Source organism: Eulemur rufifrons, chromosome 8 (genome assembly GCF_041146395.1).
Source record: "Eulemur rufifrons isolate Redbay chromosome 8, OSU_ERuf_1, whole genome shotgun sequence".
In the NCBI taxonomy this organism is placed as follows: Eukaryota; Metazoa; Chordata; class Mammalia; order Primates; family Lemuridae; genus Eulemur; species Eulemur rufifrons.
Genome location: NC_090990.1, coordinates 41997917 through 42286274, shown reverse-complemented (window position 1 = coordinate 42286274; position 288358 = coordinate 41997917). Strand labels below are relative to the sequence as shown.

General features: G+C 40.3%; 4 protein-coding genes, 1 non-coding gene and 1 pseudogene across 9 annotated transcripts in view; 2 read left to right on the top strand and 4 right to left on the bottom strand.

Moving 5' to 3' along the window:
- Positions 1 to 14413, top strand: part of C8B (complement C8 beta chain) — a 38569-nt gene extending 24156 nt beyond the window's left edge. For both annotated transcript variants that reach the window (XM_069480060.1, XM_069480061.1), the window contains 4 exons: positions 1506 to 1669; positions 8691 to 8844; positions 10626 to 10694; positions 12897 to 14413. In XM_069480060.1, the coding sequence (XP_069336161.1) occupies positions 1506 to 1669; positions 8691 to 8844; positions 10626 to 10694; positions 12897 to 13048 (539 nt within the window). In that variant the 3' untranslated portion in view covers positions 13049 to 14413. The remainder of the gene's footprint in view (positions 1 to 1505; positions 1670 to 8690; positions 8845 to 10625; positions 10695 to 12896) is intronic.
- A 10701-nt stretch (positions 14414 to 25114) lies between these two features.
- On the bottom strand, positions 25115 to 86311 carry C8A (complement C8 alpha chain). 2 transcript variants are annotated; one of them, XM_069480059.1, is made up of 11 exons: positions 86144 to 86311; positions 72143 to 72236; positions 66085 to 66229; positions 64950 to 65097; positions 60647 to 60836; positions 58504 to 58704; positions 56589 to 56829; positions 37474 to 37605; positions 36135 to 36292; positions 31843 to 32065; positions 25115 to 27515 (listed from the first exon to the last, which is right to left on the bottom strand). In XM_069480059.1, the coding sequence occupies exons 1-11, from the start codon at positions 86218 to 86220 to the stop codon at positions 27364 to 27366; spliced, it is 1761 nt and encodes a 586-aa protein (XP_069336160.1). In that variant the 5' UTR covers positions 86221 to 86311; the 3' UTR covers positions 25115 to 27363. The 2 variants fall into 2 exon arrangements, with proteins under 2 accessions (XP_069336160.1, XP_069336159.1); XM_069480058.1 differs by having other exon boundaries at positions 25116 to 27515; positions 36135 to 36288; positions 37470 to 37605.
- Positions 86312 to 117127: 30816 nt separating this feature from the next.
- FYB2 (FYN binding protein 2) lies at positions 117128 to 225718 on the top strand. Of its 3 annotated transcripts, none has more exons than XM_069480054.1 (20): positions 117128 to 117403; positions 142067 to 142814; positions 146106 to 146267; positions 148370 to 148403; positions 164513 to 164613; positions 173561 to 173595; positions 176236 to 176267; positions 180008 to 180110; positions 182748 to 182907; positions 188380 to 188494; positions 188579 to 188619; positions 192131 to 192194; positions 193271 to 193369; positions 195425 to 195453; positions 196909 to 196969; positions 204437 to 204526; positions 206763 to 206856; positions 213106 to 213262; positions 213378 to 213411; positions 225552 to 225718. In XM_069480054.1, the coding sequence occupies exons 1-20, from the start codon at positions 117395 to 117397 to the stop codon at positions 225655 to 225657; spliced, it is 2274 nt and encodes a 757-aa protein (XP_069336155.1). In that variant the 5' UTR covers positions 117128 to 117394; the 3' UTR covers positions 225658 to 225718. The 3 variants fall into 3 exon arrangements, with proteins under 3 accessions (XP_069336155.1, XP_069336156.1, XP_069336157.1); XM_069480055.1 differs by lacking the exon at positions 225552 to 225718 and adding an exon at positions 213750 to 214339; XM_069480056.1 differs by lacking the exons at positions 213106 to 213262; positions 213378 to 213411; positions 225552 to 225718 and adding an exon at positions 210976 to 212389.
- Positions 178516 to 178598, bottom strand: LOC138390987 (U4 spliceosomal RNA; annotated as a pseudogene).
- PRKAA2 (protein kinase AMP-activated catalytic subunit alpha 2) lies at positions 225674 to 282190 on the bottom strand. The gene is made up of 9 exons (XM_069480057.1): positions 282085 to 282190; positions 257992 to 258133; positions 240159 to 240252; positions 239450 to 239594; positions 238132 to 238219; positions 236146 to 236370; positions 228854 to 229358; positions 227281 to 227407; positions 225674 to 225995 (listed from the first exon to the last, which is right to left on the bottom strand). Exons 1-9 carry the CDS (start codon positions 282176 to 282178, stop codon positions 225757 to 225759), a joined length of 1659 nt encoding a protein of 552 aa, XP_069336158.1. The 5' UTR covers positions 282179 to 282190; the 3' UTR covers positions 225674 to 225756.
- Positions 259005 to 259107, bottom strand: LOC138391007 (U6 spliceosomal RNA). The gene has a single exon (XR_011234652.1). It is a non-coding gene; the product is annotated as a U6 spliceosomal RNA (small nuclear RNA).
- Positions 282191 to 288358: the final 6168 nt, after the last annotated feature.

Genomic DNA, 288358 nt, shown 5'->3' with positions numbered 1-288358 from the left:
GCTGTTGATGAGCATTTGGGTTATTTCTTCTTTCAAGCAATTATGATCAGTGCTGCTATGAATGTCTTACATAGTCATCTGGTGTGCATGTACAAGTGTTTTTCCTGGGAATACACAATTGCTGGGTTGTAGAGGGTAGACTTTTTCTAGTTGACCAGTTAGTGCCATGCTATCTTCTAAAATGGTTGTACCAATTTATACTCCTACCAGCACTATACGAGACTCCCTATTTTTTATGATGCTCAAGTGTTGCAGGCTCAGAAACAAGGAGCCATTCTACACCAGTTCTTTTGGGGACATAGACACATTAGAATGGGAGTGACTCACTGGTCTGATTGAGGGCTTTCTGAGCAACTTTATGAGAAGCTGAAATAATAGTCACTTCATAGTAGCCACTGTTCAGTGAGCGTCTATCACACGCTGAGCACAGTCCTTCCAGATTGTCCCATGTTTGCCATCTCACACAAAGAAGCGACACAGTTTAGGGCCTGGGCAGGGCTGTCTGTGTAAGTACCTTCACCTCTCCTAGATTTCTTAGCCACAGAGTGATGATTATATAGTTTCTATTTGATAGTGAATATTAAATAGTTCATACATGTACAACACTTAGATTAGTGACTGATGCATAAAGGATCAATAATGATTAGGCTGTTATAGTGCCATTTATTCTTTATGTGGATGTAAAGGATCTAATTTATAGAAGAAGAAAAGATAAATCTCACCCTGTGTAAATGATTTGCTCAGGACAGCAAGGCCAGACGAGCCAGAGCTGGATTCATACCTGGTCAGGGTGTGCAGGGCAAGGGGTAAGAGGGTAAACTCAGCTTCTGTCATGTGAGCCTCCCCGTGCTCCACCACGGAACCAGTTTGGTGAGAGCAAAGTTATTTGACCAAGGAGCAGAGGCTATGAAGATGGGAAGATCTTGTTTAAAATTTAGCACCATCAGCCACTAGCTGTGTGGGCCTGGAAAAATGACTTAACAATTCCAGATATGAGTTTCATCATTTGTGAAATAGAGCTAATGATGCCTGGCTCATAATATAGTTGTCAGGTAAAAGAAAATATTAAAACCTTTCTACCTATTTACCAATCTATTATCTATCTACCTATTTACCTATCCATCATCTATCTACCTACCTATTTACTTTCCTACCTGTTTACCTATTTACCTATCTGTTACCTGTTTATCTATCTCTCTATCTAATTAATCTATCATCTCTCTATCTTTATAAACTCGTCCAGTGACTGGCACTTTATAGATGCTCAAGGTAAATGTCCTTTACTTGTCCTGCCCCCAATTTGTGTTTTATATGATTGGATGGGCTCCCCTTTTGCCCCAGGTGCCATGACTGTCCCATGGGCAAGGGTGTGTCTTTTCCACCCATGTCTCCCAGGCAAGCTCAGTGAAAATCATGGTAACCAAATTGTTGGTTGGGTTGTGGCAAATTCCAGGGTGTAAAAGTGAATCCTCCGATGACATGCCAGCTCTCCATGTCCATCCCAGACAGAAACAAGAGGAGCACCATGGTGGAGGACCTGGTCGTCCTCGTACGAGGAGGGGCGAGTGAGCACATCACGGCCCTGGCATACAAGGACCTGCCGACGGCAGAACTGATGCAGGAGTGGGGAGACGCAGTGCAGTACAACCCGGCCATTGTCAAGGTTAAGGTATAGGAAGCTTCTCTACCCATCCCTTCCTCTGCTCAGAAAACAGCTTCTGAGGGCCTACAGGGGACAGAATTCAGCAATCAGTACGATGCAGGCCCTCGCCTTGAGGCATATACACTTACAGGAGAAAATATATCTGGAATAACCAGTTTATAACACACTGCTCAGCACCACCTAGAGATCCCTGATTCCCTCTCACTTGGGCCCCCAAGTTGCTAACGGAAATTAATGATCAGCTTCTGATTTTAACCTTCTTAAATTAATATTCTTTCAATTTCATCAGAGAATCACTCATTCAGTTATTTGTTCATTTAAACATTCATGCATTCAACCAACAAATAGTTACCAAGTTTCTGCTATGTTACAGGAACTAAGGTAGGAAGAAATGAGAGGAAGATGCAAGGATGAGAAAATACAGTCCAGGATGAATAGTAAGATACACACATGCCTAATTATTTCACAGGACAGGATAAGACACCATGACAATTGATAATATGTCTTAAGCACCTACTATATTCATGACCTTCTGCCATGGGCTTTAGAAATGTCATTTCATCTAATCTTCACAACAGTCTGCAAATTAAGTATTCTTATCTCCATATTGTGACTGATAAAAATCAAGGGTCAGAGAGGTTGGATCCATCTGTGGCTATTCAAGATTCTCTGTTAGGTCCAGACAGAAGACTTTGACTTCTTCCCTCCCCTCTAGACTTCCCTGTGGGTTTGGTGAATAGAAAATAATGATCCTAACCACCTGTCACCCAAACAAGAGGTGTTTTACAATGTTAAACTAAAAAAACATTTGTTAGAACAGGACTGTCATACGCATCAGCAATGGTAGGTCCTTGCCTGTGGGGACTTCTGTGCAGTTCCCATAGCATGTCTTACACCATCCTCTTCCTGCTAGTGTCTGTGCAGTCATTGATGGGCCAGTGTCCAAACCCCAGAGACTCAACTTTGCAGTCAGGGTGGGAGGTGGAGGTGCTGGAGCTCTGATGAGAGACTCTGCAATCCCCAGCCCTGGCAATTTCCCAGTGTCTTTGTGTGTCAAATGCATAGTTTCTGCAAAACAAGACAGCTGCCATTCAAACCCTCTCCTCTGCACTTATTCAGCAGTGACACTTAGAGTACGGTTGCTGGCAAGCATGAGAGGGATAAAATCAGCCAAGTTGCAGGCAGTTCCAGAGAAATCTGGGATTGGCTGATGCCATAGTGACACTAGTCAGCATCACAGATGGTCATGGGAAAGGACAGAGAGTTCAGGGGAAAATATATCCCTGGTCTTTACTTTCTCCTGAGATATCTTACCTGAATTTTTTTTAAAAACTGAGAACCAACAGAATTCCTTGGTACTCAGAGAGGTTGACCTGCCTGCCTGGGCACAGGAAATGTCAAGTGCCAGACAGGTGATGTGATGTGAGATGTGCTAGAGAATCAGAGATGTTCTCAGGAAGGTTGTGGCAGAGGCAAGAGTGGTAAAGGTGGTTACATACGTTTGTATCTCGCTACCCTGAGTTGGAAACATACACTCTGTGCATCCCACTCTCACATGTACTCTTTTCTGGCAAGATAAAACTGCAGATGGCTTCGCATTATGTCAGAATCATTCTTCTCTGCAAAGCCAACTTACCAGGTAGCTGGAGTGGTGACTGACTTCTGGACAGCAGAGCTCACTAGATGAGTAATTCCTAGATGCACGAGTTTCAGCCAAGGCTTGATTACATAAACCAGTCTTCGAAATCAAGATCTGAAAAATGATTGCTATAGAAGCCAGGTAGCGTAGCAGGGTAGGAGACCACAGAGGAACCCATTTGCAGTGTCTAGCGGTAAATTTCAGACTTGGAGAGGTGGTTCTTTGTTCCAAGAAGACTTAGGAGACAGCAATGTGCATATAAAAAGATTTTAAACACAAAAGGTTGGAATTACATTCAAGATGTAGAAAGTGAGTATATGTCTGAAAAATAGAAAAGTAGAAGTAAATTTTAGAATGCATTTACTTTGTGATTATCATGAACTTAAAGAAAAGGAGGATTTTATGAAACAAAAAAAATAGAAGCTGAGGTGTTTACACACGAATCAGATGAAAAAGGAAGTGGCTGAATATAGAAAACCAAAAGCACAATGGCAGAATCAAAACCTACATTGGAAACTATAAAGAACAGAATTGACACTGCAGAAAATTGAGTCAGTGATGTGGAAGGTGCTATAAAAATGTTCTTATAATGCAGAAGCAAAAGACAAAGAGATTAAAACAAAGACTGGAAAGAAGTATGATGGACAGAAAGTACAGAAGTAGAAATCCACAGCGCAGAGACTTCCTCCCATGAAAGGAAAGATTAAACGTGAAGACACATTAATCAAGCACATAATAAGTGCAACGTTCCTGAGCTGATAATACAAAATGAACAGCTCATTGAAAACTAGGCAAAAGTGCTGAAAACAAAACAATACTGAAATATATCCTGAGTAAATCTTTTATTTTTAGGAAGAAATATATCCTACAGGAGTAAAAGTCAAGCCAGTCTTAGAATTCTTTGCAACATGAAATGCTTGAAGATAATGGAGCACTTACTATGAGGTCTTAAAGGAAAAACTTGTAGCCCAGTGAAATGGTCATTAATGGGTAAAGAATTTCAAAGACGTTTGAAATATTAAAGGAGTCACAAAAAAGGGTTGTCAGATTTAGCAGATGAAATACGTGTCCAGTTAAATTTGAATTTCACATACATAGGGAATTTTTTTTAGTGTAAGCATCTCCTGAATATTGCATGGGACATGTTTATACTAAAAATTATTTGTTGTTTATCTGATATTAAAATATAATAGAACTGAGTGTCCTGTATTTAACCGGTAATCCTAGTCACAAAGTCTATCATCTGTGTATGTTTCTATATTGGTCAGGGCAGCTAGATTGTGATCTGGGACCCATGCTGATGGGGAAGCTCTTGTATTAATATGAATAAAAAGAATTGCCCAGAGTAGAAGGGAAAAAATAAGGTAGTGAATGGTGCTCACACAGAGGTCATGCTTCAGAGAAACAACCCCCAAATTTCAGTGGCTTAGTACAAGAAAACTTTATTTCTCAGATCACACAACAGATCCGAAGTGTGTTGGTCAGGAAGCTTTTCGTTCAATGTGGTGACCCAGGGATCCAGGTGATAGGGGCCTTATCTTGTCATATGCGCCCAAGATCACCACAGCAGTGATAACAGAGTCATCTCACTTTGCTCTGAAATCTTCAACCTGGAAGTGACACTCTCTTGTGCTTACCTTTTCACTATTTTCAACAAGTCACCTTGCAAACCTGCCTTCAAGGAGGGCAGGAATTGTAGCCCTACCATGTGCTACAGAAGGAAACGAAGCTGAAATATTTGGTAAGCAGTGATAATGACCATCACACCTTTCCAAAAGCAAATTACTCGAAGATTTTCTAAAGGCAAATTACTCCACCTAACAGAAGGTTTAAAGTACAAATACTGTCGTAACATGCACCTGGAAAGACAATGTTGGATTTGGACTGATACATCCCATCGTCAAAAAGAAATTATGAGTTTCAAATAAGGAATCCGTGAATATAACTAAATGGCAGATAACACACCAAAAAAATAATTTTGCTGCAAATAAGATCCCTTACATGTGAGGAATGATACCATTCCTAAGAAAGAAACATTTCAAAGGAAATGGACACCTCTCAGTTGGCTCATAAATATGCAAAATTTTTAACTTCTCTAGTAATAAAAAATGTAAACTAAAGTAACACTGCATATTATTTTCTACCTATCAAATTGACAATGATTAAAAATCTATAATACTCAATGCCATTGAGAGTGATGAGATGGGCACTTTTGTAAAATAAAATGGGAATATAATTTGATAAGACTCTTTGGGAAAAGAATCTAAGTAGAGATATCCAAAACATTAAAAATGGTTGTTGCTTTTGATCCAATAACCCCAAGTGCAAGAATCTACTAATGGAATCATTTTAAAAGTTGGTAAAGATGTATGCGTAAAAACATGTCTCATTTTGTTATTTATGGTAGCAAAGGGAAAAGAAAAAAGGAAACAGGCCGGGCGCGGTGGCTCACTCCTGTAATCCTGGCACTCTGGGAGGCCGAGGCAGGTGGATCGTTTGAGCTCAGGAGTTCGAGACCAGCCTGAGCAAGAGCGAGACCCCATCTCTACTAAAAATAGAAAGAAATTATATGGACAACTAAAAATATATACAGAAAAAATTAGCCGGGCATGGTGGCGCATGCCTGTAGTCCCAGCTACTCGGGAGGCTGAGGCAGGAGGATTGCTTGAGCCCAGGAGTTTGAGGTTGCTGTGAGCTAGGCTGACACCACGGCACTCTAGCCCGGGCAACAGAGCGAGATTCTGTCTCAAAAAAAAAAAAAAAAAAAAGAAAACATTCTGAAGGCTCAATAACAGGAGAAGAGTTGAATGTGTTATGGTTGATCCACACAGCGAGAGACTCTGAAGCTGTGAAAAATCATTTTATCAAAGTCTATTGAATCATATGGAAAAATGCTCATGTTATGATGTTAAGTGACAAAAGTGAGACATAAAACTGCACTTATGCCACCAATTTGGTGTAAATATCTACCTATCCATCCATCTACCTATCCAAAAATATACACTGAAAGGATTCAGACCACAGTGTTAACAGTTCAAAGCCTTTCCCACCACTTGCTGGTTATGTGACTTTTGTCAGTCCACTTCACTGTCTGTGCCACAGCTTTTTCGTGTGTGTGATGAGGACACAGAATACAACCTAACTCATAAGATTGTTGTGAAGATTGTTAGATAATGTGTGTAAAGTGTTTAGTTCGACACCTAATAAATGCTAGCTATGGGAATAATTATTTGTGGTTACTAAGAACACCAAGGTCCTCTATAGAGACTTGCATGGTGTTTAATAGATGGTGCCCATCATCTGTATGATAAAGAAAATTTTCACAAGGGCAGGTGTGCTAAGGATGCAATGATCTATGTGAGTGGTCAGGATTGTGTATTTGGGGGAGAGGAGGGAAAGAAAGAGGAAAGGAGGAAAAAAGGGAAGAAGGGAGGAAGATGGGGGGAAATGAAGAAAGACAGGAAAAAGGGAGCAGCAAACCCAAGAACAGACAAATGTGCTATATTAAGTTGAAAAGGGAACTGTGGAGTCCTGAGAAGTTACTGGAAATTCCAAGGCAAACCTCAGCCTGTGACATTTGGAGAACCCTGGGATAGACATTGTAAATGAGAATAATCAAGCCATTTCTATCAATTAGTCATCATGAACTAGAAAGAAAAACACAGGCTTCGGATTAGAATCCTGGTAATGCTATTTTATGACATTGTGTGACCTTGATCAAGTTATTTCACCTCACCTGTAAATGGGGTTAATAATTTGGTACTTTGTGAGGATCGAGTGGGATCATACTTGTGGACCTCCGCACAGCTCCTGGAACACAGCATATGTGGAAGGTTTATTCCAGTTTGGCTACCGATTTGCTCTGTCTCCTGAAGCAAAAGTCAGTGCTGGTAGGAAAATGCTTTGGTGGTTAACGGCAGCCTTGCAAAGTGCCCAGGAGCAAAAGCAGATAGGTGGAGGGGCTCTCCACTGGTGTAAAGCAAGCTGCCCCTTTCCCCACCTCCCAACTCCCCTCCCCACGTGTGGCCAGCAGGTTGGACGGTTCTGCAAACAGCCCCTGGATCAATTCATTGACCACAAAACGGTGAGACAATGGGACCACCAGGAGCCTTGCTTTGCCCACTGGAGCGAAGGTCAGCGTCAGATGCATTAAGAAATGGAAGCAATTTTCTTCCCACTGGAGGCTTCTATTAGTCATGATTGCCTGCATTTAGACAGACCCTAAACTCTCCAGGGCTGGATTAGGGCTGGATCACCCACAAAATCCGGAGAGGAAACTGGCCCTGGAGTTGATACTTGGGCCAAGTTGAACATTTTTAACTACCTCTTTGGCCTGTGCCTCTTGTTTTTCTAACCTGCAAACATCACCACATCCATCTGTGACTTCTTCCTCTCAAACACTGCCCTGCCCACCGAGTGACCAGCATCGACCGTTTCTTCTTCTGTGTTTCTCGTAGCCATCCCCTCTCCTTCGTGTCTGCTACCATTGCCCTGTTGAGGACTCCCACCCTCCTACATCCATCCAGCTACCATACTCACTCAGCCTGGGCTGCACCTTGAACACACAGGGCTGAGACATTGCCCTGATGTCCAGGCGCTTACAATCTAATCAAAGAAGGGAACAAGGGACCTCTGCACATAAAAAAAAAAAAAAAAAAGAAAAGAAAAGAAAAAAGAAAGAAAGAAAAGAAAAGAAAAGAAAAAGGAAGAAAAAGTTAATGACCATAAAAGAGCAGTCAAAAACATAGAATTTGTATCCAATGAGCAGTGCAGGCAGTATCTGGAGTGTTTAACCGGGGGAAAGTGTTCTCTGAGCTTCAGAGCTCCAGCTAGGCTTCCTGATGGTGGCTCTTGCATGGTATGAGTGATTTTGATGAGTTTGGAGAAGGTAGTGATGTTAGAACAGTACTCCTATAATATTTTCAAAGAGCTGCTGGAAAATCATCTCTGCCTCACCAAAGACAAATGAATCATCCACTCTTCTCTACCTCCCTCCTGCTTCTTTCCACAAGGTTCTGCTGTTGCCTGTAACCACCATGTTGTAATCCCCTGTTGGTGTGTTTGTCTCTCTCCCTAGATTCTGAGTTCCTGAAGAGGAGGAATTTTATCTTCCTCATTAGTTATGCTTAATGCCTAGCACTTAGTAGGTATTCAGGACGTGTTTGTTGACCTGAACTTGAATGAGCTAATTTGTGCATATTGGGTGAGGGAGGCAGAGAGGATGGAGCTCCCATCTACGTGCTGTAGCGTCCATCCATCCAGCTCCAAATGCACCCGCGTGTGGTCTCCCTGCATTGGCGCCCCGCCCATTCCTGTGTCGTTTTGCTTTATGCTTTTGTTTGGTGCCTATTTTCTCTCTAAATAAATGCCTTTTTTTTCCCTTTCCAGGTGGAGCCTCTGTATGAACTAGTGACAGCCACAGATTTTGCCTTTTCTAGCACAGTGAGGCAGAACATGAAACAGGCCCTGGAGGAGTTCCAGAAGGAAGTCAGCTCCTGCCACTGTGCTCCGTGCCAAGGGAATGGAGTCCCTGTGCTGAAAGGTACCACTTTCAAGCAGCTGGTGTCCCCTGTGGAAGCTATAATCTGGAGGAGGCTCCAAGCCCAGCTGTTTGCCTGCTTCTATTTCCCAAGAAGTCAGAATGTAGGCAGCTAGGAGGTACTACTCTGGCTGCTAGGATTCCTGCTTCTAGCCCCAAGGGTCACAGTGGGTGACAGCAGCATTAGGCTAAAGGCAGTTACAGGCCGAGACCATGTGGTCTACAATAAGGAGTGGGAACAGACTCAGCAAATCTCTGCTGGTCAAAGAAGGGGGCCTGGGCTGAGTAGGAAAACCCTTTGTGCATGTCCTGATTGATATGTGGTGAGAAGATTTGAAGGTGGCAGCAAGGATGGGCCACTAGAACTTGATTGTTAACTTCGAGGGTCATATCTGGAGTCACTGCAGTGGTCAGAGCAAGCTGGGAGGGGTGGGGTCCAGGGATCCTATGCTCTTATTGTGATAGGCTAGCAAGACTCTGAAGAAGAGTCTAGTCTGCACTCAAAACAGGGCAGCAGGAGCAGCTGGTTACAGCAAGTCCAGCCAGGGAGCCAGCTGGAATCAGGGCAGAGTCCACGTGGATGGAGCAAGCTCAACAGAGGGGACACAAGAGAAAGTATATTCTTGGGCAGAAGGGTTCCCGTTGCCAGGCTGGGATTGAAGGATCTGCCTCTGGCTTCTTGGAGAGGATGCATGGGCTCAAAGCAGACATAAGTGACAGTATAAGGCCTGGGAGTTCTGCCATCAGCACAAGGACCCCTGTGTGAGGGTCAGCTCCACAGCAAGTGGGATGAGCTCATCAGCTCAAGGTTTTGATCTAGGGTTGCTGAAAGCCCCCTTGTCTTGTGTTAAATTTGGATCTAGAAGCTGGGCCCCACCTGAGGCTGTAAGGTGGAGGTGAGGGAGAATATGGAGCCACAAGCTGGGATGCTTGCAGGGCCTGACCTGTGAAGGACAGTCCTGTAAAGAAATTCTGTGTGATCTAGATGAGAAGGGCCATGACAGATTACAAATTAATACAAGGAATGACTTCCAAATGGTTAGAACTGGCCACAGGTAGGATGAGATATCTAAGAGTAATGAGTTCCCCATCCTAGAGCAGCGTTCCCAATCTTTTTGGCTTCAGGGACTAGTTTCATGGAAGACAATTTTTCCATGGACTGGAGGGCAGGGAGGGCAGGGATTATATTCTCATAAAGAGCGTGCAACCTAGATCCCTCGCATGCACAGTTTGCAGTAGGGTTCCTGCTCCTATGAGAACCTAATGCCACCACTGATCTGACATGAGGCAGAGCTCAGGTGGTGATGTGAGTGATGGGGAGCGGCTGTAAATACAAATGAAGCTTTGCTTGCTTGATGGCCACTCACCTCCTGCTGTGTGGCCCAGTTTGTAACAGGCTGTGGACCGAGATTTGGGGACTGCGGTCCTGGAGGTACCAAGCAGAGGCTAGACAATTACTTGTGATGAAGCTGAGCATCAGTGATGATTGGCCTCTGTGACTGCCAGTGTAGCTTCTGACCATGAAAGCTTTAAGTATAGGTCAAATATCATATAAGGAGTGATTGTCCTCAGCAAGTCCATGTAATTCACTTGGATGGGAACAAATACCCCTTCACGGCAAAGGACCCTCAAGAAAGGAGGAGGTATTCTTGGCACTGAACCTGCTTATTGCAAACTGTTCAACTAAGCATATACTCTGCTGGAAATGCAGTGATGCAGAGGGCTGAGCTCCAGGAGTTCTCTGCTCTACCTGGAGTAGTTCACACTCTCTCTTGTCTTCTCAGAATCACGCTGTGACTGCATCTGTCCTTTTGGATTCCAAGGCCCAGCCTGTGAGATCACCGATCAGAAAAGTAAGGAGTCTTTGAGAGTTGGTTGGAAAAGCAAACTCTGGGCAAGTCCAGAGAATAGTTCACAAGAACAAGAGCAAGGCAGGGGTGTGGAGTAGAGGGCTGGACACTATGAAACTTGAGATCCATTCTGGCTCCTGATCATGTATTTTATTATTTTCATAACTGAGAATGCTTCATGTTACAGGACTACCAATGCATGGCATTTGCAAGCCATCTCTTTGAATTGTTCTGAGACACTGACCCTCTTTTTCTACTCCTATCATGCTCCCATTTAGCCCTCAAACTGCAGGCTGGATGCCCTTCCTCTGTAAAAATTCTTCTAATTCCCCAAGTAGAATTAGTTTCTTCCATGGGACGCCCCCAGGACTTTGAACATATATCTATATGGCTCTTTGCACATTGTGTTTTGGTTCGTGTGCATATCTGTCTCCCCTGTGTCTGTGAGCAGGGATCATGTTCCATTTACCTGTGTCTCCATGGCCAGGCACAATTGTTGCTCAGTGACATATGTTGAATTAGCAAATGAAAGACTAGGCTGTCATTAAGATCTCTTCCAGCTCTCAACTCCTTTGGCCAGTTTATTATTTAAGAGTTCCCAACCTTTCACACCTCTCTCACTTTTATTTTTTTCTGTGACCTCTTGGTGATACTCTTAAAAATGGAAATGGCACAGGCAATCAAAACAAGCAACATTTATTGGGCACTTTACTATGTATTAGGTACCGTACTGAGTGCTCAGACTTAGGTTAGATTCAATTTCCATCTCCATGATCTAATAACTATGACCTTGAGTGAGATACTTGACTTCTTTATGCCTCAGTTTCCACATTTGTAAAATGGAGATGATCTTATTGACTACCTCGCAGAGTGTCTTGGGTTTGTAATGAGTACTATAAAGAACTTAGAAGGATGCCTGACACATTGTAAAAACAAGATCAACATTGATTACTTACATTTAGAACATATCATTACTTTGTATTTTACATATATCAAATCTTTTCATCCTTACAATGGCCCCAAGAAGTAGATACTATTGGTATTCCCATTTTGTAAATGAAGAATCTAGGGTTCAATAGGTACCAAGTGAACTTGCCCGGTGGTCACATGGTAAGTTAGGAACCCAGGTGCATGCCCAGTGGGACTGACCACACAGCCTTTGATCGTAATACCTGGCTGCACTCTTACCTCCCCAGCAAAATGCTCAAGTTTGTCCTCTTTCTTCCCCTGCACCTCAACCAGGCCCCAAGCAGTGACCTGCCCAGTGAGTGTGCAATCGCACAAGCACAGGGTTTCTGCAGGTTGGAGGAAACCTTGAGAACCACCCACTCTAGCTCTCTCATTTTACAAATGGGGAGGCCCAGAGATATTAAGTAATTTACCCATAATTACACTGTGAGTCAGTGGCAAAGCCAGACACGTAATAGATCATGATGGGAGTAATCTATCACTTGCCAATCTCATCAACAACCAAAAACTCCTCAGGTGAAAGCCAGGTATCAGTGAGTAGAGAGCACCAGTGTTTGTTGTCACTTCATCTAAAACACACAGTGCTCAACATAGCTCCTGTTTTATAGGTTGAGAAGAAGTAAATTATCCATTATCACATAGCTGGGAAGTGTCTAAGCTGGAAACCATTTATTTCTTAGTTTATTCATCCATTTAACAAATGTTTGCCAAGGGCCTCCTATGTGCCAGCTTTGGTGCTGGGTGAGCAAATCAGATATCACCCCTGTCATTGTGGAGATTGCACTTTAGAAGGGAAGTTCAATATTATTTGGATGGTCCTGGAAATGCATTTAAAGTTTCAATTGTAACAACTGCTACAAAATGCTCTGAGAGCTTATAGTACAGGGGATTGATGGAGATTTAGGGGTTAGAGGAAGTTTCCCCAAGGAAATAACACTTCTACTGAGATTTGAAGGGTGAATGGAATTGACCAGGTGAGTACAAGGGGGAAGAGTGTTCTGGGCAAGGGGGAACAGCATGTGCAAAGGCCCTGTGGTAGACAGGAGCCTGGCAAGTACAGTGGCCAGAAAGGATACTTCTTTAAAATAAATATTAGTTTATAAAATGCATATCAATTGGCAGAGGGAAATTAGTGATTCAGACTCCCAAAATCTTTTGGCTTATATACCCCACCCTACCCGACTAGGGCACCAGGATATAGGAAGGGCTAATTAATGTTGACCTTCTTTCTTATAGATGTTCCTGTTGATGGGAAGTGGAGTTGCTGGTCAAACTGGTCTTCGTGCTCTGGAGGACAGAAAACAAGACAAAGGCAGTGTAACAACCCACCTCCTCAGAATGGGGGCAGCGCCTGCTCAGGCCCTGCTTCAGAAACGCTCAACTGCTAGGAAGGGAGAGCTCCTAGCAGATGATACTGCTGTGGGATGCAACAGCGAGAGCTCTGAGCCCTCCAGAACTCAGGCCAGCTCGCCCCACACCACCTCCCACCTGGGGCTCACCCAAGGGCCAGGGCAGTGCCATTCAGGCTGTTTAAAATATAGATATGAGTTTGTAAAATGCACATTGATTTGGATCGTGAGTTAAATAAAAATTATAGGTTCCTTAAGGGCTTAAGCATCTTTGTAATCCTCGCTTTGCTCACTCTACAATTTTATTTCACTCATATTTACTACCAACCAGGAATTGTATTGGAAGTTGTTCACATTGTAGCTCCACAATCTATCAGTGACTAGCACAGAGTAGCTATCTAATAATGAATCAATGAATGGATAATAAGTCGTTCTTTCCTTGACGAGTACAAGGTCTTGATCAATAATTACTGGAAGTTAATGTTTATTGGATGATTACTATGTGCCAGCCCCTGATTCAGTGTTTTAATTCATCCCATCCTCATGACAAGGGGATGCTGTTATTAGCCCTAAACAGTTGGGGGAACTGAGGCTTAGAATAGTTAAGCAACTTGTCCAAAGTTACACAGTTGGAAAGTGGCAGAGTTGGGCTACAAATTCAGACTATAGAGTTTTCAATTCTTAAACTATGATGCTCTCTTACCTCTCAGTAAATAAGTATATGATTAACAAAGAATTTTTCACGAAATAAGACACAGCAGAAAGTACTATGGGGGGGGGGGGTGTATGTTGTTGACAAATCTTTACCTGCTGCCTTCCGAGGAGACTGGATCCTGGTCCCTCAGCTCACTTTGATGCTGAGCATGGGAAAGGCATGCTTGTGCATGTCAGAAGCAGGAGTTGTGGGGCAGAGCGGAATTGTTGTGCTTAATGAAGGAGTGACATGAGTGGGTGCCCAGGAAAGATTCTGCCTGAACAAGAGAAAGTTAAAGATGAAGGGGAGAAGGCCATGGTGGCTGGAAGAGGAACCATGTTAAGCAGAAATTCCAGTTGATGATTGTGGGGCAATCTGCAATGTAAACCCTGCCCTACATCCCCTGTGAAATTGTCAGTACATTCTGCTTTGCTCACTCATGCTTTTGTGCAAATACCATTTTGGGGGGGAGCTTGATGAGGAGAATAAGAAGACAATTGATCTTTAGGATACCAAAAACCAAAATATTTTTGTTTTCCAGATTGTCAAGTAAATAACATTTAAGCTTTATTTCTCTTAGTCATTCCATCATATTAAAACATCCTTTAAGGTTTTATTTGCCCTTGAACATGTCCTGTCTGATTGAAGTATGTCAGGTGAATGTGCCGAAATAAAATTGGTGGGGAAAATAAAGCACTTGGTTAAAGCTGCATTGGTTCATCCTGTTCATTTTCAACCCACTTGTTTTCTGCCACCTCATCTGCTTCAAATTCACTGCTGGGTTCAGTGCTGCGGCCTGAGACCTTAACGCATGACCCCAAAGCTTTGGTTACTGCCACCCAGGAATCTGTCCTAACCAGCTATGTGGACTTGAAATAGAACAACCCTTGGAAGGAGCTGCTTTTCCACTGCTTGGGGTTCCGGCAGCAAGTGTGGTAATTCTGCCTGCTTTCCTGCATCCTGTGTCCCCTACAACTGAGCTGACAGGTCTGGGCCCTTGTTTGGCTTAATATTATTGCTTTGCAGTCTGCTGTTATTTCAACAGGCTAATCCAATAATGTTTTATCTCTTTCATTATACTGAGGCCGTATAATTTTCTTGAGTTATAATCTATCTTCTTTTAAGATTCCCCAGAGACGGGGCAGAGCGGTTCTGTCTTTGGTTGATGGGAGGCTCCCATGAAGCCGACGCTAGCACAACGAAGCGAGCGCCGCCAAATTAAATCCTGAATCTCAATCACAGCCACCGCTTCTAATGGGAAATTTGAGTTGATTATGGAGATGACAGCCCAGGTTCACGTTTATTGCATTTAGCAGAAATTGTTTATCCTATTAAATATGGTCTTGAAGGAGAAACAATTGAATTTTGGAGCACCGGTGAATACCCGGGTGACGCCCAGGCGCTGCTAAACTGTGTAATAATTATATTCTTATTTGTGGGCTGAACTTCCCCTTGTGGCTCTTTCTGCAAACAAATGCATTTAGGAGGAGGCTGAAACATAATGTAAGAATTAAATGAAATAAATGCAAAATGTGCTTTTGGAAAATCTTGGCAACGGTGGCTTGGAGTGGTATACCCAGGAAGGAGCTGTGATAGCTGAGGGTCCAGGCAGTACAGTTTGGCAGCCGTCCTGGAAGCTGGAACATAGCACAAGATACCTGAAGGGGGCAGATTTTTGCATCCATGAGCATGAATCTTTGAAAAGCTGTTATCTCCTCTGCGTGCTTAATGTCAGGGTGGGAGGCTTCCCATGTGACCTGGGACTAATAACTTCTGTGGGAATAATAATTATTATAATTAGTTTAACAATAGTAATAATAATAATAGCTGCCAATTATAGAGTGCTTTCCCAGTTTATGAAGTCTTTTAATCTACATTATCTCATTTAATCTTTATCTGAAGTTGATGGGGTAGATATTAATACAGTCATCAGATGACAGGTAGAGAACGCTTCAAATAGAAACTCAATCCTTCTAACTAATGGGCCAACTATAGAAACCAAGGTGTGATGCGGAGGCCAGGAGAAAGAGCACCTGCTGGCAGAGAAGCCACACAGAGGGAAAATTCATCTCTTTCTTAAAGAAAAAGACTCAGTCCTACTTCCGGGCACTTATTAAAACGTCCTCAGGAGAGGGTGGGCCTGGTGCAGAAAGCCCTTGGGAGCAACAACCTGGGGTCCCTTAGGATGTTCGTGTTTTGTACCCAGTGGAGAAACACTCTGACCATAGCATCTTGCATGGAGCAGCCCCACCCCTTGCCCCCCTGTTGAAGCCAATCCCGCACCATCCTCCAGGTCTCAGCCTGTTTCTTTTCTTAGGCAGCCTTCTCTGATCGCATTAGGTTAGGACAGAATCTGTTCTCTCTGTTCCCGTTTCAATCTGTGCTTCCCCCGTTATAGCACTCGCTGCACTGTGCAGGGTTCACGAAGTCTGAAAACATAGACAATATTTTGTTTTACAGATTGAAGATGTCCTTCATGACATCATGTCTATTCACCAAGGTTTCCAGACTTTTCAGACATTGTATTATAATTTACTTGTTTATTATCTCTTGTTCCTTCTCAAATACAGTGCCCGTGAAGACAGGAACAGTGTCTGTCTCCTGCACGAATATATCCCAAATACCAAGGACAGTGCCTGGCACAAGTGTGCCATCAATAAATAACTGTTTCATGAATTAATGAACTAATGAGAAGGGATAAGTGGGGGTGAGGGAAGAGCCTTCCCATGCTGGTGAGAAACTTTAGTGAGTTGGTGGCACATGATAGTGGCATCATGAGAGGAGGCACAGTAACCCCAAAGAGAGGGGACCCCACACGTCAATGAAGGGGAGGCATCTTCAGCTGGCTTTGTAGACAGAATTGCAGAAGAAAAATGAAATGAAAGAGGAGGAAAAACGGCTGATGTTGGGAGGGGCAGATAGACTTGTTTGCGGGTGGTACTGGTGACACCCCCTGGTAAGAAACAGGAATCTCCAGGGAAACTTTACAAAGGAAGGGAGCAGTAAAACTCTGCAATTTCTGAAGGGAATAAACCTGAGAAATACATTTACAAGTAGATGAGAAAACCAAGGCTCAAGAGGTTTTAAGAGGCCAGTATGTGGCAGAGGTAGGAAAGAGCAACTTAAAGAAAAAAATTATCTTCCAACATTCTGCATCAACCTCAGTTTTTTTCATCTCTAGATTAGTTTGAAACCAGCAGCCACACATTGCAATAGTACGTGTTAGGTCTTTGAGATTCCCTGTTCATTGGATGTTGTCATGAAATCAGATTTTTCTATATTGTGTTTTCCTCTTTACCTTTCCTAAATGTTAGGCCAGAGTCCAATACTGAGGTGTTCAGAAACTCAGGGATCTGTTTATGCAGATACTGGGGGAAATGTCATGACCTCTTAGGCAAATCTGGGAAGACAGCAGAGAGAGGCCTAACAGCCTAGTGCTTAGAAGCCAGACTGCTGGCATTTGGAGACTGGCTCTGTGACTTGCTACTCTGTGGCCTTATGCAAGCTATGTACTGGTCTGTGTCTCCATTTCTTCATCTGGAAGATGGGGGATAATGCCAGTATCGGCCTCCTGGGGCTTTGTGAGCATTATGTGAATTACTGCACTTAGGAGAGCACCCTGCACCCAGTAAGCACTGCATAATTAGCTGTGCCACCACCATCACTATTTCCAGGGATTCCCAAAACATCAACCACCACCTCAGGTTGCTTTTTTAAAGTCATTTAAAACTCCTTTAAAGACATTTCAGTACAAAACCCACTATAACATACAAGAACAAAAAGACATAAAATAGCTTAGTTCCTAGGAGATGTCTTAATAAAGGACATGGAGGGCTTTTATATCCCAAGCTCTGAGTTATTAAGGGAAAATGTATCAGCATAATAACTAATATTTGCAGAGGGCATTACCAGTTACAAAGAACTTTCACATACCTAATCCAGCTTAATCCTCTCAGTGCCTGCAAGAGGAAGGATTTATTATCTGCCTTTGACAGGTGATGAGACAGAGCCTCGGAGAGCCTGAGTGATTTGCCCAAGACCACACAGCTCAATATGGCAGAGCTCAGTCCAAGGGCTGTTGGCACCCACTGCAGCAGGAGCAGATCTTGGTGCATCCAGAGAGCAAATGCCCACCTGCCTGCTTACATAGAAGAGGCAGAGAGAGGTACTTGGCCTGATATCCCTGCAACAGAGAAGCTGAGTGGGTTTGGAGGGCTTTGCAGCAGACAGACAGAGGTATAAGACCCAATGCCATCACTGCCTAGCTGTGTGACTTTCCTCAAGTCACTTACCCTTTCTGTGCCTCAGCACCCTCATCAGAAAATGAAGCCATTAATCCCTAGGGCACAAGTGTGAGGATTAAATGACAAGACATATATAAAGGGACTACCATCACCCCAAAGGGCCTGGCACATAGTAATTGCACAACTTCCTTCCTATTCTTTTGTGCTGAAAAATACAACCCTGCCTAATTTTTGCCCCTTTGCACCCTGCCTAGCCTCTGTCTCTTTGAGCATTTTACAAAAAGATGCATTTTACAAAAAGAAAAAAGAGAAGAAATAGCGATCACGTTTGCAGTGAGAATTCTCAGAGGATTATCAAAGGGAGTCAAGTAGCTGGTCTGACATTCACCTCTGTGCAGGGGGCCGCACCAGAGCCCGGGCACCCCTGTTATCACTAGTGGCTGCATCCACCAGTTATCTTGAGTCTACACCTTGCAAGCCCAGGTGTTCCTTCATCCATCATTGGCCATTGTCTGGTACCCACGCCGCCTTCCCTCACCACCTCCTGCCAGATGACTCCTTGTTAATAAGCCAGTTTGTTCACATCCTGAAAACTATCTGATTCTGGCCCCTTTTATCCCCCACACCATCCATCCATCAACTGCTTGCTCCACTGGCTTGGTTAGGAAAATGGGAATGGGGGAGGGAGACAAGTACCAGATAAAACTTCTTAGCTGCTATCTGTAAAGAAATAGAATGGATAAATAGATCCGTCAGACATGTATCATGCCACTGGACAGCAAAGTCCATTTGTTAAAAACAGGTTAGGATGGGAGGATTTATCTCACATTTTAAGCTGTTAATATAGAAGGGAAACATATTTTCCTTTATCTCTCCCAGGGGAAGGGAGGAAATCCTAAGGCCACGAATGAGGAATTTTTAACTCGATTTGATGGACTTTCCTTCACTAAGGTGGAAAAGGTGGGCTCTCTCTTGAATTTGTGCAGCCCCCAGAAATGGCATGGCTTCGGCTGTCCTTTGATGCACGAGGAAGGTTGCAGGATTCGGGAGTCCTGTGAAAGTGTCTTTCATTGTGTTTTTCTCTCACAAGTTCCTGCGCATTAGATACAAAGGCCATTCTAGAGCTGAGAACAGCATCCAACAAACTTCCACTGGAAAGCTCCTGTGTGCCAAGCACTATGCTAGCTGCTGGGGCTTTGGTGGTAATGGGAGTCCCTACCTGCCCAGCAAGAAGCCACTGGGTGGGGGAGACAGACAAGTAGGTTACAGTAATAGAGCGTGCAACGTGCAGGGACATGGGGCCATATGACGGTATGGGATGGGTCAGGGTTGGCTTTTCTAACCTGTGCCCTGAAGATTAGCAGTGAGGGGCTAGCAGAAGAGGGGAGCAGGGGAGTGAGGTGGGGTGCAGCTTCCAGGAGTGGTATGTGCAAAGGCCTGGGGCAGCCAGAAGGCCTGACCTATTTGGGGACCTAAATTGGAAATGGTTCTTCAAGTCAACAAATATTTATTGAACTCCTACTAAGGCCAAATACTATTAACGGGGCTCTAACCATGAAAAGGCTTGCGTATTACCAGGGGAGGCATACTGTCTCCGTCAGTTTGGACGCTAGAGCAGAATACCACAGACTGAGTGGCTCAAACAGCAAACATGTATTTCTCCCAGTTCTGGAGGCTGGCAAGTCCAAGATCAAGGTGCTGGCCAATCTGGTGTCTGGTGAAGTCACCCTTCCTGGTTTGCAGACAGCCGTCTTCTCATTGTGTCCCCACGTGGCAGGCTGCAGAGAGAAAATGCAAGCTCTCTCACGTCTCTTCTTATAAGGGCACTAATCCTATGATGTAGGCTCCATGCTCATGACCTAATTAACTCCCAGAGGCCCCACCTCCTAACACCATCTCAGTAGGGGTTAAGATTTTAACATATGAATTTTAGGGTGACACAAACATACAGTTCATAAAGAATACCAAGAAAAAAAAAAGCCCAGTAAACAAATTTATAATCTCAAGTAGTGATAAGTGCTATAGGAGAAAAATAACTGTAGGTAATGGGAAGCCTCCTTACATAGGGTGGGCACAGGAAGACTTTGGAGAGGTAATAGTTGAGCAGAGACTTGAATGAAATGAGGACGTGCTCCTGGGATGAGCTCATTGAGGGGTGAGCATTTCAAGCAGAGGAGACAGTATGTGCAAATGTCCTGAGGCAGGGGAGGGCCTGGCATGTGTGAGGAACAGCAAAACGACCTGCATGGCTGGAGCAGCATGACTGAGGGGAGAGCTGACCGGCAGGAAATGATGTCGGGGAGGGAGCTGAGGGCTGGTCATGCTGGGCTTTGTCCCTCATGTCAGGCACAATAGATTTCTAGTGCCGTTGGCTCATGGAGTCTGAAAAGAGAGGTAAGGATGGAATGACACATCAGACTCAGCGAAGTGCCTTGTGAATCCAGAAATTCTTGGCCTTTATAAAAATAGCTGTGGGAATGTTATACAAGAGCACCAAGGTTAGAGGGGAAGGGGCTGGGGAGGGGCTGTCTGGGAATTTCCTTCGGATCAAGCACTGGCTGCCCTCATGCCCAGTGACCAAACCAGAGGTCCAGACTCAGCCTGACAAGGACCAGCACCACTGCCAAATCCCTGAGCAGAAACTGTGCCCAAACTATCTCGTGGTTTTCCAGCTCTGTGACTTTGCACAAACCATTTCCCCTGCAAGATCGCTCCGCTCCTTCCGCTTGCTTTGATTTTCTGACTCTCACTGCTTTCGCTGCTGGCCGTCCCCCCAGGCTGTCTTCCCTGCTCCTCCAGCTGGACTGTCTCCCTGCCTACCCCGCCCCCTGTCGGCCCCATGTCCCCTGCCCAGCCCCAGGCTTCTGGCTGGTCTGGGACCCACTGCCATTGTTCACAGACCTCCTCTAGCCGACTATGTGTTCTTCCAGGCCAGTCCCACATCTGATTCATTTCTGAACCTCCAGCACCCAGCACAGGGCCTCGAACAAGAGATCGCCAAAGAGTATTTGCCCCTTTCTGAAGTAAAGAGGTAGCAGCCTAGCTCCTCTAAATGGAAGAGAAGTGCCTTTCCGCTAACCTGCATCACACCCCTTCCTCTCGAGGTGCTCAGGGGCTTGGCTTTGCTATCTCTCATTTCTGCAACGCAGCTTCTGACACCAACCCTTTCTCTCTGTCCATTTTCTTCCCCCTAAAGGCATACAGTTCAGAAGAGATTCATTGAGTGCTGAACTCTTTAGATCTTCCTTCCTCTCAAAGAAGAAAAAAAAAAAAGAAAAGAAAAAAGCCTCTCCTTATTGCTTTTCATTCTGTCATTAATTTACTTTTCAAAAGACACCTTGTCAAGCTGAAGATTATATCTTTAAACCATGTATTTACACCCACTACCTATAAAACCTGAGCTTATAGATCTTCTTAAAGGATCTAAGGGAGAATACACTGGATGGGTTTTACGCTTTGTGCTTTGTGGGAGCCAGTCATTCGTGCAGAGGGAAAGCTGCCGATGTGTAAGGGCTTGCTACTTTGGAAACTGCTGCTGTATTTTAATTTCTAAAACTTCTGGGGTTGTAGCCTCCTCAGAGGAGCAGGACAGATGCGGGGCTGGGTTCTCTGGCTCAGAGGACAGGGAGGTAGCTTTGCCCGGCTGGTGGTTTTGGCTCACAGATTATCCAGGCAATTGCTTAAACCCCAAATTGTCATTTTGTGCCCAGAATGCTGCACTTACCTCCTCCTGAGCCTCCTTGCCTCTGGTTTCTTCCCCTCCCCTGTGCCCCACAATCTGTCCTACAAATCCCTCCACCGGCAGACAAGAGTAAAAGGTGGGTGTGGCGGGGTGGAAGCGTGTACTTGATGTGATGCATTCAAACCCTGGCCTGCTCTGTGATCCGTGAGGTTCTTGAGACTCGGTTTCCCTAGCTGTGAAATAGGATTGCTAAAACAAACCTTAAGAAGTCTTGGATAAGACTAGATAAAATAACACAGATAAAGTTTACTGTTCCTGCTTTTTTTTTACCATACCCCCCATTCTCCACTCTCGAGGGTTCTCAACCACAGCTACACTTGGAATCACCTGGGGAGCTTTTAAACCTATAGCTGTCCGGCTCCCACTGCCCCACCCCCCGTGATTCAGATTTCAGTGGTTTGGGTGCCCCCTCTGGACAGCAGGGCTTTTAGAACCCCCCCCCCGGGGATTCTAATGTGCAGCCACGGTCGAGTGTTACTGTTTCTAGGTCAAGTGTCCTCTGCAAAGTGCCCACTGGGCCTGGCCAGTCTGGCCTCTGGTCACTTTCTAGCACACAACTACCACTCCCCAGTAAATAATGAATATAAATTAATATAAGTTAACTTAAAAAGAAAAAAGTAAATTAATGACAGGATGAAAAGTAGCAAGTCTTTTTTATTCTTTCAAGTAGATCTGAAGAGTTCAGAAATAAACCTCTAAACCATATGCTTTATTAATTAATAGTAGTAGTAATAATAATAAAGGTGATGGGGTCACGCTAATAATTAACTGTAGCAGGCATTATGCAAAGTGTTTCATAAACCTTATTTTATTTACATTCACTATCTTCCCTGCTCCCTATTTCCAACACACACCCTCCTATACACACCCCCAATATTCTTTCTTGCCTTCAAACTTTGTCTCATGACGGATTCCTGTCTTAAAGGTCTCATTCCTGTTCATCTAGTTGAAAAACCCTTCGAGGCCCGGGTCAAGCTCCATGCCAGCCGTATGTACACACCTGTGGAAAGGTAAATCTCTCCCCATCTAGCCTCCTTCAGCACTTATTTTGCATGCCACATATTTTGGCATTAATTCAGCAATAAATTTCTTGTGGCCCTAAAACCTCCTCTAATTGTTTTATATATGTGTAAGTCTTATTATTACCCTAACAAGATTGAGGACGCAGGAAGGATTTGCAGCACCTATATATACATGTCAGTCACCAGACATTTCTTGAGTACCTACTATACGTTGGGAGTGCAGACTTGGCCTTCACTTGGAGCTCACAACCTAATAGGAGAAACTGATAAACAGAAAATTCAGTTACAGAACATGTTCTCTATTTGGGACGTGACCTGTGTGCTGTGGGATACTGACGCTGGCGGGCGTGCTTGGCTCTCCTGGGGATGGGTCAGGGAAGGTGGATTGATCATCGCTGTTTGGCTTCTTCAAATCCACTCTCTGCTCTGGGAGACTGACCAACGTGAACTTCGTCTATGAACTGACTCTTGAATTCGTTCACTTACTAGGTCCCTGCTATATTCAAGGCACAACCTTGGAGCCTCTGAGGATACAGTGCTGAACAAAACAAACCTGACTCCTACTCTCACGATTAACATCTCTTGGGAAAAGACAGCTCTTGAATAGTCAGACGGGATATGGGACTGAATGTATATGCCATGGTCTGAAGACTGTGTCCCTCCAAAATTCATATGTTGAAATCCTAACCCCGAGGTGTTGGCATTAGAAGGTACAGAATTTGGGAGATGATTAGGTCATAGGGTGGCACCCTCATGAATGGGATTAGTGCCCTTATATAAGAAACTCCAGAGACTCCCTGGCCCCTTCTGCCATGTGAGGACACAGCAGAAAGACAGTCCTGTATAAACTGGGAAGCAAGCCCTCACCGGATACTGGATCTGCTGTAGCCACCTTGATCTTGGACTTGTCAGCCTCCAGGACTGTATGAAATAAATTTCTGTTGTTAATGGGCCACCTGGTTTGCAGTATTTTTGTTATGGCAGCCCAAATGGAGCAAGACAGAAACCTGATACCGAGAAGTGTGGGTGCTGCTGTCACAGATACCTAAAATGGGGAAGCAGCTTTGAGACTCAGTGGAGGCTGGAAGAGTTTTGAGGTTCATACTAGAAAAAGCAGACAAAGCTGTGGAGCATTCAGGACAATTCTAGTGAGGGCTCAGAGGAGAGGAGGGAGCTGTAGAGAAAGCCTCAGTTATCTCAGAATCCTTAAGTAATCCTGAACTGAATGTTGGTGGAAATATGGACAGTGAAGGCCATTCTGATGAGGCCATGGGCAGAAGTGAGGAACATGTTATTGGACAATGGAGGAAAAACCATACTTGTAATAAACTGGCAAAGAACTGGACTGAATTGTGTTCGTGTCCTGGTGTTTTGTGGAAGGTAGAATCTACAAACAATGAAATTGGACATTTGGCTGAGGCAATAGCTAGGCAAAGTCTTGAAGGAGTGGCCTGGCTTATCTTGACTGTTCATAGTAAAAGGTGAGAAGAGGGAAATGAGTTAAAGACAGAATTGTAAATCAGAAGGGAAGCAGAACTTAGAGGTTTGGAAAATTCTCAGTTTATCCCTATCACAAAAAATAAGAAAGTGTGTCTGGGAGAGAGCATGATGTGGCCAAGCAACCATCTGATGAGGAGACTAGTCAGCCATCTCTACAGAAGCCAGGACCCCTGTGCAAGACAATGGAAAAATTCAGAAATCATCAGAGCTGCCGTCCCTATCTCAGGCCCACAGGCTGGCCAGAGGTGCAAGGGTCTAGGGAACAGAGCAGTTTCAAATGCAAAGGAGGGACTGCCAGTGCCTGCAGGCCTTGCTCAGCTGGGCCCTGTTCCCCACGCTCTGTGGCAGAGCAAACCAGCTGCCCCAGGTGCAGCTTGTTGCACCCTGCAAAGCTGTGGGGGCGTGGCTACCTCTGCCTAGATTTCAAAGGCTGCCTGGAGAGCCACAGAGCCTAGGCAGAGAATCCCCATAGATGTGTGGTCATACAGAGTCTCCACTAGGGTGATGCCCAGAAGAGCTGTGGGGGTGTGGTAAGCCCCCCATTGTTCCCGCTACGATGCTAGACCAGTAGGCCACCATTGTGAAATTCCAGCCTGGGAGAACTGCATCGTGGGCTGCATCCAGCAAAGTCAAGAGAAAGGTGCTGCCCAGAACTTTGAGGGCCTAACCCTTGCCCAGCAAAGCTGAGGGGACAGGATCGCCTCCCCGCTGTTTCCAGAAGGTGGGACCTCGACCCACCTGGAGCATCAAATCGAAGAAGAGTATTCTCGAGCCTTTGGGATTTGGACTTGCTCATAACCTGACACCTTTCCTATTTCTCCGTTTTGGAACGGGAATCCCTGCCTCATCATTTTGGAAGCATATAACACGTTTGATTTGTCAATGGAAAAGAACTCAAACTCCGTAAAATAATTTAAAGGGGTTTATTCTGAGCTGAGTATGTGTGACCATAGACTGGAGAGCCACACCCAAGAAGACTTGAGCAAGTGGCCTTGCTGTGGTTGGGCTACAGTTTGGTTTTATACATTTCAGGGAAACAGGAATTACATGTAAAGTCAAAAATCAATACATGGAAGGTGTATATTGGTCTGGCCTGAGAAGTCAGGACACCTCTACAAAGGGCATTACAGGTTACAGGTAAGTTTAAAGAGTCTTTGATTTATAATTGGTTAAAGAAACGAAGCTTTCTCTAAAGGCTTGGCATGTTTTAAGTTAAGGAAGTCTGTTAATCAGAGATAAACCATCAGACTAGATTGAAATGATCTGTTAAGTAAATTGAAGGCCTGCAGGTGTGGTTTAAGCTGCTTGTTCTATAGCCTTAGGCCTGTTCATGAGTTACAAAGGGAATCTCCAAGAAGGGAAGGGGGCATGAGGAGGCATGTCTGGGCTCCCTTCTTAGCCAGCAACTCAGCTTTAAGGTATTTCTGGGGTCCCCTGGCCAAGAGGGAGTCCATCTAGTAAGCTGGGGGGCTTATGATTTTATTTTAGTTCACAGATTTCAAAGTTTTACAGCTGGAGAGTAATTTGCCTCTGGGGGGGCTTATGATTTTATTTTAGTTCACAGATTTCAAAGTTTTACAGCTGGAGAGTAATTTGCCTCAGGATGAGTCATACTTTGAGTCTCACCCTTATCTGTTTAGTTGATATTTAGATGAGACTTTGGACTTCAGGCTTTTGAGTTGATGCTGGAATGAGTTAAAACTTTTGGGGCTACTGAGATGGAATGAATGTATAGTTGACCCTTGAACAACACAGGTGTGAACCGCACAGGTCCACTGATACACCACCCTCCTCTGCCTCCTCCTCCTCGGTCTACTCAGTGTGAAGACAACAAGGATGAAGACCCTTATGAGGATGCACTTCACTTACTGAACAGTAAGTATATTTTCTCTTTCTTGTGATTTTCTTAATAACATTTTCTTTTGTCTAGGTTAGTGTAAGAATACGGTATGTGATACATAAAACATGCAAAATATGTGTTAATTGGCTGTTTATGTTATCAGTAAGGCTTCTGGTAAACAATAGGCTCTAACTAGTCAAGTTCCTTTCGGGAGAGTCAAAAGTTATGTGTAGATTTTTGACTGTGCAGGGGGTCAGTGCTGCAAACCCCTAAGTTGTTCAAAGGTCAACTGTATTTTGAATATGAGAAGGATATGAATTTGGGGTGGGGAAGCCAAGGCCAGGGGCATAATGCTATTGTCTGAATGTTTGTGTCCACTCAAAATTTAAATGCTGAAATCCTAACCCCAAAATGATAGTATTAGGAAGTGGGGCCTTTGGGAGGTGATTAGATCATGAGGGCGGAGCCTCCCAGAGATTCCCTTGCCCTTTCTGCCACGTGAGGACACAAGAAAAAAGACAGTCCTATATAAACCAAGAAGTGGGCCCTCATCAGACACTGAATCTTCCTGGATATCGGACTTCCTAGCCTCCAGAACTGTAAGAAATAAATTTCAGTTGTTTGTAAGCCACCTAGTTTATGGCATTTTATTATAACAACCTGAACAGACTAAGACAATATAATTACTAGCTGTGAAAATTGGCAATGAAGGAAAAGAATAGTATGCCATGAGAAAATAATTGGAAGAAATGTGATATTTGTTTTAAGAACTTAAGCAAACTACAGGGATTAATTGAATCTGAAAAAGAGTCCAAATGAAGGAAACTTGAAGAAAAGTCAATTTTTAATATTTTTCTCCTTATTTCAGAGTGTCTGCTTATCTTACCAATTAATAATGGTTCTTTAGATGAACAAATACTGTTATCAAAGAACTAGAGAATTATAATCATATTTTGTTTTATTGAGCACTGATTGTGTCAAAGGCGTCTGCCTGTCTTGTCCCTCTACCATCCTGAGTTCTCCTAAGTTATGGATTCAGTTTCCTTGGGTTTTGGTTTGTTTGTTTTGGCTGTGAGCAGGACTGGGCCTCTTGTTAGCACTCAATACCCAGTTCTTGAATAAACTGAGTTTTGCAGACAGTGGAACAGTTGGCTGCCGGTGGGACAGCCTAGTCTTAGGCCTGCAAACTGGCAGGACAAAGAAAAAAGTCTATGCTGTTTTGCAACTTCTCCCAGCTGAAAGAAGTCCTTATCCAATAGCCAGCGCAGGTGGCCACGGGGCAGCACCTGTCCCAGCCTGTGCCCAGAGGCCCTCAGCAAGCCTGGGTCTGTGCTCTCCGCCCTGGGCACAAGGCCCCTCCATTCTGGGGTGCAGGGTTGTCGCACTCTCGCCTCCTTTCCTGGGTGCCTGCTCTGCACGCAGACCAGGGGCTCCAGCAGCTCCAGCTCCCATCCGCTTTGGCTCCTGCAGAGAAAATTTCCCCGGGGGAGAAGGAGGTTAGCCTACGGTGAGGAGGGAGGGTCACCCCATCGCCCGAGAACGGTTTGCAATCCCTCCTTGGGGAAATGCCTTGGGGTAGCCAACCAAGACCTCTGTGCTCACTGCCTCACACTTAATTTGAAACTCTGGATGGAGTGAGAAGGGGCCACTGGGAGCCCATCTCGTGAAATTGGAACCCGCGGTTCCATGGAAGATAGATAGCGGGGTCAGGGGCGTGCTCCTCGGAAGAATGACACGGAGTCGCTGGAAGGGGTGAGGAGCAGGGAGCACGGCCCAGCTGGGGATTTAGAGCACCGGCTCTGCCAGACAGCTCCCTGGGGACGGTTGCTGGGCTTTTGTGTGAGGATTTGCAAATCAGATGTCTGAGAGACTCTGACAAGGGAGTCGGAGTCGCAGAGCCACGGTGGTGACAGATTCTCTGCACAGGGCATCTGAACACATGCACTGACCTCGGAATGTCTGGAAATCCAGCCCAGAGAATCCCCCCAGCCTGGGGCTGCCGCCGCCTGCCCACTCTGCGCATTTGGGCATCCCCTCTCTCAGCCTGAGCTTTCCTCTCTGCGAGATGAGAAGAATGGACTAATCCGACGGGTTTTTTAATCATTACTTTTTTATTACTATCTTTTTTTTCCTAAATGAAATCTTACATGGACCCCAGCATCTAAGTCAGATGAAAGCAGCGCTGTTCTGTTTGAAGCCTGGGTGTCTGTCGGGCTCGCCCTCCTTGCTGGGGCGGCCCCTTCCACCCCAAGGCTCTGCAGGTCACACTGTGAATATCATTGGATTAGGTTATCTCCAAGTCCCTTCCAGCTCTGTAATTATACTCCCTGATGGGGCAGCCGCAGCAGGGCTCTCTGTCTCTTTCTCCCACTTTGTGACTCAGTCCCCACAGGCAAAAGTTTGCTGGGAAAATTCCTAGGGACTCTCATGGGTCTCCATGGAGACTGGCTAAGTCCCCAGCCTCAGATTTGTCTGCCAGCCCAACCTCTGTTGGCGTGAAAGTTCAGTGTGATGGCTGCAAGGCCACCTGATGTCCACACCCTGCTGGGAACCAGGTTAATGGAGTTCCATTAACTGTCTGTCCGTAAGGGCCTGAATGCAGGAGGAATGGGACTTGTCGAGCTACCCTCTGTCTCCTCCCCTCCCCAGGTCATTCTCATCACGTCCCCTCCTTCTCCAATGACTCCACATGGCTTCTGCTGAGCCTGGCGCTGGACCACTGAAGAGGCACATCTAGGTAGCATGCACTGTATGCTGTGTGGACAGGGATGCAAGCGAGTCCCTGGTTCGCAGGGCCCTTGGAGTGCGCTGTAATTAAATTACCCAGGCAAGGCTTGCATCTTTAAGCTGGGCCAAGCTGATAACCGTGAACTGGCACGTACTCCCCTCCCCACTCCTCAAAACGATGGTTACTGAAATTGTCTCAGAGCCTCTACTCTCATTCCCCAAATTTCCCGACTCTCAGGACATCAATCAGTTGAGTGTAATGGTTAAGAGCTTGGGTCCTGGCATCAGACTGCCAAGTCCAAATCCTGGCTCCTTCATTCCGCAGCTAGATGACCTTGTGCAAATTGTCTAACCTTCCTTATTCTCCAGTTTCCTCATTTATAAATTAGAGCTAATAATGGCATTTATGTCATAAGTTTTTGGGGAAATAAATGAGTTCATACATGAAATGAGTTCATACATCAAATGCTATAATGGCTGGCACGGAATACAGGTTAGTTATTATTTCTGTTCCTTGACCTTTGGTCCCTTCGGGAAACCTGCCTGGCCAACAGGAGAATGGGGGCTGCAACCCAGTCCACACTCTGCATGGGAAGGCAGGAAAGCCCTGGGCCCTGGGGTGGCTCTATCAGCACAGAGAAATTTTGTTTTACCTCTCAATTCACCCATCTACTGGGAAGTGCCTTTTTCCAATTCACCTGATGAAACTGTGTGCCAGGCTTGGCCCTGGTAGTTGGTCTTCTTGGTTTTTATTATCAGCATCCTCCTTCATAAAGATTTCAGCTTTCACTCACCCTCTTGGCTCACCCCTTCCAGAATTCCTCCTACAGGATACCAGGCAGTTCACTGGGACTCAAATTCTACTCCCTTGCCAGTAGAGGAGGGATTTGGACAAGGAACAACCCAGGACAGATCCTCTACCATGGAGCTATCTCTTCTTTTGCTTGTTATAATAGAGCCTGTCACATGTGTTAACTAGTTTAATCCTCAGCGCGACCTGTGAGAGAGTTTCCAATGTGATCTCACTTTACAGGGTAAGCCCAGGTGAAAGTTGCCAGCTCTAAGGTTCAGAGGCCTGTTGGCGCCGGAGCTGTGCTATCCTGCCTCCCATTTAGAACTGCTCTCCAACGGGGAAATAGAACTCACCACTGTCTCATTTTCAAACCAGATCTTCTGGGTGGAGATCTGTCTTGAATCCTAGGGAAATTGTTATCTGTGGTTTCTTTCAAGCCAAGCTGAATTTCAAGATTTAAAGCTTCAAACTACCAACTGTTTGTCTTGTTGCCATCCCTCGTTTAGGTCAGAGACTCAGAGAGGGTGGGGTGGAAGGGACCTGGAGGCCACCATACCCAACCACCCACTACACGAATGAATCTCTTCTACAGCTTCCTGACAAGTGGTCATCCATCCCCTCCTCACTCCTGCCACAGTGCAGCCTATGAAACTCCTTCCTCGTTAAGCCCAAATCTCCTTGCTATGGCTTCTCCCCATTAGTTCTACAACCTAATCTCAGTGGCCACAGAATACAAATCTCACACCTTCCCGCATGGTAGTTCAAAGTCTTCTCCATGCCAGAAGCTCCCAATCTTTCCAGCTCTTCCTATTAGGACACAGGTTCAAGTCTCCCCACTTCCCTTGGCTGCCCACTTTGTTTTGCCAATGTCTGATGAAGTGGCTCCCAGGATGCCAGAGAAGAATCTTGTTCTGGGCTGTTGACTTCTGTTAACCTCGCCCTTCACTCTGGGGGCACCTGCATATCACTGTCGACTCCCACTGAGTCAACTGGGACTAAGTGCTTGGCCTGTTCTTCACACACGGCCGTCGAGCCACACGGCTCACACCCCATCTACCCTGTGCTTCAACAGTTTGCTTTATGGACCCAAGTGTTGTAGCACTTAGATTTACCCACCCACACTTCTATTTTCTTTGCATTTTCTTCATCGTGATAGCCAATTGAGATTGATTTCTACCTTGATTTGGCAGCCCATGTGTTTTCCCATCATTCCCTGTACCATAGAAACAGTTTTGGATGCCTGGAAAATTGGAAACTTAGGGATTGGGACATGCATAGAGATTCTTGGAGCTCAGAGGAAATTTAGATGAAAATGCTAAAGCCCAGAGAGATGTGATTAACCAGTGTCACACAGTGAGTTACTGAAATAGCTGCAGTTCACATCCATGTCCCCAGACTCCTTGATCTTTAAGGGGCAGATTTTCAGTCTTTGTTTGATAACTTTCTTCTTCCCAGTGCCAGCCAGTTTATGCTGCAGCTTTGTAAATTTAAACCTTCCTTGCCCCAATCTTGATTTTAGTCACAACTCCTTACACTATAATGACAACTACTAATCCCTTATAGTGGGTTGAATTGTGTTTCCCCAAAATATATATTCAAATCCAAAGCCCCATTACCTGTGAATGTGACCTTATTTGGAAATAGGGTCTTTGCAGATGAAACCATGTTAAATGAGGTCATGCTGGATTGGGGTGGGCCCTAATCCCATGACAGGCATTCTCATAAGGAGAGAAAACAAAATCATAGAGGGAAGAATGCCATATGGAGACGGAGGAAGAGATTAGAATGATGCATTTATAAGCCAAGAACACCAGAGATTGTTGACGACCACCAGAAGCTGGGAGGGAGGAATATGGAGTACCTTCTCCCTTGGAGTCTCTAGAAGAAACCACGTAGCCAATGCACCTGAATTTTGGACTTCTAGCTACCAGAAGGCTGAAACAATACATTTCTGTTGTTTTAAGCCATCCAGTTTGTGATAATTTGTTATGGCAGCCCCAGGAAACTAGTTTATCTCTCCGGAAATGAATCTATTGTCCACCTACATCTTGGTGAAAAACAGTTCTCATCTGAAAAAGGGTCTTGATGGCAGGGAGGAAGCAAACGAACCATCAAATGTGATGGGTGAGCAATAGGATTCTCGCGTGTGAGATCCTAGGGTGGTGGATAAGCAGATTCAGACAGGAAGGGCTGGGAACCCCAGAGGTCCTTCTGGCATCAGCCCCTTTGAGCTGGGTGAAGCTGGAACTAAGCGGGTTGCACGGGCCTTACCCTCTATCTCCGTCCGTTCACAGGCAGGGCCCAGGTGACCCTGGCGGCACTGGCACCTGCAGCTGGTGCCCTCGAGGATGGGCTTCCCGTTGTTGAAGCAGGGCCCGCAGCGGCAGGCGTTGAATTCCATCAGGTACTGGTCCAGGGCCCGGCGCAGGTTCTGGCGCTTGGCCTCCAGGGGCCCCAGGTTCGTGTGCCGCAGCACTTCGTGGATGGGCTGCATCTGCAGACACAGAAAGAACACAGGGCCCCTCCCTGGGCTCTGTCCACCTTCCCAGAGCCCAAGGATGGGCCACTAACCTTCTGGAAGTCCTGCTACATGCCAGGCACAGAGGCGGACACCCACCTTATCCCAGCACCTTGGCTCCTGGCAGCCACTCTGTGACGTAGGTGCTAAACTCCCCAGCTCACAGGTGAAGAAATGGAGGCTCCAAGTGTTCCAGTGACTGGCTCGGGGTCACACAGTCATTAAGTGCAAGAGCCACTCTGAACATGGACCTACTTAACCCTGAGATCTGTGATCTACCAATCCCAGAAAAAGGAGAGAGCTTAGAAGTTATTTGTGCCAGCTCATCTGTCCCCCTCCAGCACTTTTAGGAAGCAGGAAAAGTCTGTGTGTTTGTGTGTATTTTTTTTTTTTGGTTGTCAATCTTCAGTGCAGGAATTAATAAAATCTTTGATGGGTAGTTGCAGTGTCATTGCTGAGCAATTCCTGTAATGGCATAAGTGTGTGTGGGTGGGTAGGGGGTCATTTATGTTGGAGGCAATCCATGCCAGGAACGACTGTAGTGAGGGGTTTCTCCACCTTGGCACTAATGCGTTTCTAGGTGGATAATCCTTTGTTGGCAGGAGGGGGCTGCCCTGTGCATTGTGGATGTTTCGCAGCCTCTCTGGCCCCTGCCCACTAGATGCAAGGAGCACCCTTCCGGGCATGAAAACTAAAACTTCTCCTGACATTACCAAATGACCCCCGGGGGACAAAATTGCCTCTGGCTGAGAAGTAGTAGATGCAGTAGAAAGATCATTGAATCTGGAGCCAGAAAACCTGGCTTCAAACCCCAGCTCTGCTGCATCCAGCTGTGTGATCGGTGGCACCTGACACACTGAGCCCTCTTCCTTATCTGTAAAGTGAGAACAGTCATCCCACCCTCCAGGTTTATCATAAGGATTAAAGGAGGTGATACGTGGGCAAGGCCCCTCACATGCTAAACACTAAATCAGTGCAGCTCACCTCCTGGCTGTGTGGCCCAGGACTCACAACTGCCCCTCTGTAAACCTGACCCACATTATCTAGAAAATGGGAGTAATGTCTACTTCCTAGAAGTCTTATGAGATACTACTGTAAAAGGGAAGAACAATATCAAATAAAGCACCATTTTTATTAGATGTTATGATAGTAAAAAAAAAAAAAAAAAAGCCCGTATTTTCCAAATTGCATGTTATCTTCAGCATGCTTACAGTGTAATATATTTTAACACAATCATAAAATGAAAGTTTTTCTCCAAATCTCTCATTTTACAGGAGAGGAACCTGAGGCCCCAAGAGGGGAAGTGATTTGCCAAAGTTAGAGAGCAAGTCAGTGGTAGGACTGAGCCACACTGGGACAGTGTCACTTCTCTGGAAACAAAGGTCAGCAGATGGCACGTGCAGTAGCCTTGACTGGGTTCCTGGAAGTGTGTACAGGTAACCCCGCAGCAAACAGACCTTGGCCTGCAGGAGGGGCTGCAGCTCAGGTCACTATGCAGGGAATGTCAGGACTGGTTAGGCCCCCAGCCAAGGCAAAACCACTTACTGGAAGTTCAGAAAATTTGGCCCCATTGTTAGGAAGCCAGTGCAGAATTAGCTGCCCAGTTGCCCTGGTTAAAGATGACTCATTTCCAGGGAAGGCCAGGACCACTGGGCCACTTCTCTTCAACTTTCCAGTAGGGCTAAGTGCCCAGTCTCCCATCTCAGACTTCTCCCTCCCAGGAACCTCAGAAAGAGGAAAGGACACACACTGGGGGAGGGTCCGTGGGACATAAGGGAGAGGAGAAAGGTGCAGAAAAAGATCTTGGGTGGTAGCATTTTGAAAGATATTGGCAATGATCTCATCCCCATTTTACAGATGAGAGAACAAATTCAGAGAAGGCAAGTGATAGGATACAGCAACACCGTAAGATAACACATAACACATAATACATCACTTAATACAACATAGCAACATAACGTAACATATAACATGACTCAATCTAAGTACCTGGTCTGTATAAGCACTGCTGAGCTCTGGGGATATGTTAGTGAATAAGATACTGTTCCACCCTGAACTTCAGGCTCCAGATAACACCTACCTGGTCTCCTTGTCTGTAGTCAGTCGGTCTCTCTTTCTTTCTCCTTCTCTTCTTCTCCCTCCTCCCTCCCTCCTTCCCTCCTTTGATTCATCTGTCACTTCCCTATGAGCTTTCTCTCTTTAAAGCACAGTGCTTGCTACATCACTTCACCAGTGGCTTAATGCATTGAGTCCTAACTTCTCAGGGGGGCAACATGGGTGGCAAAGAGATCGTGGATGTTAGTGTCAGTGTGACATTACTTAGGTTGGGCTCTGTCATTTGCTGGTGATGAGATCTTGTGCTAAACCTGTTTCTTCAACTGACATTTACTAAGTTCCCACCCCTCTCTCCCTACCCTTGTGGAGTAGCGTATTATCCCTGTGTTATAGAGCAGGAAACGGGCTCAGAGAGTGAAGTAACTTGTCCAAGGTCACACGCTAATGAGGCCGCTGAGCCATGGCAATATCTTTCTCCTTCCCCTGCCCCTCCAGAGCCCAGGTTCTTTTTCCTAGTAGACAGTATTTGGTCTTCTCCAAATCATGAACCTCAGTCTTTCCCTTAGAAGTTTTGCTCAAGGAAAACACAAAGTTCACCTCTTGCCCGTGAAAGTTTATATATTACTCCTGATATCAATTTTACAGTTTTTGCCCAAATCACTAATAGCTTGATGATAGCAATTTTCAGACCCTATGTGAATTACAGGTGCGTGAAAATGGTCCCTTACTTATTGAAGAAGAAATGAAATCAAGGTTAATCCATGTGACCTCTCTCTTCATAGAAAGCAGGGTGTTATAATAGACTTTTAGGTTTAACTGTAGGTAATATGTTTTATGAGAAGAAATGTATTCATATGTGGGATTTTAAACATATGTAGAAAAGAGGCAAGCGTATAGAGAAAATGGGTGAGAAAACAATAATATTTTGCTTCAAAGTCTGAATTAACAACCTTTTTTTAATGAACTATGCTACATATTGACAGAAGTAGTTTGAAAATGGCTAGAAAAATCCACTCCCTTTGCAGTTTGAATATAGTTTTATGCCCTTCATGAGGTTAGGAATTTAAGGCAGAAATTCTCAACTTTGGCATTATTGACATTTGGGACCAGATATTTCTTTTTGTTGGGCCCATTCTGTGCCTTGCAAGATGTTTAGCCTCTGCCTCCTAGGTGCCAGTAATACTTCCCTGCCCCACTGTGCGTTGTGACAATCTAAAAATGTCTCTCGACATTGCTACATTTCCTGTGAGCAGCAAAATCACACCCCATGGTTGAGAACCACTGCCTTAAGGAAGGTACTAGGATAGAAGGAAATGAGACCTGGATATGAAGTCCAAAGTTCTGAAATCCAGGCACTGCCACCTATAAGCTCTGTGGCCTTAAACAACTCACTTGATTTCTCAGAGCCTCAGTTTCCTACTCTTTTTGATGGGAAGTATCGTATCGATGCCAGAGGTTCATTGTGATGATGAGATGTGAGAATTTAGAGCAACCACGTCCAGATCCAAGCCTCATCTTATTTTTGTATGGCCATAGAATGATCTTTATATTGTTAGAGTTGTGAAGAAGAGGAAAAGAAAAACAACAGCCACTACTACTTGTGTGTCAGACTGCCTGTGGCCTACGAAGCCTAAAATATTTACTATCTGGTCTTTTACTGAAAAAGTTTGCCAACTCCTAATTTAGCAGATGTTATTTTTAAAGTCTTTCAAGTACAAACGCGAATGATCATTTGCTTAATATAGCCTAACCCTGAAAAACTTCTGGGACTACCAGTGTAAAACTAAGCATTGACCAGGTAATAAGTTTCTGACCCCGGCTCTCTGGGGCCTGGGTCTAAAGTCAGGCGTGGGCAAGGCCACTGGCTCAGTGTGCCGTTACATTTAATCTTGTTCTTTGATGGGCTCATAATAAGAAATATGAAATGATCTGGTCTGCTTCACTTTCATTCCTCATGGACGTAGAATTCTTCAGCTGCGAAAAGACTTACCTCAAAATCGATAACAACAGGATTATACTTTAATGACCTCCCCCAGGAACGGTACGTAATGATGCTCCCGTTCTGTGTCAGGCCACCGGCCCAGCCAGAACTGCCACCTCGCACCTGAGACACGATGTCTTCCACAGCCATGGCCTTCCTGCTGCTTTCTGCCAGCAAATGGATAAGCACATTAGCTCATTTCCCAAAAAGCCAAAAGAGAAGCCAAAGGACTGGTTGGCAAGCTCAACTAGTGAGATTTGGGACAAAGTTCATGTGCTCTCTATAACAGCTCTAAGCTGTTTCTCATTCTTCTACTATTCTTGCTTAACTAGCAGGACAGGGCAGAGGAGAAGGGCCGAGACTTAGAAATAGACTCACACCCTCTGGAGTGAAGCAGAAACTGGGAGGGCAGTCCAGCCCACACGGAGAATGGAGACGATGGGAAAACGTATGGTCATTCATTCATATATCAAATATTTGCTCAGTGCCTGCTCTATGCTAGATAGGTTCAATCAAGTGTCATAGCTGCACGAAAGATGTTACTCTAGGACTCAGTGGAGGTACAGAGAAAAAAGTGGTCAGATATACAGTAAGGGGTGAGGGAGTCAGGAAGAAAGGTGAGCTGTCTAGGAAGGTGAGTGAGTGCTTCCCAGGTAAATGAAGAGAGGGTGGAAGGACAGCAGAGAGAGCAAACAATGTTGTTAAGGCCCTGAGGCAAGAGTGACCTAATGCAATGGGAGTACCTTGAACCTGTTTAATATCTACTTCACCCACTGTGCTATAAACTGTTTCATTGTTTCTGTCTTCTCTGTGTCTCTCACCTGAAAAATACTTGATAGGTGTCTGATGAATGAATTAGTGAATGAATACATGAACACTCAAATTGACTTATTTAGAAAATGCCACAAAATATCCGTGTACAATCCCTCTCTGACAATTATTCTTTGAGTTTGGACTTGGTAACCATGGTCTCCTCTCTCAGCCGCCTTGTGTCCTCCCTCTGGACTGTAATCTGGTGGGCGTTCCTTCCAACAGCCCACATTCCAGATTCTGTCTCCACCTTCGTTTCATCTCAGTTCTCACTTGGATCTTTGTCTAATACTTGAAATCTAGGAGGGTGCCCCGTACAAAGGCAAGTATGTCAAAGATGATTTCAGCCCATGTTAGATTCAAAACAGAACCACTGCAGGTCATTAGTTTGGGATATTTAGTATCTATGCAGTGTGACCATTAACCGAAATGAACTCAATCAGGGGAAAAAAAAAAAATAGCTTCCATGTCCTATTTGTGTGTCCAAAGGAAAGTCTGGCTTCTTTTGGGGTAGGGGGACCTATTGCTAAACACTTGCCAGTTTTGCCTGTTCCAAATCTTTTACAGCGATCTCCTGATAAATTTCCTTCGATGGTTATGCTATCCGTATACTCATACTCAATGCCCACGAAGGCTCCAAAGCATGTCCTGATATCTTGGCTGGTAATACCTGCAATGGGGAGACAGAGAAACACAAAATGCTGAGTTAATAAAAGACACCTGACATGATACAACCATCTGAATAGTAGAGGATAGCTTCAGTTTTAGAGTCTAAGAGATCTGGGTCGAAAGCCCTATTCTTCAACCTCATTTCACTTTTCTCTGGAGTATGATTCCAACCCAAATACTTCTTGAAATGATAAAGGATATGTATTGCATATATTAGTTGTTCAAAAATGTTATTAGCTTGCCCTTGGCCATTGTTCACTGAGCCTCCTTGAGGCAATGATTCTGTCTCATCCATCTCCATGTACTCCTGTGCCTAGCACAGTGCCCAGCCCACGATAGGCACCATTTGCACTCTGCACTTTGCACATGTTGCCTCTCAGTATAAATGCCCTTCCTCCCTCCCTTTTCATCATCTTTCCAAAGTCTACTTAGGCTTCCGTTCAAATGTCATTTACACCATGCAGCATTTTTAGATCAGAATAATTCCCTCTTTCTTCAGATCTACCAATGTTCTTTGTGCTTGAACGATTATATTCATCACAAGTCCTTTTGTCCAGGTAATCTTTGCACCCAGAAAGGCCAGAGTCCTGTTAGAAGATGGATAGGTCACCATGGGAAGTCTGCCTGCCCTTTGGACCCCACAAGGACTGTCAGGCCCTCATTGTCCATCTCTGTGTTTGACTAAATCTGAGAACCCACTAAGGAACCTGCACTTTGGCAGATGAGGAAAATAATTCTCAAAGCAGTGACACCATTTTGCTTCAATCACACAGCCTGTAAACGAACAGAGCTGGGTTTCCAACCTGAGTCTGCCTGGCAAGATGAGGCTACAAAAGAAGATTGGAGCAAGATATTGACCATGCTACAAAGTTCAACTTTTCTGGGGCGAAGGAGGTCTTCTGAATATAGCAAACTGGAGTTTGCATTTTGAAATATCATTCCTTTTAAACTTCACCTATAACATAATTATTGCCAGTTACAGAGTTATTCTGGACACCACAAAGGAAATATAACTTAGGCCTGTCATTCAGTTGAGCTAAGTATTAGGTTCAGTATTTCCAAGGGCATACAGAGCATCAAAGTTTCCTTGCCTCTATCCCCATTACACTGCAAACTCATGAGGTCAAGGACTTGTATTTTATTCACCATTGTCTTGCCAGCATAGCAACACAGTGTCTGTCATGAAGTAGGAATTCAGTAAATATTTTCAGAATAAATAACTGATCAATATAAAAAAATGAGTGAATAAATGAATGCCCTGAGTCCTTTGATAAGGGACACTTAGACGTCAGGGATCCTAAATACAAATCCCAGTCACTAACATCCTCTGTGATTTTGGATAAAGCCCATGATCCCACTGGGCCTCTGTTTCCCATTTATGGAAAGAAGGGGTTGTCACCTCCAAGGCCCCCCTTCAGCTTCTGAAGCTCTCTGTGACTGCGTGGCTACCAGTTTCTGAGTAACTCCAGAGCTGAAAGTGTCAGGGGGAATGACGCCCTGAGCGCTGGCAGTCAGCACCAGGCGAAAGGCTTCTTCTGCCATTTCCATTCATGCACTTTTAATTTTTAATGCATTACTAATTGAGGAAGATTTAGCATATTTAATTGTTTTGATTAAAAAATGCTTCAACAGTGATAAACAAAAGTGGATGAAAAGAATTCATGGGCAGAAGCCAGAGTGATTACCTAGGTGCGTGGTGGAGTGCTGCCGAATTAAAGCGACAGGACCGGCTGATTAAGGGGCTGGAGGATGCCTGTGGAGTGATTATGCTCATGAAGAGTCTGTCGACAGCCTGTCACGTGCTGCTGGGAGAAGGGAATCTCAGCTTGATTTGAGTAGCGCGACTTGACTGCGAAGAATTGCCTTTCAATGACCCCAAAGTAGGGTACCAGCCAGCAAGGGGAGTGTGTGACTTATAAACGAATCACAGAACCTGAGAGCCAAAGTGTCCTTGGACACCTAGCCCATGCTTTTCATTTATAGTTGAGATGGCTGAGATTCATAAAGGTTGGTTATCTTGCCTAAGGCCATACAGTGAAACAATGGTACAGCTGAGATTCACACTCAAGTCTGTGTTGCACAGAACCCTGTGGTATTTTCACTAATCCTAGTTATTGCCCCAGACTAAAGAATTCTGCTGTCAGAGAAAAATTCAGTAAGCACCTGCGATGTTCCATCCCCAGCACATTGTGTGTTGGGCAATGTAGACGTTTTGAGGATAAACTAACATGAATGTTATATGAATCTGAATAAGCAAGGTCCTGCAATGGAGAAGCTAGCAGGTTTGGAGCAATGTGTTAACAGAATCCTAATTTGTATCCTGAAGCTGGGGTGGGGGCAGAGGAAGTCAAACCTGGTACCAAAATCCAGGGGTTTAAGTAGAACCAGGGAGATAAAAGCATGAGTAGGGGCTGATGGGCTGGAAGGAGCAGAGGAAAGTCTGGAGACATTGTGTAGACCTTGTCCAGATGGGGACATGGTGTGGGTAGGCTGTGTTCATAGAACCAGGCAATCCTGTGCCGTTTCTCCACCCACAGCCCCTCAGGCTGGACTCCTTAGACAGTAAATTTGGACCAGATCAAACTGGAGTTTGTTTTGGGCTTTTGAACTCAGAGAACTCTGGAGTTGATCATTCCAGAATCTGACTTTACATTAAGATCAGCTGGAGTGCTTATAAAAAATACAGATTACCAGGCCCCACCTCTATTCTGATTCTATATGTCTAAGACATAAGAAATCTGTATTTTAAATAAGTATCTCAGATAATTACTATGCAGTGGATCTTGGACCAGATGTTGAGTATCATGGTCCTACAGAGAATCTCTGGTGGCTTGCCACAGGGCTCTGCCACCCTCCCTATCTCAGTTTGTGCCTTAGGTATGGATTAGCAGCCAGGCTCATCATATCTACCAAAAATAAGGACTAGGAAAAGCCAAGGATAATTCAGGTAAAGAATCAGGATTCAAAAGTTTCCTCACTCAACTGGGTGGATATACAGACGAAGCATAACAAAATGAGAATCATTTGAGAAAGCTGTAACATCCTACCCTGGGGACAAAATACCAAGTGCATGTGTACAGTGAGGAATGGACACAGCTTAGTTAGAGCAAGAGGAAAGGTGTTAGAGTTTTAGATTACTCCCAGCATGTAGGGCAATGAAACCAGGTGAAAATTATAATCAGTAAACTAAAGATGGAATAATCTCACTCTCCTCTCTGTAGGTTAGAGAGACCCAGAGCTTGGTATAAAGTTCCGGGAGCCACACTTTAAAAAGGAAATAAGAAAATACGGCTTTTGTCGATGAACATTATTCAGCCTTTAAAAAGAAGGAAATCCTACAATATGTGACAACACGGAGGAACCTGAGGACATTACGCTAAGTGAGATAAGCCAGTTACATAAGGACAAAGACTGTCCGATCCCACTTACATGAGGTATCTAACATAGTCAAATTCATAGAACCAAAGAGCAGCATGGTGGTTGCCAGGGGCCAGGAGGAGGGGGAAAGGGAGAGCTGCTAATCAATGGACATAAAGTCTTAATTCTGCAAGATGAGTAAGTTCTAGAGAACACTGTCCCTGTAGTTAACAATACTGTACTGTTCACTTAAAATGTGTTATAGAATGAGGAAGGCTGAGGAGTATGTGAGGATATGTTCTCACTGTGATAAAATAAAATAGAGAACAATCAGAAAAGAATAATCACGAGGGTGAAGACATTCAAAGCCACATCCTTTTGAGAATGTTGGAAGAGACTGGGGATGATTACCTGAAAAAGGAAGAAAGAGCTCTCTTTGAAAGAGACCAGTAGAACTGGATTAAACTCCCCAGAGGGCTGTCTTGAGGAAGGAGATTTAGGCTTGTGTGTGTGGTTGCAAGGGCAAGACGTAGGACCCAAAGGACAGAAGCTCCAGGAAGGCGGGTTTAGGCTCAGCGTAAGGCAGGTCATCATCACGGCCGAGCAGAGGTGAGGTGTCTCGGCAGGCAGGGGGACAAGCTGAGGCTGGCTGTTTGCCTATGAGGGGTGCAGAGGGGCTTGAGGGGTCAAAAAGAACAGTAGTCTTCTAAGATGTCCTCCATCCAAGATCTGAGACTTTAAGAACACACCAGAACACTTGAGACCACTCTGTAAGTACCTAATGACTTCTTACTGTGTGCAAAGCATCTGGCAAGTAAAGAGGATTAAGGAGAGTGCTTGACTCCAGTGAGCTGAGAGTCAAGTGTGGCAAAAGGACAAGGAAACGGACAATTACAGTGGTGTGTGAGAAGGACTCTGACCCAGGGCAGCAGGGTCTGGGAAGGCGTTCCTAGGGATCTGAGGAAGGATCCAGAGACAAGTAGGACAAGCAGGGATTAGCCAGGCAAAGCTGTAAGGATATCGAGGGAGAACATGTGGAAGACTTGTGTCTCCAGCAGCAGGATTCCGCTCAGAAAAGCCAACGTGGGCTAAATTCCAGAGTGGAGAAGAGGGAGATGCCATTCAGTCAAGATGGCCAAGGAAGTAAAGAGGGCAGGGGAGGGAGAGGGGGCTGGGTTCCTTCCCACTCTAGCCTGGTCCCAAGATGAGTTGCTTTTGTGCCTGCTTGGCAGGCTGGGAGCCCGGAGGCCATGTCTCTGGCTACCACGTCTACTGCGTGTTTCCCCACTTGGTCTTGGCTGTGGCCCAGGTGTGAGGGCTGCCGCCCTCATGACTCCGTGGAGCTGCGGCATCAGTGTGGCTCTCAGGCAGAACTAGGCAGCTTGGTTTCCAAGGTGCCAGAACACAGCAAGTCTGTCATTCCTCAGATTAAAAGCATTAGGTGGAAAACAGCAGGTGTAATGCATTATTTATCTCTTTGCAACAAACAAGTACCATTCAGGTTGCTATGATCTATCTGCTATGTTGCTTTGCTACACTGGTTGCCCCTAAAGACAGCCTCAGAAGGGAAAAGAGAATCAAATAGTCTATTTTTCTGCTATCACATTGGAAAAGATGATTGTTGGTCTGTGCCTGGGCTAGCTGGGAGGCGTTGGCTAACTTACCTGCCCACTTTATACTTCTGTGTATCCATTAAAACTCGTGCTTCTTCCCAGCCACCTGAGAATAAACTGAGTACCTCTGTGCCTGTGCAAGTGCTAGAAAGTCCCTTTACCTCTTTCGCTGAGTTTCTCTCAGCTCCAAGCAGCCTTTCCTCACTCCCCAGGGGCCCTGTATCTGCATCCTCACTGTATCCCTGTGCTTCTCTCCAACATGGCATGTAGCACGCTCTAGTACTTGTCAATTTCTTGCTCTGTTCTTCCTGTCAGACTCCAAGCTTCTAAGTCATCTTGTAGGTTTATAAGCCTCTGCACAGAACCTGGCATGTGCCACCTCCCCCAGGAGAGCTGGAGGACTCCAGCCTATCTAGACACTACCTCTAAAATGTTTTGAGAATCACAAGTCTTTCTTTCATTGACAATACAAATTACAGCTTTGTGATATCTCACCCTTGATTAAGAGTTGATCTATTATAAAGCACTTTCATCTGCATTGTCTCATCGAAGGACTCCCAACAGTGTTCGGGGGCAAGGAGGATTTGCCCATCTTTCAGGCTCACTGGGGTTGGCAAAAGCAGTCATTGTGGTGGTTAAGAGTGTGAACAGTGGAGTCAGAGTTCTATTCGTGTGTAGTGTGACTTTGAGTAAGTCGCTTATCCTCTTTATGACTCATATTTACAATCTTTAAAGTGAGAATGATAATAGTTTCCATAAATGAATCCCTAAAAAGTGTCTGGCACAATTATGTGTTCAACAAATCTTAGCTGTTGTTTTCATGTAGCTTGCCCAAAGTCCCATGACTAACAAACCCGAGAATCAGGTCTTGCAGCAAGGAATGCCATACCCAAACTGGGTGGCAGCTCCATTTCATCAGACTAGTGTTACTTTGCAGAGAAACTTCCATTAAATGCGATGGTGGTCCTGAAAGGAGGCTGACCAAGCCCCTCATTCCCTGACTACCTCATTCTACGCAGGAGCTCAGAGGAAGGAAGCTATGCTCCCAATGAGCAATGTTGATACTGCAGGCTCATGTCTTCCTCTTGCCCGTTAAGGGCTCTTCAAAGGCTCTGGCCTTCTACGTGATTTTGGCCACAAGAAGAGGCAGCATTTAGGCTCTGGAATGGAGGCAAAGTGTTGAACCTCTCTGTGCCTCAGTTTTCCCATCTGTAAGATGGGAATTTTAATAGTATCTCCCTCACAGGGTTGTTGTGAGTGTTAAATGAGTTAATCCATGCTGCATAACATGCTCAGGACAGTGCCTGGCTCAGAGCCAGCAATAAGAGTCACGTGTTACTGTCACTACAGATGCCAGGAATGCTGCAGGTTATATCGAGGTTCTTGGTTCCTGATCCTCAATCTGAAAAATTATAGAATGAGAAAGGCTAAGGAGTATGTGAGGATAAGTTTTCTTAATCCATATTTCTGCAGTATAAACTGTCAGGCCATGAGTGAGTGAAGGGGTTCACACAGATTTGATAAGTATTATTAAGTGCTAGGTAGAGATTTTCCATGTGTTATCTCACTTAATATTCACCCAACTTAACAGGCACAATAATCATTCCCATTTTAGAGAGGAGTAAACTGAGATAGTTTAAACTTAGGTAGTTTAAGTCACTTGCCCAAAGTTACACAATAAGTAAATAACAGAATGAGACTTGCACCAAGGCCTGTGTCCAAAGCACATGTTCTCTATGCCACATTGTATTGCCCATAGGACAGAGAGTTATGGGTGGCTCTGGGAAGATTTTTGATACCATATCAGCTTTTTCTCCTTTAAGTTTGAAACTGTTTTCGATGATATTAGAAGTGAAAATTCAAAATCAGGACAAAATCAGAAGGCTGGTGCTGAGAGTCTCCCAGTTCCACGTGTATGCAGATGACTTAAGGGCAGTGGGGACAGAGCCAAGAAACCAGGAGCCTGTCAGTCAATCAATACCATCCATCACCGTGAAGCCTGGTTGTCATGGTAACTGGGGATAAAGCCTGGAGCTTGTTAGAATCCAGTGAGTGTCTATTCGGGTGACTGGTTGGTTAGCGGGCACAGCAAAAGACCTGCTGGGCCATCTCCGACTGCTTAGCATGAATAGAGGACCTTTCGCAATCAGGTTCCTGCCCACCTTACCCTCCTCATTGCCCGGTTCAGCTCAGACCCTCTAGGGTACCACCCCTGCCCTGCAGAGTATAAGGAAAGCTCCAGAGGTTTCCTGGTATATGTGGGCTTGGATTCTGAACCACCTCAGCTGGAAAGACACCACGTCTCTGCTGTGGCTTAGCCTTAGCCTATGTGCAAGACTCTTGGACACAACATTAACAGAAGCACACTGGGAACAGGCAGTTGCAAAGGTGTGATACACAGAGATATGTCCCAAGTGCACAGAAGCACCTGAGACAGAATCCCAACCCAGAGCTGGGGAGACAGAAAGACTGAATGGAAGAGTCCTATATAAGCTAAGCAGAGACCTGAGGATGAGTAAGCATTAGCCAGGTGGAGAAGGGAGGGGAGGAGGACAGGCGCACAATACCAGGTGGAAGAGACAGCACCTGCAAATCTCAGTGAGGAAGAGAACATGGTAAGTTCAGGGACCAGCATGTATCTCAGTACAGCCAGGGGTCAGAGCAGGCTTGCTTGAATGCTGGCCTTCTTTTCCAGTGGCAGGGACCCTCCTGTTTTCAAAGTGCATCTTTGCACAGCTCCTGCAATGTGCTATCCTCTCCGTGGCTTCTGAGATGCCAACACTGACCCCATTTCCTGGTCACTGCTGTCATCACTCTTCCTGACATTACCCAGCCATGGGATTATTTCCTTGTGTGTCCTGGCCTCAGGGGCAAGCCCTTCACAACAGAGTCCAGCTGGACTCTCATCTATAACTCACCCTCACCCACTTGCTGCTCCAGCCACTCCCTCTGCTTGGAAAGCCCCAGGTCCTTGTCTGCCAGCCAAGCTCCCACTCCTACTAATTTTGGAAGATCGGGTTTGGATGTGTTTCAAGCCTAGATAATGGGAGGGGCAGAAAAGGCAGGTTGCTCATTCCTTTGTGTTTCTCCTGTATTTGTTTTTATTTAAGCACGTATCACCTTGTATCATTCTTAGCCCCCAACTGACTGCACATTTCTCCAGGGCAAGGGTCTGTGTGTTCCATCCCTGTGTTTCCAGAAATCATGGGTGCGCCGAGAGTATTTCCTGGATGAGTGGATGGATGGATTGATACATGGACGGAGATTAGATTATGAGTAGGGTTTTCCCATTGAGATTTTGAGTGTTTCTTGTTTCCTACTTTGTGTCAAAAGGAAAAATGCTCTACTCAGAATCTTCCTGAAAGGGAATTTGTGAGCAAATAACAGCAATAATATGTAACAAAATGTGGTGGAAATTATGAGAAATCTAAGGGATTTTGATTAGATGTGCATCCTACCCCAGTTACTCTCCATCCATGGCTTAATCGTCCTGGCCTCGTTTGTCTCATTCTAATAAAGATACAGTGAATGCACAGCCCCAGAGCCAGCATTCCCTCAGTCCCCTGCCTCTGACAGACACCGCTAATTGATCACAGCACTTTCTGGCTGAGCCTATATGTGGTGTCACAATCTTCAACTCAGCAGTCCAGGTAGCATTTGCTATTGAAACCACTCGCCACCCCTGGCATATACACTTCCTCTGACCTGCAAGTCTCTGAGGTTCACGTCTTTGAGTGTCATCGTCATCGGCCAGTACATGATGCTTGTTCCTGGCTCTGTGGCGGTACTTAATTTTCAGGACAATCACAAGGTCATCAGTTTAATCTTTAACTATTCTCCCAGTTACAATTTGGAATGAATGGGTCAAACTGACCCAATATTGCATTTGAGAATGGATATAGAAAATAATACTCTCTTAATTATTTCTCAAACCTGATTTAACCACTTTCAAAGCTATCATAAGCACTTTAATGCTCTTAAAAAAGAAAAATAGATAGAATATCTGGTTGTATCATAAGAAGCATTGCACTGGGAATTAGAAAACCTGGTTTCCAATCTTGCCGTGCTTCTGATCAGCTGTGTCACCTTGGACATGTCATTTTGCCTTTCAGTGCCTGGTTTTCCTCATTTGTGAAATGGGGACAGCCATAAAACAGAGCTCAAAAAGTTACCAAGAGGCTAAAATGAGATGATGTACATGTAAGGGCTCAGCACGCTGCCTGCCACAGAATTAAAACTCAGTGATGCTGTTGTGCATTTCCATTGAGATACGCTGTTGGAACCATTTGATTACACGAGACCTCCCACATTTGGCTTGGCAGTTATCATATGACATCTGCCTCTAGCTTTCCCACTAGTCTACCTTCCTGTGATGGCAAATTTCATGTGTCAACTTGACTAGGCCATGGAGTGCCTAGATACTTGGTCGAGCATTATTGTAGGTATTTCTGTGAGAGTGTTTTTGGATGAAATTTGACATTTATATTGCTAGACTGAATCAGATTGCCCTCCACAATGCATGTGGGCTTCATCCAATCAATTGAAGGCCCCTTCCTAATGCAATGTGAGCCTCATCCAATCAGTTGAAGACCTGACTAGAAAAAAAGGCTGAGCCTGCACTGGGTAATAAAGGATTCTTCCTTTCTTCACCCTGGGACCTTGGCTTTTTTCCTGTCCTTGGACTTGAACTGAAATATCAGTTCTTCCAGGGTGTCAAGCCCACTGGCCTTTAGACTGGAAATACATCGTCATCTCTCTTAGGTCTCAGGCCTTCAGACTCAGACAGAAACTACACTATCAGCTCTCCTGGGCCTTCATCTTGCTGCCTGCAGATCTTGGGACTTGCGAAACTCAATAATTGTGTGTGCCAATTCCTTATTCAAAATCTCTTTATATTATATATATTTTATATAAACATAGATAAATGGATAGATAGATACAGACATATATATCCTATTGTTTCCATTTCTCTGTAGAACCCTAATAGATTTCCCAATGCCTCTCTTATGGCTATTGGTGACTTTTTTCTTTATTTGAAGTGGTCAAACATATGTCTGCAGTCAGTGGAGTTAAGAAAGTATTGTTAGGCTTTTCTGACCACTCTCAAAAGTAAAAAATACATGTTACATTACGATCCAGCCCATATTCATCCTGCTAAAAGAAGTTTTAATACTTAACTCTATTTTTTGTGATTCACTGTGTTATTTTCCATCCTATTATATTTCATTTTATTAAGTTCTGGTCATGACATACTAAATATACTTTACAATCAACTAATAGGCTGTGGTTTTTGAAAAACTCTGGGTCAAGACATCCTGGAGACATTATGGCATGTTGGTTAAGATCCCAGGTTCTGGAGTTTGACCCCTGACTGCACTGATCAATAGCTCTGTGACCTTGGGCAAGTGACTTAACATCGCTGAGCCTCAGTTCTTCATTTGTAAACTGGAAATGATAGTATCCAATTCTCTTCACAGGTCTCTCTTGAGAACTAAATGAGATAGTGCATTTAAAGCGCTTAACCCAGTGTCTTTTCCACAATGAATGTTCAGTAAATCTTGGCCGTCTTATTATCATCACTACTAGAGTCTAAGCCCCTGGTATATAATATCAAAATGAATGACAGGAGGTGTGAGGAAAGGGATGAATACTTGGGAGATACACAAAATCTAAATTAGAGGACCTTGATTCAATACTAAATGAGTCACGTTGAGCCATTAAATTAAGCTCTTTGGATCTCAGCTTTCTCTCTGTAAGATTGGGGAAAATAATAACACAATTCCTCATAAGGCTATTATTAACATCAATTTGAATACCAGATGTGAATTATGTTATACTTTACAAATATTAGGAGTTACATGTAAATACATTTTATTAAAACCAGCTATTTCAGTTGATTCTAGAAATACTGAACAAGAAAATAGATTGTTAGTTCACTTTGGGTGGTAACCAATTTAGCTGTCCACAGAGTAAATCATCTCTGACCATTATCAGGGGATTATGACAAAGAAAAGCCCATTACTTTCTATGAATCCCTTGATGAGCTGGACCATGTATTAATCATCTTGGTGTCTAGACGATACGGCCCATGTTGTGTGTGCTTAATAAATGTTTGTTGAATGAACGGCTAAAGGAATGAATGAATAATGGAAGGCAGGGAGGAAGGAGGAAGAGGATGTAGAGCAATAATTGACATCAACTTTAGTGGGGTTTTAAATTCTGTCCCTGTGGCTTTTTCTACACTGCGTGGAGGTAGGTGGTAGGGTGGCTGGTCCAAGAGCCCTGACTGGAAGGGATGGTCAATGATGGGTTGGGTGTACTGCTTCCTTGCTGGAAGGGTCTTTCCCAGGGTCACTGTTATCTGGCATCCGTCAGGGCCAGGGATGATGGAAAGCAGGCACTGATTTAGGCAGAGTTGTTAACGCTTTGAAAGATAGCGGTGAGAATTCAAAGTGACCTTGATAAATGGGAAAAGTGGTCACTCCAAAACTGGATGAAGCTCTGAAGACAGAAATGAATGACCTTGGTCAAAGAAATGGGCAGGTGGAGGAGGAGGCGTGATTGCTGAGGCTCCAAGTCCACAGCAAAAGCACCAACCCCTGCAGGCTGGATGTCGTGACCATGATTTCCCTCCCATTTGAACAACGTTTCATGGCTCAAGGATGGCACGACCCTGGGAGATGGGTCTTCTTATTGCCCCCACTTCGCAGATTAGAGAACAGTTAACATTACAGAGTTAATAACTGTAAAGCTGGGGATAACAAACATGAGCCCGTAATAACACCAACATAGTGTAGCAGTAATTGGTGACATTTTTGAACCCTTACTGTAGGTCAGGCACTGGACCACATGCTCCCATAGATGTTTCATATTCACAACAACCCTATGAAGTGTGTACTGTCATCTCATTTAGAAGAGGAAACTGAGGCACAGAGAGGTTAACTAATTTGCTTGTGGGTCACATGGCAGGTAAATGTAGGAGATGGGACTTGAACCAGGTAATCTGATTCAGAACCTGTGTCAGCAACTGAAATGTATCCAGTGCTTATTAGAGTCTGGGCAATGCACTAAATATTTTTTTGTGGATAAATTCACTTATCCCTCACAACCAATCTACGAGGTAAATGATAATATCTCTGGCTTGCAGGTAATGAATCTGAGACTTTAAATGATGAAATAACCTGCCCATAATCACACAGCTCGTAAGTGGCAGAGCCCACGTTTTCAACCACTATACTATCTTAATACCATTCGTTAAAGGGAAAGATGTATTATACATTTGTCATGGAACAAGTGCTTGGAATTATTCTCAAACTCTGCTGTCATTCCTATTTGGGTCTTGAAGAAGCTGAGAGAGAAATTAAATACTGTACCTTGATCCAGGTCATGCAACTACAAAATGGTAGAACCAAGATCCCTACACCCAGATGTGTCTGACTTCAGAGTCTGAACTCCTTGCTCCCATGTCACCAGCATATTTCTTAATGCCACAGATCAAATGGCTTTAATATGAACTGACCCCACCTAAAATTGCAATCTGTAATAGTAACTACTATTTGGACAGTGTTTCACTTGTTACAGTACTTTTTTATCACTATCGCGATTAATTCTCACAATAGCCTTTTGAAGTATTTATAATTATCCCTACATTTTTTATTGGAAAACTGAGACTCAGAGATGTGACGTACCAGCTCCTAAATGGCAGAGCCTAGATGAAGAGAAAAATATCTCAGGAAAAAGAATTCCTTTCACTGCCATACTGCCTGCTGGCTTGAATGAAGCCAGAGAATGCTACTGGTTTTCTTCATGAGCAAAGCATCAACAGAAGTCATTTCCTGGGAGGTCTTTGCCAAGACCTTTCAAGGAGGCTAAAAAAATCATAGAATCGTGAACCGTTCAAGTCTTGAGGTCTGTGAGTCGAGCTCTCTAATCCGTGCAGGGTTTGCATGACAGCATTCCTGATGGAGGTAGCCTTTCAGACTTCCTGAGGTTCCTTAACTGATGGAAAAGCATTCTACTTCACATTGCATTTTGAGGGACCAAGGGCACAGAAGCTAAAACAAATGTGTCAAGTCTTATCTACATTAGCCACAAAAAGGGGTCTGGAGTAGACCACTACCAACTTGGCTCCTAAGGCATTTATGGAATATCCATCTAACCTCTGATATGTTATTCATTTTGCATGCCTGCTTGGCTGGAGGGAAACTGCAGGAAAATAAAATGGCCCAGCACAGTCATCCATAGTAGTGGGGATGGAAAGGAAAGGACAGACTGTGCATACTGAGGAGGTGACTAAGGAGATGTGTGAGGAGAGAGAGGGAAGAGGCCAAAATTATCCCCAGGTTGTAAGTCCTAATAGAGGCAGCTGAGATAAAAGGAAAGAATCCTGGATTTGAACTCAGAATATCTTGTATATTTTTTACTTACTAGTGATATGACTTTTCAGCTTTTGTTCCTTCATCCTCTCTCCTCTCTCATAAGATCATTGTGAAGATTAAGTGAGAAGACTGATGAAGTGCAGGCACTTAGTAAGGGGCTTAGCACATAATAAATAGTCAATTATTTTTTCACCTCTCTATGTCTGGGAAACTGGGAGGCAGGTGGCATCTCTGATTGAGAAATATTTTAGGAAGAGGAATATGGATGAAGGGTTTGCGGTGAGAAGGACCTGCTGTGACTTCCTGGAGGTGCCAGCTTCCTGGTGGAGATGCCCACAGGTATTTGGAAATATGGGCAGGGATTCTGGGGAAAATACAGTGGAATCACTCACATGAAGGTAAGAGCTGGATGAGGGGAGGAAGCAAGGATGATGAAGCTCTGTCAGTGTTCATGGTGCACCCACTGGGGGCCCAGCCCTGTGCTAAGTACAAACAATACCCCAGGGACAACATGCCTAGAACCTGTATGTAAAAGTTCATGGTATAGTAGAAGAAACTAATATGTAATTACAACTAGCATAATATGCAATAAAAACAAATATATATGTATATTCTTGAGTCCTTTCTTTGCCCAAGAATCCCTCCCATATTTCCAAGTGCCTGCGGGGGTGCCTTCACCAGGAAGCTGGCACCCCTGGGCAAATGCATCATGTCCTTCTTACCCCAGTATTTGTGTGTGCACACACACACACACACGTACATGTATGGTAGAAATATAATATAGAGGAGGAAGTAATTTGTACCCTATAATCCACACCCAGTCCATCTGTAAATTCTCTAAATACTACTTTAAAAATATGTCCTAAATCTATCATATTCTTCCATGTCCATTCCTTATCCTTCCCCTGGACACCAGCAAAAGCCCCTAACTGTTCTCCCCGAGTCCACTCTCGCCCTGCTAATCTGCTCTGTGTGGCATCACGAGAATCTGCTGACACCCAGATTAGACAGTAGCGCTGCCCTGTTGATGGCCCTGCACCGGCTTCCCGGTCGCTGCAGGTACAGTCCATGGTTCTTACCATGTCCAGCAAGACCCTCTGAGGCTCTCTTGGCCTTTTCCAACCTTTACCTCAGTTCCTGCTGTTCTTCCCTTAGCCCACAGCTTCAGCCACCCATGCCTTCTTTCTGTTCACAAACATGTCACACTCCTTCCTCTTGGGGGGCTTTTGTACAAGCTGTCTAGTAGCCCAGGACACCTTCTCCCTTGTCTTTGACATCTCCTTATCCTTTGGGTCTCATCTCAGTTTGAATTTCACCTCCTCAAACAGACTTCCCAGATCATCCTAAACAACTGTCTTCCCCAACCCCCTGCAGCTATTCCCTATTTCTACAACCTGTTCATTTTCTACATGCTGTTATCACAGTTTGTAACTATGTATTGGACACAAGTTATTAAGCCCTGACTATGTGCCAGGCACTGTTCTAGGAAATAAATATGCAGCAAGGAACAAAACAGGTGAGGTCCTTGCTCTCACGGAAGGGGCATTCTAGAAAGAAGATATTGACAATAAACAAATAAGTACATGGGCATGGTAGCTACTGAACAAACAGTGATTTGCTGAGAATCAAAGAAGGATGATATAACACAGAGGTATGTCAAGAATGGCCTCTGAGAAGGTGGCATTTAAGTTGAGATATGAATGATAAGAACACCGCTATGCAAACATCAGAGGAAAAGGAAGCCAGAGAGAGAGATAGCTGATACAAAAGCTCTAGGCTAAAATAGCCTGTTATCGTTGTTAAAGGAACAACGATAATGACAATAACCAAAAAGGAAAAAAGAAAAGAAAAGGCCATGATACTCCTGCAATATCCAGGTGAGAGAGAATGGTGGTTTACCCCAGTGAGACGGTAATCGAGGGGAGGATAGATGAGGCATGTGCTTTAGAGGTCAAGTTGACAGATCTTGCTGATGGGGGCAGGAGGTAAAGGAGGACCAAGGATGACATCTGGATTTTTAGCTGTTTATTTTATTTCTTCCACTAGATAGTCAGCTTCACCAGAACAAGGAGCATATTGATTTTGTCCTCCTCACACGATACAAACTCCATGAACACGGTTGAATGAATGAATGTATGACCAAAGAAACCATGGGAGAAGGGGCAGAGTGATGTCAGGGCAGAGGTAGAGATGCCTGTGCAAGGCTGAGAAGGGTGAGCTGAAGTTTGTCAGGTTGGCAAGACCAGGAGAAGAACTGGGGAGTAAGAGAATAGCATGTGCAAAGGAGGCAGGAGACATGCAACTTGACAGAACAGTGTCACTGAAGAACTTGACCTGCCCAGGGTAAATTGGCAGCTCTGTAACTAGGCCAGACTCCAGAGACATCAGAATGGGGCATGCACTATTCGCTTTGTTTTATCTTGATACAAAGGCAAATAATGAAAGCTCCAAAGAAGGGATGAAGGAGAGAAAAAAAAAAATCTAAATCCAGAAATTCAAGCCCCAAATCATACTGATTCCTGCAGAACTCAGAAAGCTGTCAGTCACAGCCCTTGAGGAAATGTTAGGATCTCATTGATGTCTAACATCACCCCCCCAACATCTAAGACTTCCCTTGATTTTTGATGCATGGTATCATGCTGTCTTTCGGGGAAAAGCATTTGATCTAAAGGACATATTAGAAGAAAACAGCCTTGTGCATCCTCTGGGACGAACCCAGAGGGGATCTGAGGCAAACCCAAGGACAAAAGATTCCCCCAGAGCAAACCAACCCGTGTGTTCACTTAAATCATTCCATACCAAGCCCAGCCTGTTGAGGACGGGAACGTGCACCACACAGGATGTCTCTTAGAAACAAGCGCTTAATAGAATATAAATTAAAGTCATAAGGATCAAAGATACAGAGAGAGAAAAAGACAGTGACAAAGAGGAAATGGAAAAGGGGGGGAAAGAGAAAGAGAGAACGAGAACACAGGGAAGAGAAAACCAGCCAAAGATCAGCCGTGGAAAGAAGTGTGAGTGATTCTATTTGTCAAAGGGAAAGAAGGTAGATGTTTTTGTTCTTTGTAGGTTAATATGTAAATGACATTCTGATTTATTAGCGGTCTCCAGCAGATGAGGTGATGATTAGCACATTTCCATATTTATAGAAAAGCAACACTAACTTTCTGGATTTATAGAAAATCAGCTCTTCACAAATAGCAAATTGTGCTATTATCGACATATGGTTTTCTATAAACAGAACTGAGGTAATTATCCCTGGGACAATTTGTTGGTGGGCTCCTTTTGAATATTAACCACATTGGAAGCCCATTTCTGCCTCACAGATTTTAAAGAGGAGGGGCCACCAGATACCCCAGGCAATTAATTAGTAATCTAATACCAAAGACGGGAGCCCAGAAGAAAGATGGGAGGCCATACCACATGGTGGTTGGAAACCACAGGTCCAAGGCTCTGACCCCAGATTCCTGTAGCCCCCGGCAAAGTAATCAACCTCCCTGACGAGCTGCAGTGTTTATGTGGCTAGAACTGGGATAACACAGTCTCCAAGTATTGTCAAAAAAGTTAAACGAGAATGTGTGCAATAGCACCTGGAACCTAGGAGGTGCTCCACAAATGTTAACTGTTTTTTTCCTTGCTCATGTTTTTAAATTATCCTAAAAAGGACCCACTTGAATAAAGTTTTTAAATCTCTTTTTTTTACATTGATCTGTATGCTATTTGTTCTATATTATGATCAAGTACATGTATACATGTCTTTATTTAACTGGAAAAAAAGTTTCTTGAAGCAATAACTCACCTTTGGCACTTAGAATCCTCTATGATATTTTCTATTCTATCCTTTGTTGTTGTTGTTCAAAATTTTGCTGGTGATCTATACATTGATTTTCAGACCTACCACTGGGTTGCAACATGCAGTTTGAAAAATACTGTGATCAAGAAGGCAGGAGCCATATTTTGGTTTGCTCACTATTGTATCCCCAGCACAAACATACAATGGATGCTCAATAAAGCATCTTTAATTATTGAAAGAATAAACAAATGGATGAATTAATGAATGACCCTCACCAGAAACTGAATTAATGCTCCCTTTCAAACTCCCCATCTTGTTTTGCACACTTATTATGGATTAAGCCCTGTGTTGAGTGCTAAAGAGATAAAAAAAAGTGTCAGGCATGATACTTGCTTTTAAAGATCTTGCTATCTAGATGAGGAGAAAAAATATCAACATTTGGAAAATTGGTTTTTAAAGACCAAACAGTGTGTAACTTATATGTATCTGTTGAAGAAAAGGAGAGGCCAGCCTGGGCTGGCACAATCAGGGAAACAACTTGAAACCAGGAATTTGAACTTGGCTTTGCAATATGGATAGATCTCTCGTCCTTCCACTCACCCATTGCCCAGGTCAGTGGTTCTCAAACTGCAGTGAGTGTTCAAACACACCATGCTTGGCCCACTCCAGAGTTTTTGACTTAGTTAGGTTTGGGAGAGGGGCCTGAGAATGTACATTTCTCACAAGTTCCCAGGTGATGCTATGCTTCCAGTTGGGGCCCACTCTTTGAGAACCGTTATTGTTGTAGGTCAGAGTGAGATCATGAACACAGTTGATCCCATGCTAAGGAATTTAGAGTTTATTTTTAGCCATTCATGATACTAGGCAAGGAAGCGATATCATCAGATCTGTGAAGCAGAAAAATCTGATGACAATGGCTGAGAATGGATTGAAAGGGGTGAGCCTGCCAGAGACCATGTAGGAGCCGGTGCAGTAATAAGTGGAAGAAGAGAGCCCAGCCCACCACCAGGAATGGAAATGGGGATGAGGGGAGGGATGAGAGAGAACAGAAGGGCTGTGGAAATCCACACAGGATGGAGAAGGAGGAGGAATCTGAAATGACCGGGTTTTTAGCTTCATTAATTAACCACATGGTTGTTCCATCGACCAAGAATCTACATTTATTTTTTTATTTTTTTTTTTTTTTGAGACAGAGTCTCACTCTGTTGCCCAGGCTAGAGTGAGTGCCGTGGCGTCAGCCTAGCTCACAGCAACCTCAAACTCCTGAACTCAAGCGATCCTCCTGTCTCAGCCTCCCGAGTAGCTGGGACTACAGGCATGCGCCACCATGCCCGGCTAATTTTTTCTATATATATTTTTAGCTGTCCATATAATTTCTTTCTATTTTTAGTAGAGATGGGGTCTCGCTCTTGCTCAGGCTGGTCTCGAACTCCTGAGCTCAAACGATCCGCCCACCTCGGCCTCCCAGAGTGCTAGGATTACAGGCGTGAGCCACCGCGCCCGGCCGAAGAATCTACATTTAAAATAATTTTTCACATTTTAAATAACAAAATCCCCCAGATTCTTTATTTTTAAAGAGGTAACTATGATGTAATAGGAAACCCAGAGTTTTGGGGTCTAGACAAGTCTGGGCTCAAATCCTGTTTGTGATGCTTATTAGCAAGTCATTTCACCCTTCTGGATCTCAAATCTCTGGAAATAATACTACTTATGCAACCCTGTAGAGTTGTCATGAAAACTAAATGAGATCACCCATAACTCATAGTCAGTACTTAGAGAACTGCAAACCGTGTCTTGGTGTCTGTGTGGACCACTGTGTGCATAAAGCTTCTGCTCTACTTACCAAGGGATTTCATTTTTTGATTGTCAAGGACCAGGATATATTCGTAAGTGCCACCCATGGATCCAGACGTGATGTAATGGGTGCCATAGTCATCGATGAACTTGGCATACATGCCGTAATCGTACTGCTCCGGAAGCTCCATTAACGACTGCAGCATTCCCTCATCCAGCATGATATTGTCCCTCCTCATCTTAAAATGGGCAGTCTGCACCTTTGTGGAAATTCTCATGAAGCTGTATTGCTGCCAACAACCGCCGTTGAATGAGGCAAAAGAACAAAGAGAGCATACATTTTATCACATGAGATAGTGCAAAAGGTCAGCGTTTAGTAGCTGTTGGAAATACACACACACACAAACATAAATACATATAATGGAGTATTATCATATTTTATAAGCATATGTTAGACACCGACATGTACCAGACTTCTGTCACACCTTCATCTCTGTTCCCACGGCCACTGCCCAGGTCAAATTCTCATCAACTATCACCTAGGTTAGTTACTAGGTTAGTCACTACGGTGGCCTCTTTACTGTGCTGCATGCCTCTGTTCTGTCCCCAGTGCACTCTCACCTCCACACATCCCCTTGCACTAATCAAAGCACGGCATTATGCAAACTCCTACGCAAATATTATGCATATATTAAAAATTATGCTTAGGATGTCTTTGATGACATGATGACATGTCACTTAGTTTAATTCATTGAACAAATATCTATTGTGCCTATAGTTGCATGCAGAGGATATAGTCTTAAATGAGATAGGCCCCTGCCCTCATGGAGCTTACGTTCTAGTGGTAATCTCATATGACTAAGTAATAAAGAAAAGCAGGATCCTTGGACAATAGTATAAATAAGACATAGCACCAGGGGACTGTTGGATTGGTTTTACAGGAAGATGGTCATCTATGAACATTACTTCCAGGTAATAAGAGCCTTGATTCAAAGTGATGATGAAAATATGAAGAGGCCACCTACTTTTAGCAAAGTCCACATTAACATGCTATAGACAGACCCCCAAACAATGCAGTACTTTATCTTCAGATGAATAGCTATTCAGTGGCAAAGCTCTAGAAATCAATTTATGTTTGTTGAATAAGTTAATTTTTATAAATGCATTTTCATCGTTCAAGATAATTTTTAAATCCCAGCTAGATCCACAGTCCTGGTGTCAATGTTATTGAGGTTTTTTGATAAATTTCTAATCAATTCAACAAATATTTCTCTAGGCCCTGATTCTCTCTCCATCCTTGTCACTCCCTACTTTGGTTCCCCACCTGCACTTCAGCCAGCTGAAACACTTTGCATCCCAGTGCGTGGGCGGCATTCTCGTCTCCAGGCCTTCGCACAGACTGATCCAGCCTAGGGCACCCTCCTGCAATTACACCTCCCTTTGGACAACCTATGCTAGTCTTTAGATCTCAGCTCACAGGGATGCCCCTTCCTCAAGGAAGCATGTCTTGAGCCCTCAGGGTAATAGGCACTTAGTGGTTAATGTTTGATGGATTAATGAAAGATTTTTTTTTTTTTTTTAAGCATGCCAGACCTCCTGTCTATTTAGAAAAGCAAGGCTTGGTTTAGAATTCTTCCAACTCAAATTTAGAAGGCCTGGCAATTTCTCTTTAACACATTACCATTCTACACATTTCCCTATATGCTCCAGGTAACCATGAAAAAGGATAGGAGGGTGAAGTGATAAGAGTTCTAGTCTTATCATTCAATTTTATTCCCTTTGTGATGATTCTGTGTGTGAAAGCATAATAAGAAAAACAAACCTGATTACCACTGATCAGACATTTCCAATTACACAAGCAAATTAAGGTTCAATTACTACTGTACTTTTTAATGCAATTAAGGTAATATGTGTTCAGTGTAGATTATGGGATACTATGAGACAGAGACATTATGTTTTAATACCTTCTCATTATAGTTGCTTAACTTATTCAAGAATGAAGAGTCTTCTGACATGGATACACCTACACCCACCATTACAGAGCTGCCGGATGGGCCTACACCAATGGTCACTCCACTCGACTTAAACTTGTCCTCTTTTACTTTAGAAAGAAGGTCATTTGCATCATCGTACAACTCTGAGGAGATTCCAGTATCAGCCCGAGGCTGAAAACAAACAAATAGATGTTAGCTTTGTGAATATAGAGCCATTTTCCAATTCATATTTTGTACTTAAATCTTTGTTTTGCAAAATACCTAAAGTTTCATATTATTGTAAGTAATTCTTTTATAAGGCTAATCTGGGTATCAGATTGATACTAAAATACAGAAAATGCAGCAGTGTTAGTGTTTAGTGGTACTGCTAAAATGTTTATATACCATGTGCATGTACACACACACACACACACACACACACCATTCTGATCAAATGTTACATTGTTCAAGTGTGGATTTCTTTCCAGCTGGCTCATCCTTCCTGGAGAGAAGGCAGGCCAGTGGCTTGTCCTTGCAATGGGGAGATACAGAAAGCCACGCCTGGGCACAGACTCGGGGGTAAAGGAGCAAAGGAAGCTGTGCAGATCACGATTGTCCAAGGCAGCGGTGTCTTTAGTTCTGCCCACAAATGTTGGGTCATTTCATTCCAGGCACATTACAGGGTTGCATTTCTCTGCTGACTTGAACTGAGACACAGTCTTGTGCTTTGCTTGAGCCAATGAAGCAAGCCTTAAGGGCCTGCGAGGAGCTTCTCAGCAATCATAAGAGCATGTGTTGAGATGGAGCCCCCGTTATTTTGAGTCCCTGAGTGTCCATGACGATTAGCTTCCTTTCTCCCTGAGGACAGACAAGTAGCACACGCAAGGCATCGTTGCTTCCAGCTGCTGAGATCTGAGAATTCTTTGTTCCCAAGGCATAGCCTAGTCTGTCTTGCCTGATACATAGACCCTAGACCTTCCTTGAGATTGGGAACATAGCATTGGCTATGTCTTCCAGCTTGGCTTACCATAAGCCTGATATGGGGCAGGGGTGGGTGTAGGGTTTAGGGAGCAAACTTCTTAAAACAGACCCCATAAGCCTGGACTTATCTTCTGTCAATACTTTTCTCTTGAGAGAAACTTGGGGGAGGGGAGGATGTGACTAGATAACTATTCAGAATCCTGGGGTCCTGCCGTCTCTCTCTGTAGTTACACTGTATTCAGTCTGTCCTCTCCTCTAAATCATGTATAGCCTGGGCTTAGTTCAGACAGAGCTGGGTTTGAATCTTACCTCTGCAGTATACTTTGGGCCTGATACTTTATCCTTTTATCACGCTCTCTTTTTATATCTAAAATGGGATGATGATAACATCTATCTCATTGTGTTGTGGGGATTAAATGGGAGAATTTATGTGGAAGTAGAGATCCAATACATGGTCAGCATTCAGTGAGGTTTGCTGTATGGACGTCTCACCCACAGGATGATGGGTACAGAAATGGATGGCTCTGAGCAGGCTCTGGACTGATCATGAGCTATGTGATGCTCTAAGTGACCAGGAGACCACAGGAGTTTAGAGGTAGAGGGAATCTTAGGGATCATGAGTAATTTCATAGCTCTTTTGAACAGAAGAATCTTTCATCAAACAAAATCACATACAACAAGCCAAGATATGAAAATGATCAGTGTGAGCTGCCCTTGGGCATAGTTGGGGCATAGGTCTCAGAACCCTGCCCATGTATGCCCTGTCTGGCCGCCACTTCACAGATTAGGACCTGGGCCAGGGACGGGCAGTGAGTTGCTTGAGGTCTTACGCAGTTCTAGTCTAACACAGCCACAACTTGGAAATAGATATCCTGACTGGCAACCCAGAGAACAGGGCCCCAGATCTATTTAATCAATCTTGGCAGGCAGCCCAGATTTAACAGACGGGTGGCCCCCTTTCTGCTACGCCTCTCGGTGCCTCTCAGCAGCCTTCAACACGGAGCACGTGTGGGGCAGGCACAGAAGGGCCTTCAGCCCCCAGCAAGCTCCAAGGGAAATCAAAGCTTCCAGAGCAAGACATCTCCATCAGCAGTCCTCTCCCTCCCTGCCACCCAGCCTACGGGGGCCTGAGAACCTGCCTGTTCAGACTTACTTCAAAGTGGTACTTCAGGAAGTTGTAGGGTTTCCGGAAGTACTTCTCATCGTCTCCGTAGTAGAGCTGCTCACAGGTGGGGTCGTACCGAAGTTCTCGCCACTCCCCATTGTATACTGTCTCGCACTGGCCCCCGTAATACCTGGCGTCATACACGCTCTGAGTTTCTTTCTGGGTCAGGATATTGTACCTAAATCGAAAAAGCAGCTTCTGCGAGAGAGCATTGGAAAGGCAAAGGTAGCATAAACTGTCATTCTTTGGAAGAGGTCGCTGGTTCAAGTGGTAGTTTCTCAATCTGTGTTCTATGGCGTCCTAGGGTTCCTCCAAGTAGCTTAAGGGCCACTTTAGGTAACACTGGGAGACTGAGGGGGCTGGCTTGAGCCCCCAGGTTCTCTTTAACCAGAACATCTAGACAGCTCCATTCAGCATCCAGAATAATGCTTCCACATAACAGGCACCCCTATATAGTTGTTGAGTAAGATAGAAATATGCACAATTATCATAAGTCCAAGCACAGGAATCAGACAGTCTGGGGCCATTTCCCCGCTCTGCTACATCAAGCTGTGTGACCTCAGGCAAATCATTTAACCTTTCTGTGCCTCAGTTTAGTCATTTGTAAAAAGCAGTTAATAATACTACCACCTTCGTAGAGTTAAATATAGTTGAAACATGTAAAGGAGTCTTAACTGTCCTCAGCGTAATTAAGTACTGAGTAAATGTTGCTGCTGTGGTTATTGTTAGTATTATTTCACAAAAGAGCTGTGCTGCTACAAAGTAAGTTTGAAAGATCGGGTGTAACTGACAGGGCTAAGGTTGAGAATCTAAGCCTCAGAAAGGCTATTGTCTTCGAGTCAGCTTGGGATGTCAGAGGGTGCACAGTTTGAAAGTCAGGGAGACTCCTGTTTAATTTCCACTCTTCCACTTACTAGCTGTGGGACTTCGAATGCCTTCTAGCAGATCTCTGAAGTTCATTTGCCTCATTTAAAGAACAGATATAATAATACCTACCTCTCATGGTTTTTGTGAAGTCTAAATGAGAGCATTAAATTAAAGCAGAAGTAAAGTTGATAGTACATATTAGGCATTCAACAAATGGTACTTATTTTTCCCTAGCCAAATATTCTTCCAGAAATATTTTCCCATACTTTCCTCTCCGGAGTATTTAAAATCTATTGTCCAGGTTCCGTGTTTTAGGACATGGATGGTTTTACCATATTTAGGTAAAATACAATGTCAAGCAAATGAAATACAGGTTTAATTTTCTACGAAGGGAAAGTTAACACAACAAAAACATTAGAGTTGGCTAAGAGCTCTAACACCCGACAATCAAAGCCTCTTATGTTACAGATAATAAAATTATTACTTTTGTTTATCTCTCAAACTCCTATTTAGGCTTTAAGACCCAACTCACACATTGCCTCCTGTCCAGTCTTCTTTGAATGCTTTGGACAGATAAGTGTTCACTCCTCTATCTTCCCATGACATGCAGTGACTACCTGTGGCATAGCATTGATCACAATTATTTACGCCCTCTGTGAAAAAGGCACAAAGGCAGAAAAGGAGTGGAGGATAAACTGTGAATAAAACCCACCTCAAAGGAATAGACGGATAATTATAGAGCACCTGGCAGGTCATAGAAATTCAACGTGTGTTAACTTCCTTCTTCTCTTCCTTCCTCCATCTCTTTCTTCATATTAGTGGAAGTGATGTAATAATAGCTATGATGAATTGAATACACACTCTACTAGACATTTAGCTTGATTAGCTTTCAACCTCATGACAATTTCGCAAATGCAGAAATTGAAGCTCAGAAAAATTAAGTAACTTGCCTGTAGTCACAGCTGGATTTTTTCCTAGATTTTGTTGACAGTAAAATCTGGATTCCCTTCACTCCCCCTGCAGTTTCTATCTTCCCACCCACCGAACATGCTTCTGCCTGTAGTTTATAAATAGAGCCCCTCCAACAGACCAAACAAAAACTCAAAGGAACAGTAAGCCCTAAGATTGTATTATAACCTCTAAGCGTAAATAAAGCCTACATGTATTTGGAAAAGCTGTTGCAAAAGCCCCAGTGAAAATGAAAAGACATGGTCAAAAAAGTGCTGCTTTTGGAAAACTACTATGCAGAAATATTCACACATGCGTACAAAAATATGTGTATAAGAATGTTCATTGCAGCATTGCTTATAAAAGGAAAAAATGGGAAAGAATCTAATTATCTTTCAATAGGAAGCAGTCAAATAAATTACCCTATAGTTATGCTATAGAAGAGGAGTCAGCAAACTTTTTTTTTTTTTTTTTTTTTATAAAGGGCTAGATAGTAAGTATTTTAAGCTTCTCAGGCCATAGGGCTGTGTTGCAAACACTCAGCTCTGCCCTTGCAGGGCAAAAGCTATGTTCTGATAAAACCTTATTTACAAGAACAGCAGGCTGAATTTGGCCTTCAGGCCATAGTTTGCTGATCTCTGTTATAGAACACTATGCAGCTTATTAAAAAGAGATTGAAAATGTAAAAGGAAATCTTAAATATGTACTATTAAGTGAAAAAATACAAGTTATAGACAATATGTATCATATGGTCACATTGATGTAAAATAGACCTGTGTCTATAATGTACAGTACACATAGGGATATTTTCCATGCAATGTATATTGTCAATGCATTTTTTTTACGTGATCTGGAAGTATCTACATCAAACTATCGACTGGGTCAGCTCTAGGCAGGGGAGAGAGGGCAACTGGGTGGGGTTCTGTTGGGGGAGGTGAAGGAAGACTCTCAATTCTTACCTCAAACCTGTATCACTTCTCTAACAAAAGATGAAAATTGAAAACTGGGAGATGCTTAAATTAGGAAAAAGTAAGATATCAAGAAAAGTCTTTGTGATCTGAGAGGAACAGAAGGACTATCAAAATGTCAGCTGTTGGAGTGGAGGAAGGGCCGTTTTGCTGGTTTTAGTATTTGGTGTGGGTAAAGCACCAGAAAATGTATTTGAAATGCTCCTCGTTGAATCATAGGAGCACAGGGTCATGGTTTGTGACCTCTTTGCCAATGAAAAGGGGATTGTTTTTCAGCTCAGCACCTCAGTATTTCAGCCTTCTACTCTGTTTATTCCGTGGTCACTTCTGAAATCAACAAGAATCCTCTTCAATTGACGTTATGGGCTAAGTTACGTCTTCCCAACATTTATATGTTGAAGCCCCAACCCTCAAAACCTCATATCATGAATGCATTTGGAAATAGAGTCCTTAAAGAGGTCATAAAGTTAAAATGAGGTCATTAGGCTGGTCATCCAAAGTGAGTGGTGTCCTTCTAAGAAGGGAAGTTAGGACACAGACACGTACAGAGGGAAGAATGTGTGAAGACACAGGGGGGAGCAGGCAGTCATTTGCAAGGCAAGGACAGAGGCCTCAGAAGAAACCACCCTGTGGACACCTTGACCTCCGACTTCTGGCCTCCAGAATTGTGAGAAAGTGAATTTCTGTTTTTTAAGCCACACAGGTTAAACATAACTACCACAACCCAGGTTATGGTACTTTGTTATGGTAATCCCAGAAAACAAATACAACTGGCCAGGAAGAAAACAGACTGTGCTCATCTTTTATAAGCAAGTGTCTACATGCACTTACAGGGTTCCATCTCAGCTAGTAGGTGGGCTGTGATCTCAGAACCGTTCAGTCCATAACACTAGGTAAGGAGTTATCCAGGTTAAAAATATGGGGAAGAAGATTCCAGAAAGCAGGAGCCAAGTTTATTAAGGCTCAAAAGGAAAGAGTATGATGCACGCAAGCAACTGAACCTAAATGATGAATAGAAGTTAGAATCAAGGCTGGTTTAATCAGATGAAGACAAAGAAACTGTGGAGGTTTAAGTAAGCAAAGTAGGTGTTAAAGGCTCTCTCTGTCTCACTGCTAGCCCTGGTTATACTAGCGACTACAGTGCAAAGCCAATTGTGAGCGGGGCTATTGGAAAGGACACTTGGTTCAGAGAAGAGCTTTTGGGGACATCAGGGAAGGCCTCATGGAAGAAGTGGCTCCTTAAAAGGGCATTAGAAATGGCACAGGGGTGAGAGGTGCTGAGCAATGGAGCAGGGACGGCTGAAAGGAGATGAGGACCCTCAGGCAGAGACGCAGAGGGGAGAGCATAGGCAGGGCCAGGTAGGTGGGACTGGGCAAGCCACCTTAGGGGCTGCCTCACAGGACACACTCCAGAGGAGCCCTCCAAAACAGTCCCTTTCTGTCCCCAAAATTAATACTCGTGATTGAAATCATCCCTGCTCCTAAACAGCCAGCAGGCAGGGACTCACCCCAAAGCTGCCTTCTCGGATCCTGGAATTGGTTCGTACTGGGTGCAGTCATCGTCAATGGCCCTGACATCTTCACAGTCGTCCTCATCAGAGCCATCAAGGCAGTCCCTGTCTCCATTACACACGAGGTGGCGTTTCAGGCAGCGACCTGAGAGAGGAGAGGCTGTGGCTGCTCTCTGGACTCCCCTCTCCCTCACCACCCACAGCCACGATCACCAAGTCCTTTCCACCCTGACAGCCCTCACATTGTCCCAGCCTCTCTCCGTCCTCACTGCCTCTGCCCTCCTCCCCAGCCTCGTGAGCTCCCGCCTGCAGCCCCCAAGCTCAGGCCTTGCCCAAGTCTCTCTCCCAGCCTCTGCATTGCAGCCCCTGGTAATCTTTCTAAAATACCAACCTAGCCATGTCACCCCCTCACTCTGTATCCTACAGTAGCTCCCCACTCCTCCTCTTCCAAATGCAACAGTCTGACCCCTGGTTACCTACCCAACCTCTGGTTCCCTCAGTGACCCATCACCTGCCTCTCTTCCCAAAGCTCTGATGCTGCAAATATTCTGCACTGATTAGGAGTCCCCGATCCCCATGATTTTGTGTGTTCTTTCTCCTAGAAAGTTTTATTTTATTTTCCAACTCTCAGCTTAAGTATCATTTTGAAGCCTGCCCTGACTCCCCAGAGTAGTTTCGGGCACCTCCTACTGGACAGTCCCCCTGGGCCATGTGCATACAACCACTGCAATGGCTGTACAGTGTATTGTAATAGACTCCTCGAAGGTGTCTCTCCCAAACAGACTAGGAGTCCCTCAAGGTCAGGTGCAATATTTTTTAATCTCTATATTAACAACGGGTAGCACACTGCCTGGCACATAATATGTTCCTAACAATATTTGTTCAATGAGTAGATAGAAGAATGAATGACCTGTGCATTTTCTAACAGCTATTCCTATAAACTTGAACCAAAATTACTTGGGCTACTGACTTGGTTTAAAAATGCAGATTCCTGGGCCCCATCCCAAACCTACAGAATGGCAGCCTCTAAGGGAAGGGCTCAGGAGTCTGCATTCTAACAAGCTCCCTGGGAAAGTGTTTTGCATGCTACGTTTGACAAGCACAGCTGTCTTCCCACTGGAAGGCTACTCACCTGTCTCCTTACACTGGAAATCCTGTCCACATTGTGCTTGGCTTTGACAAGCTGTGGGACTGGAACAGCTGGCTTGATCCCAGACATCCCCACTGCAGATGGTTCCCCCAAACTTGTTTGGCTGCAAGAGGCTCCGGTATCGGTACTAAATCAGATTTTTGAACCAGACACATCTTTGTCAATCAATCAACCGAGATTTGTGCAGGCAGGTGTCAGCTCAACATGAGAAATAACTAATGATTGAGAACTGCCTACAAAACTGTCTTTTGAGGGGATGGATGTGCATAAACAGTGGTGTTCAACCAGAGGTGGCACCATCCCCAGCTGGAATATTGAATAGGGCCTCCAAACATCAAAGGAAAGCCTGGGACAAGATATTTCTAGAGTCTGTCTACTTGCTAGGATGGATCTCCGCTTCTCCTTCTTCAGCCAGTTAAATTCCTATTCACTTCTCAAGATTCATGGTTTTACTTTGCTGGAGAGCCTAACATATGCTGCAAGTTTGAGAGTGTCCCTCTCTCCTGACACATGTCACCTGAGGCTGTGATTGAGCACCCACTTATTTGTCTGTATCTCCCACCAGTCTGTGTGTGATTTGCCTACGGGTGTAGGAGCCATGAAGGGAGGAACATGTCTGATTTGGCTTCATACACTTGTCACTTGACTTACAGTCAGGTACACAGGAGTTACTTTTGGAAGTCATTTGTTGCTTTTCCTTTGTGGCATTTCTTCTGGACACAGCCTTCCTCCCTTACCTTAGAACATATCTTGTACAGTTCAGGTGGGGATGACCTCACCGCCTCGGTCACAGGGATGTGTGGGTATAAACCAGGCCCTGCCAACCAGAGTGCCACATCCGCCTAGGTATAATGACTGTTTAGGAATTGGCACGTGACTCAACCCAGGCTGACCATGGTCCTTTCTGGGGATTTTCTTTTTGGAAAAGATAGGTGCTTTTTTTATTGGAGTTGCTGGGAATTGTGGACATTAAGTGATCAATCATCTCGCCTATCATGTTGAAAGAGCCCATTCAAGACACAGACAAAGAGAGCTCTGAAGACATCATCTGAGTGCCTGGGGCCAACCTTGACTGCAGATGAATAAATACTTGTTTGATGGAAGGAAAGAATGAAGATGCATACCTGTCTTGGGGCCCTAGGGTTTCCTGATAATGCTTTCTATGGAGTATATGGTGTTAGGCACTAGTGTAGAAGGAGGAAGATGAAGACTAGCATATTCACAGAAATATGAGGTCCTATCCCTGCCTTCAAGAAGCTTAGTGTTTAGCTGAGGAGATAAAATGTGTAGCAATACAAGCATGCTGCATGCAGAACATGCACACCGAGTGTCCGATCCAGGAACAGGCAGCCCTGTATTTTCTGCTTCCTGTTTCCTTGGCTCAGCCCACAGGCCCTTCCTTCAAAAATGTTAGTATGTAAACAAGAAAGCAATGATTTGAGCAGCAAGAGAAGTGAGCTCCTGACCTGAATCCATTTCTTACTTGCTGTATGAAGTATCAGGGCCCCATTCTAGGTGCCTCAGTTTCTAGATCTGTAAAATGAGGTGGTTGACCTCAGTGGCCTAGTACACTTGCTAATGATTCTTTCACCTGTGTCCTACAGTTGAGCATGAGGATTAGACGGACTTGGGTTCAGAGCCCAGATTTGCTTACCGACTGACCAAGTCACTTACCTTTCCTGAGGTCTGTTTTCTAGTATGTAAAATGGGTGTCATGGCACCTCACCTTGAAAGGACTCTATGAGCTCTAAGTGAGAGAATGTATGAAAAAGCTCCTAGCCATGTGCCTGGTATATCATTGGTACTCAATCAACAGAGGTGGTTTTCACATGGTTATTGGTATCCACACAGTCTTTTCTGGATGATTCCAGTGGGTGAGTTGAGGAGAAGAGCAGCTTACCTCTCCTTTTGCCCACCTCTGTCTAAGTAACCTGCTCATTAGCAAAGGGGCAGAGCAGGCAAGGAGGCGAAGATTGGACCTGGCCATTTGCCTGTCCTGCCTTTCAGTTCATAACAGCGCTAAGAGGTTTGTAAACTCTGTGGGAAGAGATTATAGTCAATGATCAATTTGGGAATGTCAGGATATTTCAATTTTCCACCCACACTCCCGCCCCTTGGCACAGCAAATAAAAGAGTGATCAGCATACAAATGTAGAGTCAATTTTCTTTCTTGCTCTTTCAAAAAGTTCATTAGATTTTTAAAACCTGTAGTTACCAACATGATAATGGTGATGGTAGCTACCATTTATTGAGTGCTTACTCTTGGCCGCTTTACATTCTTTACATTATTTAATCTTCACAAGTTTATGAGGTTTGAGTGTTATTACAAATCCCATTTCAAGCTAAGTGAGAATTCCAGCTCTGCCACTTAGTGTATATGCATCACTAGGTAAACTACTGACCATCTCTGATCCTCAGTTTTCTCATTTATAGAGTAAGATATATCTGAGAGTGTTGCAAAGGTTAGTGATAATACATGTGAAGGAACTGGCACTTTGCCTGGCTTCTGGTACATACTCCGTAATAGTAGTTACCAATATCGTCATCATTCCTGTAGCCAGTTGTCGGGCTACTCCAGAAGGAATTGGCGTCAGCGACTGTTAATGTCACTCATGACTCTGAAGAATAATTGAGGGAGGCAGTAGAGTACAGTGATTAGCCACTCAGGATTTTTGGAGTCAGACTGACCAAGTTTTAAATCTAGGCTCTGCCACTTTCTTAACGGGTGACCTAAACAAAGTGGATGGTGGTATCTATCATTGACATTTATAGTTGGCTGTGGAGGTCGACTATTTAAAGCATTAGCACAGTGCCTGGTACCTAGAAATTATTTAGTAAGTGAAGACTGTTACTGCCATTATCATCCTTCCTATGGCACCTACACATAGAATAATGGTGCAAGCCATAGGGTTCATTCCCATCAGTTCCCTGTTCTCCAGGTTGCTATCAAATAATGAAGATACTGTGTTGCAGGAAGGTTGATGCCAACACTCCCTAAGGGACTTCTCCGTGCTATTGCCTGTGGTTGGCATCATTAAGACATAATTTTCTTTTCTAGCTAGTAGATGATGTTTCTTTCCAGAAATGCATATCTTTGTTTGGGTGATTCTGAGACAGAGAAACATATTAATAAAAAGAAACTAGGTTTTGATTTGCATTTCCCTGATGATTAGAGATGTTGAACATTTTTTCATATGTTTGTTAGCCATTTTTATATCTTCTTTTGAAAAATTTCTATTCATGTCCTTTGCCCACTTTTTGATAGGGTTGTTCGATTTTTTCTTACTGATTTTCCTGAGTTCTAAATAGATTCTTGTTATCAGTCCTTTATCTGATGTGTAGTATGCGAAAATTTTTTCCCATTCTGTAGGTTGTCTGTTTACTCTCATGACTGTTACTTTGGCAATGAGATATCACTTATCTCCAGTGAGAATGGCCTTTATCAAAAAATCCCATAACAATACATGTTTGCGTGGATGTGGAGAGACAGGAACACTCATACACTGCTGGTGGGACTGTAAACTAGTGCAACCCCTGTGGAAAACAATATGGAGATACCTTAAACAGATTCAAGTAGACCTACCATTCGATCCAGCGATCCCATTATTGGGCATCTACCCAGAAGAACAAAAGTCATTCTATAAAAAAGACACCTGCACCCGAATGTTTATAGCAGCACAATTCACAATTGCAAGGATGTGGAAACAACCCAAATGCCCATCAATTCAGGAATGGATTAGCAAAATGTGGTATATGTATACCATAGAATATTATTCAGCTATAAGAAATAACGATGATATGGCATCTTTTTGGTTCTCCTGAAGAGAGTTGGAACCCATTCCATTAAGTGAAGTATCCCAAGAATGGAAAAATAAGCACCACATATACTCGCCAGCAAACTGGTTTTCCTGATCATTACCTAAGTGCACATTTGGGAATAACACCAATTGGGTATCGGACAGAGGTGGGGGCCGGGGGGAGGGGATGGGTGTATACCTACTTGATGAGTGCGATGCGCACTGTCTAGGGAATGGACACGCTTGAAGCTCAGACTCGGGGGGATGGGGGGGCATGGGCAATATATATAACCTGAACTTTTATACCCCCATAATGAGCTGAAATAAAAAATAAATAAATAAATAAAAAGAAACTAGGGTAGTCTTTCACTTAAATAATTAACAGAATTTAATTATTTTAAGGAATACTTTTAAAAACACGTGTCCTTTTGAGTCACTAAGAAAGTAATTCCATTCTGATCTAAACTACAAGTCATTCATTTGTGCTGACTATCTGCTGTCTAAACTGAAACACGTGAGAAAAGTTTAGTTTAGGACGTATAACAGGTTGAATAATGTCCACACAAAATATCAAGTCCTAACCCATGGAATTTATAAATGTTACCTTATTTGGAAAAGGGGTCTTTGCAGATTTATTAAGAATTTTGAGATGAGGAGATTCCACTGGATTACCTGGGTGGCACCAAATGCCATCACAGTGTCTTGTAAGAAGAAGACACACACACAGAGGAAAAGACACCTGGAAGAGGAGATGGCAGCATGGCCAGGGAGGCGGAGACTGGAGTGATGCAGCCGAGGGTTAAGGACTGCCAATAGCCACCAGAAGTTGAAAGGGGCAAAGAATGAATTCTCCCCTGGAGACGTCAGGAGGGAACATGGCCCTGCCGACACCTTGATTTCAGACTCCTGGCCTCCAGAACTTTCTCTTGTTTTAAGCCACCAAGTTTGTGGCAATGCATTAAAACTGACTCGGGAAACTAATACAGGATATCATAGCAAAATGAGAATTTGGGGGCCAGACACTTGTAGTCTAGGATCTTTGGCATTTCTCAGAGACGGGAAAGGCAGAATAATGAATTTTAGGCCTCGATTGAATAAACTAGGTCCAAATTGTGTGTGTTTCCACCACTTAATAGTGCTGTTATTTCGAATAACTCATCAGAGACATTCAGAGCACCACTGTGTCTACCTGAGGGGTGGATCTGGAGGCAGGATGACCATCTGCAGGCCCTGCAAGAGCTCAGGTGAGAGGAGAGCAGGATGGACTCCGGGCAATGGGAGGGGGGTTGCAGAGGCAGGCACAGATAGTAGCTAGAGAAACAGCTAACATTTTGTTGAACGCTTGCTCTGAGCCAGACGGCATCTTGCACACATTACTCACTTAGTGCTCATAATAATTCTATAAACCCCATTCATAGACAAGGAAACTGAGGCACAGAGAGAATTAAAAAATTATCCAAATTAACATAGCAGTTAAGGGGCTATGTTAAATCTTAAACTGCAGAATTGAAGCTTAAACACTTCCACTCGGCAGTACTGTGCTATAGGCAAGGTTCAGGCAGTGGCGTGCCCCGTGGGGAAAGGAACATCCACTACAGGCATGTGTTGACTGAAGGGAATTTCAAAACAATGATAAGACAGAGTAGAAGTTAGACTGTATTTTGTTATCACGATAAGCCAGTGATTCTGAACCCCTCCCTGCCAGAGCAGACAGCTCCCAACGTCCCCCTTCCCTTCAAATGCCAGGGGGGTTCAGGATCCTTTTGGACCACTCAAAACCATTTAGATGGGCAAAATAGACACACCTTTGTTCACTGGCCCTTTCAGTTTCTGAAAGTGGAATCCTCGGGCGCACCCTTCCTGGTTTATCTAGCTACGCACATCGTTACTCGGCTCCCTGCCAGCAGCTTGGCATTTTGTTACTAATCCGTTAGTCCCCCAGATGACCCTCATTAGAGGGGAATAGATTGGCCAGGACCCAGAAAGGCCATTGGGGATAAATGTGCCCGTGTCCAGATGGCCTCTTTTCTGCCTCTGAGTCATTACATACACGTCATTTGCAGCCTCACCCAACAAAGCCTTGCAAATAAGAAATGAGTTTCAGCAGCCCTGTGCCCATGGCTTTCAAATACCCATTTCTCCCCAGACCCTTAGAATTGTAGCCCCAACTGCTTATCTCCATTTGAATGCCTAATGCACAAATCAAATATGAAATGGCCCAAAACTGTTTGTAAATGTCTTACCTTTTTGTCTTGGCATGGAAAGCAATCTGTCCACTCTGACCAGTTGCTCAGCTGGCAGGTAACTGCCGTGGGGGTAGCGGATCGACTTACTCTCCTAAAGAGAGGAAAGACCCCTGCATCAATTTGGAGAAACAAAGTTTAAGCGAAGGAGAAAACTGCACATTTCCCTTCCAGTAAAATATGGTTTGTAAGAAATGAGGAATGAACATTTATTATATTCCTATTATATGCAGGAATGGTGCTGGAGGGTTTATACAAATTATCCCTTTAATACTGTATCAATCCCAGGTGGGATGAGTACTGAAGAGGGCTAACAAATTTTGGAAAGTTTTGGAAAGCCAAAGTAGCACAAAGCTCAGTGATTCAGAACGTGGAAGAGGATTGAGTGAATCGTAACAACTTGCTGGCTTTGTTGTTGAGCAAGTTACTTAACATCTCTGAGCTGCAGCTTCCCCATCTGTAAAGCTGTGTTAAAAATAGCATTCCCTAATAGGGTTATTGAAAGTATGTTGAAATGCTTATGAAGTGTTTACTAAAGGTTGGCTTTTATTATTGCATGCTGAGACATTACATGATTGTCTCAATCTTTACAACAATCCTGGGAGATAAATACTATTAGCCCTATTTTATATACAGTATAAGAAAGCTGAGATTCCTAAAAACTAAGTTGCCTCTGAAGCAGTACCCCAGGAGTGACAGAGGCCAAATTTGAACTGGATGATTCAATGACAAAGCCTACTTCCTATTTCCAATCATCATGCTGTTTCATTTTACAAATCTGTCAACAGAAATGAAAGGATGTGTCTCCAAGGCCATGATCTTTTTTATCTCATGTTGCTTCCTCATAGGCTAAAAATCTCATTCAGGATCAGAGCACCAAGCCATGAGCTTGCCTGGCTGCAAATATTTGCCTCTCCCCTTAGCATTATCACTGCTGCTGCTGCAGCTTCAATACCAGGCAAGCCCACTGGGCAAAGTAGGAAGACTGTCTGTCACCACCAGAATTGCCACAGCCTCAGAGAGCCAGGTAGCCTCTGCTGTGATGAATGACACAGTCATCTCCTGAGTGCAGGGGAAAAAGTATTTCCAATCTCATGCTAATTATGCAGTGAGCTGCTACTCTTGATGAATGATGATACCGAGGTTGAAACCCTAGACAAGGAAATGAGGGATAGTCAGGAAAATTATGTTCATCTTTAATGTTGGTTCTCAAACTTTTGGTCTCAGGACCCCTTTATACTCCAGCTAATTACTGCGGACCCTGAAGAGCCTTAAATGGGATAGATCTATCAATATTCACGGAATTAAAAACAAAAACTGAGAGATTTTTAAAATATTTGTTTATCTAAAATTACAATAGCAAACTCATTACATGTTACCCTAATTCTACATTTTTGCAAATCCCTTTAATGTCTGGGTTAGTAGAAAGCAGCTGCTTTTTGCTTTTTCATTCACTCTGTTGCTGTATGTTGTTTTGGTTAAAGTCCATGAATAAAACCCAGCTTTACAAGGTCATGTACTTGAAAAACAGAGAAGTGTTTTAACGGTCTTTGTAGATGACTGCGGATATTCTCCTTTAGTATTACACCAAAACTTGACAAGTGGTGATTTCTTATGTTAGTTACAATGCTGAACCTGAAAGCATGTCAATGAATTTTTTTGTACTCTGTTACATTACAATCCATTGGTCTATATACACTTTGAATGGATCTTGTGCCCATGTACGATTTCTAAAACATCAGGCATTAGTAATTTGGAAAATAATAGTTCACTGAGTATGCATATTTCACAAATATTAACACATTTTACTATATAATATAAAAAAATCAAACTTGTTAATATCACCATTGATCTTATTAAGCTCATGGTGGTAGATTTATTTTCCAAAATTTTAATTTTCTCATGAAAGCTCAAATTTTGTCATTAGTAATAAATAGCGTTATTTGTTTTCTTGAAGTGATAAGCTCTCTAAATTTTTGAGACAATATATGCCAAATATCTAAGCCTGGATAACCATAGCTTTTCTGGCAATTATTTTCTCAAGTAAAAATGATGTTCCAGGAAGAAAGTGGTCTTCATGGATTGAACGTTTGTGTCTCCCCAAAATTGATATGTTGAAACCTAATCCTCGAAGTGATGGTATTAGGAGCTGGGGACTTTTGGAAGTGATTAGGTCATGAGGGTGGAGCCCTCATAAATGAGATTAGTGTCCTTATTAAAGAGACCACAGAGACTTCCCTTGACCCTTCTACCAGGTGAGAATACAGTGAGAAAATAGCCAACTATGAACCAGAAAGCAGGCCCTCACCAGACCCTGAACCTGCCAGCGCCTTGACCTTGGACTTCCCAACCTCCAGAACTGCAAGAAATAAATGTTTGTTGCTTAATCTACCAGTCCAGGGTCATTTGTTATAGCAGCCCAAACCAAGACAAGTGGCTATTTTGACTTAGAACTCAAAGAATTGCTCTTCCTCAAGACAACCATCATACTCAGTGTACGGGAAGTTCTTTATACATTCTTCCCATTCTGTCACATAGAATATTTAAATAACATCCATTCAAGGATTGCGATTTAATAACACTAACAATCCTTACTGCTTCAGTAATGACTTTAAGTAAAACAATTGTTTTCCTGTGCATTTGATGCCACTGCCTTGATTTTGACCAAGGCTGCAGCAGCTTTATCCACCAGTGCTTCTGTACTGGGCAAATATAAACACAGTGAAAAGGGCAAATAATGTCTTAGTATTATTGTGAAAACTGTTTTGAACTCATAGATGCCCAGAGAAGATCTTGGCAACTCCTTGGGGTCTGCAGACCACACTTTGAGAAACTCTGATGTATGAAATGAAGCTAGCATACACCAGCTTTACAATCCCTTGAAAGACAACTTCAGTGCCCAGCTCACAATCTTCCTGTCTTCCTCACTCTGGGAGATGGGTCAGGCCTATAAATGAGCCACCCAGTGCTTTGCCCTCTCAGTTCCTCCTTTTCCTTATCTCTAATAATCTTCTCTTCACTCCACTATCTTCCATGATCATTTTTTGGACTTTCTCACTCTCTGAAACAGCTCCTCCTCCAAATCACTAATTCATGAGTCACCTGTGAAGAGTTACTGGAGGCTCCACAGTCTCTTCTCCTTCTATTTTATATGCTCAAGGTATAAATGGTATCTTATACCACTGCACTTGTTCTTGGACTTCATTTAGACCTCCATTATCTTGACATCTAAGCTTCCTCCCTATCAGTAAGATCGCATTCTATCTTTCTTTCCCTTTAGAACCAGTTTTGATTCCATGATCCATCATTTCTAAATCTTACCTATACCCTAAACTCCTAGACCCCACTGTTCCCTCACTTACACCTACCTATAAAGCCCAACCATCTACCTTGGTTAACTCCTAGGTATCTTTCAGTCTCATCATGAGCATCAATCCCTTAGGGAAACATTTCCTAATACTCACACTAGTTAGATACGTCTTTTCATATGATTCGATCAATCTCTGCACATCTCAACACATCTTAATTATCACACTTGCAATATTTGTATAATTTTTTTCTTCTCCACGAGATTTTAAGCTCTATGAATCCAGGTACTATCTATATTTGCTACTGAACTCCCAGCACCTCTCATGGGCTAGACTCATGGAAAGTGCTCAGTAAAATATTTATGAAAGGGAAAAACAAAAAGGAAGGGAGAGAAAAGAAAGAATGAAACCAATTTCTGGGAAATAGGCAGTGACATTGTTGAGAGATTTATTTGACCCTGGTTCCCTGTTAGAATCTATTAATAATTAAATAATCTCAGTATCTAGAAATTCAAATGGCTCAAGGTTTGGTGCACATGTCTTTAAGAAACTTGGCCTAAAAGTAAAAGTTTGAAGTGTAGGAACATGGGGACAGAGAAGGGACAAGGCGAAGGTTTGGGAACAGGAAAGGACTCCACATTAGTTCTCCGTCTCACTATAGAATTGTCAAGATAATCTCATTGTAAGCCCACAGAGACTGCATTATGATGTCAAACTGGAGAGAAACAGTATTAATGGATGGAAGCAAAAGTCTAGACAGAGCAGTGCTGTGTTGCTGTAGTTTTAAAAGCTTTGTGACATGCTGTCTAGACAGAGGCACACACAGTAATGCCATCACTGAGGCCAAAGTACAAAAGGAACACCGGGACCATTCATTAAGTCATTACAGGGCTCCAACCTTTTAGCCAATATCAATATGAACAACATTTTCTCTTATCATTCCAATGAAGTTTTTAATGTGGATCATTTTTTGACGATTATGAAAGTAATACATTCTCGTTGAAGAGAACATAGGAAAAATTATAAAAGAAGAAAAATTTCCCTAAATCTTACTACCTTTAATATTTTGTTATATTTCCTTCCACTCTTTATTTTCATAACATAGTTGAAGTCATACTGAGTATTACATTTTATAGCCTGATTTTCCACTTAATAGTAGAGCAGAAATGTAAACTATTTATGATGGCTACACATTATTCCATTCCTCCAATATTAAAAAATTAGATTTTGAGCCCCCAGTTTGTCTGTATTCTAAGTTACTTGCTCAAGATATATCCTGTAGAATGGGATGCCTGAGTTGACGGGATTTTAAAGCTTATTGCCAAATGGCTTTCCAAAGGAACTGTATCATTTTTTTTAATTACTTAAGGAGCCATTAATAATTCTGTGACCTAGTAAATCTTGCCAAATATGTTTAAAGCATCTCCCAGCTAGTGAAAATCCACTTGATCAGTAAGACATTTAATATGCAGCACAGGAATTCAGGAGTTTTCTTTTTTTTTTTTTAATTTCAGACTATTACAGGGGTACAAATGTTTTGGTTACATGAATTGCTTTGTACAGTTTGAGTCAAAGTTATAAGTGTGCCCATAACTCAGATAGTGTGCATTGTACACGTTAGGAGTGAATTTACCCATCCCCTCCTACAGGAATTCAGGAGGTTTTATTCTAGTCTTTAGTTTGCCCCTAACTTGCTGTGCTACTATGAGCTAGTTACTTTAACTATACAACCTTTAGTTTTTTGGTGGGTTTTTTTTTGGCCAGTAAAATTTCTTTATTATACAGCAAATGGTATGTCACAAATTTTTTTGTTTTATGTTTTTTGTTTTTTGTTTTATGTTTAAACTTGGTTTTTATTTAGTTAAAAATACTTTCTAATTTCCCCTTTGATCTCTTATTTGATCCTACAACTTTCAGTTTTTTCATCTGCAGAACGAGCACACGTCAATATAATACTATTGCTGAGTTTCTCAAAGTGTACCCTATGGAGTACTAGTTCCTGAGAAATACACCAGGGGTGGGGAAGGGAGAGAAGAAAAGTTCCATGGTCAAATCCATTTGAATGAACTGCATACAATATATCATTCTGGGAGATTTAAAATGCCCCATAACATATTAAAGGCGCTGAGAATTTCTGCATTTGAATTTGCTTCACCCAGCATTTCCCAAATTTCTTTTTGGAGACACAGGTCATTTCTTTTTTTCATGCAACATCTATTTGTAAGACTATGCAACACAGTTGAAGAAACACTGATGTAACAGAAAGAGGCTTAGAGTCCACCAAATGTGCATTTGAATCCAGTTTCTGTCACTCACTGAACTTCAATTTTCTTATAGCTGATAAACAGGGAAACTAGCTCATGAGACTATTTTGAATATGGAGTGAGATCATGTAAAGACCTGAGCACAAACCTGGCACACGTTAGCTTCTTCTCTCTAACCTTCTCAGCTCCATACATGTGCATCAAACCTCTCCACCTTCAAAAATGTCTTGAACGTATTCTGTATAGGGTCGTGGACAAATGAGATGCTTCCCAACTGCCTTTTAAAATAGATTGGCATATTGGTCAAAGGGTCTAAAACCTAGAGTTGAATAAACAACCTGCCAGTCAAGTGCTGGACCCCAGAATGTGACCACTTCAGCAATTTAGAAAGAAAAAAATAATAATTAATAAGCTACCAATCTTAGGCCAGAAGGTCAGAAAGCTTAACTCTGATCATTGCTGGGGGGGGGGGGGGTAATCCTAATAAACTGACTCAGCTTATATTCAAATCTGATTGTCAATAATTATATAATCATGAGCCAGTCCCATTCAGTTACGTGAAAATTATATAAAATGGAGATATTTTAAATTTGACATCGAAAGTTCTGAGTCTTTAGCAACCTCCATGTTGCAAAATCCCATGGAAAACTTTCTGGTTTTTTCTTGCTTGTTCTCTGCTGTGGTTGGGATACGGTTGGTTTGTCCCCACCGAAACTCAGGTCGAACTTTGATCCCCAGTGGAATGGTGCTGGGCCTAGTGGGAGGGGATTGGGTCATAGGGTGGATCCCTCATGAAAGGCCTGGTGCTGTTCTCAGGGTAGTAAGTGAGTTCTAGTTCTGGCTAGAAGGATTAGTTCTCTCGGGAATGGATTAGTGCCTGTAGCAGTGGGTTGTTCTAAAGTGAGTTTTCTGCTCTTGTCTGGTCCCTCTCCAAGTGCACCCACTTCCCCTTAGAACTTCTCTGCCGGTTTTGACACAGCACAAAAGCTCTCACTAGGACATTCCCTAATTTCTTTTCCTGTTTTTAAATTTCAATAGATTTAGGGGGCATACATGGTTTTTTGTTACATGGCTGAATTATCGGGGAAGTCTGTGCTTTTAGCGTACCCATCACTCAAATAGTGTACTTTGTACCCAATAGGTAATTTTTCATCTCTCACCCCTTCCCACCGTCCCCATTCTGAGTCTCCAATGTCCATTAAGTCACTCGGTATGACCATGCATACACACAGCTTAGCTCCACATATAAATGAGAACATGCGGTATTTGGTTTTCCATTCCTGAGTTACTTCACTTAGGATAATGGCCTCCAGTTTCATTCAAGTTGCTATAAAAGCCATTATCTCATTCTTTTGTATAGCTGAGCAGTACTCCATGGTACATATATACACCACATTTTCTTTTTTTTTTTTTTTTTTTTTTTTTGTTGAGACAGAGTCTCACTTTGTTGCCCAGGCTAGAGTGAGTGCCGTGGCGTCAGCTTAGCTCACAGCAACCTCAGACTCCTCGGCTTAAGCGATCCTACTGCCTCAGCCTCCCAAGTAGCTGGGACTACAGGCATGCGCCACTATGCCCGGCTAATTTTTTTATATAGATTTTTAGTTGTCCATATAATGTCTTTCTATTTTTTAGTAGAGACGGGGTCTCGCTCAGGCTGGTCTCGAACTCCTGACCTTGAGCGATCCACCCGCCTCGGCCTCCCAGAGTGCTAGGATTACAGGCGTGAGCCACCGCGCCCGGCCCACCACATTTTCTTTACCTACTCATTGGTTGATGAGCACATAGATTGATTCCACATCTTTGCAATTGTGAATCGTGCTGCCATAAACATATGGATGCAGGTATCTTTTGATATAATAACTTCTTTTCCTTTGGGTAGATACCCAGTAGTGGGATTGCTAGATTAAATGGTAGATCTGCTTTAAATGCTTTCAGAAATCTCCATACTGTTTTCCATAGAGGTTGTACAAACTTACATTCCCATCAACAGTGTGCAAGCATTATTTTCCTTATAGAACTTAAGCTATATAAAATGATCACATAAACTTCTCTTCTAGAAAAGAAGCTCTACAAAAGCTGAAAGCAAGGATTTTGTCTTTCTCATTCCCTCTTATCTTCCCAGGCCTAGAACAGTGCCTGGCATATAGTAGTAGGTGCTGGATAAAATACAGTAAGGGTGGATAAGTCAATTAAAAAGAAAAGTCCTCACCAGGAGCCAAGCAGATGCTGATGCCATGCTTCTTGCGCAGCCTGCAGAACCATGAGCCAAATAAACCTCTCTTCTTTATACACTACCTAGCCTCAGGTATTTCTTTAAAGCAACATAAAATGGACTAAGACATCCTCTGTTAACCACTTTTTCCTTCATGAAACTTTCATGTTTTGGACTTCTTCAGCATACTTCCTTGCTCTCTTCCTACCTCTGCCCAGTTCCCTTTGACTTCTCTTCTAAAATCTGGAATTCCTCAGGATGCAGTCTTATCTATCCTCTTTTCTCTTTCTGCTTTTCTCACCCTTGAGGAAGTAAGATTCATGTCCTTGGCTTCATATAGCATCTGTGCTAATGCCTCTTAAATTTAGACCTTTGACCTAGGCCGCTCCTCTGCAGTCCTGTTTTGTTTATCCAATGGCCTCATTTTATATCTCTGTTAGTTGCCTCTTGGGCATGGTGAACTTAATGGCTCTACATCTAAATGCCTAATTTTCTCCTTTAACCACGTCATCTCCTTGCTATGACTTCCTGTGGGCCAAGATCTTTCACTTCACTTTTTTTCCAATTTATTCTCTGCACAGCAACCAGGATGATTTTTTTAAAATGAGGAATCAGATAACATCATTCCTTTATCAGGGATTTTTCTTATGTTTTCTGTGTTGACCACACATAGAATAAAATCCAAATTCCTCATCATGGTGCCCAAGGTCCTCTGGGATCTGGCCTCTGCCCTTTTTGACAGCCGCTCATGGCACAATTCCCTGCTTCCACGCTGCTGCCATCCTTCATGTCATCCTGAACATGTCATCCTAAGCATGACATCCTAAACATATCATCTTAAACATGTCATCCTGACCATGACAAGTCACTTCCCGCCACAGGGTCTTAGCACATGTGATCACTCTCCTTTCCCTGGTTCTTGACATGGCTTCTCCCTACCATCCTTCACATCTCAGTTTAGCTGCCTCTTCCACAGAGGACCCTCCCCACCAGCCTAACTTTAGATTGCTCTGGTATCCTGTATCAAAGGGCTCCATTTGTTTCCTTCATAGTGTTTATCACAATTTTTAATGAAATTTTGTTTACATATTTACTGACTAATTCCATCACTACACTGTAAATTTCCATGAGTGTAGAGATGTTATCTGTTTAGGTCACTACCTAGCACCTAGCATACCTGGAATATTTATTTATGGAATAAATGAATGAATGAACTTTACCAGATACACATAGAATTCCATACAGAACTTTTAGCATGTGCTAAGCTCTCCCCAAGTTATTTGCATAACGCTATTTCCTTCACACAGGGTGCTAATCATACTTCCTTCATCTGGCTAAACCTTCCCACTTCAGTTTATTTTCTCCAGATAGCTTTCCTTGACCTGTCCACCCTATGCAAACATAGTGCTATAAACATAGAGCTTCCAACATTTTATTTCTTCTCCTGGACTGCAGGTTCTTGATGGCAGAGATCATGACCATATTGCTCACCATTATACCCTAGAGCTGAGCACAGTACCTGGTGTATAGTGGGAACTCGATAAGCAAACTTTTGTATTAATATATTCTCTCATTTAATCTTAAGTTATCTCATTAAAATTTCATAAGAACCCTGTGGGGTAGGAATTATTATACCCATTTTATAGGTGAGTAAAACAGATTCATAAGGAAATGAAATAACTTACTTAAGGTTATATGAGCAGTAAGTGGCAAAGCCAGGATTCAGACCAAGGCTGTTTGACTCCAAAGCCTATGCATCTTTTTAGCATTCTAAGATGTACTATGAAGGATTTCTGACAAAAGAGAAATAGTCATAAAAATAATTTTCATGTAGCTTCTGTACTAAGAACTTTATGCAAACTTTCTTAACTCCTGACTCCTGCCAAGAACTGTATGAAATACGGATTATCCCATTTTGTAGATAAAAAAATTGAAACTAAGAGGGTTTAAGTAACTGGCCAAAACTCTATAGCCACTAAGTTGTGTTGCCAGGACTTAAGCTCAGGTTAATCACACTCATAGCCCAGACCCAATGCCACGTGAAGTATAAAGATTAGTTATTCTGAATAAAAATCTTCATATGACCATGACTCACTTTTGAGTCATATCTACTACTGCAGTTGTTTATATAATTAAAAATTCATGTTGTCTGAATACATATTGACTTTCTTTTTTTTTTTTTTTTTTTTTTTGAGACAGAGTCTCACTCTGTTGCCCGGGCTAGAGTGAGTGCCGTGGCATCAGCCTAGCTCACAGCAACCTCAAACTCCTGGGCTTAAGCGATCCTCCTGCCTCAGCCTCCCGAGTAGCTGGGACTACAGGCATGCGCCACCATGCCCGGCTAATTTTTTGTATATATATATTTTAGTTGTCCATATAATTTCTTTCTATTTTTAGTAGAGACGGGGTCTCACTCTTGCTCAGGCTGGTCTCGAACTCCTGACCTTGAGCGATCCACCCGCCTCGGCCTCCCAGAGTGCTAGGATTACAGGCGTGAGCCACTGCGCCCGGCCTAAATACATATTGACTTTCAATCATCTGAATAACTATTGAAGGTATTCACATGGCCCTGGCCCAAGGTACTTTGGTAAACATACTCTGATGACCTAAAAGCAAAAAAATCAAAAGGAAAATCATGGCTGAAACTTCTTTAGGGTCTACTGCCTATATGGCCTGTTTAATAAAGCAAAAATCCTTCAGATGCTTAGCTGGTCGTCTTCTATGTGTGGGGTCCCCATTCTCATTTCTTCAATTCCCCTAAAGAATTCTGTTTTTCATCAGTGGGAATATCGGGTTGAAAATGTTATGAAAATCTTTAGATATCTTAACTCCAAATTAAATATTTGTCTTGCTTGTAAGATGGATGCTTATTTTTGAAGAGTTTTGTTTTGTTCTGTTTTTTGGTGGGTGGGGCAGTAGCAGTAGTAGAAGTGATAACATGAATTAGAAGGCCTGAGTGTGCCACCAGGTAGCTGGATGACTTGGAACATACCAAATCACTTTGTTTCTTTCAGGCCTCTAAGTGGGGGGATAATTAGAAGGCTGCAATGAGAATTAAATTGGCCAAGAGTTGTAAAATGCCTAGCAGAGTGGTCTTGTTGTTATTCAATACTCCCCTTCCCTCAATAGGGCTCAGTTTCTTTCTCTGTAACATTAGTAGATTAAACTAGATGTTAAGTCCTTTCTAATTCTAAAGACCTGTGAAATAGAAATGATGGAAGCAGCAAACTAGAACTTTTAAATGAGTTATTGTAAATATATTCAATTATTTAAGGAGAATTATGAACGTAATGAGGAGGGAAGTGGAAGATATTAAAAAATACTAAATGAAATTTTTAAAGCTGAAAATTATAATAGCGCAAATGAAAAATTGGATAGGCTTAACAGCAGATTAAATACTGCAGAAGAAAAGATTACTAAACTTGAAGATATAGTGGTAGACACTAACCAAAATGAAACAAAGGGGGAAAAAAGACTTCCAATAACAAAGAAGGACATAGCCTCGGTGACCTGTGTTATAACCTATGTTATAACTCTTGGAGTACCAACCAAAAAAAACTTAAATAAAATAGAATAGCTAATATATCAATTTGGAATTAGAAAAATATTTAACCTAAAATATGGCCCAAAAATGGAGAAAATAGAAACAAGACATGGAAAAAATGGAAAACAATTAGCAAAATTGTATACTCAAACCCAAGTATTTCAATAATTACATTTGGTGTAAGTATTCTCTAATTACTATGATTAAAAGACAGAGGTGGTTAGACTAGATAAAGCAAGACTCGGCTATGTATGTCTCTACATGAAGAATACTTCAAAATATAGTCATATAAGTTAAAATATTAGAAAAATTTGCCATTACAAACAAAAATCATAAGAAAGCAAAAATAACTATATTGATAATAGACAAAATAGACACAGAACAAGGACAATTGCCAGGGATAACAAAAGCCTTTCATAATGGTAAGGGGCAAATCGTCAAGAAGATAGAACAATCCAATATGTTTATGTGTGCATGTGTGTGTATTTAATAACAGAGTTTCAAAATACATGGAGCAAAAACTGATAGAAAGGAAAAGAAAAATAGGCAAATCTACAAATACAGTTGGAGATTGCAACATCCTCCCTCAGTAATTGATAGAACAAGAAGATGAAAGCGTGAGCAACATTAACAACCAACTTAATTTACAGAGAACTACACTGAGCAACAGAAGAATACACATTTTTGAGTGCTCATGGAATATTCACTGAGATAGACCATACTCTTTGTCATAAAACAAATATCAAGAAATTAAAAGGACTGCTAATTTTTCAAACTTCTAAGCAACACACATATTGAAAGGTACTATGTGTATAAAATATAGAAATCCATTGATTTTGAGGCTAAAGATTTTAACTTTCTTCCATCATTGCTTTAAAACAATTTTCTCAACTCATTTTTCTATTAAGACTTTATAATAAGCAACTGTAAGACATGAGCTTATAAATGTGTACCATTAAAACTGTAAATATATATCATCTGTTTTCAACGTTAGGATTCATGTGAGATTTTATTTTGGGGAAAAAAAGGAGTACTATCACTAAAAAAAAAAAAAAAGAAGAAGAAGAAAGAGAAAATTAAAATCCCTGACTGATTTGGAAGATTTATGCCAATTGGCATGTTATAAATTTGTTCTGATTATTGTCAACCATCAGACAGAATGGAAATACCAAAAATTAACAATAATAAACATATAACACCATTGATGACAGCTTTCACTGCGTGCTTACCAGGGATTAGGCATTGTTCTAGGTATTTTGCATGTACTTAATTCTTGTACTTACTTTCCTCCCATTTTACAGATGAGGAAAATGAAGTCAGAAAAGTTAAATAACTTGCCTGAGATCACAGAGCTAGGAAATACCAGTGCCAGAATGTGAACCCAGCAAAGTCATTTCACCATGTAATTTTCACTTTCAAAGCCAGTGTCAGACACCCTGGCATTAGACACAAAGACCTCGTAATTTCCTACTTCAGCACTTTGTAAAGTATTTAATTGGTTCTCTTTTGCCTTGACTTGAAATTTGCCTCTTCACTGGTCTGTCTTGTTTGATAAGTTCATCAAACATCAAGACTCTTTGTTCATTTTCAAAAAGGATTATAATGATAAGCTTTTATAATTAAGAGTATCTCAGCAGAGATTTCCTCAGTTCTCTTGCCTTTATCTTCTAATTATTAGAGATGAATTTTCTGATTTTTCAAAAATTGTATTTGCTTTAAATACAAGTTACAAATTAACTGCTTATTAAAAATGCTTTTCCCCCTTCTGAACTGTTACTTAAAACAAAACAAGAAAAAAATCTCTCTTGCTCTAACATTTAAAAGCACTAATGATTCAAAATTGCATCATCTAAACGAGAATTTGAATAAAATAACTCTATTTAAAATCTTTAATGTTTGGGAGACAGGGACTGACTGCTTTAAAGCTCTCCTAAAGGTGAAATAAGGGGCTGCTTACGCACCACAAAATACTCTAAATTGTGGTGTTAAAAACATGAAGCCAAGTTGGAAATTTCAAGGAAATTGCATGCAATGTACATGTGAAAATATCACCTCCCTCTATTATCCCATAGCCAGAGGTAAGCTCATTTTTAGAATGAAATAACCCAGCATCTCCACAATCCTTTGCTTTTCTCAAAATGATTTTGCATATATTATGTAATTTTATCCTCCCTACACACTATGAGACAGGTATTCTTATGATTCTCTTTTACAGAAAAGGAAATAGAGGTTAAGTTAACTGTCCAACATCATTCGAGAGAGCTATCATTTATTAAGTGCCTATTATAAGCTAAGTACATTTTGTATCCAGGATCTTATTTCATCTACTAATGCAGAAGAGGCATTATTATTCTCTACTACCAGCAGTTGTATAGAAGAGGCACTATTACTCTCATTTGGCAGCTAGGGAAACTGAGGATCAAAGAGATTAAGTGATTTTCTCCAGATTCCCCAGCTTCTAAGTATTAATATTAGAGCTGTGATTTACACATGGACCAATCTGACTCCAAGTGCATGGTCTCTTCACTTTCCCATCCTCCTTTGCTGGATTAGTAATAACATAAAGAGAGGTTGCATTCCATCCTAACACAGCCCACTGCAAACATAAAAGTGTCTCAGTTCCCCAGCAGGTGATTCCTATGTGCAGATTTTGCAGACATATGGCCCACTTACTGGTTCACTTTCTCCTGTGCAGTTACCCCAGACTGACAAGTCATCAAAGACAAGATGAAGAAAGCAACAGCAAACATTTCATCCAGAAACCGCCACACTATATTGCCTTGAAGGAATACAACTATCTATTCAGGGGATTGAAGTAAAAGATGTCTACAGGCTGGGACTTGTAAGAGCTATCTAACGGTTGAAACTAACAGTACTTACCCAATTTCCATTCAAATGTGTTTAATTAGTAACCAGGATATTGATTAGCCAAATACCGTAAAAGTGGCCCAGACACGAAAGACCTCTGCCCTTTAGACTTTTTGAAAAATAATATTCATCTGGTTAAGGAAAGGAAGATACTTAACCAATACCAGTTTTGCAAAGCGATCTTATTTTCAGACGGAGGCAAAAACCAAACCGAGATGCAATTACAGAATTCCTGTTCTTTTTTAGTCACTCTTGGAACTTCTGAGGTCATATCAATCTGTTTTGCAAGACTGTAACAAGGCTAATGCTGGTATATCAGCTCAGGCATAAAGCAGCCAGAAAAAATGTAGGAAATGTTAATAGTTACGTGGAGATTCCACTATACATTGGAAAACATCTGGAGCCTGGAAAATATATGTTATTCAATGGACCTTTCCACTTTTCATACAGGCATTGGGTATCATTAAGATCTAGCATATCTGTGTCTTGAGGGGACCAGATGTCTTAAATAGACATCGTCAGAAGCATTCTCGAGAATTATAATGTCAATAACAGCCACACATCTGCGCTGATGATGCTATACCTACATACAATCTCTTGCTCTTCCAGACATAAATGAAATTAAATAAATAGAGATGGGCAGATAGGCAGGTAGGTAGGTAGAGAATAATTGAACACCTACTATGTGGCAGACATTTCATATATCTTATTTAATCCCCATAAGAAACCTATGAGATGGAAACTATTAACTTGATTTGGCAGTTGAAGAAATGGAGCTCAGAGAAGTTAACTAACTTGCCCAGGGATGTACAGCTGGATCAAGGTCCTTGGGGACATTGAGATTCTCTCATTAGCAGGATTGTCCAGTAGTGTCATTATTAATCTGAAGATTAGGTGAAAATTTAACAAATAACTTGTATGATTAAGAAATGTGTATCTGATTTAAATGTGGAGATTTTGAAAAGGCACCTAGTTGTTATTATAAATACCTTCCTTTTCTTAGAGATTTGAGTAAAACTTGACAGAAGTGAATACCAATTCTGGGTCTCGGAAGGCCCCTGAAGCCTCTAATTTTCATGGTTTCTTCCTCCTTCCTCTCTTCAGTTTGACTCCTGGGTTCCCTTGGCCTCAGTCCTACCCTACTTCTAACCCACGTGGAAAGCCACTCTTTCTCCTTTTCCCACAGTTCATCCAGTGATGCCAGGCGTTTCATAATGCTTTACTGAAGATGCGGAGAGTGGTGGGGGTGCTATATCTGGACACCCCTGGGCCTGCTCAGGGCAGCACATGTGGGAACCACCTCTTTGACCAACAGAGACATTTATGGTTATGACAACTTGGGTGGGGGTTGTGCTACTCACACCCAGTGGGTAGAGGCCAGGGTGCTGCTCAACATCCTACAATGCCCAGGGCGGCCCCCACAACAAAGAGTTATCTGACTCCAAATGTCAGTAGTACCTAGCTTAGGAAGCGCTGTGCCACAAAAAGGCTGGTTTGCCTTCCCCTGACCCCTGAAATCTTGGTAAATTAATTTTCTTCTTATTTTTACATAAAAGCCATGTCTTCCTTCCTAAACGAGCTCTTAAAATTTCTCTGATGCCTTTTTTCCTTGCCCAAAAACTCAGCGGCAGTCAGGATGGCACTTTAGCCTTTATCAGCTCTCCCACCCCTGTCCTCAGCAGAGTCACTTAATTTGTATCATATTCCTCTGTAACATTTTCCCTCCAAGCTTCCCATCTTCGTCCTCGCGTCTTTGATCCATTTCAGGGCCTCATGCCTCTCTGAAGCTCTCATAACTGCCCCTAGTGGGCCTCACTTCTGCTACTACAAACCTCCCTCTACGTCACTGCCAGATCATCTTCAAGGAAACCCACTCTCCTGATCACAGCGCTTCAGTGGCTCCCCCATTGTTTATAAAATTAAAAGTCCAAATTTCTTCACAAAGGGGTCTCAACTCCTCTTTGCCACTTTGTCAACCGTGACCCTCCAATTGTCCCCACAGTATATAGTCCAGGTTCCTTGTACCTTCCTCACCCTTTGCCACGGCTGTGATTTTGCTCACACTGGGCCGTCCACCCGAACTTATCCATTCTCTCCTCCCTTCCTGCCAAGCGTCTTCGCCAATATTGGGTCTCTCATGGATCTTTGGCTGATGGCTCACCTGGAAGGTATCTCCTTTATCTAAAGCTCATAAACATGCTAGCAGCACTTTTAATTGTTGCCTCGTATTAAGTTTTTCTAGGGGAGCAGGGTACATCTGGAGAGTGAATATTTCTCTAGGCGTAAGTTCTATGTCAGATCCTTCTTTGTAGTCACTAATATCACTTAACCCTACATCCTTAATAAGAAATATTTGTTGATCGAGTGAATAAGCAAACGAGTCAACTAAAAATAGGTTAGTATTTCATAATACTTTCAGATATATTTTTTCATTTAATCCTCAAAATAATCTTGTGAGATAAATATCATTATTCTGAAGCTAATCCTGAGAGCCAGAGAGACAGTGATTAAGGTGGAAAAAGGAACCAAGATAAATAGAGTTCCAGCTCCTATGCCCGACCCTTTACTTGTCTGTTAACCTTCACAGCAATCTTGCAAGGCCAGTAATGCCAATGCAGTTTTGAAGACGAGGGTGTTGAGATTCCGAGCGGTTAAGCAATTTGCCTGCAACCACACAGCTGGCGAGTCTCAGAGTGATGGATTTATAATCCGTCCAACTGTAAATCTTGAGATCTTTTTGGTCTGGTCACGTAACTACTAAGGGACATATCAGGACTAAGGCCTGGACCTTCTAGCTCCATGCCCAGTTCTCAGTCCATTATGCCTTAGTGGTGAATGAATACAATTTCTAGGGGACAGAGAAAGTGAAATAAAATGAATGAAGAGATCATCACAAGATGAAATCAAAAGAGAGAAGCTAAGGCAAATGGGATTGTTCCACGCCTCTGTGAGTGTGTGTGTGTGTGTGTGTGTGTGCACATGCATAGACACGTGCTGAGACGGGGGGTGGGGTCCCCATCTGCTTTCAGCCCAGGTGTTCTAAGATTAATGGGAAATGCCAAAAAATTGTTAGGTTTGCATATGTGTATTTCACCTTAATTGTAGCATTCTGTTATCAAAGATAGATGGCTATAAAATACCACGCAGAATAGACAGCGAGATAGCAATTCATTTTGAAAACACATTGACTGTCTTGAGGAAACACTTTTCACTATCTAAATCAGCCCGTGAGTTATGGCCTCAGAAGGGAGCCTGTCCTGTGTTGGCTCAGACTGCTCGCCACCTCAGGGTGACATCCAGATCTGTGCTCTCTGAGGAGCTTTTAGAAGCTCTACACCACATTCCCTGTGCCGGCCTGCAGCTCACCTGGTCTGGGTGGGAGATCTACATTCTGCAAATCTAACACAAGCGGAGGCAATCTGATGGCGTGGAAAGAATACCGCTTTAGGTCAGAAAGTTCCATTAACCAGTCTTTGCGTCTTTGCCTTCATTTGCTCATCTGTAAAATGGATAAAATAATACCTATCTAACAGGATAGGATTTAACACTAAACAAAGAAATCTATTCACAACTGGGCATTTTGAGTGAATGCTGCTGCTTTATTTAAGACGTGCTTCCCCTTGCCAGGGTCTATTTTTCTCCATTCATATGCATGGGAGCTTTCATTTAAGTACCAAGAAAGGGGAGAAGTAGAATAAAGGAAGGCTCTGGTAGGAAGACTATTGGCGGAGGATGGAATGTGGGAAGTTCATGTCCAGGTGCGTTGGACTGATTTTGAGCCCCTCTGCAGGGAGGATGCTACCAGCAGCAGCTGATGGAATGATTCCAGCTGTAAGGCCCAGGTGGCAAAGTGGTAGAGGGGCCCCTCCCCCATCTCTGCCGAGGTTCCAGGACCATTATGGCACCTCAAGGGTTGAAAACTTCAGGAGCAACTCAAAGTAGCAATTTCAACTTGGACATGGCCAATCTCATGACAGTCACAGCCAACACAGAGTCTCTCTGAGCAGCTGACTGATTGGCAGTCAGCATGGGGGGCCACACTTACAGTTTTGTGGGTTGATTCACGGTATCTCTCTGGGGGCCGTGTGTGTGTGTGTGTGTGTGTGTGTGTGTGTTTGTGCGCGTGCACGCGCACATGCATGCTGGGGCATGATATTCTGCTCCCTCACTGGAGAAACCTGCAAAGTATTCAACATAGTACCCAGCACAGTCTGCAGACAGCAAATGAGCATCTCCTGTCCACTGCCTTCCCCAGCGTCCCCTCTCCACCCTTTGTGAGATTACATGTCTATTATATCTGTTTTTCCTCCTGATTGCCTCATCAGGCCCTGGCTGCAACCAACAGACATAAGCGGTGGGTTTTCGACTGGAAATGAAGTGGGGCTGGTTTAAGTAATTGGTCTCAATCAGAGGCTTTACAGTGGATGGGCTAATGTGTGTCTGGTCCTCCCCACTTCACACTGAAGCTTTGTATTTGCATTTAAGGGGGTGGGATGAGAGGGACTCAGTGTCTGGCTCATTAGAGTAGGAATTAAAGAACTTTTCTCAAAAAAGGCATTCAGCCTTGTAAGCAGCTCTGGCCAACTTGGGGTGGACCTTTGGAAAATCCGTCTTGGAATTTGGCTGTAATAAAAACCTGAGTTAATTTTCAAATTCCTCAGGTTTTGTCCACGGGTTGATTGTCTTCTTCTCTGCGATGTCTTCACTCATGGCTTGGTGCAGGGCAGCCCTCTCCTCTGCTCCCATCCATTTGGCAGTTTGTCATTCACCCCATTGGCGATTTCTGCAAACTCCTGGGCTGTGCCTGGCCCAGTGGACGTATCTGTCCACCAGATATGTGAGAGTCAGTGAACAGAACTAGCTCTCCACAGCCGGCCGGCTTCCTCTGCCCCTGTGCAGGCAACAAGGAAGCCTGCTGTGTGCAGAGATATTAAAAATGATACTAAAACCAACTGGAAAACAGTGGCTTTGTGTAGCCACCATGCTCGGGCAATTCCAAGCAATGTCCCAGGCAACATCACCTTGCCCCCAGTTCCCGACCTCCCGTCCTCTCCCAGCACCATGTGAGATACCTGATCACTGTCTATTCTCCCAATACCCTGCAAGCTTCCTGAAGGCAGGGGCCGTGATTTAAATCATCTCTGTATTCCTGGTGCTGACACACAGTAGGTGCATATGTTTTGTGCAGTTATAGGAAGATTGCTGCTTTTACATCCAACATATCTGAATGGAAATCCCAACATCACCATTAACCGGCTATGCAACTTTGGGCAAGTTATTTCACCACTATGCCTTACTTGCCCCTCCTGCATAATGGGTTTGCTGGTCATTAGGTTTATAAATATATATGTCTTATATGTATATATACACATACATATTTATATCACACACACACAAGTAGTACCTAATCCATGCTTGCTGAATGGACCTGAATTAATAGGCATTTCCAGGCAAAATCATGATGGATGCTGCTTCTCTTTGTAATCCTCACTCCCGCCCTTTCTGTCATGACCCTTTGCTTCAGAAACACCCTCCTGCAGCCATTCAGGCTGGGCTTGCTCTCAGCTAGTGCTCATGGTGCCACTGAGGAGTCATTAACGGTGTGCGGGTCTCTGAGAAGCTGAGAGAGTAGACTCAAGCGTGTGCCATTTCTCTATGTATTTTAGGCATCATTAGGTCATCAGCACATGGGTATTTACAGTTTAAATGAGGCCCCTTGAATCAATTGTAGCCTTTAAGTCTCAGATGGGTAGTGACCCAATGGATTGATGGGTCAGAACCTGAGCTGTGGGATGACTGACCCCTCTTTCCCCATTACGTCGCAATCAGTGATATGATGCACATGGCAGTCAGTCAGCTCCGGTGTGCGTCCCGTCCAGAGCCGGGGTTAGGCACCGTGGTGGGCGCCGAGCCCTCAGAGATAAAGAGAACACAGCCCTGCCCACCACACCGCCAGGCCCGGGGCCGAGTGTGTGGGGGAGAGCACGGGAGGTCCACGCTGGAGTGTCCACCCACCACTGCCTACATGGGACACGGGCTTTGAGGACGCAGGGCGGGGGGGTTGGGAAGCTGGTTGATGTAGAAGTTTCTTAGACAGAGAAAGGAAGGAAGAGCAAGAGTTCCAGACAGAGGGAACAGCATGAGCTAAACAGGGAAGATGCCCAGGAGTGCGGCCGACTCGGGAGTCAGCCAGCTCTCCGGCGGGCTAGAACCACATATATCATGAGGAAGGAAGGGTGGAAGGACAAAGGCCACAGCAAAGGGCCTGGGTTTTGTGGTTTTGTGGTTTTGTTTTGTTATTATTAAGACTAAGATGTGGACCCCATTCCCAAGCACGGGAGGCGCTGCTGAGCCCCTGGAAGCTGCCAGGCCTCATGAGCAGACTCATACTCGGGGAGCCACCAGAGGATGGTCTGGGTGGGAACTGAGCTGAGACTGGAACACCGTGCACCTGCCATGCAAGGGGAAATCCTTGGGGGCACAGGGGACAGAGGGAACTCAGAAGCTCCTGGTCAGGCACCTGCATTCTTAACAGCAGTCTGCACCAGGAGCACATTACAGCACCTTGGGACTGTCGCTTGACTTCTCTGGACTTCAGTGTCCACACCTGAGGGCTGGCTCCTCTCCACAGCCTCCTCCAGTCTGAAATCTTAGGCTCCTATAATCCTGATCTCGGAAATCGCTCTTGGAACTGCAGGACTAGGAAACACACGTACATATGTATTTCCAAACCATCCAAGTCTCTTTTAATACTTTTATTCAAGATTTGTCTTCCCATGAGACACTCTGGGCTGTCAGTCTATAATTAGACTTTCTCCCTGCTCACAAAGCCGGACTGTGTGGAGCGAGAGACGGAGCCGGATTAGCCCACTGCAAACAAATTCGGTCAGACTCCTTCTGCCAGTGTTGGTTCCGGTTGAGTGGATTTCAGCGGCTCCTGGGTGAATGTTAATGCCTCCTATGTACACAATTGCAAGAAAAACAATAACTGTGTGTGCCTCCCTTTCTTGAGAATGCTCTGGGTTTCACTTTCAAGCATCTCTGTGATGCAACAGGGAGCATGGGGGGGCGTGGCAGGGAGGTGGTGCAAAGAAATTAGAAAGAGCTTAAGACGGGAGGTAGGACACCTGGGTTTCAAGGCAAACTCAGCCACTGATTTGTTTCGTAACCTTGCAAAAGTCACTTTGGCTCTCTGAGCCTTGGGTATCTCGACTATCAAATGAGGCTAAGAACACCTGCCTTGCAGGCCTGCTGGAAAGAGTAATGGAGATAATGTACGTGAGAGCCTCTGGCAAAGCTCTGTGGGCGAGGAGCCCAGCACCAAGGATCGCAGGCTCGGCCTTCCACTGCACAGGAGCAGGGGGTCAGGCAGGCATACAGCGTGCCGTAGGTTCAACATTCTTGCTAGCATCACAGTCCTAGAAAACAGAAGGGCGTCCAGACCAGATGCCCATGCACTCTGATGGCAACTGCCCTGAAATTAGACGCAGGTGTTCAATCTATGGGGGCAGAAAGAAAAGCACTGACATTTATTGAGCACGCATGCTTTTCCTGCAATCCCTTCGGTAGCTTTGGATGGAAATTCTTATACCTTGTCCAGAGATGAGGGAAATGAGGCCAAAAGAAGAAGGCAGGAAGGAGAGAGGATGAGGCCAGGTTAGCCTGACTTGAAAGTCTGCCTGTGACTCTGTCTTTGGCATTACAAGCAGGTTAATATCAGATTGAGATGGGGACAGATACGTAGTAGGTTATGAAGAGAACAAATATTTGGGGGAGCGCTGCTAATCTCCCCAGAGAGGAAGCAAGGAATAGAAGCAGTGTCATAACCCGTAAGCATCATGAAGGCAGGTGCTGTTCACTCACGGCAGTCTTCCCAGCACCGAGAACATCAGTGCCTGGCATAGAGCAGGCATCGATAAATATTCGTAGACTAAATGAATGACCCCTATGAGGCTCATAATCCACAATACTGAAACTATATAACTGTGTTCCAGTAGCTGATTAGGCAACAAAATATGAAGCTGGATTCTTCTTTCTCCTTTCCCCCTACTCATTTGTTTTTAGTTACCCTAAACCTGGGTATGCTTTTGTCTTGTCCCCAGAAGTGGTATTGGAACCCAAAGGAGGAGTACGCATTTCTATAAGAATTGATCATATAGGAAAAGCATTTGGACATGGACATGGGATTCAGTCTGGCAGACAAAACGCAGAGGGAAATCTGTTGGGTAACTTCTGGGGAGACTGTCTACTCTGATGAAGAGAAAGAAATGTGCAAGGAGAGTCCTCATTGCTCTTCATGCTTTTGGACATAGCTGTATTAGGGCATGATACTTGGAGACACCCTTTTATGTCTCTGTTGTAACCATAAACTAAACATGCCCAAATATCACTGATGCAAAAAAAAAAAAAAAAAATATGCCCCAGGTAACTCTCTCATCTCAGAGGAAAACAGACGCATGGAACAAAATGGCCCAGCAAACCTGCACACCTTCAGCTTGAAATAGAGTTGCTCAGCCAAATCCAGACTGGACCAGCTCACCCTCCACCTGCCACAGCTGGAAGTAGAGCTGCACAGTTGCCCACAGATCTGTGAAAGAAGACGTGGTTTAAACCACTGAGTTGTGGAATAGTTGTTATGCAGCATTATTATGACAATTGCTAACCAATACAGCATCTTATTCCACACTTTGTTGTCAACTGAGCTGCAGAATTTGAGGTCTCAGCCCGGAACCACCCTGATACGGAGGAGAATGTAGTTAAGAAAGTTCTTGAGAGAGGTGTCTTGGAGTTTGGAAACTTACAAAGACAGAGACTGCACCTACTTCTCTCCTGGTTTCTGAGATGTGCTAGAGTAGCCCATGCATGGAGTAGTATGATTAGAACAAGGAGGTTAACATACTGGACTGGGTATATCCTCATTGCCAAAGTGACCAAAAAGCCATGGATTTGCTTATAAGCTATAGGAAAGTGGATTTAGACAGAGCTAAAGGCAGTGGCTGGAAAATAAATAAAACCATATCTGATTTGTACCTCCAGTTTGAATTATTCAATAAACCCACTCCGCTTAGCATTTCTCTTTGCCTAAAAAAACCCGAAATCCACTTCAAAGTGGAGATTTTATTGTGCACTCTTTCCCTGGACCATCGACAAAATTGTGGACACTGGTCTTAATATGGCTTCTTTCTGCTTATCTTTATATTTTATTTCCTTTCTTTGTGCCAATAAATCATTTACATACCTGGCTTTCACAGGAGAAGTCTTTCAAATGGTATTTATATACATAATTTAAACCTGCTCGTCTCCAAGCTTGTGGAAACTTTCAAAGATTGTTAGTTGAATGTGGTTGACACTATTATTGCTAAAATTAAAATTATTAATGGCATCAATAGCAGCAACTACCATTTCCTGAGCACTTTCTACATGCCCAGCTTAATGGAGATATTCTGCGTGAAATTTATCCAATCCTTAACACCAGCCGACGAGGGGGGTATTATGCCACATTCTCCCAGCAACAATAAAGCAACATCTGTTTGGCACTGCCTCTGCCCCAGGCATTGAAGTGAGCTCTCAATGCCTTCTGCAGCAACTGCATCAGCTGGAATGATTACATGCCCATTTGTCAGGTGAGACAGCCAAGGATCCAATGGGTAAGGGACCTTTCCCACACCACCCAGTCGGGAAAGGACAGTATCTGGATCTGAACCCTGGGCTGCCTACTTCTAAGCCCATATTCATTCTTCTCCAACGATGACTCTCAGAAACAGAAACCATATTACCACCCCTGCTGCCTGGACTGTTTGGCCACAGTGTAGATTGGTCTAATTTCTGAAGAGGTTCAGAAATCTTTCCTAGCACCAGGAAGCTGGATTACTACATGTGGGTGTAACCCCATGTAGATGAAATCTGGTGGCTTCGGGAAAAAGAAAAGCACAAATGGAAAGGAAAAGTCGCATGACTTTCAGCTAATGTGCAGCTGGAAGCTCCCTTTCCCAGTCTCAGAGACCCAGCTGCCGCCAGACCCAGGGCACAGGGGACCCCACACTGCTGCTGCTGGGATCTCAACAGGGGAGCCACCAACAGGTGTTAATAAAAGAAAGAAACGCATGTTATTCTTGCAAAAACCTTACAGTTTGCAAATCTCTTGCATACGTTTTAAGTCTTTCACTCTGGGAATAAATACTTTTTCATCCCATCTATTCACATATTGGAGACCTAGTATATGCGCTTTGCTGGGCAGTTTCAAGTACAACAAATCATTTAAATCTCACGAAGTCCTATGACGCAGAGATTGCTGTTCCCATTATAAAGAAAAGGGACTTGAGGTTCTGAGTAATGGAATGACATATTCACTGGCACCACAAAATCAGTGGTGGAGTCTAGGTTTGGAACCAGGTCATCTAGAGCAAAGCCCGTGCTCAGTCCCTGGCGCCAGGCTGCTACAAGAATCCTCCTGGCCTGACTCTGACCCAGCAGCCCCGTCTCTGCTCCAATGATTTGAGTTTGTCTGTCCCACCATTGTACATGGAAGCAGATGGCTTTTCTTTTTAGTCCACAGGACTTCTGATCAAGAAGAAGCTTTATCTGGGGAACTGCACCCAAGGAGCCTCATTGTCATCTCAACCTGATTAGATAAGAAGACCCTGGACCTTGTAGCATGAACCTAACACTATAATGGATGAGACTACTAGGGGACATTAGGACGCAGAGAGTATAGTTGGCATGTAGAATAAATGTAAATAATTTGTGGCCAGAGAGTAAACTGTAGCATGGTAGTTTTAAAACATGATCTCAAAATCCATTGATGTACTACTTCCCATTAATATCTCCTCCCTTTGAATCTGGGCTCTGAGACTTCTTGACCAATAAAATATGCCAGTTCCCAGGTCCAGGCCTTAATAAACCGACAGCTTCCACTTTCTGTCCTAACCAGCCACCATACCGCGAGGAAGCACAAGCCACACTGTGGAGAGACCCACGTGGAAAGGAACTGACAAGCGGCTTTGTTAGCTGTAGGAATGAGCCATCTTGGAAGAGGGTCCCCAGATAAGCCGCCCCAGCCAGTGCTGCATGGAGCAGGGACGAGAGATCTCTGCTGAGTCCTGACCAAATTGTGAGCAAAATAAGTGACTGCTTTAGTGTTGAGCCACTATGTTTTGGAATGGTTAGTTACACCACGAGGGATAACTGAAAGACAGGCAAACCTAACATCTGTGGAGCCTTAACCATATAACAAGGCCATCATATTGACAATCATTCTGAGTTCCTACAGCAATCCACTTAAACAGATGAAGAAACTGAGGCACAGAAACAATACATGATGTGTTTGGAATCCCAGACCTGGCAACTGGGTCAGCAGGGATCTGAATTCAGTCTGGCTGAGGACTCCAATCCCCAGCTTTACTCACCAAACCACGGGGCAGTGACAGAGACACTACCTTCCCCAGCTTCCAGCAACCTGTTAACCTGTTCGTAGTCAGATCTCTCCTGGACTGTAAGTGAACACACATACTAGCTCACTTTGTTCTTAGATTGAGTCATATGTATTTGGAAATCAACACATCCAGGTGTGAATCCCAGGCACAACTCCAAGGGATGGTTCCCCCGGAGTAGGACAGTACTAACTCAGTTGAGTGACTTTCTGGCTGTGTCACCTTGGTCTCATCACTTAACTTCTTGGGCCTCAGTTTCGTCTGAGGATCTGTAAGATGAGGACAAAAATACCTACTTCATAGAATTGTTATAAGAATTTAATGAGAAAATGTTATGTAAATGACTTAATGCAGCATATAGCCCATAATAAAGTCAGTAAGTTGAGAGTCCTTTTAATAGTGGGTTTAGACTCAGAAAATGTCCTTTGCTCATCCCTCCTGACCCCATAGAAAGAGCTCCACAGGGTCACAGTGAGCAGATGGATCCCACCCCTGAGCATCATTTATTTTTACCTCCCCCCAAAGATTTAGCCCTTTTTGCCTCAGCTCCTCCAGCCCCTCCGGACAAGGAGCAGGAGGAAGCTCAGACACAGCTGGTAAGCTTTGCTCACAAATTCCTCCTTCACGACTGACTGAGCCCTGACACTGGAAAGAAACATTCCGTTGAATCATGTAAATCCCCACTCATCTCCAAATTGGGTGCTGGAGTGCCTCGGGGAAGTGATTTTACAACCTCACTGACTTCAGCCAAGGTAGGCTCCCGTTGCTCTTGCAAGATAATTCAGCCTGCACCTGGCAGCAAGACCGAGCAGGGCCCCCTCCCTTCTGCCTCGAGAAATGGCCCCTTTGGTTGAAGGGGGACAGTCTCTTCCCCCAGGAGACAGAAAAAGAGAAGCCTTCAGCTGCCTGCCCCCTGCAGCCCTCCCCAGCTATGCAGGTGGAGTTTGGTGACTCAATGCTCACATCCTTGCTGGAATAAGGGATTTCCGATGTGGGTGGAGAGGGGTGTTGTGAGAGAAGGTGACTCCAATTCGAGGTCCAGGTTGCCTGCATGTCCCCTCACAACTTGCTGGATTTCAGAGGTCAGAGTTATGCTATGATGGACTGAGCCATCCTTGTGTCTCCATGCCAGAAAATGCTTTCTAGCCTGCTGTGCCTGTGGACAGAGCTGTTATCTTTCCTTGTACTGCTGCCTTTTTAAAAAATTTGTTTTCAAATCTGGGTCTCACCATAGATTATTCAACTGATGGCCAGCTCAACTGTCTATCCAAAATGCTATGGCTGCCTCACCATGGGTCACAGGGTCCCCATTTCAGTTTGAAAGATTACTTTCCTCTCAAGTCACTGGGAGCCCCAATTCTATTGCAAATGTTAGAAAACAAGTCAGCAGGTCCACCAATAATCCTAATTATAAAATGTACTATCAGTTTTTGCAGACTTCGTCTTCAAGTGCTGAATACCCATTCTATCATGTATTTCTTGCTTCAGCTCCTCAAGGTAGAGCTTACTGTCTGAGTTTTATACAAGCAGACACAGGCTCAGTAATTGAGTAAGTTATGCAAGATCACACAGCTGATATGTGGCAGGGTTACAACTCTAGTTCTGCCAGCACTGGCCATTGCTAAACTCCCTGGGGGACCTTCTCCTCTGACAGCTGTCCACACCACAGAGGAACACATTCTCTGGACCGGCTGAGCAGCACTACTGGCCTTCTCCAGCCGTGCTCCGCTGGAGTCCTTGGGAGCCTCCACCCATAGCTCACCTTGTCCATGGCCTGAGTCAGGGTGTCGTCCTGCTCCGTCCTCACCAGCAGATGGCACTCAGCATTTGTCTTACCATCCTCAACTCTGGTGTGCTGGGTGACCAGTGACCTCACCAAACTCAAAGGCCTACTGGCTTGGCCCAGGCCGTATTCCCGCTGGTGTCTGGGTCCTGCTCTCAGAGCTACAGTAGATTGGCAGAAATTCCTTACCCAGGGGAGTCCAGTAGACCAGAACCAGCAGATGTTCACACATCTCCCACAGTCTCTTAGTGAAGAGCAAAGTGGCTGGCACTGTTCTCCTTGTCCATGAGTGGAGTCCAGATGGTGCAGTCTATATGTACGGGTCAGTCCTCCTCTTCTAAAGGAAGCTTCCCTGCCCACACCACAGCCCCTGAGCCGCCACATTGAGCATGTGACTCTGCCCACCATGGTAGCCCCCTGATGGCACTAGGGGTGGACACCTGACCAAGCCAGTGATGATGTGGCTCAATACGGAAAGTTCTGTCCAAAGAGGGGAAAGCTTGCCACTCGGATTTTCACTGTGGAAAATTTGAGTTGAAAGCTATAAGAAGAATCCAGTTATTAGTGGTAGAAAGTAAAGCTGGTTGGATGCCGGAGAGAGGCTATAAGGTAGAACAGAGAGACTCCAAATAAACGTATGCTATGTGCAAACAAAATTATGGCACTGTCTGAGTAGCCAGAAGCTCTGAGGAAGAACAAAGACCTTTGAGGAAGCAAGCTGTTGGCAGAAGGAGAAGCAAAGAGAAGTCAATACTTAGATATAGCCCAGCGGTGCTAATGGCAGGCCAGTGGGCTGCAGACCCAGCGAGCCCTTCAGTGAGGTTTCTGGAGGTGCCCTGGGTCCAGGTGCCTCCACTGGGTGGCCTGGCCACACTGTCGTTCCTGTTCTTAGATCCCCGGGACATTCCCTGCTCCCTCACTGCCAAGGAGGGCATCTCCAGGGCGACACCCTCCATTTTCCAGTCCTGTCCATATAAGCCTCTTTTCATTACAACTAGGAGAATGCTGCTAAAACTTCAGTCTCCAGACCATAGTGTTTGCTCCAGGTAATTGGCTTCTTTGTATTTTATAGAGTCTGAACTTAATAGTTGCTATACTTGATCTGTGGGCATCTGGAAAACAAGAGGCTACCTTGGTGGCCTGTCAATAACCAAATGGAGAGCTTATGACCCTGTGCAGCTTTCTTAGTTTTATCTTTGGTTCCAATTTATGCCTTTGTGCCCATGTTTTTTAATTCCACTTTTAACTTTCATGACTTCGCATTTTAAACATTGTTCTAAGCACCTTTCTCAAATGAGATAATATATAAATATATATATTCACAAAGAGATGATTTATGAATCAGGGCCCTGGTGGAAAAGATAATGCAACCCAATTGGCTCAAAAAGAGACATTTTGATGACGGGACCTCTCACGGAGGTATGGAGGGGTTGAGGGAGGTGACAAGGAAGAGTGAGGCACCCAGAGACTAGCAAGAGCAGGAAGCCACTTCCACCCAGATGGCTGAAGGAGCAGGGGAGGAGAGGCTATCACTGGAGCCCAGTGGGGCCTGGGGCCACGAGGAGGGAGGTAGGAGCTGCAGTGCTGGAAAGGTATAGAGACTGCAGAGGTCCACACCCAGACAGGGGAGGGACAGGGAAGAAATACCCCAATTTCTTCCTCCTCTCACCTTGGGACCTCCTGCTAGAGCTTCCCAAACTGAACCAGGCAGGAAACACGTCCAGGTGGTGCAGTCTGTATGGGTCTCCCAGGGCATAGAGGAAGGCTGAGGATGGGGTGGAGAGGGAAGTGAGGATAAGCAGCAGAGATAATGAGCATGAGGTCTTAGTCTTGAACATGGTCACAAACAGGGATCAGACCAGGAGGAATGGCAGTGGCTGGGCAGAGTTCAAGACCAACTCTATGAATGCAAAGCTGGTGCTGGGCTCACTGTGCTGCCTGCTGGCAAACCTTGTGGCATACAAAGCTTTCCCTCTAGCAGTGTCAGCTTTCTCTTGGTTCTGGAGCACTGACCTGACCCCCAGAGACCTGGCAATCTGCAATATGCCTGCAACCTATGCTCCTTCCAAGCTCCACGCCTTGCATCTCCAAGTTCCCCAGATACTAGCCATCTTAGTCTGTTTGGGCTACTATTAATGTAACCCCAGAATACTACAGACTGGGTGGCTTAAACAACAAACATTTATTTTTCACATTTCAGGAGGTCGGGAAGTCCAAGATCAAAGCACGCCGGTAGGTTCAGGGTCTGGCGAGAGTCTGCTTCCTGGTTCATAGATGCAGTCTTCCCGTTGTAACCTCACATGGTGGAAGGTAGAAAAAAGTTCTATGGGGTGTCCTTTGCAAGGACACTAATCCTACTCATAAGGGCTCCACCCTTATGACCTAAGCCCTTCCCAAATGTCCCACCTCCAAATACCATCACACTGGGGGTTAGGTTTCAACATGTGAATTTGGGTTGGGGACAGGGACACATTGAGTCTATTGCACCAGCTGAGGCTCTCAAATTTATCTGCTTCTGTTCTGCTTTTCACACAATCAGGGGAAGGGTCTCTAGGTAGTCGTAGCCTCTGATGGAGAGCTCGAGGTTTATGTATTCTCATTCCCACTGTCTGCTGCTTTGTTCCCTGTCCTTAAGCAAAAGCACTTCTCAGCTAAGTGCCCAAGCTCTCTGGAGAGCACACACCTATACAAACATGCTTTCTCGTTAGAGCTAAGGGATTAGTGGGAAAGCCCCACACCCAAGTGGGTCCACCCTCAACCACTCCTCATTCCTGCCATGTCTTCAAAGCAAATCCTCAATATTCCAACCCCACAAACTCAGAATTTATAAAAATGCAGAATCCAACTCAGTTCAAGTTTATTGGTTGCCATCTTTAGAGACCTCATCAAAGAGCTCATCAAATACCTGTGATGAGCTTCTCGTGTATACCATCTCATTTCATCTTAATGTTCATGCTGGGACATAGATATCATAGAAACTGAAGATCAGAGAGGTTAAGTAACTTGCCCAAAGTCTCACTTTTATTGCCTCACAGAGGCAAGACCCAGGCTCTGTTTCTCTGGAGCCCAGGAACCACGCTTGGCCCATTACACCATCCCGCTGCAGAGCAAAAGAGTGGTGCTCATACAATTGACTGGGAAGCACAGGAACAGTCTTTGAAAACAACAATTCTGTGTATTAAAAGAGGATCTCTTCTGAGCTCCATTATATCGTGTGCCTATAGTGTTGGAAATAGTAATACTATACTTCCTAAAATAATTCTCTAATGCTCATTCTTCAGTTGTTTGGACAAGATTATTCTGATTCACTTCCCTTGTGCTGCAGAAAGAAGGAGTCATCATGCACTCCCCTCCCGTCACCTCTCCCAGTCCAGCACATTCCACTGCCTTCGGGGCAAATAGCTCATGCCTACCAGGGCCCGCATTCACGTTCTCTGATCTGGGTTTTAAAGAGAGAGATTTATACAGGGTAATCTTTTTTTGGTTGTGGTTGCCTCCGATTTCCCATTGTCTGAATCACAGCCATGGAATAAATTGAATCTTTTTCTAACATAGAATATATTACTCTTGAAATAGTAGGAAATGTTGATAATTGCCTTTTATTGGACTCACAAATAATTTATAAGTTGGTCCGGTTTAAAAAAAAAAAAAAGTATCACAGTCTTTTATTTCTTTGGCTTCTTCCTTGAGGCTAGAAGCAGCGTCTAAAAATAGCTGTCCGTGCAGCAATGGGCCTAGCGCTCCCCCTGGTGGCCACGGTACAGGATTGCCAGCTCAGTAACGGACCCAAAGTTGCAGACCCTGCATTAGAATAATTCTTTCTCCCTTAAGTACACGGAGAAATTTGATTTATTCTTCCCAGTCATGTCTGCATTACAGAGTACTTCTCCTTATAAAATCCACCTGCTTTGAGGGTAAGCAAGTGATCGATTCCTTATATACGTTGTCACGTGGCAAACATTTCTCTGAGGTCGGAACAGCTTCTGTGGTTCCATGAAATGTCAAGGAAGCTGGGAGTTTCTCCTTTCCTTAAGCAGACACTGAGGAGAGAAATGCCAATTGGCCTTTACACAAGCAGGGTAACACGTATGGAGGGATCGACTAAGTGTGAATGTGATGGGGGTGGGGGCGATTTGGAGGGAGGAAAGCGGGTGGCAAGAGAAATAGCCACAGGGGAGGCCGTGGAATGGGATGCTTAGCTTAGAATCCGGGCCCCGCGCACGAGCTGCAGTGGGCAGGATGCCGAGAGGGCCCTGCCTATGGGCGACAGAGAGACGCTCTCCCTCCGGCCCTGGGCACACAGGAAAACTGTATTTCCAGCCTCCTTCGCAGTCCCGGTCGGGGCCGCGTTCGTTGATTGAGTTCTGGACGATGGGATGTGGGCAGAAGTGATGCAGTACCTCCAGGCCTTTCCCCTGAAGCATCCCTGGTGATTTTTCACCTACTGTCTCTGTATCTGCACCAATGGAAACAAAATATTCCCAAATGCCGGGGTCACACAAGAGAAGTGTCACACATGAGAAGTGAGAAGTGAGCCAAATCCATGAGTCATCACTTACAGGACACTCACCCAGATTGTGATGTAGCAAGAAGTACGTGTCCATATGCTAAGGTGATGCGATAGGAGGGCGATTTGTGATAGCAGCCAGGGTCATTTAGTCTCTCTGGGCCATGGTCTCCTCATCTGAAGATAGGGTTAATGTGTGAAGATTCAGTGAAACAATGTATGTGAAAACATTTGGCATATTTCAGGGCTCAATAAATGCCAGTTAAAAGGCTACTGTGTATAGTACTCCCATTATGAAAAGGTATTTTTGTGGTTATCACTCAGGTTTTTAGTTGCAAGAAAAAAAAAGACCAAATTCCAACTGGCAAACTAAAACAGGATTTTATTGGTCCCCAGAGCTAAAAACTCCAAGCCTAGACTGAGCCTTAGGGCTGGTTTAATTCATCCAGCAACTCAAAGACCACTCTCTGTTCTGCCTGGTAAAGCTGCATTTTAAACCTAACTCCCACATGGGCATGGTGGCTCATACCCGTAATCCCAGAACTTTGGGAGGCCAAGGCAGGAGGATTGCTTAAGGCCAGGAGTTGGAGACCAGCCTGGGCAATATAGCAAGATCCTCATCCTCTATAAAAAATGAAAGGAAGGAAGGAAGGAAGGAAGGAAGGAGAAAAGAAAGAGAGAAAGAAAGAAAGAAAAGAAAGAAAATAATTAGCCAGGCGTGGAGGCACGTTCCTGCAGTCCAGCAACTTGGGAGTCTAAGGTGGGAGGATCACTGGAGCTCAGGAATTTGAGGTTACATTGAGCTATGATTGTACCACTGCACTCTAGCCTGGGTGTCAGATAAATAAATTAAATAAATAAACCTGACTCCCTTGATGGTCAAAGATGACTGTCAGCAGGGCTCCTGCTAGTACTGTTCCCAGTTGGCTTTGAGAGCAAGTGGAAACCCCATCCCAGTATTCCAAGAAAAAAATCCTCTGATTCCTTTGATTGGACTGGCCTAGATTACCTGCTCACCCCTGATCCAATCACTTCGTTGAGATGGAGAGCATGTGCTGATGACCTGCCAATCAGGACCCACATCTGGAGGTGGAATCAGCCTTCCTTGAATCACATAGGCATGTATGTGTGGGGGAGAAGTATGAGAGCACAATTTTTTTTTAATAGAAAAAGATGTTTCTAAGTAGAAAAGGGGAGCAGGGGAAAATGGATGCTAGATAGGCTACCAAAAATGTGTGCTACAATTGATGTTTTTTCTCCTTGAAGCAAGAAACAAGTTGTCGGGGTAGACAGTGACCGCTATTTTGCGATCACTCAAAATGGTCACCCAACCTTTCAGAAATCTGTACGATAAGTGGACATTGTGGGTTTCCACTCCCTAACCTCTGACAATGAGCTTCCTAAAATATCCTCAGATATTGACTTCTTGAAATATGCTCAGATATTGACTTCCTGTCTGTCTTGACCGTGTAGTGTTTAAAAAAAAAAAAAAAGGTCTCTTAAGAATAATTTTCTTTCTTTCTTTTTCCCTCTTTATTGCTTTGTACCTTCCTTTGATTTTTCTGCAAGTGTTTTAGGAAGTGTAAGGTGCCATACAAATGGGAGGGATTGTTCTTTTCTTCTGCTTTTCATGCCTAAGGTAAATCATATGATACTTAATCATAAAATAATGAGACTGATTTTAAACAGACTAGTTAGCTATGCAAGTGAGTACAGCTCTTCCGAGCACTCACCTAGAGAGGTGATCTTCATATGCCAATGAATATTTGAGCCATAGCTCAATTCATGTTAATTATACTTCAATTTTAACCTAAAAAGAGTAGTGGCTTGATCAACCACATTATGCATCTGATTTAATTTCTAATCCCCTGTAAGGTTTTCAAAAAAAAAGAAGAAGAAGATTTATCTTTGCAAATTCAAAGCAAAGATTTGTCTTTTTAAATAACATATTTTCGGATCCGAAGGCAATTGTCCATGGGGAATTACATAAATACTTTCGATCCTGGCATTAGAATAAATGTTAAAGAGTAAACACTCGGGAGGACACATGAGTTTTGCATTTGTTTAACAGAAGAAGAGGAAGAACAGGAAGGAGAAGGCAGGATGGGGGCAGAGGGTCATGCTCTTTCCCTACAGCTAATAAAATCTGGTTACCTCCCTCTCTGAATTACCCTGCAGTGAAACCTCCTGGCCCAAGGCTAAGTCTGCACCCCCGAGCACACCGCTCCAAGCCTGCGCTGCCCCTGCACACCCTGGGCTTGCCTCTTCTGTGGCTGCTGTCCTGACACGCACAACCCACTCTCCTGCCAGACTGAAGTTCTCTCCGCTCCCTGGGGGGCTCTGGAAGTCGTGTCCTGCCTGTGCCCTTGTCCCTTTTGAAATGGCCTTCTCTCCCCGCACCCCCCTCCCCCCCCACCCCCGCTTTCATCTCAAACCCTCATGCCTCACTCGAGACCCGGCTCAGGGTGTCTCCTCCAAAAAGCTTCCTAACCCCTCCTCTCCACAAATAAAAGACTTCATTGCTCTTTCTGTTTTTGATCTACTGGCTTCTTTACAAATTCTATTATAGTACTTACTATTTTCTCCTATAATATTTTCCTCACCTGTGCCTGCCCTAAGTGAGCTGTCCCCAGACCCATCCCTCACCCCTGCCCTGCTCTCCTCTGTCTGCCAGGACGTCTGCACCCCACAGGTGGCAGGTCTCAGGCTCCTGCACTGCCTGGCTTCTGCCCCGTGGGGGCACTGACAGGGACTGAGGATGGGAGGAAGGGAGAAGCCAGGGTGTTTCTTCCCTTCTCTGGAGCTCAGGAGGTTCACATGCCGGTGGCCATGTCTCTCCTCAGTGCTTCCTACTTCCTCCTAGAGATTCTAGCTCCTGGGGACCGAGGACACCGCCTTCTGTCTTCTCCTCCAGCCCTGAGGCTCCCAGCTGTTGCTATCTCTGGGCTTCCTCAGAGCTCTCCTGGTGCAACTAATTCTCTGTATTAGATGCCCTGTTTCCAATAGCGCTATTTCTGTTTTCCTAATTGGACCCTCACACATACACCGGCTCATCTCCCCATCCGGCAGTTCCTGAGAACAGTTGGCTTAATAAGAAACATGTGTATTTATCATAAATCATTTTATATTTCCACTTTCCAAGACACTTTCATGGCCGTTCCTATCAATCTCTTTTGGTTTTTCTCTGCGACTAAAATTAGCTTTGCTCAAACTCTATATAGTTTTCCTAACTGGGTTCCCCAATCCCAAGCCCCTTGTGCGAGTGTCCCCACACTCGGGTCCTGTGTGACATCGGCACTGCTGACGGACGGGGCAGACACTGCGTGTGGAGTGAGATTGGGACCATCAAGATCAGGACGGTTGCAGGATCCCCAACCCGAGGCTGCCGGCGGGGACCCTTAGGACAATGGCAGAGGATGCATTAGCTTTCTGCCCTTCAGGTCTGATATGTGACGTTAGCCAGAGTGAAGCCTGTCCACAGTGACTCCCAGAGCGCAGGGCAATTTGCAGACTAAGAGGAGATGCACATTCACGGCCAAGTGGAAGACGTGGATGGTAAGCAGGCTGTCTAAATGCTCCCCGTGCGTGAGGCCAGCACACGGCCGGCTCCTCGGTGCTGCCCGGAGCGTTATTGTATTTCCATGGGCTGGAGGCCAAATGAATGGAAACCAGGCACTTGGAAGGGACGTGGGCATGGCCAGAGGTTGGCACTCCTGCTGCAGTGGGGAGGATGGTGCAGCCCCCTCTCTGCCCCTTCTCTCAAATCACTCTGACCCTCTGGGCTCGGCTGTGAGTGAGGCCGACCAGCTATGAAGAAGCCCAGCCCTAAAATGAGAAAAGGAAAATAATCCAACTTAACGAAATCTCACCTGCAATGTACCACATTTATTGAGAAAACATTTATTGCAGGCCAGGTGCTGAGCTGGGTACGGAGGACAGGAACGAGTGAGTACGAATTTCTGCCCTCCGAGGCCCCACAGTCTACTGGGGGGAGACAGACGTGGGGACAGAGGCAGGTGGGTGGGCTGAGCCAGAGTCCAGATGCTCCAGGGTTGGCCACCACACAGCGGATAAGGGTACCAGTTTTAGCTGAGGCCGGCGGGAGGCTAATCCCGGCCCTCACACCTCCCAGCCTGGAAACCTGGCCTGTGCGACTCTCACTTCTCTGCGTCTCAGCTTCCTCATCTGAAAAGGGTTGAGTGCCCACCTCGCAGTCGTTGTGGGAATAAAATGAATTTACGCATGAACAGTTCCTCACTCCGCGCCTGCTGCGAGGTGAACCCGAGGACACTGGTGCGGCCACACCAGGCGGCCTCAGCAATGGTGGCCATCCTGGAACACGCCCCGCAGCCCGGCTGGGGTGCACGTGGGAAGCCACTTTTGAGGATCTTCAGAAATAGCAAGGAGGGTGGGGGGTTTATGGGGAACTGAAAGAAGCTGCCACATGGATATAAATGGGGCTGGTGTTGTCGTTGCAGTTGGGTGATGGGTGAATGGTGAGAGAAATGTGGGAACAGAGAGTCGATTAAATCACCTGCCTGCTGTCATCAGGAAAGGCTCAGTGTGGGGGTGTCCCCTGCACCAGCTCTGGAAGGTTGGGGCAGAGGGCACAGGTGGGTGACAGACAGGCGAGGGACAGCATTCCAAGTAGAGGAAACTGGACAGGCCAACATCCCGGGGCAAGACACAGCACTGTGAGCCCCGTAGTGAAGAAACTCAGTGTGTCAGGTGTCGGGCAGCGAGTGACAGGTGCTGAGGCTGGAGAGGCTCCACGGGGCCAGTCCTAAAGAGCCTGTGTGTCCTGGGAAAGAGCTTGGACTTTTCCCTTGCTCGGATTGCAAGATGAGAGTAGGCCCTAGGTCGTCAGAGGAGGCTTTCAGTGGCGTAGTGTCATAGTTGGGTGTGTCTTGGGGAAGATCAGTCTGGGAACACTGAGAAAACTCATTTGGTGTGAGGTGGGACATTGGAGGCAGGGGTGCCAGAGGACTAAACCTACGACCTTCTGTAGAGTGGACAGCGAGAACCAAACTGATGGAAGAGATGACTCTGAGGTCTAGTCCTTTCCTGATGTGCAGCTAGATGGTAGGTCCCTCGATGGCAATGGCTGTGCCTACTTTGTGCCAGGGAATATCAGGCACCTCCTGCAGGCACGGGCACAAGTGGGCACGCTTGCTGAATGCGGTTGAACGAGGCTCAATGGACTGCACTTGGAAAGTGAAGGGTAGATGGGAGTCAGGAACGCCCAAGGTTTCTACCTGGGAGAATGATGAGCTTGCTGACACTCATAGCAGGTTTAGCAGATCGGCTCATGGGTTAAGTCTTGGCCTTGCTGAGTTTGAGGTGACTGTGGAACACCCAAGGGAAAAATGCAGCAGGCGGTTGGATACGCGGGTCCCTGTGAGTCCTCAACTCACAGACTGGTGCCCAGCTCCGCGCACTGAGTCAGTGTTCAGCAAATACTTATTGGATGCATGAATCAGTGAGATCGGGAGTGACCTGGACTCCTTGGGCGCCTGCTACAAGGCAGGGGCCCTGTTGTTCTATTCCCTGTTGTTTTCCTTCATAGCAGTTAAGTGTACGAGTACCCGTGTAGGGATTCCCCTGTTTGTTTAATGTTTGACTCCCTAACTAGGCCGCAGGTTCCCCAGGGTGTGGCCAGTGTGTGTTTTGTGCCCCACTGTATGTCTTGGCCTGCCCTTGACCATGGTGGAAATTAGGTAAATCTGTGTTGGATGAATGAAAGGCTAGGGACATGGATGTGGGTGTGGGTGCAGAGAGAATGTGGGTGGGGGCCGACAGAGAGGAAGGGAGCAGGTGAGCGGGGTGACCACGTCAGGCATGAAGCTTCCAGGTTCAGAGTCACTTGCTTGTAACACTCTTCTCCAGACCTCCCAACTCCCTCCGCCCCTCATGCCACAGCCCCCAAATCCGGCCCTGATCAGATCGTTTGTCCGAGCCGTGGTTCTCTCATCTGCAAAATGGGGATGTATGACGTGCCCTGCCTCGTTGGCCGAGTGGCTGTGAGCACCAAATGAGGTAATTCAAGTCCACAAATGTTTATACGGGCGATTAAATGCCACAGTGATAAATGCCTTTGAATAACGACACTGACCCCCACGCTCAGTTCCACCTGGCTAATGTACACGCAGATTGCGCACCATGGCTTGGGCAGCATCCTCCACTCTAGGAGACAGCGGGAAACAAGATCTCATCAACACAGGCCACCTCCCTTCCCAGGGAGCCCTTCATTTCGATGACAAAAGACTCTCATCTTGCAATGTGAACAAGGGCCAAATGGCCTGTCCCATCCAGCATCCTCATTCAGAGCTGGTCGACTGAGATCTGCCACACAGGGCCACGGTAGCGGGGCCTTGGCTGCACCTCACCTCCCCGCAAGCTGTTGCACCGGCTCTTGGCAGCAGGAGGCCTGAGCTGCTGGCCGCTCTGACAGTGTAGCCAGTGAGCAGGCGAAACAGACATTGCAGCAGAAAAGGATGTACAGTCCCTGGGGCTGCTTTCAGGGTGACGCAGGGTCAGCAACAGCAACTCCTGAGAGCAGAAGCCATGCGCTTTAAATACTGTCGTCCTACAGGGCCTGCTTGGGAGACAGATGGTTGGAGACTGGTCTTCTTACAAGCTGTTCTGTCCCTCTGGACTGCCCCGGCCGTGACCACTTTAGGACTAAAAGATCATCCTTATTCCCTTTGTGAAGCCTCCCTTCACCCCAGAGGTAGATACCCATCCTCTGCGGAGAGGAAAGGGGGGATGATCTAGCCATTACAGAGAGCCCATTAGGTGCCAACTGCTGTGCATGATTCTTTATGTGTCGTCTGTCATTTCATAATCGTGACCATCTGGGGGCTGAGTTAGCCTCTTTTTACAGGTCGGGAGGCTGAGGGTCAAAGGCACAAGTCACTCGGTCAAAGACACAGCTAGTAAGTGGTTGGACCAAGATTGGTCAAAAATCAAATACACTGCATTTCCGCAGTACTTTTTTCATCTTTCTAACAGAGCAGTAATTGTGTGGTTTTTAGTTTATCTGTTCACAAGTGTCAGTATCTCCTCTATCTACCTCACTGCCTGTCCCAGCCATGCACTGGGCAGGTCTAGAGATCTTTGACCACAAGACCCAGGCCTGCTCAGGCCCTGAGCTCCTCCTAACCACGTAGGCAGACGGTAGGGGCTGTCCCCACAGCACAGGAGGTCTGGTGTTAGTCTTGTTCCCCTGGCCTGTGTCCCTTACTCTCTGGGATATATCTTCTGTCACCAGCATGTCATTGTGCTTCACCTGTTCCCCAGTCCTCCTTGTGTGTTTCTTGTCCCACCAACCACACACCTGCCTCCACTGGCAATTTTTACTGTTCTTTCTCTGTGGGGCTTCACACCCTAGTCTGTTTGCCTGATATCTTTTCTAGGCACTGCAGTTTCTCTCCTTAGGTGTTGAAATCTATCCCCAAGATGTTGCCAATAATTCTTCTCTAACTAGTTGACAAAATCCTTCCCAAAAATCACAATGACGCCACCCCTGTGAGCTTCAGTATGGCTAACACCTGCACTACTGTAGCTAACGGCATTCAACTTTACCTCCGTCACACAGATATGTCTGAATTTGAAACCCAGTTCTGCTTCTGACAGGCTGTGTGTCCTAGGGAAAAAACTCAATCTCTTTGTACCTCAATTTCTTCATCTATAAAATGAGAGTAATAACACCTGCTTAGATGATTGAGAAATGTAATGGGATGATATATGTAAAGTAGTGACCATTGTGTCCACTGTTAATCCCAGCAGCCCAGATCATGTCAGTTGGGCATCGCAATCTGATCTGCAATTCACTCCTCAAGAAGCTGGCTAAACCCACATCAGGATTAGTTTCCTTATCTCCTGACCCAAACCTTCCTCTAATTTTCCTACCAACCTGCTCTCAGAATGTTACTATGTCTCAATAATGTATTGGAAGAAATGTTTTCTAAGAAAGTTGTAGTAGTCAGAATAAGATAGGCTATGCTTCAGTAACAAATAATTCCCTAATTTTTAATAGCTTAAAACAGCAACAACTTATTTATATTACAATCTAATGACGATTGGGCAGATGCCTTACTATTAATAGCCCTCTTAGGGAGTAAGGACTCAAAGATCCAGCCTCCTTCAGTTCTGTGATTCTGCCATCCTGAGCACATGGCTTCTGAGATTGCTGCAAAAGGAGAAGAGAGAAAGTGGGCAATTGAGCAGTGTTACAAGTAACATTCATTGCTTTTCTCCACAACCCATTGGTCAGAACCTAGCCACATGCTTTAGTCTAATCGCGAGGGAGATTGGGAAATACAGTCTTCTCACATACCCAAGGAAAGGAATACAAAGTGGGATTTGGTGAACACAAGGCATTTTCTCTGCCCCCCTTACCTGCCTTCATAAAATAACCTCCATAGCCCCAACATGCGAGGAGGGACAGCTGTGTCCCAGAAGCCTGAGCCTGGAGGAAAGGATAGAACCTGTTCCTGCAGCTTCAGCCCTGTGCAATCCCTCATTACTTAGCACTGTAGCTGTGCTGACCTCAGAGAACATCGCTTTCCCAAATGCGGACTAAAGATGCTTCCTTGTTCACTATGGCAGAGTTGAAGTTAAGATGAAATGTCTAACTACAGCAGATTTGACCAAAGACTGGGGAGTGACACATGAGGAATAAACAGAGAGCATGCTACAGTTTGCTAATTTGCATTTTTTTAAAAAATGGAGTTTATGACTCTTCAGCATGGGTCTTCCAGGCCCCTGTGCTGCGGCCACAGGCCAGAGGCCATCTGACTTCCTACTACCCTGGAATGCCCACACATGCCTTCTGTCCATAAAACGTAAGCATGGCATTCAAGGGGGAGCAAGTTAGAGAAGGGGAGGTGTGCGTGTGTGTAGGAGAGAATCTATGCCTCCTCGATTCCTCATGAGGAAAACAATTCTAACTCTTAGACTTTGATAGAGCTTTCCAATGCATGTGAAATCAGCTACCTAAAATATGATTTGTAAGTCACATACTAATTGCTGCCTTTTGAATGTTGTGTCCCCTCCAAAATTCATGTTGAAACAGAATCTCCAATGCAACAATATGAAGACGATGTGATTGGTGCCTCATAAAAGAGCTGAGGGAACTAGGTAGGCCTTTGTTATCCCTTCTTCCTTCTGCCATTCAGGGCCACAACATTCACCGCCTCTGGAGGATGCAGAGTTCCAGGTGCCATCTTGGAAGCAGAGCCTGGGCCCTCATCAGGCACTGACTGCTGGCACTTTGATCTTGGACTTTCCAGCCTCCATTTTTGTGAGCAATAAATCTATGCTCTTTATAAATTACCCAGTCTAAAGTATTTTGTTCTAGCAGCAGAAATAGATTAAAACACTGATTGACCTGTGGATTCTGTGGCATGACCTACCACTCCTATGTCCTAGTACTCTGAGGCTCTAACCATGACAGTTATGTGGTGTGACTATGACTTGAAGTCCAGACCCAAGAAGACAAATCCAAAGAGAGATGATAGGTCCCTGCTTGAGTTTTCTGATTAAGGACCCACTTTTCTGGATGATGGAACATGGGAGTGATTGATATTGAAAATGATTTCCTACTTCCAGGCAGGCCCCATCTCCTTCCCACAGGGGGATGGTCTTCTTTTGATCTCAACAAGACAAGCATATCAGAAAACATCTTAATAATTCATGTGAGTGATGCATACATAATGTAACTGGTGTCAGCGGAGGAAGACAGTTTCCTTACAAGAACCTAAGGGGTTGCTCCATCCCCAGCTCCAAGCATGGCACGCGGCGCAAAACAGGTGCTAAGATTCTTGTTAAAAGGCTATTAAAAGGAAAGCAATTTGTCCTGGTCATGTTTGCTTAGCATCCTTCAAAAAAGCTCTTACTAAATTATTATATACTATTAAGACGTTTACTGAGATAAGCACAAAATTGATATGTGAGCTTCCTTCAAGGCAAAAGAGAAACCAGCTGGATTATACAGTTTTCAAAAACTGGCAAAAAGTAAGAAAGATTTTTCTTGAGCCCACATGCCTCCAATATAATTCTAGGTATTTTATCATTAAATATTTCATTGTATACCTTGTATTAATCATCTCGTATTTCTGCACCGATCATTCATCCATTCCTACCTGTCTACCCATCCTGCCTTGTGCATGGCTAAAATCCTGGTTTTTAACCATCCTATTTCACTTGGCTTTTTTTTTTATTTCAGCATATTATGGGGGTACAAAAGTTTAGGTTAGGTAAATTGCCCTTGCCTTTCCCCACCCTCCACCGAGTCAGAGTTTCAAGCGAGTCCATTCCCCAGACGGTGCACATCACACTCATTATGTATGTATACACCCATCCCCTCCCCCCCATCTGGCCGACACCTGATTAGTGTTATTCCTATATGTGCTCTTAGGTGTTGATCAGTGAAACCAATCTCTCAACTCCTTTTGGGGCCAGCATGGAGTGGAGGAAAGGCCATGGATTAGGGTGAGTCAGACCCGTACTCCGCATGGCCAGGACATCTGCCTCACCATCCCAAGCTCATTCTCTTCATTTGTCAACTAGGGCTGACATCTCTTAGCTCACAACATCGTCATGAGGAATAGAAGAAAATATATGCAAACTGTGTAGCCTGCCACACAATAGACTCTCAATAAATTTAACTTCTTTCATCTTTCCTTCCCTCCCTTGTGAAAGTAATCAGGATATAAATTATACATAAATAAATTACATGTTATGCTGGAAATCCTCAGAAATGATTAATCTAACCAACAATAATTTTCATATTAATAATAGGTTACTCTGGCAGCACCACCCTACCTCTGACAATCAATCTATGTTCTCCAGCTTTGTCATTCGATAACGTACGGTGCTCAAAGTTTACGCCAGGAAGAGGTGAATGCACATGATTTCCCATTTTCAGATACTTTTTAAATGCTCCTTTTTCACATCAGGGTATTCTGCTACAAATCATCGCTCACAGTACAAAGTGTAAGTAATACGTTTGCCAAGAAAGGAAAGACTGAAACATGATAGGAGAGGCTGAAAAGCTTCAAGCAGTATCTGAGACTGAAAGTAAGGTTTGGAAACATCCAGAATGTGCTGGAAGTTCTGATTTCTGCTCCTCAGTGCCCCAAAGAATAAATGGGACCTCACTGGGGAGTGTGGGATGTCATCACCACTACCCAGAGGAGCTAACTGAAGCTCGGCGTTTGAAAGACCAGACATATCTAGAAGGTTTTGAGCCTAACTTCAGCCAAAGTACCTGCTAAGTTTTCTCACAGGCTACCTTCAAAGTTGAATTTGGAAAAAATTGCTTCATAGAAGCCTTCAAGCTCTCAGATTCTGTGAGTTTATTATTCTGCTTTTCTCTAAGATGTAAATAGACGCAAACAGAGTGGTTGTCCATGTGGGCTCTGGAGCCAGACTTCCCAGGTTGGAATTTCTGCTCTCCACTTGCTGTGTTATCTGGAAGAGGTGACTTAACTTGCATGTGCCTCAGTTTCCTCAGCTGGAAAAAGAGGATCATAATAAGGACAAAATCAGGTGATGCTTGCAAGGTCTGGGGCACTGTTCCTGGCGGGCAGTAGGCGCTCCATCAGTCATTTCTTTGTCCACAATTAAGTGGAGCTCATGACACGATTCAACCTGGCCTAAATCTAGTAGCAGGTCACCAAAGCACCTTGTATATGGCCAGGTCTTATACTTCTTTATTGAATTGAAATGTTTATTCGTAGTGTGTGGTGAGAGCTGGTTAAACCTAGTTAGACCCCCAAATTTCAAATCCCAATCTCTCCCCACAATATCTGCACTTTGGACCCACCTCTCCCGTCTCCACCCTGCGGTGTAAGCAAGCATGAGTTCTCCTTGCATCAAGCTGGAAACAAAGCAACGCTACTTCATTTGCACATCCAAGTGCACCCTGTGCACTTTGACACTGACTTTGACAGCCACCTGTGACGGAGAGGACGGGAAAGGAAGAGACAAACTGACATTTCTGGTGCCTACTTAGTGCTAAGCACCATATCAGGAGGTTTTTGTGTGGCCATAGTTCTTAAGCCAACACTTCCAGCCACTTATCTAGTTTTTACAGAGGAGGAACATACATCAGAGGGGTTTGTTGACTTTCCCAAGCTAGGATTACTGAGTTGGATACCTAGCCATTCCAAGAGTCATAGTTCTTAAGCCTAAAGGAAAAGCAGTCTCCACCCCTAACAGCTACCAATGATTAGTGCCTACTACATCCTAGGACCTGGCACTATAACGTGCCATAAACCAAACCAGATCACACAGACCTCCCAGCCCTTCCAGGTCCAGGAGCTGAGAGTCCCCCTGCCTGCTCCACCCCCTCCGCCGGTGCAAACTGGCCTGAAGCCACGAGGGGGAGCCCTTGCCCCAAGAGCAAGAGCCAGGCAGTGATCCGCTGGGGCCGGGAGAGCTTCCCCCTCCTATTACTCACAAACGTGTACACATGAGTTAAGAACCAGCAAGCTGAGGGAAAGTCACGAACCACCTTTGGCCTGTGCCTCATTTAGCTGTAGGAAAGGGCCCCCAGTCTGACTGTGAACACGGTCTCCACGGCAGTGTCGAGCCAACTGAGAGTCAAGAAGTCCGTGTGGTGGGGTGTGCTGACCGTTTAGTTAAGTAAATGGCATATCATGGCCCAGAACAGAACATGCCAGTGTGATCACTCCCAGAAAGAGGGACTGTTGCTTTGAGAAGTTTTTATTTTAGCATGAGTGTGTGCTGAGTCATGATGCAAAAGGTACATCTTACCACGAGTCGTTAATAAAGTTTAGAGTACACCGACTGGAAAGCTTTTATAAAATCCATGCTCCCAGGCCCTAGACCGGAGTATTGATCCAATGCCGTGTTTGGCCCCTGAAACCTGTATTTCTGGTAGATTCCCAGGCAGGTTTGGGAATCACCTGTTGGAGGCAGTGGGCACTCAGGTGGGGTTTCCTCACTGCCCTCCACCTCCTTTCCCAGGGCCGGGACAGGAGCAGCTTTTTACTTGAAGAATGTGGCCCCAGGGCAGGCACAAAGTGAAGTCTCCTGGAGAGTGGGGGAAGAGGGCTCCCCCGCCCCCCTGCAGGTGTGGGTCCTGGCCAAGCCCGGAGGATGGAGGCGGCCTGTGCCCAGCCCCAGGCGAGGGAGGAGCCACAACGCAGGTGGGGCAGGTTGGGAGCCTGGACGCAGGTGTGTCCAGGGCAGCCAGGGGAAGTGATTGCTCCCTGGCCTGCAGAGGCATAAGAAAGCAGACGGTCGGCCCCAAGATCCAGCTCTGGGAAGCTGGGTTTGTCTCTCAGACTCTACCTTAGAAGAAAACAATGGAAGAGGTAAGGCGCGTCGATTTGGCTGTGGACTTTCTTCCCGTCTCCTTTCTTGCCGGGTCAGTTGTCTCCCTCTAGGAGAGCCGTGGAGAAAGGCTGCCTGTATGTTCTCCCTCCTGGACAGGAATAAGTGTGTCGGGTGTCAGTGTGGCTCAGCTCACACGGGCCTTGCTCAGGGAAGGTGGGAGTGAAGAGGGGAGTGATGGGTCCTGTGCCACCTGGTACGTGAGGGACAAGAGGCACCGAGGCATGATGGCATGAGGGGTCTTAGCTCTGACCAGCAAGCTGGACTTCTGACCTGTTCCCGGACCCACAGGCTAAGTGCCTGTCAGCTTCTGTCTGTGTTTACTTGCCCTTGCGGACTGTGTCCAGCCTCTGGGTGATTAGCGGTCAGAGGGCAGAGCCTGGCACTAGGAGGACGGCTGTGCGATGCTGTTTGTGGTTTTAGATTGGGCTCTGCTCCCTATTAGCTGCCCTGGGGCAAGTGTATTCCCCCTCCAGAGCCCCAGGACCCTCACTTAGAAAATCACTACTAAAATAACTAGTTTGTAAGAGTATTGGAGGTGCTTGTAAAAATAGAGATGTCCCTGGGGAATTATCCTGCACCCAGCCAGGTGGCGTTCCCTGCCCTTCGGGTGGCTGAGTGCTGTTGGCACAGTTGGAGACTCCTCGCCTGATTGACCACACCTTCCTTTTTCCTCCTTCAATTCCCCAATTCAATAAGTCAGTCTCTCGTGTGTGTGTGTGTGTGTGTGTGTGTGTGTTGCTTCCATATCGCCTTTATTATGCGTTTGGAGTCAAGTCATTTTCTCCTGTGAATCATGTGGCTTCCCACGCAGATGTTTGGTTTTAAATCAGGACCGAGGATTCATTTCAGCTGTTGCTGGTTAGGAAAAGCTCCCCTTTGGCCCTGGGCATGTGTCTCTGCAGCAGACCACTCAGGTCCAAATAGCTGAGTTTTGGAAAAGGGTGCATCAGGGGCACGCTGGTACTGCTTAGTCTCCCTCCTCTGACTTCTCCCCGCTGCCTCCTCCACCATACTGTTGAGCAACTTTTGAGAAACTCCTCCTCCTTCTCCTCCTTGGTGGAAAAGTGCCAGTTTTAGTGTGCTTGTAAGAAAAGGAGACTGATGTATTTGCTGTCTCTGATGGACCGGGATCTGCGCTGACGTCATTGTTTCAGTTTATCTACATGACAACACAGTGAGGTCGATGCCATTGCCCCGTTTTTTCATAGGTGAGGAAATTTACGGTCAGCACGTTATCACTTGCTCAATACCACACAGCTGGTACGTAGCAGCGCTGGCTCGTGAGCTTAGATTTGTAGGTAACAACTACTGAGCGCCAAGGATAAGCCAGGCATCACTCGCAAGGATTACAACAGGACAGCAGGTAGAATGTTAGGCAAGTTAGAGAAAAATGTACAGAAGGGCATGTTTGTTACCTAATAACATCTTTATGGGGTAAGCTAATATGATGACACAACTTCTGCTCAGAGAGAGGGAAGAAAAGATCAAAAGAGAAATATGGGTGTTTTCTCATCTTAAAAGGAGGATTTCATTTTTTTTTTAAATCAACAAGATATGCATTTACTCAGTACATATTTACTGAGCCCCTGCTTTGTGTGGTCAGGTCCTGTTTTAGACACTGTAGATGCAGCACTGAACCAAACAGTCAAAAATACCTGCCTTCATAAAACTAATATTCTAGTGAGAGAAGACAGACAAATACATATATTCAGGTCAAATGGTAGTAAGTGCAATGTAGATGTACAGGGAAGGGTTTAGGGATGGAGGGGCTGCTATTTTAAATGGGAAAATTTCAAGAAAGAGTCAGTGTGAGGTGGCATTTCAGCAGAAACTTGAGGGTGGTCAGGGATTGGTCACTCGAATATCTTAGGGGAGAACATTCTACAGAAAGATAATGGCAGATGCAAAGGCCCTGAGGCAGAAGCTTGTCTGGTGTGTTCAAGGAGTGGCCGGAGGAGAGAGTGGTCAGAGCATACAGGGTCCTGGAGACCATCGCAGAAGCTTGAGATTTTCCTGAGTGAGATGGAGGCTACCTGGGTGTTGTGGCTGGTGCAATGACACGATCCGACTTACATTTTGAAAGGATCCTCTGGCGGCTGTTTTGAAAATAGATGATAGGGACAGCAAGGGCAGAAGCTGGCTGACCTGGTAGGAGACTATTGCAGTAACCCAGGCAAGAGGGGCTGATGGCTCAGAGCAGTCTCAGCAGTGAAGGTGGCTAGAAGTGGTTAGAGTCTGAATATATTCTACGGGCAGCGTCAACAGGATTTACTGATGGATCGGGCCAAATAATGTTAAAGAAGATGAGGAATTGCCAATGACTCCAAGGTGTGAAGCTGGAATACCTGAAGAATGGAGCCAACATTTACCGAGCTGACTTAATACAGAACAGATTTGGAAGGAGATCAGAAGTCAGTTTCAGACACAACATGCTTGAGGGGCTGAGTAAGCGGTTAGATATGCAAGTTTAGAGTTCAAGGGAGAGCCTCAGGCAGGAGGTATAATCTAAATGTATCTACACTATCTAGAGTAGTGCTGGGGGCATAGTGGGTGTTTAGTGGACATTACTGCGATGGTTCACGTTCCCTGGCGTTCTTCCCATCAAGAAACACAGTCTTGGCAAGAGAAAATTGTGGCATTTTTGAGCTGAGATAGCTGGTCAGTCAGGAAGCTTAAAAAATGGTGCTTGAATTGTTGATGAATGAGCATTGGGATTATATTGAACTGTATTTTTCTTTCACCTATTATTAGTCAAGTGATTTGAGAAAATGATGAAATTATAAAATATAGGAGGTAGGAGATTTCTCAAATACCAACCAGTCTAACAACTCCCATTTTACAAAGAAATGGGAGGCCCCGAGGCAGAAAATGCCAACACACTTCGTAACACATACCCAACGTGCCTCATTATGGGGGACGCTCCATGCATGTTCCTGTTTACTTGGAGTGTCAGCTCGGGGTTGGAAGATCCGCTCAGTAGACCCTACTGTCAGGCCCTGTCTTAGATGCCGCCTAGTCGTTCAGCTTGGCAGGGGAGAGTGTCAAGAAAACAGTTTTAGTATTCAATAAAAAGCAGGATGATGAAGGAAGGTGCAAGCTTTGATAGGAGCATTGAGAATGGGTGTCTGACCCAGGCTGGGGGCTCATCTTGGGCTCATTGGAGGAAGCATCATCTCAGCTGAGTGCCAGAGGAGGAGTAGCATATTGTCAGGGAAGGAGGGAAAGAAGGCAAAGGGGACAGCATGGACAAAGGAGCACAGGAGAGCAACAGTGGGTGAGGGTTGGGGATATTCCTGCAGTTAGGTGTGACTGGAGCGGAAAGTAAAATAACCCAGTAGCCAGAATGGACTCTCCAGCAGTAAATAGGGATGCAGTATTGAAAGGCCACTGACGCCGTATGTACTTTACCCTGTAAGCCAAGGGAGCCACTGAGGGCTTCACCTCTAAAATGGGAGGTTGAACTAAATAGTCCTGAAGTCTTGTCATGCTCTGACATGCTGGGACAGCAGGACTTTCCCAAGGTTATACGTGGCTTATTTTTGACTGAACCCAGGTCTAAACGCGTGTGGAACACTGCTTAGCAAGGCCTCAAGAGCAAATCCAGAGGGCGTGTCCTTAATAATCCCACTGCTAAGGAATACATCGTAAGACAGGGTAACATCTACAGACATGGACCTGCCACTGAGAAGGACACAGAGATGCACAGAGGGGTGAAGTTACAGACACCATGTGAACGTGAAGATAGCCACAGGGGAGAGGCCTGGGACACGTCCTGCCCTCACTCTCCTCAGAAGGAACCAGCCCTGCTGACCCCTTGAACTTGGACTTGTGCCTCCAGAACTGTAAGGCAATAACTCTCTCTTGTTTAAGCCACACTCTCCGAGGTACTTGTTATGGCTGCCCTAGCAACTAATAATCAAAAAATTAATTAAGTGAGTTCATGTGAATACTCAGTGCAGCGCCCTTCCCCCATCAACCTGGGAGGTGTTTTGTATCATGTTGCTATTTTAGCATCTCCAAAAAACAACAGCTGTGCTTAGCAGAAATCTGAGAAGTGTTTATTACCACTCGGCATGAGAAATGGACGGAAATGATTTGGGACCACGGTCAGTACTCCTCTCTGACTCCTCTCTGACTGGCTTCTTGGTTTTGGTTTTACACATCTGTAAAATCTAAAATAACAAACTACTTGGGAAATTTTAAAAGATTAATCAAAACAATGAAACATTTTGTCAGGACATATTAAATACAGAGGAGTTATAAATAATGTGCTTCAGAGATAATAATTAAGCAATTTTGCACCGTGATACTGGGAAAAGTTGAAGTTTTACTTGTTATTCTTCACTGCTATTACTATTATCCTCTTCCCCATTTACAGACAGGACAGAGAATCAGGATTCAGACTCAGGTATATTTAACTCCAGAGTCCCCATTCTTTTTTTTTTTTTTTTTTTTTTTTCAATTTAATTTTACAGAATCAAAGAGTCTAACAGTATATCTTGTTAGATACAGTATGTCCTCATAATGTATACATTATTTCTTGTACAATGATATGAAATAATATGGGAAATATTCATGATAAATTATTAAGTGAACAGTGCAAGTTAAAAACAATAGTTTCATATTTTTTTCCCCACCCCCCCTTTCCCGAGTCAGCACCTTCAAGTGTTACCACTCCCCAAACGGTGCGCAATGCACTCATTGTGTAGGCATACCCCCATCCCCTCCCCCACCCCCCACCTCAGTCTGATGTCCAATTGGTGTCGTTCCCAGATTTGTATTTAGGTGATGATCAGGGAAACCAATTTTCTGGTGAGTACATGTGATGCTTGTTTTTCCATTCTTGGGATACTTCACTTAATATAATGGGTTCCAACTCTCTCCAGGAGAACCATAGAGATGTCGTATCTTCATCATTCCTTATAGCTGAGTAATATTCCATGGTATACATATACCACAGTTTACTAATCCAATTATGTATTGATGGGCATTTGGGTTGTTTCCACATCTTTGCTATTGTGAATTGTGCTGCTATAAACATTTGGGTACACGTGCCTTTGTTACAGAATGACCTTTTTTCCTTTGGGTATATGCCCAGTAATGGGATTGCTGGGTCAAATGGCAGGTCTACTTGAATCTGTTTAAGATACCTCCATAATGCTTTCCACAGGGGTTGCACTAGTTTGCAGTCCCACCAGCAGTGTATTAGTGTTCCTGTCTCTCCACACCCACGCCAACATGTGTTGTTTTGGGTTTTCAGAGTCCCCATTCTTAACCATTGGTTTGGTTCCTTTTTACCACGATGATAGTGAATGGTATACGTCTGTGGTCCCCAACCCCCAGGGCATGTTAGGCATGGGCCGCAGAGCTGCTCCTGCCCACCCCCCTGCCCACCCAGTCCATGGAAAATTTGTCTTTCATGAAACTTAGGAAGGGGGTGCACAGCAGGAGGTGAGCAGCTGAGGGTGAGTGAAGATTCATCTGCATTTACAGCTGCTCCCCATTGCTGGCACCACCGCCTGAGCTCCACCCCCCCACCCCACCCCCACTATCCCTTCAAAAATTGTCTTCCATGAAACTGGTCCCTGGTGCCAAAACGTTTGGGGACCACTGGATCAGAGAGATGTTTTAAAAAACTTTTAAACCAGAAGACCTGAATTTGAGTCTAGATCTGCCATCTACTTGGTATGTGGCCTAGAACAAGTCACTTAGATTCTCTGACCTTCACTTTTCTTATCTCTAAGTGTGTTTTGTGTTTAATAATACCTATCTGATAATTTTGTCTATAAGAATTGAATAATTTATTTGAAATAAATACAATGAAAATAATAAAATCCTATACTAATATTCATAATTGTTAGTATAATCAAAATTCCCCCAAATTTGTAGCAGAGCTGGCATTAGAATTCAAACCACTTTCTGAGCTCTCTACCCTTCATTTTTGGTGAACTATCCTATAATTTGTCTCAAAGATTTGAGTGTGATCTTAGGCAAGAAAAAAAAAAATAGTTGGAAAAGGTCTTTTAACAATTTGAAGGTTGATATATAAAAACAAAGCAACATTATCATTTAAATTTTTAAAGGATTAACAGGGAAGTACTTACTCTCACCCTTTAAAAAAATCATCAGAAAGTCTGCTGTTCTTTTGTTTTTTCCAACTGTGCTGTTTGTGAGTACAAGTACAGGAGCCCTTTCTCCAGGTTGTGGTATGGAGGAAAGAGCATTGGATTGGAAGTCTCGGGATCTGTCTGAATTTGGTCTTTGCCACTCATGCCTATGTGCCTGCAGGCAAATTATTTCACCTCTGTGGGCCTCAGTTTCCTCATTTACTAACAAGGATTTAAATAATGAGATGACATATGTAAAAAGCAGCAAGTGTCAAAAATTCCATGCAATCTTAGTATAATGAGCTAGTAACTTTTGAGCTGGGTGGTGGATACCATAAGAAGAATTTGATATGTATTTTTCTGCCTCATTCTGATATCTACTATAGAGCCAGGTATTAGGGTCCCATAGACAAGGCACCCAAATGTCTGGCTCTATAGTTTTGAGAAACAAAGGAATTACCTGTAGATATGCTAACCAGCCCTGTGTTCTTAATTCCTCTCAGCACCTGCTTAGTGACTATTTAGTTAAACTAATAGGATGGAAGAAAGATATTTGTAGAGTACCACACTCCATGCCAGTCTCTGCAACTAGGTGCATTATTTTACCCAAACCTCACAAATTCTCAGAGAGAGATCATCCCCATTTTATAGATGAAGAAACAGAGTTTCTTTGGGATTATGGAATTTTATCCAAGGTCTCATAGCTTGAAAGCCATGGAACCAAGATTTGAACCAGATGTTTGACCAGAAGTTATCACATGCTCACTATTGACTACCATACTACTTCCAGAGCAGCATAAAGAAACAGAGACATTAAGTTGTGAGTTGTTATTTTAAATTCAATTTGGAGTAAAACCGTGTGTTTACCAGGAAATAAAACCATTGGTCATGTTCTTAAACTTTCATATGAGCTAGAAATTCTTCTTTGAGATCAGGTATAAAATCTTTGTATGTCAGTATTCAGAGTGGTAATTGAAGACTCTCTGAGTCAACCCATCATTTTATAGATGAAGATTCTGAAGACTTGCCCAAAGCCACATAGAGTGTTACTGCCAGGGCAAAGATTGGTTCTTACAGCTTTTCCTACCTCTCTAGTTGGGAGAACTAGACCAAGAGAAGGCATTTCATGTAAATGTGAAATATATTGTAATTTGAGCCATTTTGATGAGATACACCCAGATATCATTATTCCAGCTTTCAAAAAGGAAAACTGAGGTTCAGGGGATTAAGGAATGTCCCAAGGAGTGGAGGTGAAATTTGAAACTCTGGAGCCCCTGCCCCAAACCTGTACTACACAACTTGGGTAGATGTTGCCTCTTCTCACCTAGTGCCGGTGCACGAAGAGGCAGTGACTGGGATTCCTTCTCATGCATTACAGCCCCCAGCTCCGCATGGCACTTCTGGGTTGGAGTAGAACACAGGGTTTTATGCCAAACATTCCCAACAGTGAGTCTAGAAGTTAAATATTCTCTCTGAAGTAGGGTTTTGTGAAGCTTACAGTCAACATAAACATCTCTTCAGCTCTGGTTAAGGATAAGGGAGATTTATAGCCCACCAGGTAAGGATGAATGCCTTCACCTGTTGATATTTTAAGGACTTGATTGGAGAGTACTGAACCAGTTGCAGCTCTATTTTGGAACAACTTTTTCAAATGGAGAGTGTTGCCAGACTCTTGTTTTTCTGCTGGGAGATTTATTACTGTTATTCATTGGGAATGCATGCTAGGAAGAAACATCTTTTCTGAAAAAGACTTGGGAAACAGTAAGAATATTTTGACCATGCCATTTTCCCTGGGGCTTGTGTATGGTCAAAACTACTTTTGTTTTTCCAAGCAGAGACTCAAGTTGTGTCCTTGGGTTTCATGGCATTGGTGTGCTGAGGTGCCGCTCCCTTTTCAGCTAGCTTTGTACTTCCCACAGCCTGATACCACTATTCTAGAGCTTCTGGGAGAGAGGAATTCTTATAGAATGTGTCCTTTAAAGCTTCAGCTTCTGAACCCCACCTATTTACTGTGTGAATATTGGCAAGTTACTCAACCTCTCTGGGTCTCTCCATGGGCGACCTGCCTAATAACAGTGCCCAGCCTAGAGCTGCTGGGATTTTACACGGGAAGAGCATAGAATCATGTCTGATGCCTGCAAGTGCTCAGTGTAGCTGTCGCTGTTTATGATGATCATGGTGATAGTGACATCCACGGAAGGAGTTCACAGTCTACCAGGAAACAGAAAACTAAACAGATATTTATAATAAAACATGATAAAGACAGTGATAGAGAAACACAGGATTAAGGATCATGGAAAGGAGAAATGTATCCCAAATAGAGAGGAGGAATGGAGTGGACAGATGTTAAAGAAGACTTTAAGTTAAAATCTAAAGAACAAGAGTGGAAAGAGGGGCAGACAGAGCCCAGGGATACCGTGGTGTCCTAGAAACAGTTGCATCTCTTAAAATGGTGAAATATGCAGACCCTGTAGTGGGATTGCTGGATCTAATGATGGGTCTACTTTAAGTCCTTTGAAAAGTCTCCCTACTATTTACCACAGAGGCTGTACTAATTTGCAGTCCCACCAACAGTGTATAAGTGTTCCTCTCTCTCTGCATCCACGTTGGCATCTATTGTTGTTGGATTTTTTAATGAAAGCCATTCTAACAGGAGTAAGGTGATGTCTCATTGTGGTTTCAATTTGCATTTCCCCGATAATTAGTGATGTTGGGCATTTTTTCGTATGTTGGCCATTTTTCTGTCTTCTCTTGAAAAACTTCTGTTCATGTCTTTTGCCCACTTTTTAATGGGGTTGCTTGCAAAAATTCACCTAACGGGTACAATGAACACTATTACAGCCCTGACTCAAGCCTTATATCAAAAATATCTGTAGCCCCTTAATATTTTGAAATTAAAAAGAAAATGTAAAGAAAAATAAAAAAAAAAAAATGCAGCCTCCGCAGTCAGACTAGCTGGGTACCAATCCCATCTTAGCTATGTGCCTTGGAAAAATTACTTAACTTTCTCCATGCTTGAGTTTCTTCATCTGTAAAATGAAAATAATAGAACCTGTCTCACAGTTTTTGTTTTCTTGTAAAGGTTAAATGAGTTTTACATATAAAGCTCTTAGCACATCACCCAGCACAGAGCCAGCACTAAATACTAGCTATTATGATAACATTTTTATACTTCCTAAATTTTCTGAATTATGGCATGATAGAATTTGTAGACGTGAAGGTTCTGAGAGAAATATGTGGCAGTGGCATACTTGACTCTGGAGTAATGAAGTAAAAACAAGGAAATTTGTTATAGAAGAGTGTAAACTAGAACCGTAAAACCTGGGTCCCCAACCTAGATGCACGACCATCGGCAAATTGCTTACTCTTTTTGAGGTTAAGTTTCCTCATCTGTAGCATGGAATTGATAATATATGGTTTGCCTTCTTTCAGGATGGTTATGAAGGGAAAATGAGGTAATCTATGGGGAAGTGTTTTGAGAATTTTCAAGCAATATACAGAACGTAAGGAAATTATGGTTAGGATGTAATTGATGTGTATACTAAATAAATACCTGGTGTAGAGAGGTGTGAAGATTGAACTTCAGCTCACCCTTACTCTGTTAATTTCAATCTTAGAATATTTTTTCAAGTTGTCATTTGGTATAGAATTGATTAGATATGTAAGGGCTCATAAAGGTATGTTTTTAAATTACTAAGCTCAACTGTATATTAATTTGGAATACTGAGGTCATGGAGTTCTACTGGTGAAATCTCCATACTGGAGATATTACCACCCAGACCGGACCCAAGGTCGGGGAAAACTTTAAAAGCAGAAGGCAAATCTTGAAGTGTCTGCTAGTCCCCAGACCCCACAGGACTCCTTTTTAAAAAGTGGGAAAAATAGAATTAAATAGTCTTCCCACCAAATGAGTAGAGGAGATTTTATTCAAAACAGAAATCTGATATGAAAAACAGTTTTCATGCCTTCGTGGCTCGTCTTGTTTGGGAAAATATATGTTCAAGTCACTGTGAATGATCACATAGATCTTGCCTAAGAAAAAATTATGCTTAACCAAAATTGAACGTACTTCCATCTTTCTTCATTTATGTTTTCCCCTTCATTCCGTTACAGTTTGGCCACAATTGGCCTGTTTTCAGTTTTCCTGTCTCTTCACCTAGCTAATTTCTCTTATCCTCCAGTTCCCAGTTCAAAACCCATTTCCTTGTAGAAATTTTCCTAAACCACCTTGACAGTACTGTGGACAAACATAGTCATTGCTCACCAGACATTTCCTTTGCCCTCCTAACAATTCCCAGCTTCTCCTATAGTTAGACTGGGGTCTTTTGACACGTTCTGGCGGATGGGCTGTGAGTGGAACTGAAGTTCCAGGCACCTGCAGGTAGGTGTGGGTCTCTGTGCTCTCACTCTCCTGCTGTGTGTTGAGATGGTGGCATCACCAAAGAGTGGGTCCCTCAGTGAACATGAGGAGCAGAGTCTGCCTCTGACTCATGCTGGATGTGTAGCATGCACCCGTGTGTGCGTAAGAGAGAGCAAAGAGAAATCTTTAGGTTAAGCCACAGAGATTTGGGGGTTGCTTGGTTGCTACAACAAAACCGAGCCTACCTGACCACTGTGTATCCCAAAGTTTTCTGTCACAGCATGTATATTAGTTTCCTATTGCTGCTGTAACAAATTATCATAAACTTGATGGGTTAAAGCATCACAAATTCATTCTCTTACAGGTCTGGAGGGACCTAAAATGAGTCTGCAGGGCTGTGTTCCTTCTAGAGGCTCACTCTAGGAAAGAATCTGCCGCTTGCCTTTGTCGGCTTAGGGGCCACCTACATTCTCTGATCCATGGCTTCTTCCTCTAGCTTCAAAGTCAGCCACGTGCCCTCTTCTCTATGATCTCTGCTTCCGTCCTTGCCTCTTCTAAGACTGTGGCCTTCCAGTGTCTCTCTTACAAGGACTCTTGTAATTACATTGAGTGCACCTGGATAATCTAGGGTAATCTCCCCATCTCCAAAGTTTCTGGGGGGACATCATTCAGCTTATCACAATCCTAGCTTATCCTGACCAATAGGTAACCCCAATTTTTTTTCAGAGTATGTATCACAGTTGTAAAAAAATTATTTGTGTAAATATCTATCTAATTTCTCCTACTCTAGATTGCAAAGTTCATTAGGAAAAAGCAGTGTCTGTTTCTTATTCACTCGTCCTCCCTCCCGGTGCCTTCTATAGTTACATAACAACAATGATGATGACAACTACAATGGCAAAAAATAACATTTTTGCCTTGACCTCCCTGAGTTAAAAGCTCACACATTCTTCTTGAGGACCCAAATCTTATGCATCTTAAAGATCAGAGGCAGACCACCTCGCTCCCCATTCTCATCTGTTTCCTCTCAAAGCCAAGTAATTGCCTACGATTTTTTTTTCTTTTTACCAACAGTATCATCTGACTTGAAGTCTTATCATTTGTCTCTGGTCAGTGAACACAAAGCAAAGTCTCAGTTAATGTTCTGTTAAGCCACACGTTCTAGGCGGCAGAGCCTGCCTCCCTCCGCCCCTCACTTGTTCTGGCTGCTTCGCTCAAGCTGGTGTCTCTGAGCTGAGTAACAACGTCTGCCCAGCACTCAGAGGACCAGTTCAAGGCCTCAGTCTCCATCTTGTTGCCTTTGTCCTAGTTTTTTCCTCACTAAAGTCTCCTTTGATATTTTCAGATTTCACTGACAGCAAAGAGGAGCCTCTGGGAGGGAGTGGAAATGGGTGTGTGGATTGAGCCTAAGCAGGGCAGAACTAAGTGTCCACAGGGGGCAGCCTGTGTCCGCTGTTCTGAACTGTTAATAGCACTGTTAGCAGCCTGGGGTATGGGGGGAAAAGGGGGTGTGGGGGGTGAAGGGTAATTTCATAGGGTAATTTCACAGAATGAGCAGCCAAGGGGTGCAGACTGGAGTAAAAACTCCAAGAAAACCCCTGGATACTTTGTCAGTGAATGCAGAAGAACAGGGAGGCCAAAATGGAAGCATTTCTGTTACTGGAAACTAAAAATGCCACCTATCAGAACTGATACAGTGTTCTCATCTGAAACTATCAGGTCAATGAATTCTGTACATATTACTGAATTTGTACTCTTCACCGAAGATAGTCTGTTCATCACTGTCAACATTACCATGATAATCACAATCATCAACATCCTCCTCCTCTTCCTCCTCATCACTCTTTATCCATATCACGACTACTTTCATCAAAATATCATTATTGTTGGCTTGCTTTGTGCCAGGCACCGGGCCAGGGTTAATGTCTGTGGCAATCCTGCAATGTGAATAGCTGTATCCTAATGTCACTTATCAGGAAATAGGGGAACAGAGAACTGAAGTAGCTTTGTCAAGGTGACAGAGCCAGCATTCATAGAGGTAGGATTCCAACTTAAGACTTTTTAACCCAAAAGCCCATGTTCTTAACCCTATTTCTGCACTTGAAGTTGCTTAGTCCAGGGAAGAAGGGAAAAAATGGAAGAGACAGCAACCGTGTAACAGACGCTGCAGTCGAGGGAGGTACAGGGTTTCCGGGGGCACAGAGAAGTCGCCACCCCTCACTGCGTGCCTGATGGAGGGCTTCCTCGGGCAGTTGCACTGAGCTGAGTCAAGCAAGACAAATACTTGTTCAGACAATAAACAGGGATACGGGAATTCTGGGAGGAAAGTGAAGTGTGCACAACAGCGTGGAGGCATTCACTCCTTCAACAAGGGAATGATGGAGCATCTTCTCTGCTCTGGGCGCTACGTTGAGGAACCCAGGGGTGAATAAAAGAAGAGTGAATCTGGTGCAGTGGAGGAACTAGAAGACATAAGACTGGAAGTAGAGAAAAATAGATATTTAGAAGGAGATAAGAGAGGAAAATAGCTATTCGTGAGATACTTGTATTATGTTTTATAATTTCCAATGCATTTTCACATGTCTAGCACACTACCTTGTACAAAGTAGGCACTCAGCTAGTAATTGAATGAATAATCTCTGTCCACCTTTAAAGCAAACTGCCTAAAGTTCTATGAGGACCGAGGACATTTGTTCGCCACGGTCACCACTTACATCCACAGTGGGGCCACTGAGCTGCACAGCGGTGCTGTTCACATGGTGGTCTCTGAAAGGTCTCTGTGATCACAATGTCAGTGGCGTGAGTCCTGTTAAATACTATGCCATATTAAATATATAACAGCATAATAGATGTACAACTTGGTAGCTTGGGTTCCTATTTAATAGAGGATTAACATTGATTGATTAGATAAGTTAATGGATGAAGAAGGAAGGCATAAAGGCTAGGCAGAGATTATGGTCCTGCAGCCTCTATTCAGGCAAGGAGCATTAGCTAAATCTCTGCTGTAAACCAGCACCTCTGTTTCACAGGGAGGGAAGAGATGTAAGGTGATTGCTTCAAAACACATATCTAGTGAGGGGAAGAGCCAAAGGTGAAACCCAGGGCTCTCCTAATCAACGCTGTTCCACTGCAGCGCATAGCATACAGTTTCTCTTTAAAGCCATCAGTGCATGGTTTCCTCCGAGGGCCAGGAGTGTTTCTTTCCTAAGAAACCAGCTGGGCTGCAGAATGTGTTGCTGGCCTCACACAGCTGGCAACCTCCCAAGGTGAAGGAAATTGGGAGCTGGTACCGGGAGTCTTTGTCAGGGATTGGTGTGTAACTAATTGCTGCTGTAAACCTGTCTCACAAGAGGATCTGGCTCTGCTAGTTCTTTGAGTAAAGAAGATCCCAAGGTTTAGTGAGTGGATTAGCAGAATACATATTTAGAAAGCACAAAGACTGTCGAGCATCAATTTTGGCTGAAGAAATTTTGTCCCAGATGAAGAGCCTTTCAAAGACCCTTCAGTTGCATTTCTTAACTCCTTATAGCCAAGAATCGAGGCTGCAGTCATGGGTTAGAGAGAGAATGGGGACGTGAAGTCTCCCGTGTGTGAGCTCTTTGATCTTAGGCAAGTAACTGGACCCCTCCAGCTTTAGTTTCTTCATCTATAAAATGGAGTTAATCACTTCTTCAGTGCAGCATGGTGGCAGAGTAAACAAAATCATGCATGAAAAGGACCTCATCCAATGTGGTGCAGTGTAAAGATCTTGGGTTTCAGAATCAGACCTTGTTGTTAAATCCAAACTTACCTCTTAATAATGATGCAAACTTTGACAACACCAATAATAATGATGATGACAATAATAATCATAATAAGCCAGCATTTCTAGAAAATATGTTGCATAGCAGGCATTGTGATGAACACAGCATGGATTGTCTCAATTAACTGAAAATAGAGTAAATACTATTACTGTTGCCATTTTATTGATGGGAACTGATGCATTGAAGGTTAAACTCAAAATCCTCTAGCTGAACATGAAAGGGCAAGGATGCAAACACAGATTATCTGATGCCTAAGGCCACAGCATGGGTTTTAATCTCTAAGCTAAACAGCTGTCTCTAAGCCTCAGTTTCCTTATCTACAAAATGGAGATACTGATATCTGCCTTGCCAGGTTGGCAGGAGACTGTGAGGCTGCATCTGGGAAGCACCTACTGCAGTGGTCCACGCTTAGCAACTGGTGGAGTGTGGTGGCAGTGGAGGCCGCGTCGATAAGGATGACAGCTGGCACTCCGCATCTTAGAAAGGACTTCCATTGCTGTCGTTGGAGAAAGAAGGTACTGAATAGACAGAAACCCAGACAGGAGCTGCTTTCTCTTATTTTAAAAAACAAAAACATTTAACACCTATAAAACCTGTCCCAATTGCATTTAGAGTGGTGTCTTTTGATTTTTGTTTTTCTGTTTCTTCATGCAGCTGGGACTCTAATATAAAACACAAATCCAAGAAATTAAAATGGCCATATTGGCTAAGGAGTTTACATCATAGGTGTAGAGTGAAAGCAATAAAGTGGCTCAAAGAGGTTATTCAACCTTTCTTTTTTTGGTGTTCAGCAAATTGCACTTTAAATAAAACTGTCTTAAACCCAAAGGACACTGAGCGACTGTTCTGTCTGGGGCAGGAGAGGGCAGCAGGGAGAGCAGGAAGCCCTTTTACACAAGTACACTCTGTGGTGGATTTTTCCATCTCCCTGGCGGGCAGTTTCTCGTGAGGCCTCCCGTTCTTGCCCCACGTAGCAGAATCAGGGATGGGCGGTAATGGGACTGGACTGCTTGAAGGGATCATAAATTCTGACTTCAGGCCCTGATCCCAAGACTGCTAACTAAATTAAACTTTAGCGCCTTTGCTGGGAGCTGCATTTTGAACTTGGCACCTGTGGATGTATGTCCCAATTTTTCATCTGACACCTTTACCCCTACCGCAAAATGCAGGGAAACATCGTTTTAGTATCTCGAAGCAGTATCGGGCCCTAGTGTTTTTTTGTTTGTTTGTTTTTGTTTTTTTAGCTGATTACCTACAAGGCATCATAAACCTAATTTGTTTGCATTGATAGTCATCTCCCTTTTTTCACTTTGCTTAGGGTTTCCATACAGACCTGTGCCTTGAGGGAGGAGATTTGGAGGTTGCAAAATGTCATCTTCTTATCCTGGAATAGTCTGTGAAGGTATTTTGAACTGGAAAAAACAATGCACATTGGTGTTAAGTTTGTTTCTAACAGTTTGCAAGGCCTGTCAGGGGACAGCCCACCTCATTTCCCACCCCTCCCCGTCTCACATTTCAGGTGCCCTCCCCACTGCAGACACCCCCCACATGCCAGACTCACAGGCTCAGGTCTTTCCAGCACCATCTCCTCTACATAGAATGCCCCCACCTCTTGACACTCAAGCTCCCATTTGCTCTTCATGTATCACCTTATCAGGGAAAGTCCCCTTGTCCCCAAACCCAGTGAGGTCTTCCTGTCCTGCCCCCGGTGCTGCTCCATCACAGCAGTGACTGCAGGGTGCCCTCACGGTCTGTTTATGTGCCTATCTTTTTCCATGAGACCACGAGCCCCAGGAGGGCAAGGCCTGTATCTGTCTTATTGATTTATGTTACCCACAGTGGGCATACAACAGATGGTTATGGGATGAATCTGGGAAAAGATGAGTGAAGACCCTATCATCAAGAAAAAGCAATGCTACAGCACAGAGTTCATTTTAAAACATCACAGGCTGTTCCACTGGTCTATGTCTCTGTTCTTGTGCCAGTACCATGCTGTTTGGGTTACTATCGCCTTGTAATATAGCTCGAAGTCTGGTAAATTGATGCCTCCCAGTTTGTTCTTTTTGCTTAATGTTACTTTGGCTATACGGGGTCTTCTCTGGTTCCATACAAAGTGTACAATTATTTTTTCTAGATCTGCGAAAAATGATGTTGGTATTTTAATAAGGATTGCATTGAATCTGTAGATCGCTTTGGGTAGTATAGACATTTTAACAATGTTGATTCTGCCAATCCATGAGCATGGATGTTTTCCATCTGTTTTTGTCCTCTGCTATTTCCTTCCTTAGTGTTTCGTAGTTCTCCCTACAGAGGTCTTTTACCACCTTAGTTAAATATATTCCTAGGTATTTTATTTTCTTTGTTGCTATTGTAAAAGGTGTCGAGTCTTTGATTTGGTTCTCAGTTGGACTGTTGTTAGTGTATACGAATGCTATTGATTTGTATACATTGATTTTGTAACCTGAGACTTTGCTGAATTTATTTATCAATTCCAGTAGTCTCATGGTAGAATCTTTGGGGTTTTCTAGGTATAAGATCATATTGTCAGCAAAGAGAGATAGTTTGACCTCTTCTGCCCCCATTTGGATGCCCTTGATTTCCTTCTCTTGTCTGATTGCTCTGGCTAGGACTTCCAGCACTACATTGAATAGAAGCGGTGATAGAGGACAACCTTGTCTGGTTCCAGTTCTAAGCAGGAATGCTTTCAGTTGTGAGAGGGGAGAGGAGTGGATGGGTAAATTTGCACCTAAAGGATGCAGTGTGTGCTGTCTAGGGGATGGACATACTTGTAGCTGTAATTCAGGCAGTGCAAAGGCAATTTATGTAACCAAAGCGTTTGTACCCCTGTAATATTCTGAAATAAAAATAAATAAATTTTTTTAAAGTCACAGGCTTTGGCATTGGAGCTGAGTTTAGATCCTGGCTCAGGCACTCTCATTTGCCATGTGACCCGAGAAAGCTTCAGAAAACTCTGATGCTGAGTTTTGTCCTCACCTTCAGGTGGAAGGATTTCGAACAACACTTCTATGCTCTGTTGCTCCCTCCCCCCCTTTTCCTAGGTGGCTTCAGAACTAAGCATTGGTACCAGGAACACAGACTGTTGTACCATTGTTACAGCTTATGTAGTAGTGAAGGTTGAATCAAGGCCCCATTGTTCATGAAAGGTGACTCAGATGCTATTTTTAATCAACTTTTACTTCTTTCCATCTTAGCTTGGATTTGACAGCTATTTCTGCCTGTCTTCCTGGGCTCATAATTTCCTGGCTTCTGCTGCCTTCTCTATGCTTTGGATTTTCAGTTTGTATGCCGCTTAAGGCTCTGCCTTTCCTTACCAGGAGCGGAACGTTCAGACTTACGATAAACCATTGCCATTGATGTTGCCATGATTTTGCCCCACGAAAGGCAGTAGTCAGAATGTGCAGACATTCAGCAATGAGTTAACTTTTCTTTTTAAATCAAGAAATCTGCATCAAAATAGCATTTTCTCCTTTTAGAAGTTATTTTGGGTATATTTTTATGACTATATTCACTTACTAAGCCACTACAAATTTATCAAGCACCTGCAGTCCTTGTCCCTGGCAGCTTACAGTGTGGTGTGATGGATGCCATTGTGGATGTCAGGCAGGGAGCCGTGACACGGGAGAGGGTTGCCCGGCAGCCCTCCACGCGGGTGGAGCAGAGAGGGGGGAGCACTATCTGTGCCAGGCCTTATACAGTGGCGATCAGGATATGGGATTTGACTCAATTTATTCTCATTTGCAAATTTATTTTGAAAGTGCATAACATTAAATTGTATTCTGTTATTTGGTTCTGCATTTTCATATCACCTTTTAAATTACATTAAATCAGAACTACCTTGAAAATCCAAGATACACGGGCACAATAGACATGTAATTTATTAAAAGTGTTTAAAATATGGCAATTATATTAGGTACGATGTTTTGCTCATCTTAGTGTAAATAACAAAAAGTCTGAGCGAGTGTTTTAAAAGCCAGTGCAAATTGGTTTCTTAGGTTATTTGTTTGTTTCCAATGGTGTGATTAAAGCTACATTTTTTTACATAATTTCTAAAGTAAATGTGACATATATACAAAATTGATTATGAAATTTTTATGAGATAACAAAAGAATTGTAAATTGGAGCTAAATTTATAAGTACAGTATGTTAGCAGAATAGTTAAAAGCAGGCCTGGAGTTATATAGACTTGTATTGACATTCCTGTACCACTTTCTAACTATGTAAACTGGCCAAAGTTACTTAACCTCTCTGTATCTGTTAGCCCACATGGAAAATGGCTCAGTAGCAATGCCTGCTTTGCAGGGTTATTGTGGAGATTAATTAAGATAACATACATAAAGGTTGATCATAAGGAGTATGAGGATAGAAAAGAGGGAAAACTCTTCCCAAGAAGCTAATATTATAGAATTTATGCTCATACAATCAGGTATTAACTTATTTCTAAAAAAAAATATTAGCCAAATTCTTGGGTTTAAGAAGTCCAGGGTAGAGCATGGGCTATGTGGCCAGATGGCATGAGTTTGATTCCCAGTTTTGCCCCTTCCTTGCTGTGACCTTGGAAAAGTCACTTAGGCTCTCAGTGCTTCAATATCCTTATCTGTATCTTGGGGATACATTGGGTTTAAAAGTGCTAATGTATCTGAAGTGCTTAATGATATCTGGCATACAGTAATATCATAAAAGTGTTTACTCATTTTTTATTATTGTCATTATCTTAGATTCCTGTAACATAAAAATTGAATGAGAGACGTCTGTTTGATGGAGTCTTTTTCCCTAATGACTAAATATATTCATCTAAATATAACAATGAGAAACCCCTTCTGATGAGAGGACGTCACTGTCTCCTATCTCAGTTGTTCCCACAATGTCTCTGGAATTGCTTTGGCCTGTACTTCCCAGATGAGGTATTTGAGGCTTGCTATAGTGAATATTTTCCAGGGCTATTTTCAAGGTTGTCTTCTGACATTAAAGCAATTAGATCATTTGTTTCCATGGTCATTCTGATCTGCCCTCACAAAGATGATACAGAAAAAAATTTAAAATTCTGCACATAGTTCATACAGTGGGAACCTGCTAACTTTTTCAAATATTCATCACTGATTCATTTATTCACCCAAGATTTTGTGAGCCACAGGGCAAATGCTTGGGATACCAAGATAAATGAGATACTATCCCTGTCTTAAGAATCCCTTTCAGGGTTTCTGAAAGACTTATAAATCAAGGATTCATTCCTTTACCTAATTTTTATTGAGCACCCACTGTGGGTCAGATATGCTTCCAGGAATTGGCGCTACCGCAGTGAACAAATACTGAACTATGACAAAGTACCTGTCCTCAAAGAATTCACATTCTGATGGAGGGAGAGTGACAGATGGTGGGGGCTGACAGGTGCTATGGCATAAAAGCAAAACTAGGATGTACTGGTCCACGTTTTTTGGTTGTGGAAAACCAAATCTGTTGTTGCCATTTGAACAGAAAGGAATTTATGATAAATTACTTTAGGAATTTCCAGGAGGCCTGGGGAGTAGCTCAGGTGCTACAGCTAAGGGAAGAGTCTGACTGTTCCAGTGGGAACCCGTCAATGCTGCTGCCCACTGCATAGCACGGGGACCTCTGTGTATCTGCTCCCCACAGGATGCCCTATCTCGAGTGGCTACACCCTCAGGTGCTCATTTCCCAGGCCTCCCACGATACCTCTGCTTGGCAGAATTCCAGCTGAAAGAGCATCTGGGAGGTGTAGTTCTGAGATTTCCAGGCTCCATGTCAGGGAAAGGTTTACTAGACAGGGTTGAACGAGCCAGTCTGCACACAGGGTAAGGAAGGTAGAGAGTGAAGAGGAGTTGCTGCTTTACTAACGTGGCAGTGAGAGGTGTATCAGTTAGATATCGCATTTAGCTGCTCACCAGTAAACCCATCAGTAGCTCGCCACCCACTCTGAAGATTAAACCCACAACTTTAAGAAGACTTGGCCTCTACTTTCCTTTCCAGCCTCACAACTGAACAGTGGGGCTTCAGTGTTGTGAAACTGCTACTTCTTCCCCTACACAACATGCTGTTTCACAACGCCATGCCTTCTTTGTTCATGCTGGTCTCTCTTTCCAGACTGCCTGCCCCACCGTTGTTTGCTTGGCTGTTTTAACCAAGGATTCCTCCCTAGGAAGCCTTCGTGATACCCTCCGATTGCAACCTGAGCCTCTTCTCTCTGTTCCCATGGCAGACTTGTGCCATGCATTTAATAATTTCCCGGATTATATTAAAACAATCCATTTATGTCTGTCTCCCTCATTCTGTGAGTTTGGAAGGGTCAGGGACTACCTCATTCATCTTTGTAACCCTAGTGCTTAGTGCATAGTAGGCAACTAATAAATATTTTGACATGAGTTGAATTTTGAACAAGCAGGAATTTGCTAGTTCAAGAAAGTGGGAGAAAGATGGGCCTTGCAGGCAGAGGAAACAGCATATTCAATGTTACAGAGACATGAAAGAGCAAAACAGGTTTGGAAAAATGTAAGCACGTCAGTGAGGCTAGAAGGAGAAAGCAGGTAGAGGAGGGAACTGGTGTGACAGGGTTGGGATTAGGATGGGTCTTATGTGCTGAGGAAAACAGCTTATTTGAAAGCTTTGGGGAAGCCAAATGGAAGGATTTTAAACAGGTAAGGGACTTACACGTTCAGATTTGTGTTTTTAAAGAGGTTTGTCTAACAGCTGGGTAAACGGTGGATTAGAGGGGCTCAGAGTAGAAGCAGAGAAACCATGAAGAAGCCATTCCGAACCATAAGGAGGACTTGAAGGCAGTGGCAATGGCATGAAAAAGAGATCGGTGGCTCAAAATTTCAGATCAGTAGAATTTGGGCACCAGAAAAATGAAGCATGGTTTTTACCAGAAGGGCCCCTTGGCCACCTCCCAACCCACCTTCACACCACTTGCCTCACGCCCTCAATTCTGAACTCCCACTCATGGGTGATGAATAATAAAAAACAAAATGCATCACATCTATCTCCCATCTATAGCAAGGAACAGAAAATCTCAGTGTTAGGCTGGAAGGGGCCTTAGGAATCCCCCAGGAAGACTCCTAATTTGATGTATGACTGAGCCAGAGAAAAGAAATGACTCGTCTACCTGTACCTCTGGGAACCAATGGTAGGCGCCCAGTCACTACAGCAGCATCTATTGAATTCTCCATATAGCACGTGTCTAATGTTTTCTTGTGTATTTGCTAATTTTCTGTCTCCCCCTGGCATTAGAAAGTAATATTTAAGAGCAGAGTCCTTGACTATCTAAAATAGCATTTGTCTATTAAGGAGACATGTAATGAACATTTGTTGACAGAGGACTGAGCCAAATATAATCAGGTTTGTTCCCTCCTGAACTAGTGATCTTTACACAGGACCTTGGTTTGCAGGTTATCAAATCCATAATTTTATTTCCTAGTAGGATTTTGCTTGATCAATCCTACAGAGACTAAAATTATTCAGAGACTAAAATCTACCAAGAAATAATATTGTACAGTAGTTCATGTAGCTTCTAATGGGAATAACAAAATATATTCATTATTACTGTGAAAATATGAACCACTGACAAACTCACACCCATTAGGAAGGAAAGCTATTATAAAAAAAAATGTTGGTGAGAACATGGAGAAATTGGAGCCCCTGTGCACTACTGGTGGGAATGTAAAATGGCATAGTTGCTATGGAAAACAGTATGGCGGTTCCTTAAAAAATTAAAAATAAAGGCTGGGCACAATGGCTCATGCCTATAATCCCAGCACTTTGAGAGGCTGAGGTGGGCAGACCACTTGAGGCCAGGAGTTCAAGACCAGCAGCCCGAGCAACATAGCAAGACCCTGTCTCTATAAAAAATGGAAAAATTAGCCAGGTGTGTTGGCATGCATCTGTAGTCCTAGCTTTTCAGGAGGCTGAGGGAGGAGGATCGCTTGAGCCCAGGAGTTTGAAGTTGCTGTGAGCTACAATAGTGCCACTGCATTCTAGGCTGGGCAACCAAGTGAGACTGTATAAAAAAAAAAAATTTAAAATAGAATTACCATATATGATCCAGCAATTTCACTTCTGGGAACATACCCAAAAAGAATTGAAAGCAGGGTCTCAAAGGATATTTGTACAAGTATGTCCACAGAAGCATCATTTATAATAGCTAAAACATGGAAACAACCCAAGTGTCCATCGACAGATGAATGGATAAACAGAATGTGTTATATACACACGATGAAAATTGTTCAGCCTTAAAAAGGAAGGAAATTCTAACATATGCTACAACATGGCTAAACCTTGAGGTCATTGTACTAAGTAAAATAAGCCAGTCACAAAAATATAAATACTGTATGATTCCACTTATATGAGGTACCTGGAGAAGACAAATTCATAGAGACATAAAGTAGAATGCGAGGGTGGAAGGTGGAGCTGTTGTTTAATGGGTATGGAGTTTCAGTTTTGTAAGATGAAAAGAGTTCTGGAAGATTGGTTCACAACAATATGAATCTACTTAACATGCTAAACTGTACACTTAAAAATGGTTAAGATAGTATATTTTATGTTATGTGTATGTTACCACAATTTAAAAAACATTTACCACTGAGGTGGTATACATCTGTTATCTCATTTGATCCTTATAATACTTTTGAACTGTTGTTAGAAATATAAGTCCCATTTTGTAGTGAGGAGAACAAGGCTCAGAGAAGTGAAGTGAATTGCCCAAGGCACGTCACTAGAAAATGGCCAAGCTGAGCTTCACACTCAGATCTCCTGACTCCATGCCCAGTGCTGGCTTCTGCACTGGGATAGAAAATGTAGTTGAATTCATTTGTCTTCTGGTTTAAGTATAAGAAATAAACCCTTGGCAGTTTGTGGAGAGAGCTATATAGGTGGGAGGGTGTGTGGGTATGTGACAGGGAGAGAAAGAGAACAGAGAGAAGGGAGCTTGCGGACACCTGCTTCATGCTTCTTGTGGAATTTCCCTCCCTTCCTGAGTCTTCCGAGGGCAGGTGTGAGTCAACTGTAAACACAGTGAGAAAAGGTCACCCAGCGTTCCCTCAGCTGACGAAATCAAAAGTCACTGCCATGGAGATGGTCTGTGTACATGAAATCAAAAACCTTTAAGATGACTAGGAGAAGACAGTGGCTCTTACTTTTTGAAATGACTCCAATAGATGTCCTCCTACCTTCTGTGAAGGCAAAAGATGACAAAAAGCAATTACGAAAATAAATGCAGTCTAGTGGGAGAACGAGGGAGCAGGGGGAAGAGCATGGAACAGGAGTCAAGCCTGGACCTACCTGGCTGGACCACCAGCCAACTCCCTGCACCATCCCCGGCACACCCTTCCTCTGCACCAGGGGTTGGACTGTCATCATTACCATCATTTTCATGCTCGGTTTGAGCTGAATTTAGAGAGAAGAGCAAAACCTCCTAAAGGGCGTTATAAATACCAGAGGATCCTCTAGCCTTTTATAAAGAGCTTTCATTTATCACAAATGGCCTACTATGTGTCAGGCACTCTCATGGGCACTTTACATATGGTAACCATAATCCTTCTACCGCTTAACAACTTGTTTTTATGATAACGACTGCACTTAGAGGGAAAATCGAGTTTCCCAAAGTATTTGCCTAGGTGGTAAAGAGCAGAGTCAGAATTTGAACACAGGCCTGTCTAGTTCCAAAGTTTGTTCTCTTCTGCACTACATGGTGTTAAGTTCAACAGCCAAGATACAAAGACTTATGGAAACACCAAGGAGTCTGGGAAGAAGTTAGCTGTGCCTGTCATTGCAGGGGAAATCTTGATGGAGGGATGGGCATTGAAGTGCAAGGAAGCAGTGGAAAAGTAGATGGAAATGCTTTTTGTGATGCAAGAACACGAAGCAAAGTCAAGGTGGTGGGGAGTACAAGGTTTCTAGGAAAATTGTGAACAGTCCTGTTTGGTTTAAGGACAGTTGTGTTGGGCTGTGGTTGAAGTAGGGACCACATTATGAAGAAGCTTGAATGCTGTATGATGCAGTTTGGAACTTACTTTTATAGGCAGGGGGAGCCATCAAAAATTTGTATCAAAGGGTTTATCAAAAGTTGTTAGTATTATCTAAAAGTGTTCTTTCTATGCTATGAAAAAATGAAACATACCTGAAGTGTTTCAAAGAGGAAACAATTGCTTTCATTCCATCTCACATAGACAGTAGCATTCCTGGCTAATATTGCCCAGTAGGTAAGTAATTGCATGACATCAGCAGGTAGAGCCCTTAAGCAGTGCCAGGTAGGGCCACTTCAGGTAGTGCTGTTAAGCCAGTTAATCATGCTGGCTTTTCTCCTGGAATAATGAGACATTTTTGTTTTCTTTTATGTTTTAGAAAGGGGCAAGAAACTTCAAGGAACTTCGAGCCAAATTTCAAAATCTTGATGCTCCACTTCTTCCAGGACCTATTAAATTCCCAGCAGGTATTTCTCAAAAGGGTGACATTGGAAGCACACCGTCAACCCAGATTCCAGCCAGCGGGAAACCCCTCTCAGGCAACCACAAGCAGCCCCCACCATGTTGTTCCAGAGGCGAGTCCCAGCTTCTTACAGCCCAGAAAATGAAGCTGGCCCAGAGGAGTGGAATTCAGGAAGGTTCTAATTCCCCAGGATCTCTGGGAAAGTCTGCTGTGTGTTCTGCAGTAAATTCACAGAAGGCTTCTCTGTTGTTAGATGTGAATCAATCCAATGCTGAGATAACCAATAAGGAGAAAGTGATGGTGGCCAATAGCTTCAGAGAAAAGCTCTGGAACTGGGAGAAGGTTTCATCTCAGAAAAGTGAAATGTCATCAACCCTTCTCCTTGCCAGTTGTGAAAATGAAGTCCTCCATGTGGAAAGGCAAAAAGGCCTGGGACTTACTCCAGAGGACTTGAGGAAAAAGATGGAAATAAAAGGAGCCCAGACCCTTCCTTCCCAGAGGCACCTGATGGCCCAAAGAAAATCACTTGCTGCCGCTGAAGATTCCTCTTCTCTCCTTTCTCAATATGGCAGGAAGAGCGAGAAAAAACCCAGTCCCGAGAGGAGCCCAGCAGGCAGCACGTGTCAGCCTATCTATGAGTGTGAGCTTGCCCGCCAGGCCCCAGGTAAGAAATGTAACCCCCACATGACTGGGGAGAGGGGTCATGCTTTTCTGATTTAGAGCCTGTTCACTTGGGGTGGTCATAGGCGTGACCTGGGCAATGTTGCTCCAAACTCCAGCATGAATATTCTAGGGGGCCTATCTGCTAAATTGTAATCTCAGGTTTAGGTAAAGTGCTTGATCTCCTGGAATTACATTGTGAGACAGTTTCACCAACCCTGGATTTGAATCCTAGCTCTACTTCTTACAAGCTGCATGAACTTGGGCCATACGAGGTCTGTCCGGAAAGTATCCAGCCATTATTAATATAATGAGAACAGTTACATGGCCGGATACTTTCTGGACAGGGCTCGTATATATAACTTCTTAGAGCCTGGTCTGCTCTGCTATAAATCAGATGTAATTTTCAGTGTATCGCTAGTCTTCTGTCTTGGGAAACAGCACAACTGTCCTCCTAGTTTCTCAGGCGAAAAACCTAGGAGCCATGCTCTATTTTTCCCTCCCCCTCATTCTTTGCATGGCATTCCTCAGCAAGCTCTTGGTGCTACCACCAAAGTATGTTCTGAATCCCTCCACTTGTGCCCATCGCTTCCCTCTGCCCTGATCTATACCACCATCATCATCTCCACCCGGACCTCTGCATCAGCCCACCTGGTCTCCGTGCTCCCATACTCTTTCCCTCTTATATTCTATTCTCCTCACAGCAGGCAGAGAGATCCTCTAAATCGTAAGTGAGATCACACTGCTCTCCTGCCCAAAGTCAACTCCAACCATCTTACAGTGGCTCATGCAGTTTGCTCCTTGCCTGCCTCTCTCACCCTCTCCTCTCTCACTGCATCGCTATCCCTTAGATAGACCAAGCTGCTTCCACCCCAGGTTTTTGCACTTGTTGATCCCTCTGCCTGGAGCACTCTTCCACCAGGTCTTTGGTGTTCACTCCATCACTTCATCAAGGTCTCTGCTTAAGTGTCACCTGCTCTGAGTGGACCTTGTTGACTACTTGATCTAACTTAGTTACTCCGCTCCCATCACTCTCTGTCATCTTGCATTGCTTTGGTTTTCTTCATATCCCTTATTCCTACATGGTATATTGTTGTGTATTTGTTTACCTAAGTAAGATATGAGTTATAAAGGGATAAAGACTGTCTTCCTTACCACCATATCCCTAGCACCTAGAAGAACAAGGCCAGGTTGAGTAAGTCCTCAAAAAGTATATATATTGAATGATTGATTGGCTGGCTGGCTGGCTGGCTGGATGGATGGAAAGGTGGATAGGTGGATCTCCTGCTTACAACCCTATATAATTTCTTTTTGTGCTTAGGATAGAATCTAAACTACTTACTTCAGGGTCCTCATGGCTCTGCATTCTGGTCCCTGCTGTCTCTGACTTGTCTCCCCCACTCTTCCCGTAGCTCACTAGCCCAAAGTCAACACACCAGCTTTCTTGCTGTTCTTTAAACAGACTTTGTCATGCCTCAGAACCTTTGCACTTGCTGTTTCCTTTTCCTGGAAAACTCTTTTCTTTGGCCTTTGTATAGCTGCTTGAGGTCTAAGTTCAAGTGACACTTTCCAAGATCAGCCACTCTTATCTCTGTATCTGAAGAGTTCTGCCTCACGGTTAACAATTTTTCTTATAATCCTGCTTCATTTTCTTCATAACACTAAAAGATCTCTGTAAGTATCTTTTGCATATATGTTTATTTATTTATGGTCAGTCTCCTCTTATTAGAATGGAAATTCCTGAAAGTAGGGTTATACGTGTTCTTGTTCTTGGCTCTGTCCCAGCTCCTGGAACAATCAATGCCTCAAATTATAAATAAATAATTATTGATGAAGGGATGGGAAGGAAGGAAGGATACATGGGAAGAAGGATGGATGGGAGAAAGGAAAGAAGGACGGACTACCTATCAGATGGAGCTGTTGAGAGAGTTAAATGAGATAACACATGGAAACTGCTTAACACAGTACCTGGTAAAAGTTGGGAGCCCTGTTAGTTAAGTGATAGTTAATTTTCACTATGTCGTCTTCCTAATTTGATAAAGACTGAACTTTCTGACATTGTGACTTATAATGAAAGCCTAAGAAGGAAGGAATTTTGGCTCTGCCTGAGTTTCTGAGGATGTAACCCCCTGGGTGATGTAACCCCCTGCTGGTACGGTAGGAAGGAGGCGTCCTTCCCCTCCCAACTTGTAGAGGAGAGTACCAGGAAAGCCCTCAGAGCTGTATGCGAAGTGCTAGTCCACTTCTGCAGTTTTAGCATGGATGGCCCATGCAGCCAGCTACTGTAATGTAAACCAAAAATCAAGGCACTTGGATTATATAAGATTTTGTGCTACTTTCAGTGTAAGAGGCAGGTATGATTTTCATATTAACATTGGAATTTCTATTGGAGTTAGATTTATAAGTGCAGAAGGATAAAATACATAAACTCAGAACTCTCCTAGAAAATTCCAGGACACAAAATCCACAGGTGCCCAGATACCACAAAGTCAGTCTTGAAGCCAGTCCCAGGCTATGAACCCTAGAAATCAGAGATCAATTCTCACTCCTCTTTCTAGCCCCCATGTTATTTGCACATCACAAGTGCTTGAGGAATCCTTCCAGTGAGTAGTCATAGCCCTTCTCCTCTGAAGTGCTTGGTGCTGGGAGATCAATATGACATAATCTCTGCCCATGGGAGCCCATGTTTAATGGGAAGATAGGCCAACACCTCCAGTATGCCATAATACTGATGTAAAGGTATTACCAATGTGCTTATAGGGATACAAATCAGGGACCTGTTAATTCTGGCCTTGATTTCTGGTAGGAATAAAATAAACTTTGTAGAGGAGTGTCATTAGAGCAGAGCCTTAAAAGAATGAAATGAAGTTTGCCAAGAAAGGGAAATGGCATTCCAGAACCAAGAATGGCATAAATAAAATCCTCGACATATGAGCTCTTTTTAAGGCTATCTAAATCAGATCTGGTGAACTGAGAAGCCAGTGATGTGAGTGAAACATGTTTGAGCTTAAGGTCGGGAAGTAGAACAATACAATGTAACGAGAAAAGAATCTGGAAGCACAGGTGGGGCCACGTGGGATAGAAATGGCCGAGTGGAGTGACGGATGTCATACGGAGGAGATCCTTGGGGCGGCAGCCTGGGTGACCGGTCAGGTTTTGTATTGATCAGGGCTCTCCGGCTGCTGGATGGCAAAGAGATTGGAAGGGAGTGGGGCAAGAAAACCAGTAAATTTCATCCAATAAGCTATGAAATGGAAATAATCATAATGTATACTTTTTTACTGTCTGTACACAGAAAAACAGCCAGATGTCAAGCATCACCACTTTCCCAGAACGAAGCCCCTGCCTTCTATTGAGTCCCTGGGTCCTCCTCCTCCAAAGCCTGCGAAACCCCCTGTCGTGAGCCTCCAGGCCTTCCTGAGACAGCCAGCTGCTGTTCCCAAGACCCAAAGGGAAGGTAAGGAACCGCCCAGGGCCTCACACAGGGCCAGTGCCTGTGTCCCCCATGTCACCTCCCAGGTGATGCTGCTGCCGCTGCTTTTCCATGACGTTGGACATCCATCACTGCTTATTGTCACGTAGAGGCTGTGGCAGCCTGCCCGTGAAATGACAAACCTGCGCAATTGGGCCCTTATCGCTCCTGGGCCAGCCCACTTCCCCTGAGAGCACTGCGCTTGATCACTGGGAATCTGTCCAAGAGGAAGAAAAGGGAAGTCTCTGAGCAGGGAGACGGTGAACCTTTGTGTTTCCCACAAAGCCTGTGTTGTCAACACAGTCGGTGCAGAATGGGGGAGGGAGTGAAAAGGGAGGGAGGAAGTGTGAACTTGAGCTGAGATCCTTACGGGGGTCCCCTCAGGCCTCTGAGATTTGCCTTCAGTCATTAATTGAAGACACCCCCACCCCACCTCCTCTGGTCCTTTTCTGTAACTGAAGCATCCTTAGGAGCCATTTCTCTGTGCTATTTTGTATGTTCCCTCTGCCGTTTAAAGGAACATGTCTCACCCCTCCCTGCTCCTGCCTGCCACAGTCTGATCTCGCTGACATTTTAAACACCCTAGCTTCTGTTCCCTCTAATGGAACATGAGGTGAACATACACTGAAATGTAGTGCTGTGCTAACATTTGTTTTACTGTGGCTGTCAGCACCAGCAGATGGTACACCGAGAGAGCTAATGCAGTCTTTCGTTGTTCATTTAACTGCTTTGGCCAATCTCATGGCTAAATCACTCTAACTAAGTAGTTCTCAACTTCAGCATGCATCAGAATCACCTAGAGCTGCAGTCTCCAACCCCTGGTCCATGGCCTGTTAGGAACCCGGCAGCGGCTAGCAAGCGAAACTTCTTCTTATTTACAGATGCTCCCCATCACTTGCATCACCACATAAACTCCGCCTCCTGTTAAATCAGCAGCAGCATTAGATTCTCACAGGAGCATGAACCCTACTGTAAACTGTGCATGTGAGGGATCTAGGTTGCGCGCTCCTTATGAGAATCTAATGCCTGGTGAGCTGAAGTGGAACTGAGGTGGTGATGCTAGCACTGGGGAGCAGCTGCAATACAGATTATCATTAGCAGAGAGGTTTGACTGCATGATAAATGTAACACGCTTGAGTCATCCTGAAACCATCCACCTCCACTCTTGTCCGTGGGAAAATTGTCTTCCATAAAACCAGTCCCTGGTGCCAAAAAGGTTGGGAACTGCTGACCTAGAGAACTTGTTAAAACACAGATTACCAGGCCTCATCCTCAGAGTTTCTGCTTTGGTTGGTCTGGGCTGGAGCCTGAAAATTTGCCTTTTAACAAGTTCCTAGTGGATGCTGATGCTGTTGGTCCAGGGACCACACTTTCAGAACCACTGCTACAAGTCATCTTAAGTCTTGTTTTAAAGGAAAAGGAAGATAGGGCTCTTATAAGTACACTTTAGTAACATGGCTACCTCCTTATCAAAGAAGGCTAAGTGTGATTTTTATAAACAATAATTGACGTTTCAAATCATCTTTCTGAAAGGGAAGAACGTTTGTCAGGTGGCATAGAGCCAAGTACAAAGTCTTTTGTAATAAAATGGGCTTTGTAGATCCCAGCTCCCTTACTCACTAGCTATGTAAGTTTGGGCATGTTACTCACTGAGCTTCATTTTGCTTGTCTATAAAATGAGGCCAATGATAACACTGATCTCATCGAATTATTGTGACCATAATGAGATAATGCCTGGAAAGAGTGTAAGCGGTACTTGGCATGCCAGTAAGCGCTCAATAAATGTTCAACGCTATTTCAAAGAAACATTAAGCAGCTATACTCTCTGTGTCGTGTCCTGTGATGGAAACAAGAGATGGAGAGATAAACCCCACAGAGGTTCTATTCCTCAGGGAGGTCAAAGTCTAATGCGAGAGCTTGTACCCACAAATTAGCACCATAAAGTGTGGGTAAGTGCTGCAGGGCAGGGCACAGGTGAGCCGCCACCCCACACTTTATCCCTGGGGTCAGGTCACGGCACAAGCATCACTCACGTTAACCAGGCTGCTGCCAGTGCCTCTGTTTCACTCTGCCTTTTGCTCTTGCAGCGGCTGTGGAAGAGTGCCGCCTGCCTCCAGAGAGGTAAGTGCATGTTCCTTAATTGAGCAGGAGTGTGGCCCACCAGTGAGGCTCCGTAGCCCGCCCAAGAGCAGGCAATTAGCACGAGCCAAGTGTCTGCATTTCTCAGAAAGGCTGCAGGAAGAGCAGACTTATAAGCAATAAACTGCAACTTTTGTTTTAAATGAAAGATTAAATAAACTGCATTTAACTACTGTGCTGACATTAAGTCGCAAGGATGATCCTCTGAGGTACTTTTTTTTTTATTACACAGTTGGGTTCAGTAAATTGAAACATCAGCTTCCATAGTCATAAATTGAATTAGAAGCTAAAGAATGCTCTGGGCAGCTGATGCGATGTTAGGAATTGGTAATGGGATAAAGGACATTCTATTTCGGCGCACTCATTCTCAAAATTTTGCTATGGAAGTGTCAGTTCATTAACTCACTCAACCAAATAATATCCATAGAGCCCTTTGATGTATTAGGCACTGAGTTGGCTACTTTACACAGATTTCCTCCTGTGGCTGCCTGAAGAGGGCTGCACGGCTGCTGCTGTTGTCTGCATGTTACAGCTCAAGGCACTTATAATGGCCATCTTTTAACTTGGGGCCTCTTCATAGTATGTATAAAATGAGAGGCGGCATTGTGTAATGGAACAGCAGGTTGTGGAGTAAGATTAGCATAGGCCCGAACCCCTCTTCCATACGTTAGACAAGTCATTTAACAGCTCAGACCTTTCCTATACACATCTGTAAAGTGGGCCCGATGATAGTGTTTACTTTGTTGTGTTGTCATCAAGACTGAGTGAGATAAATTGTATAAAGCATGCAATAGACAAAAGACACTCAATGAGTTTTAGTTTCTTCAACCCTTGGCCTCTCTATCTCTTGCTGTCTTGGATATATTAATATCTCGTTAGTTCCCAACAGCGAGATGGCTCTTTAGAGATTACTCTTTGTCATCATTCTTTTATGCAAGCCAAGCTGGCCGGCATCGTCTTGGATAAGCAGCCCCTATTTGTGTGAGCAAAGCAGGTCAGTCCCGGGGCAGCAGTCAGCACTGGGTCTCTGTCAGCACTTAGCAGAGTCGGCTAATATTTTATTCATTAGCTATAAATACGGCTTCTCTCCCTTTAGGAAGTGTCAGAGGATAGTCCCAACTCAGGGAATCTTTGATTCATACACATAAGGAAGGGAGAGGCTGTTGACTTCAGGAGTAGAGAAGGTTCAGACAGCAATGACAGTCTGTGGGTGAATTCTCAGGAGTTTACTGTTTCTCTCTGGAACTTTAAAATTTTGTGTTTTCGTTGTGATGATAGTCTTTAAAAGCTAACATAAGCTTATTTTGTATCTTCTGGATGACCTCTTTCATACCTAGTACTTTGAAGCATACTTTTATATTTGTGTTTTTGATGTTTCTGCTCCATGCAGAGTGAGAGACACAAATGCCTTCCAGGGCTGGGCCGATCCCGCACTGTCTCTAGGACCTGTGTCAGACAGAGGAAAGTGGTTGGTCCTGTGGTATGGGGAATAGATGCCTTACTACGGCTTTCAAATAAAATAATGATAATAACAATAACAACAAGACTATGGACAAACAAATTGCATCTGCAGTCCTTTTTGACTAGTAGTAAGTGCCATAAAGAAAATTTTTCAGTATTAGGGTAATAACTGGTGATGGGGAATGAAATAAAGTTTAGGATGATCAAGAAAGATCTCTCTGATTAATGGGTTCAAATAAACAGAAGAAATAAGACGTATCCAATAGATCAGCAGAGTGACTATAGATAACAATAATATATTGTACATTTCAGAATAGCTAGGAAAGAATTAATTCAAATGTTCCCAGCATAAAGAAAATTGTGATGGATATTCCAAGTGCCCTGCTTTGACCTTTACACAGTATGTAATGTGTCAAAATATCACATGTACCTTGAAAATATGTACATCTATTATGTATTGATTAATCAATAAATAAAAGAAAGGCCTCTCGAGGTGGTGACATTGGATTGAGTCTAGTCATAGGGAGGTCTAGGAGATGAACGTTCCAGGAGAGGAAATAGCTGTTGCAAAGTCTCAAGGGAGAACCACCCTCAGCATGTGTAAAGAACCAGAAAGGAGGGAATCACGGCGAAGCACAGAGTGCAGGGGATGGAGGTGCAGAATTTTGAGCCCTGGAATGAATTTGGGTTTTGCTCTAAATGCTTTGGGAAGTCATTGGAGAGTTTTAAGCCAGGGACATGAGCTGACATTTATTTTTTAAAGATCACTCTAGATGCTGTATAAAAAATAAATTAAGTGGAAAAACAGGTAGAAAACAGGAACACAGACTAGAAAGCTACTGCAACAATAATAAAACTAGTAACCCACACTCTTAGTGTTTATTCTAAATGCTTCACATATTTGATTCCATTTATGACAATTTCAAGAAGTAGATAATAATATCCCATTTTATAGTTGAGGAAACTGAGTCACAGAGAGGTTAAGTAATTTGACAGGCACAGGGTGGTAGAAACGAGATATAGTCATGGATTCAAGATCTATTTTGGAGGAAAACCAGCAATTGCCGGATCAGCTATGGGGAGTGAGATGTGAGGGAGAGCGAGAATCTCAGACAGCCTCTAGGGTGTTCGCTGTTTCTGTCACTGTTGATATTCACATGTGTGAGTGTGTGGCACACAATCAGCACTCAGTACAGGACAAGAACGATTCTTCCGGAAAGCTCTTTGGGATTGTTTTCTACTTCATAACAGCAACAACAAAAAGCGTGTCATTGTGCCTTTGTGCGTGTAAGACAGAGTCACTGAAGGCTGGTTTTTAAATTGCTTGCAACAACAGTGCTCTTTCCTGAATGGCTGCATTTCAGGTAATTAAGGTTGGTACAGACCTGATCTGATTGACCAACAACAAAACAGCCCCTTTGTAGAGATATTTGAGAGGTGAAAGCAGGCCCAGAAATCCCAGTGTGCTGGGATAAATTGAATCACTGTGGGGGAAGAATGGAGAGAAGGAATTTTTTGAAGCCTGTGCCCTATGGAGTTTTAGATGCAGAACATTCAGGTGGCTTCAGCTTAAGCCACTTCAATAAATTCTTATTATCCCTTTTTAATTGGACTTCAGGGGACACAATAGGGCCACTGATTGGCCTGACTTTTGTAAGGGCAGTGGTGGCAGGAACAGTGAATTTACTACAAATTTTTCTTTTCTTTCGTGTTTTCAAATATTCCTCCTTTTAAAAAATTCACCTATGCCTTCTATTTTTTTGAGCACTTTCCATAGATAAAGCCTTGTGCCTTATGTCCACTCTCTCTCGTTTTAAAACTCCCAGCAGCACCAACCCATGAAGTACAGTAAGTGGTCATAGACTCTGACCACGGCGAGTTAGGGTGGGTAAGCCAGGATGATGCCACTGGATCAGCAGTACCAGGGTTTGACCTGGTCAGCCTGGCTCCAGCACAGCCTCTCAACTACCACCCTAGGCTGCCTTACTGAGGATTCACAGGAACGCTTTACCTACGACAGTAGACCCATGACCCGCTCTACAAATTGAACCTGGCTATCCTCCAGGCAGGGGTTCCTAAAGCCTGCCTTAGCATTTCATTTGCTGTCTGCAGAGAGATTTGTGTAAGGGAGGCTGGCCAAGGTGAAGCTAAAATATGAAAGCATTTTGAGTCCAGCCTTGCCTTTTCTCTTCAGCAGCATTCAGATGGTAAGCTGGAAAATGGCGTGGGTAAGGAATAAATCAGATAATCACAAGTCACAGACTTGGAGCCTATTTTTGTACATAGGTCTATTCAGGAAGATTCAGTGGAAGCTAATTTGAGTATGGCCATGTGCTGGGCATTGCTTAGCCCTTTTGTATCTATTAGATTCATTTTAGCCCCATGACTGCATTGGGAGGAAAATATTAATGTTCTCATTTTGTAGATGAGAAAACAAGGGCCAGAGATGTTTCATGGCTTGCCCTAAAGTGCCAGATAATACAGAGCTTATTCAAGATGTGAACTCAGAACCATATTAAAGATCTTCAGCTACAGTATCCTGTCTCAGGATTTCCCATCATGAAGCAAGTGATTTTGGAGGTACCTATTAGATTGCAAATCCCATGAGACAAGCAATCATCCATGTTTTTCACCTCGGTTTTCCTAGGACATAGCACACAGTGGACATGCAAGCAGTAATTACCTAATGACTAAGTAGTGATGGGCCAGTGGAGTAACAGGTAAACAGGATGATGGGAAGAAGGATGGATGGACACAATGATGCCATCTTCCATTAGCTTTTATGTAAATAAAACATTTCATTTCAAGACTCTATTATGTGTATAGATTGCATTGATATGCATATCCAATATCATATCCTTCTAATATTAAAGCTAAATGATTAGGACAATCTGAGCTCTTCCTTTGCCCTTGTACCATGTAAGTGCTACTGCCATGTCAAAATAGGGACTCATGTGAAATCCTCTTTCCTCTGCTTTTTCTTGGATGAGTGTCCAGCTCCAGGTGAGACTCTGCCAAGAAGCTTGTCCTTACTATTCTAGCTCTCATGAAAGGCACTCTCCTCTCTTCTTCCCTCTTCTGTGGACTCAATTTTTAAATTATTTCTTTAGTTAAATGAATCATTAAGCTCTTAGCAAACATTTTATATTTACAATAAAATTCACAAATCTCAAACTCTTTACCAAGGCCAAGAAGGCCCTTCCTATATTTTCTGGCCACTGATTATTCTCTGAACTCCTCTCCTAAGGCCTCACGCCCTTGTTTGCTGTCTTCAACCCCAACTGGCCTTTTGGCTGCTCCTCAAACACAGTAAGTTTGCTCCGACCAAGCAGAAATAATTACTTTTTCCCATGTGTGGAGTGGGCTTCTCGCAGATCACCTGAGGGCTCCTCATCCTAAAGAATTTATTTTTTTATTCATTCATTCAAGAATTATTGAGCTCCATCTCTATGCCAGCCAATGTTCCTGATGCTGGCAATGACACAGGAAATGAAACAAAGTCTTTGCCCTCATGGGTATATATTCTAGTTGGGAAGAAAGACAAAAAAGAAAATAATTATATAAAGCAAGGCAGTTATACATGTTGACATATCGGCTTTCCTGACTATAGTTCATGTTCCCTCACCCAAGATACTATTTCATATATAATCCTGCTATATTTTCCTATTATTATTTATTAATCCTTTAAATGATAATACATATTTAACTTATTCATTTTTCTGTGTTATTTTAGACCATGAGAGTCCTGAGTTCAAGGATCTTGTCTATTACTTGTTTTTACATTCTAGAATAGTGCCTGAGAAGCTCAATGAAAAAAATTAACCATGTGACACCTTTTACTCATGTATCCAGGAGTTTCCAGGGTTTCTATGAGCATCACGGGAAGATCCAAACAAGAAAAACAGTTGTTATTAATAATAATTGGGAGCTTAGAGTATGCCAGGTACTGTATGAGGCACAGATGAACCAGCAGCAAGTGATATACAAGATCCAGAGCAGGAAAGAGAAAATTAAACTAGTTTCAAAAAGTAATGAAATGATGTCAAGACTATGGCAGTGACTACTGAGGGCATCAGGCAGAGTGTCATTGCATATAGAAATAGGTGAGGAAGAGGGGGCCTGTTTGGAAAAGGCAGGGGAGGAGAACTTTGTTAAACGGCACAAAGGTGAGGCCCGGTGCTTGAGAAGGAGCCAGGCACACAGCAAGCGTCCCAGCCAGCAGGAGCAGCCTTTGCAAAGTCCTAAGGGTAGGAGAGAGCCCTGCACCCTTGCAAGACAGAAGGGAGGCCAGCGGGGTTGGAGTGTGGTGAGGGAGGGAGAGAACAGAGGGCAGGACCTGGGAGAGTACATAGGAATGAGATCAAAAGACAGGAGCTTTGTGTTTTTAATTATTAAGATTATCTTTTAGAAGATTATCTTGGCTGCTGGGTGGAGAATAGATTATAGAAGGGCCAGAGAGAATGACACTTAATCAGTGTTTTAAGGGGAAAAAAAGGAGAGTTTGTGCAGAGAACATTGTGGTAAGGATATTAGAAGCAGAGGAATCACATGTACAAAACCATACAGGCAGGAAGCAGCCTGGTGTGTTCAGGAACTATGGGTGATTTGGCATGGTTAGAGTGTGTATGGGAAAGGGAGGCACACAACCTTTCCCGTACACACATAGTTGTACAGTACAACATATAGTTGTTTAGTAAATAGTGGTAGAATAATAAAATGGACTTAGATGGCACTCAGCTTGAGACTCACTCCTATCCAGTCTTTTTGTGTTATTTTCCCTTTTCCTAGGTGTATCTTACCTCCCTCTCTAAATTATAAATTCTTCAAAAGCAGAGAGAGGGTCTAATATTTCTTTCTTTTCAGCTGAATAATTAAAGTGTGTTTAAATTGAATGGCAGCAATGCTTAAAACTTAGAAGATCTAGAGAATGTGTTAGAAGAGGTTAAGAGCATAGGTTTTGGGGTCAGATAGCCTTGGATTCATATTTTGAGCTCCACATACTAGGCTGTGTGATCTTGGAAAAGTTATTTAGTATCTCTGGGCCTTCTGTTTCTTCATATGGGAAATGGTGCAATCAAATCCTACCTCCTAGTGTTGTTGTGAGGACTGCAATATATATCTGTAATTCTGCCAAGTGGAATTACAATGTTGTAAACACTAGATAAGTGACAGAGATTTGTTGTTGTTTGCAATAGCAGGGTTTGTCTGTATCAAGGTCTAATGCTACAGGCAGCAGACCGCAGTCAGGAGACCTCGTTAAAGCCTGCCACTAGCCCAGAGGGTGACCTCACCTCCCTCTCTGTAAAACAAGGGCAGTTAGATATGATGGTGCACCTCAAAGCAGACACTCTGAAATTTGAAATGCAGATATTTTAAAATATGACCTTAGTGATCAAAGTGAGGGTTTGTGGTCATTTTGTTTCATGCTGCAGCAGTTGCCACTGGTTTATTAAGAATCTGCTTTAGCAGTTGCATTAGCAGTAGACAAAGTGCTTTTGGAAAATCGTTCCCAAATTCACTGCTAGTTCTACCTTAACCTCAAATTACAGGTTAAATAACAATTTTATTTTATAGGTGATAATATCAGGCACAGTTGAGAATACTAACTTTCACATCTCATTGTCCTCATATAAATGACTGACACACGGAAGAACTGATCTGTAAAACTATTGGATCGGCCTAACAAAGTTTTGAAAAATATCATCTAAAACTCACTCATAAGCTCCTTGACCATCACTCAGTGCGTCATCGTTTTCATTGTCCAGTTTTTGCTTGGTTCTAGAGTGATTTGTGGTGCATAGGAAAAGGCTGATCAGGAATCAGAAGATCTGGTTTCCAGACACACCTGTGCTGCTTAACAACAGTGCGATCGTGGGCAAGTTACTGAGTATCTCCAAGCCTCAGTTTTCTCATCTGTAAAATGCCTCATGGCACTACTGAGAGGATTAAGTGAGATAACGTACACAACATTAACATGAATATAGTACCTGCAAAGAGTGGTAAGAGTGTGTGATTTAATGAGTGAGAAATCTGAGAGCTTCTCTGCTTTGTGTCTTGAGCAGACGTACCTTTCTGCCATTATGGCTTTGGTTATTATTAATGGTTTGTTGAGTCCTCTGGGGTCCTCTTTGCTGTATACTCTAATGACCACCTTCTTTGATGGCTTCCATTGCAGTGCAAGCTGCAACGCTGTGTTTGACTTCAGCTGGTACATCCCCTGGTTAAGACCCCAGATTCTGGAGTCAAATACCTGTCTTCTAATTTCTGCTCTGCCACTTACTACTCTGTGAGCTTGGATTATGCTTCTGTTTCCTCAACTAAAGATGGAGAGAATGATAAAATCTACTTCATAGGGTCAAATGAATTAACACATATAATTGAAACAGTGCTTGGCACATAGTAAATGCTCAATAATGATTTGCCATTATTATTGTTTACAAGCCTTCCTTATGAATGAAACCAATGGTTTGACAATATAGCTTCAGAGTTACACTGAGGCCAAAGGAGATGGCATGTTTTGTAAGGTTATGCAGCACATAAATAATATTTACTTAGTCATCATAGTTTTGTGGTCCTTTGTAGAAAGAAATGGGTTATAAATATGTAAATTAAAGGAAAGAAATACCTAGTGGGTGCCCAAGGCTGAGAGATGCTGTATTAATATTTGTTGTTTGTTGCAGTAGAAGTCACAGTAGAATCAGTAAGATTATGATACATGTGGTGATAGGGTTGTGTGTATCTGTGTGTATATATATGTGTATATATATTATACATATAAACACACATATACACATATATTAAAATATATACTACCTATAAAGGCATATGTGCACACATACAAATGTGTGTGTGTATATTCCATAAAAATGGTAGAAGTAAGAGAACTAGTTGTAGAGTTGTGGCAGAAATGGAAGTAGAAGGGCCAGGTACGGTGGCTCATGCCTGTAATCCTAGCACTTGGGAGGCTGAGGCGGGCGGATTGTTTGAGTTCAGGGGTTTGAGATCAGCCTGAGCAAGAGCGAGACCTCGTCTCTACTAAAAATAGAAAGAAATTAGCTGGACAACTAAAAATATATATAGAAAAAATTAGCCAGGCGTGGTGGCACACACCTGTAGTCTCAGCTACTCGGGAGGCTGAGGCAGGAGGATCACTTGAGCCCAGGAGTTTGAGGTTGCTGTGAGCTAGGCTGATGCCATGGCACTCTAGCCTGGGCAACAGAGTGAGACTCTGTCTTAAAAAAAAGAAAAAAAGAAATGGAAGTACACGTTGCACAGGCATGCAGTAGTGAACGTGGAAATGGTAATATGATAGAAGTGATAGTGGATATAGCAAGCAAATCCTTTGCACCAAGCACTGCACTAAGCACAATATAATTTATATCATCTTATCTTCATAAAAATAAGGTTAAAGGATGATGAGACTTGGGTCAAAACACTCATCCAAGGTCGCAGCCAGCGAGAGCTGAGATTCACCGTGCATCTGTCTTTCTAAAGCTTCTGTCGCTCTGAACCATGCTGCTGTACTCTTTTGTGGATTGTTCATCTTTAACCATTATCTAACATGTAGAAGACAAAAGCTTTCATAGCTAATGAGAGAAAAACGTCCTTTAAGATTCAACATATATTTTTGTGAACTTGGCACAAATGCATTTTGAGATCCGTTTTAGATAGCATGGATATCATTTTTAAAAGTCTAATCACCGATCATTTCACTCAAGAGAAGGATTTCTTAGGGTGAAGGCCCACGAAGGGAGTAGTCTTACAAGAAGTATTTTTTGGAAATAGGCTGTTGCCCGGTTTGGGATCTGGGTAATTGAGAAATCAGATGGTCTCATACTCCTTTGTCACCAGGAACCTGTAAGGTCATTACACAGAGCAACTGCGGGCTAAGCAGCCCCCATTCATCTTGTCTTCAAAAAGCACGGCCCATTGAAATAAAAAGTGAAATAAACTGGATTTTCAACCTAGGTCCACCCATCAGTAAAATAACTGTAAAAGTATGGCTACTAGCAGGTTTTGCCGTTCAAGTCTCAATCTTTCTACTTAATGAAAGCTCTTCTTTAGGATTTCCAGAACTTCCTTGCAGTGAAACTTTTTGACCGACCATCATGCCCCTTGGCACAGAAGAAGACAAGAAAGGAACTTTGCCTGTCAGGCATTTCCCACATGGTGACTCAAGTTGTTCCCACACTAAACCCTCACGGTGGCCCCGTGAGGAAATTAAGGCTCAGAGAATCTAAATGGCCGCTCAAGCCCACACAGCCAGTGAGAGACGCATCTAATTAATCTAAGTGCAGTGCCTAACACACAGTAAACCCTCAAGAAATAGTAGCTATTATTGTGATTAATAATTTCACTCTTTGGCCAAGTGAACAGACGTTTGCATGCACTGTGTAAGCCACTTCTCTAGAGCATACAGCCTAACAGAGAGGTGGACAGGTTGTTCTCCAGAGGACACTGAGGGATTCTGCAGAGGCATCTCAGGGCTGTGGCCCAGAGGTAGACACGGCAAGCGGAAGTTACCAGAGGAGGGCGCTTGTCCATGCTTCAGCCACGAGATCCCAGTGCTTGAAAATTTATTTTGAAGGTGGGATTACAAGGATCCAAACAAAATTAGGAAACCTCTGGTTTTGTAGATCATCTTTAACACTCGCACTGCATTTAAAGAGCTATTGTTGCTTCTTGGACATAGATAATGTTGAAGATATTAAGAAACATTAAAGTTTTGTTCTGTAAAGTTTCAATAACTAGAGTTAATAAATAACTGAAAGTTTTCTATAAGGAAGTAGGAAAAGATAGAAACCTGATGCTACACCAGTAATAAAAACAACTTCATAAAATGCAAACCTTTATCTTTTAGAAATACAATAATTTCTGTTCTTCAGTATAATAATATTACCAGCACACTTTTGTGGAATGCCTGTGTGGAGAGGGCAAATATTTCATTCAATATCCACAATATACCCTTAAAGTAGATTTTATTATTGGTATTTTATGGAGAAGGAAATGGAGGATTAAGGTATTTATCCAGTACTTTATGACTAGAAAGTGGAAGAGAGCTAGGATTCAAATTCAGATCTGTCTGACCCCGTGCTCCAGGTCTGTCTGTGATTATGTGCTGCCTCCCAATAAAGTCTATAATCCTGGAGACAGACATTTTTCATAAATGTGGAAATAAGGAAATTGAAGCATAGATATATTTAAATCATAGAGTTATTTCTTCCCCACAATCCAAGCTCTTTTCTGTTGATCCACATTGTGTAAAACCAAGGTGGGTCTCAGATCTAGTTGTAATGGACCAGGGATAGAGGCAAAAGACATTCTCAGGTCGCAAAGAAGGAGGTTAAAATACATCTGCAGCATTCTCTTTCTGTTTTAACATTAATCCTAGGACTGATTCTCTGTAAAGACAATTGATCTAAGAGATGCCTTTTTTTTTTTTTTTTTTAAACATTTGGTCGAAACTCTTTCTTTATAATCATCTGAAGTCAGGTAGTTATTGATTTCTGACCAAAGTAGTCCAAGAAATTGATTAGACATCTTCTTTCAATTTTGCCACAGATTGTTTCTTATTAATAAAGTTAATTTTCCATAGACCAGACGAGATTGTTAGGCTATTGGAGCATGATACATGTGGCATAGCCTACAATTTAAGGAAGTTTCTTTCAATCACTTCATGCAGGTGGAGGGAAACAAAACTATGAGAGGAGAAGTTTCTGATGCATTGGAGTTCATAATTTTTCTTTTTTAGCAAAATGAACTATTCATATATCTTTTATAAATAAAATACTGCAGAGAAGATGCACAAAGAAAACTAGAAAAAATATCCAAAATGGTCAAACAAAGGAGGGAAAACAAGTGAGTGGGAGGCATTTATGATATAATAATAAATGGGGGAAAAAAGAAAGAGAACATCAACTTTTCATTGCCTATGATAACAAATATGCAAATGTACACAAAATGGGAAAAATCAGGAAGAAGACCTAATGCTAAGACCTCCTTTGTGTTGAGGTGTTGGGATTTGGGGTAACTTTTTTCTCCTCTGTGCTGGCCACATCTGGTGTGATGTAGTTGCTCTTCTCCACTTGTGATGGATGCAGTTGAAGGCCCCTTTGTTTCACTCCATAATTCCATTTCCCTTCTTCCTTCCCAGAGGCAACTCTGATCCCAGATTTAGGAGTGTATCCATTTAGTATATTCTTATACTTGAACTACAATGTCATATATATCTGTTAAAGATATGGTATTTAAAATTTTTATATAGATAGCATCTTTATCCTTCTGCAACTTGTTTTTTAATAAAGATGTGTTTTCCTATTCTATCAATGTTGATATATATTATCTACGTATAATTGCTGTATTTTATCTCATCATATGAACATGTCACAATTTGTTTATGCATTCTCTCACCGAGGAATGTGTCAGTTGTTTTAAATTTTCACTGTTTCAAATAATGCTCCAGTAATCATCCTCTTATGTTTCTAGGTGAATATAAGCAAGTTACTCAGAGTTATTACTTAGAAGTAGAATTGCTAAATACTACTACATAAAAAACTTCAGTGTTACTGGATACTGAAAAATGATTCTCCAAAATGCAATAGTTGTGAGAACTCACTCTCTCAAAGCAGTATAAAAATTTCCTGTTTCTCTATATTCTTGCCAAACAAGGTATTATTTTCAAACTGGGATTCTTACTAATCTGATGGGTGTGAACTAAATTCTTATTATCTTGATTTCCATTTCCCTGTTTACTATGAGGTGAGGGGTTTACTTTTATAAGCTATTCAATTTTACTCTTTTGTGATGTCTGTCATACACTTTTGTCCAGTATTCTGTGGGTTTATTTTTCTTTTTCTTATTGCTGAAGTTCCAGATTAGAGGTCAGATATTAAATTTATTTGTTGCACTTTACCATTAAGTATGACATTTGTTGGAAGGTATTCTAGTTAGGAAAGTTCATCTTCACGGAATGCTTTTTTTGCATCTGTTAAAATAATCTTTTTTCCCTCTTTTATTAAAACAATATGATTAATTGCAATGATAGATTTTCTAATATTGAGTCACCTTTGAAGTCTTGGAATAAATTTTAGTTGTTCTTGAGTTATTTTTAATATTGATTAATTCATTTTTTTCAGGATTTTATTTAGTCAATTTGGGCTAAAATCTCTTAAGTGAGATCAGGCTATATTTTCTCTTATTGTTGTAGTTTTCATATCAAAATTATATTATCCTCTTAAAATGAGAAGAGTATCTTTTCCTCTTTCTGTTCTCTGAAACTATTCATTAAAACTTACCGATAAGGGTGGGCATGCTGGCTCATGCTGTAGTCCCAGCACTTTGGGAGGCCAAGGTGAGAGGATCACTTGAGGCCAGGAGTTTGAGGCTGCAGTGAGGTATGATAACATCATTGCACTCTAGCCTGGGCAACAGAGCAAGATATTGTCTCTAAAAATAAATAAATAAATAAAGTAAAACTTGCCTATAAAACTAGCTAGTGGAGAACAAGAAGAGAGGTGGGTTGGGGGTGGATATGGGTAGAGGGAAGAATGGGGAGGCATACTATTTATTCAAGTTCTTTAATGATTTATTGGCCTATTAGTTTTTCTGTTTCTTTTTTAGTCAGTGTGGCAATTTGATATTTCTCTATAAATTTGCCAATTTTCTCTAAATTTTCAAATTTATTGGCAGACAGCTGATCATAACATTTTTAGATTTCTGAAAACCTAAAACTATCTCTAGTTTTTTCTCATTGCTTATCGCTAATCTGTGTGTATGTGTATATGCACACATGTGTACCTTTTCTCATGTTCTTTATCAGTCATGCTAAAGTGTGGTCTAATGTTAATACACCTACCTTGGTTTTCTTTTTTTTTTTTTTTTTGGTAGTATTTGGTTTGTGTCTCTTTCTCCAGCCATTCATCTGGAACTTTTGGTTAGTCTGCTTCTTTTCAATAGCATTAGCTAGTTTTTTAAAAAATATCCAGTCAGATACTCTCTATTTTATTAGAGTAGGTTATTCTATAGGCATTTATTGCAATTCTTGATCTATTTGGATTTTTTCTTCATTATAATTTAACATATAATTTCTATATTTGTTTCTTTTCTTCCTTAATATTTAAGCTTTCCCATTGCATATTCCCCTTCTACCAGTTGAGAAGTTAAATATTCTATTTCTGTTCCTTTTAGTGGTTACAATTAAATTTTTACATCTACAATTAGCAAAGTCTAATGTTAATCAAAATTTCTATCTGCTCCTAAGTAATACAAACATCTGAGAATAATTCCCATAGCCCTCTTCCACTATCTTCTATATTATTTAATATTCTAATTTTATCTTATTCTTAAACTTCTATAAATTAGTAATATTTTTCCAGTGAACATTTAGATTTACCAATAGCTTTATTAACTTCTTTGTTTACCATTGTTTCTTATATCTTACTTCATTACTAGTTCAATTTCTTTTCACTGAAATATGCCATTTTGATGTATTTAAGCAAAGGTCTGTGAGTAGTAAACACACATACTTGTATCTTGAAAACACCTTTGCTTTCCCTCACCCTTCGATGGCAATTTAGCTGGAATAGAATTTTATATTGACAGCTTTCTTTCCTCAGTGTTTTAAGATATTATCCACCATCTCCACCATCTATTGTGCTAATAAAAAAATTCCATTGCCAGTCTGATTTCTGTTCTGTAGTGGATGATGTCTTTTCTCTCACATAGATTATGCATTTTTTCCTTTGACTTATGCTTATTTACCATACACTGTATAAGTGTGGATTTATTGTTAGTTCTTGTATTGAAGTTGCTTAAAGTGAACGATTCATGTCCCTTTTCAATTTTAGAGAAGTCTCAGCTATTATGACTTGAATACAGACTCCTTTCATCATTCTCTTTCTTCTCTCCTTTTAGTGTCCTTTCAGTCGATTGGTGAAGGAAAGAAAAGAAGAGGTAGAGAAGGCAGCAGTAGGAGGCATGAGATAGCACTGATGCCCAGCTGGATTTATTTATATTTTTAGGAGACCAGACATAGGAAAAAAAAAATGAGATGGTAGAGAAGAATGGCTGTGAATTTTTAAACTTATAGTTAGCTAGAGGGAAAATACCCCCTAGTGTGTATATGTGGACCTTCTCAGTCTATCCTCCATATCTCTCAACTTTTTAAATATTTTCTATCTGTTAGTCTTTCTGTGCTCCATTCTGGATAATTTCTTTAGATCTAAATAATTCACCAATTCCACCTTCTGCTGTCTAATCTATTTTCCAACCTCTACATTAATTTTTTTTTTATTTCAGACAATTGTATTTATGATTTCTATAACTCCTTTCTCTTGTCCCCAAATCTACAGGATTTTTTTCCCTCAATTTCTTGCTTTTACCTAATAGCTTTCATTCCTTTATTTCTTTGAACACTTAAACACACTTATATTAAATTCACTTTCATGTTATTCTATTATTTAATTCTCCTATTAGTTATTCTGACTGTCTTATTATGGTTTATCTCCTTGTGTGGTTTTAAGCTTTTTTATTTGTTTGTTTGTTTTAGAGATAGGGTCTCACTCTGTCACCTATGCTGGAGTGCGGTGGCATGATCATAGTTCACTACAGCCTCAAACTCCTGGGCCCAAGGGAACCTCCTCCCTCAGCCTCCTAAGTAGCTGGGACTACAGGTGCTCCCCACTCACCTGGCTAAGGTTTTCTATTTTTTTAATAAAGAAAAGGTCTCTCCATGTTGCTCAGGCTGGTCTTGAACTCCTGGCCTCAAGCCATCCTCCTGCTTTAGCCTCCCAAAACGCTGGGATTACAGATGTGATCCACTGTGCCTGGTGGTTTTCAGTTTTTAACTATCATCTCGTTTTGAGTGGGCATTGTTTCCTTTGGAACCATAGATGCCATGGGTTGTGGAAGCATCTTTACAGAATGATTTCAGACTTGCCTTTACAGGGGGATTTGGATTCCAAGTACCAGTTTTGGCTTTGTGTCTCTGAAATACAAAGATTGTATGAATTTAAACCCAACATCTGTGCTTGGTGCTGGGTTGTCAAGTTTCTGATTTTTCATAGCTGACTCTTTCAGCTGCTGTGGCCATCGTGAGATAGCAGGCTTCCCTGCTCATTGCCTGGGAGAGCAGACAGATATTTTTCAGAACTTGTTTTACAGATGGGACAGCATATTGTGACTCTGGACTTTTTGCTGATGGCTTAGTTTCGGCTTCCCAATTAGAGGAGGCTTATGGCTCAGACTTACCTTCTGACTCAGACATTAAATCTCCAGATGCCTGGTCAGTAAGATCTCTCTTTATCTGGTCTCAATTTCCCTTTGAGTCCCTTGACTACAATTCTCACTTGCATCTTTAATTGTCAGCTTCCTCTCTCTGTCTGGCACCTGTGGATGTTCCTCTGTTGTTTTCTTTGTGAGCTATGTAATCTTTGCACAATTCTTTGTGCTGTTGTATTTCACCCGGAATGCCCACATGTTTAGAGCAGGGGTGGTGTGCCTTCCGTACGCTTAGGTCACCGTATTGGCCAGCCTATATAACTTCTCTAATGAGGAAAAAATACCAAAAGCTTTAAAATGTGTTTAAAGAAATGTTATATTTTAAGTAACCTTTTTTTCTCCCTGCTTCTCAGTGCTGCATTTGAAGAACCACATAATTATGAGGCAACAATTTCATATCTGAGACACTCTGGCAACTCCATTAACCTGTGCACTGCAGAAGAAATTGCTGATTGTAAGTGTGCTAAGCCAATTAATATTGTAGCCCTGTATGGAATGAAAATGTGTCAAAAATGGTATTTTCCCTCTAGCTAACTATAAGTTTAAAAATTCACAGCCATTCTGCTCTACCATCTCATATATTTTTTTCTATGTCTGGTCTCCTAAAAATATAAGTAAATCCAGCTGGGCATCAGTGCTATCTCATGCCTCCTACTGCTGCCTTCTCTACCTCTTCTTTTCTTTCCTTCACCAATCGACTTAGCTGCTTTGCCTTTTGTAGATACGTGGGAGGGAAAATCAAGATATGGTGATTAATTTTTCTTCCTTCTCCTCCTTAGGAAACTTCATCTCTCTTCTCGTGGTTTCTTTCTTGAAGTCCCCTGGTTACTCTGTGTGTGGAGAGGGAGATAACACACCATGAGAATCAGGCCCCTGTGTTCAGTCTGAATAGGAGCAGGGGATTTATTTAATGGATCTGACCACTGGCTCAAAGCTAAGTCTTCCTGCCTCTGGTATTGCCAACAATGCTCAGACCTTTTTGTGAAAAAAGAGAGCCTCTCAGGTAAAAAAGTGAAGAAGCAGAGACTCACCGCACATTTCCATGTCTTTGTTCTGCCTATAGAATCAGCCAGTTGTCTACAAAAGGCATAAATGTTAGTGCTAGAGTGAGCACTAGTACTTACTGAGCCTGTACTGTGGGCCACAGTTCTGTGTTAGGTTGTCTACGCACATCCCTGCTGACAGAGTGGGTTTACCACCCCACTGTCAGAGACAGGAGACTGAAGATCAGTGGGATTGAGTTGCACAAAGTCATGCAAGTAATATGCAGAAGAGCTATAATGTGACACAGGCTCAGCCTGCCTCTAAAATCCATGCTCTTTCCACAATTTTATGCTGCTTCTCATTCAAGGAAGATTGGCTTCCCTGGAAGGACAATTAAAAAGAGGTCATCTGGTCCAACCACTATTACACAGACAAGAAGGCCAAAGTTCTGGGAAAGAAAGTCATTTTTCTGGGAACACATACTTAGGAAGTTCATGAGGTATGAATCAGGACCTATTGAAGTTTCCTTCTCCTCTCCTAAGAAATAAGAGGTTAGAGAACTATTGGAAAAGCTCCCTCTCTCCTACACTGGGCAAAGTCTAGATTCTCCCACGTGGCTTGTAAAATACAGCAATTCCTGCTCTCCTCCCTGGAAGGCAAGGCTGCCCTGTACTCAGAGTATCCAGGCTCCGCTTTAGAGCACGGGTTCTCAAGTTATGACATTCACACAGGTCACCTGGGGATCTTGTGAAAGGTACATTCTGGTCCAGTAGTTTTGGGGTGTGGTCTGCGATTCTGCATTTCTAAGAAGTTCCCCAGTGATGCCAGTGCTGCTGGTCTACAGACCACACTTTGAAGAGAGAGTCTGCAAGGCCCCTTTGGGGCCAACTTCCAGCTGCATTCCTTCCTACAAGGCTAAGAGCAAGGCCAAGGGGAGGCTCCTGCCAGAGCCTGCACCTTCTCTCTCGGGACCACGTGAGACCCCCAGAATCCAGTCCCATGAAAATGGCTCCCCAAGATCCTGCTTGTATCCCCTCCCTGAGTCCTCCTTCCTCAGAATAGACTGGGTTGCAGGGAGAGAGCTGTTTGTAGAGGCTGGTGTGGATGGGGTTTGGTCCCTCATGGTGTAGGGTGGAGCTGAGGATTAAGTATACAAGCTGGACCAAGGTCTGCATTTGTCCTCTCCAGGACACAAATTTTAAAGGTGAGCCTGCCAGGAAGCATCATTTATGGTACCAGAAGAAGGAACCACTAACCCAGGTCTCTCTTCAGTCTTTGACTGAAGGATCCTTTGTGTGCTTCATGGATAGTGCTGCCGAGGAGACAAATGCTCATGACTGAAAAGAGAAAAGGCTCAGAAAACAAGACACTGATGCAGCTGAGAGATGACAGAGCACAGGCCAGCAGACAGGGAGCAGGGTGGGAACAGGGCAGGAGCAGGGCGAGGGTGGCGAGGACTTCCCCTGCCAGAGAGGGAGTCCTACGGGAGACAGGGGCAGACCTGCTGGGGCTGCAGAGAAGGCAGAAGCAGCTGGGAGAAACCAGCTGAGATCACAGGATTCTGACCCACCTTTCTCCCCACCCCTCTAACGAGCCAAGATGCAGCTGCCCTACAGGAAAAAGAAAGGAAGCGGCTGTTTTACCCGCACTTGGACCTGTTCATCTGACTCTTCTCCTGGTGTCCTACCTCCTTGTTACACTGCTTGCTGGGTGAATAACATCTGAGTCTGTTTCTTCCTCTACACAGTGGATATAATACCTCTTCTGTGGAGTTGTTCTGAGTGTTGGATAAAATCATACGTTTTAAGTCACATGGATCTCTGCTTCTGGGAAGATGAAGCAAATGTATTTTTTCCTATTCCTCTGGCTAAGTACAACTAAAACCCCTGGACATGATATACGTAAAACAAATGTAAGAAGACTGGAAGACTCTGAAAGGTAGAGAGAAGAAGCTAGATCAGCTTGGGACATTGGGACCTAGGGAAGGGTAAGGTGGTGAGTTTCCTGGTTTTCTTTCTTGACTCACATATCCCAAACTTGGAGGAGAAAAAGCTGGCAGCCCCAAAACACCAGTGGGCACAGACAGAAACAGCTTCCACAAATGCCTGCCCTTTCTAGTCAAAGAACCAGGACAAGGTCAGCCTAGAAAGACAGAAAACCTCTAGACAATAACTGATCTATTCCAGCCAAACAGCATAGAGTAAAACTGTGGCTCCACCACCAACAGCAGAATCTCTCCCACAACTAGACACCCGCCCGCATCAAGCTGCCACTGGGATGGTGTCAGAGAAGGCCAAAGCTCATTAGCTGGGATTTTTGACCCTCCCAGGTGGTAATAAAACTCCACCTACAGCATCTGTGAAGCCACATGGGGAAGCTGGACTCCCACCTACCTCCCCCAGTAACAAGACACCGTTCCTCCTACTTGTTAGGATGGTGTCCGAGGAGACCTAGTGGGGAGGACTTTCACAGCACCCAGCAGTAAGAAGGCCACCTGCTCCCTGTGGTGCCAGCAGGAGCCACATGGGGAACAATGACAGGGCACTCCTACCCTTCCCAGCAAGGGTGTTACCAGCAGAAGCCTAGTGGACAGCCAGAACTCCTGCCCCCTGCCCAGCATGTTGAGGGGTTCTTTCCTCACTTGGGTATTAAAAATCGATTGCTTGTTACTCCCCAAAATGTGTATGTTGAAACCTTACTCCCTAAGGTGATGGTATTAGGAGGTGGGGGTCCCTGGGAGTTAATCAGTATTAATTACATGAGATCACGGGGTGCAGCCCTCATGAATGGGATTAGTGTCTTTATAAGAGTCCCGAAAAAGACTGCTTTTGCTATTCACCATATGCGGACACAGTGCGAAGACAGCTGTTTATGAAAAAGAAAGCGGGCCCTCACCAAATGCTGAATCTGCTGGCACCTTGATCTTACAATACTTCCTGCTCTAGGACTGTGAGAAATAAATTTCTGTTGTTATAAGCCATCCAGTTTATAGTATTTTGTTATAGCAGCTGAAGCAGGGGAAACAAACAAACAAACAAAAAACAGATGCAAATGTCGAGATGACTGAAGTATTAGAATTTTCTGACCAAGACTTCAAAGTGGCTTTTATAAAAATACTTCAGTAAGCAATTATATGCAAGTTTCCATCTTGAAACAAAGGGAAAAAAATAGTCTTACGAAAATAGAATGTCTCTACAAAGAAATAGAAGATGTAAAAAAAAAAAACCAAATGAACATTTCAGACCTGAAAAACAAAAGCCAGGCAAGGTGGCTCACGCCTGTAATCTCAGTGACTCAGGAGGCTGCAGCAGGAGGATGGCTTGAAGCCAGGATTCCAGGCTGCAGTGAGCAATGATCACACCACTGCACCTCAGCCAGGGTGACAGAGCAAGACCCTGTCTCTAAAAAAACATAATAAATAAATAAAATAAAAATAAAAAGTTCAGTGGATTTGCTCAACAGCAGAATGGAGGGAACAAGAGTCAGTGAGCCTGAAAATAATAGAAATTACCCAATCTGAACAAGGAGAAAACAGACTGAAAAAGAATGAACAGAGCTTCAAAAAATTGTGGGACTATAACAAAAGATTTAACATTCATGTCATTGGCATTCTGGAGGGAGAGGAGACAGAGGGCATGGCTAAAGAAATCCTCACAGTAATAGCGACTGAAAACTTCCCAAATTTGGCAAAAGACATAAAATGACAGATTCAAGAAGCCAAGGAAACCTAGGACAGGATAAACCCAATCCACATGAAGAAACATAAACTTCTGAAAAATAAAGACAAAGAAAAATATTAAAAGCAAGTAGCAGGAAAGAAACAAGATCAGAAATAAATAAAATTGAAAATAGGAAGACAATAGAGAAAAATCAGTGAAACCAAAAGCTTGTTCTTTGGAAAAAAATCAATAAAATTGACAAACTTCTAACAAAATTGACAAACAGAAAGAAGACATAAACAATATCAAGAATGGAACAGGGATGTCATCATAGACCCTGCAGACATCAAAAGGATAATAAAGGAATATTATGAACAACTCTACACATATAAATTTGACAATTTATATTAAAATGGGACAATTCTTCAAGAAGCACAAACTACCACAACTTACCCAAAATAGATAATTTGAATATCCCTGTAACTCTTAAGAAAACTGAATGCATAATTTTAAAACTCCCCCCAAATAATCTCTAGGTCCATTTGATTTCACTGGGAAATTCTACCAAACATTTAAAGAAGAATTAATACCAATTTTATACAATCTTTCAGAAAAATTGAAAAGGAGAAAGCATTTCTTAGATTGATATCCTTCATAAGTATAATCACAAAAATCCTTAAGAAAATATTAGCAAATAGAATTCAGCAAGATATAAAAGGAATTATACACCATAACCAAGTGTGGTGTATAATGGTAAAGAGATGCAAAGCTGGTTCAATATTAAAAAATCAGTTAATGAAATCCACCATACTGACAGGCTAAAAGAGAAAAATCGCACAATTGATTTATGCAGAAAAAGCATTTGGTAAAATTGAACCCCTATTCATAATAAAAACTTAGAAATAGAGGGGAACTTACTCAATTTGACAAAGAACATTTACAAAAAAGCCTACAGCTAAACATGATACTTAGTGGTGAAACACTGAATGCTTCCTCCTAAAATTGGAAACAAGGCAAGAATGTTTTCTCTTGCCACTCCTATTCAACATAGTGCTGAAAGTTCTAGCTGGTGCAATAAGGCAAACAAAGGAAATAAAAGGCATATGGATCAAAAAGGAAGAAATAAAACTACCTTTATTTGCAGTGACATGATTGTCTAGGTAGAAATTCCCAAGGAATTTACAAAAAAAAAAAAAAAAAAAAAACTCTCCTAAAACTAATAAATGAATTCAACAAGGTTGCAGGACACAAAATAAACATACCCCCCAAAATCACTGTAGTTCTATGTATTAGCAATGAGCACACAAACCCTGAAGTTGAAAAATGTGATACCATTTAAAATTGCTCAAAAACAGAAAAATAGTTAAATCTACCAAAGCATGTATTGCTGAAGACTATAAAATGATGATTAAATAAATTCAAAGAAAATCTAAATAAGTGGAGAGACATACCATATTTGTGTATCGGAAGACTCAATACAGTAAAATTGACAATAAAAATGTCCATTTTCCTCAAGTGATATACAGGTCTAATACAATTCCTATAAAAATCCCAGCAAGATCTTTTGTAGATAATATGAAAAGGCAAAGGAAACAGAAGAGCTAAAAACAATTATGAAAAGGGAAAAATAGGAGCCATCAGTCCACCCAGTTTTAAGATGTATAGCTGCAGTAATCAAGACTGCGTGACAGTGGCAAAGAGAGACATATGGAACGAAGGAACAGAACTGAGAACCCAGAGATAGACCTACACAAATACGCCCAGCTGATTTTTTAAATAAAGATACAAAAGCAATTCAGTAGAGGAAAGAGAGCCTTTTGACAAATGTTGTGGGGACAGTTGGATGTCCATAGGTAAAATACATAAACCTGGAGCTAAGTCTCACACTTTATACTTATTTTAAGTTAACTTAAAATGGATCGATCTTTTTCCTTTGCCCACCAAGGAGAAGAAATCTAAATAATACCTTTCCAAGAGGGACAGAGGGAGGGAAGGAAGGAGAAAGAGGATGAAGTGGTTGGTTTTCACCGTAGCCATTGGGTGGTTCTGTCCCTTCAACAATGCTGAAAGCCATCTCCTCAGGGTGCATGGCTCAGCCAGTCGGCTTTGTGAGGTTTCGCCCTTTAATACAGAACTTGGTGTTGGGTATGCAGGATTCAGGCTATTCTGGAAGCTCCGCAGAATTGTCCTCAGAGATCCTAATAGACTAGTGCTTTTCAGACTGTACTTCTAGGCCACAGGGGTTTTTTGAAAGGTCCTGGAGACCCTTGAAGATACCTGCAAACAGAGAAGTTCTATTTACGCTCCTGGTTAATATTCCATTTAAATGAATGAATCTATGGTTGGAAGAAAATTCAAAAGCCGTTTCTTAACTGAGTGACCTTGGGCAGGTTACTTCACTTCTCTGGATGTCTGTTTCCTCATCAGTAAAACTGGAATATTAGTAGAGCGATCATCATGAGAATTAAGTGAAATAATGCATTTAAATGCTTAGAATAATGCCTGCTATCTATAAGTGTGAAAAAGTGTCAGCTGCTTTTTGTTATTGCATTTATAATATCAGTAATTGTTGTCTCACGCCTGGTATAAAAGAGGTAAAGGGACTTTTTTGACCCCTGTAGCCTTGTTAGTAGATGGAGAAAGAGCGGAGAGCCTCTAAGACGTGACCATGTTAAGACACGAGCAGTTGCGGGTGTGCTGAGGACCATCTGCTGATATTTTTCTTTCTCTGCCAGCATGATGAAGCTGTTCAGTGGAGAGAGAGTTATATAACTCTGTAGACAGTGAGCAAGGACTCCAGTGCTGTGGTTCATATCCTCCTGTTATAATTCCTAGTCCCTTCCTGACCCCTTGGGATGCAGCCCTTTGTGCTTTATATTCCTACCTTGGAGTAAGTTTTGATAGCAAAACTTACCATTAAAGAACCTCCACTTTCTTAAAAAGCAATGCCAATAATGAGTACATTATTGATTGAATGTGAAAGCAATGCCAATAATGAGTACATTATTGATTGAATGTGTATTATCTTTGTTTATTAGCCAAGGCAAGTAAGATCTCTCTGGGTCTTGGTTTCATTGTTTCTAAGGCAGAATAAATGCATCTACCCCACAGGTGGTTAGAAACAAATGAGATCATGATGTCTTAGTTCTTTGAAAAATATATAGGTAAATAAATTGAGAGAGGGAGGAGGAGATTATTATTTTTAAAATTGGAAAACAAATCTATCCTAGGAAAGGATATGGGTAAATTGTATCGTAAATAGGTATTTTAAAAAACTTTTACAAGCTAAATAAAGTTTTTAAAGTAGGGGAATAGTGAATAAAATATTTTCACTCAAAAATCAGTGAAAATAAATGTGTACAATTACCCAAGTTCAAGTATGTATTATCAATCATCCATACAGAATGTTAGGTCTGTGTCAACAATCACATGCAGACAGTCTCTAACAAAAAAAAAAAACCCTAGGATTTCATTTATTTTATCATGTATGTTTAGAATAGTAAGGGCTTAGAAATGCAGTGTGGTATTTGGTCAGTTTTCCAAACTAAAGCTTCAGGAATCTAGCAGCAAGAGAGAGAGAAAAAAAAAGAGAGAGGAGTCCTACTTATTATGCGCACATATTCATTAATAGTAGGGAGAAAACTTTTTAAGATAACTTGTAAGCAAAGAAAAACCAGATAAGCAATTTTATCAAAAAGTATACTCCTTTCTGTACAATGTCTGGTGCTCTGCTAGATATTACATTTCTTACATCATTCTCTTTACCTCCCCACTAATTCTGTAAGTCAGGTACCCATCAGCCCATTGTCATATCTTTGAGCTAAGGCTCAAAGAAATAAAGTAATTTGTCTGAAATCTCCTATGTCAGAAGTGGCAACATGGAGTTTGAACTCAAATTCTTGTCGCTAACTTGTATTTGTTAATACAGTCAGGCACTGCATGATGATGTTTCAGTCAATGACAGGCCACATATGGTCCCATAAGATACTATGTTTTTCCCGTACCTTTTCTATGTTTAGATACACAAATATCATTGTGTTACAGTTGCCTACAGTATTCAGTGCAGTAACGTGCTGTACAGGTTTGTAGCCTAGGAGCAACAGGCCACACCATACAGCCTAGGTATGTAGTTGGCTATACCATCTAGCTTTGTGTAAGCACACTGATGTTTGCACACCACCACCTAAGGATGTATTTCTTAGAGCATGGCCCTGTCATTAAGCAATGCATGATCGTAATTAAAATTGGTATCATGTCATAAAATAAAATCCACAGAACTATTGGAAAAACCAAAGGTATTTGGTTTTTAGTTGGTGGGCTCCTCTTTTTAAGCTGTATTTAAGGAAACAAAATTTTCATGAAGCAAAACACTTTTGGGCAGGATATGGAGTTCATTTTGTTGAAGTGGGATTTAGGCTTGTTTTAGCCCTTTTTCCTTCCCTTTCCTTTCAAGTTGGCCTTCTGATTGCTACCACTGCATTCCAGTGCTTTCTTTTAAGCATGGAGTATGTATTTATTTATCTGGTTTCATATGTTTTCACTGACTGTAAATTCCATCCTGGAAACCCCCACAGAAATTAAAACCATGATCAGTGACCCTGTAACTTCCCAAACCATGTAGACAGAAGTTTGCATAGACCAATGTTCTAAAGGTTAAGAAAACTGAATTCTTCAATCTTTCATAATTGCTTTAATCTTGGGAACTATAAGAAATGGATGGATACACTGTCTTGAAATAATTTTTTATGTTTGTTTTAGCAACTTATGAAGTTGGAATTGAAGAACTTCAAAAGGTATTGTTTCTTCTCTCCTTACCAATGTTATAATGAAAAGTAAAACAAGTATACAGGGTTTATTCTAAAGTAGTTTCTTTTATAAGGGAGAAAAGGTCTTTATTTTTAGTTTTTCTCCTATTGCTAATGCTTTTCCAGACGTCAGCTGTTAAGAATCTGAACCCTGAGCCCTGTAATGTCAGAGACAGAAAATGTGTAATGGGATGAAAGGAGATAGTTCTAATCTATCCCCAGCCCCTTATCTAGGGTGCCCAGCACCAACTAGGCTTTAATAACTGTGCCCTTCACAGAGAAGAGCTCTCTGGCACAATTCAGATTTGTATATTCCTGTGCTTCCAAGAAAATGACCAGACCTTCAAGGCACACTTTCTGGGCACCTGCTGGATGTGGCAATAGGTACCACCTGGAGGCAGAATGGCAACCTGCTTAGGGCCCAAGCAGAGCCATTGCTGACCTCAATGGCAGCTCCTGGTTGTGTAATCCTGAATCTCCATTTCCTCATCTGCAACGGAGGCACAATAAAGCACCCACTTCTGGGGTCCTTGTGAGAATGAAAGAAAGATAAATGATGGTAAACAGTATATTAGTAAGTGGCCGGAACAGAGTATTTCACCTCTCTGAGACTCAGTTGTGTCCTCTATAAAAGGGTGTATTCTCCATGAGAACAGGCATATGTCTTGTGGTGAGTGTATCTGCAGTAGCAGATAGTAGATGCTCAATAAATAAGGGGCCCAGTATGTGTTTCACTGGTTTCTGAGAGAACTAAGTCAAAGCATGCAATCACCTAGTACAGTGCCTCGCTCACAGGAGGCACTTACCTCATGTTTTAATGGAGTCAGTCTTTTCCCTGTAGGTCCATTTAGTCTAGATCCTTAATCTCTCTGTTTCAGTTTTCTCATGCTTGCTGGTAAGGATTATTCATTTGTGGACATACTCTATAGCTAAAAAAATACAAATGACTATTATTCCTATTAATGGGAGTAGAAACATTCTATTAAAACACTTCACTTACCTAGAAACACCAACAAACAATAAACTGTTCTGTATAAGTGAACTCTCCAGATAGCTGAACTTTATCCCATTCAAATAAAAAAGCATGAAATTATTTTTACTTTTTAAATCTTTTAACTCTCTGACATTTTTTGTGTTCATCTCCGTATTTTTAAGCTCAGTGAGTAGAATCTGATTTCATCCTTTCTTGATAACTTGCAATATTCTTGAACAGAAGGGACTGAGTAGACATAGGCCATGCTCTTCCTATGACATGCTGTTGGGCCCTTGAAGAAGAGCTAGTTGCCTTCACACCGAACCACAAGTCTATTTTCTGTAATTCTCTCTTTTTTTTTTCTTTTTCTTTCTTTTCTTTTTTATTTGCCTTTATTTATTTATTTATTTTTTTTTGAGACAGTGTCTTGCTCTGTTGCCCAAGCTGGTGGAGTCAGAGGTGCTATCATAACTCACAGCAACCTCAAACTCCTGGGCTCAAAGCGGTCCTCCTGCCTCAGACTCCCAAGTAGCTGGGACTACAGGCGCACACCACCATGACTGGCTAAGTTTTTTATTTTTTTGTAGAGATGAGGTTTTGCTATGTTGCCCAAGCTGGTCTTGAACTCCTGGCCTCAAGCAATCCTCAGCCTCCCGAAGTCCTGGGATTACAGGTCTGAGCTGCCACACCCGGCCATATTGTTTTCTCTTTTCTGACAATTATCATTTATTTTTATTGTCAATATCTTTGTGTCTCCCAGTGAGACTTTCATGTGGTCAAACACATACCAAGTCCCATTGGTGTCAGGCACTTTGCATACACGGTAGCAATTAATCCCTGCAGTTACCCTGTGAGCTGCCATCACTGCTTCTGTATTGCAGATGAGAACATCATGGCTCGGAGAGGTTATGTAACCTATAAATAATATAGCAAAGGTATAAAACAAGGTCAGTCTGACTTGTCATTCTACCAGTGTTGCATCTAATTTGCTAGAATTAGATGTAAAATAAGAACCAACAGTCCCTGTGTAATGAGCTATTATGCCTAGATTTCATAGCAGCATTTTAGATGCTTAGATATTTTCTGTTCTTTGGGGTTCTTGGCAAGATTCCAAATGAATGGCATCAGATAGGTGACCACTGAATAAATGAGGGGGTATATTGTGATATTTGGACATAATTTTAGTGGAGCCATATCTAGATCATGAGAGAGCTGAGTAGAGATCAGAGGGCACATAAGCAGTCAGCAGGGGAGAAATGCCAGCATTACTTGCACACTTGTGAGTTCCAATTTTTCCCACTGAAACCTTGCTCAAATACCACAAATTCATATCTCCTCAAATGATTTAGAAGTTCTTTATTCTACAGATACATTCCTGGGAAGGTGTGCAAAGAATAATTTATTTTTCTGAGTTAAATCATACATTCCCCTGGGCACGCACCTAACTTCAGAAATGCTTATTTTCTTCTGTGATTGATCTTCAGCCTCGCTGCAACAATTCCTGGAAATTTCTGCTGTCAGTGTCTGTCTTTGCTCTGTACTGAGACTTCAATCCCCTCACCTTTCGGTCTAGTCTCTACTGATCTGTAACCAAACAACAAAGCCTGATTTGGGTTGATTTTTATGAAAATAACAATTTTCCCCTTGACTTTCAGCCTTGGAAGAGTTTTTTCCATCAAGAACTTAGGTAAGTTTTATCTTCAAAAGGAAAAGCATTAGTCCAACCACTGACCCTCTGATAACTGAACTCGTTTTCCTCTCTGGGCTGGCTATGTTTCCAGTGCCTGACCTGGTTCAGTTTCCCCAGCACCTTACAAGGTGCCTGTGCAGGGAAAGTGAACTGTGATCCTACCCTGTCTTCCTCTCTCAGCTCATTCTAGCCCACACCGCACTCACTCAGCAAACTATTATGGAGTACCCAGCACGTGCCAGACGTTTGCTTACCACTTACTGGGGCTGTGGCAGTGATAGAAACCTAGTTACTGTTCTCAGCAGCCCCTGGATTAGTGGGATAGTCACACAACCATTTCTAAAATGAACCATGTAGTTTCAAGTCTCTTTGCCTTTGCTCATTTAATTCATTAATTTACCTCAATTTAATAAACTGGCAAACTTCTGATCCATCAAGCACCCCTTTTATAAGAAGACTACCTTGATTCCAATCCCTTAGAGAGAAGTACCCAGTCCCTTGCCCCTGGTACTGCTGTAAGGGACACATATGTTTGCACTAACGTCACTGCATGTAGTTTATTTACTAAGATGCCGGTTACTTCTCTCCCTCCCCACCCTCTTCTTGTCTGGGAGGTCCTTATGGGCAGAACTATGTTTTATCATTCTTGGTGTTCCTGGTACCTCTCATACTTCCTGGGACCAGTGCAGTGCCTTGGCACACAGCAGTCCTCTTACCTGCCTCTTCAGAGTCTACTTTAATTACCCTTCCCCTCGAGTTATTTTAATGCATTAGAAGAAACATGGCTGGTGAGCTCTGGAGAAGCAAGTACCAAAATGTCCTGGTTGAGTCTAAAAATGCAAGTTCTGAATCATGGGGGGAGCTGGCATTACCTGGATGGGCTACCTTCATCTCTCTCCCTGAGTTCCTGCCTGACTCTACATCATGACCCCCATAATTACCCTTTAGCACCTAGCACAGTGCCAGGTGCATGGGAGACACATATCAAATGATTGTTTAGTTTAACGTTTATTGAGCTTTTACTCTGTTCAGACACTGCCAGATTCTGAGATACAAAATGAATAGAATATATTCCCTACCCTTGGTTCAGGATGGCAGGGGAAGCTGGGATGGTTGGGAGTGGGGGTTATTTGGAGGGTAAAATAACCACATAAATAGGAAATTATAGAGTAATATAATCACAGATATGGAAGTTGTTAAAACACAGAGGTGAGGCATGAAAACCAGCCTCAAGGTGCCAAGAATGCTTCCTTGAAGAATGACACCCGAGCTGAATCTTGGATGAAGTGTAGGAATTGGGCAGGTGAAAATGATGGAATGTATGTTCCAGGCACAAGGAAAAGTGTGAGTGAAGACAGAATGTTAAGCAGGAAGGCAGGTCCAAGAATCTACACGCAGTTTGATATTGCTTGGACACAAAGTGCAGTGTGGGAGCAGCAGCCAGGAAGTTGGGGAAGCATGCAGGGCTGGATCCAGGAGGGCCTGAGCCCCCTAATTAACTGTTTAAACCAGCCTTGTCCAGTAGAAATATAATGCAAACCACAGATGTCATTTAACATTTTTCTAGTAGCCATTTTCTAGGAGCTGCTTAATTTCACCTGTAAAAAGAGACAGGTAAAATTAATTTTAATGTATTTTACTTAATCTAATCTATCTGAAATATTCTCTTCATATGTAATCAATATAAACATTATTAATCAGGTATTTTATATTCCCTTTTTCATACCAACTCATCAAAATCCAGATGTATTTTACACTTACAGCTCAATTTGGACCTGACACATTTCAAGTGCTCAGTAGCCGTATGTGGCCAGTGGCCACTGTGTTGGACAGCACACATTTAGACTTTACCCTATGGGTCAGGGAGAGCCACAAAAGAGTTTTAAAGCACAGACAACGTGCCCTCTCCCTCAGGGTATTCCTAGAACTCACAACGTTAAATTTGATTCAAGTTGTTGATGGAGATTCAGCTGTGTGGAAACTACTGGGCGGGATTCAGGGAGAGGAAGAAGGATGACAAAGGACAGTACGTCGACAGGACAGGCAAATGCCTTAGGAGAAATACCAGCCACGTGCTATGGGAACGTAAGAATTAGGGAATCTAACTCAGCAAGCTCTTTGATGAAAAAAAGGACACCAACAATTATTGAGGGTCCATTACACGCTACGAACAATGCTAGGCTTTCAGCATTTTTTTTTTGTTGTTGTTCTCATGGTAACTGTCGGGGGTTGGCGTCGTAACCTTTCATTTAGGGAAACGTTTTCAATTAGCAATAATCAGGCCTTAGATAAACCTCATTGGCTATGATCCTGTCACTGCACAAAGCTGTAACTTTTCATTTGTAGATGAGAAGACTTGATTTTTGGTAAGGTTAATTTTATACTTTTAGGAAGAGGTGGGGTGGGGATGAGAACCCAGCTCCCACTTCTCGGCCCCTGTTCATTACAGAAGAACTAGCCTTACTGGTGTGCAAGAGTGCTCAGTAATGTGATGAATGAATGCAACTCTTTAAAACTCCTTCTCCTTGTCTTTCAGAACAGCACTCTTTCTTGGTGTTTCTCCTTCCTTCATAACCACCCCTTCTGATTTTCTTTGAGGGCTCTTGTTTTTCTGCCTTCCCTATAAATGTGGTAGCAGAAGGTCTGTAGGACTATCTAGCTCTGTGGTCCCCAACACCCGGGCCGCAGCCTGTGACCAGTCCATGCCCTGTTAGGAAACAGGCCGCACATGACCACCTGAGCTCTGCACCACACACACACACACCCCTTGACACCACCCCCCGCCCCCAAGTCCATGGAAAAATTGTCTTCTATAAAACTGGCCCCTGGTGCCAAAAAGGTTGGGGACCTCTGATCTAGCTCATTATAATACCAGAAACAGAAGTTCTCACGTGGATGTTGGTGTTCCCCAGCATTCTGTGCTGGCTTTTTTTCATGACATTGTTTATCTTGACTCTCTCACGTGCTCCTGTACCGCAGCTGATATCCATATGTTTATGCATGCCAGTCATTGCATTAGGGAGTGCTAGGTGAGTACCATTCCATGCCCAGCAATGAGCTATCCCTACCATGAATCACACAGCATTGGTGCTGGGGATACATGCATGAATAAGATAGCTTCTGCCTCTTTATAACTCGATTTTTAGGTAATTGACAAGGCAAAGTGGAAGAATTGGAGATAGGTCCATAGACAGATGTATTTTACCACAATTTTAGGGGAGCAGAGAAGGTGTGACTGGGAGAATCAGGGAAGGATTCTGAGAGGTAAGATGATTTAGACAAACCGAGAAGGGTGTTGTACTTGCTAGCAATATAAGATACAGAAGACATCCCTGACAAAAGAAATAGCTGTTAAGAATAAAAAGAGAGAGTTACTCAAATAGGGTGGTAGGTTTGGGGAATTATGAGAGTCTAGACTCAAGTAAAAGTGGAGGGAAGGAGCAGATGAAGATGGGCTTGGAAATAAAGGTGGGAGCCAGATCACAATGCGACTTAGATTTTGTCCTACAGGCAATGGGGTGTGAGAAGATTTTAAGCAGGACTTGATACTCTGTCACTGACTGGAGCAGGCAGAAACACAGGGGAGCTATTTATATGACTGATCTGATTATGGTCCCCTTAAAAAATGATTCATGTCTGTTTAAATTAATATTTCCCATTTATTTTATTTATGATTGAGCAGTATACTATCATCTAAATAAACTTCACTTTTTCCCTGGTATCTCTTCACATTTCAGTCCTAAACATGAAGATGAAGGTAAAATAATGAAGGATGAAGAGCCCTGTGAATTGGAACCTCTGAAAACAGAAAAGGATCCACATTCAGACTGTCCTTTCAAGGTATCTGTGTCCTAGGGTTCCTGGCCAAATGGTGCAGCTCAGACATGCAACACACAGTTCATGGGGATGCCTTTCTAGAGCTGAGACACAGAGAGGCAGAGTTAAAAGATGCAATGGGTGCTGGACATTTTGTCAAGGAAATGAATGTGCCAATAACACTGAGCTCTAGCCCCCAGTTTTGCACTTATTAGCCATGAAGCAGGCCTGAGAAGTAGGGCTGGGACTAGAGGAAGTTCAGCAAGGCAGCCAGAGTGCAAAATATAGAGTAGCGCTCACTTGTAGGTGCTGCTCCTACATTTGCCCCACCCTGGAGTGAGGGCCTCCTTAAATTTTGTGCCCCAAGGCCTTGCTTAGAAGAGTGACTTGTCCCTGAGCTCGGTCATCTCATCTGTGAAATGAGAATAAAGAATCCCTATCCAACTACCATCCCCACTCCCATCCCTATGCTACCTTGTTTGTGATGATAAAATAAATGAATGAACATGACAGTGCTTTGTAATCCATAAGCTACTATAAAAATGAAATGTATTGTTGTTGCTTTTATTAATATTAAACATTGTGCATGTGCGTGTATATCTGCATGCAATTGCCATTCTCCCATCAAAGTAGTTAGCATGGTGGGAGACTTAGATAATAGACACCACCAGGGCCACTACCAGTGCTGAATATATCATAGATAATTATTTGAGACTTGTCTTTTAATATCAGTTTTCCCCAGTGCCATCTGCAGGGCTGGGGTAAATCAAAGAGCATGTTTGTGATGTGGGCCCAAACTGGTGTGTAGGCCCGGAGGTCAGGCTGGACTGTGTTGGGTGCTTACAGAGTATCACAAAGCAGCATAATCCAAAGGATGGAGTAAGTCACTGATTAAGAAAGGCAGAGTCCAGAGTCAGGGGAGCAGCCTGGGTGTCAAGGCCAGGGGGCTGGGCAAGGCCACAAATGGGTGTGGAGGCTAGAGATCAGGAAGGGGTTGATCAGGAGCATAAAAGAAAGGCAGTAGAGCAACATGACTAGGGATACTGGCCATGAAAAAGATCTTTTTCAGTGTTGGCTACATGGCATGAGCCAGAAATGGGCTCAGGCTACTGCCCAAGGGTCATATCCTTCTTTTATGGAGTGGGCTTGAGTTTTGGAAATTGTTAAGTGTTATTTGGGACATGCAAGATGATGAGGGGACTGCATTCATTAAGGGACTGCACTGAATGATGGTGGTCACTATATTTATATAAAATATTGACTTTATTACTTTCTTGTCACTTTTCCCCATTTAAAAAATTTCAGTCTTGGCTGTGTGACTGAAAAGAATGCCCCTCCTCTTGTTCTGCTTGCAGTTTGCCCAAGATCCCACCAAAAATTCAGGATAACCCATGCCTTACATCTATTGATTACATTAGGATTGTCATAGTCGGTCCTCACATCTACTCTGCTGTAGTCAGGCTAGTGGCCCTTCTCTCATTCTCACTGGGCAGTTAGAGGACACTTAGATGGCCAAAAATGTTTTAGTTTTCTATGTCTCCAGTATCTCTTCTGTCAGTCTATCCAGGTCATTGTTATGTGTAAATCTGATCAGGTTTCTCCCCTGCCTGGCTCACCGTGAGTAAGAAATAAAGTGTGAGCTCCCTGTCTGGTGTGGAGGATCCTTCACAACTCAGCCCCGTTGTCTCCTCTCTCCTCAGCCTCATCTCCGGTCTTTCTTCCCCATCTCTTCCTTCAACTCTTCCCTCTGCAGCAGCCTCCATGCCACCCTTTTACGGACACTAACTCTGCAAATCCCCCGTGCCTCTGCTCACACTGATTTGCTTTGTCCGGGACTCCTTTATCCCCTCTACCCATCTCCTACGTGCATTTTAGAAAATACAGTTTCAAAACACCTGCTTTTTGAAGTCTTCTCCAACCCTGTCTCCCAGCGGAGAGAACCAACCTCCCTGTTCTGTTTCCATGGCAGTGAGTCCTACTGCTGTGAATGACACTCCTCTCATTATACCCTAGTTAATCGTTCGTGTGTGTTGTCTCCATGACCTGTGTGTAAGATGCTCTGTCCACCGCATCGCTGTACTTCCAGAGCTTAGCATGTTCTCTCACCTTCAGTAAGTGTTTGACAAACACTGGAGGGACAGGGAGCAGAAAGAGACGAAAAGTCACAGAAGAACAGTGGGTGGGAAGACAAAAAGGCAAAAAGAAGGAAAGGAGAAGGAATACACAACATCCCTTTGCAGTCAAGAGCACAGGGCTGGGAGGTCAAGTCCTGCCTCTGGAGATTACTCACTGTGGGACCAGAGAGCAGTTATTTAACCTCTCTAAGCTCTTTGTCAAGGGCACTAATGCTATTCCTCATGGGTGGCAAGAAGATTGAGACAGAATACACAAAGAGCCTGCCCTGGTGTCAGAGCTCCATTATATCCTGCCTGCCTCTCTTGCACTGCCTCTGTGCCAGACATTCACCGGCCAGGCAGAGGTAAGTGAAGGACGTGGTCTGCACCCTCGTGAAACTTAGAGTCTCATAAGACAGCATTAAATAAATGAAAATAACTGTTATCCATGAGGAATGAATGAATGAATGAAGAGCAGCATGAGTTAGCGAAGAGCTGACTGGGTAAGTCAGAGCCCCGCAGGACTCTCCCTGTTGCATATATTTAGGTAGAGGCCTGTGAGGGGACACCCGGAAAGATCCAGATGACCAATGTCCACAGAGGTGGAAGGAGCATGCTGGCTGGGAAGCAGGATGCTGCAACTGACATTACCCGGACAAAGGCCTCCCCTGAGGGCCCAAAGCTGGCCAGGCACTCCCAAGGCCATGGTAAGCTGCATTTCTTCCTGATCCTCTTCGTCAAATTGTTTTAAAGCTGAGCGTGGCCAAGATTTTACTATAAATATTTATTGAATAACTGTTATGTACTGAGTAACTGGCCCAAGTGAGGCAGATGTGCAACAGTGGAAAGAGCACTGAATTTAGAAGCAGAGGACGTGAGTTCAATTCTAGGCTCCAAGACTTACTAGCCCTATGGTAAGTGACTTCGTATTCCTGCAGCTCAATTTCTTCATTTATAAACAGGGCCCACAATATGGACTTCACAGGGCTTTTATGAGGACCAAATCCAACAGTATGTCACATGACAGGTGCTTTGCAAATGTGTATTCTTTTCTTTTTATATGTATTAGCTCCCGTTGTCTTTGTAGGGCCACATCATTGACACACTGATGACATCATATGGTATCATTTGTTGACTTTATTTGGGTTGCATTTTAGGTAACATGAAGGTAAAATGCAACCCATTCTGAGGACTTGATAACCTTCTATCCATCTTTCTCCTTCCCACTCTCCAGAGTCCATAATTCCTCACTCTTCTCTGTTTCCATGACACTTAGCAGCAGAATGACCATTTTTCTGTATCAGTATTTGGAGTCAAGCTTTTCTCGGATCCAGGACTACTACATATTAATACTAACCCTATAATTTTGGGAAATTTACTTACTTTCATGTGGAAATGGGAATAAAACTACTAATTTCCTAGGGCTATCTGTCAATGCAAAAAGCCTCTGGTTCATATGTTAAATAAGTTTTAGTGCTCTTCATTTATTTTCACTTTTTTACAAAATTATAGCATGCCTTACATTATAATTCATGATTTACGTGCTGTCTCCCATAGTATAGTGTGGGCACTTTGATATCAGAGATCATTTGGTGTTTTTATTTCTATAACCCGGCACAGTGTCTGGCACACTGGAGATATCCAACAAAATTTTGTTGAATGAAAGAATAAATCAAACTTCAGTTTGTGAGAATATGGTAGACTAGGCAATATAAATTATTCTCTTAACTGAAGCAGGTAAAGTGAAGAATTAATTTTTATAAACATTCATGAAAGTATCACAGAACTGATATAAAAAGAAAGCATCCGTGGATGTGCAGCAACCAGGAGCCCTGGAGTGAGTGCCAAAGCTAGCTTCTGCCTGGAGGGATTTTATGGACCTCTGTATCCCCATCCACTTTTATCCCAGGTTTCAAATAATTCTCAAAAATTATTCTTTAAAAAATTAACAGCCAACAGTCAAAAATCACTAACACACAAGGACACAACTCACAGTGAGTGAAAACCAGCACAATAACAGATAGCAGAACAAACCTATAAGATATTATGGATGTTAGAATTATCAGACACAAAACATGAGATATTTAATATGTTTTTAAATGAAGAGAGAAGAATATGAACAAGGAATAAACATTTTTAAATATTTGAAGAAGAAATAATTTGATAAATTGATAATGAAACACAGTGACTGAATTATACATCAGATTATCTACAGTTGAAGAGGAAATTAGTGAACTAAAGATAAATCTAAAGAGATTATCAAAAATTCATTCCACAGGGAAAAATGATAAAAAAGAATGAAAAAGAGGATAGCATACCTTACATTATAATTCATGATTTATGTGTTGTCTCCCACAGTACACTGTGGGTACCTTGATCAGAGATCATTTGATATTGAGGTCATTGGTAATGAGAAGTCTTAAAATAACAGTAAAATCAGAGTTCCATAAAAGGACACTAGAAAAAAATGGGAAAGAAGAAATAATAGATAAAAGAGATATCTGAGAATTTTCCAAAATTGTTGAGAGATACAAATTTGTATATCTATACCCTCTAAAGTTGTCAAACAGGAAAAATAAATCCACACCTAGCTATAGCTTAGGGAAACTAAAGACTGTAAAAGAGAATATCTTAAATGACATTAAAAGCAGACAAAAAGACCAGACCAATCACCTAAAAAGAACAACTGAGTTCTGACTGCTGAGTTCCCAAGAAGAGTATGTAGCCAAAATACAATTCTGCTGAAAGTTTTAAATATCTATTCAGAATTTTATGCCCAGGGAAACTGCCTTTCAAGAATGAAAAAAAAAGATATTTTCAGACAAATAAAAACTGGGATATTTTATTGACCAAATGAAATTCACTGAAGGAAATTCTAAAGCATATACATTAGGCAGAAGGAAAATAATCCCAGAGAGAAAGTTTTGGATGCAAGAAAGAAAGCTAAGTAAAAGTGTCAACTGAATAAAATAATGATGTAAAATTGCAAGGAGGGGAATAAAATATTATAACATATTCAGCATAGTACATATGTTGAAAAAGTGACTAAAATATTCTAAGGCTTTTATTTGGGAAAAGAGTCACAATATTAATCTGTTTTGGCCTTTAAAATGTTAGAAGAGCTAGGATATATTCATCAAAAGATACCATTAAAAGAGTGATAAGGCAAGTTACTGAGTGGGAGAAGATATTTGCATTTTATATATAGATAGATAGATTTGATAAAGGACTCATATTTGGAATATATAAGTCTTCTATAAACATCCTGTATTCAGAAAATATAAAATAGAAACCAATCAAAAGAAGTATAGTGAAATTGGGAAAATATTGAACAGGCACTTCACCAAAAAGAACATCCAAAAGGCAAACAAATTATAAAAGCTCAACTTCATTAACTCTCAGGGAAATGCAAATTAAACCTACAATGCAACATCACAACCTGCCCACTACACTAGCTACAATAAAAAAGACTAAAAATATCAAGTGTTAGTTAAGATATGGAGCCACTAGAACTCTCATTCTGTGGGGGGATTATAAATTGGGATAATCATTTTAGCAAATTGTTTGGCAGTATTAAAGTCTAACACATGCAAATTCTATGACTTAGCAATTCCATGCCTATGTATACACCCAACATAAATGCATACCTTAATTCACCAAAACACATATACAAGATGTTCATAGAAAAACTTTTTATAATAGCCCCAAACTGGAAACTGTCCAAAGACCATCAAAAGTAGAATAGACAAATTATAGTATTACCACACAATGGACTAAAGTCATGGGAATGAACAAATTACAACTATAAGCAATAACATGGATGAATCTCACAGATATAATATTGAATGAAAGTATGTGACACCAAAGAGTACATACAAAATGATTTCATTAACATAAAGTTCAAGAATAAGCAGAATGTACCTCTGGTATTAGAAGTTGGGATAGTGGTTATCCTTATGGGTAACTATTAAAAGATAGACATAGCACATATACCTTCCAAACAAACAGAAAAGAAAAAAAGAATAAAGAAAAGAGAAGAAACTTCAGTCAATCAAGAAAGATGAAGATAAGAAAAATAGAACAAATAAAAATATGTAATAAGATAGTAGGTATAAATTTTAAAATTAGTAAACACTATAAATGTAATACACTAAATTCACTAGTTGGAAGACACATGCATTTAAATCACTGAAATATTCAAAAAATGTTTGCATGCCTTTTATGTGGCTGGCACTGTTCTAGGTACTGGGGGTATAGCAGAAAACGAAACAGAAAATCCTATCTTCATGGAGGTTACTTTCTGATTAGGGGAGACAGACAATAAATATATAAACAATAAAATATCCACTACATGGAATGGTTGTAAATATTATGAGAAAAAATAAAGAAAGAGAAGGAGCCATGTGGAGGTGGTGGAAGTTGCAATTCTAAAGTGCTCATGAATGACCTCAAAGACCTTAAACAGAAAGAAAGCCATATATGTATCTGGGCTATGATTCTAGGGAGAAGGAAAAAGAAGTGCAAATGCCCTGATGCAGGAGCCTGCCTTGTGTTGGTAGAACAGCAAAGAGGCCAGTGTGGCTAGAGCAGAGTCAATGAGAGTGTAGTAGGAGATGAGGTCAGAGAGGTAACAAGGGGCTTTTGTAGACCATTGCAAGAACTTTGGCATATACTCCAAATGAGTTTTCAAAAACCATTAAAAGTTTTTGAGCTCAAGAAAGGCATGATCTGACTTGCATTTTAAAGACTCATCTGGCTGCTGTCTTGAAAATAGAATGTAGAATAAATCAGGGAGACCTGTTACGAGGTAATTGCGATAATTTAGGTGAGAGATGATGGTAGCTTGGAGGAGGGTACCATGACAGAGTTGTTAAGATGTGTTTGGATTCAGAATATAGTCTGAAAGTAGAGCTGACAGATGGCTGTGGATCGGAGGAGAGATATGAGAAAGAAACAAATCAAGGATGTCTCCAAGGTTTTGGGCCTGAGCAACAGGAAGGATAGAATTGCCCCTTTTTCTGAGTTTGAATAGACTTCAGGAAGAACAAACTTGCAGAGAGAAATTATGAGTTTGGTTTGGAACATAATATGTTTAGACAACCAAATGGAAATGGTGTGAAGGCTGATGGGGTATCTAAAATTTTTGAGAGACGCCTAAATTGGAGATGTAAATTTGAGAGTTGTCTATGTTTTTTAAATGAAGCCATAAACTTTTGCATTTGCCTCAGCCAAAAGGAAGGATTGAGAAAGAAAAAAAAGTCTCAAACTCAGAATTAAGCAACTGTGTGTTCAATATCTTTGTTTTGTGCTGGAGAAATTTACTGATCTTATTTCTTTTTTACTGGGAGCTGATATTCACTGAGACGGTTTGGTGCCTACATGCTAACTGACTTTTTGTCAGAAAATAAAACTTGATGCTTGGTTCATTTAGTTATAAAAATAGATACAAGTTGATTTGCTTATTTATTTCTCAAACATATTACTTCTTATTTCTGATTAATAGTTTATGTCTGAAAATGGTTATGAATTAGCCATACCCTAAATGTTAACCTTGGCCAACTGATGAAGAGTTGGAAATTTTATGGTTATGACAAATTTACAGCTCTATGAAGTAAACCAGCACTAGCATTTAGCTACTTTGTGCAAAGAGTCCCTATACATTTTTCAACCTGGCACATTGTATTTTGGTTAGTTCCATCATTTATGTTGACATGTGCCCAGTCAACTTGTCTAAGAAATTTTGATTTAAGAAAAAAATGCCACAAGACTGGATAAGGTCATCTAGATGTAGCAGGAGGGAGCGAGATATACCCTGGAGGACTTCAACATTCGAGGTCAGGGATTAAAGGAAGAACCATCAAAGAAGAGGGGGAGTTACTAGTTTACTAGGTAACTAGCACCCTTCATAAATACATATTTAATCCTTGCCACTATCACATAACAGTCAGTGTTGTTACCATTGCCTCCAACTTTACAGAATCACAACTTAGGCTCTGGAAGGTGAAGTGGCCTTTCCAAGGATCAGACCTACCAAGATTATAATACAGTTATAGCACATTTAATCTGCCTTTTCCTATTTTTGCCTCCATTGAATGGTGTGTGTGTGTGTGTGTGTATGTATGCATGCATGTATGATAGCTGATCAGATGTTCTCCTGGAGGTTTCTGTTTTCCTTGCAGGTGGATATGTGGAGGCTTTGCAGACAACTAAAGAAACCCCAGACCCCAAAGCCTTTAAGTCAAGTTCCATCTCAGAGGAGACATATGACGATGTTGAGTACCCCAGGAGAGAGACGTAAGTACATTCCAGCCTTTTGGCATGATGAATGTGATGAGACCTTAAAGGTACAAAAATGCTTTGTATCTTTTCTCCCCACAGAACAAAGTCAGACTTCTCTAACTCATTTGCCTCAGACAGTGGTAAGTATAGGAAGACATTTCTGAAACTGCCAGTAGGAATTGTATTTCATTCACTTCTCTCTGTGGCTGCTTAGTGATAAGGTGTTTTATTTACATATATTTTTAATAATACCAACTCACTGGGGTGATAGTAAGCTATGAGAAGTGGTTCCAAGTTATTATGTTCTAGTAAATGCATTTAGAATCAGGAAGGTGACGATGCCGGTAAGAGTGATCTTATAGTAAAAAGCAACTTCACTGGAATTTGCTTTTTTCCTGAACTTTTCATGATCCAAATATGATTACGGGAATGTTTTTACTTAAAACACTTTCGTGGCTTCACAATACTTTTAGGATTGATTTCAACGTGGTCTAGAGGGCTTTACTGGTCTGCCCTTACTTGCCTCTGCAGCCTCAGCTCATACTATAGTCAGTTGCATCTTTGAGATCCAGTTGTGCGGATCTTCTTTCAGCTTTTAATATGTGCCAAGCTCTCACCACAGGGTGTTTCGTGTGCTACTCCCTTCCCTCTTCCTGGAAAAGTCTTTCCTCTCCTGGGACCCTTTACTTGACTGACTCTTAATCTTCTGATATCAGCTCAATCATTATTCCCTGAGGGCATATTTTCCTTGGTGTACAATCTCATAGTACCACAGACCTCTTTTTCATAGGACTTGTCACAGTTGTAATTTATATTTATGTGATTCTTTGATTAATGACTGTATCCCCTCCTATTAATAGATTATTACCTTCTTTCTGCATACTATTTTCCCCAGCCCCTAGCATAATTGCAGGTATATGTTAGAATTCAAAAAATATGTGTTGAATGAAGGATTGAGTGAACAAAAAACATGTTGGTCAAAGGACACAAATATCAGAAGGAATATGATCAGATCTGTTGTGCAACATTATGATTACAGTTAATAACAATGTGTTATATACTTGAAAATTGCTAAGAGAATAGATTTTAAAGGTTCCCACCATAAAAAATAAGCATGTTATGTTAATAACATGTATAATAAATAAGAATGGATATGTTAATTAGTTTAATTGAGTCATCCCACACTGTTTACAATTTTTTTTAACATATTTTTTTTTTATTTCAGCTTATTATGGGGGTACAAAAGTTTAGGTTATGTATATTGCCCATGCCCCCCACCCCCCTCCTTGGTAACATCTTAAACATCATACAGTAGAGAAAAATGGTTAAGCAAACCATGCTACATTTATATAATATACATCATACAGGTATTAAAATTAATCTATAAAGGCCTTTAAATAAAATGGGGAAATATTTAATTTTATCCTTCAAATAAGCAGAAAAAACTATAGATGTATTTTTATATGTGTGCATGTGTATATATCCATATATACACACACCTACACACCACGTACACGTAATATGTAAAAGAGTATACAGCTGCTTCTTTTTTTTTTTTTTTAGACCTAATTGGCTTTTATTGATGATTCATGAACTGGGCAGCATCCAGTCTACAAAATAGAAAGAGATCCAGCAGATCCAGCAGAGCAATTGGCTTTTTTTTTTTTTTTTTGATTATGCATTTGTCTTTTTGTTGTTGTTGTTGTTGTTTTATTTTTATTTTTTGTTTGTTTTTCAGCTCATTAAGAGGGTACAAAAGATCAGGCTATATACATTGCCCATGCCTCCCCATCCCACCGAGTCTGAGCTTCAGTTGTGTCCATTCCCTAGACAGTGCACATCACACTCATCATGTAGGTGTGCACTCCTCCCCTCCCCCCACCCCATCCCCCCCGTCAGAACTTCAATCATGTCCATTCCCCAGGCAGTGCGCATTGCACTCATCAAGTAGGTATACACCCGTCCCTTCCACCCAGCCCCGACCTCTGTCCGATACCCAATTGGTGTTATTCCCAAATGTGCACTCAGGGAAACCAGTTTGCTGGTGAGTACATGTGGTGCTTGTTTTTCCATTCTTGGGATACTTCACTTAATAGAATGGGTTCCAGCTCTCTCCAGGAGAACCAAAGAGATGCCATATCGCCATTATTTCTAATAGCTGAGTAATATTCCATGGTATACATATACCACATTTTGCTAATCCATTCATGAATCGATGGGCATTTGGGTTGTTTCCACATCTTTGCAATTGTGAATTGTGCTGCTATAAACATTCGCGTGCAGGTGTCTTTTTTATAGAATGACTTTTGTTCTTCTGGGTAGATGCCCAGTAATGGGATTGCTGGATCGAATGGTAGGTCTACTTGAATCTGTTTAAGGTATCTCCACATTGCTTTCCACAGGGGCTGCACTAGTTTACAGTCCCACCAGCAGTGTATGAGTGTACCTCTCTCTCCACACCCACGCCAACATGTATAGTTTTGGGACTTTTTGATAAAGGCTGTTCTCACTGGAGTTAAGTGATATCTCATTGTGGTTTTGATTTGCATTTTCCTGATGATTAGAGATGTTGAACACTTTTTCATATGTTTGTTAGCCATTTTTATATCTTCTTTTGAAAAATTTCTATTCATGTTCTTTGCCCACTTTTTGATAGGGTTGTTCGATTTTTTCTTACTGATTCTCCTGAGTTCTAAATAGATTCTTGTTATCAGTCCTTTATCTGATGTGTAGTATGCGAAAATTTTTTCCCATTCTGTAGGTTGTCTGTTTACTCTCGTGACTGTTTCTTTGGCTGTGCAGAAGCTTTTTAATTTGATCAGGTCCCATTTATTTATTTTTGTTGCTGCTGTGATTGCCTTAGGGGTCTTCTTCATAAATTCTTTGCCTAGGCCAATGTCTGTTAAAACATGTTATATACCATAAATATACGCAATATTTGTCAAAAAATAAATTTTAGAAAAAGAAAAATAAAGGAGGGATAATCAGATGTTATTGTTTTGTTTTGTCCTTAGAATCCCAGAATTTTAGATGGCAAAACAACCTTAGAGATCATTAAACTCACTACCTTCATTTTAAAAAGGAAACTGAGCCACAGTTAAGTGACTCCTCTAAGCTCACTGTGTCAAGTTTTGAACATGAAAATTCTGACTCTTAATCTAATATTCTTTCCATTAAACTCTGTTGTCAGCATTGACTCAAAGAATAGTAGAACTGTGTGTGTATTAAGTTTATGTGTTGAGCTAGGGTAAAGCCATTCTATAAAGGGAGAGATTATTCAAAATGTGTCTGGTTTTCCATTGTTTCCCCAGCATTCAGCATGATGTCTGGTTAGCAGACTGATTGTTCTGTACTACATATGGGAAGGAGGGAGGGTGGAAGGAAGGAACCTACTGATGAACCAACTTCCATTGGCTAAATCAGGTCAGAATTGGAATAGGGTGGAAATGAGTCTTAATTTTCATTTGTACATACTTTATATAGGTTTTTGTAAAACATATGCTTTTAAAAACATGCATAAGTTTCAATAAAAACTACTTAAAAGAAAGATCAAAGTACCCAGCATCAAGTAGGTATCTGATAATTTTTGTTAAATATGAGTCTAAACTATTGCCATTATAGTGAATGAAAAAATTTTTTTTTTAATTTCAGAAGAAAATAGTGAAGAAATGTATGAAGATGTCTACAAAACAAAGAGTAACTACCCAAAGATAGAGTGAGTTTGTAACTTTCTTGGCTTTGTAGGCTAATGGTATTTTCTGTTTGTTTAATAAAACCAGAATTTAAGAAATGACTCCTGCATCCCATCACCGTCCTTTAGGAAGGATTCACACAGAGTGGTGATAAGCTATTGTGATACTACATTATGATCAGTAGTGTACCTGTAATTATGTGCAATCATATGCTACAAATTTTAAATCAGATTGCTTTCTCTTTTGAGAAAACTTCATTTCCCAGAATAGAGGATTTTGATATTGTCTTAGGAAATAAGTTAGAAAGGGGAAGTAAATATCAATAAAACTTGCTTCCGTTCTACAGTTTTGTTTCTTCTAGGAACAAATCAATGGTTACGACTTACCTGTCTTTCCTAGTTAGTAAGGTTGTCTCTGGGATTTAAGTTTAATGTAGTATCTAGTAATTAAGTTTTATTAAGAATAGTATTTGTTCAAATGGACGTTATTCATCAAAGTTATTAGGACACATTGTGGAAGGGAAAACAGCAGTGGCTAAAATAAATTTAAGAATTGAAAGGGAAAGAGGGATCCTAAGCTGAGTATGCTGGGTGGGATGACATGGGGGTGTCACTCCCTCACCCTCCTCCCCACAAAAAAGCCCCAAAAGGATTTTGTAAGAATTTTAGTCATCACTTGGGCAACCAATGTATCACTACTGTTGTATTACTCAGTAAATAAAATCAGTGATGTGAATTTCAGGAGCCAGGAATTCCTATAATGCATTTCTAGGACAGTTCATAAACTATACTTCACTGAGTTACCTTTTCCTCCAAAAGGAAGACTTTGCTTCACAAATTCTTCAAAATAGAGACTATTTGGGGTATTGAAAGTTTGTACTGAAAGATGATTACCGCCTTCCTAGTTGCCTGGTGTGTGCTACTTCATACTGAACCAAAGAAGTAAAGCATAGAAGTTGATGATGCATTTTCTTGCATGTTCTTGAGTATGATGTTTTTGGAAATGAGACCGAAGCCTCTGGTCCTTTTTAATACAACCATCTTCCATCTCTAGTACTCTTTCAAATCCCATGTTATTTGTGTCCCTTGATTTCTCTTAGTTTAGATGGAAAAGAAACACTGAAAAGACTGCAGAAATTCTTCAAGAAAGAAAGGAATAGATTTAAAATGAAGAAAACCAAGTCAAAAGAAAATGTAAGGTAAAAAGTCCCTTTTAATCTCTCTCTCCAGGAGGGATTCACAGTGGGGCCTGGTAAATTCACAGGTTAATGGTCTCCATCCAGTTCTTAGAAACAGTGAAGGGAATATCAGAAACTAAAACCAGGGACCCTAATTATCAAGTGAACCACAACCACAAATGCTAATTAATGAGAATGTGGCATGTCCTTTTGAAAAGTCTGAGGAGAAAAGGTTATAAACAAGGACAGAGGTAAAGTCTTCAGCAAAGTCCAGAAAGGAAACTTTCCTCATCATCCTTGGCATCTACTCCTGTTGTTATCACTAAGCATTTTGTTATTAATTATGTCCTTTATGCTTTTTTGGCCCTACAAGTTCCAGTGGTTTTTATTTGCCTACACCTCCATATTTGATTTGTCTCCCTTGAGAGCTGCAATGTGTGGAGAGGGGAGATGAAGTTCAACTGAATGGTTCATTTGTGCCAAAATATTAAACCTGGAAAGGACCCTCTGAGATAACTTAGGCTAATTGCCAGTCTTTGGGGGAGGTTCCAGATTCACCAGCATTAGGAGGTGAGGGACAGGGGGTTGAATTCTAGGTTCTACTTGCAGTTCTGCCATTTATTCAGCGTGCAGCTGTGGGTAGATCACTTTCTTTTTATATCCACAGGGTCCCAGTTTTCTCCTGTGTACAATGGAAGGGGGACTGGGTAGTCTCTAGAGATACTTCTCTGACAGATACAGATATAGATAAACAGGTGCTCCTTGACTTATGATGAGGTTATGTCCTGATAAACCCACCATAGGTTGAAAATATCTTAAGTCAAAAATACATTTAATACACTTAACCTACCGAACATCATCACTTAGCCTAGCCTACCTTAAACATACCCAAACACTCACATTAGCCTACACTTGGGTAAAATTATCTAATACAAATCCTATTTTATAATAATAATGTATTGAATATCTCATGAAATTTGTTTAATACTGTACTAAAAGTTAAAACAGAATGGTTGTACGGGTACTCAAAGTATGGTTTCTACTGAACGCATATCACTTTTGCACCATCGTGTACTGGAAAAATTCTAAGTGGAACCATTGTAAGTCAGGGAGCATCTGTATAGATATATAGATCTTTATTTTGTGATGACAAGGGGTGGCAAAATAATTGGCCCAAGGTCATTACCAGTATTGAGATGGAATTATGTTATTCTACGCTAAAGTTCTTTTCAATTATAAAGCTTCAAAGTTTTGTGATTTTAAGTCTAATTGTCTGTTAGATCTTGATCTACTAAGAGACCCCAACAGAATATGGAATTTATAAATTGTAGTCTTGACTATGAAAGAAGAGAGTTTACTTTCTGTGGTCAGTGACACCCTATGCACAAAGGCAGACCCTGATCTTAGCAAGTTAGATGTTTTCTGAGAGAAAATTATTGGCATGATAATCTGCAGTCCTTTAAATATTTGATCCAGATGAGAATGCTGACTCTTTTAAAATGCAAATCTGATTTCCTCTTCCTAAAACTACCCAGTGTTTCCATATAACTTTTAGAACAAATATCGAATCCCCTTCCATAGCAAGTAAACACTTCATAACTGCCCCTACTCTATTTCTCCAGTTCCATTCTCTCACTAAAATGTACTCTCACCACCCGCTACACTCCCTGCAGATCTCAGACTCTGCCATAGTGTCTTGTGCCTCCTTGCTTTGAACGTGACATTCCATTGATCTGGAATGCACTTGCCTTCCTCCAGCCTGCTTTGATTATCAAAGGATATTATTTAGTTTCCCATCAAAATTTGGTCAAATATTACCCCTTCTGGGATATCTTTCCTGAACCTCTCTACCCAAACCTGGATTATCTGTCTCTCCTCTGTGTTCCCATATCATCCTGTGCACCTCTGTGACATCTATTAACATCAATGAGAACCCCTTTTTCTTAGAGTCAGAGACTCTTGGAGTAAGAAGGGGAATCTGGAGCCATCAGTGTGTTGTTCAAGATGTATCAGTGATTCCTTCTAAACATGACTTTTTTTTTCTTAACCCTTTCGTGTTTTTTTGTCAATCAACAGTGCATCTTCCATCTCACTGCCTGATTTAGGTAAGTGACATTTGTTTATTGCTGACCAAAAGTACTCAGCATTGGAATATTCAGGGGCAGGGAAAGAGAAGTGGTAATCTTTCCTGCATTCCCACATTTAATGAAAAATTGATCCATCAAAATCAAAGAAGATATTTTACACACAGTATTTCTTACTTTGGGGAAGATGAATAATATTTCTTAAGTACCTACTATAATACCATACCCTAGAGGAGATGCTTTCTTCTTAAAATCCCAGAGAAATAAATGTTATTCCTTTGTAGGGAGGGTCTAGGACCCACATCCATACTTGAGTCACCTAGGATTTGTAATCAAGTCTATTATGAAACTCACACATCTCGCATCATACTACACAGCCTCTTGGAGGATTTGACAGCCTAATTAAGACATAGTAAGTTGAACAGGATCATCATGCTGCAGCCTGTACACTAACTGAATCAAGAATGGATCACTGAAATATTGTTTACTTTTCCACTGAAATAATACTGTATACATTAGCAGAGTGCCTAACACATAGTAGGCTCTCAATCCATGTTCAGTACATTGAATTTGTCAGTGAAAGAGGGCCATGTGATTTTGTTGTTGTTGTTTTTTTAATGTGCTGTAGCCATGTGGCTACTTTGATGTCACTCTGACTTGACCATTCAAACTTATATTTCACAAATATGACTTTGCTGAACTAAATAACAAACGAAGATTATACATACCTGGTAAAATCATAGGTCTCCCAACATAACCTTGGTCTATGTTTTTTTTTTTTTTTTAAAGCCAACTTAGAATAGACATGCATTTATCCTCACCCAAATTTAAAGATATTAAAGAAAATGACTAAAGCAATGAATAATTATTAATGATTGAACATGAAATATGAATAATTATGCCACAATGTTTCACACTTGTTCAAATGGTGAATCATCTGAAAATCTGTGTAGAGTACCAAGGAATGTGAATATCCTAAACTGAAAATTTCTAATTTTGGTTATGCAATAAGATTCAATGCTATGCAAGATTATTATAAAGAAGCAGTTGCCAATGATTTGAAATAAAAATCATGGAAGAAAAATCAACATTAAAATTCTATTAAACTGTTTTTCCCTTTGGGAATTAAGAGAACCCTTTTCATTATTCTAGAAGTATAACATTTTTGTCCAGTATCAGAAAGACGGTAACCTTTCGGCAACTCATATTTTTCTGAAACTCTGCATGAAATCAAATTGATACAAATACACACATACGTGTGTATATGTTTGAGATACTAGAACACCTCACTAATTTTTAACCCCCCAATTGAATGTCTTCCCAAATGGAGCATCTTTTTGTTCTTTGATCATATTTTGATAAAACAGGCTTTAGGATGTAACCTGGATAATTACATAATTGTATATAATTTGGAAAGTTAGAGATTATGTAAACCATACCCAATAATGAACTATTTTGATCCTATCTTCACCCTAGAACTTGGGCCTCAAGGAGTTATTATCTATGATGATGTGGACCTGAGTGAAAAAGAGTCAAAGTAAGTCAATTTACATCATGGTCATCCCAGATGATATTTAACCCATTTTGTGATGCTTTGTTAAATATGGTGAGAGCGCCATCACTTCACACCCTTGGTTGGAGACTGGATGAAAGGTCAGCTTGAGATACTCCCCCCACCAAGAAGGGCAACAATGAATAACAAGTGATCATTAATAACTCCTTTACTAAATCCAGTGAATACTTTTAAGTCCTTACCTTATTCATCTTCTCTACAATACCTTAAACTGTTGACTGCCATCCTCCAAAGGAAAAAAATACTAACCTTTCCCTACGTTTCCATTATTTCTTATTCCTCATCTTTGCCTGCTCCTCCTAAATGGTTTTGTGTGTGTGTAAGAGAGTGAGTTCTAAGTCTTCCACCCATGTCTTAAACATTGTGTTCCTCAGATTTTCTGTATCAGTTCTCTTCTGTTCTTCCTTCATATGCTCTTCTTGATCATTCCCACCCACACCCAGGACTTCATCATTGTGGTGGTATCAAAATTCACATTTTACCATAACATTTTTCTCATAGTTGTAATGGTCTATTTTCTATTTTAAAAATATACGATAGTTTTATTTTGGGGGTATCTACATTGGAATTTATTTTTCATTTTTTATTGATACATAATATTTGTGGATATTTATGGGGTACATGTGATATTCTGAAACACATATACAATGTGTAATGATCAAGTCAGAGTTTATAGGATATCCATCATCTCAAACATTTATCATTTCTTTGCATGGGGAACATTTCAAATCTTCTTGCTATCTTGAAATATACATTGTGGTTAACTATACTCTCCCTACTGTGCTATGGAACACTGGAACTTATTTCTTCTACCTCAGTGTTCGTATCTATCAACCAACCTCTCTTCATCATCCCTACACATACATTCTGCCCAACCTCTGGTAACTGTCATACAAATTTTAGGATTCTGTTTTCTGTTTCTGTGAAGAAGGTCATTGGTATTTTGATAGGGATTTCACCGAGTCTGTAGATTGCCTTGAGTAGTATGGTCATTTTAACAATATTAATTCTGATCCATGAGCATGGGATGTCTTTCCATTTGTGTTCCCTTCAACTTCTTTCACCAATGTTTTGTAATTATCCTTGCAGAGGTCTTTCATCTCTTTGGTTAATTTTATTCCTATGTACTTTTTTGTATCTCTTGTAAATGGAATTGCTTTCTTGATTTCTTTTTCAGCTAGTTCATTATGGGTGTATAGAAATGCTACTGATTTATGTATGTTGATTTCATATCCTGTAACTTTACTGAATTGATCAGTTCTAACAGTTTTTTGATGAGTCTTTAGGTTTTTCTAGACATAAGATTATGTCATCTGCAGAGAGGAACAACTGGACTTATTTTACAATTTGGATGCCTTTTCTTTCTCTTGCCTGATTGTATTTGATAAGCCTTACAGTATTATGTTGAATGGGAGTGATGAAAGTGGGCATCCTTTTCTTGTTCTAGTTCTTAGAGGAAAGGCTTTTAGCTTTGCCCAGCATGATGTTAGCTGTGGGTTTGTCATATATGGCCTTAATTATGTTGAGGGATGTTCCTTCTATGCCTAATTTGTTGAGAGTTTTTATCATGAAGGGATGTTGAATTTTATCAAATGCTTTTTCTGCTTTTACTGAGATGATCATATGGTTTTTGTCCTTCATCCTGTTCATGTGATGTATCACATTTATGGATTTGTCCATGTTGAACCATGCTTGCATCCCTGGGATAAATCCCACTTGGTCATGGCGTATTATATTTTTGACGTGTTGTTGGATTCAGTGTGCTAGTATTTTGTTGAAGATTTTTGCATCTATGTTCAGCAGGGATATTGGCATGTAGTTTTCTTTTTTTGTTGTATCCTTGTCTGGTTTTGGTGTCAGGATAATGCTGGCCTCATAGAATGAGTTAGGAAGAACTCCCTCCTTTCAGTCTTTTGGAATAGTTTGAGAAGGATTGGTGAGAAAAATTCTTCTTTGTAAGTTTAGTAAAATTCAGTAGTAAAGTCACCTGGTCCTGAGCTTTTCTTTGTTTGGAGAATTTATATTACTTTATATTCAATTACTCATTATGGTCAGTTCAAGTTTTCCATTTCTTTCTGGTTCAATCTTGGTAGGTTGCATGTGTCCAAGGAATTTATCCATTTCCTCTAGGTTTTCTAATTTGTTAGCATATAGTTATTCATAGTACTCTCTGCTGATCCTTTGTATTTCTGTGGTATGAGTTGTAATCTCTCCTTTTACATTTTTAATTTTATTTGGATCTTCTCTCTTTTTTTCTTGGTTACTCTAGCAGTTTATTGATTTTATCTTTAAAAAAAATTTTTCATTTTATTGATTTGTTTTTTCTTTTTTAGTCTCTATTTGTTTAGTTTTGCTCTGATCTGTATTATTTCTTTCCATCTACTAATTTTTGGTTTGGTTCTTGCTTTTCTAGTTCCTTGAGGTGCATCATTAGGTTGTTTACTTGAAATATTTCTACTTTTTTGATGTAGGCGTTTATTGCTACAAACTTCCCTCTTAGTACTGTTTTTGCTATATCCTAAAGGTTTTATTTTATTTCAATTTTAATTTGCTTCAAGAAATTTTTGGTTTCCTTCTTAATTTCTTCATTGATTCAATGGTCATTCAGGATATGTTTAATTTCCATGTATTTGTAAGTTTCCAAAGTTCCTCTTATTAAAGTGATTTCCAGTTTTGTTCCATTGTGGTTTGAGAAGATATTTGATATGGTTTTGATTTTCCAAAATTTGTTCAGAATTGTTTTGTAGCCTAACATGGTCTATCCTGGAGAATGTTCCATGTGCTGATGAGAAAAATGTACACTCTGGAGCTGTTGAATAAAATGTTCTGTAAATGTTTGTTAGGCCATTTGGTCTAAAGTGCAATTTAAATCCAATGTTTCCTTGTTGATTTTCTGTCTAGATAATCTGTCCAATGGTGAGAGTGGGTGTTGAAGTCCCCGACTATTATTGTATTGGAGTCTATCTCTCCCTATTAGATCAAATAATATTTGCTTTATATATCTGGGTGTTCTTGTTGAGTGCATCTATATTTAGAATTATTAAATACTCTTGATGAATTGATTCCTTTATCATTATATAATGACCATCTTTGTCCCTTTTTATTGTTTTTGAATTCAAGTGTGTTTTATCTAATATAAGTATAGCTACTCCTGCTTACTTTTGGTTTCCATTTGCATGGAATATCTTTTTCTATCTCTTTACTTTCAGCCTGTATGTCTTAAAGGTGAGGCGAGTTTCTTGCAGAAAGCATATAATGGAGTCATGTTTTCTTATCCATTCTGCCAGTTGGTATCTTTGAAGTGGGGAAATTTAATTCATTTACATACAATATTATTATTGTTAGAAGAGGACCTATTCCTGTCATTTTTTTAAATTGTTTTCTTGTATATCCATTGTTCCTTTCTTTCCCTGTAATTGTTTATCATTGTGATCTGGTGATTTTCTGTAGTGGTAACATTTGAGACCCTTGTCTCTCTCATTTGTGTGTCTGCTCTATCAGTGAGTTTTAAACTTTCATGTGTTTTCATGGTGGTAGATGCTATTCTTTTGCTTCCAGGTGTAGGACTCCTTTGAGCACTAGACTTGTATAGTGGTAATGAATTCCCTCAGCTTTTGCTTGTCTGGGAAGGACTTTATTTATTCTTCATTTTTGAAGGATAGCTTTTGTGGGTATGATATTCTTGGCTAGAAGTTTTTTCCCCTTTCAGCACTTTAAATATATCATCCTATTATCTCCTGGCCTGTGAGGTTTTTGCTGTTAGTCTGATGGGGGTTCCATTATATATAACTTGATGCTTTTCTCTTGCTGTTTTTAAAATTCTCTTTGTCTCTTGAGTTTTTGATAATTTGGCACTGGTGTGCCTTGGGGAAATCCTTTTTGGGTTGAATCTATTTGGGGATATTTGAGCTTCTTATATCTGGATATCTATATCTCTTGCAAGACTTGGGAAGTTTTCAATTATCATTTCATTAAATAGCTGTTCTATGCCTTTGCCCATCTCTTCTCCTTCTGGAACATCAAGTTCAACTATTGGGTCACTTTCTGGTGGCCCAAATGTCACGTAGGCTCTCTTCGTTCTTTTTTATTCTTTTTATCTTTTTTTTTTTTGTCTGACTAGGTTTTCAAAAGACCTATCTTCAAGTTCAGAAATTCTGCTTGATCTAGTCTGTTGTTGAAGCTGACAATTGTATTTTTTTTTTTTCATTCATTGAATTCTTTACTTCTGGGATTTCTATTTGGTTCTTTTTTTACGAAATCTCTGTTGAATTTCTCATTCAGATAATAAATTGTTTTTCTGATTTATTTGTATTGTTTATATGTGTTCTCTTGTATTTCACTCACCTTTAATATCATTACTTTGAATTCTTTTTCAGGTATTTCATATTAATGTTTCATATTAATAGATCCCTTTTTCACTGGAATCTGTTGCTGGAGAATGATTGTGTTCCTTTGGAGATGTCATGTTTCTTTGCTTCTCATGTTTCTTATGTCTTTACATTGATATCTGTGCATCTGGTGAAACAGTTCCTTCTTCCAATTATTTGGACTGACTTTCATAGAAACTTTGGCCTACAAATGTATCTATAGTGTTGATTGGGTAAGACACTTTTAGCTTTGATTCTTGGTGCAGGCAGTAGTATAGTCTCTGTACAATTTCTTTTGCTATAATCAACATCAGTGGCGTCTATTAGGCTGTGGTTTTTAGTAGAGGTTATGGTAAAGCTTTGCTGGGGACAAGAACACCAGGCAGGTCAGTCCTCAGTCCCCAGTGATGGTAGCAGTGGGCTAATAATGACTGTCCTTTGGCCCCCGGGTGGCATATGCTGGCACCAATGTCAGCAGGTTTAGGTGAGCCGATCCTTGGACCTTCAGGTGGTTTGCTTGGATATCAGCAATGGCAGCAGTGAGCCAGGAGGGTGGGCAGGTCCTGAGGCTTCTGAGCAGTATGCATAGCATCAGCAACAGCAATAGTGGTGGTAGGCCAACCTTTGGGCCCCCAGGAGGCACAAACAGGTGCCAGTGGTGGTCGTGGTGGGCCAGACAGGCTGTCCCCAGACCCTCAGGTGGCATATTCAGGTAGGTGCCTGCAGTGGTGGTGGTGACAGACTGGACAACCCCATTCTCAAGGCCCTGGGAGAAGTGTGCAAACACCAGTGCTGGTAGGCAGATGGGTCAATCCACAGGCTCCCAAATGATATGTGCAGGTACCACCAGACTGTGTAGACCTGTCCCATCCTCAGGCCCCCAGGAGGAATGTATGGAAGCTTGCAGTGGCAGGCAGAATAGATTGATGTCCCCAATACATGTGGGCACTGGCAGAGGTGTACTAGGTGGGATCAGCTATAGTGGGCAGGGCAGGTCAATCTTCAGGTCCCCAGATGGTATGCTTGTGTACCAGCAGCAGGTGGGCTGGCCCTGTTGTCAGAACTCTTGATGCTGTGTGTATGTGCACTTGTGCGTGTGCCAGTGGCAACAGGCAGGGCAGGTCTGGTCTGTTTTCTTGACTTTCTCTTATATCTAGACTGGAAACTCCCTGAGGTGTAAGGACTATGGCTTTCAGATCTGTATCATGTGGCCTAAGACCAAAACATGTTTTTTTAAATTCGTTAACAATGAAGGACCCACTATAAAAATGTGCAAAATAAAGTGGAAGCTCAAAATAGGTAGCCATTACTGTCATTTAAGGGATCAAAAAATCGCTGTGCCAAGCTGAAGCAGAAAGGATAGGTAGCATTTTGACAAATAGAATGGGAGGAAGAGGAAAGGGGGGGGGGAGGGAGAGGGAGTGGACAATTATGTAAATGGAAGACATGTGTTTGGGATGTCTTTTTTGGACCATAAGGCATATGACTAATAAAGAGGGTATTACAAGCAGAAAATGCAATCTGGCATGAGATGGAGGAGGGCCCTGGGATATAAAATTAGAGCAAGGAATAAATTCTTCTTCTTTGTTTTGTTTTTTTGATTTGAGGTTTTGTTTTTTTAGTGTTTTTTTTGTTTGTTTGTTTGTTTTTGAGATGAAGTCTCACTATGCTGCCCAGGTTGGAGTACAGTGGCTATTCACAGGTGTGATCCTAGCACACTGTAGCCTCAAACTCCTGGCCTGAAGCGATCCCCCTGCCTCAGCCTCCTGAGTAGCTGGCACTACAGCCCTATGCCACTATAGCCTATTGAATTCTTTTTCTTAAAAAATAAATTTATAAAAATCAAAAGAAAACATGAAACATATATAAGTTGCAAAGCATGGTAAAACAAATTGCCCTGTGCCCACCACTCAAGAACTAGAACATAACCAAATGCCTTGGTCTCTTTCCCTTGTGCACATCCCTTAGTCTTCCCCCAACAGAATCACTTTCCTAAATTTTGTATTTTTCATTTCCTTGTTTAAAACAAAAATAGTGTTATCAGATACAGATGATAAAAATATTGTTTCATTTGGGATTTGAGCATTATAAAAATGGTCTACTATATATAGAATGCTCCAATTTTTTTCTCAAAAACTGTCCTTTTTTTTCCATTGTAATTCATTCATTTTTACTCTTCAATAATATTCCACTGTATGTATATACCACAATTCACTTATCCATTTTCTTGTTAGTAATGGGGTAATTCCTAATTATTTGAACTTATAGGAATACTGCCACAGATATTCTTATTCATGTTTCCTGTGAATATGTGAAAGATTTTTTCTAGGAGATAGAAGGGGAGAAAAATACAAATTATATAGGGAATGCAAATTCATAAGAAAATGCCAACTTGTTCTCCAAAGTGGTCATACTACTCTGAACATTCATTTCCTTCTCTCTGATCATCCATTTACTGCTTTGTAAAACTTTATGAATGACTACTTTAAAGGAATGTTACAATACTACTTGTGAAAACCAAATGAATTAACATACGTAAAGTGCCTAGCATAAGCCCTAACACATAGGGCTCAAAAAGTGTTAGTTCTTTTTATAATAAATACCCTCCCCCTTCCCTGAATTCTCTTCTGCCCAGACCCACTAAGCCAACAGTTTTGTCTGACAGTGAAATTTAGTATTATCATTCACATTTTAGAGGCAAGGAAACTGAGGCTCAGAAAAGAGATGACATGTGATTATAAGGTGGATTGCTTGCTTCTGGTTTCAAATGTGTATCACCACAGATCAGGGCTCAGAAAATTACAGCCTGTGGCCAAATATGGCCTACCACTTGTTTTTGTAAATGAAGTTGCAACAGTAGAGTTGAACAGTCACCATAGAGATGATATAGCCTGCAAAGCCAAAAATATTTACTATATGGCCTTGCCATAGGTTTTCGGAACATATTTCTAGATGACTTTTTAATTTCTTTTGTAAAACATAATTACCCATAAAGTATTGACGGTTCTGTAAGTGCTTAATAATTCAGTTTTAATTTACTTGCTCAAAATATTTTTCTCCTCAGAGATGAAGATAAACTGAAAACTTGGAAGCCCAAGTTTTTGACACCAAAGGGAAAAAAAGAGAAAAAAAAAGATGTTGAAGAATCAGGAAGGTAGGAACACAGGTGCACTTACATTACAGCTTATCTGCTGCGATTTATACCTCTTACTAGCTTTGAGATCTTAGACAAGTTATTAAAAATTGGATTCTTAGGTTCCTCATCTACAAAATGAGAATAACAACAGCTATACCACAGTATAGTTCAAAGGATTAAGAGGCACTATGAAAATGTTAGGTACCATACACATTTATATTCATCATCATCCTCCCTACTTTTGGTGGATGAGAAGTGAGGGAAGATTTCAGCTCAGCCCTTATAAAACAATGAAAAACTTCCAGTCTTTTTTTAGGCTATGAAAACTTTCCCCCTATATGATAGAACTTAAATAAAACACCATTAGAACTTAAAAGTAGCTTTGAGAAAACAGATACTAGATATCGTATACTAAGACTGACTTCCCTAAAATACAATATAATTAATCCTAGTTATGACTGCAATTAGTATTACGATTTTTAAAAACAATGCTTTATTGACCCAAGATCTAACCTTCACTCATGAGATTCAAGTTCCCAGTTGGCTGTCAAGGGAGGCAATGTTTTTTATTTACTGACTCAAATGGTTACTTAGTGCTCCATGCTCCAGTCTTCTCAATGGCTAGGACAGGGGACAGGATCTGAGGTACTTTCTTTAACAACTGTCTTGGAGAAATCCTCGTCTAAATAGTCACTGAGGTGTGAATTTGTGTAGTCTGTCTTCTCTGGGAAACCAGCTTAGAAAAATCTTTACTGGATTACCCCAAGAGAAACCAGACATTAGTCTGTACCAAATCTAAACTGAGAGGATGGCATGGGATGGCCCTTCCCTTAAGTTTATTTTCTTTGGGTTTAGAATAGATTTAATTTACTTTTCCCAAGTTGGAACGATGTATTCACAGACTATAAAAGCAACTTTCTACCATAAACTTTAAACCTTTACATACATTCATGTAATGTAACAAAATGGAATTCCAAGAGGGGAAATAGTAAAATTTTGACCTCTATGTGCTCCTTGATCCTCTTTAAATGGTTTCTACCATAACTTATTCTACCAATAAGTAAGAAATGCTTTTTATATTATTAGTTCAACCCTTTTATTTTTGCCTTTATTAATCAAAGATGATGGCAAGTTTTAAGAGAAGGTGGGGAAGGGTATCCCAGGTATAAAGACATGAGAAGGACAGCCCACTTTCTAAGATGACCCACGTAAGCACTGTATGTGTAGAGAAAAGGGCAGCTGATAAAGCTGGACTAGGGGCAGATTGTTAAATGCTAATGAATTTAGACAAACTGTAGGAATAAGAGAGACATGGAAAGGTTTTAAGCAAGAGTGTGATGGGATCAATTAAATTTTAGAAAAATGACTCTGGAGGCAGATATGCAGATGGATTCGAGGAATAGGAGGCAACAGGAAGATGGTATTTCTGGCAAGAAGTGGTGTGGTAATGATTTGAAATATGGCAGTGGCTGTAATCTTAGAAAGAACAAAACAGATGTAGGAGACACTTCTAAATAAAACTGACAGGACTTGGTTGACGTTTTTCCTCTGTCAACATACATTAAGCTGCTAAAACAGAACAAAATCCCACATGAAGAGCAGGAGGGAGCAGTAAGATTGTATGCAATTAGCTTCTGCTTTAAGGTTGTTCACTTTTACGTGCTGAAATTCTTGCATATGTTTTGTGGCATCTTGCTTTATTTTCTTAACTCTATCCATCCTCCAAATCATTCAGCAAACAAGACAGTTCTTTGATTGAACCAGGTAGATTGTGATTTCCCCAATTAGGTTTAAAAACTTGGAAAACCACAAAATGTTAGCCCCTTATACAATAATAATCTGAAGCTGAGTGGGAAGATTTACAAATTTCCTTAAGTTTCTTTTTAAAAAAAAAAGTTATATAATGATAACTATCTTCTAAGCCTAATTCAGACAAGTTTCTTATTTAAGTTGTTTAACCAATTTGATTTTATTCCAATTTATTATATTCCTATCAAAAATATTTTTTAATTATGGGGAAAAGCAATTTGTATTACTTACCCTGTTCAGTTGTTTTGACAATCTGCTCTAGTGGAGAGATGTTTGTATGTACATATATACGTATGTGTTAATATATACACACACATACAGATATGTGACTATATAACTGTATATAAAATTATACACACAAAAAATTATACCTGAATTTATTCTGCAGACTTGGAAACTTTAGAGTTTTATTACAGTACATTTAATCCTGTATATTTCTTGCCAGTTCATCTTCTAGAAATTTCTTCAGAACCAAGAAGCAAAACTTAGAAAAGAACAGAATGGAAAGAGAAGAAAAACTTTTTAGAGAAAGATTCAAGGTATGTTCTCTTCTAAAGGTAAAAATTAGCAGTATTAACAGCTAGTCATTTCCACTTTTAAAGATTCTGTAAGTGTGCTACGCTGGTGCCTCTCTGAGATAAAGACATGATCTTTGACTTAAAAACCTGATACTTTGACTTTTTTCCTGATGCATTTCTGTACTGTCATAGCTTTGTATATGCTATTCCCTCGCCTAGAAAAACTCCTAAATTGTTCTTTAGGTCCTGTTCACATGTTACTCAATCTTCCCTGCTGCTCCTCCAGGTAAGGTTATTCCCTCAGCACATTTTATGTATCTATTATACACATATCTTTTATAACACTGATCAGTTGTATTATTTGTGTGTGTACCTCCCTCCTAAACTAAATTCTTGAGTCCCTTTAGAAGGAGAAATGCTATCTCATTCAAGTTTGCTCCCCAGGTCCCTACATAAAACTGGACACACAGTATTCTGGTGTTTGGTGAATGACTGACTACATAAACAAATCATAACTGAATGAATGAATAAAAGCAGCAGCATCTGAAGCTCTATGACTTCTTATTCTGCATTAAGAGTCCATGGAACACTTTTCCATCATACTAAGGTTCAAAGTAAGGCTTTATTAATTTAAAAAACATACTGAACACCTTCCATGTGCTAGACACTCAATTGAGAGAGAGAAAGTATACATCCTACTCATAAAATCTAAGTTACTACTCTGCCTAAAATCTTTCAAAAATTCCCCATTGCCAAATGGTTAAAGTTTAGGCTTCTTAACAAGGCATACAAAGCTCTTTTGTTACAACTTTTGCTTATCTTTCTGGTTTTATCTCCTGCCACTCTTTGCCTTGCACTTTCTGCTCTGTCAACAAATTGCTCAATGTTCTGTCTCTTGAATGAACCTCCCTCCATCTCCAAACCTGCCTTGCTATGTCATTCCTCTAGGCATTTACTTGGTCTGATCCAACTATCTGGTACATTCTTGCTATTAATAGTTTCCTCCATCTGACTAGCTCTTGTTCCTTTATCAAGCCCCAGTCGAGGTATCTCCTTCTCCAGGAAGACTTGCCCGAACCTCCTGATTAAAAAAATTACTCTTATTCAGCTATATACATGAAAAATCTGTAGCTTACAAAACATTAATATTATTGCAGTTACATGTTTATCATATTAAACTATGAGCTATTAGAAGACAAGGGTTATCTTATTGTTTAGAACTTTATAAATAGGGAGGTGACCGAGTAAGATTTGTATTTTAAGAAATCACTTTGGATTCACAGTGAGAAACAGCCTGGAAAGGATAAGAAGACCAGTTAGGAAACTATTAATTTGTTAGGCAAAATAAAAATCTATAGATCACATCCCATTTGGTACAGGGTGACCTTGTAATTTATCAACCAAATAAAGGACACCTCAAAGAGTAGAAGGGGGAGACACTCTTAATCATAACAATAAATATTAGTAAATAGAGACATGAGTTATAAATAGAGACTGTCCTGGGCAAAGGGAGATATTTGGCCACCCTAATATGGGGAAGTAGACATCTGTAATCTAAGCTACATATACTGGTGTTTGTTCCTAGTCAACAGATTTCAATATGTGAGAAGGTAATGTACAAAACGTTGCTCAGTGGCAGCATGGTAGCCAATGAGATTTTTAAGAGGTGTAATTATTCCTAATTCCACAAAAAAAAAAAAGTTGGCATATAGGAATGCTACTGATTTGTGTACATTTATTTTGTAACCTGAGACTTTGCTGAATTTATTTTATCAATTCCAGTAGTCTCATGGCAGAATCTTTGGGGTTTTCTTTTTGGCTATAAGGTCATTTCATCATCAAAGAGTGATAGTTTGATCTCTTCTGCCCCCATTTGGATGCCCTTGATTTCCTTCTCCTGTCTGATTGCTCTGGCTAGGACTTCCAGCACTATGTTGAATAGAAGTGGTGATAGAGGGCAAGCTTATCTGGTTCCAGTTCTAAGCGGGAATGCTTTTAATTTTTCCCCATTCAGTATGATGTTGGCTGTGGGTTTGTCATATATGGCTTGTATCATTTTTAGGTAAGTTCCTTCTATGCCTATTTTCTTAAGCGTTTTTATCATAAAAGGGTGCTGAATTTTGTTGAATGCTTTTTCTGCATCTATTGAGAGGATCATATGGTCTTTGTTTTTGCTTCTATTTATGTGGTGAATTACATTTATGGGTTTGCATATGTGGAACAATCCCTGCATCTCTGGGATGAAGTGCACTTGGGTTGTAATGGATTATTTTTTGATGAGCACCTGAATTCAGTTTGCTAGGATTTGGTTGGGAATTTTTGCATCATTGGTCTGTAGTTTTTTTTGTTGCATCCTTTCCTGGTTTTGTTAACAGGGCGATGTTGGCCTCATAAAACATGTTTGGGAGGATTCCTTCCTTCTTGATGTTGTGAAATAATTTCTGCAGGATAGGCACAGGTTCTTTGTAGGTCTGTAAAATTCGGGTGTGAAACCATCTGGTCCGGGACTTTTCTTTTTAGGAAGGTTTTTTATTGCTGCTGCAATTTCAGCACTTGATATTGGTCTGCTCAGGAATCCTATTTCTTCCTGATTAAGCCTAGGGAGGCTGTATGTTTCTAAGAATGTGTCCATTTCCTCCACATTTTTTTTTTTTTTTTTTTTTTTTTTTGAGACAGAGTCTCACTCTGGTGCCTGGGCTAGAGTGCCCTGGCATCAGCCTTGTTCACAGCAACCTCAAACTCCTGGGCTCAAGCAATCCTACTGCCTCAGCCTCCTGAGTAGCTGGGACTACAGGCGTGTGCCACCATGCCCAGCTAACATATATATATATATATATATATATATATATATATCTTGTCCATATAAGTTCTTTCTATTTTTAGTAGAGACGGGGTCTTGCTCTTGCTCAGGCTGGTCTCAAACTCCTGAGCTCAAACAATCTACCTGCCTCGGCCTCCCAGAGTGCTAGGATTACAGGTGTGAGCCACCATGCCCGGCCTCCTCCACATTTTCAAGTTTATGTGCATAGAGGTTCTTACAGTATTCATAGGTGATATTTTGTATTTCCGTGGCATCAGTTTTAATTTCTCCTTTTTCATTCCTGATGGAGCTTATTAGAGTCCTTTCTTTTCTGCTTCTCGTTAATCTAGGAAGAGGCATGTCAATTTTATGTTTTGAAAGAACCAACTTTTTGTTTTATTAATCTTCTATACAGATTTTTTTATTATCAATTTCATTTAGTTCTGCTCTGATCTTTGTATTTCTTTGCTTCTGCTGGGTTTGGGGTTGGTTTGCTTGTCCTTTTCCAGTTCTTTGAGACCATTCATTAGATTGTTTATTTGTGATCTTTCTGTCTTTTGGATATAGGCATTTACGGATATAAATTTTCCTCTCAGGACTGCTTTAGCTGTGTCCCACAGATTTTAATTACTTGTGTCTCCTTTATCTCTTAGTTCAGAGACTCTTTTGATTTCCTCCTTAACACAACAGTCATTCAGCAGAAGGTTGCTTAGTTTCCATGACTTTGTGTGGAGATGAGAGTTTCTGTTGCAGCTGATTTCTGATTTTATTCACTGTGGTCTGAAAAGATGCATGGTATAATTTCTATTCCTTTAAAATGTTTGAGACACACTTTGTGACCTAGGATATGGTCAATCTTAGAGAACGTCCCATGAACTGATGAGAAAAACATATATTCAGTGGATTTGTGGTAGAATGTTCTATAAATGTCAGTCAGGCCCATTTGTTCTAGAGTTCTGTTTAAGTCCATTGTTTCTTTATTTTCTGTTTGGAGGATCTGTCCTGTTCTGTCAGAGGGGTGTTGAAGTCTCTGGCTATTACGCTGTTGCAGTTTAAATCAAGTAGTCATACTGAGAACCCAATGAAAGACTCAATACCCTTCACAATAGCAACAAAGAAAATAAAGTACCTAGGAATATATTTAACTAAGGAGGTAAAAGACCTCTACATGGAGAACTATGAAACACTGAGGAAGGAAATAGCAGAGGACGTAAACAGGTGAAAAACCATGCCATACTCATGGGTCAGGAGAAGCAACATTGTTAAAATGTCTGCACTACCCAAAGTGATCTACAGATTCAATGCAATCCCTATTAAAATACCAACATCATTTTTCACAGATCCAGAAAAAATAATTCTACACTTTGCATGGAACCAGAGAAGACCCCATATGGCAAAAGCAATCTTAAGCAAAAAGAACAAAGTGGGAGTTATCAATTTACCAGACTTCAAGCTACACTACAAGGCTATAGTAACTAAAACAAACAGCATGGGACTGGCACAAGAACAGAAACATAGACCAGTGGAACAGGACTGAGAATCCAGATATAAAACCATCCTCATACAGCCATCTCATCTTTGACAAAGCAGACAAAAACATACACTAGGGAAAAGAATCCTTATTCAAGAAATGGTGCTGGGAAAATTGGATAGCCACATGTAGGAGACTGAAACAGGATCAGCACCTTTCACCTCTCACGGAAATCAGCTCACAGTGGATAACAGACTTAAACCTAATGCATGAAACTATAAGAATTCTAGAAGACAATGTAGGAAAAACTCTTACAGATGTTGGCCTAGGCAAAGAATTTATGAAGAAGACCCCAAAGGCAATCACAGCAACAACAAAAACAAACAAATGGGACCTGATAAAATTAAAAAGCTTCCTCACGGCCAAGGAAATTATCATGAGAACAAACAGACAACCTACAGAATGGGAGAACATATATGCATGTTACACATCCGATAAAGGGCTGATAACAAGAATTTATATGGAACTCAGGAAAAATCATCAAGGAAAAAATCAAACAACCCTATCAATAAGTGGAGTGGACAAAGGACATGAACAGAAACTTTTCAAAAGAAGACAGACTGATGGCCAGCAAACCTATGAAAAAATGCTCAACATCTCTAAGCATCAGAGAGATGCAAATCAAAACCACAATGAGATATATCAAAAAGTCCCAATACAATACATGTTGGTGTGGATGCTGAGACAGGAACACTCATACACTGCTGGTGGGACTGCAAACTAGTACAAGTTCTGTGGAAAGTAATATGGAGACACCTTAAAGAGATACAAGTAGAACTAGCATAAGACACTGTATAAAAAATACATCTGCACTAAAATGTTCATAGCAGCACAATTCAGAATTGCAAAGATATGGAAACAACCCAAGTGCCCATCAATACATGAGTGGATTAAGAAAATATGCTATATGTAAACCATGGAGTTCTACTCAGCCACAAAAAACAACGGTGATATAGTACCTCTTATATTATCCTGGATAGAGCTGGAACCCATTCTACTAAGTGAAATATCACAAGAATGGAAAAACAAACACCTCATGTACTCACCATCAAATTGGTATTAACTGATCACACTTAAGTGCACATACAGTAATAATATTCATCGAGTGTTAGGCACATATGAGGGGATGAGTATATACACACTGAATGGGTACAGCGTGCACCGGCTGGGGGATGGACATGCTAGAAACTCTGACTCAGTGGGGCCAAAGGCAATATATGTAACTTAAACATTTGTATCCCCCTAATATGCTGAAATAAAATAAATATATAAAAACAAAAAAAGAAGGTGGCAATGTATCTGTAGATGTACAGGCCATCTAGTTTATCACAGGTTTATGAGGTCAGAAATGAATTTCTCATTAGATTTTTCAAACCACAAAAGGAGAATAGGAATTGCCCCCATACATCCAATCCCCACTACTTTAAATACCTATGCTATAGCTATATATAAAAATATATAAGCTCACCCAGAGGGGAAAGGTGGAAAGACAGTGGCATCTAGAAATGGCAGGTAAATATTATTATAAACTCTACAAAGAGGGTTTTTTTTAAGTTCTCCTTTGCTGGATTTGGAGGTAACTTTATTACTGGAATAGGAAGCATATTATCCACAGTACTAAATTTATACCCATGTTACAGCCTTCTTGGCTACCAGGACTCATTCTAGTACAATTAGATATTGGTTGTGAAAACACTTTGAAAATATAATCATACCGAACAAATGTACGATATAGCATTTTGCTATTATTTTCTTAAATGACTTTCCTTTTACCGTATATGTTCTCATTATTTGCTCTACCCTTAAGTGTTATTTAACTAGTCTAATCTAGTATCTTGAGTTTGAGATTACTATATTATATCCTCCATTAATTTTATTATATAATGAAAAAGAATAGCAACTATGCAAAAATGTTCTGATTAGTAATTTCTCATTTCAGTATGACAAAGAGATTATTGTCATTAACACAGCAGTGGTGTGTTCCAATAATTCAAGAAATGGAATATCTGATTTGCCAATAATCCCTGGAGAAGAACTGGAAGTCATTGATACCACTGAACAAAATCTAGTGATATGTCGTAATTCTAAAGGCAAATGTAAGTTTATTGGCTTATTGCCCATAAAATTCCTATCATTATTTTTTAAAGAATCTTAAAGCATTTTCTCTGTAACTTTCAAATTAATTAGTAACAGTGATTTTTGTTTCTATAGATGGATATGTGCTCATTGAAAATCTACATTTCAAGTAAGTATGAGTTCTTTTATACTTTTAATCATGAGTTCTAAATACGTAATACATTGTTGTATGCATTAAGCCCAAGGGAAGAGTACTGAATTTACTGAAACTCGGGAAAAGCTTTAAAAATTAAATATGCAGTACCCTATTCCATAAGGATTACATCGGAAGAGACATATTGTTATGTCTCCTGAATATGTTATCAAACTTCACAGAACATTATAAATATTTTAAAAGAACATAAAAATACTGAACTAGATGAGAAATTCCCTAGAAATCTCCTACTCATTATTCCATTGGCCTACATTTCAAAATGTTTGTATATGTAAATTTTTCTTTTTTCTCAGGCCCCAAAGTTGGTCACCTTAGGAGGATCAAGATCAAATGGTATGGGCTGCACAAGCGAGAACTAGTCCACAATCTTAGTTCACATGTCAAAATGAGATGGTGGAATCTGTGGAAACTTTCATTCAGAACTTAGAAGAGAAAAATAAAAACAAATTCTCAACATTAGATGTTGGTTTTACTCCTAAAAGGTTATCTTTCAGTGTCTATTTCAGCAGCTGTCTCACTGCCAGTTTAAGAGAATGTGAAACAGTGTGTGTTAGCATTTGAGCACTTGCTTAATGAGCCATATCCAAAGTTAGAAATCATGCCTTATGGCACGTAGTCAGTTGTGCAGATGGTTAGTTTGCTTCTAATATTAGTACATGAGAGTTTATAATTTCTAGATGTTATGCATTAAAATTTGGTATAATTCTGAATAGTAAATAGTGTAACCAATTGTAACCAAGGTCTTTTAAATACTCAAATTTAAGGTATAGTCTTAAAATAATTATGACTCAGCCTTTAAAAAAATCAAGGTGTAAAGTGTCCTTTTGCTTTATGACAAAAATAAAATCACATGTATTCTGTTCAACATTGATTTCTTTTGGAAATAGTTTACTGAAAAATAAATTATTCCTAAATTCACCCAACATCATTGTAGGTGCCTAAATGTATTCAACAAAATAATATATATGGTGTATCACTGTAAAACATCCTGTTGCTGAAAATAAGGAAAATTGCCATTTTGTCTATGCCCCAATACCTATTCAAATAGTAGAATTCATATATACTTTCATTCATATGAAAGTAAATAAAAGTTTAAATACTGAGCTTGGCATGCCCTGAATGTCAATGAGATAAATAAATTCTACATATGCATTCAACTGTTATAATATCTTCAGTGGCTTTTTTCAGCATGGAAAACTGAAGAATTTCCCTCAGTTTTTTAAGCATGGGGATTCTGGCCTTCAAGGGTGTGACAGAATTTGTTTCCAAGGCCTCATCCTTTATACTTGGAGACTATTTTTTAAGCTTGTAAGTTCTTCGAAATGGCATTTACCAATAAAGGCCCAGTTTATTCTAAAAGACAGAAATCTGAAGTATTCATTAGAGTTCACAGTTTAGAGAACGAAATAGGTAAAGAGATTATTACATATGACATAATTAAAATAAACAAGATATGAATGGAATGGCTAGAGGATTAAGAGGTTTTACAGAGAAAGTGGCTGTGAAGATTTGTTAGAATTTCTTCATAGTCCATTTCTGTGCCTTGTCTAAGTAAATGGAGTGTAGTATGTCTGGTGAGAAATGGCAAGAGCCATTTGGAATGGGGTAAGTTGGGGCTAGAATGTGACACAGTTCGCTGAATTCACTTGTACTTTTTCCTCTAGAGGTTAAAGAGCCATTCAAGGGTTAAGCAGGAAGGAAATGCCAGATATTTAGGGAGGAAAAAGCAATCACAGCAATATGGATAATAGAGGAGAGACAAATTGTTTCCAGGCAAAGGGACATTAGACCTTAATTTAAGACAGCAGTAATAGAAATATATAGCACAGGAGTCCCACCGAGGTATTACAGAGGTGTAAAGAAAACAGAATGTCTTGGTGACTGATTAGAGGTGAGAGAGAAGGAGAATTAGGAAATGGTTCTAAGACTTCTTTTTGGGGAGATGAGATTAAGGCTGCTACTGAAGATTGGGAATATATTTCTGCTTGGACTAGAGACCAAACTCTGCTTAGACCCCTTGAATTAAACTTACCCCCTAGTGAGAGGCAATTGCAGCCCTCTTCTCTCTAGGACAAAGCCTGTTACAGTAGGCATTGTAGAAGATGAGCATAAGTATGTCCTGAGGGAAAGGAGGTGAGTAAGAGAGTATATGGCTATGTTGAGCAGAAACTTTCCATGCAATTATCCCGTCCAAAAAAATCATAAACCATATGTCACTCTTGCCATTTCACCAAACCATGAGGTATTTTAAATCTTGGAGTGTGACAGTGGGACTAAATTTGGACTGAGATAGGTTTGTCCCATGTAGTCTCTACCTCATCATAGGACCTCTTGTTCTAATTCAATGACTCAGCTCTTTGTAACTCAATTTCCTCATTAGTAAAACAGGGCCAGTAACATTCATTTTGTCTACTTCACAGGATTATTGTCATGCTGTAATGTAACAATAAAAGTATTTTAAAATTCTTAATACACAATACTGTATATATGGTGTTATTTTTGTACCTGGCCATTACTGAAGTTGGAAGATGCTGAAAACAAAAATACATTTTTGGCTGAGCACAGTGGCTCATGCCTGTAATCCTAGCACTTGGGAGGCAGTGGCAGGAGGATCGCTTGAGGCCAGGAATTCAAGACCATCCTAAACAACATAGCCAGACCTCATCTCTACAAAAAATAGATTATCCTGGGCATGGTGGTGCATGCCTATAGTCTCACCTACTTCAGAGGCTGAGGCAGGAGAATCGCTTGAGGCCAGGCATCTGAGGTTGCAGTGAGCTATGACAACACCACTCTACTCTAGCCCAAGCAACAGAGGGAGACCCTGTCACAAAACAAAACACAAAAATAAATAAATTTCCATTAGAAATACATGTAAAAATTCAAATCTTAAGACTTGAAAGAATGGCTGGAATGTGATAAATTTATAAGACTTGAAAGAATGGCTGGAATGTGATAAATTTATCTTACACAGAGACAGAAAAATATTCACTATTAGGACGGACCCAATGGCTCATGCCTGTAATCCTAGACAATGGGAGGCTGAGGTAGGATCGCTTGAGGTCAGGAGTTTAAGACCAGTCTTAGCAAGAGAGAGACCGTATCTCTACCAAAATTAGAAAAAATTAGCCAGACATGGTGGTGCACGCCTGTAGTCCCAGCTACTCTGGAGGCTGAGGCAGGAGAATTGCTTGAGCCCAGGAGTTTGAGGTTGCCATGAGCTAGGCTGATGCCCAGGCAACAGAGCAAAACTCTGTCTCCAAAAAAAAAAAAAACAAGTTACAGTGTTAAAAACCTACTAAATGTTTTTAAAGTATAAACTATTTGATCTAACATAAACTAGTACCTAATTACTATTTATTGATATTGTATGCGTTTTTAGAAAAAATTGTTTTAATCCATTCTATCTATACTTAATGTGGTTATGTTTCTATTTCACTAATTTCAGCCATATTTACTCCATTATTTAAATTAAAGCATTCAAACTAAATTTCTCACATTATTGATCAGCAAGGTTTTTAAATATAAACACCACAACTAAGACTTCAATTATGTCCCAAGCAGATGTGATCTGTCTCTTAGAAACCCTAATCTAGGATAAAGCTTCAATAGAAAGACTGAGTTTCTATTTTACTTTGAATTTTGTATAAAAAGATAGCAAAGATAATACCATCCTATAAGATAAATGACAACATACAAAGGTACTTGACCCAAACAGAGGCTAATACTGCCCCACTCATAAATTCATTTATATATGTAGGTCTGGCCTCCAGCAACCTTAATATACACCAACAAAACCTTCCCTTCCCCCTCCTGAGTACCTCTGTGATACCTGTAGTTTTCCAAGATGACACAGCATCCTTCTTGACCACGCCCTCTCCGGCAAATCTTCAGAACTTTAAAAAAGCATATTCTAGGGCGAAGAAATGAAGAGAAAAAATGAATATATAATGACAAAACTCTTATTAAATGGCTGCCTCTGGATAACAGGATATGGGCGATGTTTTTCTCAGCATCTTCAAATTTCCAGTACATTTCAAAATTCCTACAATAAGCATCCATCACCTGTACAATTTAGGAAATAAAGGAAAAATATTTTCACTAATAAAAACAAACTCATTCTTCTCTTTAAAGTTTAGAAAAAGAAAATTGAAATTTTTACCTATATATCCTGACTTTGATATGTTCACATTTTTCTTTCTTTTTAATGAGAGTTACAGTACGTTTTTCAAAAAGTACATTATCCAGGCAGGCCCAACTTACTCATAAGGGTCCTTAAAATTGGAAAATGAAGGCAGAGAGTCAGTCAGCCAGTCAGGCAGATGTGGTGGGAGAGAAGGAGGAGAGATCAGAAGCCTGAGCCCCGTGTTGCTGGCTTTGAAGATGGAGGGAAGCCTTGGGCCAGGAGATGCCAGTGGCCTCCAGATGGCCTTTAAAAGGAAACGACCCCTGGTCAATAGCCATAAAGGAAACAGGGTCCTTAGTTCTATAGTGGCGTGGAACTACATCCTGCCAACAATTAGAATGAGGCTGGAAACAGAGTCTCCCCCCGGGGGCCCAGCCCTATCAATGCTTTGTTTTTCAACCCTAATGACTTGAAGCAGAGAAACCACTTAAGCCCACTGGATTTCTGATTCACAGAACACTAAGATAATAAATTTCTGTTAAGTTTATAGTAATTTGTTTTAGCAACAATAGAAAACTAATACAATGGCTAAAGTTAAAAACTAATGTCTAAGACGATAAAAATGAACAAAAGATGGTGTAAAATCTCCAATGGGTAATCTTTTCCTATAAGAACTTTCTCTTTAACTATTAGGTGGCATGCAGAATTTTAGCTTAATGACTGAACAGAAACAAAAAACAGCTTTCAAATTAACCAGAGACTTTAATGTGATTTTATGAAAAAAGCTTACAAGCAATCAGAGAGGCTGCTTTTCTCTTTTGTGTTTGTTGCCTTTGAGTTTCATACACAGCAAACATTAATTAGGGAGATAATCAGAGAGAACCTGTAACTATGAAATGCCGTGTGATTCAAGAAGACATCTTTTCCATATGGTTACTGGAAGACAAATCCTTCATATTGATCATTTAACACTCACAAAAAATATATAACAAACAAAACTGAAATTTGAATCTATGGTTATTAAAACACAAAAGCACTGGAAGTCATTTTTTTTTTCCTGAAACCAGTTATAAAAAGTGGTCCCAATTTCAACAGTTTAAAAAATTTTAAATAGGTATCTAATAAAATGCTCCAATGGGTTAATGTGTATCAACCTCAAGGTTTTTTTTTTTTTTCTTTTCAAAGATGGGCTAAGAAAGAATGAATGTGGGATGCTCTTGAAAAAAACTGAATAATCAATATCTGATTAATCATCTTATGATTGTCATGGACATAACCTAATGGCTGTCAACTTTCAGTTTTATTTGTTGCACTCAAAGTCCACGATCTGATATTTAAGCATACATGATAAAGAACACAACCATTCTTCCTAAAAACAATATCAAGATACCATCTTTAGAGTTCACAGTTCTATAAAAACTTTAAACATTCAAAACACTGTACAACCATAGATGTGAATAGTCTTGAGAAAGCTGTATTTTGATACATTAAGGCAGCTTCAGCCAACATTTTAAGAAGTTCTGAATAAGAAGCAGAACAAGCATATTTGAATTTTTAATGTTTTCAAGAAATTTAAAATATCACTTAAAACAAGAACACCATGACCTGTGAAACTGTGTTCTTAAACATTTTTACTACTATGTTCTTACCACATAAAACTTATGTAAAAATCAAGATACTCATCCTATCAGTATCAAAGATACCTATTTTAAAAAAGGAAGGGGTTTACATTAAATATGGGGAATAAACCCTGGTTTTAAACAAGGGCCTTTCAACAGTTTCTCACACACATCTGTGAGGTAGGTTATTAGCCACATTTTTTAAATGAGAAAATTAAATAAGTCTGTGTGACTTGCTGCTGTTCAGATTCCAAGTTAGATTTTGTTCTTAGCTCTGCATTACTTCTTTCCTTTATGAACTTTTTAAAGGGTTAAAATAAAAAGATTGCTATTCGTTGCGTTCATTTTAAAAGCACAAGAAGGCAGCCAAATGTTTACCAAGGTGACTTAAAAAGTGCAACAACATGAAAGAAATAGAAAAATACATTTAGCGAACAACTTATGACAGTGATAGTGTGAGGCTTGGCCAAAGGAACTTAAAAACAAACAGGCAGAAGGAAATAAGGTGATCATTTGTGGAGGGAAGATCTAAGGAAAACTGAAAGGGATTAGAAAAAAAAAAAAAAGAAAGAAAATATAAATAAGTTTTTACAATTATTGTTCCCATAACTTGAGAGAAGGCACAATTTAGTGTTTTTTGTGTTTTTGTTTTTTTTTTTTAGAACAGTGGATCTCTTTTTTCTATTTTTGGAAAATGTTATCTATACAGAAAAAATGGCCATTTTTGGTGACAAAACTTACTCAAGAGGGACTTTTAATTATGAAAAATGCATGCTTAAATTAGCAAAAAAAAATTAACCATGCTATTTTCCTTGGCTAGAATGTTTGTTCCTCCCTGAAATGTTAAATCAACAAAGTAGCAAACTTTAAATTGAAAAAAATCATACTAGATGAACCTTGTCAGAATTCTACATATAGTCAATATAGTTTTCATGCTAGGATATTTTATAAATACTTAACTCCTTTTCTGGAAAGAGTGCTCTACTCTAGGACGTCCTTAATTACATTTTAAATATAATTGAAATTTATCTACCCTGTTTATCCAAATAATCACGAGCTACTTCCATAAAGTCTGAATTACTTTAGATATAAACCATAGTTACCAAAAGTCACATATACAGTCACGGCTGCAAAATTGGCATTGCTATGCGAGGATAGCAGTAAACATTAACACTGGCTCACAAAATTAATATAGGCCCACAGTCTGGTAATTCTTCTAGACCTAGCCTGATTCTTATCAGGCTATGGCTGAAGAAATTTAATTAAAACTCAATCCAGTCTAGACTGTGGGTCCTGTTCTTCATGCTACTATTGTTCAGTGGCATCAAATGCATTATAATTATATGTGGGAAAAGCTAGTAACGATGCCAGTGACTTGTTTAAATAAGGTTTATGTAATTCTTAAAGCTCACCAAACGTAAGTTACATTTCAAAGTTTTATATGGTTTGGGGGAATCGCTATCAAGCCAATAACAGGTAGTTTGTAAATACAAATATACTCTATGAAAACAGTGTTATATCATCTCATACGCATACAAGATGAAAAATTATCAATCTGTATATGAAATTTAGGTAGGCCTAATTCAGATAACAGTCAAAAACTACAATAATTTAGATAGGGCCTGGGGCTAGTACTCCTTTTTAAAAAAAGATTGTGCCATAAGAATCCCATAAATAAAATTACAGGAAGAATCATGTCCTAAAGTTTCTTCAGTATTTTTTAAACACCCTCAATTAACTTAGAAGTACTTATGAACATGCTAATCATAAATAATTCAGATAAACATCTAGTTTGTATAATCAACTGGTTCAAATAATAAAACTAAGAAATATTTAGTTAAGACTACTTTATGTCACTCTAAGACTTGAAAGCAATACATCTGTTTATTTTTGTTACCAACTACTCACGTTTCATTAATTCAGAAAGGTAGTATACTATAAAGGGCAATTGATCACCGCTGAATATTTGTATGGCATTAAAGCTTTATGAAGAGGTTTCTGGTCTGGCTTCTTCATCTGGAAAATGGTAAAAGTACTTTTCCTGGTTACCTCACAAAGTTTTTGTAATAGTAAGTTAACAGATACAGAGGGTCTCTGGATCTAAAAGTCACTATAAAAACATCTAGAACATTTCCATTATTCCAAATTAGTAATGTTTTGCTTTATGCCAAATGGATATGATGTCTCCACACGTTTGGTTTTCTGGATGATTTCTGCCATTTGTATTACTCTGGTAATTGTATTTAGAAAAATATTCAAGTTTATACCTTTGAAATGCCTCACCAAACCAAAAATAGAACATTCACACTAGTATAAAAACTCTTAATATATAAAAAATGTACACTAACACAAATCGTAAGAAAAGGCAGAAAAAACAGAACTTTAAAGCTCAAAGTTATCATAGAGGTCTTTTAATGTCTCTCTCTCCCATTTTATGGGTTACAAAAATGAGACCTAACATAGGATGTGACTTACCAACAGATTGCACATATCCCTCATCCAGAGTTTTCAATAGAGTCTCTGATATTAAAATAAATTACATTCCCTATTTTAAAAGCCACAGGGTAACAGGAGGACCAAGTAAAGAAATGCCAGATTGAAAAGGTTTGGGTCTTTAAAAACAAACAAACAGAAACAGATAAAACTGTGAATATGTCTAGCATTTAGATATTGAGATTTTACAACGATTAATGGGATATAAATTATTAACCAGTGAATAGACAATGATGTGGTATCTGTGGTAAATTATGTTCCAGGTTTTTAAATTTTATAAATGAAAAAAAGTATGGTGCCTACATTAACTCAGTATACTGCACATTAACAGATGCTACATATAAATCCAAATAGTTAAAAAATCTGTAACAGATTATTTACTAAATTATGTCTCATTTAGTACTAAAAATCAATCTGTATTCCCTGAGTACAAAATGGCTAGGGAATAAGAGAAAGCAAGCACAGAATTATGTAACTGTCCTTGAAAACCTATTTGCAGAAAATGGAGAATCATTTGTGCTACATATAGCCAATTCTCTGACACAGAAATATGGTTATTTCTGATTAATTTAGGCTCCTGGATTCTCTTTATATTAATAGATGGCTAGTATCAAGGAATGTAAACACTTGAGGTTACAAAAGTGTCTCTTAAAAGGTTTGTTGATCAAAACAAAAACCCAACTTGTAAATGGTTTGCCTACTTCCCTCCCTGAATATTCAGTTTAAGAAGGTGTCTGGTCCTACATTAAAAGATAACAGGGATTAGATCTAAATGTGGTATGCTACACAAAAGTATTTAGAAAATGTTCACTTACTACACATTTTGAAAGTAAGAGTCAGTGATACTGACTCACTACCCACAGAGCCATAAGCATGAGTCACTTAGTCTCTTAATCTTTTTTTTTTCAAGTAATCACATTATTTAAGGTTCTTCAGTCACTTGACACACAAAAAAAATGTTGCACCCAAACAATACCACAACCTGATTAAGAAAATCAGGGTGCTATAAAACAAATTGCAGACATAAAAATTCTGTTTAATCCAGCATTCACTCAAGATGAATATGTCTGCAAGTTAAAATGAAATGATTCTGAATTTGAACCAGAGTCTCCCCAACAATCAAGGGAAAAAGGAGGTACTACCTTAATTTCATTCTTAACTACCCTAATTATGGCAACCTGGGACATAATTTTCCTAATAGTTTCCAAATTTGCTTTTTCTCATCAGATGTTTAAAAATGGTTAACTAATTTGGGCAAAGCAGGGTTAAACAAAGTTACATGGTTTTCTTTTTTCATGGAAGGACTTATCAGTCTTTAATGCTCATATCCATTGTAATTCTTAAGGGATAGAGTAGTGTGTAACATTTTTCAAACTTACTCCATGGATTCTTTTTTTTTCCTGCAGAGCATATCACAGGATATACTTTGAGAAATGCTATTCTAGAACCATATGGAGTCCATGATATAGCTAAGGCCTTACCTATAACCTAATAATAGAAAATCTCCCAAATCTTAACTGGAAGAAATTGTTCTTAGCCCAGATCTACCTACCACATCCACAGTTTATAAGACTAAAATGTGGGAATTTTGTATTAGCAACTGATTCTTTCCCTCTCTGGCCCATAGGCAGCAAACAGCCTGCTATGACAATGTTCTAGCCCCTATGATACTGGACTGAGTCTCCTGTAATTGTCTCTCTACAAACCAATTTACTATATCCACTAGATTCACGGAGTAGCCATGTTTGAAAAACTTACACATGAAAGCACCAAAACTGTGACCGTTTGTTCTCCCAAAATTCAACAGGTAACTATCAAATGGGGATGTTCATAAATAATGGCAAGAATGAGAAAACAGTGAATAAATTAACTCAAAAAAACATGATAATCATCGATATAAAGTAATTTTGATATGAACAAGTTTCTAATATCTGATTTATTAGACTAGCAAAGCTAAAATGCCACTAGATTCCTTCCCGCTGTTTCTCTGCCTTTAAAATTGATATGGATTTTGTCTCTAGGGATAAGGTATCTTATTAGTTCCTTATTTCTAAGATCATCCCATTCACAATCAGGCAAATATTAATAGGTGTCCCTGTTTTTCCCAAAAGAGGTATGTACACATTTGGAGAAGCCAAAACTACGCAGTATCTATAACACATATCAGACTAACACAGGACTGCTTATCCCTATACAAATAATCATTAAAAAGTATTACCCTTTGGTGCCACAAGATGGCAGTCTTTCAAAGAGTAAACCTTAAACTATCTCAAACTGCAACCCCACCCTCTTTCCCAAATTGGTGAACAAAGATTCTTTTCATTTTGATATTAAGAAGTAAGACTTACAAGTTATTTAAACACCATTTTTAAAAGGTCTACAAAAAAACATGATGTGACACAATGCAAACTCCTGACTCAAAAACTATTTAACGATGGACATGCTTGTCTTCCATAAACATAGGAGAAACCTGGTCTAACATTCTCATTTGCTTCTTGGTAGAAAATACATTATTTTTGGCAAAGAGAAACCTGTCAAAGTAATGTCATTTTTTGTTTTCAAGAGCTTAATATTTTCTAGGGTAAGTCAGGTGAAATGAGATTATTAATTACAGCATAAACATAACGAATAAATACAAATTAGATAAATTACATATAATTTAAAAATTAAATACTTTTACTAAAACAAAATATAATCAATGAGCTACTATCTACCCTGCTATATAGTTTGTGGGTTTTTTTAATCTTAAAAAAAACCTTTCACAAAGCAAAATAAGAAAACTGTTTGGTTTTCAATTAAAAGCACTGGTATGTGAATACATATATGTATATATGTAAACAACACATAAGTTTACTCAAGAGAGAATTTTTAAAAATGTTTAAGGCTTTCCTGCCCTACCAGGTTCAACAGTGAAGGTCACAGCCTATCAAGCTTTGGAAGTACATAAAAGCCCTTTGGGCCAGAACAGTGTTTTCAAACTGAATGGCTAGCAATCCCGAAAGGGAACCAGAAAAAAACTAAGTCAATCAGCCACTGAGGATCCAATAATGAACAAAGACTTATAGTGCCGGAGGGAAGGTGGGGGAAAGGGATGGCTTCAAATGAAGAATTAGCATTGTAAAACACAATGGGATCCTAACAACCTAACACACAAAATAAAAGATCAAAGATAAAGGATAATCTCTTTTAAGGGATTGTTGATGTTTTGTTTTGTTTCATTAAACTATTTTATTCTTGGTGAAGTACAAAAATAAATAGAATCAAAAAGAATTTGAGAAAGGTAGGTTTTGAAGGTATATTTTAAAATGACAAAAGTCTATGGAAAAGATGAAAATTGTTGCAATTCCAGATGTTCCAAAATTAAGTTGAACCTTGAAGGCTCTTAAGATAAATATATTATTCAAGGAAATATCAAGATACAATTCAGAATCAGTTGCAGCTTTTTTAAAGGAACCTGGAAATCGTGGTTATCTGTTATAGGACCACAGCCTTTCTGTTGAACACTAGGCAGTATCGCAGTATCTGTAAAGAACTGTTAGAAGAACTTGGCTTCTGAAATTTGGGGGGCAAGCTTTTAAGATTTCAGCATTTAAATAATATCTTACTAATGGTTGTTTTACTTTCTAATCTTCTGTGCAAGAAAACAGGGACATAAAACAGCTTAAGGCCTACTGAAATTTAGGAAGTAAACTGGATTTACCTAAACAGTAAAGCAAGGAGGTGTTGCCAAACCACCCTTACATTGAGATGGTTTGTCAGTGAGGTGTATTAATCATTTGCAGTGAAGTTACAATTGTAATTAACAATCTTCATCAATGTTCACCTATTAAAGAATTGCCTATGTTCATTTATCATAGGCACAACAGAACTGCAGATTTCTACAAGCAAATGTCAGATTTTTTTGTTTTCAGTAATTTCATCAACATTGTGTGTCCCCTGGAGATACTCACATCTCTCAATTAGTATTGCAGAGTATGTTATCCAGAAGTAAGATAGTAATTTAAAGAATATACCTCATTTTCACAGTGCAATAACAGAAAGATAGCAACTAGGGACAGATCATCAACGGGCTAAAGTAGTGATCAGACTGGCACACATTTCAAAAAAATCCATGGTGTGACTGCCCAGGCGAGGTGAAACTGAAGATGATGTGCTTCCGGTCAAAGAGCCAGTGAGAGAGCTAGAAAGTGAATGGCTCTCCACAGTTGCAGAATCAAAACTTGATCTTGGTCTGTGTAAGCCAGCAGCAGAGCAAGAACGCTGAGGTGTTGAGGAACCAGACCTCTGCTCCACTACCTCATCTGAAATGGACCAAAGAAGAGCAATTTATATGAAAAGCATATTTGCCCAAGCCCTTCCTGTGAAGTTATTCTATTCATAATATTAGGTAAATGCATCTCAGCAAGGGCAACATAATAATGAATGTCATGTTTTAGTGTGTTAGGAGCAGGGGTGGCAGTACCCCTTCTCTTCCACAATCATACCAAACAACACTAATCAATCACACTTACACACAAAATGTGGCCCCTAAATCCTTCTCAATAGAGTATCTGGCATTAACATTGAAATCAAACTGATATTCCTGCATGTGAAGAAAGCACATTTTTGGCAACTTATTTTCTTCTAGCATATCAACAAAAAAAAATCATTATGATAAAAACAAAAGTTACCATCATACAGTGGTTCTGAACCTTCCGTGCACATAGGAATTGCCTTGGTTAGGAGAAGCAATGTGAGAGAAATCTTGTTAAAGTGCAGATTCCCAGTTTCCCAGGACCAGTCTCCAGAAATTCTGATTTGGTAGGTCTGGAGTGGTACCCAAGAATTTGCATTTTAATAAGAACAATGGGTAATTCTAATGAGGGTGATCTGGGACATATATATACATATACATTCCTATAGTTGACAGTAGTTTGAGAATAAAATTTAAGTGCTTTGTTTATAACAATTTTCCTAACTCTAAACTCAGTTCTACTCTTGTTCCATCTCTAGCACCTGACCCTTGGTTTATTCTATTTTTATCCCACTTGGGCCTCTGAACTGAATAATCATATTTGGTTTACTTGGGTTTAATTCTCGGCACACTCTAAGTACTTGGATGTGACCATTTTCCATGATTCCTTTGGCGCCTAGGTTGCCATGGCTACCTAAATCCAACCCAAATCCCAGCAGAGGCCTAATTTGGTCACCTTGGCCACCCAGGATGAGGGAAGCTGATGAAGGACAAAATTTAGATACTAAATCTAACTAACAAAATGTGAGTGGAGAAATGTTACAAAGAACTTGACAAGTTGGCTAATTTTAAGTAAAAGTTGCTTCCTTGTTGTTCCTTACTTTTGCTCCACAGTCAACACTTCAAATGTTTTTTATGCCAAGAAAGCACTTTTTTTTTTGGAAAGGTACTAGGTAAGAGATATTCCATGTGTCTTTCATCCTTTTCATTTTGCTTACATTTTGGTTAAGTCTAGATTACTTAAAAATCAGTGCAAAAGACCTACCTACCATGTCTTTGGAAAGATTTTAACATCTGGTCAACTAGTGCCAAGTTTTCTCTTCTCAGAGCTCATGCCTACAAAGCTTTCTTACCATCAATACTCTTAAAGTCCAAAAGATAGCTCCTGTTGTCAACTAGGTAAAGTTGTAAGCTCATTTTGACATAGTTCCCAGTCACTGGATTTTTTCTTCTTACACGAAGATGGTATGCATTCACTACCTAAAATGGGAAATCAACAAATATAACAAACTACAAAATGTCTCCCTTCTTATTGTGAAGAATGTCAAAAACAAATAATTGATAGGGGTTGGGTAGGGAAGGAATTTCTGAATGATTTTTTTTATATTATAGGTAGTTTGCTTTAGCATTTATTTAATCCCCACTAGTGGTACTGTTTGTGTATAGCAATTAAAACGTAAAGGGAAAACTACTTGAATGAATTTGGGGCACTAAAAAAAAAATGCAAAGGGAACTCAGAGATTATACACAGTCTAGCCTTCACTCCAGATATGCATCCTCTATAAACATCAATAATAACTTTGGTTGCCCAGTCTCTGCTTGAATACTTTTACCGATAAAAATGGAGTACAGGGAATAAAGGGGAACTAACACGTTAATGGTCCGCATCAGGTACTGTCACAAAATTGAAGTATCACAAATCCCTTAAGGAAAATATTACTTTTTGAAGAAAAAAAACCCTGAAGCTCAGAAAAAGAAGATTCTGGGTTTTCAAAACATCTATGAAATTAGTTTCAAAAATGTTTCAGTACAGATTTTTAAAGATGTTAACATCTCTTTGTAACTATATAAAACTGCTTCAAAAATGAGAGATCTGTTTTTTAAATGGTTTTAAGAAAATTTATTTATTCATTTCATATACAAATAATGAAATGAGAATGACTGATTTATTCAAACATGTCTAATGAATATTTACACAGTGAGTTCAAACATTTTTCTTCTTCCTTTAAAAAAAATGTTCACAGTCTGCAAGAAAAGAACAAGAGTGAAAGGAGTATCTGAAATGAAAAAAATGCTCCCCCCATATATTCAAATAGAATTGAAATGAAATTGAGCACTAATTTTTTAAAAAAGCAAAATGTAGGCTGAGGAAGTACTAAAAGCACCAGCCAATTAAGACAATTTCCCAACTTGGAGGAAAGTATTTGTTTACTGAGTAAGTATGTCTTGATGGTATAATCTGTATTGACCACTAGCTATTACAGCCACCCACTCCTGCCCTCCAAAGAAAGAAAAGAAAAAACAACTCCCTAAAAAAAGAGAAAGTAAAAATATACTATCTTTGAAGACTCATGACTTTTTATTGCTAAGATACATGCTGAAACAGGCTGTTTTCTCAGATGATTTCAAGTTGAGTATTTGTTGTTTCTCAACCAAGAATGCTATTCTATAATTCAAAATATGTAGGTTCCCAACATCAATAGCTCTTCATCCTAATATAGAGGTTATTTGTTTTGTTTTGAGTGCACATGGTATATTATTGGAAAGAATGGTGTTTGTCAGCCAAAAGTATCAAGACTACTAAATTTATATCTAAATCAAAACCAACTATTTATTGACCTCAATACTCAATGCAGCAGCTCAGAGCAGCTTACTATATAGAAAAATGGCTTCTACAAATTATCTTAATACACTACAATTTCCTACCTTCCATTCAAAATCCAGCTGCTTCATAGCTCGGTAAACTTCAGCCATAATGTCATATGGTTTGCTCTGACTTCGGATTCCAAGATGCCACTTGGCTTTTTTCACAGCTAAAGATTTGGGCTTAGTCGTATTCAGTGCATCCAGTGGACATTTTGCTTTGGGGCTATCTGCTATAAGAGGTGGCATCCTTTCTGGATGAGGTTTCAGGCCTGGGGGGATATGCATGGCATTATCATCCATAAAAGAACCAGTTGGAGGACTTGAGGCGAGGTAGAACTCACTGGCTTGGTTCATTATTCTCCGATTGTCAATGATAAGATGATACGCCACTGCAAGCTGGTCTTGAGGGTCACCACTATATAAACTGTTCATTACTTCTGATTCTGTACACTCAAATTTTTCACACACTTCTTTCACAGCCTCGTCATCAATGACATTGGCATCATAGGAGGGGTCTTCAGGAAATAAGTAACTGGGCAAATCTTGTTTAAACCATTCATGCTCTCTAGGAAAAACACCACAATACACTTTTGTAAGAACATGCTTTAAAAAGTTCCAAATAATTTAGACATGGAGCAATACAACGTAATAGAATCAGAAAGACTTGATTTCTACTCCCAACTCTGCCACTTACTGGCTATGTGACCCTGGGCAAGACAATTAATCCCTACCCTGGAAAAACTATGGTTATTACGACTTGAGTATTTGACTGACATTTTCTCAAAAATAAACAAAGTAAGCCTGTCACTTCAAGGAAAATAGCTAGCAGTATTTGTTGCCAATGATAAAATGCAAGCTTTCAAGCAAAAATGTAAAATTCTGTATAATTTGTATTGGCCTGTTTGACAATTTCCCAATACTGAAGACTTTCTGATGGTTGTATTGATAATATTAATATGATTTTTTGATAGTGTATAATGAAATGTGTCACTATTTAGAAAAATTTGCATAGTTCAATAACCCGGTATTTTCTAAATAAGTGATGCATGGTGTTATAGGCTCATACATACATAAAAGATCCACTCAAACTGCAAGACAGACCAGTTAATTATAATGTAATAAAGTACCAAAATCCATTAATATATTTTCTGATTTGACATTGCAACTAACATGTTAAGCTTTGGTTTAGTATCAAAGAATATCACAATTATCTGAAAGGCTATTAAAATACTCCTTTCTTTTCCACTTATCTGAGTGAGATCAGACTTTCTTTATACACTTCAACTAATACAAAATACAGCAACAGATGGAATGAAGATGTGCGAACCTAGCCATCTTTGATTAAGCCAGATATTAAGGAGATTTGCAAAAGTGTAACATAATGCCACTCTTCTCACAATTTTTTTTTTGCTTTGGAAAATATGGTTATTATTCATGAAAGATGTATTTAAATCAACATGTAATGGGCTTATTGTTATTTTTAAGTGAATCAAATATTCTCTTAATTTCTCAGTTTTAATTTTAATATGGTAAATACTGATAGCTATAACCTACATTTTTTAAAAAATCCTCTTTGAGGTCCTCAATAGTTTTTAAGAGTTATAAGATATTAAAACCAAAGAGTTTGAGAACTGCTCTCCCAAGTCTTATTTTCTCACTTCTGGGCCTTTATACCTGATGTTACTATTGCTATCCTATAATATCACACCCCTTTACATCTAACACAAATTACTCCCTCAAGATTATTAAGCATTGCTACCCCACAGAATTGAGTACCCCCCAAGCTAAAATTCAGATCAAGATATATTTGACTGAATGTCTTCTATACACTAATTAATTCATTTGTGAACATTTACTGAGGACATGCTCTGGGCCAAAGATATACTCTCACAGAGATTATATTCTAGCTGAATATAGATTAAACAAATACACATAAAAATATAGTTGCAAATATACAAATATGCAAGTCCTGTCTAAAGATTGTATAGAAAGCACAAAGTAAAACAGGAATATATAACTTAGGATGTGAGACAGGGGATTAGGGAAGCCACTCTGAATAATATTTAAGGAGACAACAATTAGAATGATCAGAAGTCAGCTAAGCAAAGAATTAAGGAACAGGTATTCCCAGCAAAAGAAACAATATATGTAAAAACCTTGAGACAAGAAAGAGTTTTGGCATGTTCTAGGAAGTGAAGTGAGCCCCATATCATGAAAGTATAATGAGTTACGAGATGGCATGGCAAACGAAATAAGATATTCCTGAGAATTGCAGGCTATAAAAAGGATGTGAGGCTGGAACCTATGGCTGATGAAAACCACTGAAGGTTTTTAAACAGACAGGGTGACATAATCTAATTTGCATTCTATAAAGATTATTCTGCGTATGGTATAGCGACTGAATTGTAAAGATAAAGATGATGACGACAATGCTTGTTGCAATAGTCTAAGCGAGAAATATGGTGTGCCAGATCTTGAACATATATACAAAGATAAAACTTACCTGCTAGTAGATCTATAACAACACTTTTTTTATAGTTGTTGATCCTTTCTTAATCATCCCCACTAAACTGGGAGCTCCTTGAAACAGGGACCATCCCTTATTAACTTTACCCCACTAGCCAGTACAGAGTAAATACTCAGTAAATGATGAGTAGACATATGAAATATGAAGACAAAAATTAATGTTTGCTATATCATAATATTAAACACCTATTAATGTTTAGTAATACATAACTGAGATAGATTTTTTCAAAATAAACAGAAGACAAAAAATTATGTTACATGTCTGAACACTTTTAAAATATCAATGACAAATAGGGAAGTTGAGTCCTTTCAAAACAAACTGCAAAAATCCACTTATCCATAAAACAATGAAATAACTAGCAAAGATTGTCAAAATAGACTTTTTCAGAGCTCTGGAAATTAACCAAAGCTTACAACAATCTGAGGAGTGTTTATTCAAGAAAAATGGCTGAATCTCAGTAGTAAAGGTGAGATTTGTAGCTTTTTAAGTTGTCCTATATCCATCTCCCTTTTTCCAGCTCCACAGTAGCCTTGAAAACCAACAGCCTCATAATCACATAGTAAGAAAACTAGCAGCACAATAACTACTGGGGTGTGTGGGGGGCAAAGGGGGATAGAGGGAATAGAGGAATAGAATAGCTTTGGAGCTCCCCAAAGGTCCTATCCTAAGAGAATGTTACTTTTGACATGTCTATCATTTCCCTGGAAACCTCTACTAACAGGCCTTGTCTTTCTTGACCTGACTCAGAAGAGCTCACTCAACTGCAAATAGCCTTTTACCTAGGGCATTTGTCAAAAATAACAACAACAACACAGCAGCAACAGCTTAAAAAAAAGAGAAAAAAAAAAATCAATGGCAACTGTCTAATATCCCAGCTGTCTGAAGCAGCAATGAAAGTTAGGTAAGCAAGAAGCTGACCAAAAAAATTAAAAAGAAAAATTAGGGAATGAGATTTTCAAAGGGGTCTTTGAAAAGTTTCTGATATAGTCCTAGGACTCAAGAAGGCCAGTAACATTTGCAGGGCTGTGTATTTACCCAATAAAGAACTGAGAAGGTTTTAATTTCTCATCACGGCAGACTTTGAGGCTCTGCACAAGCAGGAAGTGAAGGCTAAAGCAGAGTTAAGGCTCAGGCCAAGCAGAACTACAGATACACCCCAACATGCACACAGAGCCCCTCAGCAAAGGGTGGGAGACAGATTAGGGCATTTAGGAAAATGTCTGTCTAACCATTAGCTAACCATTAAGCTAACAAGGAGAGATTTCAGTAGCCATAAATACAAATAATACAGACTTTACAGAATTAGTTCAGGAAAACTAATAAACAAACAGGAGCAACAATATACAACAATTATAAACTCTAGATATACCCCCAAATGAAAACGTATGACTGTATAAACTGTGTATGTGAATGTTCATAGTAACATTAGTCATAAGAGCCAAAAAGTGGAAATAACTCAAATATCCATCAACTGATGAAAAAACAAAACGGAATATATTCATACAGTGAATATTTTTTCAGGCAAAAAAGAATGAAGTATTGATCCATGCTATACTATGGAAGTACCTTAAAAGCACTATGCTAAATGAAAGAAGCCAGACACAAAAGGCCACATCCTGTATGATTCCATTTATATAAAATGTCCATAAGAGGTATAAAGACAGAAAATAGATTAGTTACCAGCGGCTGGGAGGAAGGAAAATGGGGAGCAACTAAAGCATTTCTTTCAGGGATGATAAAAAAGTTCTAGAATTAGTGGTGATGACTGTGCAACTTAGTATATACACTAAAAGCCACCAAATTATATATTTTAAAGGGGTAAATTTATGATATGTGAATTATATCAATAAAATGAATTTTTAAAAATAGGGAAATAACATAAATTTTTGTTTCTAATTTATCAATTTAGTTTAGTAACCATAATTCTTTTTAACAAGATAACTCCCAATTTAAAAAGCCACACTCTAGCTTTTAGTTTTCAGGAGTCAGTTTCTGAATTAGTTTCTGAATTAACTCTACCAAAGTGAGCAGTAACTAGGATGTTTATGAAGGTTCATCTGAAACAAAATCAATTCATTTCACATCCATTATTACACAAGCACCAAAAGTTATGTTTTTCTATCACTACTACCTGATACCTGACTTTGCTATAATATATGACTTAAGATTAAACAGGTTACATTTACCTTTTCTATAGTCCAAAAAAAGAAAAAGTAAATAAAATAAGATTATAAAGACTATCAATCAAATTTTAGAAACCTTACAATGTGCCCAAATTTCTTTAAGTACAGCTGAAAGACTTTCATATATTCACTTAAACATTGTTCTAAGAGCTTTAGTAATATTAAGTTGAATATTTTCAGTTTCTAATATTCAAATGTTTTTAGATATAAATAAATGGCAATTTCACATAGTTCAATCTATGACTATCTTCCCAACAATTCTACTACAAAAAAGAAGTAACTAAAGCACACACAGCTAATAAACAGAAGAACTGGTATTTGTAGTCAGTTGAACTTAAGACCCCCCACTTTTAACCACAATATTAATACTATTACTACTGAGCTCAAGGCACCTGGGTGAACACAAAGATGTGATTTCCATAACGACAATGTCCGTCTTTTTTACCACTATATTTCCAGCACCTAACATAGGACCTTTCACCGAGCAGACACTAAATAAATATTTCTTAAATGAATAAAAGTAAAAATGATTAAATGAACAAATAAAAATGAAGATATAATATGTACAAAAATAATGCTAAGACAGTATATAGTAGCATAAGAAATATATAAAGTATTATGATAGATTGGAGGAAGGATAGATGTCATGGAACTGATATAACAATGTAGACTAGTGGAAATAGCGTAAGTTTTGAATTCAGGCAAGTTCTGAGTTGATCCCCAGTTCTGCCCCTTATTGGCTGTGTAATTTTCAACAAACACAGACTTATTCAACATTTAATATGTGCCAGACCTTGTGCATTTTGCTATGAATTAATGCTTGGTCCCTAATTTAAAGGAACTTACAATTTAATAGGGGCAAACAGATACATAAAAAAATCATAACATAACTTTTCTAAACTTCAGGTTCACGGTTTATAAAGGTAGAATAATAGCTACCTATTAAAAATCAACGTAATAGGTCAAGGATATGGCAAAATGCTTGGCATACAGTAATTGGTCAATAATTAGTAGTTCCTTTCCCTGTTGAATTGTATTTTATCCAATCAAGAATTCCCAAACGTCAAAATATTGAATATAGATAAAAAAGATAAAAACTATAGATTTGAGTTATTATTTTAAGTACAGAGATGAGTGACATTCTTTATACCATCTATCTATGTATAAGTTAACTCTTCCCAGTAGACTTACATTTTTCTTCTAAAACTTGTAAATATACAAACATCTGTTTTGAAATAACAGAATCAATATGTTCACTACTCTAAATTTGTATGTGATACAAGTAGGTGCAAGTAGGTCAGCATGTCTAATTTTCTAAGGAAAAGGCAATTAAAAGAACTATTTATGTTAAAGCAGAAATGAACACAAAGGGTTTTTTTTTCCTGCTAAGTTCATTTCTATAACTAAATCTGGTAGCTAACTTACACTTTTACATTTTTATGCACAAGGCCTGGAACACTGAAGAAAGGCTTGGGAAAGAAAACGATACACAAATGCAAAAGGAATCAACAGTCCTCCCATGCAAAAGAGATCAGAAGTGGTCACAGAAACAACTACCTCAGCCAGCATTTAACTATTCCAAGAGTCAGAGGTCTCAAAATAGTCACTCTGGCTTATGAAGAGAAGGGGGAAGGTTCTGAAAAGATGTCAAAAGAACATGTTTATAAACAAACACGGATGGAAACTTAGGTAAGAAGGAAAAACCTCTAAGAAACATGACATAATAAGTAATAAACAGAAGGTAATGAATCATCTTGCTACATGTGTGCTATGTAATGGTCATATTCACAGTAGCATCAGCAACAGCACATTCCAAAGTTTCTCCCCTGACAAGAGATCCTTCACAGTAAACCCACTAGCAGCTACTGAATTCAAAAGCTTAGCAAAACTTTTTATGATTCATGGCATCGATCATATGTAAAATACATAAATCTCACCCTGTTTTTCCATTTGAAATTTCTTCAGATACTTTCTGAGAATATACTATATGCCCAAGCCTCTAGCACTGTGTATGCAAAGATGAGTCAGACAATCTCTCTACCTTGATGTAGTCATAACTTAAGAAAGGAGAAAGACACACTGATAAATACCTGGATAGAAGATGAAAATGAAATAATAAAAGTATGAAAAAAATGTTGATATAACAGAAGTGGAAGCACCCAATGTTGCCTGGGGAAATCAGAAATAATTTCCCAAGGGAGGTGGCATGTGAGCAGAATTTTAAAGGATGAATGAAGTCTATCAGGTCAAAAAAGGCAGAAAGAGCATCAAGGCAAAGAGAAAAATATAAACAAAGACATAAAGGCATAAAATCTACGTTATGCTTGAGGAACAAAGACAAGTGCAATGTGCCTGAAGCATTGCTACAAGGGGTGAGGTGGTGAGGGCAGGAAATGAGACTTCGGAAGTAAGCAGAGCATTCTTATGAATGGTCTTGTACACTTTGCTACCTAAGCTAAAAGGTTTGGGCAGCAATCTCACGTATTTGAAAGGTAAGTGACAGCATCAGGTTTATGTAATAAGGCCAGTAAAATTCTTATAAAGTGCTAAAAAGCCTAGCATAAAGCAAGCATTCAATTAACATTACTATTATTAATAGTATATGAGAAAATATGCATAACAGGAACAAAAAGAATAATCACCGTATGTCCTTGATAGTTGCCCGTTTCAGAGGGTCAACCTGCAGCATATGCATCAGGAGAGTGGCAACAGAACGATTGAGATATTCTGGGATATAAAAAACACCACCTCGGATCTTCTTAAATAATGTAGGTACATGCTCATCATCAAATGGGAGAGTGCCACAAAGAAGAGCATACAAGATAACACCACAGCTCCAGATATCAACTTCAGGACCTGCATACAATCTAAGAAAAAAAGATGACAACACAAACACGAAACCCAAGTATCACTTTATCTCATCTATGTGTACCCTGCTTCTATACGTATGTGTAGTACAGACTCAGTACTATTGATTTCCAAGGTCTTTAATGAAGTCCATGGCCACTCACCAATGCCCAATGGTTGTTCCCAAAGAGAATAATTGATCCAACCAATTACTATTTAAGTTTGCCAAATGAATAGGGTCATTTTGTTTGCCACAAATTCATTTAACTATAACTTAGTAATTTAAAAATGTAAGACTTTCTGTGGTTGATTTTGGAGAGAAACATCTAAGTAGATAGCCATAAACTTGGAAAAACAATACTATAGTGTATAGGCTAAATCTTTTTCACATAAAACTATTAGAAGAAAAAAAATCCATGTATAATATTAATAGAATTTTTTATCCGTGGCACACCTATTTTAAAGAATATTTGAAACATTAAAGTACCTAATACTGCGTAAACAGTATTTATCCTGTATCAGCTGAGTACCTACTACTTTCATTCTAATCACTTGCTAGCCCATGGGATTAGAATAAGCTTTGATCCACATAACCTATGCTTAAAATGTTATTCTTTTTTTCTCACACCTTCTACAGTATTAAAATTTCCAAGAGCACATTACCAAATTCAAACTAGGTCTGGAGTAGCAAAGTAAATCTCTACAATTCCAATGAAAAGAATATAATCTGTTTCTACAAAAATTGCCATCCATCATTTACATCATTTGCTGTAGTGTCCAAACTCCTTGCAATGGACTGAATATTTATGTCCCCCCAAAATTCATATGTTGAAAACCTAACCCCCAAGGTGATAATAGTATAGGAGGTGAGAATTTGGGGAGTAGATTAAATCATGAGGGCTCTGTTCTCATGAATGGGATTAGTGCCCTTTATAAAAAGAGACCCCAGAGAGCTCCTCATCCCTTCCGCCCTGTGAGGTTACAGTGAAAATGCAGTGGTCTATGAGGAAGTGGGCCCTCATGAGACACCAAATCTGCTGACATCTTGATCTTGGACTTCCCAGTCTCCAGAACTGTGAGAAATAAATTTCTGTTGTTTGTAAGCCACCTAATTTATGGTATTTTTCTTATAGCAGCCCAAATGAACTAAGAAACTCCTATATCTGCTACTGGCAATAATACCTTTTCAATATTTTCTCTCATAGAATTCTGTTAACTTTTTAAATCACACATTGGTCACTACAGAAAGACTTAAGTTTACTACTGTAATCTGTATAAACATTTTTTTATAATGTACCAATGAATTAGTTACAAGAGTACACAATCACTACTTGTATAGTTTAATTTCATGAAATAATATTACCTCCACCAAGATTTCATTCTTCCAAAGACAAAATTTAAAACAATACTGTATATACTTTATAAAATATTTAAAGTATTATTAAAAGATTGTCTGATAAATTACACTAACTTAATTTTAACAAATGTTTACTCTCTTACCTGCATTTTTCTACAGTGAAATAATATATTTTAAATCAAGATTTCAATTCTTTTTTAAAAAGGAAAAACTTCATAAGTACATTTATAAATGACAACAGCTAAATGAAACATTTAAAAAATTTTAATATAAACAGCCCCCCTACAACAATGGTAATAAGATAAATGAACAATCTGTTTCTACCATGCTAAAAATCTTGCCTTCTAAAGAGACTATATTATAATTAAATGTTATCAGAATGAATGCAAGATGACAAAAAGCTCACTCTTCACTGATATATTACCTGCCTGAGATGACTTCAGGTGCTGCATAATTTGGAGATCCACAACTAGTTCGCAGAAATTCACCATCTGACATCATATTAGATAGTCCTGAAAACAAAAGTAACACTTACCTGGTGCTAGAAATTTTTTAAGTGGATACAGATTAAAAATGAGTAAAATTCCAAGTCTTTAATGTTCCATACATCTTATTTTTTAATTATTAAAAAAAGCAGTAGAAAGCATTTGTTAGACAAGAAAGAGAACATTTCAGAGTGCTTCCACTATGACAAAAAATGCTAAAGCATATCACATGTACGATGAGAATTAAATTTCCTTTCTCAATAAGTGTTGATTCACTTCACAAATAAGGATATTCTAAATTATATTGACTTTTCCAAACATAAAACCATCAATCTATGATTTATCTACTTCTACAGTTGAAAGAATAGAGACTACTACTTTTTTATACTAAGCTTTCAAAAGCCTTTTTTAAAATTCTGCAACTAGAAACCAGACAGGCCCCAATTTATAAAGAGATTATGTTCCAAACCGTGTTTAATTTAGAAAGCTTTAATTCAACATAAGAAAAAAGAATTTAACAAAAAAATCTACTTGAACTATAGCACTAAATTGAGTTGCATGATTTAGAGAAGGAAGAGAAATAGAGAAAGTAGTTTCCTGGTTTTTAGATTAAAGACAAAATATAGACAAAAATTTTAAATAAGTAATACTAAACTTTGGCACCTTTCTGTCTCTCTTTCTCTATAATCTTTCACTTGCTAATCTTTATCTCAAACAGCCTACTATGGCATCCTTTCTAGGTATATTTACCCCAGAAAGTGTGTGGAGCTTAAAAATCACAGTTTACCTTTTCTTTTATCCCTGACAAAAACTTCTATTCTCTAATCAAGTTGTTAGATGTAACCCTAAGATCCACTGACCTCTTCATGAATCAATTCAGAAGAACTATAAAGCTTTTTCCAAAACTGCATGCAAATTTTCATGTACCTCTCTATTTATGTGCATTCATCAGGGAAAGTCTGCATACTTTCATCAGATTTTCAAAGCAGTTTTGGGGCTCCTCTCCCCCTCCAAAAAACAGTTAAGTATCATTTCCCTGGGAGGAAATGCGGATTGAATGGATTTATCTTGATAACTTTTCTAAAGGTATCTCCATTTTTTTTAGTGTATTTAAATGAATAGAAGAAGCAACTAATCTCTTTTCATGGTATAGGATTTACAAGGTTGAAATGGAAAGTTCTTAGTTCCATAAGAGTTTTTGCTGACACACTTTAAAAGGCAGCTAGTACATTTCGGAACAACCCTGGAGTTACATACCAAAATCAGCTATCTTTGCATTCATGTGTGCATCCAATAGCACATTCTCTGGTTTCAGGTCTCGATGAACAACCATATGCCTATGACAGTAATCGACAGCAGACAGAATCTGCTGAAAGAGCCGCCTGGCTTCTATCTCTTCAACCTATCAAGCAGAAAAGAAACTGCATTAAGAATATCTGGGATATCTATTTAGCATGAATTTTTGTTTCATAATCAGCCTACATATAACTAAGCAAGCTAGAATTGTGTTCAAATTCTCAACAAACCAGACAAAACAAAAAAAACCAAAAACTTGTCAAAGCTCAACACGTCAATAGGCAGGTTTTTCTTTGTTGCTAGGCAGTAGCATTTAATTTTCAATTAACATTATTAAATGTGCACAATGTTTTGGGGAATTGACAGTAAAACAAACTAAAACAGAATGTATGTGAAAGTATGAAGAAAAAATGATTAAACCTCAAAATACTTTTACAGAACAGATTCTGAAAAGCACAGGCATCATGTTGGAAATTACGTGGAACATATTTTCTAAAATAGATATTTCAAAAGATGTACTTTTAGGAAAAAAAATTTGTCTAATATTCTGTATGTCTATTTGTGCATTACTACAAAAGTAACTCTGGCTTTGAAGATATCTTTTCAGTTTGTTATTTCCCAGTACTTTCCTCTTTTTTAGCTTAGAGGTTTAAACAGTATGTTAACTCACCCGTCCATGTTTGCAGATGTAGTCAAATAATTCACCTCCAGACACATATTCCATTACCATAAAAAAATCTGTTGGAGTGCTGATCACCTGGTATCTTTTTTGCAAATAAAAAAAGTTAACAATGTTACTTTAACCAAAATCAAACTACTATACCTACTCTTGCTACAATTCCATATTCCAGATGGTAACATTATGTTATCAAAATAATCATAGAGCTGTGAAAGTGGAGCATTACAAAGTTATTCTATTTCCTGAGGTTTGTGCCCTTTCCTTCAGATCCTCCCTTTCATATTTACATAATCTTTGAACTTTTTCATTCTTCGACAATTAAGTAAAGCATTAATTACTCCACCTAAACAAAAATTTGTTAACAGTCAAAGGAGATGAGGTATCATATATTTAAACATAAATAAAAAATATTCTTGGACATGTGAAATGATACCACAGAGATACAACCAGTAAAATCCAGAAAGTGGAAAAATAGCCCTTTCTTCCATAAATAAAATACAAGAAAAAAAAGGAAAAGGGGAAGGTATTTATTAAAAGTAATTCAAGAGACATATCAATTATACTGTATAGACTTGTTTTGATTCTGATTCAAACAAATCAACTTTAAAAACCATTTATGAAGCAATCAGGAAAGTCTGAATGCTGACTAGATGGTGGAAAATATTGTTAATTATTTTTAATTTTAGATATGATAACAGTACTGTCTTTCCGTTATTTAAAATTTAAAGAGTGTCTTCTAGCATAGATGCTGAAGAGTTGACAGATTAAAAACATAATGTTTGAGATATGCCTCAAAATAATCTGGGGTGAGGAAAATGGGAGGGAAGCAGATAAAACAATACATTGACTATTGTTGATGCTGAATAACAGATACATGGGGCTCATCACTTTACTTTTGTATATGTTAAAAAGTTTCCATAATGAAAAATTAGTGTATATGTTTGTGTGTATGTTTCTAGGCAGCCAACACTGAGCACATTAAAAAAATGATAAAAAAAAAAAAAAGCTTTAGCTTTATTTAACAAAGTTTTTCCCCCAAAACTGTAACAACTTACCCACATTTTATGAAACCAAGTTTTAGAAACTTTGAAAATGAGTAAATATAATATTGATGTTTTAACTGAAGGTTGCATTTAACAATTACATTAAGTGAACAATTGTTTTACTTGTTAAAATAGGCCACTTTGGTTATAAAGGATTATCTATAGTCTAGTTGATTACCAGCAATATCTAACTTACACTGAGTTACCACTTAGGGCCACTAAGTATAGCTGAGTAGTTTTTGCATGGCTTAAAGGCACGCAGCAGAAGGCACAAGTAGGGGCTGATGCCACCCTCCAAGCAGTGCACAATGACATAGGATATGTCAGAAGCAGAGGAATCTTTTGGTAATTTGTCCACCCAGACAGGGCACCTTTATTAATGTGCACAAAAGCAAATATGTGTGAGCTGGTGGATCTGGTTACTATTCCCCAATAAAGAAGTAGGGAAAATTGGCCAGGAAGTTGGTGATATAACACTATAAACTATACATTTTAAGAGAGGACACACTGTATATAAATTAAATGCTTGAAAAAGGTAAAATATTAAAGCTATAGTATTGAAATGATTATAAATTTTCAAAAGAAATGTTTTAAGAGCAATCTTTAGTCTTTGGGAAGAAACATGGCAAGTTATCTTACTTATATAAAACAAATGAACATAACTTAAGAATAAAGTTGAGACTATTTCAAATGAACTCTCGAAAGGTAATTTTACCTGAGAACTCTAGAAGAAATTGCTTTATAAAAGCTATCTTACCAGGCACAAAAGTGATTATATAAAGTGGGTGGTATAGGGCAAGAGCATCTACTATATCACCTCACTTTAGGCTGATCTGATTTATTAACAATTCTCAATCACTTTTGTGTTCCATACATCCTACAGGGGGCCCAAGGGAAAAGAAGTGTTGAAATTCTAATATATAAATTTAGCTGCTGATTCTTCTGAGTACATGAGAGGTCTTCAACAGATACTGTTGGAATGAATTACTTCATGACGCCTCTTACCCCACAGTAGCCACTGTCCCACACCAAAAGCCAATCTAGAGCAATGGAAACCATAATGTTACTGAGCACTTACTGTGTGCCACACACTGAGCAACTAAATGACACTCAATATTTACTGAGTACCTACTTGTATTGCACGTGGCAAGATCAATAGCTATTCCCTCTACTTTTGGAGCTTATAGTCTAGCTACAAAAACAGACATTAAATAAGGATTCTCTTCAGAAACAAATCTGATCTCCAATAGCCTCCTAATTTAAAATCTTCGGGGTTTTCCCACTGCTCTTAACAAATAATTCAGGCCCCTGCCATCTCTGTTATTTTGTCTCATCTTTGATTCCCAACACTGATCACACTACTGTTTTTAGTTTTAGTCATGCTACACTTCCTCCCTCTGCAGCTCCTCTGCATAAGCTGTACCTGAATCTTATACTATGATCTGTACTCCACACTTCAACCAGTTACTAATCATCCTTTAGACCTCAGCTTAAAGGTCACTTTCTAAATCCAGGTCAGGTGCCTTTTTGTGCTCACAGATGCATTTCCCTTAGTTTCAGAGCACGTACCTCAGTTTGTAATTATATGTTTTATTATTATAATTTGATTCATGAGTATGTACCTAGCAAAGTGCCTATACCAAGTAAATATTTAAATAAATGTATGAATCAGCACTTATAAATAATGTGAGCAGCTTGGAGCCAAAACCAGAGAAATAAGAGACTAAAAAATTATAGCAAAATTACAACAAAACCAATAAAATTTCAATTAACCAGAATGGGATGAAGACAAAGGGAAACAACTTTTAGAAGAGAGAAGTCTAAGAAAACAACTTCTCATTAGGGATTTAGTGAAAAAGGCAAATTCCAGTATTATGCTCCAAGCCTGATGAGAGTAAGTCAAATCTCTTGGGCCCTCTAAAATAATAATAATATTGAAACATCATAAGAAATTCAATCATGAATCATTCATACATGTCAGTATTATCTTCTTAATACAGCAGAAAAGTAAACTAATGTGCTTCAGAAATTTTCCAGAAACAGCATCTCTAATACAGCCAAAAAAATTTACTTATCCACAAAACCCTAAGTATTTCCCACTTAGCCAAGTTATATACATTTTTAGGCAATATCCATAATAGGAAACTTAGGAAAAATAGAAATCTTTCTGAAGTTAGCCAAAAAAAATCAACATTCATGAGTATACCTTTTTGGTGGTCAAATCTATTGAGATTTTAAAATGTTATTTACTAATGTAACAGCAAGCTGAGCAGCAAATCAAAGACTTGATACCATTCACAATAGCTACAAAGAAAATAAAATTCTTCAGACTATACTTAACCAAAGAGGAGAAAGATCTCTACAAGGAAAACTATGAAACACTGATGAAAGAAATCACAAATGACACAAACAAATGGAAAAACCTCATGCTCACGGACGGTTAGAATCAACAGTTAAAATGTCCACACTGTCCCAAGTGATTTATAGATTCAATGTAATCCCCACTAAAATAAAACCATCATGTTTTACAGCTCTAAAAAAAATAATTATACGCTTCATTTGGAACCAAAAAGGAGCCCAAATAGCAAAAGTAATCTTAAGCAAAAAGTACAAATCTGTAGGTATCACATTATCAGACTTCAAATTATAGTACAAGGCTACCAAAACATCATGGTACTAGCATAAAAGTAAAGACATAGACCAATGGAACAGAATAGAGAACTCAGATATAAAACTATCTACCAACAACCAGCTGATCTTCAAAGCAGACAGCAACATATACTGGGGAAAAGAAACCCTATTCAGTAAGTGGTGCTGGGAAAACTGGATAGACACATGCAGAAGAATTAAACAGGACCCCTATCTCTCACCATATACAAAAATTAATTCAAGACAGAAAAAGACTTAAATGTAAGGCATGAAACCATAAAAATTCTATTAGAAAATGTAGGAAAAACTCTTCTAGATATCAGCCTAGGCAAAGAATTTGTGGCTAAGACCCTAAGGCAATTACAGCAACAACAAAAATAAATAAATGGGACTTGATTAAATTAAAAAGCAGCAGCATAGCAAGGGAAATAATCAACAGAGTAAAGAGACAACCTACAGAATGGGAGAAAATATTCACAAACTATACTAAGGGTTAATATCCAGAATCTACAAAGAACTCAAACAAATCAGCAAGAAAAAAACAAACAACCCCATTAAAAAGTGGGCAAAAGAACAGAAGCTTTCCCAAAAAAGATAAACAAATGGCCAAGAAACATGAAGAAATACTCAACATCACTAATCATCATGGTGATGCAAATTAAAACTATACTCCTTACCCATATCAGAATGGCCTTTATGAAAATGTCAAAAAATAATAGATGCTGGTGAGAATGCAGAGAAAAGAATGCTTATACGCTGTTAGTGGGACTGCAAATTAGTACAACCTCTATGGAAAATAGTATGGAGATTCCTCAAAGAAACAGATGTAGACCTATCATTGCACCCAGTAATCCCACTACTGGGTATCTACCCAAAGGAAAAGAAGTCATTTTATCAAAATGACACCTGCACTCAAATGTTTACTGCAGCACAACTCACAACTGCAAAGATGTGGAATCAACCTAATTGCCCATCAAGTCATGAGTGGATTAAGAAAATATGGTGTATATATACAACATCGAGTGCTACTTAGTCATAAAAAGAAATGAAATGATGTCTTTTGCAGCAACTTGGATGGAACTGGAGACCATCATCCTAAGTATCTCAGGAATGGAAAGATAAACACCACACATATTCTCTAATATTTGGGAGCTAACAGATGAGCACACATAGGCACAAAGGGACGGAAAGGTGATAAGAGATCACGGAGGGAGGGAGGAGGGGAGGGGTAAAAACCTACCCATCAGGTACATTATTCTGGTGATGGACACACTAAAAGCCCCAACTTAAGCATGATAAAAGGTATCCATGTAACAAAAACATTTGTACCTTCTTAATATTTTGAAATAAAAATATATATAAATATAAATGAGATTAGATAAAATGTTATGTGTATAGTTATATATATATATAATATATTCTATTTCTTTAATTAGAATTCAGTTATATAAAAATGTAGTAATCATTATCCTCAGCACACGATGCTCATCTTCACTGGTCCATTAATGGTATTCTATTTATTAATAGTTAATTACTCTTTTTAATAATATAACAAACACCTACAAACCCATCACCCATACAAAAGGCCAGGACCTTGACAACAGCTTCCATCTGACCATAGAGGGGGCTGCCCTCCCCATCCTACTGTGCCTCCTAACCCAAAGTTACAGTTTTATTTACATATGTGTGTCTGTAAATGTATATATTCATATATTTCAAATACATGAATAATTCATATATGTATTTTATCTTAATTGTTCTTAGCTTTAAATACCAGGTATTATGCTATATATAATATTTGGATACTTTATTTTATTGAGGTTATTCCATATTGTTGTGTTTGCTATATTTATTTGATTTAGCCATTGTATAATATTCTATTGTATTTATTCATCTACTCTCCTGTTAATGGAGAGGCTATTTATTCATCTCCTCTACTACTAAAGAGTATCTAGGTTGTTTCTACAATTTTGCTATTATTTGCTGCTGTGAACACTCTTATACATGGCAAGATTTTCTCCTTGATATACACTGATGAGTGGAATTGCTGAGTCACAGTGTATGTGAATGTTCAATTTTAAAAGATAATCCTAACTATTTTCCAAAGAGAGTTTAGCTATGCTAAAATTTTGGAAAGCTGGTGGATTTATATATTCTCCAACATATCCACAATATCATACACATTTCTTTTTTTTGTTTTTTTGCTAGACTCCGTATGTATTTTATTTCCATTTTCTTTTTTTTTTTTAAAAGTAAAAAAACATAAACTTTATTTCAGAATCTAAAAATGTTCATAAAGGACATTTTCATCACAGGACATTATCAAGAATTTGAAAAGAAAATCCACAGAAATGGAGAAAATAGTTGCAAATCATATATCTTAATATGATTATATATAATACATATAATATTTCCAGATTATAGGAAAAACTCTTAAAATTTCAACAAGAAAAAGACAACCAATTTATTTTTTTATTTTTTTTATTTCAGCTTATTTTGGGGGTATATTTTCTTTTTTTTTAATTTCAGCTTATTATGGGGGTACAAAAGTTCAGGTTATATATATATTGCCCATGCCCCCCCATCCCCCCGAGTCTGAGCTTCAAGCGTGTCCATTCCCTAGACAGTGAACATCACACTCATCATGTAGGTATACACCCATCCCCGCCCCCCACCCCCTATCCCCTATCCCCCCCAGTCAGAACTTCAAGTGTGTCCATTCCCCAGACAGTGCGCATTGCACTCATCAAGTAGGTATACACCCATCCCCTCCCCCCAGCCCCCACCTCTGTCCAATACTCAATTGGTGTTATTTCCAAATGTGCACTTAGGTGATGATCTTCTTATAATATGTTTATTTGTGTCTTTTGCCCATTTTTATTGGGTTGATGAGATTTTTCTTACTTATGTATGGACATACAGAATAAATCAATATTTTCTACAATACTCTAGAGTATAAGATAATTAATGTTTGGTTATTAACTTTATGAAAGCGTACACTTTCAGCATCAATCCACATTTAATTTGGCTTTCATTTCCTCTGTAAATATATCTCTATGTATCTCTAAAGGATAACTTTAAAAAATGTATATGTGCATGTATATATTCAGTTATTGAGTATAAAATGTCTGATTTCCTTAAGTACTACGTTTGACAGTTGATATCTCTGACATCTCTCTTTGGCACTTCTTGTTTTATTTTTATTGTGAAGCCACATCCTCCATCTTTCAAATGCATGTTTTGGCTTGTGATTATCTTTCAAGTTCTTTTTAGAGGAATTTTTGTGAAACCATGGATAAGGCAAAAATCCATGTTATTTTCGAATATGAGTTCCGTTGTGGAACTAGCGAGGCACAGACAGCTCGAATAATCAACCAAGTGTTTGGGAAGGATGTGGCTAATGAATGGCACAGTACATCAATGGCTTGAGTAGTTCCATTTGGTGGTTTTAATCTTGAAATTAAGCCATGTGGGTGACCTGAGACCAAGGTGGATGACGAGCTGAAAGCTATAGTGGAAGCGAATCCATCTCAATCTATGTGTGAATTAGCAGCAAGGTTTGACGTTATTATTCCAACAATATTGGACTGTTTGAAACAAATGGGCAAGGTAAAGAAGCTGCATTGATGGGTTCTGCAGGAATTAAACGAGTGTCAGAAGAGAAATCGTCTGGAAGCTTGCCTTTGTTTACTGTCACGAGATAAAGGCAAACCATTTCTACACTGTATTGTTATGTGTAATGAAAATGGATTCTTTCTGACAATCATAAGTGTTAGGCACAATGGTTGGATAAAGATGTGCTGAAACACAGTCCAAAACCAATTCTAATCAAAAAAAGCTAATGGTGTCTGTTTGGTGGTCCAGCGCTGGTATCATCCACTACAGCTTCATGAAACCTGGTCAATCGATTACAGTGGATGTCTACTGCAACCAACTGGACAAATAATGGGGATACCTGTGATGAAGCAGCCGAGGCAGGTCAACAGAGACGGGCCAATCCTCTTGCAAGACAACGCTTGACCACACGTTTCACAAACAACACTGCTCAAACTACAGAGGCTGGACTTGGAAACTCTGTCATCCACTGTATTCGCCAGAACTGGTACCAACTGACTACCAGTTCTTCCAGGCTTTGGACCACTTCTTGCAAGGAAAAATATTCAATTTTCAGCAAGCTGTAGAAAACACCTTGGGCGATTTCATCACCACTTGCTCTCCAGCCTTCTGTACTCCTGGCATAAACAAGCTATGGCTGGGCTGGGTGCAGTGGCTCACAGCTATAATCCTAGCCACTGGGAAGCCAAGGCAGGAGGACCACTCAAAGTCAGGACTTCGAGAGGAGCCAGAGCAAGAGCAAGACCCCGTCTCTAAAAAAACAGAAGAAATTAGCCAGCCGTGGTAGTATGTGCCTGTAGTCCCAGCTACTGGAGAGATTGAGGCAGGAGGATCACTTGAGCCCAGGAGTTTGAGATTGCTGTGAGCTAGGTTGACATCACAGCTCTCTAGCCCTGGCAACAGTGCAAGACTGTCTCCAAAAACAAAAAAAAAAACAACAAAAATCTAGCTACTGTTAAGATGGCAAAACTGTGTCCATACTTTAGGTGCATACTTTGATTAACTGCACTGCTTCTTGTTTGGGATATAATAAACTATACTTTTCAATTAAAATTGGACATTTTATATTTAATGACCTAATAAGGGTATGTGTATGCACAATATGCAATACTATATCATGCATAAATTTTAAAAATCATGAATGTTATCAAATATCCAATCAAAAAGTTTCTTGATTAACTTATAATGCTATTTTGTTTTTATTGAATTAGGACCCAAATACAATCCATACATTGTGATTAGTATGTCACTTATGTCTCTTTCAGTTTATACGTTGTGCTCCATCTCTGTTTATTTTCTTGCATTTTTTAATTGAAGAAATCAGTTAGTTTGTCCTATAGAGCTATGATCCACAACCCCCGGGCCCTGGTCCATAGCCTGTTAGGAACCAGGCTGCACAGCAGGAAGTGAGGGCAGGCAAGTGAGCAAAGCTTCGTTTGTATTTACAACTGCTCCTCATCGCTCATATCACCGCATAAGCTCCACCTCCTGTCACATCAGCAGTGGTATTAGATTCTCACAGGAGCGCTAACCCTACTCTAAACTGGGCGTGCAAGGGATCTAGGTTGCGCGCTCCTTCTGAGAATCTAATGCCTGATGATCTGAGGTGGAGCTAAGGTGGTGATGCTAGTGCTGGGGACTGGCTGGAAATACAAATTATCTTTAGAGGAGACATTTGACTTCACAATAAATGTAACTTGCTTGAATCATCCCCAAACTATCCCCACCCTCCCCTGCATCTGTGGAAAATCTGACTTCCATGCAACTGGTCTCTGGTGTCAAAAAGGTTGAGGATTGCTGCTATAGAGGATTCCATAGTATCAATTTTACTGATCCATCCTTTATAAGCAGCATAATGCACAATTTCTAACTCCCTCTGAAATCTAGAGACATGATCAGATTTGAGTTTGATTTTATTTTCATTTGACTAGATGGTGTTGTGTACCTCCATCCAAAGGCATTTAAGGTGCCAAGATTCATTAATTCACCTTAACTTAATGAAATTTTAAAGCCTGGCCAATTTGTATAGTCTAGTAATGAACTAGAATCTAAAAGGAATCCTCATCCAAAACTTCCTCCCTCAAAAGCCCCATTATCTTTGAAGTGCAGGCCATCAGATAATACTACTCATCACCTTGTCATGTTATAGCCATCAACCAATCTCCTTGCTAATTTCCCCTCAATCTGACTTAATCTCTTTTTCCCCATTGCTATTGTTATCGTTATTTTTGGTGTAAATGATGTCCTTATAGAAGATCTGTCTAACACACAGCCTCTAAGTTCTTTGACCTCATCATTTCTAGTTATCTTTTCTTCCACCATGCATAGCCAATCTCTCCATGGTAATACACTTTCTGAGACTAAACTCCTCCAATTATGCATTGGATCCCCTCACACACCTACTGAAGGATCTGGCTCCTACAATTAGCCCTTCTTTATTCATTATCAATTTCTCCCTCTTTACTGAATTATTCCCTTTGGCATACAAACATTCTATAATATCTTCCATTTTAAAAAACAATCCTATTAAGACCCCACATTCCCTTCTAGTTACCACTCCTATTTATCTCCTCTCCCACATATAGTTACTATCTCCCTTTCTGCATCACATATTCTCTCTTAAACCCTTCATATCAGGTTTTTACCCTCACCATTCCAATAAATTGGTTCTTTTCAAAGATACCAGCAACTTCCACCTCGCCAATCTAACAGTCAATTCTTGGTTCTCACCTTATTCAATATTCACCAGTAAATGGAACACTTGATGATCTTTCCTGAAATACTTCCTTCACTTGGCTGCATATACCAGATTCTCCTGGTTTTCCTCCAACCTCATTCTCTTTTGCTGGTTCCTTTTCATCTTCCAGACACATGAACATCATAGTGCCCTAAAGCTCAGTCCTTGGACTTTTTGTTTATAAATACTCACATCCTTGGTGATCTCATCTAGTCTTAGGACTTTAAATACCTTAAATACAATCTTTATGCTGATGACTTCCAAATTTATCTCTCTAGCTTACACCTCTCCCCTAAACTCCAGATTCACATATTCAACAGCCCATATCTCTATTTAGATGCCTAATAAACATTTTGACTTCATAAAACCAAAATCAAATTCTTGATACTGCCCCCCAATCCCCAACATCCCACCTCAAACCTGTTCCTCCGACAATCTTCTCCACTTCAGTTATTGGCAACTCCCTCCTTTTATTTGCCCAGGCCAGATACTTTGGAGTCGTCCTTAACTTCTCTCATCTCACAACCTACATCTTATCTCTCAGCAAATGCTATAGACTCTACCTTGAAAGTATATATAAAATATGCTTACTTCTCAACACCTCAACGCTAATGCTCCATTCCAAGCCACCATAATCTTTCACCCAGATTACTGGAAATGACTCCTACTTGGTTTCCCTGCTTCAACTCTTGCCCAGCTATAGTCTAAATGTAAGTCAGATGACATCACACCTCTAGTCAAAACCTTCCAGTGGCCTCCCATCTTTGTAAAAGCCAAACTTCTTGCAATGGCCCACAATGCCCTACACAACTTGGTTCCCCTTTATGTTTCTGACTTCATCTCTTATTCTAATCCCCCTATGTCATTCTGCTCCCTTGATCTCTGGCCTGCAGGAATTTCTACTTCAGAGCCTTTGTATGTGCTGTTCCCTTTATGTGTAACATTCCTCCTTCAGATATATGCACGGCATATTTCCTTACCTCCTCACTGTCTAACATCTGTTTTACTATTATGAGGTTTATTGTCATGCATATAATCTCCATAATAGCAAGGATTTTGTTGTTGTTGTCTTTTTGACTGCTGATGTATCCCCAGTGCCTAAATGGCATCATTTGTTAAATGAATAGAACAACAACCTGCCTTATTTTCCTCCATTTCCCTAAACATACTCTGTGGGCCACCCAAACTGGACTGTTTGTTCCCAATGCACCATGTTCTTTACACTTTCATTCTTTTGTTCTTGCTTATCCTTCTAGGGCTATCGAGATCTTGATCAAATATCTTGTATTCTTCATGTATGATTAGTAATTACTGAACACCAACTATTATGCTAGGTGCTAGGGAGATAAAGATGATATATGACATCTCCATTTAGATGTCGAATGGAATTCTCAGCTTAACATGGCCAAAACAGTATCCTTAACATTTACCACTGCCAATATACTTCTCCTCCGTTCTTCCCATCTCAGAAAATGGCACCATTATAACTCAAGCTCAGGCCAAAACCCAAAATCCCAGTTGCTCAAGCCAAAAAAAATAAAATATTATTTTTCTTTTTCTTCCCTTATCCAATCTATCAGTAAGTCATTAGTTCTACCTCCACAATATATTGAGTCCATCAATTTCTCTCCATCTAGACCAGTGTGTTGTTGAATAGAACTTTTTATAATGACAGAATTGTTTTAAATTTGCCTTTTCCAACATGGTAGCTACTAGCCACGTGTGGCTATTAAGTGCTTGAAATATGGCCAGTGTGACCAGAGAACTAAATTTTAAATTTTAATTAATTTAAAGTTAAATAGCCACATGTGACCAGTGGCTACTATATCAGACAGCACAAATCTAGACTATCACTTTGGTTAAGGCCACCATAATCTCTCAGCTAGACTATAGCAATAGCTTCCTAACTGGTATCTCTGCTTCCACTTCTGCCTCCATACCCATTCTATACTACAGTCATGTATCACTCCTCCTGCTTTCCCATTTAGAACAAAATCCAAACCTCTTAGCAAAGTCTTCAAGTCCTACAACATCTGGCCTGTCTACCCTTCGCCCTCCTGAACTAGCTCTCTTCTCCTCACACATTCTACTTCCCCCATTACAGCAGTCTTCCTTTTCCTACAACATTTGATGTTTGTTTCATCCCTTTGAGGTTGCCCTTCCCCTTGCTTTGAAAACACTCTGGCCCCAGATTTTCAAATGGCTAGATCTTTATCATCCTTTAGGTCTTAGTTCAAACCTTACCTCTTCTGTGATGCTTTCCCCACAGCCTAACCTAAATTAGCCCTTCCTCCTTCCTATTCATACTCTATGACAGCACCATGTTTCATTCTCTTCATACCACTTATCACTGCCTAAAATAATCTTATTAATTTATTTACTTACTATCTAGAACATAAACACTACAAGAATAGAGATCTTGTCTGTCTTTCACCATTGTATTCCCAGTGCCTAAAATAGTGCCCATCAGATAATAGGTGCTCAATAAAAATTCAAATAAATAAAAGAAAAAAAAAAACGTAGTTCCTGGTCCTAAGGAATTTGGTCTTGAAGGGGATACCCAGTAAGAAAATGAGCAATTAAAACACAATGTTGAGGCCTTTGGAAAGGTGAAGATAGGGTGCTTTGAGAGCCTAACCCAGTCTTAGGCGATAAAATAGGTTTTCCAGAGTTATAGTTGACCCTTGAGCAACCTAGGGGGTTCAAAGCACTGACCTCCATGCAGCTGAAAATCTGCATATAATTTTTAACTCCCCCAAAACTTAACTAATAGCCTACTATTGAGCAGAAGCCTTACCAATAACACAATTAATACATATTTTGCATATGTGTTATATATTGGTATTCTTACAATAAAGTAAGCTGGAGAAAAAAATATTAAGAAAATCATAAGGAAGAGAAAATATATTCATTAAGTGGAAGTGGATCATCGTAAATGTCTTTATCTTCATTATCTTCACATTTAGAGGTTGAGAAGGAGGAGGAAGAGAAGGGGGTTGGTCTTGCTGTCTCAGGGGTGGCAGAGACAGAAGAAAATCCACATATACATATAAGTTGATCTGAGGAGTTCAAACCCATGTTGTTCAAGAGTCAACTATAATTACATTTAAAAGCTGAGATATAAAAGACAAGTTGGAACTGTTAGAATTGGCAGCTTAGGAGGAAGGAGATGTGGGTAAAGCATTCTAAGCAGAGGTGACAGATGAAGTACAAGAAGCAAGAGAAGATGGTGACCTGAGAGTAAGAGCAGAGAAAAATGGACAGATTTGGGGGACAGGGGGACACTTGGGAAAAAGACTTGCAGAAATTAATGACTAATTAGTTATGTATTTAAAGGGTGAGAGCAAAGGAAGAATTAAAGATTATGCTTAACTTTTCAACTTGAGAAACTGCATGAATGGTATTTTCATTTTCCAGAAAAAAGAAAAAAAGAGGAGTTAAGTCTGGAAGAGAAAGAAAAATTTATTGATAGTTTTACATGACTCTGTAACTTCAGAATGGATCATTCAATAAACAGTTTGATAAATGTGATCAGAATTCAGGAGAAATAAATGGGCCAGAAATATAGATTTGGAAATCTTTAGCACAGAGATGACAAATGATACTATGGTAGAGATGAAGTCAGCCAAAGGAGGTGCACTAAGAAAATTACACTAGCTCAGTATACTGAAATCTATCAATATTTAATGGCCAGGAGGATAATGAGGAGCCCATAAGAGAACATTTAAAGAGAGGCAAGAATGGAAAAAGAAAATCAAAAGACTGCAGTGTCATGGAAACCTAGGGACTACAACTTTTCAGGGTGGTGGTGGTAAACAATGTTAAAAAGCTATCCATAGGTTAAAAAAGATAAAGACTAAAAATAGTAAACAGGCAAAAATCATCTCTATCAAATTAGAAAGTATTCATCTTTTCACCAGTTAAAATCAAGTTTCACTAGGAACTATGGAGGAAAGAAAAACAAGGACAAAAATCAATTCAACAAATTCTATTTCATGAGAAAGTTTGGATTTTTCTTTAAATCATATTTGTTCCTTTTCATTTTCTACCTCTGGGCTTTAGGCTGATAATATATATTTTTTCAGTTTGAGTTAATAGAGAAATCATGCAAAAGTATCCTTCATTCTTGATATTTAATGCTCAAACTTTCTAATTCTAGAGGCCCATTTGCAACAAGGAAACTATTCTTGGCAGTCAGTTCAAGACTGCACAAAACAAACAAAACCACTCAAAGGATCGGTTCTCTCTCCCGGTTTAAATCACTGACACTATTAGAAGTTATGTCAATAAGCTTGTTCTGTAGCAAGAATACTTCAGTGCTTTTTTTTTTGTTAAGATCAGATCAAAAAAAAAAATCTGATCTATAATTAAAGAGGCAATGTGGCTAAATGGATTAAGCTCAAGGCTGGAAGCCAGAAGCTTTAAACATTAAATTCACCCCTTCCAATTACTTTTCTGCCTATTCTGACAATGTTCTATAACTCCTTCAGAGAACAAAATGGCAAATAATAATCCTAAATGAGAATGAAATAATTAAACAAAAAATTAAACAATTAGAAATAATTATAGAAATGAAAGCAAAAAAAAAACACTGATAGATATCACATCAAAAATAAGCTTTTATATCCTCACAATTTCAATTGCTTATTGACAGAATCTGATTTGCGTTTTTCTAGGAACAGAACAAGTACTATCACTTATACCCGAAATGGGCTAGATCTCCTTGGGGTATTTCAGAGCTGGCATTCTAAAGGTGATAAGGTCAAGGTATAAGACAAATTTGGAGCCATCGTCCCCTTTTCCACTTTCATTCTGGCACACTTAGTAATCTGGTCACTTCAGCTTTCTCCTCTTACAGGAAGTGGCCACAATAGAGAATAAAAAAGAGATTTTGCTTAGAGGTTACTCAGTAACTAGAATACCTGGTCATTAAGAACATGGAGTCGAAGTCTGACATGAACTGGTTCAGTTAACTGAAACCCATTTGGAATCATGAAAGAGGACTGGAATCAGTTTGTAGGTTGCCAATTCCTGCTTTGTGCCAATGCTTATCAAATACTAAGCATTATACCAGTGCCAACAGCTTTAATTCTCAAATAATTCTATGAGGTATCCCATTTTAAAGTTAAGGAAACAGCCCTTTTTGCGCCCTTCCTTTTGCTCTCCCATTGCTGTGACAATGGGTCCGGTTGTCATCTGTGGTGTACGTATCACACTCTGAACCTGTATCTTGCTCTTGCTCTGTAATCCTATCTTTCTCTCCCCAATAAAACTCATTTTCATGCTTGCCTTACTTTGGTATGTCTGGTCATTCTTTGGCCATAAGTGTACTAAGAACCAACATTTCAGACTGAAACTGGACATTGTTTTATGAAAAACTCAAATACAGGTTTTCTTAAATGAAATAGTTTTTCCCTTCTGTACGTTAAGAATGGTTTTCTTTTTGTACACCTTTTTAGGTACAGAGCTATTACATAAACATAAGTATACTATATTAGAAACAGTAAACCTTTATAATGAGCCTTAAGAATATGTAAAGTGACCACTCTGATAAAATAAATAAAATAGAAACAGCAAAAAATAAATAAATAAATAAAGTTAAGGAAATGAGATAGGAGAGGTGAGTAACTGACATCATGGGTGGTATTTTATTTATTATGATAATCTTTAAAAATCTCTATATACATATTCTGGATCATCTGTAGCGGATAGGTCCATGTTCCAAATCCCAACAATAATTGGACCAGCCACTCATTTACAAGAATGATGCTGTATTGGTTTCCTGTTGCTGCCATACTTCAAATTTAGTGGCTTAAAACAACACAAATCTATTATCTTATAGTTCTTTAAGTTAGAAGACTGGCACATGTCTCAGTAGGCTAAATTCAAGGTGTGGACAGGGCTGTGTTACCTTCTGAAGGCTCTGGGGCTGAATTTCTTTGTATTTCCTAGCTTTTTAAGACCACCTACATGCAATCCTTTGTCCACATTCATTTTTCTCCATTTTCAAAGCCAACAACAGCCAGTTGAATCCTTCCCACATCTTATCATTCTGACCTTGCTTCTATACTGAAATCTCTTTGACTGTCTTCTTCTACCCCTCTCCACTACTTTTAAGAACCATTGTGTTTATATTGGGCCCACCCAGATAATCCAGGATAATCTCCCTATTTTAAGGTCATCTGATTAGCAATCTTACCCTCTGCCATGTACTCTAACATATTAACAAGTTCTCTGGATTAGGACATAGACATCTGAGGGGCCATTATTCTGCCCACCACAGCTACACACTAGCCTCATCATCAGGTAAACAACGTAACTCCACAGAGTTCTCAAGTTGTTCCCCATTAACACTGACATTCAAAGACTGCTCACTGACAAAGGTTAGTTAGGCTAAATATAATGTCTGATTTTAATGAACTAGCAAACAAAGCCTCAGAGACATTCATAATGCTTTTTTTTTTTTTTACAGTATACTTATAGGAACAGGCTTTCTGTGTAACAATCTTATTTGAATCAAAATATAAACGCAGTATTGTACCTCTCCCTACTGTTTCTACTATTAAACTAACAATGATTTGGTTTTTATAAAACACCATTTTTCTCACATTATACCACTGATATTGTTTTGAATTTCATTGATTTCATTATTTTACCCATATTTAAATTATGAATTTATTTTGGTTCATAATTGTATTAAAACTATACACATATGGAGTTATACCTAATTCTTTGTTTCTAAATACTTAAGTAATGGTAAATTAAAAATAATTAAGTCAAAACCAGGGATCCACAATTTTTTTTTTAAGGGATTTACATCACTCTCAGTTTTAAGACAGACTGGAGTGCTAAAGTAGGGATTAACAGCATGGCATTTGGAGTCAGGTCTGGATTCAACTACCAGCTCTGTGACTGAATAGCTGTGTGACCTTGGATAAGCAGCTCATACTCTTTAGATACACAGGTCTATAAAATAAACCTGCATAATAGGCTTGTCATGAGGATAATATGAAATTATGTATGTAAAATGCTCAGTACAGTTCCTAGCCACGATCAGGTACTCAATAAATGAGATTAAAAGTTACTTTACAAAACTGTATCCAAGATTTAAGATAAAAAAGACAATTTTCAGTGTCTAGTATGTCACATTTTCTTAATAAATATTAAACTGCAACTTAAATGATTTAAAGGAATACTAAACATCTAAATTTCTAGGGGTCTAGTCAATTTTAAATTAATTATCTTTCAATTTAATTAATTAGCTTACTTGTTACTATTTTTAATATTTACGTATCTTTTAAGTTTATAACTTATTCCAAAAAAATTCATCTGTTTCCCTAAAAGCTTTACTATTTAATAATTATGATATTACATTCAGTTCTAAAAATAATATACTATGGTGGATAATTTACTTTCTATCTTTCCACAAAGAAAATATCCTGGTATCTTAATGAAAAGTAACTAGAGAAAAATTACCAAAATGAATCTAGGAGTATCAAAGCCCTGAATAACCTTTGAAATGAATACTAGAGTCAACTTCAAAGACTGCATTTATTACTTGAAAACAGTACCAATTTCAAAACAATGACTTTTAATTCTAACCAAGAGTATGCAAAAAAGGACTGATGAGGGTAAAATGAACACTTCTTGAATATAGATATGAAAAAAATGATATTTTTGTAAAAGGTTGACTAAAGATAATTATTTGTATTAATAAAATTCTTTAAAAACATTTCATGACGGATCTCTTTTTTGTATTATCAGGTATAAAAATACTTACAGTTTGATAATATGAGGATGACGAAAGAGCTTCAGATTTTGAATTTCTCGTTTTATTTTTCCAACAACATCTAAACTGCGAATCTTCTGTCTATTTAAGATTTTAACTGCAACTTTATGGCCTGTCAGTTGATGTTCTCCAACTAAAGAAAAGAAAAAGAAAAAATCTGCTGTCATACCAACATAATCATTTATTCATGCTTCCTTCACTGTATGTGAAATTTCTTTACTTGTATATACCACTTTTATATCACTTATTACACAGAACTGAAGTTCTCTTTTTACTTCTGTCTCTTCTACTAGAGTATGCACTCCTTGAGGACAGAAACTGTATCTTAATCATCTCTGTATCCTCAGCACCTAACACAGAGACATTCATTAAACATTTGTGGAGAGGATTACTGAATTCTATATTCCTACATAAAAATATAATCAACTTCAGAACACCTTTTTGGCAGAAGAGCATTCACTATGTTTCGTTACTGTATTTTTCCTCCTCTGCTTAATGCTGATTACTGAATTATAGAAGAATAAATAAATGCTGTAATAAACTAAAAACCCATAACTAGTTTCATTACTATTTCATCAGAAAATTCACATGTAGCCATTTTTTTTTTGCCTCTTCCATAAAGCCTTCCTATCTTCCCCCTATTTGAGGGAATCTCTATCTCTTTCAAACCCTCATGGTATATTTATAAAACTCATGTGTCATTTACCATTTTTAACCTATCAGAAACATCTGTGTTTGGCGCTTTTTATTTCAGCACATTACAGGGGTACAGAAGTTTGGGTTACATATATTGCCTTTGCCCCACCTGAGTTAGAGCTTCAAGCGTGTCCATCCCCCAGACAGTGTGCACTGCACCCATCAGGTGTGAATATACCCATCCCCTCCTCCCCCTTCCCACCTGCCTGACACCCAATGAATATTACTACTATATGTGCACATAAGTGTTGGTCAGTTAATAACAATTTGATGGCGAGTACATGTGGTGCTTGTTTTTCCATTCTTGTAAAAATATGGAATGCTTCACAAATTTGTGTGTCATCCTTGTGCAGGGGCCATGCTAATCTTCTCTGTGTCGTTCCAATTTTAGTATATGTGCTGCTGAAGCAAGCATGAAACACTTGTGTTTGTGACAAAGCATAGGACCTGAGCTATTACCTCATACCCTCCTTGCGTGAGATGGCCAGCACTCAACTGAATCTCCCAGGAAGGAAGATTCCTGTAAGTACAGTGTTTTGTACATAGAGATGCTAAATAAAAACTTCCTCTGTTAAATGAAATGGTCCTTCTTCTTTTTCACATAATCTATTCATGATATCCACACTAATAGTCATATCCTTAAATCCCTCAAGCAAGGAACAAATCTGTCAGCTACCTCTCTGATTTTCCTCAATTCTATTCTAAACCTTCACCATTCTCTTCAAAAGACCTATCCAACCCTTGACTCCTTTTAGCAATAAACTCCCTTTTTTTATTTCTTTAGAGAAAATGAAGTCATTAGGAGTGATTTCCTCTATCTTAAAGGCTTACTTTTATCCACATCCCTCTTTCCTTCAGTCTTGGAGATGCTGCAGCCCTCCTCCTGTCCAAGGCCAGTCTCGTCAATTTGTCGCCTTGAATCCATCTTTTTTTACACTCTCCTCATATTGAACCTTTTCCTTTTCTAATAGCTCTTTCTCCTCAGCCTATCCACATCCCGTATCCCCTCCCCAAAACCTTTCACTTATGCTGTATTCTCCTCTAGTTTCTAACACTTACCTTATCAAAATTTCTCAAAATAGTAGCCTACATCTTTTCTTCCTCCCTTATCACCATCCCTAAATTCACTGCTATCTTCCACCTCCACTCCTGTACTGAAACCAAAGGGTCACGAAAGACCCACTGATTATCAAGCCATGGATACTTCTCAGTTTTCAGATTACTGTAATCTCTGTTTCACTGGACACCACCGATTACACCCTCTTTGTGGTGGCAATGTTCTCTCCTGGTTCTCCTATTAACTTTCAAATGCTCTCCTTTATGTCCTCTGCCTATTTAAAGGTTAGTGTCCCCAAGTTTCTAACCTGGACACAAGGTAGATCCTTATGTTATCTCATTCATCTCTCATAGTTTTAAATACCACCCATATGCCAATGACTGTGCCTCCCTCTTCAAATTCATATATTAAGATTAATATCCCACAAACACCTCAAATTCAACATGTTCAAGACTAAATTCAGCATTCTTCTTCTCTTCCTCTTCCAAACCTGTCTTCTATTTCACTTAGTGGCACATAGCCTATATACTAGAAATGAAGGAGTCAGCTGACAGAATCTCCTAAATATTTCTTGGAGTCAGGTTTCAACTCATTACGACAAAAATATTAATAACCACAGAAGTGACAATTAATGACATTTATCAAGTATTTATTACATACTTAGCATTACTTTAAATGCTACCCTGCTCTCTCAAACTTACAACAAATCTAAGAAGTATTATTATTCTCCAGTATACAGATGAGAAACCTGAGGCACAGAGAAGTTAAGTAACTCACCTAAGGTCACATAGTAAATGGTGGCACAACATTTGACCTGAAGCAATCTGACTTCAGAGCCAGCATGTTTAACCATACACAATAATACCCCCATTCAGAGTAATCCAAACATGAAACAGACTTATTTAAGAACTGAGTTTCCTGTCACTGGAGATTATTTTTATCTTAATAACTTTCTCAAGCTATAAAAATTATCTCAAAAACTTTAAAGAAGTTTGAAGTTACTTTTCCAGCATATAAAACAAATCAGGAGAAATCAAGTTCGAGCAACCTAACTTACTAGCATTCCAAAGTATGTTTCCAGGACTTCAGAAAAACATTATCAATTTCTAGGGACTTTCTATTCAATTAAAATAACCTAAATGGTTTCTTGATGCCTAAGTAGTTTATTACTTATCTTTGGGAATTTTATAATACCCAAACTGCCTGGGTGACCAAACAAGTATGTCTCTCTTCTCAAATCCCTGATAGCCTTAACAAAACTAACTAGTGCTGCAATCCCTTTGTCAATACAATAGGGACAAATGATTTAATTTTTCCTTTTCCATTTGATAATAAAAATTACCATTCTACTAAGAATATCAAAGATGACCAAGGACTCTAGGAGCCAAGCATATGAGTGTTTTGTTTTTTAATGCCACATGGTTAATCTGGAAAAGAAGCAAACAAAAAGTCAGTGAATTCACTCAAAAAATAATATTATGATAAAGTATTACTTTGTCTATGATATGTAAGGAGAAATAACTGACTCATTTACCTTGATACATGAAGAAAATTTCCTCTGTTAAATACTGAAAAAGAAATGGCATCCTCCCTTGACATGGTTAAGCACACTGATAAGCTAATTAGATATCTGAGGTCAAAAGAGTGAAATGCTTTAAGAATTCCCCCTTTGCTGAATTATGCTATCCTTTCTTGCCTAACAATTCCACAAATGAATTAGTACTTAACCATAATTAATTAAATCCAAATAATATGTCATAATCACATTCTACCTGAAAGCTGAATGAATACTCCTAAAAATCTTGTAATATTAATAAATACAGATTTGAGATCAAGAAATTCTTCTATGTATATTACAGATAAAAACTTTTCTTTATGTAAATCAAAAGAAAATAAATTAAAAGAAAGGCTTGGATTCATCAGAGTTTCATTCTCATTCATTTATTCAATCTAAAAACATTTGCTGAGTACCTTCTACATGCAAGAAGTGTTGATCATAGATACACGAAAAAAGATTTTTTTAATAGGCCTCCAAGTTTTAGTGGGGAAAAAAACAGCCACAATAAAAGCGATGAAATAAATTTTGTACAGTATTATATCTGTACAATATATATATGACTGTCGGAAAACTGTCAGGGATACCTTATTTGTAAGTGGTAGATGAGAAAGATTATAAAAACACCGAGGATGGACAACCTTACCATAATTTATCATGTATATAAGTAAATATCTAGATCAATACCTATTTTGACAGGAGCAAAAAAGAACATTCATACACTGAACTACTTAATAAAACTGTCTACTGTTGTAAGCACTGTACTAACTACACTTACTATTACACTCGGGATTAAGTGGTAAACAAAGTAGTTCTGTCACACTACTAGTTGTCACACAGTATTATTGCACCTTCCTTTCCCAGACATAAGACTCCCAAAGTATACCTGAGCACACAGCTACCCAGACTACAGAATACTTTCTAGCATCTCTTGTAACTAGATGTGGCCATGTGAGTACCTTCCAGCTAATGACATATAAACAGAAATGTCCCTGGCAGCTTCTTCTTCATCCCTTCCTTCATCCTGGAGCCTGGAATTTCAGAGCCACCATTCTGAACCCTGAGGTGAAGGCCAGGCAAGGGGGAGCAACAGGAGAGAGAAACCCAATCTTGCTGAGCAACCATATATGAGATGATGGAATTAAATTATAATTTATAGCCATACAATTTCTTGAATTAAGAAGTTAAAGAGCTCTACAAAATTAGCATCCATTAACAGTCCATTTTGTTTTTCCTAAATTTTAGCCAAAATATACAAGATAATCTCTAAAACTATGAGATTTTAAAAATTCTATACTCACCCAAACTATGCCTTTTATAATTTTACATTTCATAAGGTGAAGAGCTGTCATACAGAAGAAGAAATGGAACTCACTTATTTCATTCTAGAAGGCAGAACTGTAAATAATTGATAGAAATTCTTTCAACTAACAGACTCACCTGTTCTATGTTCTTACCTCCCTTGTCACCACCCTAGTCTATACTGAAATTTTCATTTTTTTAGAGGTAACTACTATACCCTGAATATACTTTTCTTCACAGGATGTATAACACTAACATTTACTTGATTCTCCATTCATCTCTCGCTACTAGATGGAAGGGGGTCAGAGGTCAGCTCTCTTGTGATCTTTGTCTATTGTAAGGGACACAGCTGCTGATAAAAGTAAGCCAGGAAAACAGGGCACAGAGAGGTTAAGAATTTGCCCATGGCCACTCAGCTAGTAGGTGAGTGACCATGGTAGGTCCCGGTAGGTAAGGGTAGGATCCAAGGAGCATGTCTCCAGAATCAGCAATCTTAACTGCATCACCCAGCATTCAAACAGAGGAAGCTCAGTCATTTGTCAGGATTACCAAAAGATAAAGTCCTGCATTAAGTAATAGTAAGTAACAGTTTGGATTAGATAAAGCCTAATTCTCTTTCCAAATCTAAGATTTTTCTAATTATATCCCCAAGGATCATTTCACACTGAAGGGTATAAATCTTTTAAGCCACTCTCGCCTATTGATGATTTGGATTGCCCTTTTCTGGATGCTTTCCAGTTCTGACACATTTTTCTTGATGCACAAGATGCAGGACTTCACACAGCTGTATTATAGATAAGTAAATAAACAATTTTTTTACACAAAGACAAGATTATAATTTTTCAAATTTCCAGTATCATTCCCAAATGAAGCCCAGCATTTTTTACCATAAGCACAGACCCTACAATTTTATAAAGCATAGTTTGGAACACTTCTCTATCTATTTCCTTAGTAATTCATACCACGTACTTCCTCATTCGATTTTAATATATCATATGGTTAAGCACATTATCATAACTAATAAAACAAAGAAAAGAAATGATTACAAAATAAATTATTGTTGGTCACGGTGGGAATAGTCTCAGCTACTTGGAAGGCCAAGATGGGAGGATTGCTTGAGCCCAGGAGTTCGAGTACGGCATGGGCAACATAGCAAGACCTCATCTCTAAATAAATAAATAATAAATTAATTTTAAAAAATTATTATTTTAGGCCTGAATTATAAGCTATTTATCTGCTAGCCTCAAACAAAGAGTAGCCAAAGTGTCTTCCTACTGTAAAGGCTATAAATATTACATAATTTGAATGGTGTCAAAGAAAGGAAAGCTTTAGTCCACAAAAGGAATCATGTGCTCCACTGGACTAGTAGCTACATGTGTTATTTCCCTCACCTCTACAGATTCCCTGGCCTACGTACAAAATTTGTTTATAAGCTACATTTTTGGTGCTTAAAACGTTTTCTCACTGGAATCATAGCATTCGTAATACTCCCAGGTAATTATTAGCCTATATAAGTAAAATCAACTCTATCACATTTTATCTGTATAGAATAGAGAAAATCAATTCTATTATTGCATTAACAAACTCAGCTGGAAGAAGTTTCTTAAAATTTTCAGAGTACGTTTGGGGAGGTCTGACTTAAAACTTAGGCTACAAAAATATACACTACATCCTTTAGGGAGGTCTCCAAGTGAAGGCACATGAGAGACTACAAAGAAATGGGCATAATCCTTCAGATTGTCTATAGCAGTTAATTTATAATTCAGGTCTTTTCCCAGAAGCATGCACAAACTTCAGGTAACAAGCTCCAGTGTGACTGGTAACAGGGTTATTTAACGATAGTTAATGATTCTTTCCTACAAATATGGAAGGACAACTATTAATAGAAGGTATATGTCTATATGTGTGCATACATGCTAAACATTTTACATATACTGTTTCATTTTAAGCTTATATCAACCCTGTAAGGAAATTTTTATACATGAGGAAACTAAGGCTTAGAGAAATTTAAAATGACTAGTAATAGACAAAATCAGTATTTAAATCCAGCTTCTTAATGATTATGGTACACTGTAATCCATGGTTACCCAATAAAAGATTAACTCAATGTCTAAAATAACACTATCATATTGAAAGTATTATAGAATCTAAACACCATATATAATAATAATTTGGGGTGGGGAGGAATAACACTCAGAATTCCAAGTTTCTATGCTAGGGACATAGCCTTCTAGTTAAGAGTGGAATTTTTGACTGCTCCGGTTACAATGTTCCCCTTATGGCTCTAATAGTGTTAGGGCCAGACGTTGAAAGTGGCAAAAGTTTAAAGAGTGGGGGAAAAAAAGTTGAGAAGAAGAATGAATGAAGTAAGGAATGAGCATAGATAAATTCTAGGCTCTGATGGAAGGCACACTAATCAATGCTCTGGCAGCTCCACAATCTCCCTTTCTGTAGACCCCAGGATTGGAAACTTCTCTTTCCACTCGCTGCTTTTGATCAAAATGTCCATACATTATGAAATACTTCAGTAGTAAGAAAGATTAGTCTTCTGTGCACCCTCCAGGTACCGGTAAGGCAAGCTGATTGAAATGAAAAGCAAGGAGGAAGACTAAAAAATTTTTTATGATGGTGTTGGACAGAAGTTTTGGGAGTCAGGTCAAATTATGGAACCACATAGAATGGAGGCTCTACTGATATTAGGAAGCTAGAGCCCATCCTATACTCACAGTATGCTATTCACTTAGTTAGAAAATTGGGATAAGGAGGTAATTAAAATGATTTATGTAATATTGGAGGACTTCATATAATTGTATAGGTATATAGTATTTATGTAATACATATATAGGCCTCTCCCTACAGTTCCTGTATCATCATTCACCATTCCCTCACTTCAAATGTTAGAGTTCAGTTATTTAGAACTTCTTGGAATTCCCCAAAGTACTGTGCTCTCTCTCATTTTCTGGGCGAATACATGCCTAGTTCATGATAAGCATTCAGTAAATTTCAGTGGAATTTTACTCAGTGGAATAAATGAACGTGGTTAAATATGTGAACCATTTGCATCCCCAATCACCAATCTCCAATCCTTCACCTGTCTATGTCTAATTTGTCCTTCAAAATTCAGTTCAAGTACCATTTCTTCCAGTAAGCATTCCCTAACTACCTACTCCTATTCCCCAACTCATTCTAACAACTCAACTGTCTGGATTAAATAACTCTCTGATATACTCCCTGGTGGCTCATAACATCAAGTGCTGTAATTAATTACCTATTTTGCTGTTTTTGTTACTGATCTCTGGCTTTACACCAACCAGTTCCTTCGGAGCAGGTCTGTGTCTCATTTATCACTGATCCTCATCATGTGGCACGGTGCCTGACTTTACAACTGACACTCAGTAACTATTTACTATATGCATAAAATGCATGACTCACAATAATATTTGGGGTGCATGAACATATGATTTAGACTTTATGTTCTAGTATTGCTGCTTTAGAATTTGAGAGGAGTATGCCAATTGGGTGTGTTAGTCACTCTCATATCTGAAGCAAACCAACAAGTATCTATCAAAGAAAAGGCATTATCTATTATTTATTCCAAGTCCCAAGGAATCCTATGTGATACTGCATTCCAGAAGCTCCTAATTATGGAAAAGTATTGACAGAAGAAAAAAATAACCATCAGCACCAGGACTACAAATTACTTAAAGTCTAGGCATTACAAAAGAAGCTACACGTCTTACAAAAAAACAAATTTAGAAACGGGAAGACCCAGAGGGTCAACAAACATAAACAGGTCCTCAATATTAGTCATCAGGGAAATGCAAATTAAAACCACAATGCAAAACAATACCACAACATATCCACCACAACAGCTACCACAAAAAAGGCAGACAATACCATGTATTGGTGAGGCTACACAGCAACTGGAACTATATCCTGGTGGGAATGTAAATTAGTGCAAACACGTGGGTAAATGACAGATTGGTGCAAAATGTATAGTAACTATTAAAACTGAACATGTATATAATACTCTATGACTCAGTGATTCTACTTCTAAGTATATAACCAACAAAAATGCATAAACAGGGAGTGCTTCAAGATCTTTACAAGAAGATCTCAATGCTGCTGGTCTACTTAAACTTTAGGTTCAAGTTTTCATAAATCTTTCAAATTAAGAAGGTGCTTTCAAAATTATTTTGAAGAACCAATGACTATATATGTAATACACATTTGCCTAAAAAATATATCATTATTAGCTGAGAGAAAACACCTGATTAAATCAGCAATAAAAGGATATGGTAATATGATAATTATCCCTGAAGAATGATTTCACACTTACCAATGTAAAACATCATCCTAAATAAGCCTTTCAAGGATCACTTTAAAAATTAGCATGCTGTGTGGTTACAACCTTGTGAAGCTTATAACTCTACAAAAAAAATAAAAAAACTTGTAGCTGTAATGTTACATTAGTGGGTATCTGTTACAGTATTGTACATGGATTCAAAAGTGCTGAATCTCAAACAACTTAAATGGAAATGAAAACAGTACTCTGGAAAACCATAGTAGATGTTTCAAAAAGTAAACCTGGTAATGACAGAAATCTGAAATGTGAAGTAGAAAAAAACAGTATTTCTAAAATAATATTTATGTATGTGATTTTAAATACATGTTTTTCTAAAATAATAAAATGATATAAATAGAAAAAAGGATGTACAAGAATGTGTAAAGCAGCATTATTCATTATAACAACCAAGATGTAAAAACTACCCAAATGTTCATCAATAATAGAATGAATATTGGAATAATCTTAACACACCACTACACAGCAATGAGAATGAACAAATTACAACTACATACAGCAGTATGTATAAATCTAGCAAATATAATCTCAAGTAAGAGAAGCCAGACACAAATATGATTCTCTTTCTATAAAGTTCAAAAACAGGTAAAACTATATGTGGATAGTGGTTCCCCTTGGTGGGGGGAATGAAACAGTAGGTGATATAGGACAAGAGGCTTCTAGGATACTGGTCGTTTTCTGTGTCTTTAAATAGTGGTTACATGGGTATGTTCAGTTTGTGAAAACTCATTGAAGATTTAGCTAAAAGATCACTTAGAATGCATTTATTTTTTAATATATGGGATACAATAAAAAAGTTAAGAAAAACATTTGAAGGGTACTATATACCTAAGTTATGACAAGCCAAGGGATACCATATGTATCAGGAAGCCGGGCCTTTTTGGAGGTCAGCAACCTTTATCCACTTGCATACCACGAAGAGCCTTAACTCTGGCAATCAGGAGGGTCATCTAAAGCACATATTTTCTAATCCCTGCCATCACCAGACTCTTGTCAAAACAACACAAGGCTGATTTCTCCTTCACCCATGGTGAAACAAAACACAGTCTCATTGCTTTTCTCCAAATTTCATTTCCCTGAAAGTCCTTTAAAGTTCTCTAAAGGATGATTCTGAAAAGGAAGCAAAAGATTTCTTTTCCTTTTGATCTACCACTGATTAAATAAGTACCATATTAATATATATATATATATATATATATATAAAATCTAATTCCCCATAACTCTATAAGGTAAATATTATGCCCAGTTTACAGATAAGGAAACCAGGAATTGATGAACAGTCAGTGGTAGGATGGTGTGTCTGCCTTCAACATCCAAGCTCAAAATTCATGCTACTTTATGTCTCAATAACCAGGCTCTCTTGACTATAACATAGGAAGAGTGCTCATTTACATGCTTATCCTCTTATTTCCAGCGTTAGATTCAAGAAATGAGGGCACAGGGAAGGGATGGAGTCTAGCAGTGATAGGCTAAGGAGGGAAGGACAAAGCATGAGAATAATCAAGTAAGGAAAATTGCTATGTTCAGTTAAAGAGCAAGCCCAGGGCAGGGATGTGGTCTTTGCTATGGATCAGATATACTAAAATTACTCACCAAGAGGTGCTTAAAGTCAAGAAAATAAAACATGGACTGTAATAGTTTTAGTAATCTCTAAATCCAGTAATATTTAACATGCATTTAAGTTTTATTAAAAGAATGAACTCAACTATACCTGAAGGCCTTTTTCTGCTATTTTTCCTACCCTGTTAGTCTGTGCATTCATTTGTTCATTCACTCATTCACTCAACAAATGTGTTCTGAGTGTTTGACATGTACTAGACATTGCCTCCAAAGCTGAAAATAAATAGGACTTGCATTCTGGTGGAAATAAATAATAAACATTTAATAGTGATAAATGAAGAAAATAAAGCAGAGTAAGAGTGATGGGGTGGAGGTGGGAAAACAGACTATTTTAAATAGTTCAGGAAAGGTTTGAGGATGTGTTTTTTTTAGTAAAGACTTGCTCTACATCTAACTTTTCTGATTACATGATATGCTGTATTCTGCTTTATTGTTAAAACCAGTGTTTACATTGGCTTTGGATTGTAACTTTAAAATAGTTTTTTAAAACTTGAGCTAATCTAGGATTCCATAGGAAAATCAATTTAATTTTTATAATCATTTAAGATGAAAAACAGAGTCAGAAAAAGTTTACAGTATAGAAGAGATTATTTAAAACTGCTGGAAAATGTATTAGCATTCAGGTCAGGGATAAAAGATTTGAAAAAAATGTTCTCAGATGTCCTCATGCCAGATGAGGACTCTGCCAAAAACACTTATCCCAAAGCTTCTGAAATCATGTCCTCTCATGTCTTTCCAACTCTGGTCCTTTATGTGTCTACTTTCTTTCTGTGTTTCTCTTATTCCACGTGCTTCATCTTCTTCTTGTTCACCCTCCTTTCTTTTCCTGTCTTCAAGTATCTCCGCTGCCATCCTCATTAATCACCCCTAACTGAATAATTTTGTTGTTCAATGTACAATGTTATGTTCCATAAAAATTTTAGAGTTGTGGAATGATTTAGAATTCTCTCTAAAACTAAAAAAAAAACATAAACTGCTTTTTATCTCTAGGGCTTTTAGGTTTCATTTTAATGGTTACTCCAGGTTACAAAATGCATCCTTAACTTGCTAAATACAGTCTAATATAAATTTGTACTTTTATATTTCCCAAAGCAAGGATTTTAGAACATTTCAATTCTATTTTTCCTTTCACAATTTTTCTGTTATTGCTGTATTTCACGCCAACATATATTTTAAATCTCACATGATATTATTTTGTATTGTCAGTATCTATATTATTACTCGCATATTTACCCTTTCCAATGCTCTTCATTTCTTTTTGCACTTCTTGCTTCCATCTGGGATCATTTTCTTTTCTTCCTAAAGAATTCCCTTTGGTGTGTCCTTTACTGTGGCTGTGTTAGTGACAAATTCTCTCAATTTATGTTTGCATGAAAGTGTATTTTGCCTTTATTTTTGAAGGATATTTTTGTTGGGTATAAAATGGTGAACTGTTTCTTTCACCTCTTTGATGATACCATTCCATTGTTTTCTTGCTTTATTTTTTTTTTTTTTCTTTTGAGAAGTCAGCTTATTATTGTTCCTTATTTTTCCCTCTGGCTTGCTTTTAAGATGTTCTCAACACGTTTTCTCATCTCTGCATGAATAGATTTAGTCTACTCCAGCACAGGGAAGCCTCAAGAAAAAGGACCTGATTTTGAGCAGTTTCACAATGATGTGCCTAGTAATGGTTTTCCTGTGTTTATTCTGCTTGGGCTTCTGGATCTGTGGCTTGATGTGTTTAATCAGTTTTAGAAAATTTTCTGCCATTATCTCTTCAAATAGTGCTTCTGCTCCATTCCCTCTCTCCTCCTCTTCTGGAATTGTGTAATACTTTGTATGACCTTCAGTGGCCTTGGATTCAAAATAACATTTACACCCAAAGATGGTAACCTAGTACCAGTTTTACTTAGCTTTTTAGAAGAATTTAGGGCTGGAAACAGAATATCAAGATGGTATAACCAAATATATCTTCATCAGGAGTCCTTAAAACATCCAGCTGCTACTTCCCACCCCCTCATCACACAGAGGCACACTAGGTCGTGAGGTTGTGAGACTTACATGAGTGGATACAGTCTACTCTAGCTTACACAGGCCTCAAATAGAAACAGCATCATATAATGGCCCATTCCTGAATTTTCTAAGCCTACTGCTAGGGTGCATGAGTTTGAAGAAACCCCTTAAAGGTAAGCTGGAGGTCTGCTTCCCTATATATTTGATGCTGGTAAAAACTGAACTAAAAATATAGTCCCTCAGAGTATAACACGTCCATTCATAGTCTTCCCAGTCCAGATGCAACTGGTGTCTCGGGTCATTTCACAATAAATAATGTTGGCAATAGCACTGAAAAATCAAGTTTATCTTGGTATATGCCCCGAGAAACTGTATTAAAAGGAAATAAACCTGAAGTTATCTTTCCACAGGCAAAAAATATAAGCCTCCAATTAACTTTTTCTATATGGGTTCCAATAATACGTTACTAGACTTTTCACTGTGCTCCTATATGTGTCTTATACTTTCCTTTCATGTTTTTGTCTCTCTATCCTTTAATCTTGGCTATTTTCTTCTGACCTGTCTTCCAGTTCACCAATCCTATTAATCTAATCTAATCTGATGTTAAACCATTTAAGAGTTCTAATTATATTATTGTATTTTTCTATAATTTCCTTTATTCTTTTATAGATTCCAGTCTTCTGCTAAAATTCCTCATTTGGAAATATCACTTAGTTATTTTAAAGTCCATGTCTAATATTTTTATTGCCACCTACAAGTCTATTATTTTGGCCCTACCCCCTGGAATGCTGAACCTTGTGTGTGAAAACCTGTAGAGGCTCTGACTGATTTTATTTTCCTCTAGAGAAGAAAGGTAGGACGCAAATCATCTTAATCCCCTTTGGGATTAAAATGATTCTAAGTAGGATTTGAGTCTTCAGAAGATTGCAACCCCAAACCCAACTGTTTATCAGGGACTCCCTTAATAAGCTGTGAACTCTAAATTTTGTCTCCACAAGATTCAAACTCTACTTAGTTCTTCTGCCTTTTAGCCACTTGATATAGTTTGGATGTTTTTCCTCTCCAAATCTCACACTGAAATTTGATCCCCGATGTTGGAGGTGAGGCCTAACTGAATATGTTTAGGTCATGGGGACAGATCCCTCATGAATAGATTGATGCCCTCCTTGGAGGGGAGTCAGTTCTCACTCTATTAGTTCCCATGAGAGCTGGTTGTTAAAACAAGCCTGACATCTCCCGCCCCTCTCTCTTGCTTCCACTCTCTTGCCATGTGATCTCTGCACATACCAACTCTCCTTTGCCTTCTACCATGAGTGGAAGCTTCCTGAAGCCCTAACAAAAAGCAGATGTTGGTGTCATGCTTCTTGTAAAGCATGCAGAAACATGAGCCAAATAAACCTTTTTTCTTTATAAATTACCCAGCCTGAGGTATTCCTTTAGAGCAAAACAAAAGAACTAAGATACCACTGCTGTCGGCTAGGCTTCTTACATTTACTATTCCTATGAATTAGCAAATGACTCAAAGAGAAAAGTCAACCAAAAATGTCAGATTCCTTCCAATACATTTTCCTTTTCACTGGGATAGTGACCATTGCCTTCAAACAGATTTTCAAATTTTCTCTAATTTTTCTAATTGTCTTGACTAGAAGATTAATTTAATACAAGTTAAAAGTCATAGCCAATATGAACGTAAATGGCACTAGAATAAAATGTATACAACAATGGAATATTAAAGTTAAAAATGACTTTACAGATCGTCTATGCCAACCTTCCATTCAAACTAAGAATTCTGTAGTAGCAATCTTGATAGATAACTATCCAGAATCTAAGTAAATGTGTTAATTAACAGAAATCTCACTGATTTGTGGTACTGCTTGTACCACTTCCAGACAAATCTTGATAGAAAGATCCCCATTATTCTAGTCTATAATTTGCTTCCTTAGTACATTCACCCAATAGACATAAATCTATTTTTCAAAGCATCATTGATTATGGTGGCTACTTTTCCAGATGATGGTAATTTAGCTATTTAAAAACAGCTATCACACCTAAAATATGTTTTTTCCTAGTGTGAAAAACATCACATTTCCTTTACCATAATTCACATGCCATACTTTTTGTGCCCCCCCCATTATGAATAAAATATAATTGGCCAAGTTTTATTCCTCCAAATTGTGGTGCCAAGAACTGAAACCAATATTCAAAATCAGGCTTAATCCAAAATATAGCAGAATTGTACTACCTCTACAACTACCAACTCATATGGGTCCTACACATCTATTTTCCATCCAGTAACAATTTTTACATTTAAGCATTCATAATATATATTTCCTAGGCTTGTGGTCACCTAAAACTCCAACATCTTAGGAACTACTATGAACTGTTCCATTCTTTTAAGCACCTGTTTTTCGTTTTTGTTTTTAGCCTAAGTGCTAGATTTCACACTTGTCCCCATTGAATTTCACCTTCTTGGTTTTCACCTAGCCATCCAAATAGTTGATATAATTTTAAATTCTGATTCTGTGATTTGTCCATTAATTATCTCATCTAGCTTTGTGCCATCCCAAGTAGAAATTCTTACTGTAACTAGTAGATCTGAGTCTACATCAAAATCATTTATAAAAATTTAAATATGGTCAATGGCAGAGAGCTCTCTTTATCTTGACATCTAACTTATTTGGGAATAGAAGTTCAGCAGCAATAAATCATCCAGAATACATTTCTTCATCTTATCCACAAGGCTACTATAAGATACAACATCAAATTTCTTGCTAAAATCAATTATAGTATATAACTGTCATATTATCTGTGAATGAGTAAAGCACTGAAATACATTACAAGGGGGCCTGTTGTAAATCTGAGTAAAAGGTGGACTCATATCATTTAACTTAGATTTCAAATGTGAAACAAAAATCGTTTAAGCAAATTTTGTGACAAATATTTCCCACTTTATTTTAAATTAGTAAATCATCTGTTGTAGTATCTATTGCCACATTATTAACACTGGTAAAAATATTTTACTTAAAACCTAACTAAACACAGCAAATGCTTAATATATATTGGTTGTATTACTCCATTAATTATGGATGGGAGAACTAAAATTAATTATGGAATACCATATAGTCCTCACTTATACTCAAGCCCATTAAAAAAGAATATGAAAATAATTAATACTTATGGTATTGCCCAAGGAAATTATTTAGAAAAAAAGCAAATTTTATGATATGCTTAAAAATTTTAGTTCTATTATTTTCAATTATTACAGCCAGATTTAGTTGCCCTATAATTTAGAAACTGAGAGATGTTGGATGAAAACATATTGCTCATCATGTTTTTAATAGTACATAAAATGTATAAAATAATATGAAGAAAGAAGATTCTGAAAAAACAAAATATTTTAATAAATTAATACATTAACATTCAGAGTAAGAGACATATAGTAATAGAAAGATTTGATAAATTATCTTTAATCATACAAAAGGGTGTTTTAAAAAATCTAAGGGTAGATAAAAAAAGAATTATTAAAAGTTTAAAAACAAAGACACCACCCAAAGAAATACACAAAATTTATCACAGGCAAACACTGTCAAACATAAGACACCACTTAAGCAAGAATACTGTTCCCTTGAAGGGGTGAAGAAGGCTTCTATTATTAGCAGAGATAAGAACTGCCTGAAATTCCTTCCTTAATAACATCATACTAAAAATAAAATGGTTCACCACATTTCAAAATAAACACATTGCTTTGCATGTGCATTTCAATCACTTAAATAATAGATTAAAATATAAACCTGATTCAAGATTTATATTTCTCTCATATTTGCATTTAATAAATATACTAGGTAGACTTGCTCTCATTTTTATAAAACATTCAATGTTTTAGAGGTCTTGTGCCACCCACTTATTATCTCTTAAAGGATTTGAGATTAGGTCTTCCTGCTAGATAAAATTACATTATCTGTTTGGCTTGTAAAATTAACTACTTTCTCCACAAACTATTTTCCCTATCATCAAGGAAACCATGGGAATCTCAGAAGAATAAATGGGGCTGTATTATCATTACAAAGCAGTACCAAATACTTTCAGGAAAGCTAACATGGACTACAAGATAAGTGAACATTTTGGCATGTTCTTACAAAAAAAACAAGATAAAGCAGTGCTGTGTCGGCATGAGAAAGGAAGAGAGTCCCATAGAACTGAAGTAATTACCTCTATATATGCTCAAACTACAAAAATCTTTCTAATTTGGATAGATATGTTAAGAGAAAGTTTAGTACATAGGCATTTTTAGCTAAGAGTTCATTCTCTATACTTAAAAACAAAAAATTAACCTTATTTATTTTGGTTCTACTGTAAGTAGACTATGCCTTTAAAACAACCCATCCATACAAACTGCCAGCTGCTGCCTACACTTTCCCCTCCCCAGCTTTTGCCTCCTTCCTCCAGGAGTATCTATGATGGATACCACAAGATCTGGAATATAAATATATTACATGTTGCATATTTGCCTTGGGAGTGGTGTACAGGAGAGGGTGGAAAGTGAACAGAGTCTCAGAATTATGTATTCATTCACAAAAGAAAGACCTGGGAAAACAAGACAGGAAACAGTAAATTCTTTCTCCTTCTCATTAAATAAATTTCTGGTCTCAGAACCAGATCACAAATTATTCCCATAGTTCAGCTAATTATGGGTTTAAGTACATAATAGTACCTAAGTACACAAAAGTACATAAGTACTTTTGAGTACCTTTTCACCTACATACACTTTTTCATGTACTTCCCACAACAATGTAAGAGCACGTAAGGTATTATTGCCTTTTTATAGATCAAGTGAGTTTGGCTTAAGGCCACACAGCTGGTCTATGACAGAACAGAAGTTCTACACCAGGTCTTCCAAGTTCAATATACTATAGAGAGTATATATAACATATCATGTTGCTTTTGTGGACTTACTATGAACCTATCTACCATTTATAACATTGTTTCCTCTTGGAAAATGTCTTTGAAAGTCAATCAACTGATGACACAAAATGAACAAAATCCGTTCAGAAATTAAGGACACAATTACCTATGTCAAAATCATATGGCATCTAAATCAGCAAAAAAAATTCGAAATAGCACATCATTCATTTACCTAATTACTTGAGAGATATAACTCAACAGATTTTAATTCAATCACTAACCTAGTATTTTGAGGAGAAATATAGTTTCATTATTTGGAACCATTATGTAACACATTTAGAATTTGCATAATTTCAAAAATAAAATCAATTTAGCCAGTACCCTGCATGAACATTCACTTTTATTTCACTATTATTTCCATTTCATTATTTATTTTCCATATTTGTGAAAAAACAAATTACATGACCTAGTCAAAAAGGATACTGTATTTTAATATAAGCATTAATAATTAAGTATCATATAGCACAAATTAAGAACTTTCTTCAACCCAGGCAACCACAAAAATCAAGACAGATTATTACAGCTCTGTCCCAATGTTGGTGAGAAGTGTAGGCATTTCAAATGAAGGCAAGCTCTTCCTCACACAGGGTGCAGAATTCACTCACAATCGCCATGGATCTTAGCATCTCCACAACACTGTTATCTATCTGTAGTGCACTTTATCTTTTTCAAAGCTATTTTATGTACTTCAAACTCATCTGATCCTCACGAATACTCTTGAAGGTAGAAGGCCAAGTATTATTACTGCCATTTTACAAAGGAGGAAACAGAAGCTCAGAGTTTAATGGTTTTCCCAAAGGTCACATAACTAATAGTGGAAATGGAGTTAAAATCCAGAACTGATGTCTTACTAAACCAATGTTTTTTCTAGAACATCGAATCATTTTTACAAATTCTCTTTAGTCTGGCTACTACAGGTTACTGGTAATCTTTAGTCGAGGTTACTTTTACATAAGAAAACGAATTGAAATAACCGATATTTCTAAGAAATCTGAGTTAAAACTTTCAGAATTCAGCCCATTTATGACAAATGAAATGGACTGAGATAGATACACAACTAAACACTGGAAACATGAAAATATAAATTTTAATCATCCACATATGGAATTTCAAAACACTTTTATTATCTCTAAATTTGGACTAAAATACAGACATTTAAATCTTATTTTCTCAATTCTTGATAAATATCTGCAGTCATGCAAAATTATATCCTTGTAGGTTTGAAACTCACATGACTACATACTAGGCATTTTGACTTTAGATTCCATATAGCAAAGACTTTGGAGTCAAAGAATCCTGAATTTGATTGCTAGTTCTACCACTTACTAGCACTGTGACAAGTATGTATCTGATTCTCAATTTCACTGTTAAATGGAGATAATACCAAACTCAGAGGATTACTCTGAGGAATAAATAAAACCAAGTGCATATATAGTGCAGTGATTAGAACTATGGTAAAAACTTAAGTTGTGGCTTTTATCACTGAAGTATTACAAATGTGTTTCCTTTTTTCTTCTCTTCTACATCTACACTTCAGCCTCGGTCTTCAGTAATACAAATTTCTATTAAAAATTACACAATTTAATACGATGAACGATTAAATACATTTTTTTCAAATTAAATCTTTTAAATATCAGTTTAATGATAAAGTCATAAATGACCTCACAACACAGATATGTGTTCTAGTGTTCTCTTCAGGAGAGGAGGAAAACAAGGCCCAGAGTGATTCAGGGCCTTTACACTAGCATGGGAATCAAAAACAAATCCCAGCAAGGGAGCAAAATACCACAGGCATAACTCTCAGTTTCACCAATTGATAGGGCAGTTGTATGAAATTCCATTTATCATTTAGGACTTGGTATTTACATTGCAATAAAAGGTAACATGCCTTGTTAAAAAAATTTTCTTTTAAGTTTTCCATTTGCTTATCCTTCCTGTTATCTCAAAAATAAGTGAGGAATTAGTAAAATATTTACTTCATTTCTTGAGAGCAGTCTGTGGGCCATTCAGGTAACTACTGGAAGAACAGAAAAGGTAATTTTCTTGGTGAGATTTTGCTGACTAGAAAGAGGCTAAGTATCCCTTGGTGTACAATTCTGACATAGAATAATCATTTCATAAACCACATTTATCAGTCCCCAACTTGAAAATGCAGGCTTCTTTTTAAATAAATAATTGGCATTTTGTTACACATAATTTTTTTCTCCAACCAGTCTTTGTATGACACAAACAACAAATCTATTCTTCCAGAATTTCTATCACCTTTAGATAGATAAGAACTGAACAAGTCTAATTATAAGAGCTTTCAAACAGCAGTTCTACCCTACCCAGGAAGAGGGAGAACCTATACAATTAATCCAGAGAAAAATTTTAAGCAGATAAAAAGCATTACTTTTAAACTCTGTCAGCCCATATGTTTCCATAATCACTCCCCTAAGTAATCTAACAATATAATAAACTAATAAAAGAGAAAATTCTATTTAGAATATTTTAAAGAAGGCTTTAATTATTCATCACAAATAGAAGAATTTACATATAATTTTTAAAAATAAATTGAAACTAATGCTATTAAATGAAAACTCTGCCATTTTCAATTTTTGTTTACTATACCTAACTTTGGTCCATAAATTAATATATCAGCAACTAAAGTTAAATTTTCCAAATCTATCATTAGCATAATAGTTGAGAGAAAGCACATAAAATGCTCCTCACTCAATTTCCATGTTTTTATAGCCATATAAAATTAAATCACCTACTGTTTTTTAGTAGAAATTAATTTTACAAAGTCTAAAATCTATAATAATTAAAAATGTACGTGCATTCAACAAAAGATGCTGGCACAATTCAGCAAAAAGTTGAACTTAGAACCTCATCTCACACTGTATACAAGAGTTAACTTGAAATGGGTCTTAGAATTAAATGTAAGAGCTAAAATAATAAAACATTTACAAGAAAATCTTCAAGATCTTGGGCGAGGCAAAAATTTCTCAGCTATGACACCAAGACCATAGTCCATAAAAGAAAAAAAAAATCGATAAATTGGAGCTCATAAGAATTCAAAATTTTTATACTTCAAAAGACACTATTAAGAAAATGAAAATACAACCAACAGGCTGGGAGAAAATATTTGCAACACATGTCCAATAAAGGACTTGTACCCAGAATTTACAAAGAATTCTTATAACTCAACTCATAAAATGATAAACAACTCAATCAAAAAGTGAGCAAAAGATATAAACAGATATTTCATCAAAAAAGATATATAAATATAAATGACTAATAAGTACATGAAAGATGTTCAACATCATTAGCCCTTAGGAATGATTTTCCTTAGGGAAATGCAAAATTAAAGCCTCAATGAGGTATCATTTCACACCCACTAGGATGGCAGACAATAACAAATGTTGGCAAAGATGTGGAGAAAGGGAACTCTCATACATTGTTGGTGGGACTGTAAAATGGTGCAACCATTCTGGAAAACTTTGGCTGTTTCTCAAAAAGTTAAACAGAAAACCACGATATGGCCCAGCAATCTACTACTAAGAATCTACCCAAGATACATAAAAACATATGTATGTTTTTGTATGTGAATATTTGTAATGGCATTATTTGTAACATCCTGAAACTTAAAACTATGTTCAGCAACTGGTGAATGTAGAGACAAAATGTGGCATATCCATACAATGGAATATTGTTCAACAATAAAAAGGAGTGAACTAATGACACATGCTATGTTACACATGAACCTCAAAAGTGTTGTTAAGTTAAAGAAGCTAGACATGAGAGACTCCACATTGAATGACCCCATTTATAAGAAGTGTCTAGAAAAAGCAAATGTATACAGACATAAAATAGATTAGTGGTTTCCTGGAGCTGAGTGTGAGAATGGGATTAACTATAAATGCGTATGAGGGACATTACTGTGGTGTTGTAAAAACTCTAAAACTGATCTACAATGATGGCTGCAGCATTTGGTAAAGTTACTAAAAATCATCAAAGTATACACCTAGAATGGGTGAATTTACAATATGTAAAATATACTCCAATAAAGCTGTTTTTAAAAATGCATGTGCTTTTGTTTCACTTGTGCCTTGAAGAATTAAATGAGTAACTTTAGACTGTAGAAATTTCTGTAATTTTTATTAAAAAACAATTGTACTGATTCTAATCTTGTATGGGAAATGATAGTATCACTTTAGAGAGGATCTAATGTAGTGTTAGGAAATCTCCCATTGGCTGCTCATTGGACAGGAGTTCTCCAGGAAAAGAATTTCTTGTAAATCAAAGTTCCTTCTGTTAGTTTATATTTTAAGAAGCCAGTGCCTAGAAGCAGCTCAAGAGTACACACAAAAGATATTTAAGTTGTCCTTTGACAATGGGCTTATTGATCCGATAGGTATTCTATTCCACATCCAGATTACAGAATAATTTAGAAAAACAAAAACTTTTAGCACAATTTAAAAGGACACAGGGTTAAGTTATATAACTTTCAGAGTGTACATGTCCAAATGGCAAAGGTACTGTTTGCTTGAGTAATGTTTAATGTCAGAACACGATAGTCCTCAATAATGATATTAAATGACAAGTAACGTTACAAGCATCGATCCAATCTCTAGAACTTCCTATATTCATTCTTAGTATTATATATTCACCTACCTATCCACTCTACTTATAAGGGCTTTCAAAGATAATCCAGGACTTCATAGCCCTCACAGGACTTCAAGGAATTTTGCAAAGTTTTTATGTCTTTATGAAAATACCACCTTGTCTGTGAGGCCTTGTCTGACCACCTTAATGCAAACTGCCATCCTCACAAAACTCCCTATGCTACCTTCCCTCATTCATTTTTCTCAATAAAACTAAACATGCATTTTACATATATTCTGATTAGTGTTTGTCTTCCACTACTAGAATAATAAGCTCCATGAAAGGGCCTGGTCTTGTTCCTTGCTGTATCCTCATTGCCTAGAACAGTGCCTACCAAGTTGTAGGTGCTCAGTAAGTGTTTTTTGAACAAATGAATGGGTGTTACGTATGTGGAAGAAAACAAGAGCTGATCCTTGCCACAGGAATGAACAATGAGTCTATTCTCCTTATTCAACAACTTTGACTTGAGGTTAAAATATGAATTTTACACGGAAATAGAGACCCCAGAATAAAATTTTCAGACTGCCTATCCAGCATTTCTTCAGCAAAAAGGAAAAAAAAAAAAAAAAGCCAACATTTCACTTACACTTCTGGCTTTGCAACAAATAAAGTATGTTTAATAAACTGGCTCTAGTTCTGGAGAGAAAACAGGTTAATGAAATCTCATGTGACTCATTAACAAAAAAGAAAAAGGAAAGTTCAATACTTAACTAGCTCTTCTTACTAGTTACTTAATTCTAGTAAGAAATATAAAATTTCAAAGGCATCCTTACACCCAAAATGGGATTGCATCTTCAAGAAAACAGATACCAGCAGAAAATGCCTTAACAGTGCTGACCTCCTCTGCCCCAAATCCTCCAACAAACACCAAGGAATCTTTTTCTCTCCCTCATCCCAGAAGCCTTCCTAGAACCATCTGACACATACATCAACCTTGAGAACTCGCAGTGCTAATTAACCCCTGACCAAATTCAGCTGCCTTCCAGCGTTCCACGCACCCAGCAGAAAGACCCACCTCCTCGCGCCCCTGGAGCATCCCCCTACCGGGGGTGGGGAACCTGCACCCTTCTGATTTCAAGATTGCTGTCTTTTAAGCACCAAAGGAGAGAGAAGAAAAGCTTCATCTTTCTCTGCTGCTCCCCTTTTACTAAAAGGATTTACTGTATAAAATTTGGATTCAGTCAAAAGGCCACACTTAAGAACCAAGAAGGCCACAGGTTCCCCACCCCTGCCAGTCCCACCAACCGAGAATCCTGGAACATCAAAGAATCTGGGATGGCAGGGACCTCCCAGCAAGGACAGAATCGGAGGACATCTTAGACTTCATCCTGGTTCTGCCAATTTCTGCGTGACCTTGGGCATGTTACTTACTAAACCTCTAGGGGACCCAGTTTTGTCACCTTTAAGGTGAGGACAGATAACACGCTGACCAAGTTGCTGTAAGGAGTAAACGAGATCACATGTAACGCAGCAAACAGGCATCGGGGAGCCATGGGCACCTCAGTCATCAGCGGCGCGTCCTATGCCCCTGTCCTGCCCACGCAGCCTCAGAGCTGGAAGGCGCCTCATGGATCTAGTCCCATCTCCCGGTTTTGCAGAGGGCGCTGAGGTCCGGCGGAGAGAGAAGCGCCTTGTTCCGACCACCGCCAAGGCGGATGGGCGCCGAACCTGGAACCCAGGACGCCCGGCCCCCGCCCACACCCCGTCCTCTGCCCCGCGCCCTTGCCCGCCCGGCACTGCCGAGGGGAGGGGCGGTGCCCGCCGCACTCCCGAGCCCCAGCTCCGCGCGGCCCGCGGCCGCTCCACCTGCCGCCCGGCCCTGCGCCCGCCGGCGGCCCGGCCTCCCGCCAGCCGGGCAGCCCCGCGCGGCGGCTCGAACGCGTACTCAACTCTTCACTTTGCCGAAGGTGCCGACGCCCAGCGTGTCCCCCAGCACGTAGTGGCCAATCTTCACCCGCCCGTCGTGCTTCTGCTTCTCAGCCATCTTCGGCGCGCGCGGCCTCGCTCCGCCGCCGGCCCCTCAGCGCCGCCGCCGCCGCCGCCGCCTACCCACAGTGCAGCGGGACCCGCGGGGGGGCGGGCCCGGGCCGGGGAGTGGGCAGCGGGCCCGGGAGCCACGCGGGGCGCGCGGCCCAGGTGGGAAGAGCGGGCGGGCGGCGGGCGGCGCCCGGGCGGGAGGGACGCCTGCGGCTGAGCCCGAGGCGGCGACGGCGGGCCGGGGACCCGGCGTGGGGCGAGGTGCGTGGAGTCCGAGTGAGGGCCCAGGCGGCAGGTGCTGCGAGGCAGTGGGTTTGGGGGGGGGGTCCTTCTGAGGAAAACCGAGGCGAGGGAAAACGTGGGGTGAGATGTCGGCCCGATCTCGGGATGGAGCAAGGTGGAAGTAGAATTCGAAGAGAAACAGGCCTGAAGTGTGGGAGCCAGGGGATGTAAAGATGAAAACGCGGTGTGGAGGGCTGGGAAGGGCCCTGATCAAAGGGCAGTCGGAGGAGAGCCACAAGGAAGTTTCTCAAGTCACGGCTGAGTGTTTTTGATACAGGTCACAGCACACAGAGAACCCAGTTCTGCGCCGTCTTCGATTGTCCTCTACTTAGTCTGTCACTCTCAATGATTTTGTCCTATCGATGGAAGAGACCCTTTCCTCAAAAGCTCTCAATTTTAACTAATTTGCACGAAGTTTTCCAAAACATCACAGTCGCGGTATTTGCTCGAGTGTATTTCAGCACGTGCTCATATAAATTTATAGTATGGAAATAATATATGGTAGAACCGCTGCCCAAGAGGGAAATGCTGAAAGCAAAGGAAAGGGAAACTGAATGTAGTGCCCACAGAAAGTCAAGTACATCAGAGACAGGTATTCTGAAGGACAAGGACAATATAAGCACATTTATTCTTAGAATATAAATGTGGTAAAAATAGAAGTGAAAAAATGTTAAGATGAAATTAGAAGCATGATGCCCAGGCAGAGTGTTAAAGTCTGACAAAGAATTTGGTAATGAAGTGATTATCTCTTCCTTCCTTCCCTCCCTGATCTTTCCTCTCATATTTTAATGCTGTCCCATTCTTTAATGTTGTCTTATCTTTCAGTGCTTAAAAGATTATTTGCTTATCCACGCACAAAACAGATAAGTATGTAAGGTGATATACATGTTAATTACTCAATTTAGCCATTGCACAATATATACATATTTCAAAACAACATGCTATACACAATAAATGTATACAATTTTTATTTGTCAAATAAAATTTTTTAAAAACAGTAAAAGAAAGATTACTTGCCATTGGGGATAAATTATTAAGGATTAGTCAAACACTAATAACACTGTGCATGCCAAGGTCACATTCTTCAGATATGAAGTCTCATTACACTGCTTATAGGTAAAGAGAAATGTATTGATCTGAAAGAATAGGATGTAACAAAACTTTGTTTTCTGAGAAGTACTAAAAATACAAATGATGAACTTTTGTTCTTGCTTAGGCAACAAGACAATCTGATGAGAGATGATCCCAGCTTATAAATTATAGATATCACAGCTGTTGAACAGAGGCTATTTTTGTTCATTCTTGAGATCATCTTTCTTGCTGACAAGAAGTATCATTTAGGAATCACTCTACCTAGCTGCCAATTTCGAGAAAATAGCCAGTTATTTTTGATGCTGAACTTTCATTTGGTTAAGGGTCACTCCTTCAGTATTCATTTCAAGTGAGTGAGAAAATACCAATTCTGCTTTTGAGAAATAAGATGTATGTCTGTCTCGTGCTCTAACGTTCCATTAAAAGATGTTGAAAAGTCTTCACTTTAAAGTAGATTGCTTTCTAGAAACTACATGAAGACAAACTGTAAATTGAGATTTTAAAGCATTTTGCCCTGTCTTAACTATTTGTTGATGATTACTGTAAGTTAAATTATTATATACTTAATAACTACTATGATTCCTACATAGCTACTGTGGGCCACCTTATTAGCTTTACTATGCCAAACGTGTATGATACTTTATTGATTAAGTTCATTTAAACACAATTATCTCATTTAATTGTCATAAAAGAAACTTATTATTCCCACTTTATAGATGATAAAACTTAGTTTTTCCTTTTCTGATTTGCCCAAGGCTAAAAAACTAACTGGCAGAGTCAGAACTCATATCCAGTTCTGACTTGTCCTTTTATCATTCTACGTACCTACATACAGCTGCCTATACATAGAAATATAAATAGAACATATGGTGCTCTAAGAAAGTTTAAAATTTGCACACTCACAGTCCCATTTTCAGATTTTTTTATTTCTAGAGCAGGCCAATAATATACCCTATAAACTGTTAACTATTTGAACTACTTTCTGTTGTTTTGCCAACTTTTATTTAGAGGAAAGATTGAATGCTAAGTGGGTGAGAAGGGTGGGACAAGGACAACTCTTGGTGGCAGCACCCAGCCTCCTAGTGCCCTGGCCACTTCAGCTATGGTTCCATATTCTCCGTAGGGTGAGCTACTCAGCAATACAAAACTCCACAGTTATTCACAGTAGACCTCAAGAGTTACTCCCCTTGGAGGGCTCACCCCTGAAAATGTTCTGGTAAATGCAATATTCCCATTTTATTATTTTCCAATGATGGTTTCATGCCCCTGTATTGTTTACTACCAGTCTCTAAGATTTGTGCCTCAGGCAACTGTTCAGTTCTTAACCCTGGTCCACCTGTTATTGCTTTATCCTCCTACTACTGCACCTTTGGGGTTATTTTACCTCAAATATTCGAAAGTGGGGCCTGAATAGGTGATTCATAGAGTATCACTAAACTAATACACTGCACTAGATTCCATTGGTATTATCAACAATCTTCAAGTGTTTGCTCAGAGTCACCTTCTTGGTGAGGCCTACCTTGACTCCCCCTATTTAAAATTGCAGTTCCATCTCTCCCTAGACTGCACTCTCCACCCCCTGACCCTCTTCAACTTTTTCTCATAGCACTAAGCTTCTAAAATACTATTTAACTTACTTGCTTATTATGTTTCTGTTTGCCTCTCTCTTCCAACTAGAATATACACTTCACAAAAGAAAGCTTTCTCTCTCTCTCTCTTTCTCTCTCTCCCTCTCTCTTGTTCACTGATGTATCCTTAGCTCCCAGAACAGTGACTAACAAATTATAGGCATTCAAGTGGATTCAGGTTATGTGGCACCTGAAGTTTATACAAAGTGGCGGAACTCTTTATGGAAACAAATACAAATTAGGTGTGAAAGTGAGTCATTTGAAATGAAAGACAAAACTATGGACAAATTTTTAAAAGCAGACAAATACCACAAACATCCCCAAATCCAGAAAAATAACAATTTTTTAATAAATTAATTATCCAGCATACCTCTATAATACTTCTTTTCTACATTTTTTGGCTGTATATGCTTTGATTATTCATATTTTGTAAGTAAAAATATTACTTTTTATAGAGAAAAGAGAAAATTCTGTCTTTCTTTATACATGAATAATCAATCAAATTTAAGTTAATTAAATTTACGGTTCCTAATGTACATTTTTCATATAGCTAATGTGGCATTTACCAGTTCTATTATCATATGATATATATGCATATACATAGATACATATAGGTATTTGTAGGTATTTTCTTATTTTATATATACACACAAAAATCATGTTCATACCACCTGCTCTTCCTGGGGCCTAATGGAACCTGGTATATCATTCCAGAAATATTTGCTGAATTGAGATTTTTAATAGGGTTACTAAGCTAGAGAAGGAATAAGAATACAGGGGAGAGAGCAGTTTCATTTTATGTATACACATATTGAATACAAAGCATAATTTTACATTTCAGTGCAGCAGTCATTAGTGAGATTGGAGTTAGGTATACATCAAAACCTTCAAACCTTATAGATTCATGATACAGTGTTTCTGTTATTATTCTGCAATTTAAAATAAAATGAAAGTTGGACCCCTCAATGATTGATGAAGTGTGCTGATGGTGTGTTATTTGCAGTACAAACTCAATAATTACTTTTTAAAAAATGTTTATAAAAAATGTCAAACATGCATAAAAGTAAAGTAGTATATGGCCTGGGCATGGTGACTCACACCTGTAATCCTAGCACTTTGGGAGGCTGAGGTGGGAGGATTGCTTGAGCTCAGGGGTTCAAGACCAGCCTGGGTGAGAGTGGGACCCCATCTCTAAAAAAATAAAACAAAACAAAAAGTAAAGTAGTATGAATAACCTTAGCCTCTATGATGATCAACATTGTCAAAATTTGCCAATCTATCTCTTGCACTTTAATTTGTTTGTTTCCTGGAGTATTTTAAAGCAAATAACCAGATAGGTTATTTCACTGGTAAATACTTCAGTATATAGCTCTGACATATAAGGGCTTTTCTTGGCGTAACCATACCACTACTATCATATCTAACAAAATTAACAATAATTCCTTACCGTTATGGAGTACCCACTCTGTGGTCAATTTCACTTGGTTGTCTCAAGAATATAGTTTTACATTTGGTTTATTCTAATCAAGATTTTTAAAAGTCACATTTAGCATTTTATTGATATGTCTCTTTTAATCTATAGTTGTTTCTTCTCCCCCTCCTTTTTAAAAATATTATTTATTTGTGGAAACATTAGATCATTTTACCTGTTGAATATCCCAAATCTTGTTGGATTTAGCTCAATTATTATTCATGATCATAAGAGGTAGCAAAGAAAACACATTATTTAGAATCAAAAATCCCAAGTTCATGTCTCAGCTTAGCCACTTACAATGTGTCCTTAAACAGATCATTTCACTTCTCATTGGTAAAACTAATGGTGTTAAAATTAGATTATTTAAAGTGCTTTTCAGTTGTTAGGACATTCAACTCCCAAATCCCACTCCCTATTTTATAATGAAATTATCAAAGGAAAACAATACAGGAATTACTGTAAAGTATTGTAGGCCACAGTCCAAGGTTTATCTCAACAAATTGATTTTGCCACATTATTTTCCCAATACATATTTTACCTGCTGACATTTATTATCATTGGTTTGTAGGTTGAAAGAATAATATCACCTGGCCCAATCTCGTTTAGACAGAGAAGTAGTTACCATATATGTGACAATGCTTAAAACCCTTTAAAGGAAATATATTAATATACAACTTTGAGATGTTATTTTTACCAGTACCTTAGTAACAAATATTATACTTAACATGATCCACTTTCATTTTGTGGCTGAGTACATTTCTAAATTGCTTCGATATGAGTCAACGTTATAATTTTCAGTGTAGCTGAGAAAAAATAAAACATTTTGGATCAGACTTCATGAGCAGATGCATTAACTGGAATAACAAAGGTTGTTTGCTTTGCTATATAAACATTATGGATCTGACGGCACTTTTAGAATCTTGCTTTCATGTGTGTGTTGACAGAGCTGAAAAACAGCTCAAACACACTTTTAGATCAGTTAAATCAATTATTTCCTCCCGGGCATGGATTCAGTGACTATCTATACTGAATACTTTTAAACTGGTGAGATTTGAGTGAGGAGATACCAATGTCACCTTGAATTGATTATCATCTCTGTTACGACTGTCCTCTGGAATTAAAACAACCCTTGACAAAACTATACAGTATACATATTATTTAAAGCCTTTTATAATACAAGTTTAATGACCTCAAGAGGGCATTAATGCTTTGGCTGTTGGCTCAATCCTGTGAACATTAACTACAAGCTTTGACGTGATTGATGCAAACTGAAGATAAATTAAGTAATTTCAAAAGTTCTAAATTCTCTATAAATAATAAAATAATTATCCCTTCAAGAAAAAATAGCCAGAAAATTGAATTTCTTTTCATAATTGGAATGTGGGCCTAGACTAAGTGCCCTTTAAGGACTTTTAACTCTGAGATTTCAATGCTGTGAAATTAAGTTGTGTTAATAGTTTTTTAAGTAGTCATTAATAAACTTTTCACCCTCAGTTTTAAAAATATTGAAATGCTTTAAAATTCTTATAAAACAAGTTATTCCACCAATTACAGTTTCCCAGGTTCTCTGAGTATATCGTTCCTTTATTCTAAGTACATTCACTGAACAAAGAAATATCAAATGCCTACTTACTGAGTGCACAGTACTATACTGGGCACTGGGGGTATAGTAATGAACAAGACAGTTGGTATAGCCTGTCTTGTTTACCAC

Bases quoted from the DNA above. Each gene is read 5' to 3' on its own strand.
- C8A (XM_069480059.1), bottom strand. From the start codon at position 86,220: ATGTTTGCTGTTGCTTTCTTCATCTTGTCTTTGATGACTTGTCAGTCT. The intron at 65,098-66,084 runs GTGAGTAGCCTT...CTCCTCTCTCAG, and splicing joins TTTCCAGTGTAAGGAGACAG to GTCGCTGCCTGAAACGCCAC. The intron at 37,606-56,588 runs GTAAGTAGAGCA...TCCCCATTGCAG, and splicing joins TCAAAAAATGAAATCCCTTG to GTATTACCAGCCAAGATATC.
- PRKAA2 (XM_069480057.1), bottom strand. From the start codon at position 282,178: ATGGCTGAGAAGCAGAAGCACGACGGGCGGGTGAAGATTGGCCACTAC. The intron at 240,253-257,991 runs GTAAGTATTTTT...TTTGCAAAAAAG, and splicing joins CATCCTCATATTATCAAACT to ATACCAGGTGATCAGCACTC. The intron at 238,220-239,449 runs GTATGTAACTCC...TTTTGTTTTCAG, and splicing joins TGCAAAGATAGCTGATTTTG to GACTATCTAATATGATGTCA.
- FYB2 (XM_069480054.1), top strand. The intron at 173,596-176,235 runs GTATTGTTTCTT...CTTGACTTTCAG, and splicing joins GAATTGAAGAACTTCAAAAG to CCTTGGAAGAGTTTTTTCCA. The intron at 180,111-182,747 runs GTATCTGTGTCC...GCATATATTTAG, and splicing joins ATTCAGACTGTCCTTTCAAG to GTAGAGGCCTGTGAGGGGAC.